The sequence below is a fragment of the Ictalurus furcatus genome, chromosome 21 (genome assembly GCF_023375685.1).
Source record: "Ictalurus furcatus strain D&B chromosome 21, Billie_1.0, whole genome shotgun sequence".
NCBI classification, from domain to species: domain Eukaryota; kingdom Metazoa; phylum Chordata; class Actinopteri; order Siluriformes; family Ictaluridae; genus Ictalurus; species Ictalurus furcatus.
Window position 1 is genome coordinate 13,491,597 of NC_071275.1, and position 288,358 is coordinate 13,779,954.

Genomic DNA, 288,358 nt, shown 5'->3' on the forward strand with positions numbered 1-288,358 from the left:
CTAGCCCACAGGGTGACATGATGCGGATAGTGTGGTAGTGCAGTAGTTAGAGGGAAGTTGCATGCTTGCTTCCCACATGTTTGCTAACCTCTTGCTTATAGCCTGCTGCTGCTGGCTAGCCCTTGTGGTGAAAATGGAGGCATCATTGTGAGTAAGCCTCCCCATACCAGTAAATAGCCTCTCCTTTAATTGAAATACTCCTGCCAGGCCTCCCCTTGGCCCCATACGGTAACTAGGTACTTTGTGGCTCAAGGCTAACTTTGCCTGGGGGATCTTGGAGCTGCAGTGGTTCCCGGACATTGTCTATGACCAGCCACTGCCCTCCTGCCTTGTACCTTGTCAATTGATACAAAGGCTAGGGGAGCACACCCTGAGAAAAAAGCAATGTGTTGGCAGCACACATTAGGCAGTCCTTCGACAGACTGGAGTCCCGGCAGCCTACTGCAGCCATGATGGGGGACTGTTCATCCTGGGAAAATGTGGCCTAAAAATTGCCCACTCTGCAATCCTGGGTAGGTTACCGCGCCAACCGGAAATTCCATCTTGCAGTCAAAATAAGAAAATTATCCCTTTCAAACTGTCAGGACCCTCCTGGATAGTGATGGCAACAGACCATAGAAGGACCACGTTGATTGCTGAGGAACTGAGGTACTACAATGTAGACATTGCTGCTCTTAGATAGACAAGGCTCCCGGGCAAATGTCCTCTGAAAGAAGAGGGAGGTGGGTACACCTTTTCTAGAGAGGCAACCCCCTGGTGGCCAACATCAGCATGGTGTTGGACTGGCAATCAGGAAGAGCATTCTACCCAGCCTTACTGAAACACCAACTGGAATAAGTGAGAGGCTGATGATCCTCCATATCCCCCTAGCAAAGTCATGCTATTCTACTCTGCTAAGTGTATAAGCGCCCACACTACCATCAGACAACTGTGTGAAGCATGGCTTCTATCAGCTTCTAGATGACACCCTTCACTGTATCCCCAGGAATGACAAGATTTTTCTTCTGGGTGACTTTAGTCCTAGGGTGGGAAGAAACAGCAATTTATGGAGTGGAGTATTGGGTAGACATAGTGTTGAGCAGGTCAACGCGAGTGGCCTGAGGTTGCTAACACTGAGCAGAGCATAACCTCACCATTACAAACACACTGTTTCAGCAGAAGACTAAATGTAAAACATCTGGAATGTACCCATGATCTAAACATCAGCACTTGACTACATCATACCAAGGCATGTTGACACCAGTGATGTCTTGTTGTCCCGGGCCATGAGAGGTGCAGTATGGATCACCGCCTGATTATGACCAAGCTCCGCTTCAAAGTATACCCCCTGCAGCACCTCAGGAAATCCACTAAAAGTGGAAGATGGATTGACACTCTTAAAAGACCAAAAACAGATCTTGGGATGTGGGCTGAAGATTTTGAAGCCCTCCTCAACCAACTCTCACCAACTGATCACTCCATCATACAGGAGCTGCCTAACTGGCCACCCATTCAAGTCCTTGACCACCCAACAACCTTTCAAGAGGTGCTAGCAGCCATAAACTCCCTCAAAAATAACAAGTCCTCCAGCAGTATCTCAGTAGAGCTCCTCAAACAAGGTGGCTACTTGTGTACCAGGATGATCCACCAACATACCCTGCAGGTCTGGGAAAAGGAAAATATCCCTCAATAATGGAGGAATGCAAACATTTCACTCTTTACAAAAGCAAGGGTGAAAAATCCGTCTGCAGCAACAGTCATGGCACATCATTGGTAGGTGTTGCAGGCAAGGTCTTGGCAAAAGTCATGCTATGTTGGCTGGTGGAGAATCTAACAGAACATCTGTTGCCAGAGTCACAGTGTGGTTTCAGGAAGAACTGGAGCACTGTGGACATGATTTTCAGAAAAAGTGTCATGAACAACATCAGGACCTTTTCATGGCATTTGTTGATTTCTCCAAAGCCTTCAACACTGTGAATTGAGAGCTACTCTGGGACATCCTAATAAAATTTGGCTGCCCAGGAAAATTTGTGAAAATTCTGTCACAGTTCCATAACGGGATGGTGGCCCGTGTGACCATAGGGGGACAGGAATTGGTGCCTTTTAATGTACACACCAGGGTAAGATAAGGGTGTGTGTTAGCACCGGTGCTCTTCAACATCTTCCTCTTATATGTCACAAAGCTTCTCCATGACAAGCCAGAAAGCAGTATTGGAATCATTGTAAACTTCAGGCTAGACGGAAACCTTTTTAATATTTGAAGCCTCCAGGTCTCAGCTGTGCAGGTCCTTGAGTTGCATTATGCTGATGATTGCATGCTTGTGGCTCACACCCCAGAAGAACTGCAAACCATCCTTGCCATAGCCACGAAGGCCTACAGCAGACTGGGCTTCTCAGTCAATACTACCTAGACTGAGGCAATATGGCAATGGAGGTCCAGCCCCCTACCCACTATGCCTGTGTTCACCATAGAACATCAACCACTTACAATAGTTCCATCCTTTAAATACCTGGGCAGCATCCTATCTAAGGGCTGAAATATCGACAGCCTTTGGCAAACTCCAATGAATGGTCTTTCGAAACAAGCACCTCCATCTGCACACCAAAGTTTCCATTCATAAAGCTGTTTATATCACCACTCTCCTATACAGCTGTGAAGCCTGGGTCACATACAACCTCAGCATGCTGGAATGCTTCCATATAAGACTGCAGCGAATCTTGGGGATTATGTGGTGTGATTGTGTACAACATTCCAAAGTGCTTGTAAGGACAAACTGCAAGAGCATGGAAGTGACAATCACTGAATATCAACTGCACTGGCTTGGACATGTTATCAGGTTGCCTCCAAATCACCTGCAATGGCAAGCCCTGTATGGACAACTTCATCTGGGCCACCAGTCTGCAGGGGGTCAGAAGAAGCAGTACAAAGACCAGCTAAAAACATCACTGAGGAAACTTCAAATCGACCCCTCATGACTCCAAGAAGCTGCCATTAACTGTTCCACCCGGTGGCAGCTCTGCCACACAGGAACAGAGCAGATGGAATCGAAGAGGAACATGAAGAAACAGCAAAAAAGACTAAGGAGTCATACAGCCATGCCTGCCTCCACTAACTCAGACTTCACATGTCCAACATACAGTAAAATTTTAGCCATCAAAGAACACACCGTTAATGAGGAGGAATGTCATCATCGGACACGATGGACTACTATAAGCAAGCAAGCGTGTGTGTGTGAATTATGTAGGTCTTAACTAATCATGTAGGTTGTGTGTGTGGGAATGGCTGTCTAGCTTTTAATTGCTGGAAGAATCAGTGGCAGCACTCCTGTCACTGAGGAGAATGTGGTTGCCAGGGTAATGATACAGAGTTTCAGAGAACGAAGCCTTGACTTCATATGAGGCCAAAGTAGGAAGGAATTGGACAGTGCACAGGTGTAATAATTATAACAAGGTCATATTGTTAATTCACATCATACCACAATAGTATTTATGTAGGGTTATGTAGGGTGCATTACGTGTCTAATTTTAGATGCTGCTGAATATGGTTAAAGTAAACCTCCACACTGAAACAATTTTTTTATATATTGAAATGTTTGTGATGTTTGAATAGGCTGGCCATAGATTTTGGTGGGGTCATTAAAAACGACATAGCCTCAAATGAAATTAAATTGTGAGGCTATCACACATGACTTATGCTAAAGGCTACTATCGTTAATTTTAGAGCAATTAATGGTACATTTGAGCAGTTAAGGGCTGACAACATACAACATCCAGCAGCTATTTTGAGCAGTTTAGACATACCTTCAACTGTGTCCAAGTAAATATCATTAATTAGGGTTGAACAAAAACCACACAAAGAAACAAGTCCAAAAATTTGTGCACTGTAAAAAGTGAGGCATTTCTTCTTTTTCTTAGCCTTTCATTTGGCAAACAAGTATTTCACATGCATTTGTGATGTACAGATTTTTCCTGTCCATAATCCGCTTTTCCTCTCCCAATCTTTGCAATATATCTTACAATACAAATGGTTTTGTACATCATAGACACACTGTCTGCACATTGTAAGTTTGACTTTTTGTGGAAATTTATTAGACTTAATTCTGATTGTTTGCTATAAACATGATCTTGGTGGCCAACTGAGCATTAACTAGCCCAATCTGGCAACCCTCATAATCATAATTTCATACATTGTGAGTAACTGTGAACTAATATTAATAAAGACTAATATGCGAGTCATTCAGGTTGGATTTTTTCAAGTTTGTTCCTTTTGTAGTGCTTCCAGACTACAAATCATTCACAATGACAACACTGCTTATTAGTCCGCTCATGATAACCAACATTACATGCATTTCCTCATATCTAGATTCAGGACCAGTGTTGGGTAAGTTACTAAAAAAAAAAGTAATCCACTATAGATTACTAATTATTACTTTAAAATTGTAATCTGATTACATTACTGATTAGTGCATGTAAAACGTATCAGATTACTAATTACTTTTCAGGTTACTTTCAAAACCTATCAAACCGCCAAAACTACACTAGAAAGTGAAACTCATAGTTCTTTCATCAGTCTCGGGTGTTCTTACTGTTTGAAGGACTACCAGACCGATAAAAAATAAAACTTTTCTAACTAGGCTAGTTTGGTGTCGCTAGCCAAGGGGAGGCACAACTAAGCTATCATTGTGTGGGTTTAGCGCTACAGTGCCATGCAAAGTACATTATTCACTGAAGATATAAAATTACAGGCGGCCTTCTTTTATTGATGTTCTCCAAGTGGAAAATTATTTGGGGCTAAAGAAAAAATCTTTGGGGCAAAATATGATTTCTTTTAAAAATGCATTTTACTTAATGTTGTTTTCTTAACAATAAATTTGTAACGCAAGTAACAATTTTATTGCCACCAGTAACTGTAATCAAATTACATAAATTTAATATGTGATGTGTTACATTACTGCATCAACATAAAATGTAATTAGATTACAATAATGCATTACGTTGTTAAATGTTACACCCAACTCTGTTCAGGACCAACAAATTATGTGTATATATATATATATATATATATATATATATATATATATATATATATATATATATATATATATATAAATCTGATCACTGCTGAAAATAAAGTTTAGTAGAAAGTAAAATATGCAGTTGATTTTTATTCCATGAATGTGTTTCCAGATTATAAATCACATCATCACCAACATCACAGATATTACTTTGTATTTGACAACTATCATACAAACTCCACCAAAAAGAAAAAAAATCAGCACTTTTCTCCCAATAGTATGTGAAATCCTTACAACTTATAAATCTTCCAAATTTTAGTCACTACTAAAAGTTGTAGGAGAACTCGTAATGCATGCATGTACAATACCAGAGTCAATTTTAGTTCCTTGAGTGTGCTTCGCCTCAGGCTATACAGCCTTCAAGAGGGGATTGGACATATCAATGAGCCACAGTAACTAACAATTCACAGCAGAAAGCCCAACAATTATGGATACTATGAACGTGTGTCAAGATGTCAGATAGACTGAATATTTTCCATAAATAATTTAGGCTTTTAGGATAGAAGTGCAACATAACTGCCAGCTTTATAAGAGAAAAGTGTGTGTGCATGTGTATAGAAAGGGGCATGTCTGAATGAAACTGTTTTATATTTCATAACCTGTTACTCTTGCTGTAGAGGAAGGATGATTCTCTCCCTCTTGCATTAATCCTAAGCAGCCTCAGTCAGATACTGTATGAAATGAAAGAATTACGTGAAATAGCTGGCCCTTGTTTGAACCAATTGTTTTTTTTTTTCTTTTAGTCTGCATGTATAAAGATTAAATATTCATGATGTGACTAGTAAATGGAGTAAAAGTGTAATAAAGGGAATGATTTTATCACTGTGATTATTTGATTTTGTATTTTATTCAGGATGTCTCACCAGCCACATCTCTATATTCTCTTTGAAAATCATTCATTACATGGAGCTATCATCCTAAAGATCCATCACATTTGATAAATTGCATCACACTGAACCCCACAACCACTCACCCGTCTTGTTAGACTTGTTACACTCAACCGTCAGAGCCATGTTATATTTGATGGAGTAAGGATATATGCAAGACACCAATGTGGCTTATACACCAATGTGTGTGTGTGTATATATATATATATATATATATATATATATATATATATATATATATATATATATATATATATATATCCCTTTTTAACAGGTTTCTTTCATTTGATTCTCTATTCAGAGCAGCATCCAGAAACATACAGAATGTAAATCCAAGGTAAAATAGTTCATACTGTTGTCACATTTTATATGGCATAGAACTACAGTGTTGCACATCCTGAAGCTTAATTCATCTAATACCACAGCAATTTGCCAGCTATTATTATTATTATTATTATTATTATTATTATTATTATTGTTATTAAAGGACAATGTCATACATTTTACCAATTTATAGTTACATTTAATGTTGTGGAACATCCTCAAAACAAACACTTTTGGTGCAACAGCTATTAACAGTTGTTCTCTATGGCAGAAAACAGTAAAGCGCTGACACTGGCTTTTTAAATAAATGTTAATTATACTTTACCTTAAGGAAATCTTCAGAGCAATATTTATACATTTTCATTGTTTAAAAAAAACTTTAAAAATCAGTTTATTGTTGGGCCGCCATACAAGTCCCTATGACTGATTTATTAGAGTAGAAACAACAAAGTATTTGAACGAGTGGACTATTATAAACCACTAATTTGCTATGCAGCTAACACTATATTGTAGCTGTGCAATTATAGAAAATGAATTGACACCATCAGGCAAATTCAGATTCAAGAATTCAATAGCATTGTGTCAAGACATCAAGATGTTCCAGTCTAAAACTAATATAAAAGAAATCAGAGTCAGAATGTGAGCTAGAGTTAGACAAGCTCAAGTGTATGACGAAAGTGAGAGGTTTTGCAGGTTCATCTAGTAATCAGTAAATGTGTACAATAAAATTTATTTTTATCCTCAGTATACTTTTGTAATGCTGAAGAGACAACGAGAATGACAGCACATGATTACATTATCAGAGCTGTAAAAACTTGGACCATATTTCAAACAGCATACTACCATGCTAAATAGTATGCCAGAGCACCATCTGTGTCTTTAGGTATATTACTTAGTGTGTATTATCTACAGTAGTTTGGAGCAAAGCCAGAAATTCTCTCTGAATGTGCACTAAAGTGGCATGCACAGCTGTAGGATTAATCTGCCCATTAGAGAAGGATGCCACAGAGTCCTGGTTACAAAATGTGAGTAGCTTGCAATAGATTTATTTATTTATTTATTTATTTACCATAGAGGTTAAAATCTTACACCCAACAGTGATTTCCTTGATTTGAAAATAATTTTTGTGGAACAAACTGGCCCATTACTTCTCAAAATTCTACCATAAACACTTTTCATATCTATAAACTGGAAACAGACTACATTCAACATTCAGTGCAGTTTTATCTCAAAAGCATCAGGCTTGTTATGTCAGTGGGAAATGGAGGTCATGACATGAATGAAAGAGACCAGACATCATATTTATTGTTTTGAAGTTCATGTATTTACATTAAGAAATGCAGCTTTCTGTTGATAAAATTAATGGTGAAATAATAAACCAAGCAATATCTCTAAGTGAGATTTTGAGTTATGTTCCTAAAGACCTAGAATGTTTCATCTTACTCCCTATCTAAGCATAAACATAGAGAGAGAGAGAGAGAGAGAGAGAGAGAGAGAGAGAGAGAGAGAGAGAGAATACAATACGTCCAAGGATGTAACACAAACTTTTACTGAACACTTTACTCTGAATTTTGTTCATCAGTTGTTCTTCCTGCTGTGGACAACCTGAAAGAAAAGCAAAAAAGAAAACAAAAAAAATCATACATGAGAACCCATTACTATATACCCAAAAGCAGCCTACACAAACATAAAACGAGTATAGCTTTCCATGCGTTCATAAAAAATCAAGAGCTCTCCTACTTTTAAAGTGTACAGATGAGTGACAAATTAAACAAAAAGTGTCTACAAGCCGTCAGAAAAGCTTCAGTGCATCTTGGAATAGATTCTCCAAGTCTCTGGAACTGTACAGTGATGAACATCACTCTTCCAAAAGATATATGATGATGGTATACAGTGCTGTCTAATACTTCAGCCCAAAATCTCTAGGTGTACAATTTATGTTCAGATCCGGTTACTGTGAAGGCCATAACATATGATTCGCATCATTTTCATCCTCATCAAACCATTCAGTGAGCCTTTATGCCCTGTGGGTGGGGGTGGAGTCATCCTAGAAGAGACCACACCCATCAGGACAGAAATGTTTCATCATAGGATAAAAGTGATCCATGAGAATAACTTTGTATTGCATTGTGGACAAGAGGACACAAGCTATGACAGCAAAATGCATAACAAAGTCACTGTTTTACCACATTAAATTGTCACTTGTCTGTATTCAAGTGGCAAAAACATCAAGTCAAGTCAAGGGGCTTTTATTGTCATTTCAACCATACAGAGCTGGCACAGTACACAGTGAAACGAAACAATGTTCCTCCAGGACCATGGTGTTACATAAAACAACACACTAACTACATGAGACAACATAGAACATATGCTATTTTAAATGTAAATGGATAAAGTTCCAAAGTTCCATTCCACTAAAAGACACTAACACATTAATTGTCTTAAAACAACTACTATTTATTAATTTGATACATAATAAATATTAAAATGGTATAGACATCAGCATTAAAAAGATATCTCTTTATGTGTAGCTTAAAGACTGACAGGCTATTCATCCAGTAGTCATTCCAAGTTTAATAAAAATATTTATATTTTATATAAAAAGGACAAATAACATTTACAGACAAATAAAATGTTTTATATTATGCAGTATAAATTATAGTAAAAGTCATTTAAATTTAAATTTACATTTATGGCATTTGGCAGATGCCCTTAGTCAGAACGACGTACAGAAGTACTTTGAAGTCTCTATCAATAAATACACCCTCATCCTGGTTCAGGGGGTCAGGGACTACATCATTTTAGTAATGTGAGATGAGAAGGGCAGTTGATTGTCCATGGTTACCTCAAGGTTGCATGTAGTGACTGATGGTGAGATCTGAGAGTTGGTTGTGATTACGCTATCTAACTCCCTGTTACTCATTTCTATATTATCTCGGTTGGAACAGCTGAGTCACTGACTATCTTCATGTGAAGAACCACCCCTTCACTTAGCGCTAAACCTAGTAAAAAATAATGGTAGAACTTAACAACAGGGATGCCTCCACTACCAACAAGTCTAGTTCTTCTTATTACTAATTTGTATGCCACAAATACCTTTTAAATATACTTGAAAGAACATTTGACCCTGTTTTGATCAATTTAAAAATCTAATCAGTTCATTCACTGATTACAAATTACGGTAAGTCTCTCTGGATAAGCATAGCTTAACCTTAATTGGATTTAATATTGTCCTAAACTTCCAGGCTATAGCAAGCAAACACACTGTCTACTTCTCCATTTAAAACCCAATCTATGATAGAAAAACATTAGTGACACTTTAACAAAGAATTACAAGCTTACTATGGGAAATGACTAATCACTCAATGAGCATCATTCACACCAGTCTCTCCAATCTCGTCTTCTGAGGTAAAAGTCCCTCACTGTGTTGGATGAACACATCGTCATGCTTTACTCCACTGATTACTATCCACTCGAACAGCTGTGATGAAATAATCCCTGATTAATGAATTCACTGTGTTCTATGGAGTTGGCTAAATTTACCAGTTTTTGATTAGGTAATTCAAACATTTCATATTTGCTCAGTGCCATCTCTACAGTGTAAGCGATGGTGTGTGCATAATGCATAACTGTGTCAAGATCATTTACGAACTGAATCAATTAAGCGTATCCATTACACTGTGGCACATAGTGATACAATAACTTGATCAAAACATGACATTTACTGCATAATGAAAGCACACCTAGCTAACTAGGCCTTGCACATCTACTTTAATCAGACAGTTTTTACCATTGCATGGTCAAACATTGGCTCCTCATTTAGCCATGTTCTCTGTGGGTACACACATTTATTTATTGTTTATTTATGGTACAGGCATTAAGCAAATTATGACATGTGATGGGTTTTTCCTAGACCTCCACACATATATATGTATGTGTATGTAAGCCTTGTTCATTAGTCAACAGACAACAAAATGGACAAAAAATAGCTTTAAGTGTGTAATGTCATTGCTCAGGAAATTACATCATTACAATGCTATTTAGTTTTATGACCCAATTAATGACAGCAAAGTAAATAGGAACTTACCCCTGCTGTGGTACTAACAAAATTCGTTTGCTCACGCTCTCAATTTGGACACCTGCAGAGGGCAGATGTACTCAAATACACTGAAATTTCCAAAGAACTAGAGAATAAATATACCACTTTCTGCAAAGACTAGAAATATTTATTGCCTGCCTGGCCTAATCACATTCTGTATTGGCATATTAACTCACAGTTGCTCTTCCATTTTCCTTAAATATCTCACTAATGCCTGAGCATCAGTCACTGAATCTACACTTTCAGGCCCAATTTTCACCTCATGTTTTTCCCATAGGTCTAAATGCAGATGTCAGTTTAGTCACTATTCATACTGAAAGCAAGTTGTGGCTCAGAGGTGCCAGCAATGCTAACTAGAAAGTCATAGCAGGTAGATAGGAAAAACTGCATTTTACCACAAAAACTTTAGCATAGGTTGGTGGACATGAGCTAGGAATGCTAACAGGATAACTGATAAAACCAAATATATTGGTTGAAGTAATATGTCAGATGTTACACCATTTCAATTTGCCCCACTCAGATCCAGCAATTTTTTTGACCAACTGATCAGACAATACAGTTGCATGCATCAACAAAATGTGCATTTTGTGCAGTTGCATGCATCAACAACATTCTGGCAGCTGTGAGTCTGAAGAGAATGTATGTGTAAGAGTTGTTGTTTTGTTTTCTTCAAATGTGCGCCAAGCAACAGTAAAAGTACAGCAAGGCAAAAGTTTGATGTGGTTGCTACTTAATAATTAGCAACTCCTCCATTTTTACTGAGCATAGATCCCAGTCCCACCTTCTTGTATTCTACTGGCTCACATGTTTCCATGATCACAAATTTCCAGGTAAAAGTTCACCTAGATTATGCCTTTGCAAAGTGAAAATAACAACTACTCTAAACAAGTGTGTATTTCACATTCACCATCAATTCCATTTCAGTGAATTGGCTTTTCTGCCAATTTTATTAATGTTCAATGTCTGACCTTTGCTTTAGCTGAAAAAGAACAAAAACTCAGTATTCAGGTGGCTCTCAGATCACCATAGCAAGGGGTCAAAAAGTGTCAATGATATGTCTAAACCCGTAGATGTTGGCACTACTGCAATCTTTGTGACTGAAGAATGTCATCAGTCCCTCACTGTGAGAATCTGAACCCCTTTGCAGATAAACTAGGTATAACACAAGTTAGGCATAGCAGGTTGTTTCATGGGGGGAACAAATCATGACTGTTTTGGTTCAGTTTATGACATCGTACGATTCATAGCATCTGACTCTACCACATATTGTAATACACACCATAGTTAAATTGCCACACACAGACAGGGTTTTGCATGTCCTCTCATAACTTCTCACTATCTCCATGTACTCTGATTTGACACAGCATTTACTAGAACAAATCAGAACAAATCTCAACACTACATAGACAGACATTCAAATTCCCCAACACACATCGAGATTCGATTAAACCTTCTGCCACACTTATCCTTTTGTTCTTGCTCAACACATTTCCAGCAAACATGAACAAAGACACAAAGGTGGGCTTACACACACACACACACACACACACACACACACTCCAACACATGCTGTATGTACTATTTACATTAAAAAACATATCAAAGCTAGATTTATCACATGTATATATATATATATATATATATATATATATATATATATATATATATATATATATATATATAAAACATACTTCATAACAAACATACATGTTTTTCTGTTTTAAATGAAAGGCTTACAACTTTTTTGTTTACCCGGTTTGTTACTTGGAGGAAACACAGCATTAAATTAGTAGAGCATTAACTTGAAACACTTAGAAAAATTTAAGTCAACTCAAGTGGGTTTTTTTTTTTTTGCATTCCTCTATGTAGCTAGTGCACATTAAAACAAAATGTCATTTCTCTGGGACCATGGTGCAAAACAACATTATAGTAGTACAATATAGGAGCTTCTTGCTTGCATCAGCGTTAAATTATACTGTTCCTTTCTTTTTCATTAATAATTTTGTGCTATTGTTCTCATTTGTTATAGTTTCACTTTCACAAACTGGCCTGTTAGGGCAGGACGGTATCCAGCCCACTGGGGAAGTTGCTGCTCTCGCTTTCTTGCAGCATAGCACATAGTCTTAGAACAGGCCTAGTTAATCATTGACAATCTAGAGCCATGGCCAGGGAGCAGACAAGCAGGCTAAACCGACCGTCCGCTAGCTGCACTAAGTCGTCGCCTTGGTTCCACAATATTAAGAATGTGCCTGTTCCCCGAGCTAAACAAAAATTTAGAAACACTCAGAAAGTGTGTTTTAGTAACCTAATTTACATAAAATTAGGTCATATTGAATGTACAGCCAGCACTTTTGATCTGAAGCCAAGACTGTTAAATATTAGATCTCTTACGTCTAAAGCATTAATTGAATTAAATGAAACCATTACTGATCAGGAGTTTAATATAATGTGTTTAACAGAAACATGGATTAAAACAAATTAGTACATAGCACTAAATGAAGCTAGTCCTCCTGCATACAGCTATATACATCAGCCCTGTCTAACTGGCAGAGGAGGTGGTGTCACACTTATTTATAATGAATGGACAGTGCCATTTCAGCACCTCGATTGTTTTGGACCGCAAGAGTGCACAGGGTTGTGAGGCAGGGCAGCAGAAACACACACGGCTGATGGCCAATTATTGGAGTGGCTTCTCTCTACCATCCAGCAGAAGAGATGCTGCTATAAAAGGGAGCGGCGGCCGTAACGGGGTGAGTTCGCGCTCCACATGCACATGTACTAACCTGTCTCTCTTTCTCACTCTCTCTCTCTCTCTCTTGCATTCCAGATGCCGACATGGAAGACGATAACGAGGACAGCGGACAAGAAACTCCCCGACTGCACTGCACCTCTCCGGACCCTCCATGGCCTCCTCTACGACTCCTGGGTCCCACCTCATGGCAGCTCCAGCCCCCTTAGCATGCCCCTCACTAGGAAGACAGCACCTTCCCCACTCTCACTCCTCTCCCTTGCAGTCCCACTCCTCCTCCTAACCTTTAATAAATAACACTGTTTTTGGCACCACCACAGCCTCCCTGTGTTGGTGTTCTGCCTGTCCTGGCCTAGAGGGCTCACACATATAAAGCACTGAATAGTCACGCGCCACAGTACCTGAGCAAACTTTTGGTCTTTTATGATCTGCCATGCCTACTTCGAACAAAAGGTGCATACTATTTGTTGGTACCTCGAATAGTGTAGGCTACAGCAGGGGGAAGAGCTTTCTCTTACAAAACCCCACAGTTATGGAACAGCCTTCCAATTATTGTTCAGGACTCAGACACAGTCTCAGTATTTAAGTCCAGGCTAAAAACAAGCTGTTTGTGAATAGTTTTTTTCTTAGGTACAGGAGCAGGCTCACAGGCATAGAGTGTTGTGGTGAACTGGGATGTTTGGATGCGTCACTCCCCCAGGTTTGTTGATGGCAGAGTGGCTGGCCGCCTTGTGTCCCAGGGTACTCTCATGTCTGTGTTACCGTCTGGTTCTCCCTTTTAGTTACGCTGTCATAGCTACTCTTTCCCGAGTCCCTGCTTGCAATCACACAAAGTACATTGTCCTTAACCATTACAGGGCCAAAAGCATACCTAATAATCTCTCCCTCTCTTTCCCTCTCTCTTTCTGTAGAGCTGCACATGATACTTCTGAGATGCCAGTGATCCTGACCCCTCCTGCTCTCCGGCCCTGCCTGATCCATCTTGATGCTGTACTTCTGATTGGAGTTCTTATCAATTGGAAGTCACATGATGCTGCTGAGGAAGGCCCCACATGGTGCTTTGGGACAATGCCCATTGTTAACAAATAAAACTGAACTGAACTGAACAGTATACAAGACTACATGAAATGCAAATACACACCAGCATGAGACGAGTGTGAGACAATAAGTGCACAGAAAACATATACACAGAACAACAAATATACAGAACAGTGAATACACAGGACAACAGATACACAATGCAGAGCACATAGACTATACAGGAAAACAGAACAGTGTTGTGTGAGAATACTATTGCAACAGTGGGCTGTAAACTACTGGAGTAGTGTAGCAGTGATAAATGTAGCAGCAATATTATCAGCAAAGTAGCAGCAATGTTAGCAGGAAAAAAAAAAGAGTATCATAAATAGAAAGTGTCTAATGTAGCATTGTAACATGCAGGTGTGCAGTGGTATCGAGTTATCCTGGGTTAGGGCTTTGACTAGCCCAGGTGAGCATCGGGAGTCACCAAGGTATTGAGTAGTCTGACTGGCCCAGGGAATAAACTGTTGGTGGTGCCACAGATGCTCTGGTACCTTCTGCCAGAGGGCAAGAAGGTGAAGAGTCCAAGAAAGGGGTTGGAGGTTTGCAGTGGTTGTTGTACAAGGAGTCAATGGTGGGTAATTATTTTTTCAGCTGTTCTCACAATTAGCTGTAGGGTCCTATACTAAAATGGTGAGAAAGCTGGTCAGGATGCTTTCTATCATCCCTCTGTATAAGGTGGTGAGGATGGGAGGAGGAAGGTTGGCTCTCTTCAGCCACCACAGGAAGTAGAGGTGCTGCTGTGCCTTCTTGGCTAGGCTGGTGATATTGAGAGTGCAATAGAGGTCCTCTGTCATGTGCTCATCAAGACACTTTGAACGTTTGAATCTTTCCACAGTACTTACATTGATGTGAAGTGGTGAGTGGTCTACTCAGGTCCTGCTGAAGTCAACAATCATCTCTTTTGTCTCATCACCATTAGATTGTTGTCTCTACACCATTCTCCAAGCTGGTTCACTTCCTCACTGTACCCTGACTCATTGTTCGTCCTGATGAGGCCCACAACTGTAGTTTCTCCAGCAAACTTGATGATGTGATTTGAACTGTACTTTGAAGCTCAGTCCAGAGTCAACAGGGTAAACAACAGTGGACTGTGCAAGCAGCCCTGGGGAGAGCTGGTGTTCACTGTGCTGGTGTACAGGGAGGTGTTGTGTGGTGTGTGTGTGTGTGTGTGTGTGTGTGTGTGTATGTGTGTGTAATAGTATGCCCCACATCACTCATATTATGTCACTGATGAGATGCATTGCTCCTCCCCAATAGTTTCATTGTCAAGCTACCGATAGATTTTAAAGTTTAGCCTCCCCATCTAATATCACAACCAGCTGTCACTGTGGTGTACTAATAATAACTCCATTGAAAATAGCGGTGTTTATAGTAATTTGGGGATAGGTTGGAATGAGATGCTTGTCTACTCAGTTTGAATTATGTACAAAGTGATGACAGTTGCTACTTACAATCAAGTCTTCAAATATAAGACATGTCTAAATGACTGAGATATCTGAGATATTTTATAGAATGAGAAAGACTTCTCTAATTTTATAAACATTCAAATTAATGATTAATTAACTACAATAGTTATAGTAGCATAGTCTGAGTAAGTTTAATTTTAAGAAATAATAATGTACTTATTCTGTTTATACAATGTATATTTATAGGATATGTAAAAGTCAGTCTGAATTTTCATGGCTATGTCAAAGCAAGGCCAAATCAAGTCTCATGTCATAAAGTGAAATCCAGTTACAAGTCATAGAATTTGTGACTCAAATTTGTTTAAGTTCCACTATTTAAGATTAAATGCTAAAAACAAACCTGTGTCTCTCTTTACGTCCACCTCCACGATCTGATGCCAGGTTGAACCAACGAATGGCATGTTTGCTGATCTCTTCTTCAGTAGAATTGCTGCTTACCTTGCAGTTTCGCACAGCTCCTGATTAAAGAATCAATATATTAATAAAGTTGTATGCAAAAGTTTTTGTACAACTCACCAAATTGCATATTTTATGAAGTGAAAAGAAAGCACAAGCTCAGCAGCAAACCATTTTAATAACTAATTTTGTTTTTGCAAATGTTAATGCACATTTACCTTATATTTCATGAACATAAAAAATAGAACAAAATTGTAATTGTGGCATGCGCACATAAATTCACTACTTAGTAACATCCCTTTGGCTGATCTCTTTTCAGCTTCATATTCTTGACTGAATGTCACATTTGCTTCCAGAATTTGCTGATATTTATTGTAACCCATTTTACCTGTGCATTGTTTCCTGTTCTACCAGCTGCCACACAACTCCAAAGCATAATAGATCCATCCTGATGTTTAATAGTTATCAAGGTGTTCCTTTCATCAAATGCTGCTCCTTTTTTCCTCCAAATATACATTGGGCAAAGAGTTCCATTTTTACATCATCAGTCCACAGCACTTATTTCCAAAATGCATCTGGCTTATCTATATGTTGTTTTGCATACATCAGACACTGACTTATGTGATGAGGTCGCAGGTAAGGTTTCCTTCTGATGACTCTTCTGTGCAGATCATATAGGTTCATGCTATCACTTGGGGATTTTGCTTTGCCTTTTTGCCCAGGATGTAGCCAGTTCTATCTGAACTTCCACAGTTCCCCTTAACTGACATTTCTTAATGAAATTTTGGACTGTGGAAGTTGCGAGCTGGAATACTTTGATATATTTTATAGGCTTTCCTTGCTTTGTAGGCATCAATTAAATTCATTAGAGGTGCTCATGGTGGCTGAGTGTTAATACAAGACTTGAGAAGTCAGAGAATTTATGTTGCTCTGGAATTTATATATTTATCAGCTGACAATTTATAATGACAGTTGTTTACCTGATTAACAAGTCCTAACAAGACAATTAAGGCCTAACAAATTAATTAAGTTGTGAGACTTTACAACTGGAACTAAACTTATACATGCTATAATTACTATTTTTCTGTTTTTTATGGTCATCAAATTTAAAGCAACTGTGCATTAACATTTGCAGGAAGTTTTTTAATTGTTTGCTGCAGAGGTGTACAATTTTTTTTTTCATTTAAAAAATCAACAAAATAGGTCATTTAACCAGGGTGCCCAAATGTTTGCATATAACTGTATACATTATAATTATATATTTATATGGCAAAATGAAAAATGTCTAATTAACCCTCGTAATACATACGGATAAGAAGCCCCTTTGTGTTCATTCCACTGAATTTTAGCTTTTGGTTGGCCCCCTTCCAACAGATTCTTTTGCTAACATTGTCACTGAATATGTGAGCCAAGATATTCCAGGTCACCTTCTTGACATCTTGCCCTCCCAGCGTTGATAGAATTTTTATCTGTTAGGAAGGGAAAGACAGCTTTCCTTTCATTGATGCACATAAAGGCTACTTGGATGCTAATAACTTGTTCATTTAAGCATACTAGTGAAACAAATAGACAGACAGACAGACAGACAAATAAATAAATAAATAAGATGACTAACACTTTGCAGTTATGTAAGATAGAATGCAGAAATCATTTATCATCACATAACAATGCTGGCAATTAATGATTTGTAGCATTTCTGTCTCTAGGTTGGGATACATACATTGCACTGAAATCTGCAACAAAGATGAAAAATGTTATTGAATACCAAGTTATTTTTGGATCCCGTATTTGCAGCTTCAGCGAGCCAGGCTTCAAAATGTTCCACATCCTCAATGGTATCCAGTGGGAATTTCAAGTCCTTAGGTGTGTCAAAAAAGCCCTGGAGTTCTGTATTTGCATCCAGTTTGGTGTTCAGGCCGTTCAGCATTCCCAGGATTTGGGTCTGTTCATGCTTAACCTGCTCCATGAGTGTCAACATATGGAGCTGAGCAGCTATAAAGTTAAAAAAGTAAATAATTAAAATGAGTTTTTTCCAAATATAGTGCTATCTAAAAAAGCAGTTTCATGCCATTAAATATTATCATTTAAAAGAATAAATGGAAGCTGAAATGTTCGAGCAGAGAGTACAGATAAGGAGGTGAGAGAGCTGAACAGACTAAAGAACTGAAGTACTGTGTATCGCTCTCTTAGGTAGAGATGATGCAAGGCCAAAATCCCACTGTATCACTATCAGCAAGTAGTCAAACAGCATTGTAAATAACTTAAGAAACCATTAAACAAAATGTCAAAGTTTAAACTAAAAAAATAAAATAAAATTCTACTCTAGTATTTCATTACAAAATAAGTCTTGGAAGTCACTGAAGCTCACATAAATTATTACATTAATGCTGGTCATTCAGGTGGATTTTTCCTTTAAAACTCACCAGTGCATAGAATCGGTCCAGTTCCTGTCCTTCCTCTACAAGTTGGATGGAAAAGAAGTTGACCCTCCCAACTGCTTGTGTTCATTTCAGGACAGGATATAACTGATGCAAGAGGAGTCAGTAGTGGATGAGTCGTTTTAGAGGCCATGGTATGAGGCTTGTTTGGATCAACAGTTTGTGTTGCTGAAGATGGAAAGCGGTGAACATTTTGATGAGTTCTTTGTTTCTTCAAAGGGGTCCTTGACTTATCCTGATCACTATCAACATCAGATTCTTCAAGATAATGACTGAAAAAGAATGTAGCACAAATATCTACTATGCAATTTCAATACCATTATTTTTTGACATTTACAAAAGTTCAAGCTTTTAATTAATTCTGAAACTAACATTGACTTTGGTTTTGCGTTCACCTCCTCCCCTTCATCCGACTGCACGTCAGAAGTGCTGCAGGAAAAGGATTTCAAAGCCTGGCGTGCAGCTGAATAGTTGCCTGAAACATAAATATTGAAAGAATTTAAAATCTCTGACACTTCTACCACTGAATTAAAATACTGACAACCACCCACTGAGTGAGACTCACTCATTTGGCTGGTGACAATAATATCATTAGATGTGATTACAGATAGAATGGCTAAATGTATTGCTTTAAATAAGTTTTTAATTTTAGCCAGTTAACACTATTGTCAAACATACCATACGTCTTTAGGATAGTGCAGTTATAGCGGTCCCAGTCCGTGCCAGGCGTCTCTCGTTGTTTAACTGCTCTTTCCATACATTTGACTGTTTCATAATTTGGCCAAAGTGTCTTTCCAGCATCATACCACTCAGATGGCACAACTGCAACAGTTTCCATTTCTGAAAATTTAACAATATGGAACGTTCTGCAATAAAAACATAAATTATGGTATTAGTTCTACAAATAATGTTTAGCATTCTGTAACATATTTACATACATTATACCTGACTGGGGAAATATGACACATCCTGGTCAGTTATGACAATGATGGAAGACTATAACAAAGCACCCGAGGTTGTTACTAGGTTACACTGAACAGCATCTTTTACATACACAGACAAAATTAGTGAAGGAAGAAATATTTACAGATAATAAAATGTGTCTTATGAAACCACAAGAAATTTTTAGAACATGGGGTGGCAGGGCATGGCATATTCATTTAACAACTACATTAAAAATAAGTAATTAAATAAATATTGAATAAATAATTTCATAAATAGAAATAATTAAAAACAAAACTTTCACATCACAATAGTGTCTGTGTGTCAAAGAACATGCAAATTCTTAGAGGTTAGATTAATAATTAATGTAATAGGGATATGATGCAATGTCACTATCCATATCAGTATCTGTTTAGTGCTCCAAATATCTGTATCTGTACCAGGATTTGAGCCAGAAATGGGAACTGCCTAAACAGGGAAGGTTTTTTTTTTCTGGACTAACACTATGCAAAAAAATTTCAATAGTAAATATGAAATATGAAACAATAAATTAACTATAGTTCCCATATGATTTTCACAGTGAAGAATGACAAAAAGCATGCCCAATGATCATAGAGGTTAATATATTTTAAATGAATTATATAAATAGGTCTGCTGCGAAGTGACAGGGGCCATTTTAAAAAAGGAAATGTTAAACTGAAATAGTATTTGCACAAGCACCACACAAAGCACAGGCACAGAGGGTTGAGCAGTCACAGAGACTGCTCAGAACAATGCCACTAAACAGTGCAGAGTTTAAAGTAGCAGAGCAACCCACGGGGCGCAGACATGCTTCTTGCATGGAAGATCAAGGCCTGGAGAAATACACCGCTCAAGATTGTGTCCGGAGTCCTGCCACAACAGTCAACCGGCAGAGAAAATTGATGGACAAAGGAAGAAGAAAAAATTCAACTCCTATTCAGTCTGTTCCATCTGAATAATGTATTAATATTTAGTTTCAAACAGAGTATATATTAAAATTTTAATGCCAAATTTTGCATTATGTCTGAGGATTTGTCATATTTCAGTTCTGTAAGTGAATCTCAATTTTGAAACCTGTACCACCTATAGGACAAATTGCAATGAAATTATTGTCAAGTCTTGAACTCCTCCATTGACCCATCCACTGAATAGAGTTTTAGTGACACATGTTAGCTAGTCTCACTAGCCAGAACTCTTGCTTTGTTTTGTGTGTTTCATTAATAAATGTGACCAAAAACCACTCCACAGAAAAAGGACATTTTAACTGACATGACAGATGACCAATTATAGATCTTTTCCCAAAGCCCACTGGCAAACACGTGAGATTATTGTTTACTCACCACTAAGTAGAGCTGGCACCAAACCTTTACCCATGGCACAAATTGGTAACAAGACAATACTAGCAAAAAATGGTGGATTGCAGCGTGTGGGTGCAAGACGGGGCAACATAAACACACGGCTGATGACTAAAGATCACAACAGCAGTTCTCCACCATCCTGAGGCCTATGGGAGAGTAGACAAGAGCTCTCCCCCTACAGCCAGGTGAGCTATCGCTTCCATGACTCTGCTAATGCCTTTCTCTCTTTCTCCTGCAGAAGAAACCAGATCAGAGGAAGACTACACTCCCTGGCTGCCTCTCCAAAACCCCCTGGCTTCTACACAGCTCAGCACACCTCCTGGGTCACTCCACAATGCCACTCAGCCGTGATACCTGGATCCTAGCACCGACCAAGAGCCACCAGAGCACCTCACTCCACTCCCCTCTTCCACACTCCAAGACACTTTTCTTAAATAAAAGAGCACTATTTTCTACTGAATTCGCCTCCTGTGTGTTTGTGCTCAGCCTGCTGCAACCTAGAATTGCTACAGTGGTGGACAGTGGAGCGACCCCTACAGTGGAGCGACCCCTGTCGAGATGCTCAGAAATGGCCTGCAGCCTCGCCTCCCTACTCTCTGGGGAAGCCTGAGCAGCTCTCGGAAGCAGTTGACTACACAACAGTAAAAGGTGAGATTCTGGCACAATGTGGCCTGTCACCCAGCCAGGAGGTGGCAGAGTTTCCTCAGTGAAACTACCAGCCCAGAGCGACCCTCGGGGACATATGGACAACCTCCTGCGCATCACCAAGAGATGGCTCCAGCCAGACAAAAACACTGTCACCATGGTCGCAGAGAGGGTGGCAATGGACCGATTTCTGAGAACTCTGCCACCCGCTGAACACCAGGCCGTTGGAACGCAGTCCCCCAACAGTCCCAGAGAGATGATAACAGCCCTGGAATAAGCCCTGGCCACCCTGTTACTCGGCAGAGAAGGGTAGCGAGCACCCAGCCAAAACCTCCCTAGAAGCGTCCCACCTTGCTGCTCTGAACGGAACCACACCAGGGAGGGAGGGGACAGCCAAAGCCACCACACCTATGGATCACTCTGGGATGAGGCCATTCCGACAGCACCAGACCCGTCAACCGCAAAAAGACCCAACAAACCCTGGCTAGCAGGATGCAGCCTCCATACACAGAACCCATACAGAACACCCACCTTGACAGTAAAAGTGGAGGAACACCCAGTTACAGCCCTATTGGACTCTGGTAGCACAGTGACCCTGGCCAGACCAACAATCCTGTCAAACAGACCCAAGAAAAAAGGGACCATAACATTGACTTCCATACACGGAGATGCCAGTGAAATCCCAGCTGGTACAAATACAAAGCCAAGCAGGTACCTGACTACTCCTGGTGGGCATCATCCCTGACCTCCCAGTGCCTCTACTCCTGGGGAGAGACTGACCACAGTTCCCGGGTGGCCCAGCTCCCAAAACCAAGAGGGCGTCACTACAAGAGATTGGTCCATGGGTCCAGCAGGCCTATATGGCCCAAGATGAGGGGGACACCACAGTAGAAGGTGAGCCACACACACACACTAACCCAATGTCATCTGTGTTCCAACAGGTAACACGACAGGGGAAATTTGGGCGGAAGCAGAAAGAAGATGACTGCCTGAAACATTGCCAGGCCCAGGTGCCTCAGATCAAAGGGACTGACCAGGACCCAGACCAGAGACTCCCCACAACCTACTTTCTGGTCAGAGGAAAACTACTATAATGCAGGACCAACCACAGAGGACAAACCTGAGACCTCCTGGTGGTCCCCAAGGCAAGGACTCAGCTACTAATGTACCTGGTCCATGCCCATCCACTCGGCAGTCACCTGGGAGCATGAAACACTTGGGAAAAACTGAAATATCACTTTCTCTGGCCCAACATGAATGCAGAGGTTCAAGCCTTCTGCCAGCAGTGCCCCCAGTGCTAATGTACCGCCCCAAGAAAACCCCCACCTGCACCTCTTATCTCCTTCTCCATCATTGGATTGAAATGGACCTTGTAGGGCCACTCCTGAAATCTGCCCAGGGTCACGAATACATCTTGGTCATCATGGACTACGCCACCAAATATGGACTACACCCCAAGGCGGTGCTAAAGAAAGCATCAACATCGCCAAATAACTCGTGCTCCTATTCAGCCATGTGGGGATCCCAAAGGACATACATACTAACTGACCAAGGTATGCCCTTCACATCCAAGCAATTGACTGATCTGTGTCAACTGTTGCAGGTTAAACACCTGAGGACACCCATCTACCATCAACAGAAACATGGGCTCATCGAACACTTCAACCAAACTCTGAAATGGATGTTGTGCCAGGTGGTAGATGAGGAGGGGAGGAACTGGGTCCTCCTCCTGCCCTATGTCCTCTTCATCCTATGACCTTGAGGACTGCTGGATTTGGCCAAGGAGGCCTGGAAAGAGCAACCCTTACCATTTTGCTCCGTCATCGAGTTCATCCAAAGTATGCAGGGCCGGATCAATAGAGTGGCCCCAATAATCCAGGAACACATGGAAGCCACTCAGAGAAAACAAGGACATACAAATGTTCAGCTCAACCCCAAGAGTTCATGCCGGGCAATCGAGTGCTCCTGCTAATGCTCAATTCCTCCTGTAAGTTCCTGGCCTGATGGCAAGGCCCATACGCAGTCATCAAGAGGGTGGGTTTTGTGAACTACCGCCTTTAACAGCCCGGTAAGCGAGCAGACACACAAATATAAAACATAAACCTGCTAAAAATGGGTTGAACCTGCTCCAGTGGTGTCTGCCTTTGCTACCCTGCCTAGAGTTGCTACAGTTGTATTATTCAAGGGTTTCAGTTCAGAAAAACACTAAGTTCTTCACACAAAAACTCTAAGAGCTTAAAAAGACTGAATTCTATATCATTTTTCAGCCCAGTTTGAAATCTACGTTCCCCAAAAAGCTCAGTGTGTGCAAAAGTTTGTTTTCTCATCAGAAACCAGTGTGAAAAGCCAATAAGACAGCAATCTTCAAGATCCTGAAGTCTGAGGTCTGAAATATGTACAAAACACAATGTTCACAATGTTGCCATTCAATTTTGTGGTGGATATTGAAGTAAGATGGTCCTAGGTCAAGAAGCAACTACATTCTTAAAATGTGTGACTAGAAAGTTGTGAATTTAAACCTAGTATCTCCAGAGCATATCTGCATCTAATACCTAGACTATTTATCTCTTCACATTACGCTGGAAGAGACAGCCTGGTTTTCATAATGTATCACAACCTGGTATGGTCAATATGAAGTCTACCATGGCTTAACTAAATGTATCATTAGCAAGATTTTTTCTACTTCCATAACCCATTAGTGAAGAATACAGTCACGTTCCTGGCACTGCAGTGCTTGGTTAAGGAGTCAGCTTACAGTCAGTGGCTGAATTGAAGTGAATTCATTACCTAGCACTGTGCTCAGGACACAAATGTTGTTTATATAGTTACATGTGCTTTAAACGCCCTTCAGGCTCAAACAGCACCCACAGAGTAGGATCAGTACAAACAGACTATAAGGCAAAAGAAAATTACAACCAACGTCTCTGCTATGCAACAGGTTGAAAAAAGAATTACAAAATCAGGACTGACTCAAACAGATATTAGGAAAGCGTGCAAGGTTCAATAAATGCCTGCAAGCATTAGGAGCAAACATGTGAACACTACAGACACCTACACTGAGACTAAAAATTATCACCTTCAGTTGCTTGTATAGGATGTAGTATAACATTTTGCATTCTTCTGGATTTTATCCCCAATACATTTTAAGTAATGTTTATATAATGCAAGGTTCAAAATGGTTCAGCTTGTTATTATTGACCTCCTGCTACATTATTACCCACTTGCATAGGGTAGAGTCATCGGTTTACAGACAATAGTTTGCACTGATTTATTCCATCCAATACTGTTTTGTTGTCTTGTCTAATTAGTGTGCACTGTCTTTCTTTTTATTGTATTATTTTTTGGGTCTCACAGGCTCATGTATTTGCACTTTATGTAATCCTACCATACTACATCACCGTTATGTGTTGCATTGTGGTTCTAAAGAATGTATTTTATATAGAGGAATGTCAATAGAAATCCAGTGGACTTGACTTAAATTGAGACTTGTAATTAAAAAAAATAGATAAATAAAAAGGAAAGAAAAATATAAAGCATTTTGAGTTGTCATATGCCCAATCGTGACTGTTTGGGGTGGGGTGGGGTGGGGGGAGGGTTGAAAATCAATGGGTATGGAACACAAATGGTGTAATATGTCTGCCCCCTTGTGTTTTTTAGAAGACACTGCTGAAAAGCCCATGAATAGTTGCATTACAGCATAGCACACATAAAAAGAGACCATGATTTAATCCGAGTTTGATTTTTCTAGTACGTTTTCCCATATAGTGTATCAGACCATCTACTTTCTAACACCAATACATGAAACAAAGTAACACTACACAAATTATGTGAAAACAACTTACAGAATGCATCACAAGAGGCAGTGGTAGATATGACAACTGTTTATTTACTGAATTACACAAAACACATATGTACCAGTGACATTAACAGAATATAGTGAATTTATTTTTTCTATTTGTCTATTTGTGATGAATGCAAGACACAGCTTTACAATACTAAAGTCTCGTTTTGGGTCCAATCCACCTTTGTCAAGTTCGAGTCAAGACCAAGTCCTTAACCAATCGAGTCCAAAAGGGGCCGAGTTGGACTCAAGTCTGTATGGCCGAGTCCGAGTCAAGTCTGGCCCGAGACCAGAAAGTAATTAAATTGAAAAAAGATTTGAAATTGCAATTGTAAACTCAACACTGAGCTGGTTAAATTAATATTTTAACGTTCACAAACCAATGGCAACATAAATGTAACAAAAAAAATACCACTATTACATCGTGCCATTGCCATTTAATATTTTTATTTCATGTCATCAGTACATCAACTAGTTTCCTATCAAAAATGGTTTCAAAAAAAAAAAGCCATATAGTGGTATATGTAGAACTTTTATTGTATTACAAGTGCATGAAAATACAATAACTAAACAGGTTAATTTGTATCACACTATATTGTGTGCTCCAGTTTGACTTGACATTTCAATTGCACTCTCTCCCCCAGAGTTATATAGGCTGAGAGAGAAACAGTACAGAATAGAGTTACATTTAGCAGCAGGTCATAACAACAAGCTTCATGCTTTATTAGTGCTTTTAATCCATCTATGAATGACAACAAACTCATTTCTGAACACAGCTCTGTTCATGTAACTTTTTTCATTTTAATTCCTAAAATGAAAAAAATTATTAAAATAAATCCCTATCAGCAGGGATTATGATATTTATTACAATAAGAAGTATATGTTATATTTTACATGAAATTCAAGACTGGAATCACCAAATGCTAATGTTTAGGGGTGGGGGATATGACTACAATCTTATTTCACAATAACAATGTTTTCTCAGGTCTATCAGTAGTATTCAAGTAAGAAATACTATGGAAATTGAATACAGCAATTAAATGTAAAATAAAATACACATCACTGTATGACATATACCGTGATTCTTATTAAATCTACTTAAGTTATTCGGTCAAATGAGTGAGTGATTTTCTCTTTGTCTTTTGTTGTTAGATTAATATTAATGACACAGACAGCACTTTAAGACCTAATGCACAGAGCCAGTATACTGTATTGACACACCTCCGATTTTCCCCCAACTGATTTTCCCCTCACTTAAGGCATAACCGACTGTTGGCATGAATACTCAGCCAGACCTGCATTTTGACATGGTGTGTATGGATTTATTTAACCATCCAAGCGTAATAAGCTGCTAAAAAGAACTCAATTCGGTACTCGCACGATGAGGTGGCTTTTGGTGGGCACGCTTCAATTATGCGTGAACAGAAAGCCCCAGGCAGGGAGACATTCATTAATTTCTTGTTATCTTAATTTCATGTTGTTATTTATTTTTTCATCTTTCTGTTCATGTTACACATGACACGGACTCGACTGTACTTGGAAAAATTTCCAAGTCCAAAATTTCCTAGTCCGTGACAAGTCTGAGTTTGTTCATAATTGGACTCGAGTCCAGGATCGAGTAACCCAACCCTACTAAAATCATGAAATGTTGACCATTGTTTGCAATGTTAAAACACCAAAATGTGAAAAAGATAAAATAAAAAAACAAAAGTACAAAGGCATCTAGCAGGTGTCCTTAATTTCCATCAGTTTTACAGTGTAAACTTTACAGCGCTTTACATGCTTGTTCTTCACACTCGGGTCTTTAAAACGTCTCCCACATTTTGGACATATGAATGGTTTCTCTCCTGTATGAATCCTAATGTGTGTCCGAAGGTGGCCTTGTTGTTTGAATTTATTGCCACAAAAATGGCAGTGGTACGGTCTCTCGCCGGAATGAACCCGCTCATGAATTCTGACATCCGAAACTCGCCTGAAAATCTTTCCACAGAGCTGGCACTGATTTTTGTCCAGAGATTGTAGGTGGCTGTCCATTGTGGTGCAAGGCCAGTAACTGTTACAGTGTATTTGCCTGGGCATATGCACCAGCTGCCGTCTTTCTTCATCCAGAAGTCTCTTGGCAATTGAATGGCTATAAGCAGAGACAGTCAATAAATATTAGTTGAACATTATACAAACATAGTATTCCAGCACTTTATCAAGTACCACAATTTCTCATCTGTAGCAATTAAAATATGTCTATGTACTTCACTGTGACCTTTCCAAATCATGAACTGCTTGAAAGAAATGCTTATTTTCATGGAATAGTCTCAAATTTAAAGCACATATCTTCATTTGATTGGATGATCATGATCATTCTGTGCTTTAATGTCTATTCTCTTACTATTATGATTAAATATATATAAATATTAATATCATTATTATTGATGCACGTTATAGCCTCAAAGATCAAAATTGACCACTTTGTGCGTAGCACCATTCCTCTCTAACTTTAAACCTTAGGCTTAGTCGTGGCTCTCTGTGTGATTGAAAGTACCTTTGTATCCCTCCTAAGCAATACCAATTAGACTACTTTAATCTTTAGGTTTAGTTGCAGTTGCATGTGTGTGTGTGCACAGCACTGACTGTGTGACATCTTACAAGATCCCATTATTTCACCAGTTAAACAATGTTAGTCACAGTGAAGCAGACAATGGCTGACAGAAAAAAAAATAGAAACCAATGTTTTAGCAGAGATAGGGTATCTCTTGCCACAGAGTGAAAACTATTGCCCTAGATATAGTTATACTGTATATACTGTATGTATAAAATGTTACTCTGTGTTCTGAAAAAACCTTTAGCATACAAGAATGCAATGTCAAACTTGCATGGTAAACTGAAAATGTGCCCCTGATAATGCTAACTGCTAACATTAACCATGTCACCTACTGTACTAGCAGGCAGAAACTGCTTTGTATTATTTATGTATACAGTAAATCAACATTTAAGCAACATTTTGACAAATAATCACTTTCCTTATGCACTCTACAGTGCCCTCCACTAATATTGGCACCCTTGGTAAATATGATCAAAGAATGCTGTGAAAAATTGTTGTTGAATGCTATAAAAAAATATTGTTTAACCTTTTGATCTTTTGTTAAAACAATCACAATAATTCTCTGGTCTCATGGATATCAAACAATTGCAAACAAAACAGGTTTATCCAAAAAAATATCTTTGTTAAATGGACATCTTTGTGCAACAATTATTGACACTCTTTTAGTCAATACTTTGTGCTACCTCCCTTTGCCAAGATAACAGCTCTGAGACTTCTCTTAAAATGCCTGATGAGGCTGGAGAATACATGGCAAGGGATCTGAGACCATTACGCCATAGAGAATCTCTCCAGATCCTTCAAATTTTTAGGTCTATCCTGGTGAACTCTCATCTTCAGTTCACCCCACAGGTTTTTTATGGGTTTCAAGTCAGGGGACTGGGATGGCCATAGCAGGACCTTGATTTTGTGGGCAGTAAACCATTTTTGTGTTGATTTTAATGTATGTTTTGGATCATTGTCCTGCTGGAAAATCCAACCACAGCCCATTTCAAGCTTTCTGGCAGAGTCAGTCAGGTTTATATTTAATATCTGTTAATATTTATAGAGTCCATGATGCCATGTATCCCAGCCTGGGATACATGGCATCATGTATCCCACGCTGGGATCACCCAGCGTGATCCCAGCCTGTCCCTCAATCAACCACAACCTCACTGTACAGCTCGGCTCACTCACACTCATGCCAACCAGGACAGCCAGGAACCTTGGGGTGATTCTTGATGACGGCTTGACCTTTGCAGACCATATCTCAGCAACTGCAAGGTCCTGTAGGTTCATCCTTTACAACATCAAGAAAATCCGACCCTACATCACCAAACAGGCTACACAGATTCTAGTCCAGGCTCTTGTTATCTCTAAACTGGACTACTGCAACTCACTGCTTTCAGGCCTCCCAGCCAGCTCCATCAAACCCCTTCAGATGATTCAGAATGCTGCAGCGCGCCTCGTCTTCAACCAGTCCAAGAGAACCCATGTCACACCCCTCTTCATCTCCCTCCACTGGCTTCCTGTAGCTGCCCGCATCAAGTTCAAGGCCTTGATGCTCACCTACAAGATCTTGTCAGGAACAGCACCCTCCTACCTCAACTCTCTCCTGAAGGCTTACATTCCCTCTCGCAATCTGCGATCGATTAGTGACCGACGTTTAGCAGTTCCAACCCAGCGTGGCGCAAGGTCCCTTTCCAGAACCTTCACACTAACTGTTCCTCAGTGGTGGAATGCACTTCCAATCTCAATCCGGACCGCAGAATCTCTCACCATCTTCAAAAAACAGCTAAAGACCCACCTCTTCTATGAACACCTAACCAACTCATAATAAAAAAAAAAAAAAAAAAAATGCACTTACACCTCTACTCTGCACTTTGCTTCTTCTGGAATTCAATTAATAGATCTTGTATGGTAGCACTTCTTGTATTGTTCTCTGCTTGATATCGCTTTGCTTATATCTTTCTCATTTGTAAGTCGCTTTGGATAAAAGTGTCTGCTAAGTGAATAAATGTAAATGTAAATGTAGTAACAACTACCAATTAATACTCTTCTAAAGAACAATGCAGAGGTCCAGTTAGATGAGTTTAAGCAACAGAGACAGCAGTGCCCATGGACACAGTGCAAGCCAACATAGTAGAAAGAGCAGATGGATCACAGTTCAATTGTTTAGGGTAATAGCACTCTGAGGTGGCATTTTTATGTTTGCTTTCATCTTGCAACATTCTGTGCTTGTTTTGCAAAAAACCCCCATCTTTTTGTGTTATTAGTAACACATTCGCTGGAATCAGCAAGTTAAGTGTGTTTTGTTGTTCTTTTTAATGACACACCTATGCCCAACCCAGTGCTTGGGTTCTGCCTGCCATAAGTGCTGAGGAGCAGCAGTACATTGCTCCACCTGAACTGTTGACAAAAAGAAACAGAGAACATAGGGTGATCTGGCTGTCCAGCAATTTCCTCTTCACCATGTGAATGGGTGGAGGGTCCTGCTGAGGTACCTGTGGCCCAATCTGGGCATGGGGCTTTATAAGCCACATAGCCATGGTATGCCAGGTACTTCTATAAATCTACTGTGACCCAGTGGATCTGCTTATGACTTGGGTAGATGCAAACCTGTAGAATGAGAGGGTGAATGTTCATGCAAAATTGTTTTTTTTTTTAATTTTTTAAATTATCTGTTTTGGAAGGCAAAGTAGGGCATATGGCTCTTAAGTGTCTGGGGTGCAGGTGTACTGTCACCCGGGGTTCCATCAGGGGCATGTGGAAAAGCTCCTTGAATGGCTTTGTTGGTAAAAGACATATCCACCCATGCCATTGTATCCTCCTCCAAACGCTCAGGGAATATTGGGATTAGTTGCTGTGCCACTGGATTTGCCCCCAGCAGACCTTCTCCTTCATAGTTAGCCCAAGGATCTGCTAAATGCTTGAGCACATTCTGTAGGGCAGCACTCTTCCATGGTCTCCACTGTGTTGTTGGATTTTCAATTTCGGCAGGGCGATGTAATGGGAAGTCCTCAAACTCATTCTACACAAAGAGAAGTAGCTGAGCTTCCATCATTATCATCATTATCTTCATCATACATCTCTGTAATCTTTTCCTGCTCTATGTCAAGCAGTGGAGCAGAGGAATCATGCCAAACATTCCTGCCCTTTGCTGTGAGGGTGGATTATTCAGCAGGCATGGCAAGCTATGCATGCTAGTGCAGGCAGAGATGGGGGGGGGTGTTCTTGCCATACTGAGTTGGTGTGCCAATCTGCGGTGCAGGCATTTCATGGTGAATGGTGTACAGTGCTCAAATGAGCCAGGATTGTTGACAGCTGCCTAGGCATGTCACAGCACAAAGCAAGCGGAGCAGACCTGGTGTTTCCATGCTTGCGATTTTATTCCTGCAGGAGGTCAACCACATTGCTGCATTAACTATGTGAATGTGGAGAATCTCAGATTACGCAGTGCTCATCAACAGAGTTTTTTGCGCCATCTATGAATAGTTTAATTAATGGACTCTTGTTAGGTAGGATAATTTGAAATGGGCTCTTGGAGTGAAAATGGTGTTGAATTGCCAGACCATGTTGGGGTACCGCATTATATGCTAGAGACAGAGCACATAAATGTTATGTGTCATCCAGCCAATAGGCTGACAGACAGTGTAGCGACATGAGTGTTATCCACCGCTGAATACATTTGGAGCACCAGAAGAGGTTATCCTAGGTGACTAAAGACAGCATTTCCATTAGCATTTTCTGAAGGCCTCTAAAGTATATGGGGAGGAGAAAGAGAACAACTGATTAAAAGGCGAACAGAAACTCTGTTTTGACTCCAAGACAGAAGTGTCCGGGAGGTGGAGAATCAAGAAGTTTCTTAGCTATTTTTTAATCGTGGGTCCGACCTTTAATACCAACTGCCAGGACATACAATTGTGCCTGACATCTATTCAGTCTTGTCACTTTTGATACCACTGCTGCAGTAGCTGGAAATGAAATGTGTAAAATGTGTAGTCTTGGCCTATATTTACAAAATACAGTGCACTGTGAAACAAAAAACCAAGGGCTTTTGAAGTAGTGAAATGTGAAGGTAAATTGTAGTTCCTTCAACCCAATCAATCCCACTGGAAAATGCCATGATGGTGCGTCTCCAGAGAGAACAACAAAATCAAGTAAATTGTAATGTATGCACAAGAGTAAGGATGGAAGTTGATATAACTTGCATAATTGGATAAATGTTTTGTAAAGCTTCTCAATTAATTTTAGTTGAAAACCTTTATTATATCAGGATCACCATCAAATTTATTGGCCAAGTACATTCACATTCCTGCAGAATCCGTTTTGACCAAGCCACACAGAGCATCTGATATCTTTGCACTTTTCTGGCCACAAGCTTCAGAATCTTTAAGGCTGCAATCTGATCTGTAACAATTTATTTGAAGTTTTGTTTAAATCAGTTGGTGAGAAATAAGCACAACATTCTCACAAGGTTGCGCACTGGCAGGAAAACTCAGTGACTGGTCAGGTGTGTTGTCACTCAAATTACTTTTTTCCTGTTGAAGTGAGCCTTTTTTTTGCCATGTTTAGTGATAAAAGGTACCAGACCCTAACAAAAGTTAGAGGACTGGCTTGTGAGTCTAGATGCTTATATACTGGGAAAGGGAAAGAATATATACAATAGGAGTACTAAATAAAGTAAACAAGCACAATACATGGATCTCATAAAATTTCACTGTATGGTAGACAAAGGTCAGGTCCATATTAATCGTGTCATCTATGGAGGTATTTAAAGGGATTTATTACTACAGAAATTAAAGCACTTTTTGTAATTTGTAAAACTAGTAATCTTTGGTTTCTTAGCAACCAAGATGTTTGCAGAAGTCTTGAAACAGGCTAGAGCAGTGCACTGATGCAGGGATTGATTAAATATGTATCTAAACACAGGAGACAATTGTTCTGCACTGTGCCTGAGTGTGATTGGAGTTATGAGATCTGGGCTAGCTAATTTTTCAATATGGAGATTTGTGGTGGCAGCTTTGAAAACAAGCAAAAACAGTCCAGTTATTCCTCTGTTGCCTCACTGGTACATATTTCTGCCAGATCTCTTGACAGATTCTCCCATATTCAGTATTTATTTATTTATTTTTTAGCTTTCACCTGTATAAAGGATATATCAATGGCCAGCATTTCCCAGAGCGCTTTGAGGGCTGACATCCTTGATAACTATATAGGAGTGAGCCAGCGTTGTCCCTTCCCTAGTTGGTCATTTTATTTGCAGTGCATATACAGTGATGCCTCCGGAATAGAGCTGCTTATTTATGTTTCAGTTTAACAGAAGATAGAAGTCTTATTTGGTACTCAGGAGATGACGTTTCTCTGTTTTGTTGAAAAGATGTGTGCATGTTGGGAAGAAATATTAGCAGTGATCTTAATCTGCACTTTCTGTATTGGGTCAGGACATTAGAGCTTTTGCCTCTTGTCCTCAACCTCTTTGTTTGTTTGGTAGAGAGAGCTCATATTAAAAATAAAGTTATAAACATCCAGATATAAGAAAATCAGGATGTAGGATTTTTTGTCAATGTGCCTCTAATACAATATAAATGATAGATACTAGACACACTGTCCACAATTACACTGTTCCCTTTTTTGTGGAAATGTATTAGATTGAATTTCAATAATTTGCTATAAAACAAGTTCTTGGTAGCCACTGAGTATTTTTAAACTAGCCCACTGTTCTGTCCCCACTGCTCATCCTCCAAGGAGCAGCACGATTCTTTCCCCAGTGGGCCTCTATTAACACGTGTAGCACTTTATTATTTAAATGTAATGAATTTAAAATGCATAGGGTTATGAAACAGGACTTTATGAAGAATAACATTGGTAGAACTGCTGATATAAATAGGGGAGCTCTAAGCACCTATGGACAAGCCACCAGTCTTTCACATACAGTATACATACATGTATGATAACAATAAAATAGTACAGAATGAAACAAAAACACATTTCTGACTCTAGCATGGGGAAAGTTTGATGCAAAGTGATCCAAACTCTCTGAAACCACATCAACACATTTTTCCAGTTCATTGTCTGTAGTACATTGTAACATTCTATATTTAAATGGCCAGAAAGCAGACTAAACAAATTGAGACAGGAGTGCAAATCAATCTCAATATGCTGGTATATAAATATAGAAACTGGTACTGTAGAATTTAAGCTGAAACTATGGAGCAACAGGTGCTAGAAACAAGTACAGAAACCACATTAAAATAGACTTGTTTGATCAGATTGCCAGACATAGTGATGCAAAGATAAAGGTATACCAGCTTTAAGTTATAAAAACTCAACTTGAAGTAACAGCAAGGATTCAGATTACAGTGGGGTACAGAAAAACAATGGTAGCTCTTTGAGGAATTTGTTTATATGGGGAAAGAAAAAGAAAATCACTCTTGCTCATTATAATTCCTATGATTTTTGTACAAGATGAAAGGCTGTTGAAATGCTATTTCCCCCTCAATGTGATTCAATTTGCAGTCATTTAAGTCAGCCTAAATTCAAAATTCACCCATGTGTTTCTTTATAAATGTTCAAATTTCCTCACATTGAACATTCTCCTTTAATAAATACATTAGACTTTAACTAGCCCCTAATCATAGAGTTCTATATCTGTGACAAAACTCTTTCCCAGACCTCTCAAATTTTTTAAATATGTGCCCTGTTGAGTTCAACTGGTCCTATTAAACTTGTCAAATGTCAACACAGGCAACAGTGAAAGACAAAAGAACACTGTTTACAAAGTATATTTGTGAATAATGTTAGGAATAATTAAAAAAACAAAAACAAAACAGCAGCTTTACAAATATTTGACTTGTAGTCTTGGGAAATGGAACAAAAACAATGCTACATCAACATTTTTCATCAGAAACTGAGGAAGACCAAACTGTTACATTTACTTGAGTTGAAACATAGTGTTTTTAAATGTACATTATGTAACTTAAAAGATAATGGGAAAAACTGTGCATGTCTAAAAAAATAATGCTAATCCCCTTTAGTATTTCTGTTAGCCTTGGTAGCATATTTATAGTAATTATTTTTAAAACAATAAACATTCTGCTTGGGGCCATACAGTGTGGTGTCTAAAGTTTTCTTTTGGAATATATTAAATGTTTCAAGTATGGCAAAAAACTATTTTAAAAAACCCAGTAATACTAGATTCTGTTTTTTATATAAACATAGAAAGAGAGGCAATGCTGAAGGAAAAAAAAACATCCCAAATAAACAGCCTCACCCTTCTAAACCTTTTCAAGTAGTATGGCCAAGTTCAGCATTTTCGAGATGAGCCTTAACATGTCTGTTGCATGCACTTCGATCACTGAACCTCTTCCCACAGGAAAGACAGCTATAAGGCTTTTCTCCTGTATGGATCCTAATATGCACACTAAGATGACTCGACTGCCTGAAGTTTTTATCACAGTAGGGACAGTGATACGGTCTCTCTCCTGAATGAACTCTCAGGTGAACTTTCAACAATCCTCGAGAGCTGAAACTCCTCCCGCACACCACACACAGATTAGCTTCAGGTTCACTTTGGTAAACTGTAGAAGGTTTGTGGACAGGTTGAACGTTCCTCTCATTCATGCTCCCTGTGCTTATGCATAACTCTAAATCACAGCACAAGGCAAAAGAAACAGTCAATTTTACATAAAACTTCTAACAATTTATGCTAATAAATATTATATTATGTTATTTAATATTACTTTATATTATATATTAAATTATATCTATACAAAATTATATAAATATATAATTATATATTATAAAATATACATATATACAGTATCTCCCCCCCACATTTTTGTAAATATTTGATTATATCTTTTCATGTGACAACACTGAAGAAATGACACTTTGCTACAATGTAAAGTAGTGAGTGTACAGCTTGTGTTATAGTGTACATTTGCAGTCCCCTCAAAATAACTCAACACACAGCCATTAATGTCTAAACCGCTGGCAACAAATCTGAGTACACCCCTAAGTGAAAATGTCCAAATTGGGCCCAATTTGCCATTTTCCCTCCCCTGTGTCATGTGACTTGTTAGTGTTACAAGGTCTCAGGTGTGACTGGGCAGCAGGTGTGTTAAATTTGGTGTCATCGCTCTCACACTCCCTCATACTGGTCACTAGAATTTCAACAAGGCACCTCATGGCAAAGAACTCTCTGAGGATCTGAAAAAAAGAATTGTTGCTCTACATAAAGATGGCCTAGGCTATAAGAAAACTGCCAAGACCCTGATACTGAGCTGCAGCACGGTGGCCAAGACCATACAGCAGTTTAACAGGACAGGTTCCACTCAGAACAGGCCTCGCCATGGTCGACCAAAGAAGTAGCGTCATATCCATAGGTTGTCTTTGGGAAATAGACTGCTGTCTTTGGGAAATAGACTGCATTGCTGCAGAGGTTAAAGGGGTGGGGGGTCAGCCTGTCAGTGCTCAGACCATACACCGCACACTGCATCAAATTGGTCTGCATGGCTGTCGTCCCAGAAGGAAGCCTCTTCTAAAGATGATGCACAAGAAAGCCCGCAAACAGTTTGCTGAAGACAAGCAGACTAAGGACATGGATTACTGGAACCATGTCCTGTGGTCTGATGAGACCAAGATAAACTTATTTGGTTCAGATGGTGTCAAGCGTGTGTGGCGGCAACCAGGTGAGGAGGACAAGTGTGTCTTGCTTACAGTCAAGCATGGTGGTGGGAGTATCATGGTCTGGGGCTGCATGAGTGCTGCCGGCAATGGGGAGCTACAGTTCATTGAGGGAACCATGAATGCCAACATGTACTGTGACATACTGAAGCAGAGACTGGGCCACAGGGCAGTATTCCAGCATGATAACGACCTCAAACACACCTCCAAGACAATCACTGCCTTGCTAAAGAAGCCGAGGGTGAAGGTGATGGACTGGCCAAGCATGTCTCCAGACCAAAACCCTATTGAGCATCTGTGGGGCATCCTTAAACAGAAGGTTCGGGAGCACAAGGTCTCTAACATCCACCAGCTCCGTGATGTCATCCTGGAGGAGTGGAAGAGGACTCCAGTGGCAACCTGTGAAGCTCTGGTGAAATCCATGCCCAAGAGGGTTAAGGCAGTGCTGGAAAACAATGGTGGCCACACAAAATATTGACACTTTGGGCCCAATTTGGACATTTTCAATTAGGAGTGTACTCACTTTTGTTGCCAGTGGTTTAGACATTAATGGCTGTGTGTTGAGTTATTTTGAGGGGAGAGCAAATTTACACTGTTATACAAGCTGTACACTCACTACTTTACATTGTAGCAAAGTGTCATTTCTTCAGTGTTGTCACATGAAAAGATATAATCAAATATTTACAAAAATGTGAGGGGTGTACTCACTTTTGTGAGATACTGTACATACACACACACACACACACACAGATCAGCCATAACATTAAACCTACTAACAGGTGACATGAACAACATTGATTATCTCATTACTATAGCACCTGTCAAGGGGTGGGATACATTAGGCAGCAAGTGAACGGTCTGTTCTCAAAGTTGATGTCTTGGAAGCAGTGAAAACGGGCAAGCGTAAGGATCTGAGCAAATTTGAAAAGGTCAGAGCATCTCCAAAACGGCAGGTCTTGTGGGGTGTTCCCAGTATACAGTGTTTACCGCCTACAAAAAGTGGTCCAACAGAGAACAATCTGTTAACTGCCAAGAGGGTCCCATCAGGGTGCCCAAGGCTCACTGATGCAGATCGGGAGCGAAGGCTAGTCCATCTGATCCGATCCCACAGATGAGCTACTGTAGCACAAACTGCTGAAAAAAGTTTTTGCTGGATATGATGTAAAGAACACACAGTGCATCACAGCTTGCTGTGTATGGGGCTGCGCTTCCGCAGACTGGTCGAAGTGCACATGTTGACCCCTGTCCACTGACGAAAGCACCTACAATGGGCACGTGAGCATCAGAACTGGACTGTGGAACAATGGCAGAAGGTGGCCTGGTCTGATGACATATCAGATCACAGTTCTTTTTTACACCATGTGCACAGCCGGGTGCGTTGCTTACCTAGGGAAGATATGGCACCAGGATGGACTATGGGTAAAAGGCAAGACGGCAAAGGCAGTCTGATGCACTGGGCAATGCTCTCCTAGGAAACCTTTAGTCCTGGCATTCATGTTGTTGTTACTTTGACACATACCACCTACCTAAACACTATTGCAGACTTAAGTACACCCCTTCACAGCAATGGTATTCACTAATGGCAGTGGCCTCTTTTAGCAGGATAATGCGCCCTGTCATACTGCAAAAACTGTTCAGGAATGGTTTGAGGAAAATGACAAAGAGTTCAAGTTGTTCACTTGGCATCCAAATTCCATTCCATCTGTGGGATGTGCTGGACAAACAAGTCTGATCCATGGAGGTCCCACAGCGCAACTTACAGGACTTAAAGGATCTGCTGCTAACATCTTGGTGCCAAATACCAGAGCACACCTTCAGAGGTCTTGTGGAGACCATGCTTTGACAGGTCAGAGCTGTTTTGGCAGCACAGGGGAGACCGACACAATACTAGGCAGGAAGATTTTAATGTTATGGCTGGTTCAGTGTGGATGCATGGATGTGTATGTATATATATGTGTGTATATTATATTTTATATATATATATATATATATATATATATATATATATATATATATATATATATATATATATATATATATATATATATATATATATGCGCGATCATATCTGCTTACGTCTTGGCATGCATTGTTCTTCCTCCAACATCAATACTTCTGGGAGTCTCTCCTTTTTCCTACATGCTCTCTGATTTTCCATTTTTCTTTCTCTTCCAACTTTTGGTAGTTTGCCAATTCCACAAGCTCTCATCATAGAATATCTAAAATTGAAATTGAGCGAAACTTAGTACAAAGAATTGCATAGACACATTTACTGACAAGTGTTAAAAACTGTTCTAACAGGCAAATTTTAACCCCTTTAACTTCCACTCTTTTGATATATAAAATGTTATGGAAATGTTTCATAGCCTGATTTTCAATAGACTCTGCTAGCCTTCATTATGCTTTCCGGTTCCAATTAGGCTAGACCGAATGAAATGGGGTCCAAGCACTAATCCACAAAGAGGCTCAACAGTGCAGTTAATGTTATAAAACATCATAGTCTAAACTCATTCAGACATTATGATTCTGAAGAAACAGTTACTTGAATGTTGAAGCACAGCCTATTGACAACTGTGACCCAAACATAGCTCACCTCCTCAGAATCAAACACTAACTTAGTCCCAGGTTCAGCTCACAGAGTATCTGGCATTTATTGTATACATTTCTAATCTTTTAAATGCATTATTTTTTATGGATGCACAAAAAGCACTGAAGTCAACTACGGTCCTAAATTAATAATAAAAACTCACTTTCACTATACCTTGTGGTTTCTGTCACTCACTCTCAACAGAAGTTACACTGCAAGCACGCAAATACAACACATAATGACAATAAACTTAAATTAAATTAAATCTTTTAAGCAACTTGCACCAGTTTCCCCTAGCCCCTTACACACAGTGGAGCATTTTGGATATAAACATAACTTTGTGCTCGTGCAGCACTGTTTGATCTCCGCGGTGTTTAATATAAAATGCTCTCCTGCCATAGAGGACTTTCTTCCTCAGTCACATGACGATTTCGCCTCTGTCTGTTGGTAACTGAAGTCATGTTGGGAATAAAAGGTAACGCTGACAGAAAGTAAACTCAAGAAAGTCATTGTCGGTGACTCTGGGTGTCTGCTATTGCTAGCATGCGTATGACATCATGTGCCGTTGACTAGGAAGCAGCTTATACTTCCGGTTAGTAAAAAAAACCCACTAGAGATGACATTACCTTTCTAAAATCCACACACTAGACGGTAGAGTACTCCGTGCATAGTGTAAGTGTATAGTACTTCAATTGGGACACAACTTTTGTATTACTTTTCCGGAGCATGTTTTGGAAGAGAAGTAACGAAATGAGTAAACGTACCCTGTGCCACGTGCAGACCAACAAATCGATAATGAGATTCATTGACAGCGATTTTCATAATCGATTATTATCGATTAGTTGTTGCAGCTGTAATATATATATATATATATATATATATATATATATATATATATATGCGTGTGTGTGTGTGTGTGTATACAGTTGCGGTTGGAAATTTACATACACTCCTCATGGACATGAATGTCATTGATCATTCTGTCAAGATTGGTGGATTATTCAGCAGGCATGGCAACCATGTCTTTGAACTGTTATTCATATACAGAATGATCTGTCCTAGAAGTGTCCCAAGGACACTTCGACATGTGGAGTCATGTGGGCCGGGAATCGAACCGCCAACCCTACGATTAGTGGACAACCCGCTCTACCACCTGAGCCACAGCCGCCACCACCTGAGCCAAATTGGTTCACAGGTTTGAATTTATTTGGGGTTTTCTGTTGTCAACACAAGGTCAAAATTATATACATACAGGGTCACAAATATACACACAGCACACCTAATATTTAGTTGAATGTCCCTTAGCAAGTTTCGAGCAAACGCTTTTGGTAGCCATCAACCAGCTTCTGGCAGAATTCTGGATATTTGACCACTCTTCTTGGCAGAATTGGTAAAGTTCAATGACATTTGTTGGTTTCCTGGCGCTGACTCAACTTTTAAGCACAGTCCACAAATTTTCAATAGGGTTGAGATCGGGACTTTGGGAAGGCAATTCCAAAAGACTAATGTTAGCCTGCTTTATCCATTCCACAACCAGCTTTGATGTGTGTTTGGGATCATTGTCCTGTTGGAACACCCAATTGTGTCCAAGTTTCAACCTTCTGGCTGATGGTTTGAGATTATGCTGAATAATTCTAAGGTAGTCCTCCTTCTTCATTATTCCATCCACTTTGTGCAATGTACCAGTTCCACTGGCAGCAAAACATCCCCAGAGCATAATAATACCACCACCATGCTTAACAGTTGGTGCAGTGTTCTTTACTCCTCCAAACATACCTCTGGTCATTGTGGCCAAACAACTCAATCTTTGTCTTATCCAACCATAAAACTTTCCTCTAGAAGGCTTTTTCTTTGTTCATATGGTCAGCCGCAAACTTTAGACGGGCTTGAAGGTGTTGATTTTGGAGCAGGGGCTTCTTTCTTGGACGACAGCCTATCAGTCCTTGGCGATGTAAAAATCGCTTGCCTGTAGACAGTGACACTTATGTTCCAGTAGCTTCCAGTTCATGGCAGGCCTGTGCCTTGGTGGTTCCTGTGTTTTAATTGACCATCCAAACCAATTTCTTCTCAGCTGAGGGTGATAGTTTGGGTCTTCTTCCAGACATTGGCAAAGTGGCTACACTTCCCAATAACTTGTACTTACATACAATTGTTTGAACTGATGATCATGGAATCTGCAGTTGTTTAGAAATGGCTCCAAGAGACATTCCTGACTTGTGTAAATCCACCATCCTCCTTTTCAGATCTGCACTGTGCTCCTTGGAATTTCCCATAGTACTGTGTGTTGGTCAATCCAATGCGTACTGTCAAACAAACCCATTTTATGTTGCCACAGAGAAGCTCTCAGCTGTAATCGATCATGATCACTAACAGGAAATTAAGAGGCCTTGGTCTTGGCAAATTAAAGGACATTTTGGAACTTTCAGCACCACTGAATTGATAATTTAAATGTTTGTATGTATATTTTTGATCCTGTATGTATAATTTTGGTCTTGTGTTGATTACAGAAAACCCCAAATGAATTAAAACTTGTGAACCAAATTCTTTTTCTACTAAAGATGTATGTTGTGCAATAATTCTGCCCCAGAAAAAGAAAAGTTCAAAGAAATTACTGAAAGCCCAATATTGCCATGATATTCATGTCCATGAGGAGTGTATGTAAACGTCTGACCGCAACTGTATGTGTGTATATATAATATTATATAGACCCTTTTCACATGATGTCACGCAACTTCTGTTCTGACTCAAAGCAGTGTATTTTTACTTCGGCAAGCATTGTGGAACGTTATGGAGTTTACCCAGTCCCTCCTACATCTGCCAGAAATATGTCTAGATGATGTATAGTGACTTGCAGACAAATTTTCACTTACAGCACATTCTAAACTTCATAAAGGATACAAATTCTTCACTGAGCAGTACCTGTGATAGTAAGCATTTTTTTAATTGTCCAGCCCAGCTTATGTTAGCAGAGGAGTTAGGATAACAGTAGTTATTAGCGTTCTCTTCAGCAAATAGAAAGTCTTTAAATCCTTATTCTTGATTAATTTACTGTAATACTCTTGCAAACTCTTGTTGCAATCATGTTTCCATATTACTAATGTTAGCTATAGATTGTGATTGTTAGATAAAAGTCAGTAACATATTACCTTAGCTTAGGATCTTAGCAGGTTTAAAGCAAAATATTAATTAATTAATTAATTAATTAATGATAAAACACACTTTTCGTTGCAATCAAGCAAAATCCCAGTGTAGCATCTATCTTGGTTGAAGTGTCCGGGTTGTCGCTGCTTTGGTGCTCGGGAACGAGCAGCACCAAGCCAGAAACTTCACCCAGGAAACACAGGCCACAGCCGAAGACCTGCGGTCCGTCTCCCAGTCACCATCGAACATATAGGGAATGACACACTGATGGTGACGTTGAGACAGGAGCTACACCAGGATTTTGCACAATTGCAACAAAAAGTGAGTGAGAATCATTATTATTATTATTTTGCTTTAAAAGCGCTAAGGCCATAAGCTAAGCTAAGCTAATTGGCGCTTGTGCTTTTGCCGTAGGTAAAAAGCTGAGCACACACTGCTTCTCCATCATCTCGTATGATATGGTGCATATATACACTGGTGAATTTTATATGAGATTGCTCTCCCTCCAGAATGTTTAATTTTAGCAGCAAGAAAACTGTTTTATTGTCAAAAGTAGAATGTTAGTTGTGCCACCCATGGTAGTATGGCAATGTAAGGTAAAACGGAAGTACATATACACTGCGTTATGGAAAGACGGAAGTTTTCTGACGGCAGCTCATCATTTTATGCATGCAATGATATCCTTGCATTATGATTATCCTGCATTTCGTACCATAGTACAGTGTCGACTCAAACAAGTGATTTCTTAATTGTAAAATTTGTTTTTGTATAATCGGGCTAAATAATGGATAAAAAGCCAAATCGATGGCATCATGGTCCTATTTTAAAAAAATGTAATATGCTTAGTTTTACAAATTTTACAAAAGCGTCATATATAAAATAGATGTTTAAATGCTTGCACAATAAGGCACCATCTGTTCTATGTAAATTGATGAAGAGACAGGATGATACAGGTAGAATCACTATTTGTACAGCAGGTGGAAATTGTAAGATTGATTACTGTAGAACTACACAAGGGCAAAGAGCCTTTTCTGTAAAGGGCTCACAACTCTGGAACATGTTGCCAAACTTGTTTAAAGCAGTATGTGATATAAAGTCTTTTATATTGATGGTAAAGCGCTGGTTTAAAATAAACCAGAGCTGTACGCATATTAAAATTGAATAAATTATTATTTTTGATTTGTTATTCATGCTGCCAGGGTTGGAAGTATCCTTAAAATAAGTACAGGTTATTTAGGTATGTATACGCATGTATACATGTCACATTAACTAAAAGCTTTATTTTATATTAAGTAGTTTTATTTATTTATTTTTAGAAAAGCCTTTCTAGGGACTCGAGATGCAAATTAGCTTATGCTATAATACATGTGCAATACATATAATATGTGTGCAATAATTTGTGCAATACATATTTTCCAGCTTTTGACTGGAATCATGTTTTTTGTACTGTCCCTATTCAAATAAACTTATACATAAATAAAAATAAATAAGCAAAGGCTAATGTGGCATCGGACCGGATATACGCTCCCAAAAAACGATCCTCAGGCGACTGCTGCTGGAACGCTGAATGGACAGGTCCCTTTCAGCACCCCTAGTGGTTTAGACAGCATCAGCGTGCGGCTGAAAGGTGGGGCGTTCCAAACCATGCACGACTGGTGCTAACTAATTGCAGCAGCGGCTCTCTACCATGCCTGAGACAGCGACAGAGTATAAAAGGGCACGCCAGGAGCAGCAAGGTGAGTGATCTCCTTCTAACAAATGGCTAACTCTGTGTCTTTTTGTGAACTTTTCCAAAAGACAAAAAGACAACAACGCTCCCCGGCTGCCCATCGTCGCTGTTCCCCGGTGGATGTCTGCCCCATTTGAAAGCCCCGCCGTGATGCTTCACAGCTCTCTCCTCCCTTCTCAGCTAGGAAGAGGGATCACCAGACCCCCATCAGCACTCCCTGCACTCCCTTCTCTCCTTCACATTACCCTTTTCTATTTTTTTTTTTTTTTTTAAAGTTTGCAGATATTGTAAATAAACCCAGCACTAATTCCCCTCAAATCATCTCTGTGTGTCTGTGCTTTGCCTGTCGCTGCTGCGAGTTTCGCTATTCTATCAAATGCACAGGAGAACATGGCAGTGCTGTTCATTACTAAATGAAACAACTATCTATTTTTCTATAAGAATCTGCACACGTCTTGTTTTCATTTGGCTCAGTGTGCCACCTTTCCTCACAGTCACTGTCTCTTTCAACTTGTGATAAATACAGACAATGTAAGAGTTTTTATAGAAAAGGCATTCTCGAAAATATGAAAAGAACAACAACAACTAGGAATCTTATCTTTCCTTTTCTTTTTTTTGGTATGTATATACAAAAAACTCATACTTTTGTACTAAGAATTCGTAATAATAACAGCTTTATATTACATGGTTAATACCGTGAAACTATGCTATTTTAAAACTACATTATCATACTGTGAATATTTCAAAGCTGAAAAAAAAGAAAAAAGAAAGAAAAAGAAAAACACAAATCAAAAATTTCCATCCTGAACTACCATGAATATGGCCAAATGTTTGTGGACACCTGACCATCACACCCATATGTTGGCCTTCCCCAAACTATTCCCACAAAGTTGGAAACACACAATTGTTTAGAATGTCTTTGTATGCGGTAATATTATGATGTCCCTTTACTGGAACTAAGGGGTCTATCCCAAAGCTGTTCCAGCATGACAATATCCCTGTACACAAAGCACGGTCCATGAAGACTGTCTGATCTGACTAATAGTTTTGCAGCAATATTAGCACAAATCCCCACAGCTTCATTCCAAAATCTAGTGGAAAGCAGGCCGCAAAATAATTGAAGCTGTTATTGCAGCAAAGAGACCATCTCTATAATAGTAACATGGTTTTGGAATGGGATATTCACAATGCACATATAGGTATGATGGTCAGGTGTCCACATAATTTTGGCCATATAGTGTATATTAAGAAAATAGCAAAATGCATAGCATCAAGCAAAATGATTTACACCATACAGCATCATTACATTTAACTGAAGCTTATGACAATATATCTTTTTGCAGTATATGGTCACACAAGCTTTGTAGGAATTATTACAGACAAGAGTAATTTTGTGGGAATACAAATAAAATATATAAAAGATATAATCCAGTGTTTAGTAGTTATAGATGTATTTGGCAGTTGTCGCTAGCTCTGTGAATCATTAGACCTCTACAAAACTAACAATCCTGTAATAGTTATGCACAGTCAGCACCGTGTCAGGGGTATCGTCAACATCATCGAAGACCGAAGAAGTCTGGTTACTCGGTGACTGGCAGGAGTGGGAATGAGAGACTGAAAAGGTCGGATATTATAGTATTTTTATAGTTTCATGGAGTTTTTTCTTGTTGAACATGCAAGATTGAGAAATTACTGAGCACATGTACATGCCACAGGCTAGTGATTAATGAAAGGTGCTCTGGAGTTTTTGGATATTTTTGTATTTCAAACTCGATTACATCAGGCAAGAGTGATTGTGTCTTTTTATACTCTGCTAACATGCTAAACTTTTTTTGATAGGCAGGAAAACAAAATACACTAGATTAGAAAATACAATAGATTAGATTGCAAACTACATGGAGTAAACCATCGGATATGACCAGGAGTTATGGCTTGGTTCTCCACACTAGATCAGGCAGACACAGTAAGAGCTATTATATCTCCCTTCAACTCCGCATGCCATCTTACAAGCCTTCATACCAAAACAACATCCACTAGTTTCTTTCTCCCAATATGCAATTCAAACATAAAAGGATACTAGTCAAACGAGTGGACAGTTAAAGGGTTTAAAATATGAAATGTCTAAAACTTACCTTTCTCTCCTTTGGAGTTCTTTATCCTGCTCCGCTGGATCATAATTTACGCAACTTTTAGGCTGACCAGAGTTCACTCTGCTTGTTAATGGAAGCTGTGGAGAGAGAAGAATGACCGAATTATTAGTATATTAACGGACAACTCCAAGCTATGATAACGCCACGAAAGCTGGGCCAATGTGTTTCAAAAACTTTATCAGAAGAGACCAGCCAGCATCTCATTCTGCAGGATTTCAGAATCAAAATTCTACCAAAATTGTAAACGCACATTTAATTTCAGTGGAGTGAATATAAGAACACAGAAGGAACAACTGAGAATAGGAGTGATTAGAATTTTGGGAACAAGCATATCTAGCTATCCATCAGTCCATCTTCTGTACCGTTATCCTACACAGGGTCGCAGTTAGCCTTGGGCCTGGAGCCTATCCCAAGGGACTCAGGGCACAAGGCAGGGGAGACCCTGGATGGGGTTCCAGCCAATCGCAGAACACAATCGCGCACACACCCAATCACACATTACAGACAATTTAGAAATGGTAATCATTGCATGTCTCTGGACTGGGGAAGGAAACCAGAGGAAACCCCTAAAGCATGGGGAGAACATGCAAACTCTGCACACACATGGCAGAGGCGGGAATCCAACCCCCAGAAGAAGTAGAAGTAGTAGTAGAAGAACAGGAAAGACATTATGGCAATAACATCATCCGTACAAACTGAATATTATTTCTATTTTCATAAGAATTTTCAAGGACATACAAATCATAAAGGAATGTTCTACATTATGTCAATCATAAAAATCATCATGTCCTATGTTCTACTCGTAATCACCTAACATTCAGACTCCTGCCTGTGCCATTACTATGACAACCTATGTGGATACATGACTGTGTGACTACAGTCTACACAGTCAAAACAGACTTAGTTAATTTGCAATGGCAGCATCCATTCTATAAATTATATTTAAATATGAACACAGCCTTAAAGAGAACATAATAAGTAACAAACAGATTTTCCATACCCAACTAGCCAGCTAAGGTTGGAATTCATACACCGATTGGCTCATGAATATATAGAGAATGTTGTTGAATTTTGAATGCTGTCTGATGAACTTTTTGTTTATTTGTGCATGTCCTGTTGTGAACATCAACTTCAGATTGGAAGGTTCATGGGTATTAGAATAACTGATTAACTGTTTGAGGCGCCAGTATGTAATATTTAGTCAGTATTCAGTAAATTGAAATCACTATTCAGTTCTTGGTTATGCCCTACATCCATAATGAGAAACTGTGAAAAATAAAAGCCACTTCTGCAAAAATTTATGCAGAATGCATCTTTAACTTGGTGTGCAAGTTTCAGGGGTGCAGCATTTTGGAAGCATGTGGCCAGATATGAAGCTTGCAGGACAAATGAGAGATAATACATCCACAATGATGTTTAATACAACTCCATTAAAAGTCTTATACTACAATGCACACAAATTTGATACCTTGGGTTTGCATATTAAAGCCCATTTTACACCAGGGGCAATGCTGCACACACAGCAGGTTGCAACCACTTTCATATTACACCTGGTGCAGCTCATATGCAACATTCATTTATATCGAGCTGACATTCAGTGAAGCTGACATTAAGTAAATATTTTGCTGTGCATTTACTGTTTATGTTCATTGTTTCTTTATATTATGTCAAACACAAAACACATGCAATGGCACTGACAGGAGGAAGCAGAAAAAAAAAGCTCCCTTCCTCATCCCTCCTCCTAAGCATTAAGCAAATATCCCTTTGTTATCTCTTAAGGATATTCAAATATTAAAACCAGGCTGACAGTACAAACAAAACTCCAGAAAAAGTTGGTACGCTGTGTCAAATGTAAATACAAACAGAATGCAATGATTTGCAAATCTCATAAACCCATATGTTATTCACAATAGAACATAGAAACCATATCAAATGTTTAAACTGAGGAAATTTTAAGGAAAGAAATTAAGGCTGCACAATTAATCGAATATTGATCTCGATTAAGATTTTGACTGCCCACGATTACATGAACATTATCGACTGCGATATTAACGTTTAAAGTTCGTCCTCTGCTCATAGAAAACTCCGCTGCATATCAAGTCAAGCGCTTCCTAAACTTACAGCCAGTCACCATAGATTGTCACAGGGATGACATCATTTTGTAATGCCAAAACTCGAAAACGAGTTAGCATTTTCTCCATTCGGTTCCATCGTCTCAAATCAATGGGGTTTTTAAATGGGATTTTGGTTAAAAACCTGAAATAAGGTCTGTGGTGAACACAAGCTCAAAATATTTTTCGACATAAAATATGCTAGTAAAACCCCACTCATTATGTTTTTTTAAAGCTTTTACGTGTTTTGATAAAGGCGGTTGCTAACTGTCACGTATGAGGGTTTGGGACAGATGCAAGTGCAGATAAGAGCTTTATTGAAGAGAGGCAGACAAATCCAAAATGTGAGACAATAGCGTAGTGAAAAACAGGCAAAAGGTCAGGCGATCAGCAAACGGGCATAAACTAGGCTAAACCAGAATCAAACAACGAGGTCGAGAACAGGATCAAAACTATGAGATGTGAAACTATGAACAAAGGCTAGGTACATGGAAAACTCACACAATACTTTGCATCGAACAATGAGACACGAGGGGTTTAAATGAAAACGTAATTAAGGGTGAACACAAAACAGCTGAGACTAATGATGACGCATAAAGGAACAACCAATGACAATACAGGGGGAGAGACAGGACAGAAATCATAAAAAATGCACATTTAGAAAGTCACTAAAAAACTTGGAAGTGCGCTGCATGTCCCAGCGCTTGCTCAAGGGGAATTCATGACACTAACATGTTGCTAAATGGGACTACAGAGGTTGTCAGGGACATTAAACGTCATCATATCGAACAGGAAAAGTCTTACCAGATAAACTGGTTCAGGTGTGCTCTGCACAATTCCCCCAAAAAACGTGGATGAAGATTCATCCAGAGAGTAAATCCGTATTATGCAAAATGTTTTTAAATCAAGTTTGGAAAAGTTCTCGGAAGCTTGGTGATGGTGACGTTGCAGTCGCGCAACCATACTATAGTTATAGCATACGGTTAGCTGTTTATTTCTGGCGATTGTATTTAGGCTTCAAACTTCATAAGAGTTGTGTTCATTTGTGAAAATGATCTTGATGGACAAAACGTGTTAGCATTAGAAACTTTTGCTGATTACAGAGCTTGCTTTTTTTTTTTTCCCTTTGCAATAATCCAAAAACCTATGGGAAAATCCTATTGTGTTTTTGTCGAGGGAACAGGTGTGATGCTAACTTCCGGGTTCTGGTACAAAATGACTTCATCCCTGCGCCACTCTTTTGGGTGATTTTGGCTGCGTCTCTCCTCCTGTAAACACTGTTACTGCCTTTTCTGCATTGTTTTCAGTTGGTTGCATATTTTTATATTTGATTGCATATTTTAATGTGGTTGATGATATTTTTATTTTTACTTATCATATATTTTGGGTACATTTTAATTTATATTTTGCTTCCATGAGATGATGCACTTTAAGGATCAGTCTAATTTGATGCAAAGATTTGTACATTAGCAGGAATGTAACACAACGTGGAGGTGAAAGCAGTGGTCACGATAATCACGATTATTTTTGATCAATATTGAAATCACGATTATTTATCATGATTATTCACTGATTTTAGGGACAGCATATTTTTATAGCACTTTAACATTTAAATAAACAAACCACTGCTTTCACCTCCATGTTGTGCTATATATGTATAAAATGAAGAATATATTTGTACACATATTTATATAAAAACATGCAATTGTGTGAATTTAATACTTTTTCAACAACATAAATTTTTTTTTTAAAACAATCCTAAATATTATCATGAGGTGCGACTGTGATTTTACTTGCAAATAATATACTTCCTTAATAGCCTTAAGAGTACAGTAACATTTGGAGAAATACATACATAATTAATAACTTTTTGTAAGAAATTCACTCACTGTCCTATATATGCACTTCTTCCCTGGTTATACACTTTTTTTTTTCCTCCTTCTGTTCTTCTTTTTAACCCATTAAAAAACTCATACAGGACTACCATCTTTTGTATCAACACTATGTTTATATTTTAACGTAACTTTGATATCTTGTTTTTAGTGTCAGGTAAGTTACTCAAAAAAAGTAATCCACTACAGATGACTAATTACTACTTTAAAATTGTAATCTGATTACTGCATTTAAAAAGTAATCAGATTACTAATTACTTTACCTTCATGTTACTTTCAAAACCTACACTACAAAGTGAAACTCACTGTTCATTCAGCAATTTTAGTGCACACCAATGTACGACATGATCAGAAAAATTTTGATTTTTAATAAAACATACCTCAGGTGTTGTCACTGTTTGAAGGACTATCAGACCAATGAAATATAAAATTTTTCGAACTAGGTTAGTTTGATGTCGCTAGCCAAGGGGAGGCACAGCTAAGCTTTAACTGCTACAGTGCCATGCAAAGTACATTATCTTTCCTTATGCTCTGCGCATATCCTGTAAACCGGAACTCATTATATAGGCATATATCCATTTTCCCCCCTCACACTGACTGAGAGCGATCATTTGGCAGAACTGAGAAAAACCAAACCAAAAAAAAAGTGTTTCCAAGTATTTTCCTGTAAACCCTGTCTGATCAGTCTCACCTCCATTCACTAATTATAAAATTACAAAATTTCAAAATATAAAATTACAGGCCATCTTCTTTTACTGACATTCAGTTGCGTAGTGACAAACCGCTCCAAGTGGAGAATTATTCGGGGCTAAAGAAAAAATCTTCGGGGCAAAACGTGACTTAAAAATGCATTTTACTTGATGCTGCTTTCTTAACAATACATTTGTAACACATGTAATTTTATTGACAGTAACTGTAATCAAATTACATAAATGTAATACATTACTGCATTATCAGAAAAAGTAATTAGATTACAGTAACGCGTTACACCCAACTCTGCTTGTTTTAAATTTGAATAAAATTATTGCTGTTATTGGTTACTTCACATGATGGGTAGTCATATTAAATGATCATGCTGGCTAAAAACAGATCAAGACACAAATTCCATACAACAGATAAATAATCAATAAACCAGTTTTATTAGGTGTTAAAGCTCAAATACAAAATTTCCTACATTTTCCTTTACATTTAAATACTGAAAAGATTAAGCTATTTACACCTGACAAAGTAATCTGTATCTAACAGAACAGTAACTTGGGCAAATAGTATGAAATAAAGGCAAATCAGTCGAGGTTTATATTAATGAGTCTGCTTATACATAAATGTACACAAACTCAGGATCTCTTATAGGATACAAATGTTTTTGTGAACTAACTTGGTTTTAAGGAAAACCCTATTTCTTGCAACTTCAAATGATTTTTTTTTTAATTTGGTCATATCCAGCTTGATAAATGAGGCCCATTGTGTGAACTTTAAATTTCATCACAGTGTATAAAATACAACATAAATTAAAGCTTTTTTTTTGCTCAGAATCATGGCATGTTTAACTGCACTTTTAAACTTTGCCCAACATAGGCTGCTCAACAGAGAAGCATGAGGAGATAACAGCATGAATATCTCCAATGAAGTATATTATATGGCAAAAAAAGTTTGTGGACAGCTGACATAACACTCGTGTGCTTTTTGAAGATCCCATTCCAGATTTGGTCCCCCTTTGCTGTTATAATAACCTGCACTCTTCTGGAAAGGCTTTACACTATATTTTGGAGTTTGTCTGTTGGAATTTCTGCCCTTTCAGAAACAAGAGCATTAGTGAGATCAGGCACCGACGTCAGGTCAGGAGGACTGCAGTCGGCATTCTAATTCATCCCAAAGGTGTTTAGTGGGGTTGAGGTCAGGGCTCTGTGCAGGACACTCAAGTTCTTCCATGTCAACCTTGGCAAGCCATGTCTTCATGTACCATGATTTGTGCACAAGGCCCTCCATTGTCTTGCTGGAACACGTTTTGGGCCACTTAGTTCCAGTGAAGGGAAATCAGCATACAAAGACATTTTATTCAATTGTATGCACCTAACTCTGTGGCAACAGTTTGTGGAAGTCCCACATAAGGGTGTGATGGAGTGGCAAAGTGTCCACAAACTTTTGGCCATATCATGTGGAAAATGACATCGGGCCAAATGAAGAGATTCTTTCCACCACACCGTAAAACCTTAAGAACCTGGTCTACCTATGGAAGGTCGTCATAGGTGAGGATCACAAACTTGCAACATAGCTCATGAAGACTCGTCACTTGATGGCACACTGGCATCAGTGTGATGCACAGTCTATTTCAGGTATACTGTTTTCCCAGTTGATGTTTCTCTCTTTGCTTTGTTTTTTTCCGCACTGTTTCTCAGTAAACTTTCTCCGTTCCTTCTCTGGTCTGGAGGATACCAGTGAAGTGGACTAAATTCCTCCTTCAGAGGTAAAGGGTCTACTAAATCTTGAGCTGTATATGCTGACCGCTCTTGTCCTGTGCTATTTACATTGAAATCGTCCGGTTTTGGTGGAGTGTTCACCATGGATGGAGGCATAAATTCTAACAGGGCCCCAGTCATCTTTTTTCTCTCCCTGTAATTTCTGGATGAAGCCCTCCATTGTTCTCTCTGTTTCTTCCTCTCCGTCTTTGACAGGTCACTTGACTTTACATACTTAATCTTTCCCAGCTGTTTTCTTCTCCGATAGCTAAAACAGTAGTGTGAAAGGCGGGATATAAATTAAATTGTAAACAGTCCATTTTAAAATACATGACATATGATATACCTAAGCACATAAGGTTAAAGTGTCCATGTCAAGGAAAACCAATTTTTCATACACGTTTTAAAAATAAAATTATGTACTATGTGAAAATTCTCAAAATTTCTTTCACTCCCAATACATATTGCCTTATTTATACATTTTATATATATATTATAAACAATTGATAATTGGAAATACAACTGAGCATTATTAATATAAGTTCATAATGGTTTTCTTTTTAACATACTTCATACCTTTCTTTTCTTCTAGCAAGATACTCTGCTCTTGCTTTTGGGTCAGAGTTAACCCGCTGCCTGTGGCGTGCAGTTTTTTCTTTGCTACTTAGTGGCATCTACAAAACAGATAACAACATAAATAAATACATTCTTAGTAAATCAATAGGTTTACACATACATTTTCACTTTACTCAAGGTTCATTCTCAAATATCAATTTCAGGAAAAGACAATGAAAATTCAGAGAATTCTGTTTCTAATTAAACTGTAATTAATAACTGTAGGTATAACATCATGATTTGAGTACAGCACAGAAAGAGCCAATGGAAAACATTGTCTGTCACGGTCACAGACAGTGGTTGCACCACATGAGGTTTTTTGAGGTCACTCAAATTTATCAGGTGCAGAACCAATAGATTTGAAAACATGACTGTCTCAGCAAAGTTCATTATGAAATTTATAATACCAATATAGGTTTACAGCAGATACAATTTAGTTTAGTTTTCATTGTTTTCTTGAGGTAATACCACATGACAGTTTTATGAAGCAACTACACAGCGGTACTTAAAAAGGTGAAAGTTTTCTAAATTTGTCTTACGAACCTTCTAGATGTTCCAAGGATCCTTGGCATGTTGCTGTATGATGTCACTTCCTGTCACTGAATTGTGTTCAATATGAAAAGTCTCAAAATGGTCTTTTCTTGATGGTTGTGCCAGATGATGTTTCGTAAAATGCACAACTTTGGACAAATTTTATTCACATATTATGAAAGAACTATAAGTGCAAATGTTTTAATCAAAAATATGAAACACTTTATTAAATCAAAATATAAAAGGATTACAGTAATTTTTTGGATGTCACACCACATGATACTTTAACTGGAAAAATTAAAGTGGGTATTTACCAGAGTTTCCGCTAAGAAATTTTGGTGCTGTCCAATGTGTCCAGGAATGACAAAGTTTATCAGACAAACTGGAAAAAATGTGTCATCTCGTTTCTGTGTTTATTTTGCACTGTAATGTTTTGGACTATGCATAGTATATGTGATTGTGGGGGCGGGGTGTGTTCGAGCATCAGCTGTGGATGGAGAAGAGGTGGGTCAAATCGGTAGGCTGACATGTGTTGGATTATCCTGATATTATATGATATTTGTGCAGACACAGAGACCTTATTTAGGTGTGCAATTGTAAATGTACTTTGTCTAACGTATGTCTGCTTTGTGTTAATATTTTTACCGGACATTGTGTCTGACAATTTTTGATTTTATCTGACATTTTGAATTTAATGGTCAAAAACCAGTATTTACCGGCTAACAGAAACTCTGGTACATACACTTTACAAGCACCTGTAAAACTATTCTTCATGCAGTTATCCAATCGGTTAATCATGTAGCAGAAGTGCAATGCATAAAGTCTTTCAGATATAGGTCAAGAGCTTCAGTTAACGTTCAGATTAAATATCAGAATGGGGAAATATGTGGTCTCATTGACTTTGACAACGGCATGGTTATTGTTGCCAGACAGAGTGGTTTGGGAATTTAAGAAGGTGCTGATCCCCTAAGATTTTTATACACAACAAGAGTTATGGTAAAGTTTACACAGAATGGTGCAAATAAACCAAAAAGGTCCAGTCGAATACTTTGCTGATGAGGGAGATCAGAGGAGTTGTTCGAGATGACAGAAAGGCTACAGTAACTCAAATAATCACTCTCTACAATTGTGGAGAGCAGAAAAGCATCTCAGAATGAGCAGCACATTGAACCTTGAAGCAAATGGGAGTGGAACCCACAATGGGTTTCACTCCTGCCAGCCAAGAACAGGAATCTGAGGACACAGTGGGTAGAGGTGCACAAAAACTGGACAGCTGAATCTTGGAAAAATGTTGCCTGATCTGATGAATATTGATTTCTTCTGTGACAGGCGGATGGCCTTTGCAGAATTTGCCATCAACAGCATGAATCCATGGACCCTTGCCTTTTGTTCAGGCTGCAGGTGGTGTGATGGTGTGGGGATTGGCACAAACTGGATGCCTTAATGGTAATGGAGCATTGTTTCAGTGCTACAGCATGCTGACCAGGTGCATCTATTTATGGTTAAAATGTATCCTATAACAGGTATTATGTTGTGTTCTCAAATGGCTAGAACAAGAAGTTTGTATATCTCAAAAACTTGGACTCATGAGCGCACACTGTCACACAGTGGGTAGGATGGTGAAGGAGGGGGGAAAAGAGCCCAAAGATCTCAAATTTGTTGTTTTTTTGCGGTTGTCAAGTTTCACAATCAACTGTTAAACACCACTTTCATGACATGAAAACTACAATTTGAATATTGTTGTGGTCAGATCAAACTTTTAATATAAAATTTCAAGTCAAACTTTTAGGACAAATCACCAGAAGAAACAGTGTAAAATATGGGGAGGATAAGTTACGCTTTGTGACTGTTTTATTGATGGTGGTTCAGCATCTCTTGTGAAGACTGATGGAATCATCAGTTCGGCTAAGTACGGGGATATTCCAGCACCAATGCTGGTTGCCTCTGCCAGGAGGTTAAGACTTAGCTTTCAACAAGATGATCAAATTGGCTTTAGCAATATTTTACCATCATCAACTATGTGCTTGGTATACATTATTTACTTGTTGGTATGTATTTGAATCACTGTGTTGAGTAAGACTTCTTCAACCGTACAATAGTCAAAAGATACACTTAGATTTGATAAATTTATAAATATGGACTCACATATTAAGCTTATTTTAGTTCTTCCTTCCTGAAAGAATGCAAGCTGAAAAGATCACATCTTTATTTGACTTGGCAGTGGCACATGGAGAAGACTCCATGCCAGATAGAAAAGTAACACTGGGGTGGAAAACATGAAATGCAATACACAGGTGGTACTGCTTTTTATTTGTGACTCAGGACAACACATGACACAGAAAAGCAAAACCTTCAATGTATTTCTCTTACATTGCTTTATCACTTCAGTGGAAAACAAATCAGGAAAGGATTACTTTTTAAGAATAAAATGATGAAAGCATGTCAAAAATCAATTTTATCCAACAATAAAAAGTAATCCACGCTGCTACACCGCATTTCATTGTGAAACGCAGTGCATGTTCAATGCCATATAGAAAACGTTTCATACTGAAAAGCAAACTTCTCGTGTACTGCTCTTACATCTCAATTTCTCTTCAGTAAAAAAAATAAATCAGGTGAAATGAGACAGAAGTGAATGTAATTCCCTGATGCATTGCATTTCAGTTTCATCACACACACTCGATGTATAAGGTGGGCTTCAATATTAATTGTATACCTACAAATACATTATATGGTAGATACCTGACAAAGTAGCCAACGAGCATAGAGGTGCCTTTAAAAGATCACAAATTGAGGTCACTTACCTGAGAGGCATTATGCATTGAGGAAAGTCCGTCCAGTTCAGTCTCATGCCCACTGGTATGATTGGAAGCATTAGCACTGCTGGGATCATCAGAGGTGCTGCTCTGTGACACACAGAAGATCTCTGTTGCCAAACCAGACCTTGATTCATCAGTTTCTTCTTTAATCTGCATACACTGATGAGCCCGGACTAAAGGACTTGCGCTGCTGTCCGTCATCTGTGGATGTAGCATTTCTTCAATTCTGTGTTCATCTTCCAGACATGCAGTCGGGGAAACGGGTTCGTCAGGCACACTGGTTTGAGGAGGGGGAACTCGAGGCTCTTCCCTTGAAGCACTGGGCTCTTGCTTCACCTCAATCTTCTCATCTTGATCTCCTCGCTCGGATCCAGCACAGGTTTCTCCATGGAAGACAGACAGGCCCGGCTGTAATTCTAAAACAGGAAAATTCAACACTATATAAACATTATATAAAGTTAATATATAACACGCTCTAAAGTTAATGCAAACCAGTTTAAGTAAAAATTATACCTCTGACTGTGAGCAATAAAGAAGGAAATGAAGAAAGGAGTTAGACAGAGGAAATAAAATTAAGACGTTGTGTATTGTAACTCCACTTTCATTTATGCTCATTAGCCTTTGTCTAGTCAACTGTATGTATCAGCCATAATATTAAAACCACTGACAGGTGAACTGAATAACACTGATCATCTCATTGGCACCTGTCAAGGGGTGGGATATATTAGGCAGCAAGTGAACAACCAGTTCTTGAAGTTCAGGAAAAATGAGCAAGCCTAAGGACCTGAGCGACTTTGACAAAGGGCCAAATTGTGATGTCTAGATGACTGGGTCAGAGCATCTCCAAAACGGTAGGTCTTACAGGTTCCCATTATGCAGTGGTTATCCATCCATCTATCCATCTTCTACCGCTTACTCCTTTTCAGGGTCACGAGGAACCTGAAGCCTATCCCAGGGAGCATCGGGCACAAGGCAGGGTACACCCTGGACAGGGTGCCAGTCCATCACAGGGCACAATCACATACACACACACAAACTATGGACACTTTAGACACGCCAATCAGCCTACCATGCATGTCTAGTACCTACCAAATGTGGTCCAAGGAAGTTACAAAAGGTTAAGAACCTCTGCTCTAGGTAAACCTGTTCTGCTGGGAAACCTTGGGTCCTGGCATTCATGTGGATGTTACTTTGAAACGTACCACCTACTTAAACATTGTTGCAAACTAAGTACACCCCTTCATGGCAACGGTATTCCCTAATGGCAGTGGCCTCTTTCAGCAGGATAATGCGCCCTGTCATACTGCAAAAAATACTCCAAATTCCCTTCCATCTGTGGGATGTGCTGGACAAACAAGTCTGATCCATGGAGGCCCCACCTCACAACTTACAGGACTTAAAGGATCTGCTGTTAACATCTTGGTGCCAGATACCACAGCACACTTCAGAGGTCTTGTGGAGTCCATGCTTCGACTGGTCAGAGCTGTTTTGATGTTATGGCTGATCGGTGTATGTATAGATATAGATAAATCATCGTATTTATTTGGTTACGCTTTCCCGAATGTATGTGTTTGTGTTTACACTAACGCAGCTCCCGAATTAGCTAAACAGCTAACAGTCTTTGGCTACATCCCAATTCCCTCTCTATTGTCTAATGCCCTACACATGGTGTAAACGCTGTTCTTGCATACCCTACGTAGTGCACTTATTTAGTGACTGTGGCGCATTTTTGGAGTGAGCCAGAAGGATTCGCTACTCATTAAGCAGCCTGTAACGGGTTAAAGTGTTGAACTAAACACAGCGGACTTACCTGGATAAACCTGGATACCTGCCTCCAGCAGTCTGGATTTCAGCAGCTCGTTTTCTTGTCTGGAGCGAGAAATTTCGTCGTGGTATTCAGTAACGGTAACTTCCACTGCCTTGAAAATTTCCTGAGCAGCCAGCATTAAGCGTTCCGTCAGGAAAATGCTTAAAGACTGCAGGTTTGTCATGATGCCGTTAAAGAGACTCCCAGAAACGTTGAAATAACCAGCAAACTTAATGACAACAATAGACTGGATTTACTACCGTTCTTCTTCTCCTACAGTTTACAGGATTAGTGTTGGAAGGAGATACATTCTATAGCGCCATCAGGTGGCCTGGAGCAGGGGCGAACACACAAGTAGTGTATAAATTAAATAAAATAACGCAAAGCAAAACAAAGCAACAACACAACAGTATGTGGCATCTTGTCGATTTATTGGAGCCATTATAGGAGCCATTTTGACTCACACAACATAACACATCAGCTGTGCTGTGTTTAAACATTTTGTATCAGCACTTTTCCTAGTATTTATAGATTAAATAAAGTGACCAGTGAACTTGGCTTATAACTATAAGAAGAAACGAGCATACGAAATATTCATTCATTCATTAAATATTCAGTAATCACTTTTTTTTTCTGGTCAGGGTTTCTATGGATCCAGAGTTGATCAAAGAAACACACTGGGTGTAATGTGAGACTTCACCCTGAATGGGATGCCAGTTCATTGTTGCATCATCACACTCATTCACACCTAGGAGCAATTTAGCATAGCCAATCTATCTACAGGAATGTTTTTGGGAGGTGTTAGAAAACTTAGAACCCGGAAGTAACACACACAGACACAGGGAGAACATGCTAAACTTCGCACAGAACTCATGGTTCCTGGAGCTGTAAGGCAGCAATGCTACCCACTATGAACCAAAAAGGTAATTGCTATGGACCATCTTCCCAGTGCCAATATGATGACAGAGGTTCCATCAATGGAAAATGGCAAGTGGAAGTTGGAGGGAATATTAAACACCCTACTGCAACTCAAGGCTGTGCTTGTCTAAGTCTCTTTAGCCCTGGCCCTCAAAAGGCTCAAACTAATTGTCATGTGTATTCTTTCACTCGAAACAATAATTCTCATTATACACCTTCTTTCCTTTTCCATTTGGCCGACTGAGATTAACAGGGCTCTCAAGTTTTATCAAACGTTTGGAGTGAGATTACATCTGTTAGGGGAGGAGCCACTCAAATATTTCAGCAGCGGCCCCTCGGCCCCACCCAATTCACTCAAGTTTTTGCTAGCAGTTTTAAATTTTAAATTGACCAGCACAAATAGAAATTATATCAGTTGGTAAATCTGCTAAAAGACAGACAAATTCATCCAAATAAAATAAATTGTTTTATATATTTCAAAAATACAAATGTATCAATAATAAAAAGATATTTGGCCCCAAATGAGCCAACTGAACAGCAGTGCTCAATGTACATACTGTACACTATACAGTAGGATTGCAGAACTTGCCCTGAGCGAGTGTGTGTGTGTGTGCGTGTGTGTGTGTGTGTGTGAGAGAGAGAGAGAGAGAGAGAGAGAGAGAGAGTGAGTGAGTGAGTGAGTGAGTGAGTGAGTGAGTGAGTACACATTTCAGCTTATTAATGGTGTTTTGTGTTGTAAGTGTTTGTTGCACATTTTGATGATTGGATAAAGGTCTCTATTTAATTTCTCTCTTCTCTTTCTTTTATACTCCCAACAACATTAGAATAATTCCCCATATTAAAAAATAATATTATATCACTATATAAAGAGTTTTTGTGAGCACTTGTCAACTCCGTCAGATTGCAGGTCAACTCCCTCAGACATAAAACCTGACAGAGTTGATGTCTGACGGAGTTGACAAAATTGAGTATTTTTCCATCTTAAGCATGTGTTGCACAGTGGAACAATTTAGTTTATTTCCTCATTTGAAGCTGCCTCAATAAGAATAACTAAAATGCCAAAATGTATCCCACAATTATAGACAGAAATTATCACAATGGGAAGATGGTGTTGACATATTAAAGCTGTGACAACAGAGACTCAAACACTGTTTGTAATATATATATATATATATATATATATATATATATATATATGCATGCATGCATACATACATACATAAAACTTACCAAACCATGCATCTTACTGTTGCATCCACCATGAAAAACAGAAGGAGGCAGTGAAAGGAGCAGCTTCCTTATCAACATGGGTGAAAAAAAGGTGAGCTAATATGAGACAGATAGTTGCAAAAAAAAAGGCAGCATATGTTTACCAAGAGTGATAGTCAGTGTTACAAGGTGTTCTGTTCGGCCATACACCGAGTACCCTTGCCCCTGCGGCACTGCCTCCACTGTCATTTTGCGTTTTTATACTAATAAAAAACATTTAGTTCAGTTGGAGGACGTTCAACAGACGCTATAAACAGAAAGCGTCTTCTCCATTCAGCATGAGCTGCAGAGAATAATAATGAACCCACTTTTAAAAATCACGAATATAGTTATACTATATACATATAGTAACTTGCCCCTTGTTAATAATATGGTAAGTTTAGTCATGTAGCCTAATAGGGGAAAAATGTGACATCATTAAAATCTCAACTTATCTTCTTAAGCAAGCAGCGCTGCAGTTTTATGGAAATCAGAGTGCTGCTGCCAAATGTAAATTTAATTGTGGAATCAATAGTTTTACAGAGTTTTACAATAAGTGACATACAGTGGGTGTGTATGTAGGTTTTTTTTATTTCATAATGTTTTCATTTTCTTTTAAAGATTCTTTGGATTCATTTCTTCAATAAAAGTTGCCGTTTTGTTGTAATTATTTCTATAAATGTAAAAATAAAATACTATTAATTATATTAGTAGTGTCCTTCTCATATTCATTATTGTGACCACACACAGTCTGTTTACAATGTCAACCAGGGTGATAAGAATAGGTAGGTAATTAAAGTTATTAAAGTAGTTAAAGCTCTTTGGTGATATAGCCCTTTTTTTTTTTACATTTGAGCCCCTGCCCCTGAGGAACTCTCTGCACGTCCCTGATAAATGTCTTCTTTGGTCGTGTGTCATCCATCAAAAGGGACTGTGGTGCAGAGCAGAGTTTAATAAGTCTCTTGGTTTCTACTGTGGCATGCCACTGTACAAGATGCGTCTCTTCCTCATGGACATTACTTGGAAGCATACTGCTACAGGAGGTCAGTACTGCTACTGCCTGCCATCACCCCTCCTAGTGGTGTGAGTGTGGAGCTCATTTCTGAGCACCTTTCAGGGTAGTCTTACTATGAGACCTGTCTCATGTGACATTGTAGTTTGGAGGTGTAAAACAGCACACTACATGGGTGTTCCAAAAGTCTCCATACATAGGGGACTGTGTAAGCCACCACCACGCCTTTGGCAGTGGATGTTCGTGGATGTCCACCTCTCGGTTGGTCCGCAACACTTCCAGTATTTTTGAGTTTGTTTTTAAGTTTGGCAACAGTTTGCCATGACAATGACTTCAATACCTTCTTCTTTTGTCAAAGGCATTCGTTAAGGCTATCTGAATATATATATATATATATATATATATATATATATATATATATATATATATATATATACAAACTAATTAGGAAATATTTTGGAAGACATTTTGTTAAAAAAAATTTTACTTTCCCCTATGTATGTAGACTTTTGGGACACTCTGTATTTACGTAATATAACTGTAGTTGAACCCCAGATAACTACCATGGTTCTTTGTCATTTCAGAACCAGCACCAACTTCAAGGAAAGCCTCCAGGGGAACATACCTGTAGGACAGTAGTATTTATTGCAAATACTACATCATATGTCACTTTACATGGTCACCAGGAGGTATCCTGGAGGTTATCTGGGGTTCATAGGACCATACACATACATACAGTATACAGGACATACAGTCCACAACCAGCATCATTTCTTGTACATCTTGGTACAAATGTATGTGTGTGTGTGTGAAAATATTTGTATACAGATTCTGACTGATTTTACTGATTTGATTTTAATGTATCTCATTTTATCACCACACTCACATACTAACACATACACAAGTTAACATACACGTGCACACAAAATACCCTGTTACAGTATACATGCAAGGAGTCTGTGTGGTACAGTGCTGAGTGGCGAATGGTGAAGAATAAGTCATTGTTTGACAGGAGCAGCTGTCCTCTCGACTCTTCTTCACGACAGGCCCTGCTCAGCCACCTGCCCTCCATTCTCCAACTATGGTAGCAAACTTTTTCTCTCCAGCCCACCTCACATTACTGCCAAAACACTGCTGCCTCTGTGGCCCGTGTCCTGAAAAATATCCAAATTCTTTTATTTGACAGAAGAATTCATTTATAAAATAGAATATGTTGGGGCAGCTGTCATTATTTGTTAGAAAGAAGAGTTGCTAGGAAAATAAATAGAATGTCATAGCTTTATGCACACTTGCTAGCTAATTAGCTAGGTAACGATTCAGATGGGGTAGCATTCAACACCCAGCTAAACCTGACAAGCAGCATATGGAAGCTAAACATGGTTAAATGTAGTCTTTATTTCATTACACAAGTATGTGAATCTTACAGTCTTACAATTCAATGATTCTGGTCATTGAGAATAAAGCAAAAGTCTATCAAAACCATGTCATGTTGCCATCATTCATTTAAGTGGCCAAATGGCAACAGCATTGGTGTCCAAATACTGACACTATGGTGCACATTTTTTACTTTAAAATTGCTAGTTTATATGATGTTTAAAAAAAAAACTAAATCAATTAAGATCTTCCACCTTTAAAGTGATCTAGAAACCAACAAAATTCAACTGAACATCAAACGAGTACTTTAGGTGGAAAATAAGTCAATAACTTGGTTGCACAAGTGTGCACATACTTGTATATATTGGCACATGTGACTGTTCTCAGAATTAACCAATCACATTCAAACTCATGTTCAAATGTAATTATCATACCCATGTCTTCAATGAAGTGAGTCTGATTAACTCCAAATAAAGATAAGTTGTCTCTGTAGGAGTTTATTGACATACTATTGGTTTCATCTGACTGCTAAAGCTTTGGTCTGCAAGGAGCTTACAAAGCATGTACAGGATTAATACCTTTGTCGAAAGGTACCGGTCAGGTTACAAAGAGAGGGGTACAAAAGAATTTCTGAAACATTATATGCACCATGGAACACCGTGTTCAACATCACAACACAGTGACATTACCAAGAGCAGGATGTCCCTTAAAAATTACAAAAAGGACAAGATAAGAACTTAATAGGGAGGCTGCCAAGAGACCTATGGCAACATTAAAGGAGCTGCAGGAATATCTGGCAAGTACTGGTCACTCCCTGCATCTAATCACAATCTCATGTATTCATAATGCCTGGGCTATGGGGTAGGGTGACTAGATGGAAGCCTTTTCTCATGGGGGAAAAATCCAATCCCACCTAAACCACTGAAAACCTTGTGGCAAGATGTGGTATACTGATGTGACAAAGGTAGAACCTTTTGGTCATAGTTCTAAAATACAGTGATGCTTGAAAGTTTGTGAACATGCACATGTCACACAGCAAGATAATGACCCTAAGCACACAAGTCATTCTACCAAAGAATGATTAAAGAAGAATAAAGTTAATGTTTTGGAATGGCCAAGTCAAAGTCTTGACCTTAATCCAATAGAAAAGTTGTGGAAGGACCTGAAGCAAGCAGTTCATGTGAGAAAACCCACCAACATCCCATAGGTATAGCTGTTCTGTACTGATGAATGGGCTAAAATTCCTCCAAGCTGATGTGCAGTTACTGGAGTTGCAGTTATTGCTGCATAAGAGGATCACACCAGACACTGAAAGCAAAGGTTCACATACTTTTGCAACTCATAGACATGTAATATTGGATAATTTTCCTCAATAAATGACCAAGTATAAAATTTTTGTCTGATTTGTTTTGACTTGTGTGAAAATCTGAAGGCATTTTTGGTCATATTTATGCAGAAATATAGAAAATTCTTTGGTGCATAAACAAGCCTATAAGTTTATCACCCAAAGAACACCATACCGACAGTGAAGTCATGCTATGGTGGTGGCGTTATCATGCTATGGAGCTACTTCTCTTCAGCTGGGACTCTAGTGAAGTTAGAGGGAGAATCATGGATAGCTCGAAATACTAATCAATTTTGGCAATAAACCTGCAGGCCTCTGTTACACAGCTAAAGATGAAGGAAAATTATCCAGCAGGATAATGACCCAAAGCACAAATCCAAGTCAGTAAAGGAATGGCTTCAGAAGAAGATTTTAATTGGAAAAAAAAAGAATATTTTGGATTGTTCTGGTCAAAATCTTATTTTTCCACTTGAATTTTCTTGGATCTAACAGGATTGATCTTTTTTATCTTTTCTTTATTTAACATCACAAAAATCTCTCATTTTAACAGGGTTGGGTAGACCTTTATATCTATGGGCATTGGCGAGGCACTGTACACTGCACACTGTATAACAATGTGAAACTAAATTAATCAATAAATAAAATATATCAACCTACTGGCAAAATAAATACTTTTTTGAAACGGGGACAATAATGACGCTTGAACATTTGAGGAACCTGTAAGTGAAAGGATATCTAAATCATTATCGTTATTAAAATCACTAGGCTATAAAAAATGTACATTGAGAGAGACTTGAAAGAAAAAGTAGACAGTTAAACAGGAATATATTAAAAACAGAATGAAAACCTAAACCAATGCAAACACAAGAACTGTGAACCCAAGTGGGCTCAACCAGCTCCCTAGCTCTGTAGGTAGTGAATCAGTATATTGTGTACACAAATTTGGGTACTGGTAAGGACTCTGGCTCAGTACACATTGTGGCACTGATAACTGAATTTCCAGTGACATGACTATGTACTCGCATTGTAAAACATCATCAAAACTTAAAAATATTTATGTTTTATGTCATATAAATTGCCATATAAATTTGTTTGCATAATCACACGTATTTCTGTCATAATATGTCAAGCAAGATCATAGGCAAGCTAGTTGATTAAAAAAATCATCAAACACTTAAAAGTCATTAGACTCAAACAAACCGTATATAGAACATCAAATAAACTTAAAAAAAAATCACTAATGTCAGTAATCATTTGAGCGCTACAGCAACGATAACAATAAGCTACTTATATTTGTTGCAGGAAGTTGGAGTTCATCCCCCATTTTTTTCGAGCTGGGAGGCTTCAGAAAACATGACATCATTTCCAGTAAGGGAACATAGAGAGCAACGAAGCTCCAGGGTTTTTGCGGTGCATTGTGGGATTTTTAAGGGAGTGAACATTTCCAGTACACTGGAAGGATTTTGCGGTTGAGACAGCACTTAAAATGGCCGACACCCTGATCAGTGCCTTGACTACTGAACTAGGGGGCTGGTTGAGACATACCTATAGATAATAAGTATTGCTAAACAGGAAGTAATATAGCAAAACTAGAAACACAAAAGCATCTTAGATAGACCAGAGCTTACCTGGAAACAGACATGGACAGAAATAGACTAGAAAAGCAGCAGGACCCAGAAATAATGGCACAAGAACATATTGAAGGTGCAACACTGTGCAAAGGTTGATTGTGTGAGCATGGTTTATGAAGAGTCCTTACTGAGCTGGAAACAAGTTGTAGGTGCTAATATTGTGGTGAGCTGGAGCACTGAGTACATGCGGCTGATGTTGTTATATCTGACCGAGACACAAAGCTCAATAAATGTTTTGAACTGACCCTTGAAAATACTGTGTAAACTGAGATGAACATTAATTTTGAATTATACTGAGGTGACTTAAGTGTTGCATTGGTGTTACAGTATGTAGATTCCTCATTGTTATTTAAAACTCAATGATCCAGGAGAGGGTGGAAAAATATTTCTAGGCCAATGGTGACGTAGCAGACGCCACAGTGCTGGTATGAACAGACATGTCATTACAGCTACAACATGATTGCCATTCTATGCCACCCTGGCACTCCCAGCACGCCAGCCACATGCCACTCTATCAAGGACCCTACAGCCAATAGTCTTTTCAGGAAGAAATATCTACTTTTGCAAGATGATCCTGTCTCTACATGCTACATTCTTACATTGACATTCCTGGAGGACCTGAGCTGAAATATGAGTATCCATATCTCAAAAAGTGTGAATATTCTCAACCTGGTTTCACTGTTGTCAGGCTATTTGGTCTCTCCAGAAACTGGAGCACTAAATTTGTCTCACTGCTGACATAGGAGAAGGTCAATGAAGCCCAGTCCACATATAAACATAGAAGAGACAAGGAGAGAAGCTCGTAGGTAGTATTTTTGTTCTGCTGCTAAAGCCTAGGAGGGGGTTCAGCTTTCGTCAGCATCACAACCGGAATCTGGACTTGAACGCTGAACAAAATGCAGGCTATAGTTTCTGTAAAACAATTGAATGCCACCCCTTATGCCTCGCCCTTACTGTAAAACAAATGCCATACTCAGGAATATGAGCTCAAGTCCCAGATGTATGAATTTATTACTATAGTTACTCAAAATATGTCCAACTCAGAATTCAGTAACTGCTAGGAATGAGAAAAGTCCCAGATCAAGATGGTGACATGTCTTCAAAATGTTGATGGGAAATTCCATACACTATACTTAGCTACATAACAATTTCCATGATTCATAAATCTATTCATGGCTCTGAATGCATAAAACAAAGAAACAGTGCGGCATGAGCACTCAAATCTTGGACTTTGGTTAGTTCTTGACAGGCGACACAGGACTCTATAACCACAGGTGGTCTAATATATGTGCCATGCAGCAACTGTGTACAGACAAAATGAGGCATTCTTTCTTCTTTCAAAAGATAATAGGCTGTAGTGGGGTGTGTTAGCTGTCCCTTAGCACTGGACTTTACAATGTCAAGGGTCCCTTTAATGAGCTGTCCACATGGATGCTGGCCATTAAGGCATACTTCTATAATGATGGCTAGTTGACACGAAGTACAGTCGACACAAATGAGAGGCCACAGTGACACACGGTATCAGTTTAAATGTAATGTGCACAGTGCTGTTTTCTTCTGTTTTTGTATATATTAAATACTAAATAGTTTTAGATCTTCAAAGAAAATACAACATTAAACAAAGGCAACCTGAGTAAACATACAATACAGTTTTTATTTTTTATTGAAGCAAAAAAAAAGTTATCCAACACCTATTACCAATGTGAAAAACTAATTGCCCCCTTAAACTTAAAATCTGGTTGTGCCACCTTTAGCAGTAATAACTGCAACCGAACGCTTCTGATAACTTGAGATCAGACTTTCACTTACTTCTAGGACTACGACTTACTCCTATGCTTTGGATCACTCAGTACTTTTACATGGACAACAATAATCCAATATTAACCCAATTAAGACAATACTCTGATTAAGAAACTACCATGTGAACAGCAATTTTTTATTACCTTAATCCGATTAAAGTCATACTCGAAGTAAACACAAATCGAATTAAGACATGTGGAGTCGCATTATTGAAGTGCATTACTAACATGTACACGCCTTAATCATATATTAACGTCGTGTGGGAGTTTTCCCCGCATTTTGTGACAGGACACACACACACGGCAGTGCTCAACTGTTTGACAGCAAACAAGAAAGCACGGCTGCGTCCGAAACCGTGTACTTACCTACTATATAGTAGGTGAAATACATGTATATAGTAGGCAACATACATGTATATAGTAGGTGAAATACATGTATCTCGGTTAATATATAGTAGGTAAGTATGTGGATTGGGACGCAGCCCACAGCTTCAAGCAGTCGTATAGCGTGACAAATAATTAACTGCACTTAAAGCTTTTGTGAAATTAAAAATAAAAACACCCAAAACTGTATACGGTACCATAACGAAGACGAACTGTATACTGATGTGTGAAATTCTGGAGGGAACGTCGGACGGCGTGTCTTGGGGACGCAATGACGTGTGCTGTTAATCGATCTATGTTCTATAACATGTAAAACGGGAACATGAAAGGAGTAAAAGCATATCATGTAAACACCTTAATCACAATATTGTCTTATTCAGAATAAGTTCAATAATTAGATTACTGCTGTCCATGTAAACGTATTCATTGTCTTGCTGCATAATCCAGTTGTGCTTGAGTTTCAATTTACAGACTGAAGACTGGACATTGTCATATATGATTTTCATGTAGAGAGCAGAATTCAAGTTTCCCTCAATTATTGCAATTTGCCCAAGGCCCTGTAGCAGCAAAGCATCCCCACACCATCACACTCCCACCACCATGCTTCCTTTTGTGAAATTCTGTGCTTGGGACCCCTGTCTTCCAAACAGTTCCACTTTTGACTAATAAATCCACAGAACATTCTCCCAAAAGGTTTAAGGCTCATTAAGGTGTGTTTTGATAAAATTCAGACGAGCCTTAATGTTATGATGTTGAAAAATTTCTATTTAAGTGTTGATTTGATCGAACAGGGTTTGCAGTTATCAGGCCTGTTTGTGTCTAGTCCAGCTGAACCCCATTATGAATGCAGTTTTGTAGATTTGGGGAATTAGTAACTACAATGGCAAATACATTTTCACACAGGCCCAGTTGGTATTTACTCAGGTTGCATTTATAATTTGTTTTAATTTTGTTTTAATTTCTGAAGCTTGCCTTTGTTTTATGTTTTATTGAAGATCTAAAACGTTTTAGTATGAGATATACACAGAAAAAGAAGAAATCAGGATGTGAGCAAACACTTTTTCACAGTAATGTAGATTGCTGCTTCCAACAATTCGTTTAGATGGATGGATGGATACATGGATGGATGAATGGTTGCTTGGTTTGTTGATTGGTTGATGGTTGGTTCATTGGTTGTTTGGTTAATGGTTGTTGGATAGTTGGTTGTTGATTGGTTGGTTGGTTGGTTTTTGGTATAAATCTCATCCTTTGCTTGCATTAGAGTTGCACTCTGGTTTCATCTGAATTTATTTTCATGGTTGGTCCAATTCAGTTTAAAAAAAAATGGCCAATTTATTTGTGTTGGCTTGGATTTTTACTAACAGTGAGGAGAATGCCAGTGTCGGGTGAGGCAGGCAGGGCACACGGTCATTCCTGTGACTTAACATGACACCACTTGCACTAAGACACAGACAGCTGCATATACACATGCCTTCCATTCTGTTTGTTGTAGGGGATTATTAACTAATAAAATGACCCAGTGACTTTAGTATTGTAGGACCATGTACAGTTTTCAGACTTCTGAAGACTTCTGAATCCTTCTCAGAGGGCCGTGTAAATATTGTAACTACACAGTTGCCTCTGGTTATTGTAAAAATAGGAGAATTTTAAATAGGGGTCTGATGGTATACCAGCATAACAGAACACATTGATATAGAAATTTGAAATCCTTATAGCATTGTTTGGTAATAATAAAATATAAATAAAAAAGGAAACCATGTTCCATGATCCACGTGATTGTCTAAATAAGTTGAATCTAGTTATTATTCATTCATTCAGTGAAAAGCTTACTATTGAGTAACTACTATGAATAATTCAAATAACAACAGTAAAACTAATAATAGTTACATAGTTGCAAGAATACAAGTGCAAGTCTGATGCGTCCTGAGAAATGAATGACTAATAAGTTCGTATAACAAATTATTTTGATAGTTTCCTCAACCAAATTGTATATTGCTTTCATAATCCATGCTTCTCTGAAAAGATATTGGCTTATATATTTATTATATTGCTATTATATTAACCATACATGTATCATTTATTATATTATCCATAAGTGCTACATAGCTACAAATACAAGTGCAGTAAAATTACTGAATCTAAAGTAAGTAAAGCCAGAGTCTATGAGGAAGGTCTATGCAAACCATATTGCAGTAAATAGTCAAAGAGTCATTAGTGGTGCAGTGCTGACAGACCAGAATGCAAAGTGGCAGATTAACATTAGCACAGCTTCAGAATGCTTATTCACAGGTTGCATCATCCTGCCTGCAGACATGGTTTATATGAACAGGTAAACCTTTTGAGTTAACCATATAGGTTATGGTTGATATATCCATATCAACCATATGGATTTGAACAGCAATGCTGACACAGTGCCCTCCACTAATATTGGCACCCTTGGTAAATATGAGCAAAGAAGGCTGTAAAAAATTGCCTTAATTTATTTAACCTTTTGATATTTTGTTTAAATTAAAAAAAAAAAAACACAAAAATGAAATGCTCTCATGGATATCAAACAATTGCAAACACAACACAGGATTATATATATATATATATATATATATATATATATATATATATATATATATATATATATATATACACACACACACAATTATTGGCACCTTTTTAGTCAATACTTTGTGCCACCTCCCTTTGCCAAGATAACAGCTCTGAGTCTTCTCCTATAATGCCTGATGAGGTTGGAGAATATATAGCAAGAGATCTGAGACCATTCTTCCATGCAGAATCTCTCCAGAACCTTCACATTTCAAGGTCCACGCTGGTGGACTCTCATATTTAGGTCACCCCACAGGTTTTCTATGGATTTCAAGTCAGGGGACTGGGATGGCCATGGCAGGACCTTGATGTTGTGGTCAGTAAACCATTTTTTGTTGATTTTGATGCATGTTTTGGATCATTGTCCTGCTGGAATATCATACCACACCCCATTTTAAGCTTTCTGGCAGGGGCAGTCAGGTTTTCATTTAATATCTGTTGATATTTGATAGAGTCCATGATGCTGTGTATCCTAACAAAATGTCCAGGTCTTCTGGCAGAAAAACAGCCCCAAATCATTAAAGAGCCACTACCATATTTAACCGTGGGCATGAGGTACTTTCTCATATGGCTACCTCTCTGTATGCCAAAACCACCTCTGGTGTTTACTGCCAAAAAGCTCTGTTTTGGTTTCATCTGACCATAGAACCTGATCCCATTTGAAGTTCCCATTTCTCTGGCAAACTGAAGATGCTTGAGTTTGTTTTTGGATGAGAGTAGAGGTTTTTTTCTTGAAAATCTTCCAAACAACTTGTGGTGATGTAGGTGACTTTGGAGACTTTCTGACCCCAAGATGCAACTAACTTCTGCAATTCTCCAGCTGTGATCCTTAGAGATTTTTTGGCCACTTGAACCATCCTCTTCACAGTGCGCTGAGACAATATAGACACACATCCAATTCCAGGTTGATTCATAACATTTGCAGTTGACTGGAACTTTTTAACTATTGCCCTGATGGTGGAAATTGGCATTTTCGATGCTTGTTCTATTTTCTTATAGCCACTTCCCATTTTGTGAAGCTCAAATGTGCCATGCATAACACTTATATTCCTTGCTCTTACCACTGTTATGAATGACTAAGGGAATTTGGCCTATGTGTTACTTCATATTTATACCCCTGTGAAACAGGAAGTTATGGTTGAACAATTTTCTGTTCCTAGTCACCCAGGTGTACTAGAAATTTTTTAAAATATCAATGGGAATATACTTCAAATATATTTGTCTCATATAAATTCATAGGGGTGCCAATAATTGTTGCACACCTATATTTAACAAAGATATCATTTTTTTGATAAACGTGTGTTGTGTTTGCAATTGTTTGTCATCCATCAGAGCAGAATATTTTTGTTTTTATAATTGTTTTAACAAAAGATCAAAAGGTTAAACAATAAAGACAATTTTTCACAACCTTCTTTGCTCATATTTACCGAGTGCCAATATTAACGGAGGGCACTGTAAGTGAGATGGAATTGTTGACCTCGAATTGAAAAAATGCACACAAATGCACGCAAAGAACCCCCTTCTTTTTTTTTTTTTATACAGGAAATCAGTCCTTGAAGCATGAACTCTTATTTCAGTGATCTGCAGTGTATTTAAATAAGTGGATGGCACAGTGGTACAGTAGGTAGCATTGCTGTCTCAGCTCCAGATGTGTCCATATGGGTTTCTTTCTGGTTCTTCAGTTTCCATCCACCTCCCAAAAACATGCCTGTGGGTTGGTTACTCTAATTTGTCCCTAGGTGTGAATGAGTGTGTGAATGAGTGTGTGCATGGTGCCCTGCACAAAACTGGCATCCCATCAAAGTTGTAATCCTCCTTCACACCCAGTGTTCCAAGGATAGGCTCTGGATCCAACCATGACCAAGATAAAGCAGCGAATGAGTGAATATATTAATAAGTGCAGCAGAGAATGAAAAGGAGTGAATCATTAGCCAATTATGGAAAAAATGACCCCTCTTTCTGTTTTTACTTCTTCTTTCCTTTCTGTGCTGCTGTTTTTTCCTATTATATATCAGTGCAACAAACCAGTTTGTTCATGTTGTAACATAGTTATGCAAGTAACTGAAGGAGATGAGCTTGAAAAGAAGGACACAACCCATTTTTTTTTTAAAAAAGCAGTGAACCAGCAGCAGGTCATCCCTAACCCCTTGAAGCATCTGTTGCAGTCACTAGAGTCACTTCTCTCACTGAAGCAATAATGAAGGCCCTAATCTTTTTGCTTCTAGGCACTCGTGAGCCAAGCATGAGAGGAGAGCGCACATTCCGTGGCTAATGTGGCCACGTTCTGGGCATTTCTTTACAACAGGCCAATTCGTCCCCTCCTCCCCGTACCAGCTGTCATGCAATGTGCTGCTGCTTGTCACTGAGGAAGAAGTAGAGCACTGTTTCCCAGAGGCACTGAACATCGCCTCACACCCAAAACCCAATCTAACAGACTCTCATCAGCTGTCCATTTGAGGAGTGAGTCAGGCCTCCATGTTGAAGTGGTGTATGACCTGAAGAGGGTGTATAAGTGTCATGTAAGTTTATCTTCAGATGACATGAATGACATTGACATAATTTAGTAATGATGATTAAGATATATTAGTAATTAAATATAAGAATATTATATAATATCTTAGGAATTTGTCAAATTTGTCTTAATCTTGATTTAATAATAAAATACATATGTTGCAGTACTAATATTAATGGTACCAAATATTTGATACGTAAACACAGCAGCTATTACTAATGCTCACTACTGGTAACTGGTAACAGAAATATCTGCAGGAATTCTAATTATTATGAAAATACTTCTAATTCTGCAATCCATACTCTTTTAATACACTGTTAAGCTGAGAGCACATTATATTTCATTACATTAATCACTGACCCTTTCACACTACATGATGTTAATCACTTTTGATCAGTTGTTTGGTAGATGTAAGGGATGTGCACACTACACGATCTTTCACCTGAAGAGAACATACCTGATTCCCAAATCCCGCTTTCACATGAAAATAAACAAGAGAGCGGCCTATGATATGACTTTGTCTGTATTTTGTACAGAAACAAGGACATAGAGAAATAAGAGAGAATGTGGATGGAATATTAGTTGAGGAGACACTGATAGCGAGGTCCGTTCTTCAAAAAGAATCGGAGGTACAGTGCGGAAAAAGCAGCTGTTTTTATACTGTGCATTGCCAGGAATCATCTCGTGTTTGGTTTTATTTTTGCTGTTCCTGACAACCCTTTGGGTATGCCATGACAAATACTTTAGTAGCTGACCCCCAGAATTATTCAGTGACTGGGAAACTGGGGCTAAAAAATTTTTTTTCAAAAAGTGGTTCTCCTGGGAACCCTCTCTGATAGGTTTCTGCAGGGGGGCCAAGCCAAAGAACTCTTGTTCAGGATCTTCCTTTTTTCCTGAGCATATTTGTGAAATGTAACACTCAGGGAAGTAAACACACAAAATCACTGAGTAAGTTGACTTTCAGCAGATGGACAACCTCTCCAAAATGCTGAAGAAGTACTTTCCTTTTTAAGTGGGTTCCTTACGTGTGTGTGTGTGTGTGTCTGTGTGTGTGTGTGTGTGTGTGTGTGTGTGTGTGTGTGTTAGTGCATCTGGACATGTTTAGCCCCTTATGAGGACCAAAAGTCCACAGTGATAGACATATATCATAACTGTGTTTTTAAAACTTTTATCTGAAAAACTAAAAGACCCAAAATATTGACCTTTGGTTACTGTGGTGTTAGATTTAGGTGAAGGCATAGCATTAATTAACTGCATTAATATCAGTGGAAGGACCTCACAAAGATAGAAAAACTACAAACTACTCTGTGTGCGTGTGTGTGTGTGTGTGTGTGTGTGTGTGTGTGTGTGTTTGGGTGCGTGCGGCTGCCACCCTGCTTATGCTGACAATTGGGTTAAAGGGAGGCCCTGTGTGAGTGATACAGACACAGTGCTCCCTCCAGCCCAGAGAGCCACAGAGAGCCCTTTGTGCTCCTTCAGCCATCAGTGGCCATCCATCACATTCTAACTCGACACATTTTAACTCAACTGCACAGCCTGTTAATCCTGCCAGGCCTGAAAGGTTGGGTTACGGCAATGAGATGGCAAGTGGTACGGACGTGATGGGCATGAAGGTGTTGCTTAGCCCTTATTTTCTGAGGTCAAAACAACCCACTTTTTAAAATTAAAAATCTCACAATTCTAACTTTAAAAAAATCTATAATGAGTGTTCTTGGCTCAGTTTCTTTAACAAACAATTTAATCATGTTTTTACAAATTTCTGGTACAGATGTTATGTTTTTCACTATCACATTCTCTAGAGCTCTTATTGCTCTACCACTTGTGCACACACACCTGCCAACATATGAAAGAATTTTGTGTCTAGTCTAAATATTTTCTATATCAATGTCTATATCACTATTAAGCTGAAGATACACTATATCTGTATAGACCAGTGGGCTAGCCATTGCTAAGTAGTGAATGAACATGAGGTACTACTTTATAATAACTTCATCCTCTAATATAAGTCATTAATAGATAAGTTGTTCTTGATGATAAAAGTCCGGGTTACAAACAGTTTGTACACTAGAGGTAATAAAAGTAGTAACCTAAACACAAAATAAAAAGTTATTATTAGATGATGTGTTAATGATACTGGTTACAAAACCTTTGCATATATATTTTATATACAATTACATTTCCATTTACATTTGTTCATTTAGCAGACGCTTTTATCCAAAGCAACTTACAAATGAGAAAATACAAGCAATTAGTAACCCATATACAGTACAAATGACTATAACTTTTCTTACATATGTTTAAGTTAAAATAATCATTTTTCCTTGTTGCAAATGTTGATTTTAGGATAGATTTTTTGGTCTTTATTTATATATTTCCTTTATATATATATATATATATATATATATATATATATATATATATATATATATATATATATATATATATATATATATATATCCCTATATTTTGTTCTTTCTTTTTGCTAAAACAATGTTGATTATTTGAATGGACTGATAAAGCCCATAATAACAGAAGAAAATAGAAAATAGTTTGGTCATTCATCATGGAGGCAGAATTCAGTGTTATAAACTAATGCTTATAAATTATGTACTCGCAATTTTATGTAATTTAACAACATGAATAAGAATGAAATTAAATAGTGCTTGCTTTACATCAAGCCCTAAAGAATATTTTATACACTGTTATTACATGACCAATAAGGTAACTTATTAAAACTTTAATAAATATTAAGTATACTGAATCCAATAATATATACACATGCTTATGAAAGGAAAATAAATTTGGTAAATCTGTTTATGGGTAACTAATTATATGAAAATGGAGTTTAAGTATGAATAAATGCTTAACATCTATTAATTGGCTCATGAATAAGAGAGCGGTTATACTAAATTTCAGTATATGTATATATATATATATAGTATATATTTATACTAATATTCAGTATAAGTGAGTACGATATTGCTTTTATACAACAGTTCTATAAACAAGAAACTAATAGTGAGTAACTGACATTTTGGACAAATATTCTAATCCTGAGATCCCGTGAGCCACACTCACTTTATAGAACACGGATTTGTTCGTTCCTGTTAAAGGTGCTTCTGCTAAAATTTGCTTCTCTTCTTCCTTTTCATTTGATGAGCTTTCATATTTTTAGACAAAATGTATGTTCCTGAAAATGATTGTTTGCCATGTCCATCAATGATGTGACTAACACTAATGTAGTAACTGTTTCAAACTAGGGAGTGGAATTTTATGTGGCAAAGACAAACAAGTGACATAATACAAACAGTGAAACCTCCCTCTTGGAACACTGCTTGATCACTCAAATTAGTGGACTGGTACTAAGAGATGTAAAATAATAGTTAATAAACATGTAATGTGAACTTATTATAAAGAGTTAGTGAACAGCATGGTTAGGAATCGTATATGAAATCCCAAATCAGTTCTTACGTCAAGAATTAAACATCCACACAAACTTACTAAACACTGAATCAAGACACAGGACAGAAAGCATATAAGCAATGACAAAGCTGAATTGTGGAAAAAGCCCCCTCGCCATATATTGCAAGTGTGTCACATAGCTGCTGCTGCATCAGTAACCATAAATAAGCCAGTGTGCTTAATTAAGAGCCAAAATAAAGCTCAACAGAATTAACATTTGGGCTACACATACACATGAGGGATTTCCAGCCTCTGGAGATGCTAATTCGCTAAATGAGGTCAGGGACGTTGAAGGGCTGATTCACTGTATAGCACCAGTACTAAGATACAATGCAAAGACAAGATGAAATAGTCTAGATATGTGTGACTGAGATGTTTATTATTGTCTCTCAGCATAAGCTTTAATACATGCTTAAAAAAGGATTCCACTATAGTTCTTCACTGAGTTTAAAAGGGTTCTGCTTAGAATCTTTTGGAAAACACAAATTGTGTATTGTACGGTTCTACGTAAATCCTTTAAGAGTTTCCCCAGATAGACAACCCAAAGAACCTTTTAGGGTTCATATTATGATGTGACCTCTCATGAAGATTTAGGACATGATCATTTGTTAATTTTGAACAAAAGAATAATTATAAAATAAAACATACATTCAGATCATGTGAAACTTGAGAACATATTTGGAGATGTTGGCTAATTAAATTAGTCATTCTGAATTGCTCGTTCAAATCTCATGTGATTTGTTAGATTTCCTTGGCACCAAGATCATGTTTCACAGACTTTCAACAGTGCCCTGTCGTCGTTCCTTAAACAAAAATGAACCCCAAAAACATCCCAAAGAGACTTGGGGCAACGGACAGAGATGCAAAGTTTAGATGTGTGGCAACAGCTTAACATGGGGTCGGGTTTCTTAGGGCCCTGGCTATATTTAACCTAGTGATCTAACACCAGGCAGAGGGTTTAAATGCCACCCCTGCAGTTGGTGTGGAGCAGTTGTTGCCCACAGATCTTGTTCGGCACGAGCTCGGGGATACACACGTGCAGTGCACACATACACCACGCAGGACCTAGGACGTGAAAGAGCAAGTGAGGAAAGAAGAGAGCAAGCCAGTGGAGTGCACACTTCTCCAGCCTTAAGTCAGCCTAGATGGAGCTTTTTGAGACCAACCCGTACTTCTTCCCCGAGCAGCGCTTTTACGAAAGCGGTGAGAACTTCTTCCCTTCCAGGCTTACAGGGGGATTTGATCAAGGAGGATATCAGGACCGGAGCTCCATGGTGGGGCTGTGTGGGGACGGAAGGCTGCTTTCTAGCAATGTAGGTCTGGAAGACAAGCCATCTCCATCCTCCACACTGTCTCTGTCACTCTCACCCAACCAGGAGCAAGAGCACTGCCCGGGGCAATGCCTGCCGTGGGCCTGCAAGGTGTGCAAGCGAAAGTCGGTAAGCATGGACCGGCGTCGAGCGGCCACGCTACGTGAGAAGCGCAGGCTCAAGAAGGTAAATGAGGCATTTGAGGCGCTTAAGCGCAGCACACTGACAAACCCCAACCAGAGGCTACCCAAGGTGGAGATCCTCAGAAGTGCTATCCAGTACATCGAGCGGCTACAGGCACTTGTCAGTTCACTCAATCAGCAGGAGCATGAGCAGACTGGCCTGCATTACAGGTCCTCGGCTGCTCAGAGGGTAAGTTCTATCATATAGGAAAGTACATTTTGGGCAAAAAAATACCAGGAATATGGTAGCTTATAGACTGTCATGTCAATTATGGATCATTTGCAAAGCAATATATTTGTTCAATTCCAACATAGAGACCTGTTCTTAGCTACAGATTAAAATATATATATAGACTATATTGCATGTAAAGTACACCTGATTGTAACAAAATAATCTCAAAAATTGTGCTTTAACAGGTATTATCTATATTAAACCCATGACCATACTAACATACACTAGAATTGTGTACAGTTCCTTATACATATTTGCTCTTGGCCACACCTAAAACACAAACCGCTCCACATCAAGTTGCGTCAGTTGTATATGAATGGGTCAGTGTTGTGAATGATGGGCATTTGTGCTTATGTGTGTGTGTGTAACAGGTGTCATCCTCCAATGAGCAGGGTTCAGGCAGCACATGCTGTAGCAGCCCGGAGTGGAGCACTGCATCAGACCACTGCACCACAGCCTATGGCTCCACCCATGAAGGTAGACTCACTGAAATTAATGACACTTAGCTGTTTCAATACATTCAATAAATTTATAACTCCTTTTATCATTGAACAAGTTTCACAGGTTAAAGAGAAAAAAAAGATGATCTCACCTCATGATTTCTTCACGCAGATCTGCTGAACGAAGATTCTTCGGAGCAAGCCAATCTGAGATCTCTGACATCTATCGTCGACAGCATCACGGGCACAGAGGGAGCGCCGGTCGCTTACTCAGTGGACATTACGAAGTGAACAAGAGATGGAGTGAAGGAGTGTTGGAAGCGATACCATTCTAACATCCAGTTCCAGAAAGCCTATACCTATAAATACAGCACTACCTGTTACACCAAAAGCATGAAAACCCAAAGAAATCCATGAAAAGCCCCCTGGGTACAATTTCCAATCACATTTAGTGGTCCATCACAAATATTTCCAGTTGTTTTGTTATTTTTGGAAGATGTCCAAGCTAGCTAGTCTAGACTGATATGTTGTCCTTTGGAACTTTCCTCGATTTTTGTTTTTGCATTGTTTTTTTTTTTGCATGTGTGTTATGCCTACCAACAAATATTCATTTATGGGGCCAATGTTTTATGACTGTCTTGACCAATATTGCTTAATTTAACTAGTTCCATGATGCCATGTAAATACGTTCCTATTTTCTACTGAGTGGATCTGCTGGTTTATTTGTTATATTTTTTTGTTTGGAATAATTTATTTGGACTGTTTTTTTTTAAATAATAATAATTATAATAATAATAATAATAAAGATTGTTGTGTATTTGTACATGTGTTTGGTCATCAAGAATTCTTCATATTTGTTTCTCACACACATTCAAAAACATACCCATCCAGAAAACTGTTACATAGTTAAATATTTATTTCACATATATATTGTACATATATATATGCATATAGATTTACAGTGAAAGAAAAAAAAAGAACCTACAGAACATAGTCTCCTTCTGAAAACAAGTCAAGGAGAATTTTCACTTTAATAGACTTCACCCACATGCCTCATGTGGAATCTGATATAACTACTGTATACATATTTCTGTACACAAATAGACTATTTACAGACACTGAAACCTACGCACATGCACACAGATTGAAATATGAAAGAGAGCGGGATAGAGTGAGAGACAGAGAGAGCTAAGGAGAGAGAAAGCGTGAAAGAGATACAGAGGAAGAGAGGGGGAGAAAGAGATACACACAGAGGTGTGCGAGAGAGAGATGAAGAGGCAGAGATAGAGAAGGAGAAAGAGAGACAGACATAGAGAGAGAGACAGAGAGAGGTGAGCATATAAGGGAGAGAAAGACAGAGAGTGAGGGGGATAGAGAATTTTGAGAACAAGAGAGAGAGAGCGAGAGAGAGAGAGAGAGCGCTGCACCTGTCTTACATTTCACATTACTGTCATGAACTAGAGGAATGGCAGGGTGATAAATGCTACCAACAATCACAAGAGAACACAGTGCAAAAGCAGATGGCTTCAGTTACTGTCAGTTCAAATTTACACACATCATCTATCTGCTGGATTAAGGAGATGTCATCAGTGAGATGACAATAATGCTGAGGGTTGGTCCAGGTCAAGATTCAACAATTCAAAATGTCAAATAAGTTACTGTGAGTGTATGATCTGGTAAAACAACAGACAGAGAGACAGACAAAGAGAGAGAAGGGGGGACCAAAAAGATACAAAAATACATTTGGGCCATGAATCTGTGAATTGAGCTGTATTTGATCAGGCACACTTGGCAGATACAGAGATAAAAAAAAAAAATAATAATAATAATAAAAAAAGAGACAGCAGCACACCACAGGGTTTCAAGTTTAAGTGTTCAGCTGATGGATTCCTCAGCTGAGTATAGAGAATTAGAGATGATGAGAGAGAATAAGAGAGAGGGAGACAGAAAAAGAGAGAGCGAGAGAGAGACAGAGAGAGAGGAGAGCGATTGTCAGGTTTGTGGCATGCATGCTCCAACATGTCCCTCTCCTGCCAATAGTGTCCCATACAGTAAAATCGATATTCCAGTGTTACTTCACCTTTCATACACACATTATAATATATACTTGCTTTCTCGTGGGAATTTGGATTATGTTTCTGTATGCTAGTATTCTAAGTAAACAGGCAAAAATGGCTTGATTCATTACTTGGCATAAAGTACACACTAAACTACATATACATATACAGACATATACATAAATTAGCAAAATAGCTGCCTCAGTGGCACATGTCTTGAAATAGAATCACTGTTAAAAATAAATAAATAAATAAAAATACACAACAAAACAAAAAGACATCAATAGGATGTTATGTACTTGTAACATTTCAACAGTTTGATTAAGTAGTTACTGCTAATAGGAGGAACTTTTGCTCCTCAAATAATTCGAGACTCTTGGATTTATAAGGTTCTGTGTGACAGTTGTGAAGATATTGATCTATGTTTTGACCCACAAATACACTGATACTGCTTTTCACCTTTACATATTTGTACACTTTTATGCTAGGCATGCATCGATACCGCTACTGGTATTAGGTGTTGGTCTGAAACCATGCTTATTTACTTGTACTTGTAAAAAAGAAAATGCTCCAATACCAGCACCCAATATCATGTGACATATAGTAAGCCTAGTGTATGCTGAGGCTAATGGACAGACGACATGAAATGAGTGTAAACTGTAGTATGTGATAATATCAAAAGGAAGAACTACAGCATCTTCATACAATACAAGTAAACTGATGAAACAAGCATGAGAAGTGCCTTACTAGCAGCACACAGCAACAAATCCTGGCTATGAGTAGAAAAAAATGTCTGAAGATAAAAATGAAACTAACAGAAGGTCTTAGGCAGTAGTCTTGATGATCAGCCGGTCTTCTTCACTGTAATCCTACTTGATCCAAGCTAATAATGTGGCTAGCTAATGAAGATCATTTGATATGGACTAGCTAATGCCACAAAGAACTACGAAGCCTAGTTGCTTAATAGTCCCTCCAGGATTTCGCGATTTTACAATCTCAGAAATTAATGCAAAATCAAGCAAATGCCACAATATTCGGAGGAGCTTGCAATTTTTCAAAATTACCACATATTTCCTGCAGATTTGGGCCAAAATGCGTCATGTGACGTCATCACAACACGCATTGAGCAAAAGCCCCCTTCAATTCACGTGTGTCAAACATGAATACAGTTAAAAAGTCTTATTTACCAACAAACATCACTGCAAAAGACCATGCAAAACAATTTCGTGCAATTGCAATTTCACCAATTCAAGTAGCTTTCCGCAAAAAAGAAAAAGCACAAAAAACTCAACAAGTTACATAAAAATTTTTTTTTAAAAAAGCTGCAGCAAAATCAACCATTTTACAAAATCAAGTCTTATGTGCATTAAAACGCGTGTATGCCCTTTTCAACCAAACCAAGATACAGTGTAAACTGGGGAAACATAAACAGAGTTAAATAAGATGTTCTGTGTTATCCCTGATTGCTTAATAGTGACTAGGTTACTAATTTTGGTATCAGTATGCCTAATTTTAGCACTATTTTAGTGTAAAAAATCTCACATCATTCATTTATAGGTTAATAATATTCAGAACAAAGTCAGACAGAACCTTTATTGTTACAAGGTCTCAAACTGAGTTGTCACGTATGTATCAAGTATATGAAGACATGGATGGCTATTGCTTTCAGTGTTGCCTTGCTAGCAATTATACTTCTAGTTATGCAAATTTCTGTCTAATATGAAGGGTTGCATTAAGTCTTGGAAGTCTTGGAATGAACTGACATGTAGATGTGCACTGTTCATGTGATCGCAAACAATCTTCCTCAAATAACACCACAGATGCTACTGATATAATAAACCCTTTTCTACTGACCTGGGATCAGCTTGGCCCATTTGTAGGTTAACTATTTTATAACCAAAGCTGGCCTCAGATCAGCAGAAAAGGGCAGCTTAGTCCAAAACTTACACTGTCCAAAACAGTAGCTACAAGTTTAACACTGGTCAAAGAGTTTCAAACAAACAGAAACAGTCACAACTGAGACATGTTGTCAGTATTCATATCATATTGATATAATCTTTTCCATATACAATTCCAATATATATGTTATTTATATGCATTTTTTTTTAACATAAAAAAACAATTATAGTCAATTGTATATACAGACACACTGATTAATACCTTGCATAACCAGAGAGGGGGAAGCCTAATAAATTGCCATCAACACACCCTGGGGAATAGACTAAAACTGACAGACTAGGGCCAAGTACACCAGCTGAAAATTACCATCACAATGACTAAATAACTTGTGGCTACTAGAAAGTGACTCACACGACAATATATCTCCTCTAAGAGCAGCTACGCAAAAGATGCGTTCAAAAGTTCAAATTTCAGATTTTTGTTTAGTTTCTTTTTTTTGTCCCATCCCCCCAACCCCGCTTCCAATTGCACGTTGTCCATGAAAGCACTGGTTTCCTTTGGCAGGAGGGCATCTCCCCTTGAAATTTGGCATATCACTCTCGAAAGGCCGCGAGTGTGTGTCCATACAGGTAGTGGGAATGCACTGGCATGACAGAACAGAAAATATAGGAATCAGGAAACAGACTTCATGCAAAAATATTAATATAGCTAAACACAACTGGAAGTTAGAAACAAGTCAGCATGATTTCCTTTGAAAAGAGTTCTAGGTTCAATCAAGTACAGCAAATATTATTTTCAAGAGAAGAGTTTTTCATCATGTTTTGTCTTAAAACATAAACTAATTTCAGACTGGATGCATTGCTTTTTATACCCTTCCATGTAGTATTTTTAATTCAAGTTTTTAATTCATACAAAGTCCTTGTGAATGTAAACACCAGACCACATGTTATGCTGTGTTTGTTATACACACCATTTTTACTTTTTATTTTATTCATGGGTCAGTCCATCTCAAGTGGTCTAAATATTGTAAAGTTGCTTGCTTGAAGGTTTTTTAATTTGTCCAAAAAAAAAAAAGAAAAAAAAAAGTAATATATATATTAATTGACCCTGTTTGGCATTAGTTAGTTGGGATAGAAATGAAGTGCTGTAGAAGATAGGACAGATGTATTAGAAGCAAGAAAATCATTAAAACCAGGATTGGGAACCTGTTCTCTCAAGGAACTGTCAAAGGTCCAACCTTCAAAGGTGCTGTACAACAAACACTTTCCTCTTCAGATAAACTTCTTAAGAAAGCTAGAACCACTATTCCTTAGGGTAATATAGGCCTAAGCCATCCCTGATTGGCGCACATATGGTTGTGGTAAAGCTTCCCAGAGCTGCTTACCTGATAACATGAGTGTTGTTAGTAAAGCAGAGTTAGCAAGAGTAAGTCCTGATGGCAGAGGGATCAAGTCTCTGAGGGGCTTGGGGTCCAGCTATAATTCCACAGGGACAGAAGGAATACAACATGCAACGAGGAGGCAAAAAAGCAGCCTTATGAATGGATTTCACACTAGTACTTTCACTTGGCATCTCAACTAGAAAAAACTGGTGATAAGATTAGCATAATGCATGCTAGTTCAGTTTCACAAGGTTACAATCCTAGCATCAGCAGCCAAGCCAACATCTTAAGCCAGACAAATGCTCAGGCACATCAGTATATACTGTATACTGGTTCATGGTTAAATGTTTTGCAGGAATACATGTTAGCGATAATAGCATTGTGAGATGAATGCAGTAAGCCAGTAAGAAAGCTAAACTTGTTTACCCCAGAACCCCTTTTTTACCTTCAGGCTGCAGCTGTTTCTTGGGATTCATACTCATGGAGGAGGGAATGGACATGGTGGAGAGGCGGAAGCCAGCGGGTAGCGTCTCAATGGAACCAGGCATCATACCCAGGCCTTGGCCATCCCGTGGTCTGAAACGTTTCCTCCATGATGGGGATCTCCGAAAAGACTTATCATCACACTGTTAGGAAAAAATTGTGCAAGTGGGTACAGAAACAATAGCACTTATAATGACAAATTGGTATGGCAGTGATAAAGATCCATATGTCTATATTACAGATGTGAACTAGCAAGTTAATCACAGGCTGGTGAAGTAGATAGATCATCAGACATTTCTGTTAATGACAGAGTTACAAGATCTGAACTTTTCTCTAAACAATCAGGTTAGACTTTAAACCTAATGATCATACCTCCTCCAGGCGCCTGTCAGTCCCCAATGCCAACAGATTGTTGAACTCCCGTTCAAGGATCTGCCTGGCCTGAGATCAGGAACAGATACAAGGTATTAGAAAGACAATATATATTGTTTTAACTGTACTTGAACTATACACTGAACTTTGTAACTCATATAACCACTAATCACCATGGTGATCAGAAAAGCATCTCAGCATGCACAAAACATTGAACCTTGAGGTGGATGACACATCAGGTTTCATTCCTGTCTGCCAAGAACAGGAATCTGAGGCTATCATGGGCACAGGCTCATCGAAGATTGGGCAAAAAAAAAAAAAAAATCAGCTGGTCTGTTTTGATGACTCTGTGCCTATGATAACCTCCAATTCTTGTTCTTGGCTGACAGGAGTGGAACCTGATGTGATCTTCTGCTGTTGTAGCCCATCCACCTCAAGGTTCGATGTGTTGTGCTTTCTGAGATGCTTTTCTGCTCACCACAGTTGTAAAGAGTGATTATATGAGTTACTATAAACTTCCTGTCAGCTCAAACCAGTCTGGTCATTCTCCTCTGATCTCTCTCACCAACAAGGTATTTCAGCCTGCAAACCCTCCACTTACAGAATGTTTTTTGTTTTTCGCAACATTTTGTGCAAACTCTAGACACTGTTGTGTGTGAAAATCCCAGGAGATCAGCAGTTTCTGAAATACTCAAACCAGCCCATTTGGTACCAACAACCATGCCACAGTTAAAGTAACAGAGATCACACTTTTTCTTCATTCTGATGTTTAATGTGAACATTAACTGAAGCTCTTGATCTGTATCTGCATAATTTTTTGCATAAAATGTGGCTGCTGCCACACAATTGGCTGATTAAATAACTGTGAGTGCATTTCCCTGTACTAAGAAATGAATAAAAGACCTGTTTAATCTAAACAAACTTATAGCATAAGCCTAGGGGTGTCATATGACAGTAAACCAGTGAATCCATTTCCCAGGATGCACCACGAACTACAAACATGGCCAAAGTGGACTACACTTCCCACACACGTACATGTTCACCTTCTCCGGAGTTCTAATCACACACACCTGTTACCAATCTCACACACAATCACTCCACAGTATATAGAGACTGTTTCAACACAATGACTTTGTGAAGTATTATGCTCAGTTGCCATAGTCAGTCATGTACCAAGCTTTTATTCCTAGCTGTATGTTTTGTGGTTTTGATCTGGTTCTCGTCCTCGATATTCGAGTCTTGTCTTAGTCTAGTTTATCCAGTTTGCTGATCGCCTGACCATTTGCCTGTTTTGACCACGCTATTGTATCATGATTTGGATTCGCTGCTTATATCTCTTATATTAAAACTCTTATCTGCATTTGCATCCCTCCTCAACCTCCTTATGTGGCAAGGGGTAGTTGTTGAATTCCATCAATAACTTTCTAAAATAAAATGCAGCTATATACAGGGCATCATCCTATTAAAGTCTGTAGGCTAAATAGATGGTTATTCTACCACAAAATGCTAAATATAAATGTAATATCATACAACAAGGAGGATGAGTCAGACACGAGATAAAGTCTGACCAAAGTTAGTGAATTTTCAACTGAAGCAATGCAGTAAATAACTGCAGTTATTTATGCATTTTTGTGGTACTCATGCTCAATCTAAGGCCCTTCCATTTTTATTTTCAGCTATGTAAACTAATCTGCATAATCATACATTCTTCTCTCTGAAAAAAGCAGGTCCTTCTCTAAACTTCAACAGATTTGGAGCTTATTTTACAAATAACTTTGAAAGCATTCTGTGAGTTTTGAGTAAATGCATTTTCCCTTTTTTTTTCTCTGTAGAGGGAAACACGTCAGTTAGTAAATGGTAGTAAACGGTATCCACCCATACACTAGAGATGCGGAAGAGACATGAATACTCATGTCATCTGAATCCAGAGATTATTAAACAGTGATGCTTGAAACTGTAAATCATGCAAGAGTTTCATGGGCAAGTCAAACGTTTTGTGTGTGGATTCACTGCAAAAAAAAAAAAAAAGGGACATCTTAGAAAGTGAAAATATCTTGACTATAGTCAAGAAGTTGTAATAGTTTCTGTGATGAGAAACAGGATTAGCCACTTAGGATGATGCATTTTTCCTGTTTCTGTTTGATAGCTAGATAGCTACACGGAGATATGGAGGTGCGAGCCAGTAATGTGACCTGCTGGAGTTTACTGCAAAAGAAAAGTAGATCAGGATGTATACAGTAATATGAGGTTTCCCATATTATTACTTTTTTATTGGAACTATGATAAAGGTATCTTATGGCAATTTTATTAATATGGATAGATTGTTGGTGGTAGATTGTGCCTTAAATCATTAACTAACAAATTTGTGTCATCACTGCTCCTACTGCTGTCTGACTTCCAACTGAAATGCACAAGCGCGTCACATTTACCAATTTAATTGTACAAATCAGGAAGACAATTGTAACCAAAATTAATTTCTGGTTACATTACTGCCAGCACACAAAACAAATGTGCAGCACATTGCTTTTAACTCATATTCAGGTAGGAAAAGGAGTGCACATGGTGATTTATGGAAACTACCTGCAGATATTTTACAACGGCTACCACATGCTGGTTTTAGTTAAGTGGTGTGCAATGTACTGGCATGTGTTGTTGTGTTTGACATGTGACCTAAAGGTTTTCAAGCAAATTACCTATAAATGCACTTGTCTTGCTGTGTCTATGTCAATGTGAGAAACTGCTAATTTCATGTAAATGATAATATTTGGCTAATAAAACCAATCTTTATGTTAATGCTTGTCACCTGTGTGTTCTGCATTGGAATCTGCAGGATGAGGGCCAGGCTGCTGAAGTCAAACATCTCGTCCAAGGCGATGAGGGAACCATGTACTCCGCTCTCCTGAAGGTTATTGCTGTATTCCTTTAGCCCAATGGTCTGCACCCAGTTCATCACATGCTCATTTGTCCACACCAGAGTGTCTGTGGAGGGCCAGATAAATAACTAGCATTTCTATTTTTGGTCTGTGTTTAGGTCTTTAGGCATCATTTTATGGCTTAAAAACAATATAAGTGTTACACATATTTAGCAGAATGTCCCCAGAGGGTCAGAAGGGCATGATTATTTTACTACAGCTTCTGGTGGACACTGTCTTAACAACAACCTTTAATTTTTGGTCTGTAAATTTTTAAACAAATTAAATGATTGACATAAGCTTATATTTTATGGTGACTAGTGTTGTACAGTACATGATAACTTTATAGTTCACTGCCTGGTCAGAATGAACAGAATGAACCCATAGTAACATCATGGCATTGTGTCAACAGATGCATATTCCTGGTGATCTTTCCACACAGCTGGGCAGTCAACTTTAAAGGACAGCACACGTGTGTGCCCGACTACATTTACAAAATCTGCACGCGTGTGAGTGTGTCTTGTGTACATTGCTAGTGAGGCACATGAAAGGGTGCAGCAGCTGGATCGAGTTCATGTGTCATGCTCAAGTTCAGCAAGGCACGGGGCTTTTAAATGGATTTGACACTGAGTCTCAGCTGTTGATTTTTCCAAATGCAGTTACCACTAGATGATGCTGTTTGTCAGGGAAATTTATTTCTGCACAAATAGAAACAAAATGATTCCCTTAGAAACTTAGAGATCTTAGAAACAGAAAAAAAATCATGAAACTGAAAAAGAAATGAAGTTCATTGTTCTCTCAGGTTTGCTGATGGTGAAGTGGCTAGCTGCTTTATGTCCCGGGCACCCTCATGTCTGTGTTACCTTCTGGCTCTCCCTTTTAGTTACGCTGTCATAGCTAGTCTTGCTGGAGTCCCTGCTTGCACAGTGTACATTTTCTTTAACCATTACATGACAAGAGTATACTTAATAAGCTGTGTTCTCTCTCTCTTACTCATCCAATGTCCATTGTTTGAAGTGTTATACAAATAAAATTGAAATGAAATGGAATAAAATACAGAAAAAAAACTTGCCTTTATGTCTATTGTACTACTATTATGTCATGGCAGTTTCACCTTTGAGATCATGGTGGCACTCCTCTCTCCTTCGGTCCAGCTCCTTCCTATCGTAGTTGAGCCGCTTTAAGCACATGATACCGTACTGTAAACTGGCTCTGTTTCAATTCAAAACCATAAAAAGCAAGCTGTAAATTATAGTACATAATAGATATAGTAGAGAAGAGATTTAAAATTATACAAATCAAAATTATCAGAATAATTGGCAAGTCTCAGTTATACTCGATTCTGACCTCAGTCTGTTTTTCTTGTGCAAAATCACATTGAAATTTATTTCACTGGAGGAGCCAATGAAATAAATCAGCTAACTGCTTGAAAATTTATAAGAACTTCCCAACCCCTCTCGTGAATGGATTCAGATTTTTGGAACCAGCAGTATGTCCTACCTATGAAAGCTGTCCACCATTTTTAAGTGTGTGCGCAAGTCCTTCTTGGTGAGGTGGTCTAGCATGCGAGCATCCACCAGACACTCCATGAAGTAGCTGCGATACTGAGGTAGGCCCAGACTAGGCAGCCACTCGTTACCTATCCATTCGTGGTTCATGTCTCCATATGCCAGGGTCTGAAAATAACATGGTGTAGTTTGAAATTTTAAAATCTGATTTAAGGGTCCACAGAGAATTTACAGAGGATTTCTGTATTTGGATTGATTTTACTAGGACAGTTTTCCATGACACTTAGAAAGAACACATTTGTTTTCCTTTTATGCTAAAATTCTAAGTGATAGTAGAATTGTAGAATGTTGAAACATTGGTTATACTTTTCATCCTAGAAAGTCCCATTCCACTATTTGAGCACAGTACAACAAATAGAATAACACATCAGTCATTAATCATGTCCATTTATCTATAAGCCAAATAGAGATACAAAATCCAAAGCCTTATTTAATCTTTTTTTTTTTTTTTGTCTGAAATAATTCAAGTTGGCAACTTTCTGTTTGCTGTACTCCTAACAGAGTCATGCAACATGTTGAATTTAATGAGTGGAGGCACTGCAAGGCATTCATACTGTAGCTAATGATGTGCTGATCTGAGATACATCTCTCTCTTTCTCTCTCTCTCTCTCTCTCTCTCTCTCTCTCTGTCTGTCTCACCTGTGCCCAGCTCCCTTCCTCGTTCTCCTGTCAGCCAATCCCGGAGTGACAGCATGTTAATGCACAGCAGAGAGCGAGTCAGTCCATTTTCAAGCAGAGCTTAATTAGTACAGTCATGAGAAGGACAGGAAGGGTGCAATGCCAGCAGCAAACAATTCACAAGACAGTCCACATGAACAGATGACATTTAGCATTATCCTTAGGGTTTGAATTACAACACTATAAAAGCATACTGCATGCTGCTGATGTGTGAGTATGACAAATATTAATGTTGTATTAGTACCCATTATACTGTTACTAAATGAAAATTTTATACCAAAGTACTGTTGATTGGTCAGAATGTGTTGATTCATTTTCTATAACATCAGCCCTGACAGTATTTGTGACTACAAGATAAATCACAGGTTTATACAGTATTAACGAGCTCACTCAATCTAATAATAATTATAATTTCTACAGTTAGTTACAACAAGGACTTCTATGGCAGGTTTTTGGTTTTATTAACTCCAAGAGATTCAAAAGCTGATGACTTAATGTCTGTTTAGATCTGTTATCATTTAAGTGATAACAGGAATTAACTTGTTTTGTGGACATTCTACAACATTAAACGTGAGTATAAATGGATAAAAAGTATGACGTGTCATTCTTTAACAAAGAAAATGTTATCACTGAAAAATTGCTATGGTATATAATAGGAATCAAACAATTATGCAGTTATTGGAAAATAATCTTAGGGGTGGTAATGCATCACACCACCTCGTCATTGATTATTTTACTATAACAGCATGTCCAGGCATGTTTTATTCCTTGTTTAATTACATGTTGAATTCATGTTGAATTTTATTAGCGTTATTGAACACTAAACATGAACTTGCAAGATCTCAACTATAGATTCAATTCCCCACTTTGATTCATGGATAATTAAATTAAATGTTTAACCATGCACACAGCACTGATAAACACAAAACTACACTCCAATGTCAAAATGGCTGGTTTTCAGATACAGATTAAGTGTCATTTTAAAGTAAACTAATTCTAAACTGCAGGTGATTCTCTGGTTATTATCAGACTTAACCTTTGTCTGAAAAACCAGCCTGAAGGATATGCAAAGGCAGCGTTTTTGCAGGTTTTGGGGTTTATGGGAGGTGTTAAACAGGCACTAAGGAGACAAGGAAATGTAGCATATGCTTGGCACTGCAGGGGCAGAGGTGTAACCCAGATGGACTAACTGCTTTGGTGGAGGTTGCCATGTTCTCCATCTCCTCGTGAGTCACCCAGACATTTCCGGAGGACTGCATAGAAAAGAAGATGCGCGCGCACACACACACACACACACACACGGGGGGGAACTGGTCAAAGTGAGAAGAGAAAGCGCGACAGGTTCTATGTAAAGAAAAATAGTTTTTAAAATTTTTAGTGTGAGGTGGGAACACATACTGTATGGAACATAAGTCCAACACAGACTGTATTTTCACGAGCTTTTTTTGTTATAAAATACAATTGACTTTGCATTTGCATTGTGAAACACTGACAAAAAAATGGAGAGAAAATGTGTGTTTGGAGAGTTTGTGTGAAACTGCTAGCATATCAGGAACAGCACCATAAATGAGCAGTTTAATTAGAGACTAAGCACTATTTTTGTGCAGGTGTAAGCATATCACAATGCCTAGACCACACTAGAGGATAACTGGGCAGATTGATGATTGTAAAATGTGTGATTTTATCCTGGTCTTAAAAGATTAGATTCCCAGATTATTCTGTAATGTGTAAAATCTTAATACATCTGATCTACTTGCAGTCTAACAAATGATAAGTGTTCAATTAAAAAAAATATTCAATACAACTTAACATGATGCCATGAGTGAAACACAGATACCTAGTTGTAGCCTAAGTGTACTGTACTCCTGCATGTTTATTCTGAAATCATATTTGTTCATGAGAAATGCTGCAAGATCTCACATTCTGAAAATCAAGATGAATGGTTGGAGATTGGTTTTGGGAGCATAAACTTAAAGTATGTGGTGTTTTATTTTGGGCAAATCTTATAGGTTGGTGGGTTTGCTGAGGGTTTGATGGACAAACCAAAACAAACAAAAAAAATCTTATAGTCAATCATATCTGGGGTATCTCACATGTAGGATTAGGATCAGTTAGGATTGTTCAAATATTTGAGTGTGGTCCAGGAATATAACATATTGCTGATTTTGCTTGGTGTAAGCCAGTTTTGTCCATTTGCTATTTTCATGACCAGAAATAAACACACGTGGGTGGAGCAGCAGGGGTTGGACAATTTCTATTCTAGGGGTCAATATTCTGCCAGAGCACTGATATATCTGAACCTACTTTGGTCCAAAATTATGTTAACATTATGGCTCAGTTATAAGGCCAAAATACTTACAATTCTTTAAAAGTCAAATTCTTATAGCCTGGTTTTATAAATGTTCCTATTTGAATACAACAGACTACTTCATTATTAACTTTGATTTATTAGTGTAAACTAATCATATGTCATAGCAAGAATGTCATTTTTTTGTTGTTTTGTTTTTTTTTTAAGAAAAGAGTGGAGTTTATTTGGAATTGACTAACCACACTTCTTGATAATGCATTCATTCTGACATTTTTTTTCACAATGACACTGCACTTTTGACACTGAATTTTTCTTGTGGTCCACTATAGTTTCTATAACACTTGGATAACTGCCAAATTCACAAAAGTCTTGTTTAATGTTTTGCATTTCTTTGTTAGATATGAAGGAAATAGATGAATATGTAATTGACATACAGTCCACTCTGATACTATTGGAAAATTTGGATGGTCTGATACAAAATATGCGATGTTCTATGTTGTTTAAAACATGCAGATCTGCACCCCTGGTCATAGCCCATACAGTCCCCTCTGAAACTATTTTACCGGCAAGGCCAATTCACTTGTTTTTTTGCTGTAGACTGAGATCAAAAGTTGAATATGGGAAGAGAGATTAGAATTTAGCTTGTATTTCCTGGTTTTTATATGCAGATGTTTAAAACAACATAGAACATAGCATATGTTTTTAGTGCAGTGGTTGGGCCATCAGAAGGTCATGAATTCAAATCCCAGCACTGTCAAGCTGCCACTGTTGGGTCCTTGAGCAAGACACTTAACCTCCATATGCTCAGGATAAAAGTGTCAGCCAAATGAGGTAAAAGTAAACAATTTATTACTGGTTTGCATGTCAGCATGTGAGAATATTGCCAATATATTTTCTATCTGATAAAAATAATTAGTAGATGTTTATCTCAATTGTGATGTGTAATACAGAGTGGGTCTTGTGGTGGAGTTAAGGGTGTAGCTCTTACGGTGCGTGAGGTGAGTGGGGCTGAGGGACTGGTGAGTGACACCATCTCCTGGATGGCCAGCCTGAGCTTGAGCCTGTGCAGTGGGTTGCTGATGCCGATCTCCCTCTGGATCTCTGTGTCGGACAGCGCAGACATGATGGCACCGCTCTTCACATTAGCACGGCAAGCCGCTACGTACCACGCTGGCATGCCAACCCACAGCTGTGGGACGGGAGAAAGAAACATTTTTGTCAATGGCACCATCATCGTCATTATCGTTATCACAGAGCAGTGAAGTGTTTTCATCATTTCTGTCATCTTCCTCGGAGTGATTACTGTAATTATAATCATCACCATAATGGCTGCATGGTGTGTGTATGTGTGTGCGCAAGAAGCTCTACCTCAAGCCAAGAGACCACCGTCGGGCCATCCCACTGAGCAAACGGAAGGCCTTTCCTCCGTGCATCTTCCAAAAGCTCGTGCCTGACAGTCAGAGGAAGAAAAGAACTAATGATTTATGGAACATTTTCAATTGAACAGATGAAAGACCAAATATTGGATTACTCTCAGTTTCTCTCAGTGTAATAGTGTAGATTCCAGATATCTGATATCCTTACTAACAACTGTTTTTACCTTATCATTAATACAAAGTTATTAAAAGCTGTTACACAATGCTACCATTATAATAAGTCACAATAATTTTGGCCTTATTGATTGAAATCAGGAGCAATAATAAACCACACTTTATAAACAACTGCACTACGACGTGTCTAAAACATCCAGGTCATCTGGTCGTCTTTTCAACCTGCTTTATTTCTTCATAAAGAAAGCCCACTGATGTTTTATAGTTTTGCCTTTTCTGAAAGTTCATTAGTGATTAATACTGTGGATTCCTACTTAGGTTAACAGATCATGTCTCACAAACTGATAATCCTAAATCCCAATGGGCTGTAAGCAAATAACTTTTTGTTGGTATACTGTAAGACATTTCAGGTTGGTAAAACATAGAAACGAAAGTTCATCTGTTGCCTTAAAATGTGACTAAACTCAAATTGAAGATAACCATTTTTTCCAACTCAAAAAGTAACATATGAGTTTTACAAATTTGACATGTCAAGACAATGGATTAATTAAGTTTAATTTTTGAAAACTTATAAACTTGAGTTTAATGTACAAAACTTGTCATGGCAATTGGAGTTAAAGATAATAAATAAGTTCAAATAAGTTAATAGGGCTATCATGTTTTACGATTAAGATATAAGTTAATTAAAGTGTATTTTTTTATCACTAATTAGGAAGATGTCTGTGAAAAGTGAGCAGTGACTGGAATAGAAACATACAATCCTGCATCCTGGCAAACCTGAACTGTACCTCCTCTGAATTAAAACACTATTATTGTGCATTGTCCAAATTTAGAATCTGATTGGACAGAAAGTTTTGATTAATTTCTGTATTCATTGTCTGATTGAAAGCTTATTAACTTATTCAGCTTTTTAATGAAGAAGCTGAATGTTTAATTTTTATTTACAAAGCTATACGGGGGAAACTCCCTTCTTATTTCTGTAATCTTCTATTGCCTATGAACAGCAGTTACAATTCTTACTCTTCTAGATGGTTGCTCTATAGGGTACCCAGGATTTGTTTAGAACTAGGAAAAAAGGCTTTTATGTATTTTGCGCTCTGGTCATGGAATAATCTTCAGAACACATTAGAGCTTAATCACTTTGCTACAATGAGTGAGTTTAATGTTCTGATAAAAAAAAAAAAAATTATGAAATCAAAGAGTGTAATTGCTATTCATAGCTGGATTTTGTATTATACATTTTTTTGTCTGTATTTTTATGTTTGTTTTTGTGATTTTGACTCTTAAGTTTGTTACTCTATAATGGTGTGCCTTGTTGGCCAGGTCTCCCTCGGAAAAGAGATTTAATCTCAAGAGATTCTTGGTTAGGCTTGGTTAGGCTTGGTTAGGCTTAGATAAAGGTTGAAGAAAAACAAACAAACAAAAAAAAAACTGTGTTTGTAGTATTCCTGAGCACTAATGTTTGGCATAGCACTTGTGTTTATTTGTGGCTTTCTCCGCATCACTGTGACATTATGTTAGGGGATATGTTGGTGTGTTTTGTAAGGGCTCCTTGCTCTGCATTTATTTCAGTTTAAACACTCATTGTTAATGAATGCATAACTAACAAATGTTGAGGCAAAATCAGGTTATCGAATCTTGTGAAAGATATAATATGTTGTTTATACACATTGAATCACAATGTGCAGGGATAAGAAAAGAAGATGGGTTTAATGGTGACAAACATGAGATAGGAGAGAATACGTACTTCTTCTTCATCCTGCGGTCTCTCTCAGCCTGCTTGCCCAGGGTCATAGTATCTCCAATGCTCATCTCAAAATCTGCAATTCAGTCGCAACACACAGAGCTCAAAATCCAACTCAGTTAAACAGTCCAATACATTCCCAAAGATTTATCAGCCAAACTGTTGCAGAGAGAACATTTAAAAGTGCAGACCTGGAATTACAAGTGGGGTCACCTGGCCGTCTTTGCTCATTGTTTGGGGCTTATCCTTCTTGCCAAACAAGCGGCCAATGGAGGACTTGATTCCCTTCTTTTTGTTGCCACTGAAGAGAAAGAGAGTGATAAATAAAGAGAGAGAAGGATAAAGTAAGAGAGGGACAAACATATCTTTCATCCCTTCCTCATGTCTTGACTCCTACCTCTGATGACAAAAAATTCAAGGACAGAAGAAGCACTGCCAAATATTTTTGTGAATATATGAATGAACGATTCTTCTATTAAGGAACAAAACACAATAGGGAATGTTGTTATAGGAAAATAATTAATAACGGGGTGGTTGATTATTTTCGAAATGACGAAGGGTTACACAATTAGACACTTGTTTTTTTTCACTATGAATTAGACTTTATTCATATGCACTTTTATTAGTTCATAAATAAGGACAAGTTATGTGAATATGACTAATAAACGCATTATTAAAGGTGCTAATGTGCAAAGAATGCTTTGTAAAGACATTGTTATGTAAATTATTGAGTATAAATTAATCATCTAAATTAATCTCTTATTAGTGTATAATTGACAACATGGTATGATTATAGATTTTTATAAAAGCTATTTTATATTGTAAAGCAGAAATTTAGTTATCACAAATTAGAAGCTAAAAAGGACTAAACAAGTTTAAACAAGTACATTTTTGCCCCATATTCTAAATTCAAGGTCTTTAGATTTGTGTCTTTTAGCAAAAAAGGTTTGAAAATTAATAGTATTCAAGCCAGTATATGTAGCATCCATAAAACAGGGGCAATTGTCTTATCTTTGATGAAACTTAACACTATAGATAATTTAATAAACAGCATGTGAATTTTTATTAAATGAATTAGTTGAATTGGATATAAATACTAGATTATGAGTTATGTATTCAGTATTAGTGCAGGTATAAAAATGGTGCCAATTATATACTAACAAGATGTGAATTTATTTAATTAATTCATGTTCAGTAATTTATAAAACAAGGTCATTTAATTACATATCACAACTAAAAATGTGTTTATTAGTCATTTTCACATAACCCTCAAGTGTCTAATTTGGGCTTTGTTGAACAAAGAGCAAGACCTTAATTAACCCCCTAATATGAGTTCCTTAAAATAAAGGGTAACCAACCTTAGATTAGGTAGCGTGTCTGCCATACAAGTCACTGTGAATTAAATCGTTACTATAGAAACTCTAATGTATTAGAAGAAGCACAATAATATTATAATTATATTATAATAATATTCTGTGATCTGCTTTGGCACTACTGTCAAAGCTGTGCTGTTATAGGTAATTAAAAATAATTTTATCTAATCAGATTCAGGAATTCAACAACTCTGTGGTATAACACTTATTAATGACTTGTTGTCCAGATGTATTGCCTGTTACTGGCCATAACAGATATGAATAAACACAACATGCTGTGATTACACACTAAATTATCATTATTGCACCCGGGAGCTGACAATGAGCCCAATCCTTTTCTCAGTCTTGTAGTATTGTTTTCCTATTAGCTTCACTGTCGTTACAGAATAATTCTGATTAGTTAACTGAATAATTGTTGGACGGGAGAGGTAAAGAATTTATATGTCGGTTGCCAACACATAAAAAAAGACTTCAGCATAAGAAGCACTGGTGCATCCTTGTTCTGGAGGCCTCACTTCCTCTGAGTGCATTTAAAAAAATTGCTATGTCTCTAAAAATTAAGGGCTTTAATCGATTTCTGAGATTGTAAGCAGTAATACTGGAGAATTGAGAAGCACCCATAGTATCTATCGTATCCAGGCACCTGTCTTCCTCATTATATGATTTGGTTCAACAATTATTGTACATTTTTGTAAAGTTGAAATCTTAAGTTTATAAGATTATAGTTATTTTTGTTCCTACTGCTATAATTACTTCTGTTGGATATAAAATATGCAATATACTATGACATTATATTTATTTTAAAAGAATAGTGTCATAGTAAAACATTCCGTGAAATTAACTGAATTCATATGATCTGAGAGATATAAAGAGAGAAATACTGTACAACCAGCATACTAATGATGTAAATTATCGACCTATACTCATCTGAGATTTTATGTAATATTTAGTATTGTATATCATATTTATTATTTCTCCTGTCTTATCAGTTTAACACATTTTAGCTCCCCTCTTGGCAGACTATTTGTTATTCATACACTAAGTTATTGCTTCAATCAGAGTTGATGTCTACTGAAATGAAATGTTTGGATTCACTTCCCCTCAATGAATATTTATAGAGTGCTGCCTCCCACAGAGACACTCTGCTTTCAGAGGAGATTAGGGGATAACTTCATTAGCACTGGGAGAGAGAGGTGTGTGCAAGAGAGAGAGAGAGAGAGAGAGAGAGAGAGAGAGAGAGAGAGAGATACAGACATGAGGAGCAAGAAAGACAGGGACAAAAAAGGAGATGTCTTTATCCAGATATTGCATCAGACCATTAATAATAATTGCATGCCATTAAATGAGAAGCATGTGGGCAGCAGGTATGAGGGGAATTTTAAGGGTGGCTGCAGTTTGAATACTCAGTAAATGGTGTGGTACATCTGTGAAAGTCACACATAATTAGCCAGAGGGCAGTTTTATGAATGAGTGTGATTTGCATGCAAAAGCTCAGGATTCTCCTTTAAACCGTCGGTCTAGCAACACTAAGGAGGTAATTACATTGTGTTTTATAGCAGTCTTATTTACAGAAGTTTTAATGACCTTGGACAAGCAACAAAACATTCAGTCACAGGTCTTTTAAGGGTTGTGTTATCAAAGAAACATTTATGTCAAGCACAGCTGTGACTATTTGGGTGAGTGTGTGAAATGTGAAATATATATATATATATATATATATATATATATATATATATATATATATATATATATATTCTTCAGTGTTGCATCTCTGCAGAACACTAAGTTCAGTATAATGACTTCAATGCTTATGCCAATAGTAAACCACCAGACATATGTGTTTCTACGGCATTATTCAATACACATATGTAAAACACTGAAGAGGGACACCTGAGCCCAAACTTTTTTATTGTCCATGTTGAAAAAAAATTTAAAAACACATCCTCACAAACACTGATCGTGATCCAACCATCATTATGCTAGAATGATCATTTGGCATACTACATTCATGAGACCTGAAATTAAATTAACGTATGCACGTCCATCAGAATTAGCTGAGATTTACCTCAGAATTACCCCAGGATTATCTTAGATTTAGCTCAGAATTACATCAGATTCACCTCTGATCTACCTCATAATTACCCCAGCATTACCCCAGATCTAAAATAATACAATAAGAAGTTAGAGAAAAGTGTTGATGCAGCCAGAAGATGTTTTAGTCCATGTTTTAAAATATGAGATAAATACAGTAATGGAACAGTTAGTATAAATAGCTAATTTTCTGTGCTGTTCTGTAAGAAAGATGTCAAAGATTTGTTCTGTTCTGTCAAAGATTATATGTATTGATTTGTTAAAAACAAGGAACTAGCAGACTACTGGCTATTTAGTCATTGCCAACTGTCAATTAGTATTAGCTTTTTATGTAAACTACATTTTGTGTCACCCATGGGTCATAACTTAAATGAAAACACACATTACAATCATGATGTTTGCATGTATATTTCTGTCAGTGTTGCCTTCTTCACCAAAATGTTTTTTTTGTTTGTTTTTTTTTTTATTAAATGAAATTACCATGTGGCATTATTATGTTTGCAAATATTCATTTTGATTATATAATTTTGTACATTTTTCTCATTGTACCAATTTATACCATTGTGCTAATTTTCTCATATTTTAATGCTAAATACAAGGCAGAACAACTTAAAATGAAAATGTAATTTTTATCCAGAACCTCTCTATTCATTTTGGATGACATTGCAGTGTGTGTGTGTGTGTGTGTGTGTGTGTGTGTGTGCAGGCGTGCGTGTGTGTGCGTGCATGTATACCCTCGGCCATCCTCGAGGCTTCCAGTCAGCTGAGCGAAGTTTATCTGATCGAGTTTGAGACTACGAGGGGAGGAAGGGGGCGACATCTCGCACTTTATAGTGGCTTTATCCTCACGAGCTTCCACTGGAGACTAGAGCAATGAAACAGACAGACAGACACACACACACACACACACACACACATGCATGAAACACAAAATCCTTACTACTGTGTAATCTACTAACATTATTATTAACATTAAACTCTTTTCATGCAATTCATGCTCTGTTACATGTTTATCAAGTTCTTTAAAAATAACTAAATGCAGCAACTTTTTTTTTTGTCTCATTTGCTTTGAATAAAACTTACAGTGACTTTCCTGCGGTGTTTTCGTAAATCACTAGGCTGGTAACGTTAGACAGAAAAGAGACAAACATGCAAACAGACAGGTTAAGCTGATTAAACACACAGTCAGATAAAGGGAAATAAATTGGATTCTGATGCCACACCGAGATCCTGTCATATCTCCTGGCCAAAACGAGAATATGACTGAAGAAAAAATTAAAAATAAATCAGTTCTATTGTAGGGTGAGCATTTGCAAAGGTTAGTGGTTATATCACTTGGATCTAATAAATAGTATTAGGCCATTCAGGAACAAAAATGTCAGAAATGTTTTACTAAAACATGAAAAAAAATGTACTAGGCAAATATACAAACAAATAACACTTATTTGTATGAGGTCAAATTATTTGTGACCATGAGATTATTAAAAATTATTTGGAAGGTTGAATAAGGCAAAAACACTTTTTGCTTATTTTTCAAGACCAGTTAATGTTGATCATTAGCGCTTGTTCTGTTTCAAATATATATGTATTTTTAAGGAATAAAAACGTGTGCTTGGGTCAATTTCTAAAATGATTATAAACAATCATTATATATATAATATACAAAGATAGGTTTGAAATGAAATGTTTCTACATTTTTTAAAAATACTATAAGGAGCAGTAAACAGCAGTAAATGGAGATTTATATTGCTAATAATTAAGACAAATGCTAAATATATTGAAGTTATTGTATTCCTATAAAATTCTGTGTAGAAAAAAATCAACCAAACATATAAGCCTATTATAGTGTGCAGTAAAGCCTTTATTGCATACTAAATGTGCATGGGTAGTGCTATGATTTCTCATTTCTCACCAGGGTCATGACACCAAGCTCATGGGCAGTGGAGCGAGATGCCATCTTTGGAGTGGAGCGGCCGCTGACGGGAGGTGAAGAGCTAGCGAGGGAGAGAGCAGTGACTGAGGTGGGGATAGTGGACCGTGGGCGCAGCGTCACATTCAGCCCATCCATGCTACCACTGTTCACACGGCTCTCGATCTCGTCTGCCCGTAGCTCGGCTGATTCTCGCTCTACCTGGATCATCCTGCAAATGACAATAAGAAACGCTTGTAGAGTACTGTATATACTGGATATACACACGCAGTTCAAAACCATCACAGACATTTCACACCAAACTATGTGCATATGAAAGTAATATTCACCTCAATTGAATTTGATTTCTATAGATATTGACAGAAAGCGCTTTAGAGAAATCTGGATGTAGATTTTGGTCCAATAAGGTGTGTTCTGTGTTGGGCCATTAAAGCAAGCAAAGTGTTAACAGAATCTCTACTAATAGAGTGTTAGGAAAATCTCCCAGATTGAACTGTTTTAACAGATGTTCTTGTAGAATAAATCTGGTATACAAGATACAGTCAGATGAATCAAACCAAATGTCTGCATGTGGGGCCTAATATTTTCTAGATTGTTTGGTATCGTCAATCTCAATTAATCATTTATTCTATTGTTTTGTGCCATACTTGACTTGACAGATGTCCTAATGCAAATAGCTGAGTTTGTTGAAAGGAATTCCAAAAAGATTGTTTGGCATATAGAGAGATAAATGGCTCCAAAAAACAGAAAAATAGTGTAACAAAAAAAAAAAAAAAGAGCCCAACATGCCCAAGCAGCCTATCACAAAAAGTCTAAAGCCACTGCTTTCTGAATACAGAGCTCTGCCATTCATGAATGCTAAATCTTTTTTTTTTTTTGCTTTTTGTCACATAATGTTATTCCTTTAATCTCTTAAATTCAACTATTTGTGCATGAATCAGTTCATTAGCAACGATATCCATCAGTTCATTTGTGACATTACTGGCAGTTGAGCTACAGAATGCTGTTCAACTAACTAAGTTACTAATCACTCAAGTACAGGTTAAAAAATGTTTTATACAGACATTTTCCTTACAAATATATAACTTTAAAATTCAGTGATACGTATTCAAAAATGTGCTTCCAAGAAACTGATTCAAATACACTCATCATTCATGCAATTAACTAATCAGCCATTGGGAAGTGGTCTGAGAAGAGTGGTCAGAGCTGACAGGAAGACTACTGTAACTCAAATAACCACTCTTTACAAATGTGGTGAGCAGAAACGCATCTCAGAGCACACAATACACCAAAACTTGAGGTGGATTGGCTACAACAGCAAAAGACCACTAAGAATGACTGTTCTTGGCTGACTTGAGTGGATCCTAATGTGGTATTCTGCTGTTGTAGCTCATCTGCCTCAAGTTTCTGTGTGTTCTGTGTTCTGAGATGCTTTTTGGCCCACCATGGTTGTAAAAATTGGTTATTTGAGTTATTGTAGACTTCCTCTCAGTGCAGGCCTTTCAATCCATTTTGATGTGAACATTACCTCACACTCTTGACCTGTATCTGCATGATTTGATGATGCTTTGCTGCTGGTAAATTATTGGCTGATTGGACAATGGCATGAATTTGCAGGGGTATAGGTGCTTTTATTTAAGTGGCTAGTGTGTGTAGATAGTGACATAAAGTAAGTAATATGTGCAATTCAGTTCCTTTAAACATAAAGCTACTACTTTTTAAAAAAAAATCAGAACCTCACAATCTCTGTGTTACATAAGTGACGTGTTGCTTTCTGAGTTGAACACAGCTTTCTTGCTGCTTCTAATCTTACCTGATCTCCTCATTGATGGCATCCAACTGCTCCTGTAACATGAGGGCAAGTGTCTGAGCATCTGAGTGACCACTGGGAGACAGCATGTCCCCTGAGCTGAACACGGTCTCACGGTCATCATCATCCAGCTCCGAGAGCTCTGTGTCGCTGCCCATCAGGTGTGAGCGGCTGCCTCGAAGGCTAGAAGGCTGTAATCGCTCCCAGTCCTGCTCAACCACCGGTAGAATCTGAAATGAAGATATTAATCCTGTTCATATGAGCAGATTCCTTTATTTGCACTCACACTTTTCACCAGGAGAATAAAAAAGCATGGGATTCATTCATGTTTAGTATCTACTTTACTTAATTTTTTTTAAAGATCCATTTCACTAAAGGGAACACAAGGGGTTAATTATAAATTATTTTCCAAAGAGTTTCCTCTTGACGCTATTTAAAAATAGAACTTACAGTAAGTGCAACATCCAGCGAAGCAGTAAAATATGAGGAAAAGACAATAATAAATATTATAACATATTTTATTATTATTTACATAATAAATATTCTGTGACTCTATAGCAATAGTATAGAGGTGAATTACAGTAGGTGTATTTATGCAATAGGGCTAGCAAAATAATTCTCCTTTAATTTCAAGTTGTTGCCTTGAAGCGATAGCCATATATCTTGAAAATGAAAAAGCAATTCAGTGTAAGTGCTGCATATTATTTTTCAATAGCAATGTTCTGATCTGTAATAGCATTATTCATGTAGAGCTGAAAACATTAGGCTACAGCCATTTCATAATATTTCCTCTGAGCAACAACCCTAACCCTAACCCTTGTTATGTAGAAAAGAAAATGCAGTTCGGTGTAGGTAATGGATTAATTCTCAAAGCAACAGCACTGAAAATTCTAAGCATACATATGATTTTTTTTTTAATTCATCAGTAACACATACAGTCATGGGAAAAGTAAGTACAACATCCTTGAATTCTGTTTTTGTTCATCAGAGCCTAAATAACAACTGTGTGATCCTCACAAACTTCTATAAACAACCAAATAACCTCAGGAAACAACAACAACAACAAACAGAAAACAGATTTCAATATGTAGTCGTCCACCCCCCACCGCCCCCCCCCCCAGCCCAAAAAAAAAAAAAAAGTAAACCAACATTCATAAAGCATGTGGGAAAAAATAATTCAGTAACATATAGAACACTTTTAGCAACAATAACTTTGAAGTAAATGTTTTATGTTGGAGTTTATCAGTCTCTCACAACATTTTGGAAAAATTTTGGCCTACTCTTCTACACAACATTGCTTCAGTTCATTGATGTTTGAGGGCATTTCTTTATGGACATCTCTCTTAAGATCCCACCACAGCATCTCAATGGGACTGAGGCCTGGACTTTGACGTGGGCATTCCAACACCTTGATTTTCTACTCTTTAGCCATTCAGATGTCGATTTTCTGGTGTGCTTGGGAACATTGTCCTGTGGCATGACCCAATTTCAGCTCAGCTTAAGCTACTGGACAGACAGCCTCTCATTTGTCTCAAGAAGATTATGGTATAAAGTGGAGTTCATCGTTGTCTCAATGACTGCAAGTTTCCCAGGTCCTGTGGCTGTAAAACAAGCCCAAATCATCACCTCTCCATCACCATGCTTGACAGTCAGTATGAGGTGTTTGTGGTGATACATGGTGTTTGGTATTCGTCAAACATGGGGCTGTGCATGATGACCAAACATCTCTGCCTTGCTCTCATCAGTCCAAAGGATATTGTCCCAGATCTTTTATGGTTTGTTCAGATGCAATTTTGCAAACCTAACTCATGCTGCTATATTCTTTTTGGAGAGAAGGTTTATATTTTTTAGCCACCCTTCTTGGAAAGCCATATTAATTCTGTCTTTTTCTGTTTGTACTGTCATGAACATAAACATTTAATGTGTTTACAGTACAGAGGCCTGTAGGTCACATGATATGATTCTCGGGTTTTTTGTTATATCTCTGAGCATTAAACAGTCTGACCTTGGACTGAATTTGCTTAGACCTCCACTGCTGGGAAGATCTGCAACTGTTTTGAAGGTTCTCCATTTGTAAACAATCCTTCTCACTATAGAATGGTAAATTTCATATTGTTTGCAGATGGCCTTATAACCCTTCTCAGATTGATGAGCAGCAACAATTGCTTCTCTGAGGTCATGGCTGATGTCCTTTCTTCTTGGCATGATAATAGACATACACCTGAGTGCTCCAGAACACCAAACTGCCAAAAGTTCTGCTTTTATAGAGGTAGTGGCACTTCTTGATAATAACCTCATCTTGTGCATTTCATTAGTAACACCTGGCTGCTAATTACTCTCTTGATGTTTGTGGAAGTAGGAAGGAAGTGTCTATTTTTCCCACTTGCTTTCTGAATGTTGGCTTTAGTTTTTTTGGGGAAAAAATGACTACAGATTGAAATCTGTTGTGGTTTTTTTTTGTTTTTTTTTTTGCTGTCATCGAAAGTTGTTGGTTTACGGAAGTTGGTGGTGACCACACAATTGTTATTTAGGCCCTGACAAATAAAAACCAAGAATTAAATAGGGTGTACTTTCTTTTACCCATGAGTGCATAATGGATTGAGGTGCACATATTGTGCTTTTCTCTTAATGGGTATACGAAGTACTATAAAGTAGCTATAAATATTGATTAAATTAACAATTAATTAAGCAAATGAATACATCCAGAGCCCATGTATTAAATTTGTGTAAGTCCAAAAAATTATAACATTCACTAGGTTTTCATAATGAAAGGGTATAGCAAGATCATGCTACTGTATCTCAAAATTATCAAAATGTTGACACTATAACCATGTTAAATTTGATTTCATGTGCACTTTTGCACCTCTAATGCTAACAGAATTTAAAAGGAGTGTCTATTCTCTTGAAGAGCTAAACTCCCAATGGATTTTAACGTGCCTATTATGTTGGAAAAAAAAGTTATGGGTCAAAATGACTTCCACAGTATAAATACACAGCTTGAAACAGTAAACCTTTATTATGGCTTGTCCAAAACAAGCCATAAGTAGAAATATTTGCCTATAAGTTCATGACCCTAAATGAGGAAAAGTCAAAAAATTTCAAAGAGAAAAAGAGAGATTACTGAATATTTCAGACATTTCAAATGTGGAAATGGGTCAAATTGACCCATAATATAATAAGGTGATAATATAACATGAAAAGACTTAATTTACATACTCTTTTCTACTCTGAGTTTTCACAAGGTGTATTTCAAGCAATTATTCTTTATAAGTCACCCATAGCACAACCAATTTATGCACATGCAAATTATCGCACGTTAATTTGAATATTAGTATCAGGGCCTCTGTGTTCAAATGCATTATGCATTACAAATACACTGCATGAAATCATGCACGTTATGTAATATATCAAAATTTTATTCATTTTGTGTTGTATTCTTTGTCTATTCTATTTTATATTGCTATTTCATTACTTACAGTGAGGGAAAAAAGTATTTGATCCCCTGCTGATTTTGTACGTTTACCCACTGACAAAGAAATGATCAGTCTATAATTTTAATGGTAGATTTATTTGAACAGTGAGAGACAGAATAACAACAAGAAAATCCAGAAAAACGCATGTCAAAAATGGTATAAATTGATTTGCATTTTAATGAGGGAAATAAGTATTTGACCCCTCTGCAAAACATGACTTAGTACTTGGTGGCAAAACCCTTGTTGGCAATCACAGAGGTCAGACGTTTCTTGTAGTTGGCCACCAGGTTTGCACACATCTCAGGAGGGATTTTGTCCCACTCCTCTTTGCAGATCTTCTCCAAGTCATTAAGGTTTCAAGGCTGACGTTTGGCAACTCGAACCTTCAGCTCCCTCCACAGATTTTCTATGGGATTAAGGTCTGGAGACTGGCTAGGCCACTCCAGGACCTTAATGTGCTTCTTCTTGAGCCACTCCTTTGTTGCCTTGGCCGTGTGTTTTGGGTCATTGTCATGCTGGAATACCCATCCACGACCCATTTTCAATGCCCTGGCTGAGGGAAGGAGGTTCTCACCCAAGATTTGACGGTACATGGCCCCGTCCATCGTCCCTTTGATGCGGTGAAGTTGTCCTGTCCCCTTAGCAGAAAAACACCCCCAAAGCATAATGTTTCCACCTACATGTTTGATGGTGGGGATGGTGTTCTTGGGGTCATAGGCAGCATTCCTCCTCCTCCAAACACGGCGAGTTGAGTTGATGCCAAAGAGCTCCATTTTGGTCTCATCTGACCACAACACTTTCACCCAGCTGTCCTCTGAATCATTCAGATGTTCATTGGCAAACTTCAGACGGGCATGTATATGTGCTTTCTTGAGCAAGGGGACCTTGCGGGTGCTGCAGGATTTCAGTCCTTCACGGCGTAGTGTGTTACCAATTGTTTTCTTGGTGACTATGGTCCCAGCTGCCTTGAGATCACTGACAAGATCCTCCCATGTAGTTCTGGGCTGATTCCTCACTGTTCTTATGATCATTGCAACTCCACGAGGTGAGATCTTGCATGGAGCCCCAGGCCGAGGGAGATTGACAGTTCTTTTGTGTTTCTTCCATTTGCGAATAATCGCACCAACTGTTGTCACCTTCTCACCAAGCTGCTTGGCAATGGTCTTGTAGCCCATTCCAGACTTGTGTAGGTCTACAATCTTGTCCCTGACATCCTTGGAGAGCTCTTTGGTCTTGGCCACGGTGGAGAGTTTGGAATCTGATTGATTGATTGCTTCTGTGGACAGGTGTCTTTTATACAGGTAACAAGCTGAGATTAGGAGCACTCCCTTTAAGAGTGTACTCCTAATCTCAGCTCGTTACCTGTATAAAAGACACCTGGGAGCCAGAAATCTTTCTGATTGAGAGGGGGTCAAATACTTATTTCCCTCATTAAAATGCAAATCAATTTATAACATTTTTGACATGTGTTTTTCTGGATTTTCTTGTTGTTATTCTGTCTCTCACTGTTCAAATAAATCTACCATTAAAATTATAGACTGATCATTTCTTTGTCAGTGGGCAAACGTACAAAATCAGCAGGGGATCAAATACTTCTTTCCCTCACTGTATCTATATACAACTCCAATTCCAAAAAAGTTGGGATGCTGTGTAAAATGTAAATAAAAACAGAATGCAATGATTTACAAATCTCATAAACCCATAAGTTACATGAACATAGAAAACATACCAAATGTTTAAACTGAGGAAATGTACCATTTTAAGAAAAATAATAAGGTAATTTTGAATTTGATGGCCACAACACGTCTCAGAAAAGTTGGGATGGGGCAACACAAGGATGGAAAAGTAAGTGGTAAGTAAGAAATAGCTGGAGGAACATTTCACAACTAATTAGGTTAATTGGCAAAAGGTCAACATGGTTGGGTATAAAAAGAGTATCTAAGAGAGGCATAGTCTCTTAGAAGTAAAGCTTGGCAGAGGTTCACCAATCTGCAAAAAACTGTGTCTACAAATTGTGGAAAAATTTCAGAATAACATGCCTCAACATAAAATTGTGAAAACTTTGAATATCTCACCATACATACAGTAATATTTCACAAAGCATCCTAACTTTTTTGGAATTAGGTTTCTAGATAATCTATCTAGAACTTCACTCAAGTGAATGCAGTATGGATCTATAAACAGAGTTCAGTACCTTTGTGGGCTCGTCCCTGAGTGCTACCAGTCTTCCTTTTTGTGCTCGCCGAATGACTCCAGTAGTGGCAAAGTGCTCCCCCTGTCCCTCCACCACAGAAAAACGCAGGTCTGTGGCACTGCCCAAATGAGACCTGGTAAGAGTCACACAGATAAGAGAGAAAATATACTCTAAATAGACTCTCTCCAAAAATTAGGTTTACAATAATCCGCTTAAATATATCAAAATCAAACATCAGCATGTCTTATCTATCCACTCATCTTTCCACTATCGAAAAAAAAAAGTTCAATCACTGAAAACAGCCTCCTTCTTTAATTGGGTTCCTTATTTGTTGGGGATTTTCACAAAGCCAGAGCAACACACAAGTTTAAAATTAGCACCAGAGTGATGAATTATCACCAAGACTTTGCTTAAGTTTGGATAAACACCAATGACCACTATAAAATGCACTAATTATAAAGAGCATTAAACTGCACCAAAGCCCTGTAAAATAACCTTAATATATATAAATGTTACAGTATAGTATACATTACCGAGGGTGTGTTCCATCTCCAAAAGCTCCACTCCTTCTCTTTAGATGATCAAGCTCTGTGCGAAGCTTTTCAATTTCTCCTATCAGTCTCTCCTACAAAGCAAGTATTGTCTTTAAACTTCAAATCATCTTTGAATTGAGCAATGGTAGATGAAAAAATCCTGATTAAAAAGAGCCTTATTTTTTGTTATACAACAGTTAGTTCCGGTAATTTGATCGGTCGAGTGGCATTTCAAGAGTGCTTATATTTCCTTTAACCGCACTGGGACATTTCACTGTGTGTATCATTCCATGGTCTGTGTTCGGCACATAAAATTCCACTTCCTAGTTCAAAACTGTTTGTAAAGTAGTGCTAGTGAACATGGCAAAGGATAATTTTCATGAATATAACTATAAAGGAAGAACGAATGCTAATTTTACAAGAAGCGACTTTATCAGAATCTACAAATCAATGTGAGCTAGTAAGCCTGCTAGGCGATGTGCTATAACGTGAGTGTGGCTTCTTCAGGATCTATTTCCAGTAGCAGAGCAAAAATAAACAGAACATTTCTCCATATTGTGTATGAAATGTCAGTTACTCAATATTAATTTCTTGTCTATAGAATTGCTGTATAAAAGCAATATAACAATCGTGCGGTTCTGAATTCTTATTCTTGCTCGTGCGATATTGCTTAATTAGAAACTGTTTAGCTCTCACTCTCTAACTCTTGTTATTACCATGTTTTATATTTAGAAATGAAAGAACAGTAATTTAATACTCTACAGAGCAAACAGAATAATTTATACACACAGCTAACCAATTTTTTTAAAAAAAACTCTTATGTTTTATGTTACCTTGCTGTGGTGGAACTCTTCCAACTGCTTCTGTGAATTCTCCAGATCCTGGATGAGTGCATTCTAGAAATTAAAATTAAAGAAAAAGTGACAACAGATGCTGAGTGGGATATCATTCTTAAATGTTGTAAATGTGGGTATGAAAGCTATATTGTAATAAAAGGGAAAGTTATAAAGCTATATTACTTCAAATTAATTCCACTTCTCCCTGCAACTAAACTAAACTCTCATAAACACATTTACAAGAAGCGTTAGAGCTAGTTTGTTCATGTTTCTGCACTCTGAAGGAAATGCCATGTGGGTCAGGAATCTGTTACAGCATGTTCTTTATGCTAATAAAGAGCTAATAAACCATATAGAGACTTGATGTAGTCATGATACAGGGGTTAAAGTTAAAGTAGGGTGGAAAATACTTGAGCAATTGTACTTCGTTACTATACAGTATTTAAGTATGAATTTGCTGTATATCTACTTCACTTGAGTATAATTGTAATTGAATACTACTACTCTTACTTAATTACATTTTGAAGAACAAAAAGCTTTTTGCTCCTTACATTTTTATTTAGACCTTTAAAGTACTTGTTACAAATCTCAAAGGTTTTGTCTTCTCTCATCCAGCCACACAAATTATCAATCAAATGGGCACAGTTTAGAATCAAATCATTTCAGTTTGGCAATTAAGAATCGTATCAATTTGTCATTTGCGATGACCTTCTCATGCTACACAATGCATTTAATGTGCTACAGTTATCTGTGTCCATCTGAAGATGGATAAACCTCTACACTGCAGTGTCGTCCTTGAGGATGAAAACCCCACTACCTCAGTAAAATGTTTCAATATGCTGGAGTAAGCAAAGACTCATATAAAATGAGGTCTCACTTTTGCCTGCCTAAAAGGCAAGAACTCCATTTAATTTGAAAAAAGCATTCTGAAGTAAGTTTTGCTAATTTGCTAACATTAACTTGCTATATTTAACTAAAGTAGCCTGTTTTCTTTGCTAATGCCAGATTAGAGTAGCATTGATTTGAGTAACTAATATAAATTTCCTATGCAGTAAATAAAATTCCAGCCAATAGTAAACAGTGGTTATTTTACTAGTTATTTTACTTCTGATTAATTCATTAGCAAACTACTACGTGTAGCGTTAGTCATGCATATGACGTTTTCAGGCGGGTTTCAAAATGGGTTAGTTGCTTAAAAATGAAAATCTGATTCTAAGAGATTTAGATCATTTAGTGTTAAAAGTTCTTTTCCTCATGACATTTCATTAGTAAAACATTTACTTTTTAATACTTGTGTACATTTAAAAGTATCTTTTATTTAGCTTTTACTTGAGTACATTTTGTACATTTTGGCTGGATCATTCCACTTTTTATGTGACACATTATCTATACTTTCAGTTTAATGTACTTTTTCCTCAGTACTTTTTCCACCCCTGGTGACAAGCTTTTATGGACAGTAAAAGATTTTTAATGGACTGAGGGGTGGTGGAGGCAAAAACAAGCATGTCAGAATGTTGTGAGATGTAAGGGAAAGTTACGACTATGTGGAGCCGACGTTCACATGGTTAAAATGTGCTTGTGTTTATGTGTAAATACTTCAATATTTTAATGGGCTACACTGTAAAAAAAAATGTACTGTAAATTTTACAGTAATTTACTAAAGTACTGCAAAAATTACAATAAACAACTATAAACATATTTGCTGTATACTGTAATTCCCATCTGTATATAGTGTAATACATGATCCAGTACAACTTGATGCAGGATACAATTGAGCTGAAGGTTAAGGGTCTTGATCAAGGACCCAACCATGGCAAGTAGTTTTGAACACATGACCTTCTGATCTGCAAACCAAGGTCCTAACTGAGCCACCTCAACTAGCTCAAATAATTTGCATAGATTCAATCACTTCTACCACTGAATTAACCCACACTAAAAGATTGCATTGATTCACTGCAAGCTGGTTGAGATAGTTGTGGTGGCTCAGGTGTTAAGGCTTTGAGTTACAGATCAGAAGGTCATGTATTTAATTCTGAGCACTGCCAAAGAGCCATGATTGGGCCCTTGTGCAAGACGCTTAACCTTCAGTTTAGTTGTCTCCTGCATGAATTGTAGGATTTTTTAATTTATTTTTTTAAAGCCTCAGCCAGATGAGCAAATATACTGGATCATGTGTTATGTTATATTATGCAAGATATCACAGTACTTGTAACAGTAACTGTAAATATTTTTACAGTTGTTAACTGTAACAGTGTAATGAGCAATAAATGAATGTTCACTGAGCAATAAATTTTGCATTACCTGATACTTTGAAATCTAAATGGATCTGTGCTGACTCGTTTGATTTGTCATTATTTTTATTATATGACTCATTTCATTTTAACTACCTCTATTATATGGTTTTAACTTATTCTTATTCACTCATATTTGGTTGCACAGTGCTGTGTGCATATATGAATAAACATATACTGCTGTGTGCTTCTATATACAGTATAAACGTGTGTGGGTGTGTTTCAACCTTATCCTCCAGGGCAGCCATTCGTTCTTTCAAGTGGAGCTGCAGGCGTTCATTAGATTCAGTGAGCAGGCGGTCCACTGTATCTGAGAGACGCCTGTTGTGTTCCTCATTCATTTTCTCCCTTTGACGAGCCTAATAGAAAAAGAGAGGGGATACAACAAGTAGTCATGAGAAGATAAGATTATATTATGCAACCAGTAGATGGCAGGCCTTTTCATTCAAGAACATAGGTGGAATTTTTTTTTTTAAGTGTGCTTCCAGCTTTTGTGTAAATGTAAATGGACAAAAGAAGTTCCTCAGATATTAAAACCAGTAATCAGAAATTCTTTGAGAGTCCCTTTTTGGCCTGGTATAAGAACCCTTTAACATCTCATAAGCAGTCCGGCAGTTGGACATCTGAGAAGCCAGCTTGTGGAAATTGAGATAAATATTCAGGTAAAGAAATTGTAAGAAGAATAAGTTTGGGAGGAAAAAACAGATCTCCAGTGCTTCCTAAATTTCACTGTTTTCCTATGGTTGCTATGGTGATAAAATTCTTGAACGTGTGAACAGTGCACCGTAGACTGGCAACATTATTACTTCTTGGTAATCTCAGACTTCTGAAACCTTTGTATTTGTATGTACTTAAACATCCAATTCTCTCATACATGTATACACACAATTGCACACTCTCCAAGGACAAACCCACATGTGCACGTCACTCACTCGGCTCAGCTCCTGGTTCTTCTCCTCCAACTGTGACTCTAATTGTCGAAGACGCTCTTCAATGTTTCCATGTCGTTCCTCTGCCTGCAAAATTGAATGTCTCTAGTAAAAAAGAGCAGTAGTAATGCTAGTAATGTTGCATTTTCATATTGCAAAAGCTGCCTAATGTTTATTATGGTTTATGATTGTATGTTAATGTGGAAAGCTCAAATTTAAAGAATGAATTTATGCTTTTGACATGGGAAGAACAAACAATGCACTCGCTGTTCTAGTGCTTAAAATCTTGAGAGTGCTCGGCAGAAATATGGCTATTGACTGAGGCTGACTAGCACTCTGTCCTTATCTAGCTAGCACTCAGATGTTTTTATACAAACAAGCCAGAATAGCAATAGAAATGAGACAAAACTAATAGCAAGATCAACATTTCCCTCAGATGTGCTGGTAAATTACTAGAAAAAGATCAAAGTTCTCTGGCATATTGAGTAATATCAATACGCTTAGAACAGAACCATAGCAAACAGAATTATGGCGTCACCTTCAACAATGTTGATGTGAAATTTGGCCAAAATTAGGGAACCACCACTAGGCACAATAATAACATGGTGCATGTTGCATATTACACAGAACACTGCACCTGGAACATCTCAGTAAAATCACCTGATGAAACTGCTGTATGGTCAGAAGCACAAAAGCAGTCATAGTAAGCTGTTTTAAATTACAAAATCAAAAGCAACTGCAAAAAAGTCAAATGAGTTGTGTTTCCTTTAAAAGAAAAAAAAGTCAGACAAGTGGAGCAGCTCCTGTGTATACTCCACAGAGAGAAAATGCTACTTTCCTGTTTTTATCAATGCCTCAAAGATTAAGCAGTTGGGGGGGATGTGTGACTTGCCTTGGTGAGGGCAGCCACTCTCTGAGCCAGTTCAGCCTCCACCTCTGGCAGTGTTTCGGCCTTCCTCATGGTCTGCTGTAGCCTCTGTTCAGCCAGCTCCAATAGCTCCTGCAAATGACGCACCTTCTCCTCGCTCTGAAAAACACACAGATTTAGACTTAGATTATGAATCCTGGATTCATCCCAATAAAGCACATACAGAGTTTACATACTTGCACCCTGTCTCTACACACCACACATTACAGAAGACTTCACTATGGGAAATCGATAGGGTGGAAACTAATCAGACACAAAATTGAAACAAAACAGGTCAACACAATCAGGCAACAAACCAATGACAATGCTAGAGATACAGCAGAAAACCAAAAGAAATATGGTGTCTGTTGCCATGAGAACTGTGATGCGAAGGGAGAAACTGTGACAATCAGCCTGAGACATGGCTATGGAATAATGTACACAGGTATATTTGAAGAGAAAAAAAAATCCTACACATTTCCATTGTAAGTATTCATGTGCCAGTATTAACATTTAATATCTTAGTAACATTTTCCCATAATATGCATTAGAGATATTTCTATATTTGAAAACCTCTTTACATATACCTGTTCTCACATCATTTTTAACTTGGTAGGATAAAACCGAATATTGTCACTCGTAGTTAGTGATTTTTACTTCTGTAAAGCATTGCTGAGATTTTACTAGAAAAGAAATTTAATTATTGCTATATGACAATGTGGTGGACTTGACCTGTCGATGGAGCGAGTCCTTGGTGGCCAGCTCGTTCTCCAGTTTGTCATTCAGGTCATGGATGGATGTTGTTTCACGTTGTGCGGCCAGGTAGCGCTTCTCCAGTGTGGTGATTCGCTCCTCCATATCCTCCTTCTGTGCCATCGCCTGTTGAACAGGCATATAGTAAGAGCGAAACACACTCCAAAAATACAAGACTTTATAAATGCATAGAGGACATCGAATGTTAAAATATTTTTCAACTTTCAATACGGTATACTTTATAGGGACAGCTGGCTGCATTTCATTGCAACTGCATTGAAAACATTGCTTATACCACAGCGCTGTTGAATTCTTGAATATGATCGGTCAGGTGTTGATTAATTTACTGTAACAGCAGCTCTGACAGTAGTGCTGATTGCAAGGTTTATATTAATGTGCTCGTTCTAATACGTTATTGTTTCTATAGTAACAACTTGCAAAGAGACTTGGCAAATGTTCCACATCATCTATGTGCTGTTATGTAATAAAAAAATGTATATGACATGATATGGTGAAAATTCCCATGAGGAGACATTTATTTAACATTTATGGAAGGAGACTCCAGTGTCAGCGCTTTGTAACAGGAAGACATAAAGCTGTAACTTTACGTTATTCGATTTGGGAAAGTCTTCAGGAAAGAGGAGATTGTGTTTTTATTATTTTATTATTTATTTATTATTTTTTATTAATCATTTCAAAAGAGAAAAAAGAGACACTGCTATAACAGTGTATATCTGTGTATATATATACCTTGTCTTTCATACATTCCACAACATTAAATGTAGGCATAAATGGAAAAAAGCATGACATGCTGTTCATGAATAAATTTAAACACACACACACACACACACACACACACACACACACAGTGGGGGAAGTAAGTACTGCACGTGTCAACGGTTTTTTTCAGTAAATATATTTCTAACGAGGTTATTCACATAAAAGTTTCACCAGACATCAGTATTACCTCAATAAATCCACAAATATAAAGAATTCACAACATTAAAGTGCATAAATAAAGTCATGTGTAATAAAGTGGAATGACACAGGAAAACAGTAGTTCTCCAAGGCAAGGTAAGGCAAGGAACCAGCTGAAATCTGTAAGTATTTAGAAGGTAATTATACCTGCTATCTGTGCAAATTATTATCAGCTGGGTTAGTAAATTGATGGTCTATAAAAAGGCTTTTCATTACCAAGGTGTCACACAAGAAACATCTCATGATGGGTAAAAGCAAAAAGCTCTCCCAAGACCTTTGCAATCTTATTGTTGTGAAACATATTGATGGAATTGGATACAAACGTATTTTAAAACTTCTGAATCCTCCAGTAAGCACCATTGAGGCCATTATCCACAAGTGGAAGCAACATCACTCCGTCACCAACCAGCCATGCACAGGAGCTCCTCGCAAGATTTCTGACCAGGGAGTCAGAAGAATAGTCAGAAGAGTAGCCCAAGAGCCAAGGACCACACAGGCATGTCAAAGCTGGTTTAAAGTTTGCTACAACTCATTTGGACAAGCCTATGAAATACTGGGAGAGTGTAGTGTGGTCAGACGAGAGCAAAATTGAACTTTTTGGCTGTCATACTACACACCATATTTGGAGAAGAAATGGCACTGCACATCACCCTAAAAACACTATACCAACAGTGAAGTTTGGAGGTGGAAGCATCATGGTGTGTGGCTGTTTTTCATCGCATGGTACTGGCAGACTTCATATAATTGAAGGAACGATAAATGGAGACCTTTACCGGGAGATTGCTGATAAGAATATGCTGCCATTCACCAAGATGATGAAGATGAGATGTGAGTGGACCTTCCAGCAGGACAACGATCCAAAACATACAGCAAATTTTTTCATACAGGAAGCATCTTCAAGCTGTCATTATAAACAAAGACTTCTCCACTAAGTATTAAATAAATTTCAGTTAGTGTGTTCAATACTTTTTTCCTGTGTCGTTCCGCTTTATTACACATAACTACATTTATGGACTTTATTGTTTGGATTTCTTTATATGTGTGAATTTCTTGAGTTAATACCATAATATATAATAATATGTGTAAATATTATATAATATAATATAATAATTATGTAATTATGTATATAATATAATAATATATAATATATATAATAATAATATGTGTGAATTTCTTGAGTTAATTTTCTGGTGAAAATTTCATGTGAAGAGCCTCAATGGAAATATATTTACTGAAAAAAATGTTGACGCATTCAATACTTATTTCCCCCACTGTGTGTGTGTGTGTGTGTGTGTATATATATATATATATATATATATATATATATATATATATATATATATATATATGTATATATATATATATGTATGTATATATATATATATGTATATATATATGTATATATGTATATATATATATGTATATATGTATATATATATGTATATATGTATATATATATGTATATGTATATGTATATATATATATGTATATGTATATATATATATGTATATGTATATATATATATATATATATGTATATATATATGTATATATATATATATATATATATATATATATATATATATATATATATAGCTGTAGTGTTTGGAATAAAACACTTCAGGATGTATTGTTATTGGAAAATAATCAACTTTGACAATAAGTCTGCTTTGCATTAGGCCACATTACACACCTGATAAGATATTAAAGCTAGCCAAGGTAAAATGACATGGTCCCTATAGTCTCAGGATATCTTATGTTTCCAGATTCTACACTCTTCATTTACATTGTGTCTCTGTGCTTTTAGAAACATGAAAATAGTGAAAATTTGAAAATGATTTATGTGCATTGTTGTAGCTTTAATGCGCTTTAAGAAAAAAAGCTTTTAAGGTACACTTCATGCATCTTCTCAGATAAGAGATGCACATTAAAGATACAAAAGGATACCACCACAGCTTCAAATTGTCTAGCAGAAAAGTGTGGTGTGTGTCTCACACTAACCTCTCGGATGTCTCGCTGGTGTTTGGCGCTGAACTCCTCGCTCTTCAGCAGCTCCTTGCGCACATTGGCAAGTTCGCTCTCTAGTTCAGCCACACGGGTATTCAATGTGTTAGAACGCTCACGACTCGCCGACAGATCTTTATTAGCTTTGTCTAGCAGTTCCTGCAGCTCCACTGCACGAGTGGAATCATCATGGACATCTATGGAGCCATTAGGCAGCCTCTGTATTGAACAAAAACAAGTATAGAGACATGAAGGTCACTGCACTCCCATACTGCTGTCCTTGTGGACGTCTTTCATAACATGGAAATGTGAGTGATCTATACCATCGAAGTGGCCAGCTGTAGCTCAAAGACAGGAGTGTGTAGTTTGGAACACTTTCTTGAGGGTTTTAATTATTTATTTATATTAAATTAAAACATGAAATAAAAAAGCATGCATTTAAGACAAAGGAAAATTGTACATTTAATTATAGTGTTTTTCAGAACTTCTGGCACGTAGTGGAAAGGGTAATGTATCTGAAGTGATTTTGTTGATGATGGTTGATGGTTGAAGGTTTGCATGACCAGTTTTAACATTAACTAGCTAGCAAGATCATTAGCTAACTTGCTAAGTAGCTAGCAAAGTATATTCATAAAGTTTTGTCCGTCATCCTTGAGTAAACAAGGATGACAATGTTGTAAGGCAGCTCACATTCTTGGTTCACATCATCACTCTATGACAAGCAGATTTGACTCAAGTTCCCTTCAACAAAATTTCCACCCGTGAATAATTGACAACATATTTCAGGGTGTGTAGCTCTTAAAATATGACGGACTATAATCAGCAAGTAAATCTGTCCATCCACTTTCTGTACCGCTAATCCTATACAGGGTCATGGGGAGCCTGGAGCCTATCCCAGGGAACTCGGGGCACAAGGTAAAGCACTTTATTCCAAACATAGTCCATACTGTTGAGGTCATCTATTTTTTATATCCTTTATATACTTGCTTTTTTCTACTTATATACATGTAAATTCTGGTTGATGTAAATTAAATTTTTATGTTACAGACAATTGTAAAAAGCATTTCACTGCACATTGTACTGTTTATGGTTGTGTGTGTGTGATCAATAAAAAATTTTATTTGATTTGAGATAGCATGACCTTCAGGACACATTTCTAATGAAATATTGGAAAGGTCTTTTTAGTGACCTTGGGGATTCCACCAAGATGAAATGGTGCAGGTTACAAATGGAGGTGGAAGCCACAAAAACTAATTGCATGCTTCTCATTATAACAATCAAAATAAAAATTCACTTATTGATGATGATAATTGTACACTGAATCATCTTTAATTAAAATATTCTTACACACATGAATTAAATGTTGATTTTTTTTATCCTAATGATTATACTCACTTTGTTGCTCTGTTTTTAAAGCATGGTATATTAATTGACTTAATTCATTTTGTATATGTGGTCCTTATTATTTCATTATTTATTGATGAAGCATTTATACTACAGACTTAATAGGCTAATGCAGACACTGAACCCCAAATTGCTCTGGATGGCAGGCTAGCACCTTGCATGGCAGCTCTGCTGCCATTGGTGTGTGAGTGCACATGTGAATGGGTGAATGAGAAACAGTGTAAAGCTAAGGTTGAAAGGCGCTATACAAGTGCAGACCATTTAACTTTTACGTTACACAACCAAATAATAATAAGAAGAAGAAGAAGAAGAAGAAAAATAGAAGAAAAAGAAGAACAAGAATGAACATCTGTGTAAAAAAGCACCTGTGCATCCTCTGCTTTCCTCATAACTAGATTCCTCTGAATGCATTTTAAGAATTTGTACTTCGTTATCATTGCTGGATAGATTTTCAAACAAGGAGGCTTCAATTACAGTTTTGGGGTGCACAGAGTATTTGTGTTATATACTTACAAAAATTATATCAAGTTAAAATATCTGGAATATAGTCAAATGTATCTAGGATTTCCTATTAAAATATTACAATTAACCATATATATATAAATAATTATTAAAGCTATTTCTAGGTATTTTTACTCAGTTTAAGCTTGAAATAAGATTGTTCTAATGGAACAAGCTTATTAGAACCTTTTTATTTAACCTATTCTAACAGAACCATTTTAGGTTCTGTTAGATTAAAAGAAGTTAAATTATCTGACAATAGAATATGAAACTTTAAAGCTTGAAATATGTAAAAGCGTCTAAAATAATAAAGCTAAATAATATATTATCATTAATATTAAGAAATATTACAATTTAATAAGAAGTAGTATTATAATAACAATTAGTAGGTAAATTTGCCCATAATCAAGCTATTACTGTCACGTATCGTGACGGAGCAGAAATAGGACGGATGCAAGTGCAGTATGAACAGTTGTTTATTTAAAAGAGAGACAGGCAGACAAATCCAAAACGTGATCCAAAACGTAATCCACAAACATGCAAGAGGTCAGGCGATTGGCAAACAGGCATACACGGGGCAAGGCTGGAATCCAGGTCGTGGTCACGGAAAACAGGGTCGATAAACAAAACGAGAAACGAACTATGACGAGGAACTGGAAGCGGATAATCCAGCGCGAACTAACTCTAAACATGGAACGTGACTATGACTACTATACGAACTAAACTGATTCTGACCATGGACCGTGACTATGACTACTATACGAACTAATCTAATTCTATGATAATCTTCCGCGTTGTGTGCTGGTAGGCGCGCGGTATATATGCGGACATGATCAGCGTCTAAACCGCTAGCAGCTGAGAGCAATACAGACACACGTGAAATCCCAGCCAATGACAGAACAGGGAGGAGACATGACAGAAACATAAACAAAACACAAGTGTCCAGATGTCACTACTGTCAACAACGGAAAAGCAGGTGCTCGCGCATTCGCGCTTAGAGCACGCTGCTTCAAGGGGGAATCATGACAATTACATACTTGCTATTATATCTTTTCCAATTGTGGCTGCTTCCTCCCCAGCTTGTGAGACTTTTGTGATTACACTTCTGTTTGTTTAAATTATGCTCATTTATTTTCTGCCTCTTTATGTCCAATTAAACCATATAGCTTTTTTTTTTCCCTCTGAACTCACAAACCCTTCCGAACGATGTGTACTAATACAGAAGGAGAATTTGTGTGCAGTGTTTCAGGTTATTTGTGGGGGAGAATAAAAAACAGCAAGGCATAAGCAAGGCATCTCTCTTTTAGTATAAAGATCTTTACCTCCCTAGGCACTTTATTCAGCAGTATGGTTTTAATAACCTTGACCTACAACTTGGGAGCGTGTGTGTGTGCGTGCGTGCGTGCGTGTGTGTGTGTGTGTGTGAATCACAGGTTCAAGCAGAAATTCCAGGCGTGTAGACGGATGTTTGGTCTAAAGCTGAATGTATTGCTGGACGTTAATTGAAGAAACCTTCATGGGGAAAACTAGATGTTGGATAATTCATGAATTCCCATGTCTTCTGTTTTATTCAGAAATGCTAAAACCTAATTCTCAGTTAGATGTATATAGAGTATATTATAAACAGGGAGTGATGTTTCATGCAAAAGTTGCTAAAATGGCACTTATGAACAATATTTAAGAACCTTCCAGGCTGGTTTTGAGCTGTCCATTTTGTTCCCGTCTGTCTTTCCATCTCTTCCCTGTCGCACCATGGCAAGCTGTGGATACAAAGCACAAACATCCTTCGATGAATACTATGTTTTGTAAAAAAGAAAGTGTTGTTGTTTGTGAGGTAGTGAGTTCAAATCCTGGAATTGATGGAGCGTCACTAGTGAACTTTTAACCCTTTACATGCTGCTAAAAATGTCTACCATTAGATTAAAACTAGCAAATGAATTCTGGTGAAGGTAACTGTTTAATGTGGCACTCTAATCAGTTGCCTAATGTAAGTGCTTTCAATCTGATTAACTAATGAATTACCTAATGTGTGTGTTTTTGTAAATATTCATAGGGTGGCACTCGTCTGTTTCTCAGTGCTACCTGAACACAGCGAGGCTGTAAATCTACATCAACCCTGAACAGTTAAAGCTTATTAAAATCATCAATCATCAATCACACTTAAAGATTATTAAAATCATCAAGTGTATTCAGTGCAGTGTAATGAAGTGTGGGGTTTATTGTAATGACTACATACATACTGGATCAGGGAGAGAGAGACAGAGAGAGAGAGAGAGAGAGAGAGAGAGAGGGACAGAAAGCAAGGACAAGGATGAGAAAAGGAGAAGAAGGAAGAGAGGGTGCTATGAGATATTAAGCACATGAGAGGATGAGTGAAGGAGAAAGAGAATGAAAGAAAGCACACAAGAAAACAAGAAAAGAGAGATAGAGAGAGAGTAAGAGTGTATGTGAGAAGACAGAAGGAAAAAAGTGAAAATAGGAAAATTTGAAGGAGATAAATGTTTAGAGAGAATATGACAGGATGAGAAAAGCAGAGATGAAGTGAAATCATGAGACAAGAGAACAACAGAAAGCACATAATGAATTAAGAAGAGAAGGAATGAGAGATAGCTTACAGGAAATGAATGAGAGAAGGGCAATGAGTGAAAGGAGGCATAGAAGGGAGAAAGGAATAGGTGAGGATGAGAAAAGGAAAGGAAGAGGAAGAGAAATCATCTCAGGGGATGAGAAAAGGAGAAAGGGACAGCATAGAAGAAAATGATAGAAGAGAAGGATAGAGAGAGAAAGCAAACATGAAGATGAAAGAAGGAAGGAAACAGAAAGAAAATGAATGGAAGAGGGTGAGGAAAAGACAGAGACAGCAAGAACAATTATAGGTAAAAATGAAAAATAGTGAAGGAAAAACAGGAAGAATAAGAGTGAGGGAGCACATGGATGAGGATGAGGAAAGAAAAGAGAGAGAAGGAGAGAATAAGGCAAGAGAAAGAGGAGGGGAAAAATAATGAAGAAGGGAAGAAGAGCATGACAAAGCGACAAACACACACACACACACACACACACATACATACAAGGTGGTGGTACTGCGGCTTTTAAACACATTGAATAACATGTTTTAATACATGTGTTATATCAGTGGTTCTCATAACAGGGTCTACTTAGTTACTTTTAGAAAATTTTAGAATTACAACACAACATTATTAAAGTTATTGTATTTATTATTGAGTTTATATAGTTATTTGTCTGTTTGACTGGTCCTTTAACTTGAAATGGTTTAATCCAAACCTCACTATCTCCAAAACCAGTAGCTTATAAATAATCTACACTTTGACCTAATGTGGGTGGAAGGTTTAAGAATAGAAAGCTCTATGGCTCTAATAAATAGACAACATATTATTAATTTAAATAATGTTTATTTAAATAATGTTCATGAAATAAATCTGTATTGAGAAGATTAATGGCATTTATTTTGCAGTCAAAGCCCCCATGAAGTTTTGTGGCTTTTAGTATGAAGATGTTAGCCTTAAGGTTATCTATAGCTAGTGTGCTCCAAAACAATGACAAAATTCACATTTAGAAGATACACAAATTCAACATCTACAGTCTCTCTCTACCACCAATGTGGATCAACAGTTATGCTGATATCATTCTGCACTTCAGCTTCTCATCAGTTTTTTTGTCCAATCAAATGCCCTCTAGAATCTGATGTGTCCGACAGGTCTTTAAACGTGTCCCTGCAGTATTGTGTCCCAGAAGCCTGGAGCATCAGGAATAGGCGAAAGAAAAGTGTGAGCGATCTGATGATGAAATGTTCTATCAAACTCAATCCTGCTATAGGAGAAAAAAGGAGGCCATTTTTTTCTCTTATTGTCCCAAAATTAAGCCAGTTTTATAGATTTACTTAAAACTAGAGCAATTCTCAAAATAGCTTGTTCAACTGTAACCTTTATAAACCCAGTGTCTTTAATCACATTGTAAAAAGTCACATTTAATTTTAACCTGAGAGTAAAAGTGACTAGTGTTTATAAACACACACACACACACACACACACACACACACACACCTGCACATACACACACACACACACACACACACACACACACACACACACACACACACACACACACAGTGAATGCTTAATGACTCAGCTGAATTGCAGGTTTTGACCCAGATACTCAATCTCATGCATAAACAAGCAATGTCATTCAAGAAAGTATACAGGTTTGTGTGCCTGAGCAGTATATCAGAGATTTCAAAGTACTACATTCAATCTTTTGAAAATGCAATAAAAAAAGATAAGGTTTGCCTTGTTGGAAAAAGAAAATCAATATATTTTCATCAAGAAGGAACTTAAGAACTCCAGGACTGGAGTCCTAGACCCTTATTGTAAAACCTTGCTGAGAAACATTCCTGTAAGAACTCCAGGACTGTAGCATTGCGTAGTTTACTGGGTCTCAGTGATGTTCCTAGTGTTTAACATGGTCTCTACAACCTCCACTGCGAGACCAGAATATATGAGCTGGTGTACCTCAGGGGCCAGACTCACAGTTCCATAGTTCCGGCCAAGGGTGATAAATCAACCCTCTGGCTTGAGACAATAGATCCCTGTGAACAGGAATCTCCCTGCGAGCTGGCCAATAAGGCCAAACTGTAATACCAAATGAATGTGTGCGGCATAGACCACCCTGCACAGCACACACATTATGTAAGGGTACCCCTTAGATAAAGCCTTTGAGGAGGCGACCCACCCTAGTGGAATGAGCCCCTATGCCCAGAGGTGTAGCATGACTGCGTGCCTCATAAGCAAAAGGGATTTCACGATCAAAACAAAGATGCACTGCTTTGATGCAGCATCACCTCTACTGTCACTGCAAAGCAGACCAGCAACTGTTCTGACTTATGCCATTAGGCACTTAGGAATAATCTGGTTAGGATATATGGAGGACTTGGCTAATCCAGGGGCAAAGTCAAGGCAGGAACGGGCAACAGAGATGCCAGGGCCAGCCAAAAGAGCTACCTTTAGGGTCAGAAGCTTCTCTGAAGTTGACTCAAAGGGCTCAAATGGGGCATCTGACAGACCTTCCCGGACCAGAGAAAGGTTCCAGGAGGGTATGTGTGGTCTGCAGATGGGCCTCAGCCATCTGACACCACACATAAACTTCAAAGTTAGAGGATGTTTACCCCACAGAGGCTCCATCAATAGGGTCGTGGCAGCCACGTAGACCCTAATTGTAGAAGGAGAAAACCCTTCGGAGAATTGTTCCTGTAAGAACTCCAGAACTGTAGCTATTGCACAGATTACTGGGTCTCACTGGTGTTTCTCACACCATAATAAAAAAATTTCCACTTGAATGCATGCAATTTTCTCATGGATGGTGCTATAGCGTTTAACATGGTCTCTACAACCTCAGTTGAGAGGCTAGAATCTATGAGCTGGTGGCCCTCAGGGGCCAGACTCACAGTTTCCATAGTTCCGGCCAAGGGTCATAAATCAAACCTCTGGCTTGAGGCAATAGATCCCTGCGAATGGGATTCTCCCAGCAGAGATATTACCTCAGAAAACCAAATTCGAGCAGGCCAATCCAGTGCTATCGATCTTGGCGAACTCTTGCTAGAGCTCGTGGGAGCAGAGCAATCGCGGGAAAGGATTACAGACGTGACCTCAGCCACATATGTACCATGGCGTCCAGGCCTGAGCCCATTTTTTGCAGGAGGAGGTGCAGGAGGAATGAGGGCGAACCACACTGGGCAGCATGTTGTCTCCTCAGAAGCAAACACGTCCATTTCCGCTCAGCCAAACCTTCACCATACGGACTCACCCATACTCACTTGTGGATGGAGCCTCCAATCCCAAGGCGTCAGCCCCTGCCTCGACAGGATGTCTGCCCCCACATTTCAATTGCTCAGAATGTACATTGCACTCACTGAAAAAACTTCCCCTCCGCAGAGAAGAAATAGTTGAGCCTGCCTGAACAGGGGGTGCAAATGTAATCCTCCCTGGTGGTTGATATATGAGACCACCACTGTATTGTCTAACACATGGTGACCGCTCAACCGAGGAGAAGAATTTCAGTGCTAGGAGTACAGTCCACACTTCTAGACAATTTATATGCCACACCACATGAGGGCCATACCAGAGACCATGAGGGAGGCGTTTGACTTTACCGTCTTGCAATAAGCGACGCCCCTAGAGCGTGACCCGAGGCTAGAACCCGGGGACACTTCCAAGTTCTCAGAGCACATAGGCATTGCCACATGACACTGATTACTCTCAGGGTTTTCATCCTTGGATGAAACCCCCAACTTTCAGCCACCACTGACTGGTCTCATGTGCAAAGAGCCCAACGGTATGATGTTGCCATAAGCCCCAACAGTAGAGACTGTAGAAGATGCCCAGACCTAACTTTATCTTGCTTCATAGGAAGTTCATAGGATTGCACTACGCATATTGGGGATAGATATGCCCACATTGAATTAGAATCCGTTCATATATGAATCCCATACAACCCCTAGAAAAGTCACTCTCGTCTAGAGACACAACTTTCCCTGAGGTTCAACCTGAGCCCCAAGCTCCTCACGTGGGCGAAAACAACATCTTGATGTTGAATCACCAACTTCCTGGACCACACTAGAATTAACCAGTCATCCAGGTAATTTAGCACACAGATACCCTGGAGTTGCAAAGGAGCCAGAGTGGCATCCATGCACTTCATGAAGGCAAAAGGAAGAATTGATATGTGTTGATATATTGATATGTGTTGCCTCCAAACCAAACCTCAGGAACTTCCTGTGACTGGGCAATGGAATATGCATCTTTTTAGAGCTATCATCACAATGCAGTCCTAAAACTGAGTCTCTGGAACGATAAGTTTGAGTGTCAACATTGTGAACCTGTATGTCCGAAGAGTACGGTTCAGATGACACAGATCTAAAATTGGCCGAAAGCACCGTCTTTTTTGTGGACCAGGAAATAATGGCTGTAAAACCTCCCTACCTCAGAGAAAGCGGTACATGTTCTATGGCCCCTTTGTCCAAGAGCGATCTACTTCCTGGGCTAATGTCAGGCTGTGCACTGTGCTGACTACTGTGATGAGCATGCTTCTGATACGGGGTGGTCGAGCTATGAACTGGACCCAGAACCTTTTCCTATGGAGGACAGAACCCATGGAGACACATTTATCAGTAGTTTCCATTCTACCAGATGGTCTTTACTGAAGTTAACTTTCCACATTTTGTTGGAGGGAAAACATCAGATTTTCGTTGCCCTGTGATAGCTCACTGACGAGAAAAATTTTAAATTTGGTATGACGTTGACTAGGGGAGCCCTACAGAAATACTTTAAAAGTATTACTAACTGCCCTAACAACCTCTTGTCACCTGATGCTGTCCTCTGCCACCCCTCAGGACCACTTCTTTTTGCCTTTTCGGCACTGATTATCATTTTTAAATAACGCCTACTAGCAGGCTGCGACTGTGGCCACCTGGCCCCCTAGCTTTGTGCAGGGGGAGACAGGCCACCCTGATTTTGCTGCCATCAATGGAGAGAGGTAGCTCGCAAGCAACTCCTCCACCTTTGGTAGAGCAAAATAGCCATACTATCTATCCCCCACAATGGCCGACAACGCGTGGTTATAAACCCGGCCTTTCCCAGAAGTGTGATACTTCATGGTGCTGTTCCGGGAAAAGTTTGAGTTTTCTGTGGTGTGAGGGAGCACTCTGGTTCTCAGTGGCTCCCCCCTCAGGCTCCTCCAACCCGACTCTCCATACCGGAAGGAGAAGTCACTTTGCGAGCTCCAAAACCTGGTACCGGAGAGCCGGATCCAGAGGACAAAGCGAGAAATAAAGCAGCACTCATTTCCAGTTGACCGTCCAGATGCATACGGGACCCACAGGATCTTAGCCAGGATCTTAGTTTCTTTGTAGTAACACATACTTTTCCAGCCTTTTGTTGCCCTGTCCCAACTTTTTTTTAGATGTGTTGCAGCCATCAAATTAAAAATTACATTATTTTTCTCTTAAAATGGGACATTTACTCCGTTTAAACATTTTTATATGATTTCTATGTTCTATTGTGAATAACATATTGGTTTATGAGATTTGCAAATCATTGCATTCTGTTTTTATTTACATTTATTCACATGTTACACAGCATCCCAACTTTTTTGGAATTGGGGTTGTAGATACGAGCTGGTAAACTGAGCCTGAGGTACAAACCGAGCCAAAGAACAGCAGGAGAATGTGTTTTTGAATATTTGGACTGCCAAATAAAAAAGAGAAAATAAATGCTGGATGCTATACACAAAGTTTTAAACTAGCTATTTATATAATCATCTAATCTAATCATCTAATACAAAGGGCAAAAAAACTTTTCAGACACTATATTAAATACATCAATTTCAAGATATATTGCAAAAATTTTCTTGGTGCACCTGGTGTCATCACAAAAGACGCTGGAATTTCTTGGTAAGGTTTCACAAACAAGTAGTAATAATGGTGAAGGTGAAGGAGTTTCCATTGCCTGCTTCAGCAAACATTACTAAAATTCTTGCATCCCACAAATAGAAACCTAGCTAGTCTCCAGATTATAGTTGTTTGTTAACAGATATTGAAAAATATCTGAACTCATCTTTAGTGGAATTTTTAAGCTATCAAATAAGTAAAAAAAAAATTTTGTTTGTTTGTTTTACCAAAAAAAAAAAGACAATTAAAAAGACAATTAAATGTTAGATAGATATTTAAGTGTATAAAGTATAACATAATACAAGATTTACAAAAATTTTTTAAAAGGAATACGTGGTGGGTAAGATGTAAGAGAATTTACACTCACCGCCCACTTTATTAGGAACACACCTGCTCATTTATGCAGTTGTCCAATCAGCCATTGATGTGGCAGCAGCACAATGCATAAAATCATGGAGATACATGTCAAGAGTTATAGGTGCCAAATAGGCTGATTTGAATGTTGCAGAAACTGCTGATATCCTGGGATATTCACACACAACAGTCTCCAGAGTTTACACAGAATGGTGTGAAATGAGGGTCTACAGCCTGAAACACCTTGTTAGGAATCAGAGGAAAATGACCAGACAGAATTATAATAATCCTCTAATAATCAAATAATCACTCTTTACACCCATGGTGAGCAGAACAGCATAAGACATAATATCTTCAGGCGGCTGCATTAGAAAAGCAGAATGGCACATGATTTGCTGATTGGAATACTTAATAAATAAGCAGGTGTTCCTATTAAAGTGGACAATGAATGTATTACATATAGTTTATGTAAATATTAAGCATATTAAGATAATATTAAGTTTCTCATTAAAACATGATTTCATTGGTTATACTAAATGCAATTTAAACAAGTTTCTAATTGCTAGATTGAATTATGTAAAGTGAGCATGATCAATTCATGCTCACTTTAATATTAACGCAAACCAATAGCATTATGAAATCTTGCGAGTATGTTGGCGCTGATGGGAACTATAAGTATAGTATTACTCTAACAGGATTAAAACGTGTGGTCCAATAGCTAAGTGTTGACATGGGTGTTGCAGAATCATCAATGGGTTCAGTCCTCAGTTCAGGTTGGAGAGTCGTGTTCAATTTTATTCAGGGCTTTGAAATTACATGATCAAATCATGTTGGATGTACAAAAACACATTGTGTTAATGTAACACATTCAATCACGTGGATTGAATTAAGTAAATTCAATGAGCGGGTGGTGGTAGATGTTAGATGTTAGAAAGATGATTTCAGCGAAGATCTACAGATACAGTGCCCTCCACTAATATTGGCACCCTTGGTAAATAAGAGCAAAGAAGGCTGTGTAAAATTGTCTTTATTGTTTAACATTTAGATCTTTTGTTTTAAAAAAAATCACAAAAATATTTAGCTCTCATGGATATCAAACAATTGAAAACACAACACAGGTTTAGCCAAAAATATATCTTTGTTAAATATAGGTGTGCAACAATTATTGGCACCCCTATGAATTCATATGAGAAAAATATATCTGAAGTATATTCCCATTGTTATATATATATATATATATATATATATATATATATATATATATATATATATATATATATATATATATATATATTACACCTGGGTGACTAGGAACAGGAAATTGTTCAACCATGACTTCCTGTTTCACAGGGGTATGAATATGAGGTAACACGTTGGCCGAATTCCCCTAGTCATTAATAACAATGTGTAAGACCAAGGAATATAGCTGTGATGTGCAGCAAAAGGTTGTTGAGCTTCACAAAATGGGAAGTGGTTATAAGAAAATAGCAAAGCCATTGAAAATGCCCATTTCCTCCATCAGGGCAATAATCAAGAAGTTCCAGTCAACTGGAAATGTTATGAATCAAGGACGTGGGTCTATAATGTCTCAATGCACTGTGAAGAGGATGATTCGAGTGGCCAAAAAATCTCCAATGATCACAGCTGGAGAATTGCAGAAGTTAGTTGTGTCTTGGGGTCAGAAAGTCTCCAAAACTACAATCCAAAGTCACATAAATCACCACAAGTTGTTTGGAAGGGTTTCCAGAAAAAAAGCCTCTACTCTCATCCAGAAACAACCTTGAGCATCTTCAGTTTGCCAGACACTACTGGAAATTCAAATAGGATTGGGTTTTATGGTCAGATGAAACCAAAATAACTAAATGTGGATTTGGAGCACACAGAGAGGTAGCCATATGGAAAAGTATTTCATGCCCACGGTTAAATATGGTGGTGTCTCTTTAATGTTTTGGGACTGTTTTTCTGCCAGAAGACCTGGACATTTTGTTAGGACACATGGCATCATGGACTCTATCAAATATCAACAGATATTAAATGAAAACCTGACTGCCTTAAAATGGGCCGTGGTTGGATCTTCCAGCAGGACAAAGATCCAAAACATACATTAAAATTAACACAAAAATGGTTTACTGACCACAAAATCAAGGTGCTGTCATGGCCATCCCAGTCCCCTGACTTGAACCCCATAGAAAACCTGTGGGGTGAACTGAAGAGGAGAGTCCACCAGCATGGACCTCAAAATTTGAAGGATATGGAGAGATTTTGTATAGAAGAATGTTCTCAGATCTCTTGCCATGTATTCTCCAACCTCATCAGGCATTATAGGAGAAGACTCAGAGCTGTTATCTTGGCAAAGGGAGGTAGCACAAAGTATTGACTAAAAGGGTGCAAATAATTGTTGCACACATATTTTTAACTTTTTTTTTTTTTTTTTTGATAAACCATGTTTCTTTTTTTTTTTTTTACCAAGTGTGCCAATATCAGTGGAGGGCACTGTAAATACACATTGATATTTAGACACATACCTCCTGATTGGTGGCCGCCAGTTGGCCCTCTAGTGTTGTTACTCTCTCCAGAGCCACACGCAGTCGCTCCCTCACCTACAGCAAGACAACAAACCAATATCACATACTGACAAAACTTCAGTCCAGTATCTTAATTCATACTCATGCAAAATATCAGCAGAAATACGTGTTAAGTGCTTGAAAATAAAGACACCTCAACCAAACCAAAGCATCCAAACAAGTGCATGTCCACTTTCTGTGATTGACCCATACAGAGGTGTGAAATAGGAGCTTCACAACTACACATTTTTACTAGTCAAACAGTAATTAAAAAAAAGTAGTAGTCTAGTCATCTTTTCCACAGCTGACACAAAAACTTTTAGGACATGGCTATTTTTAGGCTGCATATAAATTAACAGCCATGCACAGTCTACAAATGAAATTTCCAGCATCACTACTGGAATTTAATATTTAGGCAACACTATGTAACAAATAATTGACGATGGGCCGTTGAATTATTAGAATATAATGCACACCCCGAGGTGGTAATGCATTCTTTTCTAATAATTCAATGGACCAGAGTCAATTATTCGGCTTATACCACAGTTATCACACCTCAAGACAATGTTCAGATGTTTTATTTTAAGACATCTGTCTATTTCAAGGTTGTTGTCCTTAAAACACTCTAATTTATGACGCATCCCATCACAAGCCTCTGTTGCTAATTCCAAAACGTCATTTTAGAGCTAGTAATGGAGGCTTGAGCCATTGATATACAGTTATTGAAGAGAGAGAGAGAGAGAGAGAGAGAGAGAGAGGATAATGTGAGGTCAGTAGTATCTGAAAAAGAGTCTGGCTCAGACTCTTTGAGCTGGCATGTGTTGTTGATCTGACACTAAATTACTGAGTGAAATTTGTCAGCTGTCTGCTTTCTTTATTGTCTGGCTGCATATCCTAACCATCTACCTCACTGTTATTTCAACTGCCCTGACTAGTTGACAGCTTCTCACCCTGGCAACTAGTCAATATATTAGTCAACTAGTCTACACAACCCCTAGTGTGAATAAATAGGGCTGGAAATCTGACACAAGGGTTCTCAAGGTATTCCCATGAGGAGAATAAAACATAGGGTCTTTAACCTTTAGATAGTCTTCCAAATAGGACCCCCTTATGAAGAAAAAAAATTCAAAAGACGAGGGACTGTGATATCATACCTTCTCATCCAGGGCTTTGTGGTGTTCAAACAGAGATTTGAGAGCTTTAAGCACCTCCACTTCACTGGAGACTCCGGAGGGTGGAGGAGCCTGTCTCTTCACCACCGTCATCCTTAATGAGCGCTCGTGACGCGACACCAAGCACTCCAAATGCTCCAGGAGGAGCTACACACACACACACAAACACAAGTTTTATCATTTTAATGAACTGCATTCTCTATTCATGCTTTCAGCTCTGAGGAAACTTCATTTTAATAAATGTAAAGCAAAAGTGTGCAAAGCAGTAAATTGGCCAGCCATCCTATTGGCAATGTCTTTTAATGCTTTTTTCTGTAAGCAAATGAAATATAGCTTGTTTAACATAAAACAGAAAATATTGGCCTGAATACTGGACTCCAATCCAATCCTTTCTTTTTGTCATCACACTGCTGTGTAAATGTGCGAGGAAAAAATAGTTTGTCCTGCATCTTGCTGCACTGCTCACTCTATAGTCTTATATATGCTGTGATAAACAATAATCCAGGAGGTATTAATAATGCGGAAATGTAGTACCGTTTGACATATGTTTTTATTGTATTTGATGGAAAAGTGATTAAAACAAGCTTTCAGTATATGTGTTCTATCCTAATTGTTTGATTTAACTAACTACAGTTAGTGTCCAGACCTGAGAATTATTTTCTTCTGGAAAATCACATCACAGCCTAAGAGCGTGTCCTATTCCTAAGTGTGAAAACCACTGGCATATAATTTTATCAGTTCGGCTTCTGACTGACATATGATGGTTTAGTCTGACTGCTATGTACACTCAAGGTTCAAGGCCTTAATCTTGAGGTCAAGTAGTTAAATTATACATTTCATTAAATGTTAAACACAGGCTCTGAATTTGACAGTCTCCCTCTCTCTCTCTCTCTCTCTCTCACACACACACACACACACACACCCTGGTGTTGTTCCTTTCTGCTTTAAGCTCTGAGATTTCCTCCTCTTTCTCCAGAAGCTGCTCCCGGCATGCACTCAGCTCCTTCGTTAATGATGTACACTCCTAAACAGAGAGAGAGACAGAGAGAGAGAGAGAGAGAGAGAGAGAGAGAGAGAGATTAGATTCTGACAGTGAGATTTTGCTCATAAAAAACCCATAAAGCACTTGATTACATACATATTAAACCCTTTTAAAAACACCATCTGAATACTCTGATTGATCTCCAAGCAATGTTGTTTGTTCATTAAACTCCTAGCTCCTGACACTGGCATACAATGTTTGATATTGATGTGATTTATTTAATCTTTCATGTGGGTAAGATCTTAGTTTAGAAATTATTGGAAGTTTTCCAAAGAATAGAGAGTACAATACAGAAGTTAAGGTACAAGCTGATAGAGTTAATGCACATTTATTATTATTACAGAGTTACATACTTAACTGAACTTCAGCATAAATATACAACATATTTGATAATAAAATAAATCGTCCATTCTGTTCTAAGAAAATCATGTTAACCACCAAAACACTGCTGTGTCTATTGCAATACTAATGAAATTTTGCGCCTGTAATAGTGACAGGACCACGCAGGCTGTATTCTCCCCAGTTGAATGGAATTTAAAAATGCTGCCGGCTAATTGTTCTCCCCTTTACCTCTTATTAGAAAATGGAAAATGGCACCCAGATCTCAGTAACTTGGCATGGTCGATGGTGTCAGACAGGCTTATTTGAGTATTTCAGAACCTGCTTATCTATTGGGATTTTCACACCCAAGAGTCTCAAGAATTTACACAGAATGGTGTCAAAAACAAGAAAAAACATTCAGTAAGTGGCAGATTAGTGGACAGAAGAAACACTTTGAAGAGAAAGGTCAGAGGAGAATGGCCAGACTGGTTCAGTAACTCAAATAACCACTCTTTATAACCATGGTGAGCAGAAAAGCATCTCCAGAATGCATTGCTGAACCTTGATGTGGATGAGCCACAACAGCAGAAGATGAAAAATCTGATCAGCTGAAGATTGGAAAAAGACCAGGTGATGTTTTTCTGATCTTCAACTGTCCGGTTTTGATGAAACTATGCTCCATTGTAGCCTCAGATTCCTGTTCGTGGCTGACAGGTGTAGAACCCCATTTGTCTTTTAATGTTGTAGCTCATCCACTTCAAGTTTCAGCATGTCTTTAATTAACAGACAGTGATGTCTGCACAACAGTCCTGACTGAATCCTGAAAAACAGACTTTTTATGTCAGCATGTAAATGTAATTGCAGTTAAAATTGTGTTTAATAACAAGAATACTGAAATATGGTTTAATATTTTTGAATTATTACTCTGACATTAACACACATGCCATTTATTTCATCCTACATTGCCATACACTGACCCATATAGCACAATTACAGTTATGTCCAAGTGGCTCAGGCTCGGCCTGCAGCTTTCCACTTAATCACCCTTCACATTCTGGTCACTGCTTAGCAACGGGTGTTTCACTGACCCAGGATATCTCTTCTCATTTTAAAGCAATATAATATATTGTACAATCCACTGCAAAACAGCTAATAAATCTTAAATTCATCTTAATTATTAGTACCATTTTAGCACATATTTATGGAAAAAGGCATATGAAATGGCATCAACTTCTGATGATGGCATGTTTGTGTACACAGATATGGGGTGAAACAGAAGATGGAGGGATGCAACAGGAAAACCATCTAAGGATTAGCCATTTTCAACACTATATCAAAATTATCTAGAAATTAATGACAACTTATGCTACTGTTGATTTAAAGCCTTTATATTTGTATATGCTACAATGTAATTACAGTTGTTGATGCAATAATCTGATATTATTGCCATGTGTGATGGAAACATCTCAGTTTGCAGGAAAGCATACTTTCTAGAACCTTGCTCATGGAGTATTCATTTAAAAACCTATTAAGTTTATATATAAAGAAGACGTTTCATTACAGATGCACTCTGAGAACCTAACACTGTGAATATGAAAAGTGATATTTTTAGAAAGTGTTCGGATCAGTTTATGCTGCAAGAATTATTTTTAAACAAACTATACCTTCCTAAAGTGGTGGTTCCATGATTGTTTGACTTACTGAAAAACATAAAAAAACAAAGAAAAAAAAAAAAACCCAAAAGAAGCAAAGTATGTGTCGCATCCTGCATAACGTGAAAAATCCAGAAGACTAGGATTAAACATACACAAGAGCATTTTTTTATATGTTTCTGTTCCTGTCTGGTAATTGTCCAAATAGAAGGCACTCTGTTGTGTGAAGATGTCTCTATCCCTCTTTAATTAACCCTGAGGCAACAGTCTGAGGTGAACCTTTATGCCACATTAGCACTGTTGTGTACATTTGACACACTCCATGATTACAGCAGGGAAAAAGGCTGTGGAATGGTTTTACATTGTGTTTTGTTAGCTAGCTGAAGTAATGATGGAGGCAAAGAAGATGGTGCAGGAAGAGAAAAATAGAAAATGCATTTGTTTGTTGTCAAGGGGCAGTTAAGGGAGTGAGGCCTGTACAAGAGCAGATGTTGGCACTTATTGTCATGTTCCAAATTTGCTTTAAACAATGCTATATACTAAGTATACTAAGAACATAAACAAATAAATTGTAAGTAATATAGTTTGAACCAAAAATATACTATAAAAGAGTTTAAAAATCTCCAAAAAAAGTCAGATTTATTTGCAGAAGTCTTCCAACACAGAAAGTTTTGATACTTAAAAAAAGCACATGTAAAAATTGAAAAAGGAAAAAAGAAAATTATACTCGGGGATTCAGTTGGTAGAGCGGGTTGTCCCCTAATCGTAGGGTTGGCGGTTCGATTCCCGGCCAACGTGACTCCACATGCTGAAGTGTCCTTGGGCAAGACACTGAACCCCAAGTTGCTCCCAATGACAAGTTAACGCCTTGCATGGCAGCTCTGCTACCATTGGTGTGAGAGTGTGTGTGTGTGAATGGGTGAATGAGACACAGTGTTTGGATAAAAGTGCCATATAAGTGCAGACCATTAACAGTAAAAAGATCTTCAAATCAGGTTCACAAATTCAGACATGATAGTCTGTCTGATTAAAAGGCCAACCTCCCTGCATATAGTCTTTTAGGCCCTAATTTATACACATTTGGTCAGATGAGACATGCAGGACATCATATCCAAGCTATAGTTTAAATCATTGAAACTATCAGTTCTCAAACCCCTAATTAAAAAACCTGACCTTGACCTATGTCAATTGTCTAAATATAGGCCAATATCAATCCCCCCCTTTATCTCCAAGATATTAGAAAAGGTTGTAGCACAGCAGCTATGCTCGTACCTACATAGGAACATCATTCATGAAATGTATCAGTCAGGGTTTAGACCTCATCATAGCACAGAGACAGCATTAGTTAAAGTGGTAAATGACCTACTACTGGCCTCTGATCAGGGTTGTGTCTCCTTGCTTGTGTTACTTGACCTTAGTGCAGCTTTTGATAACACTTATCATACCATTCTCCTTGGTAGACTAGAAAATGTTGTTTCCATTAAGGGAACAGTCCTCTCCTGACTCAGGTCTTATTTGACTGATCGTTATCAGTTTGTAGATGTACATGGCGACTTCTCTATGAATACTAAGGTAAAGTTTGGTGTTCTGCAAGTTTCTGTTTTAGGCCCCCTGCTCTTTTCTTTATATATGCTACATTTGGGCAAAATTATTCGTAAACATGGTATTAGCTTCCACTGTTATGCTGATGACACAGTTGTATGTTTCAGCAAAGCCAGATGACAGACACCAGCTTAATAAAGTTGAGGAAGGACATTAGACACTGGATGCTTATTATCTCTGACAAATCAGAAGTACTGATATTAGGACCACATGTAGCTAGAAGTAAGCTTTCTGATTACACAGTAACTCTGGATGGCCTTTTGGTTTCATCATGTGCAGCAGTAAACGACTGTGGTGTGATTGTTGACTCCAGTCTTTAATTTGAAGCTCATGTAGATAAACATTATTAGGATGGCCTTCTTTCATCTCAGAAATATTGCTAAGATCAGAAATGTAATGTAATGCAAAAAAAAAAAAATTAGTCCATGCTTTTGTTACCTCTAGGTTGGATTATTGCAATGCCTTACTGTCTGGCTGTTCAGTTCTTACTAGAACTGGAGATATGACCACATCATAGAAAATCTTATCCATACTGCATTGACTCTCAATCAAATTTCGCATTTATTATTATGAAATGCTACTATTGACCTATAAAGCTCTGAATGGCCTCACGCCACAGTACCTGAGCAAACCTTTGTTCTTTTATGATGTGCCACACCTACTTCGATGAAAAGGTGCAGGCTGTTTGTTGGTACCTTAAGTAGTGAAGGCTACAGCAGGGGGTAGAGCTTTCTCTAACAAAGCCCCACAGTTATGGAACAGCCTTCCAAGTAGTGTTCGGGACTCAGACTGAGATTGTCTCTGTGTTTAAGCAAGGGCTGAAAACATATTTGTTTAGTCAAACTTTTTGTGAATAGGTTTTTCTAAGGCAAAGGAGCAGATCTGGATGTGTTGTGGTGAACTGGGATATTTGGATGCTGTCGCATAATAATCTAAATTATCGTGTTGACTATACTGTAATTGATAATGACAAATAAGTTTAATTACTTGTTTCTCAGGATAGATAAAAAAGAAAGAAATGCATGCATTATAGAGAAGTGACCTACAGTATATCAGAGATTTAGGCTTGCCATGTGCTATGCCAGACAACATAAGCATACCATAAAACTGCTATTCTCACGTTTTTCCCCTCGCTCTGCATTCAACGCGCATGAACAGCCCAAAGTGCGATGGCATACGCTTCCAAGTTTTCAGTGACATTGACTATGTTTACATTTGACACATATGTTCTGTTAAGGTTTATGTCCTGTCTCCACCTCTGTATTGTCATTGGTTGTTTCCCTTAAGTTTTATCATTGTATTCAGCTGTTCTGTGTTATCCCCTTGATTTCGTTTGGTATTGAAACCCCTTGTGTGTCTTTGTTCAGGGCGAAGTATTGTGTGTACATCGTGTGCCATACAAAGCCTTTGATCCTCGTCTTTTGTTTCATGGTTTTGATCCAGTTTATCGCATTTCTCGATTCTTATCTTTGTCTAGTTCATGTTCTCTGCCGATCGCCTGGCCCCTCACTTGTTTATGACCACTCATATGACTGATTTATGACCGCTCTTAACTGCACTTGCATCCGTCTCTAAACCCATTACATGACAGCTATAAATAGATTGATAGATCAACTAATATTAATGAATTAGCTATTTTTAAACATCACTCCATACACTTGTGAGACGAACCAGGAAATAATGGGTATGCCATCAGAGATGTATACATGGTATCAAACTTTAGATGAGCTTCTGTATTTGTTTCAGTTTGACTTCAATCAGAAACAGGATGCTGAATAATATGAGACAGGATATTCTGCATCTTATGTCTGTTAATGGCAATTATTTCTGAGCATGTGTTAAACATCATTTTTAATAAGTGAAAAGGGAATTTTGGCACAAAACTGGGGCACCATTTGTTATTTGTCAGTAGTATTATATAGTATAACATTGCATCAGTCAGCCTCAGTTTTTTGGCAGACTTCATAATTTTGTTTTGTGGTGTTTACGTCCAATGTTCAGTCACTATACAGGTTATATAATCTCACTGTAATTCCTAACAGTGAGCAATCACTTATTAATTAAAGACTATTAGCTAATGTAGTACAGGAGTTGTCACCACACACACACACGCACACCGAGTAATTGTTCCACATTCTACATGTTCAGACACTCTCATAATTGAACACACCACTTTTTCCTCCACACAGAAAGTTTGAACACTTATAAGCAAGCTATCACTTCAAAGCAACTCAGTAGGGCTTTCCAGTCTGCAGTGGATTTCATATGAAGCACCTCCAAGAGATAAAAATGGGCGGCGGGAAACTTGGAGGTGGCATTATGCAGCTTTGCGGCTCAGCCTGAGCTCCAACAACTTGAGGGATTTCTTTGTGTGTGTTCTGTAAAAGCTGTGGGATTAAGGAATGAAGGCAGTATAAATCAACGGAAAGAGTGCAGTCTAAGAGTAGGAGATTTGGTCATACTCTGCCTCTGCAAAGCCACTCAGCTTCTGTTACTCAAAAAGTAACAGAAAATGTGGCAAAGTACCTTTATAAAATGTACAAAATGTGAATTTTACTGTCGCTATGTCAAATCATTTCATACTGTAAAATGGCAAGAGAATTTCACAGATCTTACAAACAGTAACTATTAAATGAATGAATGAATGAATTAAATGCATATAAATAAATACACAAGAGGGAGCACATGGATGAGGATGAGGATGAGCAAAGAAAAGAGAGAGAAGCAGAGAATAAGGCAAGAGAAAGAGGAGGGAAAAAAGAACGACAAAGGGAAGAAGAGCCTGACAAATCGACAAACACACGCACGCGCACACACACACACACACACACACACACACACACACACATATATATATATATATATATATATATATATATATATATATATATATATATATATATATATATATATATATATATATAGATAGATAGATAGATAGATAGATAGATAGATAGATAGATGGCACACTTGGTAAAGACGAGCAAAAAACCTTTTGATCATTTGTTCCAAAAATTCACAAAAATACTCTGTTCTCATGGATATCAAACAATTGCAAACCCAACACAGGTTTATATAAAAAAAAAATTGTTAAATATAGGTGTGCAACAACTAAGTATATTCCCACTGATATTTAACTTTTTTTAGTACATCTGGGGGACTAGGAACAGGAAATTGTTCAACCATGACTATAAATATAAGGTAACACATAGGCCAAATTCCCTTAGTCATTCATAACAATGGGTAAGACCAAGGAATATAGCTGTGATGTGCAGCAAAAGGTTGTTGAGCTTCACAAAATGGGAAGTAGCTATAAGAAAATAGCACATGCATTGAAAATGCCCATTTCCTCCATCAGGGCAATAATTAAGAATCATTAAGAAGTTGCAGTCAACTGGAAATGTTATGACTCAACCTGGAATTGGATGTGTGTCTATATCGTCTCAAGACACTGTGAAGAGGATGGTTCGAGTTGCCAAAAAATCTACAAGGATCACAGCTGGAGAATTGCAGAAGTTAGTTGTGTCTTGGGGTCAGAAAGTCTCCAAAACTACAATCCGAAGTCACCTACATCACCACAAGTTGTTTGGAAGGGTTTCAAGAAAAAAGCCTCTACTCTCATCCAAAAACAAACTCAAGTGTCTTCAGTCTGCCAGACACTATTGGAACTTCAAATGGGATCGGGTTCTATGGTCAGATGAAACCAAAATTGAGCTTTTTGGTAATAAACACCAGAGGTGGTTTTGGCGCACATGAAGAGGTAGCCAAATGGAAAAGTACCTCATGTCCACGGTTAAATATGGTGGAGGCTCTTTAATGTTTTGGGGCTGTTTTTCTGCCAGAGGACCTGGACATTTTGTTAAGATACATGGCATCATGGACTATCAAATATCACAGATATTAAATAAAAACCTTATTGCTTCTGCCAAAAAGCTTCACATGGGCTGTGGTTGGATCTTTCAGAAGGACAATGATCCAAAATATAATCAGAATCAACGCCAAATGGTTTACTGACCACAAAATCAAGATCCTGCCATGGCCATCCCAGTCCTCTGACTTGAAACCCATAAACAAAGTTTGAAGGATCTGGAGAGATTCTGTATGGAGGAATGGTCTCAGATCCCTTGCCATGTATTCTCCAACCTCATCAGGCATTATAGGAGAAGACTGAGAGCTGTTATCCTGGCAAAGGGAGGTAGTACAAAGTATTGACTAAAAGTGTGCCGATAATTGTTGTGCACCTATATTTAACAAATATTTTTCTTTTACAAACCTGTTTTGTTTGCAATTGTGCAATTGTTTGATATCCATGAGAGTATTTTTGTGAAGTTTTTTAATAAAAGATCAAAAGGTTAAAGAATAAAGATAATTTTTCACTACCCTTGCCCTGTGTGTGTGTGTGTGTGTGTGTGTGTGTGTGTGTGTGTGCATATATATGTATATACATGTGTGTAGGCTTGTTAGTTATGTATAAATCACTTAAAAAGTTAAATACTTTTTTCTGTAATCTTTTCTGGCCCTTTCTTCCTATTACCATACCATATACTGTAAATATTAACCAACAATACTGTAATGTTTAATCTCTCCATCATCCAGCAAAAATTACCCTGTTTCACTGAACAATTCCACTTCATTGAATAATAATATGCCCTTTCATTTCCATTTAACAGTGTGTTTAAGTGACAGTTCTTTTCTATTCTAAAGATGCAAACAGTGAGAATGAAGTACTAGTGAATAATGAGTCTATAATAATGATGATAATAATAGGTTCACAGTGATGACTGGATGGTGTTAAAATAGACTAGAAGTTTTGAAAACTCAATTAGATCTACTCATCAACCCATGAAGGGAAAAAAAACAGCCTGAGGGAAATTCTAATTACATATTTCCTATTATATTTTATGCACTTTCTCTGCAAATGAGGTGCACTTTGTTGCTGAGGGCTACACTTTCTTTTCATAATGAAAATTTAGAGATTTTAGATTCTCCACTCCTGTAGTTTTTCTTCATGACAAGTAATATGAAAAACGTTTTAAATGATTACAGCACACAGTCAGAATGATGCTAATCAGTGGTTATTTATTTATTCATAACTATGTTCCAACATACCCCCCCCCCCCCCACACACACACACATTTAACAGTTTTTCACAGCAATCATGGCTCATTTTTTTTTCCAAGGGTGCCAATATTATTTTTTCTAAATTTCTATACTTTAAAAATATAATCTTTACTCTTATAATGTTTGCATATATAACGATACTATTGTAGATAAAAACAATCATAATGTTGCGCTGTCGCTAAGTTTTCATCGGCTCTTACAAACATAAGTGACTAGCTTGTAGCCCGCTAACATCACCTTACCGCTATCCTTGTTATACATTTCACATCTCTCTCATCTTCTGCTGTTTTAAAGGCGAATATGTCAGTTGTTTCTCGACCTTTGAGTGCAGATGAGGACTTGATCGAGCTGCACATGCTGCTGTTGGAATTTGAGGCCGTGGAGAAACAGATCCGCAACCTACTCGACAAGCAGGCCCAGCTGCATGAGTGAAGAACTGCGCTGGAAACATCTTGTGCTATCGCCTACAAATCCAAGGTAAACACGCAGCGTGGTACTACCACTCCAAGCCCCTCTATGCCATGTGTTTCTCTGTGCAGGACCCATTCACCCAGGACCAGGACATATCCAGCCCAGGTCTGCATCACACCGGCGCCGACACACCACGGACATTGGGTGCATCAGCAGCAGAAGACGTGGGGCAGACCCCGAGCTAGGACCTCTCCTCCTCCACTGCCAGCAGTCTTCGAGATCTCCACCAGGAACCACTTCGCCCCTCTCCGTGAGACCAAACTGAATGCTGTGATCATCGCAAACTCCATAGTTCGGAACATCCGCGTCACCTCATCTAAAGGTAAGGTGCGCACACACTGTTTCTCTGGTGCATGTGTTCTTGATGTCGCTGCACAGGTACCCACGTCTGACTGGCAAAGGAGGAGGTGTTGCATTCATCTATAGTCATAATCTCACAATTTCCCCTCGAGCTAACGCTGTAGCAAGCAGCGTCTTCAGAGACCCAAAGCGTGAGCTCGTTTCGCAAGCTCGAAGCGCGAGCTCTTAGCGAACTCATGCTTTTGGGTCTTCAGTGACATTGACTTTGTTTACTTTCTACACATGCTTTTGTTTTGGTTTTTCTCCTGTCTCCGCCCCTGTATTGCCATTGGTTGTTTCCTGTATGTGTCGCAGCATTGTTCTCAGCTGTCTTGTGTTTCACCCCTGAATACGTTTGTTATTTAAACCCCTTGAGTCTCTTTGCACTTTGCGAAGTATTAGCGTTATCACTGTACCAAGCGATTATACCCTGTTCCTCGTTTTGTTTCATGTTCCTTGATCTTGTTCTTGTTTCTCGTTCTTGATTCTAGCCTTGCCCAGTTTATGCCTGTTTGCCAATCGCCTGACCCTTTGCCTGTTTCTTGACCTCGCTATTGTCTCGTGTTTTGGATTTGTCTGCCTGTCTCTCTCTCATTAAACTCTTATCTGCATTTGCATCCGTCCTAACCTTCATTACGTGGATTACGTGACATATAATCTAGGTGTCACACAAAAACCTAGTCATAAATTCAACTCTTTTGAAGTTCTTTATACTAGTATAACATATGTACACTCAAAAAATAAGTCGATACCGCTAATTATTATTTACAGACACCTAGGGCCATATACTAAATTCCTTAGTGAATTTGCAGATTTTATCTCAAACCTGGTTGTTTCTCTAGATAAAGCACTAATCATTGGTGATTTTAATATTCATTTTGATAACCCGGAAGACCATCTGAGTACAGTGGATGTGTCCATTTTAGATTCAGTAGGGGTCAATCAAGGTGTAATAGGACCTACTCAAAATGGTGGTCACACTCTTGACTTGATACTAACATATGGATTAAATATAGAAAACATAGTAACACTTCCGCAGTCTGAAGTTGTTTCAGACCATTATCTCATCTCGTTTAAATTGCGTATTGATCATAATATTTGCTCCTCACCACGCTCCCGCATAACACTGACATTAATGTCAGCTACTGCACCGAGTTTCATCAATAAACTCCCAGAGACGTCAGTTAGATTTGGATCACCGTCTGATCCCATAGAACTTGATCAGGCGACTGAATGCTTAGAGTCAACACTCCGCTGCACACTAGATAGGGTGGCTCCACTCAGAAGAAAAATAATTAGAGAGAAAAAGCTAGCACCCTGGTATAACGGTCAACCACATACCTTAAAACAGACCACTCGACAATTACAACATAAATGGCATCAAACCAGCAAAATTAACTAGGAATAAAACCACCACAGAAAAGGGCATACAATTATTATACAGCAGTGATGATTTCATGAATTTTTTTCATTGGTAAAGTTTCAACTGTTAGATGTGAAATTCAGGCTATTAAATTAAAACCAGACAGTTTTATAACTAACCCTGTAGATGATAATATAGCAATATCAGATCAACGATTAGAATTTCTTACTCCCCTTAGAGAGACCAAATCATCAACTTGTATACTAGATCCCTAGTATTCTTCCCTTAGCACTGGTTATGTTCCTAAATCATTTAAACTAGCAGTTATCAAACTCCTGATTAAAAAACCTGACCTTGACCCATGCCAACTTTCCAGCTATAGGCCAATATCAAATCTCCCCTTTTTCTCCAAGATATTAGAAAAGGTTGTAGCACAGCAGCTATACAGCAGTACCTACATAGGAATAACATTCATGAAATGTATCAGTCAGGATTTAGACCTCATCATAACACAGACACAGCGCTGGTTAAAGTAGTAAATGACCTACTACTGGCCTCTGATCAGGGTTGTGTCTCCTTGCTTGTGTTACTTGACTTTAGTGCAGGTTTTGATACTATAGATCATATTATTCTCCTTGATAGACTAGAAAATGTTGTTGGCATTAAGGGAACAGTCCTCTCCTGGCTCAGGTCTTATTTGACCGATCGCTATCAGTTCATAAATGCCGACTTCTCCACGCATACCGAGGTTAAATTTGGTGTTCCACAAGGTTCTGTTTTAGGCCCACTGCGTTTTACTCTATATGCTACCTCTAGGTCAAATTATTCATAAACATGGAATTAACCTCCACTCTTATGCTGATGATGCACAGCTGTATGTTTCAGCAAAGCCAGACAACAGACAGCAGCTTAATAAAGTTGAGGAATGTGTAAAGGACATTAGACATTTTAACTTCCTTTTACTTAATTCTGACAAGACAGAAGTACTTGTACTAGGACCATGTGTAGTTAGTGGTAAGCTTTCTGATTACACAGTAACTCTGGATGGCCTTTCTGTATTATCATGTGCAGTAGTAAAAGACCTTGGTGTGTTTATTGACTCCAGTCTTTCATTTGACGTTCATGTAGATAATATTACTAGGATAGCCTTCTTTCATCTCAGAAATATTGCTAAGATAAGAAATATAATGTCACTACATGATGCAGAAATATTAGTTCATGCTTTCGTCACCGCTAGGCTAGATTATTGTAATGCTTACTGTCTGGATGTTCCAGTAGGAGCATAAAAAAACTCCAGTTAGTCCAGAATGCAGCTGCAAGAGTCCTTACAAGAACCAGAAAGTATAACCACATCACCCCCTATCTTATCAACACTGCATTGGCTCCAAGTGAAATTTCGCATTGATTATAAATGCGAAGGTTGAGGGTTGGTGACCACTGTTCTAGAGTTTAAACAGAATGATTAGAAAAACAAAAATGTTCCGTAAGCATCAGTTCAAAACAAGAATCTGAGGTTAAAGTGGAAATCTCAATACTCAAACCAGCCCAACTGGCACCAACATCCATGCCATGGTCAAAGTCACTGAGATCACATTTTTCTCCATTCTAATCTTTGATGTGAACATTAGCTGAAGCTCTTGAGTTGTTTCTGTATTATTTTATGCATTGCACTGCTCCCACATGACTAGCTGATTGGATATCTGCATGAATGCGCAGGTGTTTCTATCAAAGTGGCTGGTGAGTGTATATCTATAGTATACATTTAGAACATACTGTTGATACTACATAATTGCATTTTTTTAAAATTTGTTTTACATACCAAAAAAAAAAAAAAACCCAAAACCCAACATTGTGCACTGCAAATGTTTTTAATATCTGGTGTCCAGGAGGCTTGATGAAAGCTTTTTAATTTTCTCCTGAAAGATTATTGCATTTTGTGTGATAGCCAAGGGCTAGAAAGTCTAATCACATTTTTAAACCTCTGTGATAAATTGCAATGCCTATTTATCTAAAAGAACTGTTCTAAGCTCGGTCAGTACATTTTAATTTAACTTTACTTCACTTATGAAAATAATTTCGTCAAGAATAAAATACGGTCAAGAGTGTTGTTATAAGAAAATAATCAATTACTGGGTGGTGTGATGGGGCACAATGCAAAGTGGAGTTACTGTTATTACTGCAAAGTTAATTGTTTTCCAGAAATAGCATATCCTGAAGTATTTTCTTTATGTTAAACCACAGCAATTTCACAGCTATTACAATTTTAATTTATTAATGAATGTCATACTTTTAACCATTTACAGTTAAATTTAATGAGGTGTAGGTCTCAAGACATGCCTAAAAATTGCAGCTTGTCAAGTTACTGACAAATAGGAAATTGCAAAGTTCTGTCTTGAAGACTTTCCTGTGTTAGAAAACGTATTGAATTACAGCCAGAACTACTGTCAGAAATGTGCTGTTATAGACGATTAATCAACACCTTATGACCAATCAGATTTCAGAATTCAACAGTGCTGTTGTACATAGAATATTATCTTTTGCAGTTTTTACACAATGACGTCATAACCAGAATTGACTTGTGCACCTTCTTTCTTTTCATGCCTGGACTAAATTAGTAGATAATGGATTGCTCTGTCTGGAAGCTTCTCTCCTGGTATCAGAGGGGATTGTAGTCACATGGTCAGATGGACAAAGACAGGCAAGCTAGTCTAAGACAGCTGTGCTGACAAAAATAGAGAGATACAAGATCACCGATAAGCAAAGATAATGGCAGAACTACAGCCAAAGGTCATCTTAACTTAAAAACTTTAAAAAACACTGTAATATAAATGTAATGTAAAACCCATTTTAGCCTAATGTTTTTGGGAAAGTCAGCCCTAAACATAAGCTATATAAATATTATTATAATAAAGGAGCAGTTTGTATTTTAAAGCCCTCTGTTCTCTGCAAAGTAAACCATTGCAAAGTAAACAATAATATGAATTGCCATTCTCTCCAGCCAATCACCCTTGTGAAATGTTATTTAAGGAAAAGAAGACTAAATGTAAGGAGGCACAGTATGGGTTGCAATGCTGACCTCACAGCTTCAGAGTCTGGGATTTGATCCTGAGCTCACGTCACTGTCTGTGTGGAGTGTCACACTGTAGCCCCTAGTTTGCATGGGTTTCTTCCAGGTTGCCTCCCTCCAAACAACATGCAATGGGGCTATGCTAAATTGCTCTAGTTGTAAACACGTGTGTGAATGATGCCTTGCATCCCAACTGGGGTGAGTTCTTCCTCCTCACACCAAGAGTTCCTGAGATAGTCTCTGGACCACTAACTTAACTATGATAAAGCAGTTACTGAAGAAGAAAGCCTTTATTTGTCACATATACAGTACATTACTGTATATGTGTGGTATAGAACATACTGTATATGAGTGGTATAGAACATACATGTTCTATACCACTCATCCTCGCAGGGAGCCTGGAGCTTATCCCAGGGAACTCGGGGCACAAGGCAGGGGACACCCTGGAAAGACATTGCAGGGCACAATCGCACACTCACTCACACACCACGGACAATTTGGAAATGCCAATCAGCCTACAATGCATGTCTTTGGACCAGTGGTGGAAACCGGAGTACCTGGTGGAAACCCCCAAAGCACGGGGAGAACATGCTAATTCTGCGCACACAAGGCAGAGGTGGGATTCGAACCCCAAACTCTGGAGGTGAGCAGATAGGGTTAATCACCGTGTTCAAGGGCCCAAAAGTGAACTCCCGACCTTCTAATCACTAACCTATAGCCTTAACCACTGCACTGAAGATGAATGAATGAATGAATGAATGACTAAAATGAAGAAACTACCAAAATCCACTACATGGCAATATTGCAAATCACATTTTTCTCACGATTTAAAAAAAATAGTTATAATATGTCTAGAAGCATGTTTAATCTTTACAAACTAAAATGATGGGCATAACGGTGGTAGCATTGCCACCTCACAGCTCCAGGGTTCTAGGTTTGATCGTGAGCTGGGGTTATAGCCTGTGTGCAGTTTCTGTCTCTGTGCATGTTCTCCCATGTCCGTGTGGGATTTTGCTTTTCTGTGTCAATTAATAGGTTGTTCAATAATAAAGGTTTCAAAGGTGTATTATTAGAAAAAAATAAATTAGGTCATGAGCTGAGATGAACACACATAAGGATTATGTAAGGTGTGTGTAGTCTAACAGCAAGGTGATGCCTGCTGAGATTTGGTGCAGGAGACAGACTCTGATTGCTGATCCCATCTTGGAGGTTCACATATGGTCATAGAAAGAAAACAATTCACACAAACAGATACAAACACTACCCATTCACAATTTTTTGTTATTGATCCCAACAAAAACAATAATAAACCAACGTCCACACTTATGCATATGGATGCACCCCAATAGCTTTTGCATCAAGTTAGTCTGATGGGCATCAGCATATTTCTCTAACTTTTTCTGCCACATTTCTTAGCCTTGTGCCACAAAACATGGGCTTTTTGCAAGCCAGCACATGTATTATACAGTGGACCATTAAAAGTGAGTGAAAATGCAGCAAAACAGAGCAAAAATAAATTAATTAACTAATTAAATAAATAAGCAATATTCAGACAACCAACACCAGCATCAGATGGTTCAGCTAAGTGACCAATGTGGTGCAAAGGACCAGATTATCAGAAAACAGTCCTGTTTGTGCTGTTATACATGTACAATGTGACCTTGTCTCATAATTTGTCATGTCCCGCATAACGTGTTTACAGTCTAATACAAAAACTTTTAGCAGAACCAATTCACAAATATCTTGTTAATAGATTTTTATGTTACATTTATACTGTCAAAACATTCATTCATTTATTCACTTTTAGTAACTGCTATATCCTGGTCAGGGTCTGGAGCCTATCCTAGGATCACTGGGTATGAGGTGAGTTCATATCAATAAGACTGTATATTTAGTATCCTGTGTTACTGTAGTATTACCAGTAAAAGTAAACTAATAGCTTACTTGACACCTAGTGTACCGCTCTTCATGTATACTTAGACATACTCATATATAAAAAGCAAACTCTAGCTACACCAAGTACTTAATGTATTTCTCTCATGGTACACATTAGACACACTCAAGGGTGGAAAAAATACAGAGAAACTGAACTTAAAAGTGTGGGTACTGTGTCAAAATCATATTCAATTAAAAGTGTGGAGGCAAAAATCTACTCGAGTGAACATCAAAAATGATCTATATTTAAATACACTCAAGTATTCAAAGGTAAAAAGTAAATATTTTAAACTGACCACAAGTTCATCATGCACGACCCTTTATGACTAGCTAGTTCTCTAGGCATATCAGTCCTAAAAAATATTCTGCTAACTCAGACAAACCTAGAGTTAAACATTAAACACATTAGCAACAAAAATATTTAACTAGCTAGCAAATCTAACGATCTAAGTTACAAAACCTAACTAGCTAGTTAATTTAACAAACTAGATTAAAATACCTAACTAGCTAGCTAATTTAACAGGCTAATTAAAAAAAAAGTTAACTTGCTAGCTAAGTTACTAAAGTAATTTAAATGTTAATTTACCCAACTTTAAAGCTAACTTATTTCAACATAATTTATTTCAGATTTGACAGCGAATTTTAAAGACTGATGTTTAATTTTTATATGCTTGACAAATGGCATTAATGACATGAATTAGTTACTCCAGCAAAAGACAACATTTTACTATGAAGAAGAAAAAAATTTCATGGTGTTTGGGATTTGTACAAAGTCAAAATGAAAATGCCAAGAGTAACTTGGTAAAGTCTAATAAATTTCACTTGGTAATTCACCTGAGTAAGTATTCAAAGTATTCTAAGTATACTAAGTATACTAATTATTCAATTTCAATAATACTTGAGTAAAGTACAAATCTGCCAAAATAGTACAGGAAGAAAGTACAATTACCCTGGAATTTTATACCTCTGATTATACTTATAGTAAACTTGGATGAACATGTAAGTTACATTAATTATTATTTTTTACCCTACGGGACCCTATGAATGAGTGAATTATCTGCCTCAGCCATTAGCCATTTCCATTTTCCATACCGCTTATCCTGCACAGAGCCGCGGGGAAGCCTGGAGCCTATCCCAGGAAACTCGGAGCACAAGGTCAGAGACACCCTAGATGTACCCATCACAAGGTACTGTCTGACACACTTTTACACACTACGGACAATTTAGAAATGTCAATCAGCCTACAATGAATGTCTTTGGATGGGGGAAGAAACTGGAGTACCCAGAGGAAACCCCCAAAGCATGGGGAGAACATGCAAACTCCGCAAACAGTACACAGGGTGGAGGTGGGATTCCAAATGTACTAACCACTAAGCCACCGTGCTCCCCAAATTAGCTGTATACTCAGGGGTATTGGGAAAATTGATACATAAAATTCATATAAACATCATAAATTGCCATTCAGTACCACATGATTTGATGCAATCCAGAAACCCAAAAGAAGATACATTACCAGTAAAATGCCCTAGCATTCATTAACAATAATTGTTAATGGTACATTACAAAAGTAACACATAGGGCATTATAACAATGAAAAAGCTGAATTGTTAACACAGATTATATAGCTATTTTAATGAATAGGTGATAGAATGTATACTCAGCTAAATAGAGTGATTTCCACTAGAAGAGGTGTATGGAGGTTTTAACAGTCACAACGTAATTAATTTTTTTCCTCAGTTTAGTATGGATCATTTATCTCAGGCAGGATGTAAAGACACAACAGCGCTGAGAGGCGGTTCATTTAAATACTTCTGATAGATGAAACTTTAATTCCATGTATGGAATTAATACAACACACACACACACACACACATACTCACATACACACACTTAGCACCATACTGAGTGCTCACCAGAGACCAGCTTTGCTTTAATCAGCAATAAACCTACACACATGCTGGATATGCTGGAGAACTGGAGGCCTGCCATAGAGCTAAATATGGAACACACAAACCATGCATAGAGTCTGTATACAACGGACTCCCCCCCGCGCCCCCCCCCCCCCCCCCGCCCCATGATATTGCATCATAGAGTCAAGGAAGTAGAAAAGAAGACATATGGATTTGGATTTTTCATTCACACAATTTGCTTATTCTTATTTTGATTGTGTGCTGGATTAACAAGCTGTGAAGTCTGAGTTGTACTGCACTTGAAAAAAAATTCTTGCCTTCTGTTTTTATTGATTTTATTGAAAGTTTATGCACACATTTTTACTGATGTTGAAATTAAATGTAATCTGTATTTGTTTTAAAATTTGCCTATGCCTTTATTTGTGCTTGATGCCACTGTAACATTCCAACACTTTCTTTAGTGTTTTTTTTTTTTTTTTTTTTTTTTTTTTAGATTTGTCCCAATACAGGAAATTTATGTTGGTCATATGATACATAAATGATGATCTCTACATGCCACAGACATAATGGATCTCAGCTGACCATTTGCTTTTGGATTACTCCAAGTAAAACTCAGTAAAAACGATAATATAGGTGTACAGTGATGCTGCAGTAGCAAAGCTGTGACTGACAGATGGTGCAGTGACAGCCAGAGCAGAGATGATTCACTCGTCAGCATTTAATCAGTACGTTTCTGGAGCAACTGCATCTCTTCACACACTGCCTCTACATCCTGCCTCTCACTCTATGCATCATCACTTACATTGTATAGCTGAGAAAAACGTTGCTGAGTACTTACTTTGACTACAGACTAGGGCTGCATGATACGGAGAAAATACCTTCTCTTACCAGCCTCTCTCTTTTTTCTCTCTCTTGAAGTTAATTTGCAAGAACATGCAGTTTGTGATCTTACAGAGAAACCGCAAAACACTAAGTCCTCCATCTTGAAGATATTCCCCCGTCTGAATGCTTACAGCTTTACATCTGGCTGTTACAAAATGCTGACAGAGGAGATGCCTTCCAAAAATGCTAAATAATCATCTCACAGAAAACTTCACCATGTCAACAATTACACAATGTTTTTTGTTTGTTTTTGTTTTACCTTGTCCACCATATACATCCCTGTTTAACTACTATATATATATATATATATATATATATATATATATATATATTAGAATGAGTGCATTAATATAAACCTGTTATTTGCCAGCAGCTGGAACTATTTTCGGAGCTACTGTTAAAAAATAAAAAAATAATCAACACCTTCTGATCAATAAGAATCAAGAATTTAAAAGTGCTATAGTAAATAAAATCATTTACATTTATCATAATGTATGCTTGTGATTGCTATCGTGTGGTGCCCTAACACTTCCCTAGTTTCACTTCAGCTCACCTCTTCCATAATCCACCTCATCTATATGGACTATTTAACTTTCCCAACACACACACACACACACACACACACACACATTCGTTTTTCCATTTGTCTTCCCACTTGAGCGTTACTAAGCCATTGGCCTTGTCTGGTTGTGACAACCTCTGAGCTATGATTGTGTTTTATTGGGTCACCCCTTTTGAACTGTTATTTTGGATTTGCTGTTTGTGTTTGTCTCAGACTTTGTTTGCTGGCTAATGATTTTGGATTGTGAGATTTTTTTGGGATTAATGATGTATACAATTGTATGGGTTACATTCAATATTGTCTCAATTTTGCTCTTTACTTAGCTGTATGGTCACCATATTTATACTTCTGTATATGTATTGTACACTGGTTTCCAGTAAGAAAAAGAGAGACACATTGAGCATTTTGCAGCACAAATAGTTCAAGCCATAATGTCTATTAAAGGCATTGTCTTTAAAAATAGAGTTTCGTCTCCCACAGTTAGTATAGAATACATAAGGTACCTTGACATGTTTGTGGAAAAGTTGTTGAAAAAGGCTTGCAGTGTTAGTTAAAGTACTAAGCACTGACTGTGCTTAAAAATGAGCAGTTCTCTGCCATGTTTAATGGCAAAATGTACCAGACTTGTGAGACTACACTTGATAAAACATTCATATTTTCACACTACTGTATTTGGTGATATAACATAGGCATATTTCTGCATTCAGAAATAACCAACAATAACATTTTCATGCTTGATTCCTTGACAGAAAGAGCAATTAGAAAGTAAAACAGGCCAAATCTTATACATGGTTGGTTTGGAACTGTTCCCTATGGGACATCTCAGTCTAAACTTAGACACAACCCTATTGGACTCAACAAGAACTAACAAGCTGACACCATGTGACCAACAACAACAACAACACACAACCACAGCAGACCTACTTTTGTTCTTTTTTTAATATCTTGTTCCTACCTGGTACATGTATGGGTTAAAGTTCATGCCATTCTGCAGGTGAATCTTCAAAGAAGGGTGGGTCATTTCGCAAGAAGCATAGCAGAACCTGGGTTGGACCAGCGAACAATGTGAAGCAAGCAGGAGGGAGAGGAGGAGAGAGTGCAGAGTGAAAAGAGATAGCTTCTCTAAATCTCTGATGGATGACAGTAAGCTGAAGAATAAATGAGCTTCTCTGGCCAGCGGAGCAAAACTCAGCCGACTGGGAGCAGGACTGAGGTGCAGTAGAGAGAGAATGAGAGCAAGGGAGATGGGAGGGGAGGGAAGGAGAGAATAAGCAGTGAAGATGGAGAGAAAGAGAGAGTGTGAGAGGAAAAAAGCAAACTGAGTAGAAAAGCTAGAGATGAGAAAATTAGAGAAATAGACAGCGAATGTTTGCACAGTTTGCTGAAATGACTTGTAAGTTAAAAGTGGTGGTGAACTCCAGCTACTTGCCCTGCCTCAGAAATATGTCCTAATTTTTTCACAAATCGAACAACTCGGCCTGTGATTATCTTCTCTGAACAAGAATGTACAATACATAATACCAGTGTCCAACCAGCAGATGGGCAAAAATACAAATTTTTTTTGTATTGCATAACACAAAATGCGCCAATGTTAAAGTATACAAATAACTGCAGTGAACCAAGTCAGAAGTGCTACTTCAGTTCAGCTAATCAATCAATGTAATGCTAGTGGTATCTATGTGGAGGGTATCTAACACTAATTCTAGTATCCTTCACCCTGCTTTATAAAACATCTTAGACCAGTGTGGCTGGCACAGTGCGCACTGCTGGTAGCATGCAAGTGAACCTGTGAAATTCGCCTGCATGCCTAGGTTGCACTTTGGGCCTCTTCAGCTGGGCTGCTTTTTGGCCTGTGGCCACAAAAACCCCAGAGAGTAGAGTTTAGGCTTTGGAATTGCAAAGCCAACAAAACAAAGTAGACTGGTCACACAGTACCAATCTGTTACCAAAGGCCTAACCAATGCACCAACATTCTCTGAAGGCACACAATCTCCATCAGAGCTTCAAGCTTACAAAATTGCGCACTCAAGGCCATAACAAATGCTCAGGTGTCTCTGGCACATACCATGGGTTAGGCCCTAAGCCATGCAAGAGGAGGGGCTTCAGGCATGGTGGAAAACATGCATGGTGGAAAACACTACCTCCTGGGCCGCAACTACATTAAGCCAGTGGACCTGATATCACTTGCCCGAGGATGCCATTCCCATTGGATCATGATACAAGTGTCCATGCAGACTTGGTCAGGCTGGATGACCAGACCTGTTGACCAGCCTGCCAGCCAGGTCAAGCAGGGAGGTAAACAGACCAAGCAACCAGCTAGGCCAGTCTGGGAGACCAGCTAGCCTACCATCTGGACCAGCCTAACACCAGCTAGATGAGGCTTTGAGACCAACTAGTATACCAGCTTGACCAGCCAACACCAAGTAGACTAGGCTAGGAGACCAACTAGCCTACCAACTGGTCCAGCCTAACACCAGCAAGACCAATTTTTGAGACCAGCTAGCCCACCAACAGGACCAGCCTAACACCAGCTGAACCAGGCTGTTACACCAGCAAACAATCTTTGGATGATCTAAGCTGTTTTTAAACCTTAGGTTACATTCACATTGCAAAGTCTTTGCATAATTCAGATTGTATTTTGCTTAGATCAGATCTGTCTATCTTGACAGTTTATATCTGTAACCAGTGACCCATATCTGCCATTAACAATGCACTCATCCTCCAAAATGCTCTTCATGCACTCGTTGATTTCTTTGTCAACTGTTTCACTACACTACTTGGTCTCAGTAGGTTCTTTGCAGTATTGCATTAATCAATTCTCCAATTTAGTACCACATATGAAAATGGCTCAAATCTAATTTGAAAAGATTTTTGTGTCCACATTTTCCAAAAAGAAACCAAACCAAAACAGCAGCTGCTACAATATTGCTGCAATATCTGCTACAATATTTTTTCAAGTAGTTCAATCTGCTGAAATACTTTGCTGGGTCTGCATTCTGACTGTGATCTTCCAGTTCATAACCCCTGCTATAGATGAAGGATTGTCATTTTCTGTCCTGTTGGCAAGACCATTAACACATCACTGTAAAATTCGGTTTGTGATCTTTATTACCATCAACATCCATCAGAAATCACAGATGATGACAGATGATGAAGAAGATCAGACATACACATTGGAGTATGTGACACTCCTCATCATATCGAGACTGGTTTACTGTAACACTGCTGAAGGGCCAACCAGCTTGTAGAAGGTTTATCAGCTCTGTGCTTGGATTCTGTCTCACATGTAAGTTACTTTGGATAAAAGTGTCTGCCAAATGAATAAATGCCTCCTAAGAACATTCCAAGCTGTTCTCACACTCAACACGGTCAGTCATGGGTTTACTACAACTTAGCGCATCATACAAATTCTACTGCAAATTCCACCTTTGGTCCTTAATGACATCCTGAAAACAATCCAAAAACATTTTTAAAAGGCCAACACTACCATACATCTGGCTGCAAGTCAAGAATGCAGTGCAGAATTATATAAAAAGAAACACAGAGGTCTATCGTACAGTTACTAGGATTAATGCTAGCTTACACAGCAAGGACATCTGTTTTAAGCTTAATATGCATCCTTAGTCTGGAGCACCAAATACAGCTAAAAGCTTCTTTAATGAGATGGTGACACTTATGAAGACTTTTTTTCACATTAAATAAAGTGAACTGTAGAAAGCTGAGTCAATGCTGCCTACACATGGACATCTAAGTAGCATTCATTTGCAGTTTTTTGATGTATCTCATTACAAATCAAATTCTATCAAGAAAAGTTCCTTTTCTTATTAAAGAAACTCCGGCACACTCATCCTTATTTTGGTGCAAACACTTACATTTCTCTTCTAAGTTGGACTTTTGATCTTCCTAAAGCAGTGCTTTTCAGTCCCAATCTTGGAAGATCCCACGCCTGCTGCATTTTTTAGAGAAAGAATAGAACTGTGCACTGGGTGTGGTGACAGTTTAATAACTGCTGCAATGTTTCTATTTTTTGAAGTTCTTCATTCGGCAATTTGCACAATTTTATTTCACACAACAGTGAATGACAGACTTGATGTCTATATTGTCCCAATAAGAGACTGTGCACTTTTTTATAGTCATATTTTATATAAAGTATAAAATTTGACAGGGCATGCTATAGGAAGATAGGGCGTGTTGTAGGAACATTTAATGACAGGGTGGTGATTATTTTCATGTCACAATGTCATAATGTAACAAATTATTATTCCTCATACCACAGCAATTTGCCAACACAGACATTTATTTATTTATTAAAGAACAACGTGGGTAGCATGGTGGTGCAGCAGGTAATGTTGCAGTCTCATGCCTCCAGGGTGCCTGGTTCAATCCTGAGCTTGGGTTACTCCACTGTTTCAGTGGAGTTTTGTGTGGGTTTCCTCCAGGTTCTCCAGTTTCCTCCCATTTCCCAAAAACATGTTGATAGGTGTGTGTGAATGAGTGCATGCATGGTGCCCTGCAATGAACTGGCATGCATCCAGACTACATTCACAATTAAAGCAGCTATAAGTCATTCATTCACCAGCCTTTATGTTTCTCTCTCTCTTGAAGTTAATGAGACATAAAAAATTGCAGCTTTTCATGTTTCAGAGAAACTTTCAATCCTGAAGACCTCCCCATGTCAGAAAGCTTAGTTCCACTGTGGTGGCACTGGAGACTCTTTACAAAAATGCTAAATAAATGTCTCCTCACACAAAACGTCACCACATCAACCAATTCCACATGCTTTTTTTTCTGTGAAAGTTGTTGCTATAAAAATGATAACATATTACAGCAAGGACATTAACAAAAACTATGTGATTATGTTAATGAGAAGACTGGAGAATGCTTGTTCTCTTAAAGCATCAAGAAGGCAAAGCTGTTGTGCAGCTGACAGAAAAAGACAAAAAAGAAGAAGGATTGCTTCTCCCAGCACGAATAACCTCTCTCTTCTATAATCTCATATAACATTCAAAACCTTCACGTAGTATTAGTGGTTTAAGGTGAACCTCGAATGTAGACCTCAGGTGCTGAGATATTTATGATGAGAATAATTCAGGTCCCTAGAGATTCTTTAAAGCGTTGTGTTAGTTGGACGGACTAGTCAGGGCAGGAAGACAGATCTAGACTAATGTTTATTAGCAAAAAACTCTAAATATATGTAAATGTAAAAGCAAAATCCAGTGCAAGTGTATTTTTAATTTAAAGGCATCCCAATTATATACTAGTATACGTACAGTGAGGTGACATTATGTATCTCCAGGAGTGTAGTGTATCACACAGAGCAATACATAAAATTACATAAAATACAAATAGCCCTACATGAGTGTCAGACAAGGGTAATATACTATACAATAATTACCCAGAGGACTTCAGCTAATTACACTGTACAGCACAGACCAGCGGGAGTCAAAGTGTTGATCAGATAATGTAAGTGTGTAAAGCTGTGCAGACTGACTCTGCAAATTGCATGCAATTATACACCATCATAAGCAGCAGCATAGGTAAGTATGGCAGCATGTTATGGCATTAAGAATAAATAAACCCAACACCTGGAAACACATTACTGAGTGGTAAATTAGGACTGCCTAGAGAGATATTATTATTATGCAATAAAGTGTGAATGATAGTCATGTTGATAGTCATTTGTACAGATTCTTCAGTAAGGAGGCAGAAGTAAGAATTAAAACAGGACAGAGCGTGCTGTTAATATGACGATGAAATGGTGTGATGAAAATTTTAAGTTAGAATAGAATGGTAGAATGAATGACAAAGGCAAGACCGCATGAATGGTGGAAAATGTAACTTAAATACTAGTGCTAATTAACCAAAAGCTGTGAAACAGGTGAGAATGATTATGTGGTGTGCTCCCGTGGTGCGCATTGGCTAGTGGGAAACGTAGTCAAGTTCTGGATACATGACATTACATTAATGTTGTGGAACATTTAAACAATACGGTCTTGGGGGTTTGTTTGTTTGTTTGTTTGTTTTGTATTTTATTATCATCATTTGCATACACTATTCTCTTTTATTCAGTAAAATAAATATATTGCCACACTTTGTTTGGCTGTCCTAGCTTCTGGTACAAGTCTGCTGCGTAAATATGCAACAGTCCTGTTTTCTATCCCCAAATTTTGTCTAAAACAAACATACAACAACAAAAAAAAAAACACTATCCTCTATATCACATTCTTTATCCTATGGAGACCTAGCTAGTCTAGACCAGTGATTCTCCAAGGGTAGTTTACCAAAAAATTCTATTGTTGAGTTATCGAGTACTAATAGTTATTAGCTGGTTTCACTTGTAACTTGAATTGAATGGTTTCAATCCAAACTTTAATCATCTACCAGCATGTAAGAATACATAATGTCAAAGCGTTCTGTCAGAAACACAGGAATAAAAAGCTCTATGCACTGATCCACATAAGTGGATTATATTCATAAAACAAATCCTTGGGGATCCCTGGCTGCAAAGCGTTAGAGGAACTCAGATCTACCTTTCCAGGCTTGCTGGATGTAAGATAAGATATGACAATGCACTGAAGTAATCTACACTGAATTCATTCTTCCTGCTTTGTGTAGCAGATATCACAAAGTTTTTATGTTGCCACCAATCACACCAAGACTTAATTCATTATTAGTTACTTAGTTATTCTCGATTCTGATTGTTGATGAATTTTCCATAACAGCAGCTCGGACAGCAACTCCAGCTTGTACTTGTTCTAATATGTTATTGTTTCTAAAGTTATATTTACTTATACTTATATTTACTTTACATTCTACTGTATATTTCTCTCTATATAATTTTTTTACTGAATATGTTTTTAATTATAATTTAATTTTAATTGTATTTGTATTACTTCTTGAATATTTCTTGCTTACTCACTCTTATAATATATGATAATAATAATAATAATAATAATAAATGGATTAAAACCATACTGTTTTTTAAGAAAGAAAATTATACTGTATAATCTTTGGATTGGTGAAGTTTTCTGTAAGGAGACATTTATTTAACATATTAAAGGAGTCTCCAGTGTCAGTCTGTCAATTTTCTGCCATGTTAGAGCACTTTCTGTTTTCTCAATAAACAACAAGCTACTTTTTTTTTTTTTGCCTTATTGATCTCTAGGCAGACAGAGAGGTGAGGGAAAGACATAGCTGCACATTTATAGTTGCTATAACATAAGTGATAACAGTAACTAACTCATAAATGGTTAGAAAACATGATGTTATAGAATTAATGCATTAAAAACTTGGAACCATTGGCAAATTGCCATTGTATAAGAGAAATAAAACACGTGGGTGTGTTTTTATTGAAAAATAATCAACTCTGGTTTATAACAGTAACTCCCATCATGGATTCATTTCCTATAACTGCACACACCGCAGAGTGTTTTATTTCATATGTGTATTTCTGACATGTCCTGTATATTTGGCAAACATATGGTTTGGATTCTGCTTCTGTTACTTGTGTGTACAGTAGGTGGTAGAAATGCTCATGCAAGTGGTCATGCGGTCATGCAAGTGTTTTTATACATTCTACCATTTGAGGGCATGTGTGTGTGTGTGTGTGTGTGTGTGTGTATGAACGCAAGCCTCTAAGCAGGTGCAAGGTTAAACAGCTCGACAGTGTAATATCGGCCATGCTTAGATCCTCAAGTTAAGTTTCAACAAGCAGACGTTGTTAACAACTCAACATCTAAACAACTCACACCACGTCCATTCCCACCCCTCATCAGTTGTTTAGTCATTGCCCCTGTAACCTCCCTTTGACCTTGTGCTAAACTTGTTCAAGCATTCGTATAATGCTATAGGCTGCATTCCCTAAACACTGTTTACATGTTAACTGTGATCATGTGGACGGTGGGAAATCATCTATGTCATGTTTCTCAAGCTGAAATATTGCACCACTGAACTGGTGTGTTTCTTGCTCTAACATTCACCATTTTACTTAATGACTGATTATTAATCATATCATCTTTTTTTTCATATGTTTTGAAATGTTTTTATTTATTATTTTACTTTTCTTTATGAATTACACTCTTTTGTACACAACATACTGGTGCACAAATGACCCGCTATAGGATAAGATAGCAAAACCGCTTTAAGACATGCATTAGCTCTTCTGTTACTTCCATTTTCTGCTACAGAAGAGAACACATAACCTCACCCTGGGGACTATTTTGATTCTCTGGGAGTGGGGATTGTTGTAGGGCGCACACTGACCTTTAAATAACAACTTCCTGGAAATAAGTAACATATATAATATTTATAATGTCAGATATGTGCAGTGGCTTTCCTGCATCCTCTGCTAGTTTTAATTTCTGTAAAGTAAGCATTGGGCCAATATTACATTTTCACACCACAATAATACAAGCAATGCAAAAATAACTCATTCTAACCATGTTTTTTTTATTTATATATTTTATTTTATTTTTTTATTTTAAGTACAGCTGTCCAGTTATTAAGAAAGTAAAAATAAAAAATAAAAAATAAAAAATGAAGTTCCTCTTTTCAACACTTGGTGTCGCTATCAAGTAAAATCAAATCTGAACTGACTTGCCATCTCCTCCTCTATGCTGGAAAGCAGAAATTATGTGAATTCTGCAGGGCTTTATTGATGTGATAATGACCAGTTTCTCATGGTGGCACTAAAGAAATAAAAAATAAAATAAAATAGATAGCTAGAAATGCAGTCACTCTGGGAATTTTTTTTCTTCATTGTTTGTGTTTTATTTTCTGGGAATCAGTAAGAAAATTTGCACCTGTAAAACATCCTTTACTATTGCTTACTGCTTAAAAACCATGATTAAACTATTTAGTTTAAAAGGCAGTGAATTTTTTTTAAATAAAACAAGCATATTTATTTAAATTTTTATTGTTACAGATTGAAGGGGAGCATGGTGGCTTAGTAGTTAGCATGTTTGCCTTCACACTTCGCAGGCTGATTGTCATTTCCCAATTGTCCACAGTGTGTGAATGTGTGTGTGTGTGTGTATGTGTGTGTGTGAGTGAGATTGTGCCCTGTGATGAATTGACACCCTGTCCGGGGTGTAATCCCCGCCTTGTGCCCAGAGTCTGCTGTGTTAGGCTCCAGGCTCCCCACGACCCAGTGTAGGATGGGTGATACAGAAAATGGGTGTGTGGATGGATGGATGTTACAGATGGATTTTTTAAATTATCCAATACCCAAAAGAAAAAGCTTCCTTCATGAAGAAGTTTGTATCACTCCGCCTGTCTGTATTTCACTCCGCTTGTCTGTGTTCGCTACATAAAATTCCAATCCTAGCAATAGTTTGTTATACTGAAACCATTACTACAGTACAGTTACTATGGGCTGTCAGTCAGTCTGTGTGTTGCATGGCAACATGTAATGCTCTATCCAGCTGTGGCTTCTTTGGGAACTATTTTCGTTGACTGAGAAAAATAAACAAAACATTTGCCATATTGTGTCTGAAATGTCAGATATTAATTATTTGTTTATAGAACTGTTGAATAAAAGCAATATTGCACTCGCAGTTGTGCTGTTGTACTGAATATCAGGACAGCTTCATCACAGCCATGCTGATATTCACTACAACAGCACCGTTGCTCGTGTGATATTGCTTACATAACCATAATTGTTAGAGAAGAAAATTAGAGTTGTAAAAATTAACTGAAATGAAGAGAAAAAAAAACATTAGAAATGCAGCAAGTGAAATCTTGGCTAAGAATTTTTATAGTGTAAATGCAAATTTTTTTGGAAGTTAAGCCACAATAACAACATTGGGCCTCATTTATCAATCTGAATACATTCATAATTATTTGTAAATCATTCATAGTAGCATTTACACAAGAAATTTGGTATTCTGAAAAAAAGTTCATATCCTACTCGTGCTCCTGAGTGTGTTTTACACATAAGAGCACTTACTAATGTGAACGTCAACCTGATCATATTCAAATCATAATTTACATGGATTATTGCACTTTTATATATGGATTATACTCTCAAGTTTAAATAGCTTATATTTATTAAGGCATTTATTATTTGCACCATTTCACAGATCCCCTTATTCAGAGTGACATACAGAAGTGCTTTGTTGTCGCTATCAAAAACACATCCTCATGCTAATTCACTAGGTCAGGGACTAAGAGTACCATCGAAAACATTTTGTGAAACTTAGTTGTTTTATATTATTGACATTAGTTAAAAATATGAAAAAGAAAGAAAGAAAGCCAACATAAACCTATAAATTAAGGCAAATAAAACTAGTCATTCCATTATGACAAAAGAAAGACCACCGTCTAAAAGAAAGGTGGGCCGGTCTGTCTGTGCACAGCCATAAACCGTAAACAAATGCCTTAGCTGACTGAAGATTAAAGTCACACGTTTGAGGGAAAGAATGTTTAAAGACTGGTAAGAGTTTTTTTTCAGAGGATCAAACCGGCTTATAAATCGGTTCTGTTTGCCATGCCATCTTCTTTTAATGCTGTGCAACACTTCCAGCATGTCAGCCAAAACAATTTTAAAATAGCAGATTCCGTGTGCAATTTACAGTAGGAACAGGTCTTTTCATGTCACACCATTTTCTTGTTACCTCACTTAATTCACACCTAATTCACCTCTTCTGTAATTTGTCTCTAGATTCTGACCTGTTCAGTTGCTGTTAGACTGCTAAATTTTATTGGATTAAAAGTGAGTCAAAATAACTTCCTCTTCTTCCTTTCTGCCTTCTCTTTCACCATTTGTTAGTAATTTTTTGTTTCCAGCCGTCTGTGCACTTTAACTTCTTTTTTTATTGAAATTGCCCCTAGTGGGTGTGCTTGGTGTCCTGCAATGGACATATGATGGCCAAGTGTTCCCAAGATCCAGATCCAATGATGACCAGGATAAAGTACATACTGAAGATGAATGAATGATTATACACAACAGTTAAATACTAAACATTCAGGACTATTACTTCAAACTCTTTTTGTGAATACCGCTATACAGGTTGAAATCTATTTACAGGCTTAAAACCTTGTTAACATTCTTCCTCTGTTTTGATTCCCTACCCAACTGCCACTTCTCCAGAGCTGTGTGAAAGGCAATCAATCATCTGCAATGAGGCAAGGCCCTCTTGTGACTCGACAGTGGAACTACTGTCTGTTTTACAGTTTTAGTTCATACTGCTATCAAATGTAATACACATCAGCGACAGCTAAAACAACAAAAAATTTTGAATGGACAAATTTAAATGGACACGATTTTAAAATGGGCTGGTTCTATGCAGAAATAAATTATGTTTGAACAATGACATATATACTTTATGTGGATTATACATATGGTTTTAAAATGAGTTTTAACCATTTATCTTTGAAGAAATTGTGTGTGCATGTGTAAACAGGGGCAGGATGGTGGCGCAGCGGGTATCGTTTCCACCTCCAGGGCCCTGGTTCAATTCTGAGCCCGGGTTACTGTCTGTATGGAGTTTCACGTAATGGCTATGCTAAATTGCCCCAAGGTGTGAATCAGTTGGACAATCCATCCAGGGTGTATTCCCACCACACACTTAGCATTTCCTAGGATAGTATCTGGATCCACCGTGCCCTGAGCAGGATAAAATGCTTACTCAAGATAAATGATGAATGAATACAGCACTCAGAAACTGCACAAACTGCAAGGATTTGGGGGTTTCTTAAGTTAAAGATTTTATGTATAATCCCACAACTGAGTGATTTCCTATGAGACGGTGTTCCAAGTATATCCTCTAAGAAGGAGGAACCCCCCTTTTTTTCTAAGAGTGTACTGACAGCGCCATATTAGATGGAGTTGTGCATATTTTTGAGCAAGTCATAAAACAAAACCATCTATCTTCAAGCCCATTATTAGCATTTATTGGAACACTTTTGCCAGTGGCAACCCACTGTTCAATTGAATTCAACTTTAATATTATTATACCACTACCAGAGAACGAAAAGCTTTCTCACTGTTCACTTCATCTTGCATCTTCCATCACCTATGGCAGTTACCATGGATAATGATGATGGTAATCAGCAGTGGCTCATGACCATAGATTTTGGTGTGGCGGGATGACATTAATAACAACATAGCTTCAACAAAATTAACTTGAGAGGCTATCACAGTTGACTTATGCTGTAGGCTACTATCTAGTGAAATTTTAGAGTAGGTGTGTTTCCTGCCACAGTGAGCAAGAAGAGGTAATATCATAAACCAGGTTGCCAAGTTTCAGGAAAAAAGCCCTGAAATTAACCCCTCCCCCTCAAAAAAAATGCTCAACCTTTGCATGGGAAATAAAGTTACCATGGTGTATTTCTGATGTTCAGACACTATCCACTCCATAATCCCCTACCTTACTATATATATGTATGTATATATATATATATATATATAGAGAGAGAGAGAGAGAGAGAGAGAGAGAGAGAGAGAGAGAGAGAGAGAGTGAAATTGTTAGGATTGTTTGCTATAAAACAAGATGTTGGTGGCCACAGAATATTTTTACCTGTCCTGTCCACTGAGCATGGGGCAGCATTTGTTACAGTTTGCATTTTTGCAATAAAAACTCCATGGAGCTACAGTAAATGGAGCAGGAAGCACACTGCCCCCACAATTGCACAACATCTAGAAAGACAAATAAGTCAGTAGAACATTGGCTTATATCTGTTAAATACATAATAAAAAACACTTTTCACTCAAAAGAGGTATTCGTATTTCAATGGAATCTAAAATGTACAGAGAAGTGAATGAGGACTTTACAAAGATACAGTATGCCCCAACTCTTCCCATACGGATGAGCTACCACTGATATATTTATAACACAGAAAAATGATAAAGTATCAGTATCTCACATACAAGCACAAAAAAAATGGACACATTTTCAGCAGAGCACATTCCCTGCAGAGGAAACAGGAGTCAGCAGTTGCATGGTGCATATCTGTCTGTCTTTGTCTCTTTCTGTTTCTTTCTCTCTCTCTCTCTCTCTCTCTCTCTCTCTCTCTCGCTCTCTCTCTCTCTCTTTCTCTCTCTCTGCATGTCCCACCTAGGGCTTCTACTCTGTCATTTCTCACAAAGCGCTTCTCCAGATAAATTGCTCTCTCAGTAAAAAAACAACAACAACAACAAAAAAACACTTCACCACTAACTGCCTGAGCAGGGAGCCATTTTACCATTCAACATGAAGTCAACACGACAACCTCCACACTGTGTCTTAGCTAGTGATGACGGTACAGGAACTACAAATCAATGACAAATCCAACTGGAGAACTATGGCCCACCTGATCCCACCAGCTACCTATTTTCCAGAGAGTGTAGTTCCAACACAATCACAATATGACTGATCTGTCAAAGAATATATGGGATTTTTATCGTGGTGCTCACTCTGCTTAGAGTTACAATCGTCACAATTCAACACTGAAGCTTCAACACTTGAAGCTTGTAGAGTGAAGCTCCCTTGTAGGGTATTACCCTTGCAGACCAGGGCACACTGCTGTGTGGAGGCTAATAACCTTGAGGCAAATTGTGTCATACTATATCAGACCTTGCTGTGAAGTTGGTGTGGAGGGCTTCTGGCTCTATGGTGGCTCTACAAACACCTTTTCTCATCGAGTTGTCAGAATAGATTAAAAAAGACTCACTAAACTGGATTTGGGGGTCTCATTAGAAGTACTCATTTCCAAGGACATCCAAGTTGATCGCAGGTGCTGAGAATGCCACAGAGAAGGATAGCAAGCCAAGACCCCACTAGCTTATAAGCCACTAACCTTGCCTCCATTACCCCTGTGCAGTTGGTCCAATCCCAAGTATCATGCTAGGAGAGAGAAGAAAGTATTCACCAACAACTATGCTTGTACTGTGGGAGGAAATATCATTCCAAAATAAAGCCGCAACTGCATTTGAAAGAGTCAGAGAGGTCTCTAATAAGTAGTTCAGCTAAAAGCCCCAACCCAGCTCCAACTGAGTGCATGAATAGCATGGCTCACACTGACTAAGCAACAGATCCACATAATTGCCTTCACTGATTCAGTTTGGGAGAAAAATCTTCTTATTATCAGCCCACCAACTTAATACTCCTTCAGACAGGAACATTAAAATTATTAACACAGATGCTGCCAATGGAATACTTCTGTACTTTTAGTAAAAAGGCTCCCCAAGGATTCTGGATATTTCTATTTGGAGCCCTCCCAATTAGAGAAGCACTCTTTTTTTCATATTTTCTTTTAGTCTAATCATGTCACATATAAGATTCTGTGAAAAACCAAAAACTGCAATACTGGCATTTACACTTTTTGAATAAGGAGTTCCACAAGGATTGTTTGAATGGTAAATGGTGCTAGCTTCTAATAGATTCTAGTTCAAGTCTTTGTTGTAAAGTTTGACAGAACCTGTAAGGATTCCCCAAGATTTGAAGGGTCATTTTACTTACCTTTTCTGAAAGAGAAACCCTGAATATGACTGAATATGTCACCAAAACTTTACCCCTAACTGTAAAGGCAACCATGTAGAACACGTTTATATTTTTTCTTAGTAGACACTCTTCCTGGTTCTCATAACTTTGGATATCCCATGGCTCCTGGAACATATAACCAATCTTAATTGTACCGAGGGCTGTTTAATCCATCAAGGACCTTTCTGAAACTCACTTCTCACACGTCATATTTCCTCAATGACCTGTCCTGTAGTAGCCCCGATCTGACTAGACACTCCAGAGGCCTATCATGACCTCTCAAAGGGTTTTAATAACGCAAAACCTCCGGACAATCCTCACATCATCCTTATGATTGTACCATCCATCTCCAGGTGTACAGAGTTCCACCAGTGAGAGGGTGGGTAGGTGTCATGTCGCACACATCTGTTGAGAAATGGAAGAGGCCACAGCAGGCTCCCTTTCACGGCTGACACCAATTAACCAGGAAGGAAAACCTTATGAACTACACTTCCTGCCAATCTACAAAAACTTCATTAAAAAGGGCTGCTTTCTACATTCTACTTTCTACATTCAGTCTTTGAATATTGATGGACTTCACATCCAATCTTGAGCTTTGGAACCTGTCCATGTAGAGTTTCTGGTCGTGTCCATCACATAGTTTTGACAAGATAATGAAGGCTATAAACAATTTACAATATATTCTAGTAGTTTCCCTAGCTATTTAATGCTAGCATGGCAGTGTTAATGACTTACAATCCTTGGGTTCATCAAGGATTCCATTGACTAATGTTCATTTAGATAGTTAAGAGATCTTAGCCTTCTAAAACGGGGGCAGACTTTACCATTAGGCAAAGGTCGGCAATTGCCTAAAAATGCTGCATAAACTTACGGTTAAGAAATTTCTACTTTTCGCTAATTAATTATGTTTTTCTAAAAATCCATACACTAAAATGCCATCACAATGCTTAATTTATAAGTGTATCAACCCCCCAACCCACTACATTGGACTACTCCACAATTTTACTGCACATCTGCGGAAATGATTCAGGAAGAAAGTAGCCAACTCGTGCAAACGTTGGCGACGTCACGTGTAGTGTACAGACAGAGCAAAAATGACGCGAAGCAGGGGTGCTGAAAAAAGGAGAAAGTGGGAGGAAAGCAAAAAGTTTTTATTGAAGCCTGTGAAGTGTTTTAATTAAGAGATTTTGACTTTGTCAAGAAGGCAAGTTGTACCATACAGCAACTTTTGTTTGCTCTTGGTTAGTGGTTGTAGTGAAATAGACTTATTTATTAATATAGGCCTAATATCAAGAATAATTTAATAATATTAATATTAGAAAATAAAATACATTGTTATTATTATTGTTGTTGTTATTATTGTTATTATTATTATTATTATTATTATTATTATTATTATAGTAGTAGTAGTAGTCGTAGTAGTAGTGGTCTATTTTCTGCGGGTAAAATTATTAGATGTGGATTCATGTTAGTGCTAAAATATAAAGTTTCATTCCTGATTCAGCAGATGTACAGCTGAGTTTTGCAGCTCTCCTACACTGCACCCAGATGATGCCCCCTGACTAGCTAACATGCTGTCTTGATTATTTTATATTCTTTGTCACACTGTTCTTCTATTTCTGTTTGCCTGTTTTACAAATATGACTTGATATCTGTTCAGTGCTACTTCAAATAAATATGTTCAAATAGCATTTATGTTTCTGTATTGTGTTATACTTTTATTCCATTAACTGGTGTTCAAAATTGGTCTAACCATCAATGAGCCGGTGTGTTATGATGTGGCATGTTGTGGGCCGGGCGTGGTGGTCCGCTCTGAGCCAGAAAGTCCAGGGCCACTTTTTGGTCCCAGTCTGCCCCTGATTATTGCTATTAATGCTAAATAACCTATGCTGAAAATTTAAATAGCGTTGTTAAAACACTAAATTAAGGGCGTATATGGATATTTTATATATATATATTTTATGTATATATATATATATATAAAAATAATTGTAAACTCTCTAAAAAAAGGTCCCATCTAACCTTGTTTGCCTTAAAGGTCCCATCTAGTTTGCCTTAAAGAAAGACACTTCAGGGTTCTATATACAATCGGTTTCCATTTAAAGTTCCAAGTTAAAAGAGAAAATTTTTCCCTAATTGGAACATTAAAAACGCTTGTTGCATGTGGTGCAAATTCTTAATTTCTCTTCTCCTTGACTTCACATTCTTAAGGAAAAGAACTGTTTACAGAGGTCATCTTTTTGCAGAGAACTGTTCAACACACCATTTGTTCTAGTTAAATCTCTTATACCTTGAGGGTTAGAGCAGACTAGAACAGTCTACCAATTAAAACCATAACACCCTTCCACTAGCTTGTTCCGTTCATATCATCTGCTGTATTAGAGACTCCAGCACATTTGGCTGACTGCTATTTCCATAATGTCTGTTCATTATGTATTAAGCTAAGCTTTTATGTGTGCATATACAGTACACACAAACCCACACACACACACACACACACACACACACACACACACACACTCACACACACACCATGTGTATGGAGCGAATCAAAACTGTTTAGATACATGTAGTTGGATCACATATCCAAGTGTCAGATTACCACAACAATCTAATCCCATTCTGTCCATCCGCAAACTTCAAACCTCCTTTTTTTCTGTCTTTTCTGTATTGCCATGACAATCTTGTTTGTTTCCTTCATACCCTTCTGCATCATTCTCATTTTTCCATCTCCATCTCTTCTGTAAGACTTATAGTAGTTATTACGTTCAGAAAATGTATGTATTGTATACTATACTACATTAATGCTTAGAGTCATCGCTCCGCCACACACTAGATAATGTAGCTCCACTCAAAAGAAAAATAATTAGAGAGAAAAAGCTAGCACCCTGGTATAACGATCAAACACGTACCTTAAAACAGACCACTCGACAATTAGAACGTAAATGGCATCAAACCAAATTGGTAGTATTTCAAATAGCATGGAAGGAGAGTCTACTGAACTACAGACAATCTCTTATTGATGCTAGAAAAGTCTCTCTCTCTCCACCTTAATAGAAGAAAACAAAAACAATCAGATTTCTATTCAACACGGTAGCAAAATTAACTAGGAATAAAACCACCACAGAAACAGGCACACAATTATTATATGCGATGATTTCATGAATTTTTTCATTGGTAAAGTTTCAACTGTTAGATGTGCAATTCAGGCTATTAAATTGAAATATATTGTCACTACATGATGCAGAAATATTAGTTCATGCTTTCGTCAGCTCTAGACTAGATTATTGTAATGCCTTACTGTCTAGATGTTCCAGTAGGAGCATAAACAATCTCTAGTTAGTCCAGAAAGAGTCCTTACTAGAACCAGAAAGTATAACCACATCACCCCTATCTTATCCACACTGCATTGGCTACCAGTAAAATTTTATATTGATTATAAAATACTAATACTAATTTATAAAGCACTAAACGGTTTTGCGCCACAGTTCCTAAGCATACTTTTTGTCTATCATCTGCCACCACGCCTACTTAGATCAAAAGATGCAGACTATTTGTTGGTACTTTGAATAGTGAAGGCTACAGAAGGGGGAACAGCTTTCTCTTACAAAGCCCCACAATTATGGAACAGCCTTCCAATTAGTGTTCGGGACTCAGACACAGTCTCAGTGTTTAAGTCTAGGCTGAAAACGTATTTGCTTTCTCAAGCTTACCATGAATAGTCTTTCTTTTATGCAAAGTACACAGTCTTATCCATCACGGGATAGTAAGCACACCTAATAATCTCTCCCCACCTTTACCTCCCTCTCTCCTTCTCTTGAGCCACAGATGAAATTATGGAGATGCCAGTGATCCTGACCCTTTCTACTCTCCGGACCTACCTGATCCATCCTGATGCCCTACCTCTGAATGGAGCTCTCCTCAACTGGAGGCTACAGCCTGGAGATTGCTTAGGATGTTACCACTTGAAGTATCATGGAAATGGTTTTGGACCTCAATTCCACATGGACATTCTCGCTGTGGTTGCTGGAACTACGGTTTCTGCTATGGCCTTGGGACTGCAATTACCACATGAAGTTTTGTACTCAGGTCTCCTTTGGTGAACAGTGGATTAGTTCAACATACAGACTTCATATAAAAACCATAATGAACTTTCTTTTACTTTCACACTATCTGTTGTTACCCAGATGAGGATGGGTTTCCTTCTGAGTCTAGTTCCTCTCAAGGTTTCATCCTCATATCATCTTAGGGAGTTTTTCCTCACCACCGTCGCCACCGGCTTGCTCATTAGGGATAAATTCACACATTTAAAATCTGGATCCTTTGTTTATATGTTTCTGTAAAGTTGCTTTGAGACAATGTCCATTGTTAAATGTGCTATACAAATAAAACTGAATTGAATTGAACTATACTAGACACACATACATGCGTACATACTGTACATACACAGTCATGATGATGGGACTTGCACCAGTCTCATCTGTCATGTGTCTGCCATTAGGCTCATTAGGCATCCACAAAGCCAAATCTGTTACTTTCCCTTGCGTAATCCATTGAAATCAGGAGTGCTACATTTATGTATAGCTGTATTCCTTCATTTTGACATCTAATGGTGTACTCCTGAAGTCCGTAGCGCTCTGTCATGATATAAGCTAAATATTTATAACTTATAATAGCAAGGCATTTTATATGTTACTTCTAAGAGCTCCTCTTCTTCTCTGTGTTATATAGGGATACACATGACAAAAGACAAGGTTTAGTTGTGTAGGCACTTGTAACATCACAGATGAAACTAATCATTGTAGATAAATCTAATAATTAAAGAATATATTGAGGTTAATTGTTGTTTTTAGGTGCAGCTGGTCACAAGATGAGTGAAAAATATTCAGTTACGCAGACAAGTGAAATGCATTTGATACACCTCAGATATCTCAAGGTCAAATCCTCTGCAACTGTGTCAGTGCTGCCAAAAGTGTCTCTAACAGACTTTATTTGAAATGTTATACTTGTTATACTGCATACTGCATACTGCAACCCTAAATGCTGAAAACTATATAAGTACTATATACTATATATTCATCGAAGTATATTTACATTTACAGCTTTCTAGTCTCCATCGAAAAAGTCAGGGTCTAGAGATACTATCAAGAATGGTTCATCAACCAAAACAGTACAAGTAAAGGGTGTGTGTGTGTGTGTGTGCTTTAGTAGTATGCAATCATCTGACTACCTGTCACTAATATTCACTAGTAGATGCAGTTTCGCTCAAAATGACATCAGAATTGCAGTAGACTGCTTCAGCATTTTCAGTTACTGTTACCCATAACCATTAAAGCCAAAATTGTGCAGTGAGATAAAGAAAGTCTTTAAGCCAGTTAAAAAAACTGCATTAGCCATAGTTTTGAAAGAAACTGCAGTGTAAATATTCTGTATTAGTGGTCAGTTGCTTGTCAGTTGTCATGTATAAAGGAAGTTATAACAGACTGAAGAATTGGCTGGGCCAATTTTGTTTATGTATTTAATTGTATTTGATCAAAATAAGACACCCAGTGAGTCAGTCACCTCTGTTGGAGCACTTGAAACTGTACTGGACTGGGGTTCGACTCCAGACGCGGCCCTGTGTGTGCGGAGCTTGCATGTTCTCCCCGTGCTGCGGGGGTTTCCTCCAGGCACCCGGTTTCCCCCCCAGTCCAAAGACATGCATGGTAGGCTGATTGGCATGTCCGAAGTGTCCGTAGTGTACAAATGAGTGTGTGTATGTGTATTTGATTGTGCAGTACGATGTGTCCGCCTTGTGCCTGACGCTCCCGGGGATAGGCTCCAGGTTCCCTGCGACCCTGAAGGATAAGCGGCATAGAAAATGGATGGATGGATGGGTTACACGCGGGACTCGATTCTCCAGGTGCCACAGTGAGTACTGTAACTCTCCCTGTGTAAATGCAACTTTTGTTGTATGTAAATGTAACTTTTGGACTTAAGTCTAGAACTCTAAATACAGGGAAATAAATGAGCAAAAGAACATTTCTGTGCTATCACCAACATTCAAATGAAAACATACTACAGTATGAGAATGTACAGTATAATACATTTACATGTATTGCTGCTCCTGTTGCCTTCTTCACAATAGTTTTCTAGATTATATTTAACTGCAAAAAAAAAAAAAATCCTGCATGTGATGCACATGTACACCAAAGATAGCTTGGCCTGAGTAGTATCCAGCTATCATCCGTCTATCTTTGGCACCCTGAAAATATCCGTGTTGTTCACTTAATGGTACTACATACCATTTTAAGCATTTCAAACACAGCCACAGTACACATGCTTCTTCAACCTAAAAAAAAGATGTACTGATCAATGATCGCTTGTTCAGTGTAGCATTATAGAATAGAGAACAAGTGATTTTCTGAAAAGCACCCACATCAACAAACAAGGGTAGACTTGAGAGAGAGAGAGACACAGAGAGAGAGAGCGAGAGAGAGAGAGAGAGAGAGAGAGAGAGTAATATAGAAAGGAAATACTGTTTCAAGTGCTCCAAGAGAGGTGACTGACTCACTGGGTGTCTTAGTTTACAGTGGCCATGAGGAGAAAGAGAGAGGGATATAGCTGCTGAAACTCAATACTGATCAAGGGACACGAGGATTAGTAGAGAAGAAAAAAGGGTGAAAGACCCAGGATGGCGCCATGGCTCAATCTTCACCCTTCTGTCCTCACTCAGTCGTTCACACCCAGTCCTAGTCCTTCATTCTGAAAACATGCTTTCTATAACTAAAAATAACAATACTCTATGTACCACGGACATTCCTATTCCCAACTCGGCTGTATAGCTACAACTTTGCTACCATCTGTTTGGGTTAATGCTATCCGTATATGTAATTGCTTCAAACCACTAAAGCATATTAAACAACATATGACCATGTGTGATGCAAACAAATCTGATTCATAGTGAAAACAATCCCATAGAAACTCAATCATCCTGTATTAATATAATTGCCATCCAGATGGGAGACAGTCACCACCTACAGACACTAATCCCATCCAGATAGGGCTATTCTCACATTTCTCATAGTCAGACATGAATATGATTTCAGTCTTCATTTGTATTGTCACATTCCCAGTAATTAAACCTGCCATTATACCATAACACTATACATATACATGCCATAGACCATAACATTTGCTAAGTTAACTAGCTGGCTATTTTTGCATGCAGATTCTTTAAAAGAAAAAAGGTTACCTTTTTTTTAAAAAAAAAAAAAAAAAAAAAAGCATAATATTTTATTGTAGGGGTATTGTACAGTGCTTTGCACCACCTTTGGCTGTAATTACAGCTCCAAATCTTCTACCATATGTCATCAACAGCTTTAGTACAGTACATCTGGATCCTGATATTTTTACATTTTCTTCTTGGCAAATTGTTCAAGTTCTGTCAGATTGTCAGATGCTGTATTTATACAATTATTGTATTTAATTTCTTGTCACTACTCCACTCTCTACCTGGCTGCTACGCCAATAACTGTCCATATATAGTATATGTCCATATATAGTATACGCTTATCTGCTGAATACTATGCCATAGTACGTTATGTTTACATTCACAGCATTTTTATTATATTGTTATTCCTTTGCATCTGTCATATCTGACACTTCCACACCAGAACTGTGTGCTGGTCGGTGCTACACTGTCTCTTACTGTGCCTATTATCCTGTTTTAGTAGTTATGGTACTGTCTTGTGCTGGCTGCACATGTTTTCACCTGCACTTTATGTAGAAATGTTTAAGTCTTACTTAGATCTGTGTAGCCACCTGTAGTCCTGTGTTGTTTTATGTAGCACCATGGTCCTGGATTAACATTGTTTCATTTCACTGTCTACTGTATCAACTGTATATGGTGGAAATGACAATAAAGCCTCTTAACTTGACTTGACTAGATTGAATGGAGAATACTGGTGAACAGCAAATTAACATCAAAAGTCCTGCCCCAGATTCTTAATGAGATCAAGGTCTGGGATATCCTATTGGCAGGTGAACTCCAACCACAGTCTCAGAACAGGTTTTCTTCTAGGATTGTCCAGTATTTGAAAAGCATCACCATATTATGATGCTACCACCACCATCCTTCAATGTGTGGATGATCTTCTCAGGGTGATAAGCAGGGTTGGATTTATACCAAACATAGTGCTTTGTGCCAACTAGAGAACTAGAGAAGAAAAACATTTTCCAAGTTTGCTGAGTCTCCAACATGCCTTCTGGCAAAATTCAAACAGGTTTTTATATGGTATGCCACTCTGCCATAAAGCCGAGTTTTGTGGAGTGTCCAGAGTATGGTAATTATGTGAACAGCTTCTCCAGTCTGAGCTGTGGATCTCTCCAGCTCCTTCAGAGTTACCCTTGGCTTCCAGGCTTCTCTGACTAATCCTGTCCTTACCTGGGTGAATTTTGGTGGACGTATTTTTGTCCCAGGCCATTTAATTTCCAGGATATAACACAAAAATAAACTGTAATAAATGATTAGTTATATGTATTAGTTATAAATAGGCAGACAAGTGAGTTTCCGTGTAGCGGAACACACCAAGGCATCAGAGCACACACCAACCTTTTTTTTTTGATAGTTAGAAAGCCTGCAGTTGCCGCACTGCCATACATACACACACAGAGGCTTACACCTACCTTTAACGCTAACCTTAACCTCAACAACCAAAAAGAAATCTTTTAGTTTTTAAGAGCCAATACACACACACACACACACACACACACACACACACACACATTCCCAGAGACTTAAAACAGCATGAGTCATGTGGTAGAGCTGTTCAGTAAATTGCATGACAACACAGAGAATTACTCTATGGGGATTTTTGGGGGGTTGGAGTGGGTGAAGCGCGGTTTTGGTTTATGCCTCATCTAACAGTATCTTTTACATCTCAGAGATAAACAGCTTGTTGTAGTTCGAAGAGACATGGATTTGATGGATGCTGTGTGATTTTTTCATCTCCCTCTTGTCGCCTAGTCCAGTCTAACCACAGCATAAACTGCCTGCTGTATCAATGGATCAATATCATTATTCTTAATTAAAAGTGCTCACAAGATAATGCCGACTCAGAATATTAATTACTCATTCTCTGGTAATGAAGGATGAACCAAACAAGGGAAGGACCCATTAGTCATGAAGGTCTTCCTTTTTTTCTATGTCATGGATTCATAATGTGAGCTCTTTGATTCTGTAGCACCCAGAAGGAGCAGCCTATATAAAACAACAGGAGAAGCAGCATCAAAAGCAGAAGAGAAAATCATGTTTCATTAATAAGACATGGCAAGAGTAGAGAGACAAGAGGTGCTGAAATTCTCCACAGCCACCATCTGAGGCATATGATTTCATAATCATATTTTATTGACATGATTTTTTTTTTTTTTGCTTCTCATTATCTTATGTAAACATGACAGGTTAAAAACTTAAAGATTTCTACAATATTGTCCCTTGAAGATCAATAAATAACATCCATCCATCCTTTTATCCACCCATCCATCTCCGTTCATTTCTCCATTCCATATCTCTCCATATCCATCTCCATTCTTTCATCCCTCCATTCATCCAGCTCCATTCATTTATTCATGAATTCATCCATTCATCTCCAACTGCCAATACATCTTCATACATTAATCCAAATTCTATATCCATTTATCCATCAGTCTATCCATTTTCATGCATTCATCCATCTTCTACATCCATTCATCCAAATACTATGTTTTATCCATTGCTCCATCCACCTTCATGCATTCATCCATCTTCTATATCCATTTCCATCCATCCATCCATCCATCCATCCATACTATTAACCCATCTATCCATCTCCATCATCTATCTATAAAACCATCCACGTTTTAACATTAACTGTTATTGAGTCAAAAAAGACTCAAGGCATCAGTGGGACATGTCATAATGCCACCAATGGGGCATATGAACACACTATGAGGTGTTGATTGGTGCAGCATAAGCTGGCCATATATCATTAATATATTGACTTCATAGTTCCTCTTAAGTTCTTAATAGGCAGTGTATTTGACACAATGCCCACAATGGTGCAATGATGATTTAAGTCAGTTTATTTTAAGGCCACTCATGTGTGCGCGCTCCCGTTAAAGAGTTTTCCAATCCTTTCTATATCTTGGTGTATGTGCAAATAGTGTAGAATAGTAAATGGAAAGAGACGAGTGAGTGTGACACACAAAAGTAGGAAGCAGAACAGGAGAGAGTATGTATGAATATGTATGTGTTTGTGTATTGTGTATGCCAGATCATGTCCCAGTTTTTGTGTGTGTATGTTTGTGTGTGTTTGTGTGTGTGTGTGTGTGTGTATGTGTGTGTATGCTCTGTAAACCCCGCTGACTGCTGGAGTTTTGGAGGAAGGCCAGGACAGGAGACGACGGGATATTGTGACCTTGAGCCTTGCCTACTTAGCAGCCAAAGAGAGAAAGTGCACTACAGGACATTCACAGTAACCACCACATCCCTCACACACATCATTTCTCTACTCTGCAACAGAACAACCCTATCATTAATTACTTTAAAGCAATAAAACATTAAACTTTAGAATGGGGGGGAAATGCCATCTTGGTTACAATGGCATGGTTGTTGGTGCCAGATGGGCTAGTTTTTTTTTGTTTTTTTTTTGTATATCAGATCTGGGATTTTCACACACAACAGTTTACACAGAATGGTGAGAAAAACAACAACGGAAAGAAAAAAAAACATTCAGTGAGCATCAATTCTGCGGCCAGAGATGCCTTGTTTATGAGACAGGTCAGAGGAAAATGACCAGACTGGTTTGAGCTGACAGGAAAGAGCCGATAAGTCAAATAAGCACTCTTTACAACCTTGGTGAGCAGAAAAGCACCTCAGAATGCACAACACATTGAGCCTTGAGGCAGATGGGCTACAGCAGTACAACACCACATCAGGTTCCACTCCTGTCGAACAAAAACAGGAATGTTAGTCTACATTGGGCTCAGGCTCACCAAAACTGGGCAGTTAAAGATTGGAAAGACGTTCCCTGGTCCATGGATGCTGGGGGTGTTGGAATTTAAAGCAGGATAAATGTGGTGTGCACAATGACATAATCAAATGATAGTCAGAGAATGTGTGCTGATTATAATGAAAAATACCACACACACACACACACACACACACATATATATATATATATATATATCTGTGGATGAGTAAGTGTTGCAGCCATGGCACATGCCTCACGTGGCACCACTGCATCTGCACTCTGTCTCTCCATAAATAATGTAGAGGCACTGTGCCCGCTCAGAGCTGTGTTACTGTCAGCATGACGTAATGCTCCAACCACGATTCCTAATCAGAGCAACTACCCTTTCAGAACATCAAAGCACAGCGTACCTTATTACACTGATTTCAGACCAGTGATCTGGAAATAAATCCAGACCAGGCCTGTTATAGGAGGTACTGTAAAAATGTTCACAGGTACTTCTGAAGGATTGATTTCACAATGTAGCTAAAATATTCAATGGGACATGCATGTAGGTGGTAATAAAATCCCACACCCTCATTCTGACCAACAGTTGTCTAGGCTGCACTAGTACCACTTATTACAGTATATCCTAAATCAGGTGTTATCTATCAGGGGGTTATTTTTGTTGCTCGATTGAAAAGTTTTCCCATGTATGTATTTCCTATATTCAGAACCACGTAGAGCCACTTTCAAAAATGTCCAGGCAAGCGACTCATTTCTCATGACATTCTTGAGTCACAACATGACTACGTTGTTAAAACTAAGATTTCACAGAGACAATCACGCACACGCACAGTTGTATATGTGTGAAAAATGAATCCTATGGCACTTCATGTTCTGGAGCAGCTCCCACGAGTTTCTGTGATTCACTGGAAGTATTTTTCATTTTGTGGATGTGGGCAGTCCTACAGTAGGTTGTTTATTTCACAAACAGAAAGAGGAGTCTGGTGAATGGAGCTACACCCTGGTCTGAAAAGATCATTTTTTCTAAGAAGGAAAACATCACTAGCTTAGAAAACAGAAAAAAACCTCATGAATTGCTATGTTTATATCTATAATATACCCAGAATAATATTTATACTACAGCGCTGCTGGATTCTTGAATCTGAAAGTTTATATTAATACACTTGTTCTTATACACAATAATTTCTGGAGTAACAGTTCAGTAACTTGCATGGAGGACGCACACATAATTTAAATAAATACCATAATATGTTATTTAACACAGAAAAACATATAATCACTGAAAGAGTGAAGTTTTCTGTATGGAGTTGTTTATTTGTTTATGTAATACTTATAGAAGGAGTCTTCAGTGTCAGCACTTTGTAACAGTCGGTACGTTTTCTGCCATAGGAAAGTTTTCAAGTGATAACATCTTGTTTCACGCATGTTCCACAATGATAAATTTACCTATAATTGGATAAACTGTATAATGTGCTGTTTTTTTAACAAATAAAAATCGCTGTGGTATAAGGGAAAAAATACATTGGGACATGCTGGTACATCATTCTACAACCCTGTGGCTGATGATTTTTCTGTAAAACCATGGAGTTTGCATGTTCTCACCATGCTTCAGGGGTTTCCTCCAGGTACTCTGGTTTCCTCCCCCAGTCCAAAGACATGCAGTGTAGGCTGATTGGCTTGTCCAAACTGTCTATAGTGTGTGAATGTGTGTGTGTGTGTGTGTGTATGTGTGTGTGTATGAGTATGTATGTGATTGTGCCCTGCGATTGGTTGGCGCCCTGTCCAGAGTGTCTCCTGCCTTGTGCCCTGAGTCCCCTGGGATAAGCTCCAGGCTCCCTGCAACCCTTTGTAGGGTAAGCGGTACAGAAAATGGATGGATGGATATAATACAGTACGTGCAAAACCATTACACGTCAGCGTATACAATAATTACACTTTACTTATTAATTAGCATGAGAATGCCTTCAAGCACACGGCATCAAAAAATATAACACGTATCTTTACATGCTTCACCGCACACACTGATGGCATTAGCACTTAACAGGCTTCAAAAAAGAGTGGATGGGAGCATAAATAATTGGCACTTAAATGATTCATGCGCTCCAAAATCCCTGAGTGTATAAGTTCACAAATTTCCACCGTCTGATGATCAGACCGATCTTTAAGTACACTCACACATAGTCTTCATGTTTCTCTGGTGTGTCATTATGGCATTGGTTTAAAAAGCAACTCATAAATTGGCTGATGTTCAAGTGAGCTTTTAAGATGTGACAGGGGATGATAAAATGGGGATGAGGCAACCGAAGATGATCCTAATAGTGGCATAAGACTGCCTGCCATTTTTTATGGAGGTACTTTTAGGAGGTATTTAACCTTGGCTATTAAGATGCAAAGTAAAATGATAAAAGTTAATAATCAAATTGGGGATTTTGTTAGGAGCCTTTTTCTAATGTTTATGTATGAGACTAAATGGGACCATTTCCTTAACATGATATAGAATAAGGAAAATTAAATGAAATTAATTTAGTATTATAATGAGAAATGCACATTATTTCAATCAGTTGTTGTGTTTATGACACGGTGCCATGCTTTACACAAAGATTCAAAACAAAGTGCACACATATGATGAGAAAAAAAGCTCAATGAGGGTGCTCAACCACAAAAAAATATGAAAAAAGGGAAGGAAAAGTTGGCACATCGCAGCTCCAAAAATATAAAATTATTTATTACTTGTTCTCACCACAGGTGACGTTTCGAGCCCAATGGCTCTTCATCAGACAATGAAGCCATGCTTTACACAACCATATTAATGTGCATGGGCATATTCATATGTGTATGCATGATAGAAAATATGTTTGGCTCTAGACTGGTGTTTTAACCATCTCTTGCATGACAGGTAGCATTTGCTTGCAAAAGAGATAGATAGAAGGAGAGAGAAAGTGTCCAAGTCAACAAGTGCACACTTCTTAGGGCAGATGGGTGGCAGGAAGTTGACTTCAGCTGCCACACCACTCTGCCGTTTCCAAGGAAACAGATTTCTCAAGGCTCCTGGGTAGGAGCCACTTGCAAACAGAGAGAAAGAGAAAAACACACAGACACACACACACACACAAAAACACATCCTTGAACATGAAATGAAAGAAGTGGCAGGGCTAATAGTATGATCCCCAGAATACACCTCATACCAGTTTATCTGTGAGCTGTAAAGATGCATTCATTGTGATTATACATTCTGTATATTTTCACAGATTCAATGCAAGCACTTGCTTAAATACTGTGTAGCAGTGTTTTCTAAACACCCCAACAGGCATGTGCTGAACGTTCATGTTCAGATTACAATGCCTGGTTTATCATGTTATGACAGTATAACCAGCAAAAACCCACACTAGAAAGAAGTACTAAAACTGAAAAATGCAGAGTCATAGCGCAAAGAACCAAATGTAAGTGTATGTGTAACAAAACAATACAATATGTTTATTTTAAATACACCATACATGTTAATTGTGGTGCAGTAAAATCCATGTTGCAGTAAAGTTTGTTTTGCAGAAATGTTCTCAGGTTATTGTGTAAACTAACGTAAACGAGTATCTTTCGGGGTTGGTTTTGAGTGATCAATATCAATACAATACAATATTACTATATATAGAGTACATACAGTTACACCTGTGAATATGTATGAGGTCAATAGTTGTTGAAATGAATAGAAACAAAACAGATGATTATGTTTATTTGTACCTTTTTTCAACATTTTATTTTATAATGGTGGTCCGCGTAGGATCTGTGTAGGATAAGTGGTACACAAAATGGATGGATGGATAGTCCATTGGTGGTCCCAGACAATTTAAAATAACCTTAGTTTAACTTTTTAATCCTGGGAGCACAAACACGGCTCAAAAAGGTGCTAGCCAGCCACCTCTCAAAGGGAAGGCAGAGTAATGGCTATCATTTCATAATAATATAATTCTTACAGTATGATTCTTGTTATAGATTAATGTGCAATGCCACAGACCAAACAAATGGCAATTAAATAAAGATAATTAAATTAAACAAGTAGGTTCCACTAAAGGTCTTACAAATTTATTTACAAGCCACACACAGATCCTAACAGGACTAAATCAGTGCCTTATTTAAGGTAGGTGCACTTGGAGGATAAACAAGTTAAGCCTATAGATAAAAGGCTTTAATTAGATGGATTGAGGCCTTTTCTGGTTAAATTAATAGATAGATTGATTGTGTCAAATACCATTAAAAGTCATAAACATTCTTCAATTCACTTAGACATACATTATTTCTAACTTAGAGTTTCTAATTGCAGAGCACTTAAAAATGAGCTCATTGGTCATTAAACCAAAATGCTACAGTTTTGACAGGCAGTGTACCCCACAAACCTCGATTTTTTAAATGGCTGCTTTCTACATCAGTTTCATCATCATGTGTTGTGACAATTTTCCTGACATTTTTACAGAGAAATGTGAAATACCAGAAATCTCATTGCATGTCTTTGGTAATCCCCATATGGAATTCCAGCACTGGCAAACCCTTGTGTTTTAATTACTACTTGCCCTGTCTGGCACACCAATGCACACATGCTATCAATTATACCCAACAAGAGCCCATTACGACAACAATGGAGATTACTGTTGCGTGGTAAAAGAACATTTGTCACAGGGATCTGAGAGAGAGGACAAAAAAAGAAGAAAAGGAAGAAAATATGTGCTTAATGTCCCAGACATAGAGGATGCAGCCAAGGGGTGACAAAATCTACAGTATGTATGTGTGGATCTTTAAGCAGGCACAGTCGGAACTAATTTCCCTGAGGCTGGGTGCCAGAAATAGGGATTGCGCTGCGGATGACTGTAGTTCAGTGTGGTGGTGATGAGAAAATCTCCAGTGCTTATCATATATACCCATCTGGATTCCCAAACAGCTACAAAAATTGAGATATAACAATATAACCATATCGATAAAGATGCAGATATAGATATATAACTGCATGATTCTTATTATAATCCACACACTCCACCCCCAATTATAATAATCATATGGTATTTTTGCAAGGGCAAAGTTCTAATCAGGCAGTGTAAGTCCCAAATGGAAAAAAATAAATAAACAACCTGTCAGCTAACAAGGAAATATCTACAAAGATTTACAGACTAGACAAGATTTTAATAGTGGGGTATTCCACAAAGCAAGCTAACTCAATAACCCAGGCTTATTTCAACAAACCTGCTCTATATCAGGTTAATGTTGAAGCTTAGCTCAGCTTGATCAGTCCAACTGGGACAAGCCATGCAGATAGATATAGAAATTAATAGGTATAGATTTGTTAAAAGTATGTAAATGTGTGCCATGTTTTTGAAAACAATACACAGGAATGTTCTGCCATTTCTATTGAAAGACACCCAGCCTACCCTTACATTTATAACCTATTATACTTATATAAAAAACATAATTCTTAAGAATGATCTCTGTCTCATCACCTGAGGTAAGTGTTATGGCTATGAAACACAAGCCTCATCTCTGTTCACGCTAACTTGGTGGGGAAATAATCATTGATTAATTCAGTTCTGTTCGGCTAATGTCTTTTTATTAGGTTGTTTAAACATTTCAGAACTTTGCCTATTGTCAGCGCTCTTCTCTGTTTTGATGATGATGTAATGGAACAAGAGCGTTTCAGACATTTTGACAACTGCAAGGTTAGAAAATAGCCTAAATAATAAGAATTGTACAATGTTTAGACAAAATGTAATTATGTTTTCTTAAAGTAGAGACATCAGAGTAGGGCTGTAGGATAAAGTCTGGTCTCAAGACGTCTTCTGTTTTGACTTGGACTTGATTAAGGCTTATTGTCATTGGTCTTGCTAAATATGTTCTTGGTTTTGACCATGGTTTTTCCTTCGCTTGACAAGAAGTAATTCCTTCTTCTAGAAAACAAAGCCTAATCATTGGCACAATGCATAAATTAAGCAAACTCATTGAAGTAAAGGATTAGCCTTGAATAGTTTTTGAGTTTTTTTGGTCTAGATCTTGTCTCAGGACATTTTCATACACGAAGATCTGTGATTTGTTCCTAAATCGGGACATAAATTGCTACAATGTTGTATTTTCTCATCAGCTCGGTTCGCTTTCACAAGGCAACCTTTCAAAGCGTACCAAAATGTGTTTTTATAGTTTAAAAAACATTGCTAGTTTTTATTTTGTTTTGTAATTTGGTTTTTAATTTCAATTTCCTTTCAGTTAGTTTTAACGGTGCATAAATAGTTTTGATTTCGTTTTTATCTTTCGAAAATCAGTACTTTTAGTTTGTATTAATTTTAGTATCATTTTAGTTTTTTTGATATCATGGTAATCATACTCAAAAAAAAAAAAAAATCCCAAATTGGGCTCTGTCTTTTCCTACCTATTAACATTGGGTAGGAAAGGAGATAAATAAATTGGAGAAAAAACAACAGATTTGTTATAGCTGCATAATTTCCTTCTGCTTATCTATCGTTCTATCTATTTTCCCATCCATCTATCTGCCTAATCTATCTATCTGTCATCCACAGGCATTTATGATCAAATGACTGCTTCATTAAACTATTTCCACAGGGCATAATAACAGTCCATATGAATGGACACTATAACTGATTACAATTTATACATATTGTTTATTGTCAGACTTTGGCATGCCACTGTAGTGCACCGTTTGTTGGGACAGATTGCTTTCTCACCACAAGCGAACCACTCCAGAATTCTTTTACAATCAGGCGGAGCCCACCTCATCGGCCTGATTGTTTTGCTGCGGATTCGAGCATGAATGGCATGTTCATATATGTCTAAATGAACCAAACCAAAGGAGAAAACATACTAAGTTCTGAAACAAACGCTCCAAACGAGCCAGGTGTGAAAATGCCCTCAGTCTCATTTTCATTTGACTTGGCCTCAACCCCCTTAAAACTCAGGTGTGATGTGATTTTGACTAGTCCTGGTGTTGGACTTGACAATGCTGGTCTTGGCTATAGCCCTATGTGAAAGTTATTCTGGTAAAAACCAGATACATTTTTGGCCATAGCAACAATGCTGATTGTAAACACAGTGGCCTATATAGTGAAGTTTATACTGCAAGATCAAATGAATAATTGCCTGTTTGTTGAAAAGAGGTTGAAGGAGTAGTGGCTGAATGATTAATGCTTTGGACAGGAAAGACAGGAGATATCCTTGAGCACTTCCCAAGAAAATCTAATGTGATCACTATAGATTCTGGACTTAATGGAACTCAAACAAACAACAGTCCCAAATTATCTGCAACGTTTTAATGCCATGTTCTGAATGCAGTAAGGCAATGCATTACTTGAAAGTAGGAATTTCTCTTTGAAGTTGCACTGCACCCAGCTCACCAGATATGTTCTTAATATATATTTATTAGTAGCCTGCAGCCTTATTTTTGGTTGATAAAATATGTAATGCTATTGGCTTTTGCATTCTTTACCCTACATAAAAGTATTTATTTGTTTTATAAGCATCTGTAAATTTTTCTAGTTAAACTCAGCCTGCTGACACGTTCTTTCTCTGCTCTTGTTGCTTCTAAATCCATCATTTCAATGGAATAATTGAAAAACTCTGTTTTAATTCATTCATAGGGAGGTGCACAAGCTGACTCAACATATATATTTATAATCAGCATAATCATTTACATGTAGACCAATATACGGAAATTCATTTCATGTGTGAATGAACATTCATGGACAGACATGGTTCCAGAACTTTTTATGTCTTCACTTTACAATAGCATTCAACATGAAAGCCTCTGAGTTCATACCACGAGTAATATTTTTGTAATTGTTTATACTGGTATAACATAAGCACTGAAAGGAACTAACTTGTCTTGCGGTTATTAAATGTAACTATAAATGGTTAAAAAGCATGGGGTGTTGTTCATTAATAAGCAGAATAATACACTTTGGCTCGTGCTATTATATGAAAGTAATCTATGTTTATTTTCCATATATGTAAAGTAGATACACATTTAGTGTAATTGCATGCATGTATCTCTAGAAAGAAGATTGCTATTTCAAAACCTAAAAAGTCACGCCTCTGCTGACACTGTGACCTAGAAAAAAAAACAGAATATGTGCTTATCAAATTGTATATTAATGGGCGCTATTTAGGTCTTTCAATAGCACAAGAAACCGTGACAAATATTCAGGACAGCAGAATAGGGCAGATTCTGCCACAACCGTAGACATGGTGAAGAGACAGTGCAGCATGTGCACCTCTCTCCACTGTTAAAAATAGATTGCAGTCTGATCCTTTGCAACACCAAACTGTTTCCATGGTAGCCAGTGGAAGATTAATGTGACTCCGGGCTCACTCTATAACATTTTTCTCCTTTTTTCCCCCTCCATGCATCTGATGGCATGTATTTATATTAAATGGTGGCTTGAATAAGACCGATGGTCATCAGTTCTGAGAGCTTATAAACAATAGTGATGAATATTCATCAGGGTTCCAGAGGAGTTCTGCACGTGCAGAGGAGTTCTGAGGGCCGGCATCACCTTTATAAACTTGATATCCTGAGGAATAGTTGATAGCTTTACGTGAAATCCTGTTCTTTTACGGCATTGTTCATCTTGGCAACATCAAACATGGAGGAGTTCTATTGATTATGCTAATGATGGCATAGCCATGAGGAAGCAAACTGCTGCTTGTCATGTGTCCTGAAAGTCCTCTGTCCTGAAAACGCTCTTCCAAAGCTCTGATACCCAAGACTCCATCCATAAATGTTACATAAATACCTTCTAACAGAAAACTTCACCATATCAACAGTTATAGGCTTTTCTTTGTTTAAAAAAAACAACAAACAACAACAACAAAAAAACTTTATCTGTGTATTACTAGCAATATTATGTGGAGTGTCTGCTCTAGAAGTCCCTGTATATAGTTTCACATGTTACTATAGGAATGATAACGTATTAGAACTAGTGCATTAACATAAAACCATTATGTTACAGCTGTAACTACTGTGCTGTTATAGAAAATTAATGCACACCATCTGTTTCAAGAATTCAGTCAGACTGTGGTATAATGACATTTAAACACCATTAACTTCAGTGCAATTAAATATATTACTTGTAAAACCACACATCTCTATTTGTTTATTTTGAATGAACCTTTTCCAAAAAAAAAAAAAAAAAATCAAGCATCTACTGTGTATTCATTTTTTTTCAGCATTCACAAATTCAGATTTAATAATTAAATTTTTACATATTCAAAAAAGATTCCACCTGTCAAAATCAGTTTGCAAAGTTCACTTAGATAAAGAAATAAGCTGAGCACCTGGGCTAAAAAAAAAAAAAAAAAAAAAAAAAAAAAAAAACACAACAAAACTGAACTTTGAACAAAACCAGTTTAAATTTCATGAAGATTAATTCTAAGGAAAAGTAATATATTTAATAACATATTTCAATACTATGAATTAATAAGAATGAAAGATTCAGATCTTTATGTCTCTTTTTTGATTCCACATACATGTACACTCTTTAATAGGAACACCTGTACACCTGCTCATTCACGCACTTGTTCAGCTAGTCATGTGGTAGCAATTAAATCAAGTGCATTAAATCAAGCAGATACACATCAAATATCAGAATTAGTCAAAATTGTGATCTCAGTGACCTTGATAGTGGCATGGTTGTTGGTGCCAGATAGGCTTGTTTGAGTATTTCAGAAACTGCTGATATCATGGGATTTTTACACACAACAGTCTCTAGAGTTTAGACAGAATGGAGTGAAAAACAATATTATATATAATTATTACTTATATGGTAGATCAGGGGAGAACGACCAGACTGGTTCCAGCTGACAGGAAGGCTATGGTCCCTCAAATAACAACTCTTTACAATTGTGATGAGCAGAAAAGCATCCCAGAACATATGACACAACAAACTTTAAGGCGCTCTACTCCTGTTAGCCAAGAACAGGTACCTGAGGCTACAGTGGGCAGTGGGCAGATTAGAAAAATATTGCCTGGATTTGTTGAGTCTGTGTATAGCAATGGACTTCTGGTGCCCAAATTTCTGTAAACATGTCTGTCCGTGAACGTTCTTTCACTCAAAATACATAGACATTATAATGAATTTTGTGTTTTGTGTTTCTTTAAATGAAACACAAAACACAAATGTCAGACTAGACAAACACACTGTAGAGACTCAGATTATCATAAAATCTAAGGTGTTGCTATCGTTTGTCCATTATCTTTCTGTGTTGTGTTTATGTTGCATAGAATTATTACAGTATTCTTGGACTGAATTATTAAGCTCCTTACTGCTATATGTAGCCTGATCCTAGCCATTAACCTGAGCCAGCATCCAAATAATTCATTTCTAGCACCTAAAAGGAAGCAGATGACCTCATGAGCACCAGCAAAATGTCGATACAGTACGACGATAAGAATGGTCACATTTTGTCTCAAGAATTACAATTTACAATTATAATAAAGTACACTAACTCACACTCACTCACTCACACACCCACTGGACCCATATAAGGCCCGCAATTCCCAATTAAGACACCCTAACTGAGCAGAAAGAAAATGGAGCAATCAGGCATGAATGTCAGTGAACTTCTGTACTTGTCTTCCATGTCTTCAGGTTACATGCCACTGACCCCATCTAGTATGGATTAATTAAAGCACACACAGCCCTCTACTTGTGTATCTGAGATTGAGACCCAGAGTGTGTGCGTGAGTATGTGTGTGTGTGTGACTCAACACTTATGTCCGCCCTGAGGATAAAGAACACCTCGTTGTCTCTAAATGCAAGACGCAACATTTCATTAACTGAGACAGAGAGACAGAGGAAGCGACAAAATGGCACCTCCAAGTTACCCAGGCCTTTATCACCAACCTCAGTGCTGCACATCTGATGTGGCTGGAAAGACCGAGAGGGGAAAAAAGTGAGAGAGAGAGAGAGAGAGAGAGAGAGAGAGAGAGAGCTCTGCTGTACCTTGCTCTGTGATGGAGGTTTGCTCGAGTGCTGAGACCTCATGACCTTTATGTAACACAGCTGTAGGTTACTTTGCTTTAGTCATGTTGCAGGGTGACCAGTTCAGCAACTCAAACTATATGCAAGTTTTTAATAGCAGATCTATGTAGTTTATCTGATAAACATCTTTAGAATAATTAATAAACACAAGACACTTCAGTTTCTTAACAGTTATGAAGAGGAAACTTAACTATGCAGTTTTTTAATACCTTTTGTTTTTCTCTCCTCAGTGTGCCAGCTCTCCCCGAGTTACCAACTGGGAACAAATGTTAGCCTAAGTTATAATAGTTAGGATTATAAATTAAGAAACAACAGCAGACACTTACTGCCTGCTCCTAATTTCAAATTAAATTATTTTGGTGCCAGGGCTTTTAGTTGTGCAGCGCCAAATTACGGAACTCTCTACCATTGTATATCCGCCAGTTGGATTCTATTTCCCAGTTTAAAACTCAGATTAAAACTTATCTGTTTAGAACAGCTTGTACTGATCTTATTCCTTGATCTGTATGTTTCATTTGTATTGTACGTTTGTGTTTTTGTATTTTATTCATATGTTTTAATGCTGTAAGGTGTCCTTGAATGCCTTGAAAGGTGGCTAAATATAAAAGGTATTATTATTATTATTATTATTATTATTATTATTATTATTATTATTAGAACTGACTGAACCGGACTTTAACAACTACTACAAGGCCAACTGCAGACTTCACATGGCTTCCCTGGAATGGCGGAAAACAAGTGCGAATAAATATCCATAAATGGTGCCAACTGGCACAACTGTACTTAGAGTATGTGTGTCCGGTATATCCGTGCCATTAGAGAGGGTGTTTCCTGTGCCTGACTCATCCTAAAACACTGGGGAAGGCCACACTAACCAGAGATTAATGCATATAGTGGTCGTTATTACAATACAAGCCATGGTTATGTATTTGCAGACAGTAACTACCATGGTGAGGCATTATGTTTTATAAATACATAAATTAGACTACTATAGAGCACTTAACACTGACACTCAGCTGGCACTGACAGATTATTAGTGTTTTTCAAAGAAGCACAAAAAAAAAGAAAAATGGTTTTCCCTACAGCAATGTGACCTATTTTTAATGTGCTGAATGGAAATACATGTTTTAGTACAAGGTAATGTATTGTGATGCAGAATATCCAAGAATTTAAGGTTAAAAGCTTTATTCAAGGGTCCAAACATCCATCTATCAAGATTTCCTCAGATCTCCCATCTTCCCATAGGTTAACAAGGTACAATACTGTATATAAGGCAATTGGTCTATGATATGTGAGTGGAGGCTTAGGAAATATTTTTTTGTGTTATGTGTGCTGCTGGTGGTTATAAATAACACTATATAAACTGACTAATAGAAAAGTTGATGATAAAAACGAAAACAAACAAAGATGGATCAAAATATCATCTCCTATCTCTCTCTCTCTCTCTCTCTCTCTCTCTCTCTCTCTCTCTCTGCTGAAGACACCAAGCCTAATGCTGAATCATATATTGACCCGTCAAAGCTGAGCAGTGATTGTATCTCTATTAATCAATGAAGGGCACAAGGGACAAAATCAGACACTGAAAGAAAAAAAATAAACTAAAAATAGAATAGAAAACAGTGTATACTGACTTACACCCACATTCACATGAACAGATTCACATCCAGACCTCACTCAAGGAGTCTTTCTGTCAAGGTCAGGCCTCTGTCAAGGTCGGCTGATCACTTTGTCTTCATGGGCTCCACTGGCACAAGTAAGTAAATTCCATAAATCATCCTCTTTTAATACATTTGTATTTGTACAGCACTTTTAACAAGAGATAGCTTGACAAAAATCCTGTATGTACTGTAGATTTAGATTCACAATGAGAAAGCCAGAGATCACAGTGGCAAAGAAAATCTCCCTGAGATGACATGAGGAGAGGAATCAGACTCCAATGGGAACCCATCATCTCCTGGGTGTTGCTGGATATTGGGATGATAATCATTACTCTTCTATTGCAGTATGCTATAAAGCCACACAGTACAAAGTGTGTTGAAAGGATGTTCAGTATGATGTTCAGCATATTGTGAATAAGAATCCTGGGATGAGTGCAAGACAGTCTTTATGATTACAGCAGCAGTACAAATCTACAGTATCCAGGTGAGATTATCCACTGAAGCAATGGTGAGTGTTGTGGGAAATGCAGGGTATCTATGTCAAACCATCCAAAACATTCTTCTAGATGCAAGCCTTCTTCACAGCAAAGACGAGAATCTAAACCATCCATGCTTGATTTTTTTCAGACACACACGAGTTTCAAGTCCATTGCTGGACTATTCATAAGCCACTCTTTCCATTACTCATACATGGCTTTGCTATGATTAAAGCCAGGCAGTACAAGCTTATCTTGAGCTGACACATAGCTTGAGTTGCCAAACCTATCCATCTGGGGGAAGAAATGAAGCCTTGAACACTTTAGGCCAAGCAGAGCAGCAGGTGCAAGCTTGCCGTATATCAAAGAGCCATTGGAGATGAAGCGACTCAGCTACTCGTTAAAATTCCAGGCTGTGTTGGTTTTGAGAGATGACATGAGGCTGACGTGAGGAAGGCTGAGGAAAATCAATAGTGAAGCATAACGTAACATGAAAGTCTGATGCAAGTGGATCATGGCTTTGTCTGTAAGCATTTATCAACCGTGTACATGCTTAGTTTTGTGCATAATCCATGCCTATGCACGGTTCTATGCACAGAACGTGATGAATTAAGTTATTCTTGTACATGAGGATTATTGACAGAGCATTCGCTGACTCTGGTGCTTACAACAAGGTGCAAACTGGTGAAATGTAAAATAAAGTCATTGGCCCAGTATATATTAGTAGATCTCTGCCAGCAATTCGTCCCACTTTTGGACAGGCCAAAACAACCACAGCAATAACATCCCTGTGCATACTCAAGTTATTAATTTAGCCATGGGCACATTTCACTGAGAAATTGGAGACAGCTCTGGCATTTCCTGAGCAACTATGAACTGAATAATGACACATCTTACATGCATTCATAGTGCTCATGCCGCAATAGATTTCCAAATATGGCAGTTGAAAAGACAACAATAATGAGGGATTTTCACACCATCGCAGGTTTTCAAAATGTAATTGGGGCAATAGATTGCACACATAGCCATAAAATCAGCCTTTTAAAGGGATGCAGGAACAGAGCAATGTGAAGGATTTATCAGCATCCATTATGTACAACTGGTGCATACACACATGAGAAATGGCAATTTTCTAGTGCGTACTGGCGGTACTTACACATAGAATTAGAACTTGCTCTTTGCAAGTTTCCAGAAATGAACAGCGGAACATCAGAGTCTCTCAAACCTTAGCCCATGTGGTGCCTTTTGGTTTAAAATAATAATATTAAAAGTAATTTCCAGTAATAACACTGAAATTTTCCAGCAAACTTTTGCTTTACAAGTGTACACAAGACTTGTTCGGTAAACCACTTAGAACCACTAAGTTTGATTCCCGCCTCCGCCCTGCATGCATGGAGTTTGCATGTTCTCCATGTGCTTTGGGGGTTTCCTCAAGGTACTCTGGTTTCCTTCCCCAGTCCAAAGACATTACACTGTAGGCTGATTGTCATCTCTAAATTGTCCATAGTAGTGTGTGAAGGGGTATGTGAATGGGTTGTGCGATTGTGCCCTGTGATGGGTTGGCACCCTGTCCAGGGTGTCACCCGCCTCATGTCCTGAGTCCCTGGGGTAGGCTCCAGGCTTCCCCGTGACCCTGTGTAGGATAAACAGTACAGAAAATGGATGGATGGATGGGTGGATGGATCATTACCATCTATCAAACACATTACACTCTTGGTGAATGGATTTCTCCAGGGTTCTTTGGAAGTTTGGAACTTTGGAAATGTTCTACATTTCTAAAGGGATTCTACACCCCCCCCCCCCCACTCTGTCTTATCCACCATTAAGTTTAATTATACCCCAATTCAACATACCCCTCTGAAACATTGGTTTTAACTGGATACCCCAAATTAAATTATCCAACAAATATTGACAGGCATGATTTGACTTGGCTGATACAAACCCTTGCTTTCCAAAGTGTCCAACGATACTACATAATAGTGAAGGTTAAACCCATTGAAATCAAGACAAGCAGCTCATCGAATCTGGCTTTCCTTATGAGTACTCACTCTGGATATTCGCAGTTATACCTTTGGGGCATTCGCAAATTGAATCACGGAATATTTACTATGACTGAGAGGAAATACATGGCTACCTTCTAGAGAGATTTTCTTCTTTATTGATTTTTTAATTTAGTGAATCACCTTTCAGGCAGCAGACTGGTAACATGGATATGGATACGAGAAGTGATGTAACGTTTGGAAAAAGAGCAGCATAACTACAAATCCAAATAGAGGGTTCCCACCTATTTTTGCATCAGAAAACAACTTATAATCCTTTATCATTCACTATACAGAATGAAAGGCGCACTCAGTATGAACCACCCTCTGAGTAAATATCCGAATGTGGCTGCTGATTGCTTTTCAAGGCTGTGATTTGCACAGCAGAGCATATTAAGCCTTCACAGCTCAAGAACAGAATGGTGGATGATAATACAAGCTGGGAACCATGGCACACACACAAGTATCCAACAACCAGGGGGTTGTTTAAGTGAGTCAGAGCCAATGTCACAGTCAAGAGGTGAGGCAGTACCTTTACATGTATCGGCTAGTATGCCAGAATAGATGCAAGAACAGAGATGTCACCTCACCATCATCTTCATCTTGCCCGTGAAATCCACCTTGTCACCTTCTGTTGCCTAATCAGTGTGATCATGGAGGAAAAAATGAAGTTATAATGCCAATGTTTTGTTTGCGCATGAGGGAAAACACCAGTTATAAGGAAATTAGTCATGAGTCAAACCCAAATATAATGCTTGAAAATTCCCTCTGCAAGGGATGCTGTAATTACAGCCTATTAGCAAAGCCAACATTATTGACTTTACAATTCCCTAACAGCAGTCTAAAATTAGCTACGTGGTTGGTAAATATCTGAATAATTGATTGGCACCAGTTTTAATAGCTCAGAATAAATAGCTGCAGGAAACAATACAGTCAATAGTGGAGTGAGGCTCTAGACATATTATGTTTGCCTGAAGTTAAATATGACAAGCGTAGCGTTGCTTTGAAACAAACGCACAAGGAGATATTATCTCACCCACTTTGGAGAATGTGAAACGGAATGTGATCTGGGAAAAGAGTGATGTGATGTCATGTTTTCCGAATGCCTGCATCGGTTGAGCTTTATGAATAATGCATAAGGTGGCGCTTATCATCAGACTGGCCTTTTTCTATAGTCAGGCCAAGAAAAGGGCTCCAGAGAACTTAATATTTGGCAACTGTATCTGGAGAGCATAAGAGCCCATTATAAGCTGATCTAAGAGAATGGAATAGATTACTTCCCTCACATTTCCATAACACTGACAGATAAGGCTCCTTTTTGAATAAAGCAGTGTGTCGACTCGGTAACGCCGTTCCAAACACCTAAGCCCAAGGTGTGAATAAATCAAAAACGGATTGCCTGAGCCTTGATGCTTATCACAGAGTAATAAGGCAGTGAATCAGGCGATCTAAAGTGGATAACGTTGTAAAGAGCAGCTGTTAGGAACTGCAATGGGGACTCACACGAGCCATTTATCTTCTGATGTGATTGACCTATTGTTTCCCAGTCCATTTAACAAAACCACCGCTGTCATTTACTCAAAAAAAGAGCATCAGGAAATAAAAAACCTTTAAACAAAGACAAATTCATAAAAAGTCTCCATGAATCCTATTCTACTATTCTACTAACTTTTTGCTTTTTTGTCTTTTTCATGAATAACCTGTACGAGAGACCAATTAAATAAATCCTCCCCACATCGCTACCAGATGTAATGTCTGGTGTGCTAATAGCATCACTATGATATTTTCACTTGCACTGAGACCCATATTACATAAAAGATAGAGTATTTATTTAAGGATTGGTTGTTGTGGGTCTCCTGTATGCCTAGTAACACATAAATATTATGAAAGTGTTTGCAGTCAGTTTTAAGAGATGTCTCCAGTGCAGCAGTGAGGTTGACAGCTGAGCCCTGAAGGTAGAGGTTTTGTGTTCTGTTGCCAACTGAAAGACAGGTCTGAATTTAACATACGGCTCTGGGAAGTGAGTCCTGTGAGATCAATCTGTACAATACTGCTGTCTGTGCCTCCAGAACGTGCCGAAGAATATTGATATTAGCACATAATATATAAATCTGATGCGGTAGTGCTCTGCCACTGTCAAAGCTTGTATTATTCCTTTTAGATGAAAAATGTGTTTTACTCAATATCTTGGCCTCATTTAACACTTGATGGTTGCAAAGGTATTCGAGTGAATTTATTAGGAGCTACAACGCCAATTCCAAAAAAGTTGGGACGCTGTGTAAAATGTAAATAAAAACAAAATGATTTGCAAATCTCATAAACCCATATGTTATTCAGAATAGAACATAGAAAACATATCAAATGTTTAAATTGAGTAAACGTACCATTTTAAGAAAAAAATAAGGTAATTTTTAATTTGATGGCGGCAATACGTCTCAAAAAAGTTGGGACGGGGGCAACAAAAGGCTGGAAATGTAATTGTTACTTAAAAGAAACAGCTGGAGGTTAATTGGGAACAGGTCAGTAAAATGAGTGGGTATAAAAAGAGTATCTTAGAGAGGCAGAGTCTTTCAGAAGAAAGGATGGGCAGAGGTTCACGAATCTAAAAAAAAAGCGTCTACTTTTTGTGGAACAATTTCAGACTAATATTCTTCAGCTTAAAATTGCGAAGACTATGAATATCTCATCATTCACAGTACATAATATCATCAAAAGGTTGTGAGAATCTGGAGAAATCTCTGTGTGCAAGGGACAAGGGTGAAAATCAATATCAATCATTAACGAGTTTAGAATGAATCCTTAAGAATGGATAATTGAACAAGTCGTTTGTGACACTGGGGGAAAAAGGTAATGCTGTAATTTAAATTATGAGCACATTAAAGTGTTTTTGACCTTGGATGCATGTAAATCTATTGTATGAGAGCTTTAAAACATAATTAAGCATGTTTCAAAACCATAATAGGTGCGCTTTAATTGAAGTACATTTATTCTAAGAAAAGAAAGACTCATTTGAAAAAATATTTCTTAACCAAATCACATGTCACAATTATTGGCACCCCTATATATAGCAATGAACAAAATTTAACTTTAGCATGGTCCCATTTCTACAGGGTGTCCGAAAAGTCAGGAACCATCCATCCATCCATTTAATGTATTGAATATCCTACTGTACACAGGGTCGCAGGGAGCCTGGAGCCTATCCCAGGGAACTCGGGGCACAAGGCAGGGGACATCCTGGACGGGAGGTCAGAACACACACTCCCATTCACGCAGGAGGAAACTGGAGTACCCAGAGGAAGTCCCCAAAGCACGGGGAGAACATGAAATGCTGCGCACATGAGGCAAAAGCGGGTGAACATGTATGCACTACAGGTTCAGCCTTATGATCTCTGCATTTTCTCAGCCGCTGTATTATGTTTTTTATGGATTTTGATCTTCATATTTACTCAACATATTGACATTGGTTCCTGACTTTGTAGACACCCTGTATTTCCCCTCCCAATTTTGTCCCTAATTTAATCCTATTTAGGCCAATTCCCACCCAGCAGCCAGGCCTCCCCATTTTACGACAGCTACCAACCAGGGAGACGCGCAATGCTAACCACATCTTTTTGAATTGCTGCTCATGCTGTGTCACGTGTCAGCGTAACACACTCATAACATGCATGAGTTCACAGAGGCCTACAATTGGCTAGTGTCACTGTGATTATTAGGGGAGAGAGCCACCCCTCCCACCCTAAGAGCTTGGACAATTTTGCTCATTTGGATTCCTAGCCATGGTTGGCTGTGGCATTTTTGGGAATCAAACTTGAAAAATGGGGCAAGCTTTTCCACTCAGAAGACCCCAAACAACCTCTTTTTATTGTAATTTTCACCTGAGTGTTTAGGAACTCTTAAGGAGTCATCCATGACTTCCTGTTTGGCTGGGATATAATATGAGGTGACACAGGTCATTCCATTAGGCATTCATTACCATGGGAGATTAGAGAATACACTAATTAAATGAGACAAAAGTGTGCTGGCCTTCATAAATCAGGCAATGCCGATCTATACCTGAAAATAGCTGAGAATTCCCATATTCACTGATATGCCAGTATGTAAGAAGGTTAAACAATCTGAGCAGACGCAAATGTATTTTGTGAGTGAGGAGGATGGTTAAAGAGGCAATAATTCCTCCAACAATCACAGCTGGAGATTTACAGAAAATGGTAGCATTTTGGGGTCATCAAGTCTCTAAATGCACAATTGGATTTTTAAGTAAAAAATTTATGAAGTAAAATGAAGACAGGTGTTTTGGGATCAAATTCACTGGATTAACAGTATCACTGCTCGTGCTGGAGCCAGGCTAGTGCAGTATAGCTAAACAAACATATCTACCTAGAACATAATGCAAATGTTAGCCATTTGATGAAAAAAACTCAACTGTCTTCCTGTTAAAATGAGATATTTTGCCACTTTCAATCACAAATCAGATGTCTTTCCACTCAATATTCTAAAATTCTGGTTGGAAATACTTTGCCTTGAATAAATTGCATTGTGTAGCACATCACTTATCATCATGTACTAGCATGTAGTAGCATCAGGATGTTTGCTCTTAACAACCTCTAGAGTATATGTGGAAAATCACTGCTACTGTTCTACAGATCTTATGAATCGACCTCACATATGGATCCACATTATTGTCAGCTTGGGCTCCTTATTGATTTTTTCTGCTCCATTTAAACATTGGATTTAAACAGTATATTTTGTTTTGTGACCTTTAAACACTGCGTGACATGCTGAAGGAAAGCTCATAAACATAAAGATCTTCCATAGGCTTCTTATTTGGGTAATCAACAATTCAATTCCATAGCAGCATGGTGAGTTTTAAACAGTCGCTTTGCCTCCTATCACAGGCGGTATCCCAAAATGCACACTAAATAGTACGTCACATCTGTACACTTAAAGTGCCACCTGTCTTTGAAAAGGAATTGCTTCCAGCTGCTTTATCACATTGTGTTGCTGGTGATGTGCAAGGTTAAAATAGAAGATCAAAATAGTCTCTAAACTGGACCCTACTACCTGAACCTTACCAGAGTGGAGGTTTTCATTTAATAGAACATAAATATAGGATATTTGAGCTAGCCTTAATCTATTTGTGAGCCTAGACTTAACTTGACCCATGGCTAGATCTGTACCAAACCTTATGACCAGCGGACAATACACAAATCTGTGAACCGCGGTACTGCTGACACTACACAACTTTTATCACTTGAACTATTGTTTTCTGGACTTAGGGCTATGCAAACTACAAAGACTGCATCTGAAATCGCATACCTACTGCATTTGATTCACTACCTACTGTTCAACCATTGATGCAGTATGTACTGATCAGTACAAGTGGTAAGCATGAATACAATCTGGACATACTACATGGCACAGATTCTGACAGCTCGTCTGCACCTGTCCCGTTACATTATGGGATAGCGAAGTATTCACACTGTCCAGTGGTTCCATACTGCAGAATTGAGGCAGAAGCGATAGGGCATCCGGGTATTCCTCATCTACTGTTTTATGAATAATGAGAATTCTGTCATACTTGGCATACTGCTTTTTGCCAACTTTCATACACAGCCATAGTCTTTCATGTAGTCCAGTGGTCAGCAACCCTGTTCCTGGAGGTGTACCTTCCTGAAGACTTTAGTACCAACTATAATCATGCCCACCTGACAATCTAATTATTGCCTTAAGAAGTTCTTGATCAGCTGAAACAGGTTGTGGTTTTTTGGTTGGAGATGAAACGTGCAGGAAGGTAGAGGGTTGGTGACCATTGATGGAGTCTATCACTGACTTTGTCAGGAGAAACTGGCTGTGGTGATTCATTCTGTACTTTTTTGTAGGGAAACAAGAAAATAAGAGAAATAAGAGAAATGTGGGTGTTGCCCGAGGCCCGGTGTTATGCCTGCCACTCCTACAACCACACCCACAAGCAATCCTTACCATATCAGACTGCAGTAGTCATCGCCTGATTATCACCTTCGCACTGAACTTGTCACTTTACCTAGGCAAAGTTATTTTCATCAAATCTCCATGTTATTACTGAGACTACTGTTTCTTTGGACTCTACTTCCTGGTTCCTTTATGGAAACTGCAGGTAGGATGAATTCTGGACCAAGTCATAATACTGCCTATTACAAAGGTAGCATTAGGAACAAATTGGGGACACAGTCTGACTACAAACATGATGAAGAGACAAACCTGTGGAAGTACATATATAAATACACAATAGTGTATTTCCTCTTTTTTACTCCACATCTCTCTTTCTCTGTCCCAGTTAACTTTGAAAGGTCCGTTATTTACTCCACACCATTTATTTAATGCTAACAGCCAGCAAAAATTCTGTGTTCGTGGAAGCAATTTCATAATGTGTTACATTCAGCAGTTCAAGATTAATCTTAAATAAATGGTTTCATATCCCAATGTATTTATCTTTATGGGTTGTGTGTGGTATATGAAAAAAAAGATTTTCTAAAGTCTATGGTTTATGGATGAATAAAATCAGTTATGTGTTTGCACAATAGCAAGAGAGGCCATCTATCAAACTGCACTACATGTGGTTGGTCATGTGGAAAAAGCAATTTGCTCTGTTGTGTATAAATTTGTTCAAACTAAAAGCCATTTAGAGAAGAGTTTATTATTTGTAGCTTGTAAGATATCAAGAAAATCCCTAAAATTCCAGTATCTGTCAAACACATGGTCCTTTCCAGCTTTGCCAGTATGTTCTAAGAATCTGTCTTGGTAGACAGATATAAATAGATGGACAAAATGTACGAATAATATAATACGACAATGCTAATATGAACAATACAAACAGCTAGGAGTCTAAAACAGTGCGCAGCATGGTGTGTGAATTCTGGCTCAGACAGTTCCTGAACCTTAACTACATCACTCAAGTTTGTAATTGCTTTCAACTAGAGGTGGACTAGTTAAATCCTGCTTGTGCAGTTATTATTTTTGTCTGCACCGACCAGTGATATTTTCTAATACATTTACTTGGTTCTATTTCCCAAAATATGAACAAACTTATGGCCTTATTTTAAACCACCGAAGCCCTGACCGAGCAGTTCCCAGGGATGAATAAACGGATGCATTGTGCAGCACCATACATTCATGTTAATGAATGTGGTCTTTGTTTGCCCCGCAAGCTTCATATCTGACTGCACATTCATGCCACACATGAAAGTAAAAAAAATCTCCCACTCATGTAACACTTTTGTCCTAATACACATATCTAAGTTGAGTCCCAAAATACGTACTATACACTGTGCACTATGCACTCTATCGTCTAGTGTATGAATTTTAGAGGGGTAGTATCATCTCAAATGGAACACTACCGTGTTTTTTACTAACCGGAAGTATAAGCCGTTTCCCAGTCGATGACACATGTCAAAAGTAATGTGATGCTGCTAGCTTTAGCACAATACCCAGTGTCAATGAAAATGAACATTTTCATTTTACTGTTTATGTCAATATTACCTTTTATGCCCAACATGACCTTTTTTGATTCTGAGCAAATTTGAGCCAGTGTCAGTGCCTGGTAGCTCCTCCCCTCTTCTGCTACGTAAGCAAAGCTGTGACCATTGAGTGCATGAAGTATCCACACTTCATTTTTCGGTTGAATAAGTGCATCATCTGGATACTTGAAGTGCACTTCTTCTTGTTGGAATTATCAATGTGAACACGCTACTCACACAAAAATGTCACAGAATAGTGCATAAGTACAGTATGTGATTTGGGATGCAACCATATGCCATGTGAACTTTTCTGGCAAGCCTTCTAAATATCTAATAGTGAACCAAATATAATGAATATATTTGTGTCTGTTTAGAAAAGAGTCATATTTGTTTACAACCCTGCAAACAGTGCAGGTAACAGAACAGTGTAGACGAAGCCATACAAATAACTCAATCTGTACAAATAATACAATAGATATAATGACATGGGAGTTTAAAAGAGATCATACATTATGCCTAGCTTGACTCCACTTTTTCTAGCACGACGTAAATATTGCCTTGTCTCGGTTGTTGGATGGACAACTTTACCCCCAGAGTATCCTCTAGCCACTACCATCACTCCTGTGTCTCTCTCTCTCTCTCGGTCTCTCATCGCCAGCAGAGCAGAGTTTCTAATCCATTTTCAGAGTGGCTGACCAGCATTGCAGTTACACAAACCAATTTAAAAATCTAATCTTCTGAGCAGCTTTTTCCATCTGACCAACATTAGCATGACAAGCACAACTTCCAGTGACCATATTCGTTCAGGACTCCACCTACCCTGCCCACAAAACTACTCTCAGAAACCTCATATCACTTTAATCAGTTGTTCAGGAGATGTTACCCCTTAGTTCTTAGTTTCTTAGTTCTGCTGGCTTGTACTTGCAGGAGAGATTTAGAGAGACAGAAGACTCTCTCACAGCTTGAGAAGCTGTATGAGATTAAAAGCAGCCTGAAGAATCTTCCCTAATAGGCTGCTTAATGGATTTTTCATTTATTGATGAGATTCCAGGCTCGAGAACACACTGAAGATGGTTAAACTTGCTAGAAGCAATAGGTGGAACGTGACACAAGCACGATAACAGGGGGAATCGGGTGGTGGAAGTCGTGCAGCTCATTTCCATGCGGCCAGCCATCTGAGCAGGAGATGGGAAGTTTGACCTGAGATGGTAGTTGGAAGATCTACTGAGAATATTCTTTTATTCATAGTGCTTGAGCCCAATCATCAGCACAAATGACCGCTGGCCACAAACTCCAACGCTTCAAAGCTTTCCGAAAATGCACATAAAAATGGGAGCAACTGTGCCACGTAATGCTAAAGTGTGAAGAAGCAGATACAATGAGTGCTGCATAAAACAGTGCTGCTCTGTTGGCTAACCAGTCACCCAACAGCCATTTCAATTGCAATGTTTGCTATCTTAAGGAACTAAAAGAGTACTCTGGTTTCCTCCCCAGTCCATAGATGTGCGTTGTAAGTTAATTGGCATTTCCAAATTGTCTGTAGTGTTTGAATGTTTGAATGTGAGTTCCCTGGGATAGGCTCCAGGCTCCCCGTGACCAGGATAAGCGGTACAGAAAACAGATGGATAACAAGTTGAGGTGTGAAAGGCATGTTTGTATAATATCTAATTTTTCTCAACATTTTCCCTACATTGTTTTCCATTCTTCACAAAAACTTTGAGTAAGCCTCCATTTGTTCATGGGGCACTTAACATTATTAATATTAGCCTTTTATCTCCTTTTGTCCTGTGTCATTGCTATTAATTTGAAAATATACGGAAGTTTAGCTCTTGTGGAAATATATGGAAGAGTAGTGTTTAATTTAACACCAAGCACTTGCTGTATTTTCCTTGACTGCTAATGCTAAATATTTGACCCACATTCATTTGGGGCCATATTTAGGTTTATCAGCAACTTAAGCTCAATGTTTATGTGGTGAAAGTTCGCTGTATTCAGAGTTGTGCTAAGATTGAACTTAACGGTGCTAAAGTTGAATTTCTGGGCAGCCCATTCAGATTGTTACAATTACCTTCACACAATTCATGCTTTAGAATTTGGCAGGTTTAATCATGTGTATCAGGAGTTTTTCTATACCTTCTACATTCCCCACTTGCCTTTAAAGCTGCTTTCACATGTATATTCACATGTTTGATTGGTGTGTTTCCCCCTTGGTATAATTTACATTTATTCATTTGACAGGCATTTTTATCCAAAGTTACTTACAATTGAGCTGAGCCGATAAGGACCTTGCTCAACAGCCCAACCGTAGCAACGTGGCTGATTTGAATAGTCCAGAGCCCTAAGCATGACATTCCCAAACATCCTTGTGATAGATTTTATCCTCATATAGGATGACTAGTTACGTCAGTTAATTGTGCAAAACCATGTAACAGTAACCAGTTTTCTAATGCTAGAGCACTAAATAAACCACCACCATTCTTGAAATGGACTCTGAGTTATCTAGATAGCTATCATAGCTAGATGTGACACTCAATTTGGCCTGCTATTTAGAACGTTTTGATACCCTGATGCTGTTTTTATGCAGACCCATCATTTTATCATACATTTTTTTGGCTTTAGCTAGGGCTGATTTTGCCATCATGATTAATATTGCACCAGTGTAAAAAACATATATATATATATATATATATATATATATATATATATATATATATATATATATATATTTTTTTTTTTTTTTTTTTTTTTTTTTTTTCTGGGTGTGCCGCTTTTCTCTTTCTTTTTGTTTCTTTTTAGGTAACACCCCTCCGTCTCTTTTTAACTAAAACTGACATTTAAAAAGATTTTCCAACTTATAAATAAATTTAAAAAAATCCTATTTAAGCAGGAATACATTAATACCATGTTTTTTTTTTCAGACTGAGTATGAGTACAGGTTTTTTGGCATTCACAGATATTGATAATGATATTGAAATCACACAACTTATTTAGCTCAATTTATGTTTTCCCAGTTTAAAAAGTGGCCATGAAATGTGCACACGTGTGTGTGCACATTTATTGTTCTTTTAACATTAGTAGAATAGCGTTAAGTAGGGTTGCACTAGAGAAGAGTGGGTTTTGTTGGAAAAGCACTTCTAATACAGCTGTAAGTAAAGTAGGTTTTTGTTTTCACTGTGTTGGAATTCCTTGTTGTCAATGACTGAGAGTAATGGACCAATAGTGGCTTGGCTGCCATCATTAAAAACAACTGGATCACTCATTTTGTGTCATGTTTCCATTAGCGTGGCAACATACACTAGGATTTCATCACATAGTATTGGTTGTTGGTATCTGAGCTTTTTTTTTTTTACAAGAAAATGAGCACAGTATTGGATCGATAGCATTGCCCGTTTCTATGTACCTCTACTTACATTACAGAGATTGTTATTGACTACGTTTACATGGACAGCAGTAATCTAATTATTGACCTTACTCTGAGTAAGACAATATTGTGATTAAGGTGTTTACATGAGTCGCTTTTAGAATATTCCTTTCATGTACCCGTTTTACATGTTATAGAATATAATTAGATTAACAGCACACGTCATTGCGTCACCGCGCCACGTCATCCGACGTTCCCTCCAGAATTTCACGTATCAACATACAGTTCGTCTCCGTTATGGTACCGTATACAGTTTTGGGTGTTTTTATGTAAAATTTTTACGAACGCTTTAAGTGTGGTTCATTATTTGTCATGCTGTACGTGCAAATAGACGACTGCTTGAAGCCGTGGGCTGCGTCCCAAACCGCGTAGTTACCTACTATATAATAGCCAAGATACATGTATTTCATCCACTACAGGCCTATAGTAGGTAAGTACGTGGTTTGGGATGTAGCCGTGCTCTCTTGTTTGCCGTAAAACAGTTGAGCACTGCCGTGTGTGAACGTGTCCTGTCTCAAAAATGCAGTGAAAACTCTCACAGGACGTTAATAGTGTGATTAAGGTGTTTACATGTCTGTAATACACGTCGATAATACTTCGAGTATGACCTTAATCGGATTAAGGTAATTAAAAATTGCTGTTTACATGGTAGTTTCTTAATCAGAGTATTGTCTTAATCAGATTAATATTGGATTATTGTTGTCCATGTAAACGTACTGATTGTCTGTTGGTAGAAGATTAAAAACTCATGAAAGAGGTGAAACTTATTATGAATTTTACAATGCGTTATAGTGAACATGATATAGTAGCATATAAGATTCAAAGAGTCAAACCCCAACACTTTGGATGCAAATCCCCATTATCTCTGTACATGGCTGAGTGTGAAATGAAAGTGTAACTGAGCAATAGATTGACTTTCAAACACTGCTGCTGTAGCATGTAAGAAAATGTGAATTATTCAGTGACTGTTCTTTTAAAGCTCCCCTTCCATTCATCCATTTTCCATACCACTTATCCTACACAGGGTCGTGGGGAGCCTGGACCCAATCCCAGGGAACCCGGGGCACAAGGTGGGGGACACCCTGCACCAGGTGCCAACCCATCGCAGGGCACAATCACATACAGTCACACACTACAAACACTTTGGAAATGCTAATCAGCCTACAACACATGTCTTTGGACTTGGGGAGGAAAGCGGAGTAGCATGGGGATTACATGCACACAGGGCGGAGGTAGGATTTGAAGCCCCAACTCGAGGATCGAGGCAAACATGCAAACAACTAAGTCTGTTTAACTGCTGGCTACATGACCACACATTCTGTGATGCTTTAAAATCTACATGTAAAGTGAAACTTTACTCCCATAGCATGCAAGACCAAGCTGACAACTATCAAAATTATGTTCATGACAACAACATAAGGAAAGAAGACTATGATTTCTCATCTGTGAGCATAACACTTTTCTTTTCAGACTGACATCACTGGAATCTCTATGGCTAGCTTTTTGTCTTAGAAAAAGGTTTTTTCTACAAAAAGGCAGTAGTGTTAGATTGATCAGTTGATTGCCAGTCCTCTAGTGCTTACAAGTAATGTGGCGTTCACAAATGGGCCGATTCTCTCAGCTGACTCCCACATCTGAGGAGCTGTTCTTTTCTTTTCATTCTTTTTTAAGAAGGCACGACGCACACACTATATGGCCAAAAGTATGTGGGCACATGACCATCACACCCATATGTGCTTCTTGAACATCCTATTCCAACTTTAGTTCCTCCTTTGCTGTTATAATACACTCTTCTGGATAGACTTATTTTTCTCTAAATTTTGGAGTGTGGCTGTATGGATTTCTGCCCATTCAGCCATAAGAGCATTAGTGAGTTCAGGCACTGATGTTGGGCGAGGAGGCCTGGTGCACACTCAGCATTCCATTTCATCCCGAAGGTGTTCAGTGCGGTTGAGGTCAGGGCTCTGTGCAGGACACTCGCATTCTTCCACTCAAACCATGTCTTCATGGGGCACACACATCACTTTGTGCACAGGAACACTGTCATGTTGGAACAGGTTCGGGTCACTTAATTCCAGTGAAGGTAAAGCATACAAAGGCATTCTAGAATTTTGTGGCAACTGTTTGGGGAAAACCCAGATATGGATGTGATGGTCAGACCACATACTTTTGGCCATATAGAGTATGTTTGATTCTGATCAGTAGTGTGGCTGATCTGAGGCACAATGAGGGTCTGACTGCATTGTGTATTATAATGTGTATTGTAGTGTATATTGGGTTGGTGAACATCAGGATAATTAGAGGAGAATCTTCTATAAATTCAACTTGAATGAAAGTTAAGTGCAAATACAGCAAGCACAATGATATTAATGCTGTAATGCTAATTGTATTTGTCAATACAAATATTGTGCATATCATGTTGATGGTTTTACAATTATTTAAATAGATTTTTATAACAAATGCAATGCAAAGTATAATGTTATTTTGTAAATCGGAAAAAATGGAAAAATAAGATTCCATCAACCAGTTTAAGTGATAGTTATGCAAAGATAACTCTTGAAACAAAGAGCCAACTCATTGGTGAGTTGAGCCAGGTGCTCTAACTCAAAATACCATTACTCCTGCTCACGATGTGAGTCGTATACTACTTTAAAGACCTCCTTCCAACCATTTTACAGAGATAGAATACCTTTTTTTTATACTAGGCCACAGTGGTGCACTATCCAATAGTCCTGCTACAGAATTTTACAATTCTGATCGGTTAAAAAAGTGAGTATAACATTTGGGTAGCATGGTGGGTTGGTAGGTAGTGTTGCTGCCTTACAGCTCCAGGGTCAATGTTGAACTCTAATTACTGTCTGTGTGGAGTTTTGTATGTGCTCCCTGTGTCCTCCTGGTATCCTGTGTATCCCGGTATCATAGAAGAAAAAACTTCATTTTAACAACAGATCTCAAAGATCTGCTATGTATACTCATCATCCACTTTAATAGGAACACAGCACTACACATAAAATCATTCAGATACAGGTCAAGAGCTTCAGTTAATGTTCACATAAAATTTCACAATGAGGAACAATGTGATCTTAGTGACTTTAAGCATGACATGGTTGTTGGTGCCAGGAGGGTTGGTTTAAGTATTTCAGAAACTGCTGATCTCCTGGGATTTTCACACACAACAATCTCTAGAGTTTATACAGAATGGTGAAAAAAACAAACAAAAAAAAAGATCCTGTGAATAGAAGGTCTGCAGGCTGAAACACCTTGTTGATGAGAGAGATCAGAGCAGAATATCTATAGTAACTCAAATAAGCACTTTCTACAAGTGAAAAGCATCTCAGAACTTACAACACATAAAACCTTGAGGTGGATGGGCTACAACTGCAGAAGACCACATCAGGTTCCACTCCTGTCAGCCAAGAACAAGAATCTGAGACTATTATGGACACAGACTCACCGAAACAGCTGAAGATTGAATAAAGACCAGGTGATTTTTTTTTTTTTTAAATCTTGTACAGTTTCGATGAGCCTGTACCCATGATAGCCTCAGAATCTTGTTCTTGGCTGACAGGAGTAGGACCTGATGTGGTCTTCTGCTGTTGTAACCCATCCATCTCAAGGTTTGATGTTTTTTCAATGCTGAGATGCTTTTCTGCTCATCACGGTTGTAAAGAGTGCTTATTTGAGTTACTATCCTTTCTGGAAGCTCACACTAATCTGGCCATTTTCCTCTGACTTCTCTTATCTTAACTGTCGCTCAAGCATTTTTTTTTGGTTTTTGTACCATTGTGTAAACTCTAGAGACTGTTGTGTGTGTGTGTGGAAAATCCCAGGAGATATGACATTTTTCTGAAATACTAAAACCAGCCCATCTGGCACCAACAAACATAGAGCTCATTTTTCCGCATTCTGATGTTTGATGTGAACATTAACTGAAGCTCTTGTCCTGTATCTGCATAATTTTATGCACTGTGCTGCTGCCACGTGATTGGCTGATTGAATAACTGCATAAATGAGCACGTGTACAGTTGTTCCTAATCACCTTGAGTTACGGTACTTATGATCATCGCTTTCCACTTTACAAAATGAGGCATTCTGGATGTAAATTTAATTTATTCAATTCCCTGTTTTATATAAAACCTTTATTAAATTAGACATTAATTATGTATAGACTATACTATTCCACCATCAACATTATACCGAAGGATCTCTGATCGTTATCTTTAGGCACTTCACGAAACACAAAACCTAAACTGTGATAGAAACCACCATTTTTTTGGGGGGGGGGGATTAAAAATAAACTGTCTACTGGACTAAACAGTCCCCTACCAGGTCAGTGTAAATTTTCAAAGACTCTGCAGAAATGAAGCATCCTCCAGTGAGAAGGGATGAGAAAATTGCAGATATTGATCAGGCTCATTTATCACTGAGAGGGGAACTTACTGAGCTGTGTGTGGTGCTGTGTCGCTGTTTGAAACAAAGGACAGCACAAAAGTCTTCTACCAGGACAGTAGCAATCGACATATGTTGGGTGTGTAAAGTAAAGAATTTTACTGAGGACGTGATTTTTTTCATTGACGATAACAACTGCATGTCCGGGCCTCTAAATCCCACATGATCTCAAAGAATATTTGTAGGACTTCTAACAAGTGAGAAGGATTTTGTTTCTCATAGAAATCTACAAAACTTAAGACCACTAACCCTGGGCTGTATCCAGAGGTGAGTTAAGAGTGCATAGTGAGGATTTAATATCAAAATTGTGCATATCAGACCTCAGTTATAGGCAATTCCATCCATGAACCTAAACAACACTGTCTGACAGTTTGCTGTAACCCCAATATATCATGCTGAATTGTATGTTTTTGACTGTAAATACACAAAAAAAAAAGATGAAATGCTATTTGATGTCATTATTAAAGACACAAATGACACTTTTAATGAATTAGTTAACAGTATTGTCCCTTTAAAGTCCATTAAAAGGTCATCAGAGTACACATAATCTTAGATATTATTTATGCCAAAGACCAAATTTTAAGGATAAAAGTTGATGGATAACACTTTTTGTGTAGCAGATTTGGTCAGCTTATCCTTCAAACCATGGGAACATTTTCTTTAAACTAGAGCACATTGAATTATATTGGCATTATTTTATATAACCCATGTGACTTCATGACATCAATTTCATATCTCGTGGCCATATCAAGTTGTGTTGGCACCATACCACATATTAACTGTTGGCACCAGATTTAAAAAAAGAAAAGAAAATGCAAACTAACAGGATGTACTGGATCAATTGCTATTTTATAAGCTGTCAAATAATGAAGGTGGAAGCCATATTGTTAAATTAAACCAAATTTTCAGTGATTAATGTAATGATTACAACTAGGACTATTAATTGAAGCAATATAGTGGCAATATACTAGACTCATCCATCTAATCATATTAGTCTTTTTTGTTTTTTTTTGCTTTAATATTACACCATATTACATTTCACAGGAAATTGTTTTTAAATGTGGTCTGTCTGAATTGGGAGCCCAGAAATACAAGCACACACGCAAACCTTTGAATGTGAGTAACTTTCCCTGCGTAAAATATTGACGAAACTTGTAGACTTAAATAGCTCACCAACTGTGAATACATCCCCCTGCTCATGACTCAACAGTGAATATGGCTGCCTGCCACTTTACTTTACTTTGTTAATCACTTGGAACTTTACACATTTGGAACCATGAGATCTGGTGTAGCTAGGACAAGAGTCACATATGCTAAAAATAAATAAATAAATAGATAGATAGAGTAACCCATGGAGATTTCCTATACAAAAATATGAGGATGCTGTCAGTGCAGAGTCACGTACACATTCACATGCACAAACAACACATACGTAGGCACATGAGTAGGAAATGCAGTCATGTACACACACAGTCTCTAAATAGCAGTTCTCAGCTCTCTCAGACAAGGCGGGACAGGGCGTAAAAGCAATCTCGTGTTTCATGCGAGCACACACACACACACACACACACACACACACACACAGCTGCTCAGTAGGCAAAGGAGAGAGAACGTACAGTAAGAGCAGAGCTACAGATTTTAATCCCAATTACAATTCTATCACCCAAAGCTATTTAATAACAAAAAGCTGTACTTAATGCAGTCCATTTAGCATGATAATTTGCTAGTATGCATGAAGCATCAGAATCATGCTTTTCTTATCATAAACATTGCTACTCAAGCCATAAGGCTGCTATTTTCCACTGCAGAAAAATAACTGAGAAAATCATATAATGCAGGGTTCGGGAAGAATAAACATTAACGTATTGTACCTTTAAACAGAAATGTCCGGGCTGTTTTTATTTCATAGTTGCCTGGCAGACAAGTAGATTCAAAATTTTAAAACCTCCATGTTTATTTTAAATGAAAAAAAAAAATCCTTGATTTTCAAATATGACCTCAGATTTTTGGACCCCACTGTATCTGTAATACACGGATATTATGCTTAGTACCTGGCAACCCTGCTGGCAGGACATAGAAGTTCTTAATGCTAATGTGAGATGCATTATTTGCTTTTATCCTGACCTAAATGCTGCTTTATGGAGCTCCAAAAGGAAAACCATATTTCTACCATATATCTGTACAAACAAAGAAATACAGTATGCTTTCTTGAGCAGCTGCTCCATATAGATTACCCAGACTGCACACTGTGCCCATGGCAGAATATCTATGCTGGTTCTCCAAAAAAATAATCATTTAATTACTTTTAGAAATATTGTTCGTTGAGCATATTTTGACTGGCAGCAGTTTTCCAGTATGTCCCAGTTTTATAGTAGATTTTGATAGCATGTCTAGCTACTTTTTCTGATCTTTTTGAATGTATTGACCCCAAAAACCTAAGCAAATCTGATAAAAATGTATTTGGTTTTTTATGAAACTGCAACCTAAATGACAGTTTCTTGATTTGGGAACGGCATCTCGGGGGGTTCACGTTGGCTTAGTGGTTAGCACGCTCACACCTCCAGGGTTGGGGGTGTGATTCCTTCCTCTGCCCTCTGTGCGCAGAGTTCGCATGGTCTCCCAGTGCTTCGGGGGTTTCCTCCAGCTACTCCAGTTTCCTCCCCCTGTACAAAGACATGCACTGTAGGCTGATTGGCATTTTCAAATTGTCCATAGGGTGTGAGTGTGTGTGTGATGGGCTGGCACACTGTCCAGGGTGTCCCCCGCCTTGTGCCCAGAGTCCCCTGGGATAGGATCCATACACACCCACGACCCTGTGTAGGATACGCGGTACAGAACATAGATGGATAGATAGAAATGCATCACTGCTTTGAAGTTACTGTAGCTTGCCTACTCAGGCATGTTAGATAGAAGGTAGAAAGCTATATTGGTAGAATTTGTGAATTTTTCTAGCAGCGCGGTTTATTTTTCAGGGTTTGCATTTTACAGATACAGAAAATGGCGCTGCATTACACCCCTAGTGTGTATGCATTTAACTAGCTAACTAGCTTGCTATACATTATTTCATTAATTTAGCTACCTAGTCAGTTAGGTTTTCAGGCAGCATCTAAAAAGCATGGGCAGGTACAAAACATTGAGCTTTTACTTGCTTTGTGGTTTTCTTTGCTGTTTTTGAAAGTTATTTGTATTACGTTGAATGAAAAACTTGATCAGACATATTTTTCAATCTGCTAATGCATCTAATAGAAGTGAGGATTATGGGCATAAATATTGTACATGGATTATCTTAAAACAAGCCAACATCACACCTTTGATACAGTACATGTTACTTGGCAATTAAAGCTTTCAAAGAGTTAGCTCATTTAATAAGAGAATCAGTATCGAAGCGGTATAAGTGGTATACTGTACAATACTCAGAGCTTTGTATTGTAGCTAAAATGGAAAAACAAAATGGAAAAGTCCTCACTTCACTATTTCTATTTGTCCCAGAACTTCAGAAACCTGTACATCAAAATGTCTTGAAGTTTAATAAAAAAAATCATACATCGGGTGTGTCCAAACTGTTACCTGCTAGCTGTCAGATCATTCTACTCTTTCTGCACTGAGGACTCCAGCTCCGCTTTACAGTCAGCAGTTTTGACTGACAGTACTGCTGAGATGCCCGCTTCCCCCATCGTGTGATGACGATGCACTGTGTAAACCCAGTAGAGCTCTGCACACACATATATCCATCATGTGCCACTGTTCTAGGATGACGCTGCAAAGCAGGACAGCGTGGTAGGCATGTATGTCTCAGTTAAGCTCCCTGAATAAAACTTGAGTCACATGGGTCATTTTCTTCCCCCCTAACACTTGGTTACACCTTCACTTGACTTAATAACAGTGTCAATCCTATCAGATAACTATGCCATCAGTGTTTTGTTAGAGTTCAATTATAGCCCACACTGTAGTTTGTGACTTATTTTTTTTATTTTTTATTTTATTGATCCAAATATTTTCATGACTTTTTTCGGATTGGGATCCACTGACTTTGCCACTTAAAGTGTCTATCATGCTTGTTGAATGAGTAGAAGAAGAAGACAAAGCCTTTATTTGTCACATATACATTACAGCACAGTGAAATTCTTTTTTTCACATATCCCAGCTTGTTAGGAAGCTGGGGTCAGAGCGCAGGGTCAGCCATGATACAGCGCCGCTCAAGCAGATAAGGTTAAGGGCCTTGCTCAAGGGCCCAATAGTGGCAGCTAGGCAGTGCTGGGGCTTGAACCTCCAACCTTCTAATCAATAACCCATAGCCTTAACTGTTTATCCACCACTACCCTAATACACAGATTCGGCTCTATACATCCTACTGTTGTCATCCTGGAACGTAGAAACATGTCATTGTTGTATTCTGCTTGGACATGAAGCGCAAAAAGGCAACCTTGGAGTCTAAACAACTACTTACAAACCAGTTTTATTCTGAGTTATATTTGTCCAGGTGTGCAACCTACAGTATAGTAGGTAAACTACTGTAATTGGTGGATGAGACATGTTTTTTCTCTTGGAAGCTCATCATTCTCAACCAATGACTATTTAAAAAAGAAGTGTGTCATTGGCAATATGATGCTAGATGTTTGTTTGGAAGGAGTCTCCAGTGTCAGTGCTTTTTAACCGCTAGAGATAACTTCCAGGATGGAGGGTTTTGCACATTCAGGTCAGCATCAACCTAAATTCAGATAATTTTTTGAAATTGGCAAATGTAAAGAGAACAACAGGGGTGGACAATGCACAAAGTTACCAGCTAGCTCACAGACAAATAGCATTTTTTGGTCTTATTAACTTCAAGAGAGAGAAAACAACTGTAAACTGATTTTTTTAAATCCACTCTTTAAGAAATATATTGTTAGCATTGGAAAATCACTGTGGTTTAAAATGAAAAGACCACTTGTTCTAATAGCAAAATAATCAACGTTTAGGTGGTAACAGTAACTCAGCTATGTGTTGGTCCACATCTGTGATAATTTTCCTATAACATGAGCATGGTCCCAACATGTTTTATTCTCTATTTAATATCATGTTATGGGAAATTCCAGTGTTATGGATGTGACATTTGCACTCATGCTGGCTAACAAAATGTCTCACAGCAGAGATAAGCTTAGGATCAATGAGACAATTTGCATATGCCTGTTACTTATCCTCTTGAGAACAGTGCAGACAAATCTTAAAAATGCATGTATGGATTTACATGTTTCAAATACACAGCAATTACACACTTTTGTGGGAGACTACACATTTTGTACAAACACTTTGAATTTTAAAGACCATCGCAGAAATTGTCATGTGTATAACGCAAAAGAGACATGAAAGAACATGAAAAGTATAGATTTGAAAATATTTCTTGTTTTGGAAATAAATAATTTCAAATGCAACATATTTCTGTGGTAAGGTTCACATTTGTGTGAAATTGGCCTATACTAGTGTCTATGACTGCCTATAGTGTAATTATTTATTTACCAGTATGACTATATGCAAGTGAATAAATAATGGTTCCCTGAGGGGGGGTGGGGGGGAGTTGAGATATGAGAGAGAGAGAGAGAGAGAGAGAGAGAGAAGGAGAGAGAGAAAGAGAGTGAGAGAGAAGATACAGAGCAAAGTTGACCATCTTCTATTTTCCATCTCTGGCAAGGTACCCGCTCATAATAATGTGAGACAGATAGAGAACCTAACCGCTACTTCCTGAAAGGCTATAATTAGAGACTTCATTATTAGATTCCCAGACAACAAAGTCATCAGGCTACATGACCTGTATAGATCAGAGTAAAATTACTTTATAGCATGGACACTAACACTCTCCTAATACTCCTACTCATACTTTACACACTCCTGATAAAATGGAGCAAAATAAGCAGATGGAATTGGATACAGACGTATTTCAAAACTTCTGAATCTTCCAGTAAGCACCATTGGGGCCATTATACGCAAGTGGAAGCAGCATCACTCCATCATAAACCAGCCATGCACAGGAGCTCCTCACAAGATTTCTGACCAGGGAGTCAGAAGAATAGTCAGAAGAGTAGCCCAAGGGCCAAGAACCACTCAGAAAGGGCTCCAGAAACACTTGGAGGCAGCAGATACCATCGTCACAGAGAAAACAATAGGCAATGCACTCCACTGCTCACGCTCACCCCACAAGACTCCATTACTAAAGAAAAGGCATGTTGAAGCTCGTATAAAGTTTGCCACAACTCATTTGGACAAGCCTATGAAATAAATTGTATAGTCTATATAGAGAGTGTAGTGTGGTCAGACGAGAGCAAAATTTTACTTTTTGTCTGTCATACTACACACCATGTTTGGAGAAGAAATGGCAGTGCACATCACCCTATAAACACTACACCAACAGTGAAGTTTGGAGGTGGAAGCATCATGGTGTGGGGCTGTTTTACATCGCATGGTACTGGCAGACTTCATATAATTGAAGGAACGATGAATGGAGCCCTTTACTGGGAGATTCTCGAGAAGAATCTGCTGCCATCCACCAGGATGATGAAGATGAGACGTGGGTGGACCTTCCAGCAGGACAACGATCCAAAGCATACAGCAAAGGAAATACTCAATTGGTTTCAGAGAAAAAAAATCAAGGCGTTAGAATGGCCCAGTCAATCACCTGACTCGAATCCAACTGAACAAGATTTAAAGACAATATGTTTAGAAGAATGGGCCAAAATCACACCTGAATACTGCGGCCGATTAATTTCTTCATACAGGAAGCGTCTTGAAGTTGTCATTACAAAAAAAGGCTTCACTATGATGTATTAAATAAATTTCCGTTAGTGTGTTCAATACTTTTTTCCCGTGTCATTCCACTTTATTACACATAACTTCATTTATGGACTTTAATGTTGTGAATTCTTTATATTTCCGGAGTTCTTGAGTTAAAGCTATCAAAAGTGTTCAGCAATACATTATATCACATGGTCTCATCGATGGCATAATAAGAATGATGTGGGGCAAACTATTACACACAGACTCTTAAAGATAGTTGATTCATGCATTCAGTTTTTAAGCATTTCAAGTCTGTAATGTCGAGTTCATGACGTTTTCTCTGAATAACAAACACGGCAACCAAAAGAGTTTTAACTCTTGTTCAAACAAAAAACACTCTAAACATGCGCGTCTGTCATCTGTCCTTTTGTGTCATTTATACATGGTACATACTAGCCACTTTTAGTTTCTCCTCCAAAAGCATTTTGCAGGAAAAAATGATGATGGAATAAATAATCCACCTCGTTCACGTTCATAACACATGCAACTGTATTTCACACGCACCTTCTCAATCACTGATCATTACATACGAATGTGTCAGTGACGTGCTGAAAAATATCAGCCCAAATGGAGATAAACTATAGGGAGCATTTAATTCTGTCTAATCACTTGACACAACTGTCACTGATAGGCTGTGTGAATCTACAGTCTGGGCTTGAAAGAAATCAGTCCCAGCCTCACTTCTTCATACCATTCTGTGTCGTCTTATTATTCTGTAGAACTTGGTTTTACGACAAAAAAAAAAACCCAAAGTAAACCACATTAGCCCTGCTAGCATGATTATGATGATCCAAAAGACGATCCAAAACACTGACTCCAAAACACTGACGGCTATCAAAAGGAGCCCATGATATGCATGATGTAAATGAATATTTAAAAAAAACAATAAAATAAATCTATGATAGGGAAACCATGCACTGACCACAGAAGCTTGATAATGCCTTGGATTCTCCCAAATACCTGATCAATATCAGTCCTTAGCTTCTAGAATATATACATATGTTACACATTATATGTACTGCCTCCACCTGCTTGCCTTTTTCCCATAGTGCATCCTGGTGTAATCTAAAAAAAGCGACCGTCCACATTGTTGTAAAAGAAAACACACATTAGTGAGCCTTGGGCGACTATAACCCTGTTGCCGGTTCACCATTGGCCTTCCTCGGACCACTTTTGATAGATACTAACCACTGCATACCGGGAACACCCCACAAGACCTGACGTTTTGGAGATTCTGACCCAGTTGTCTAGCCTTCACAATTTGGCCCTTGTCAAAGTCAAGAGCCTTACACTTGCCCATTTTTTCCTGCTTCCAATACATCAACTTCGAGAACTGACTGTTTACTTGCTGTCTAATATATCCCATCCCCTGACCCTTGACAGGTGCCACTGTAACAAGGTAATCAATGTTATTCACGTCACTGCTCCGTGTTATTAATGTTATGGCTGATAGGGGTGTGTGTGTGTGTGTGTGTGTGTGTGTGTATATGTGTGTATATATATATATATATATATATATATATATATATATATATATATATATATATATATATATAATATAAATAATATGTACATATATATTAGGGATGCACCGATAAAGGCAATTTTTCACGCTATGGGCCATCGGCCGATAGTTTAAAAACATCCGGTGATCAGGGCCGATTATATCTTGTCAATCAAAAGAGGGCGGGAAAACACATCGATTTCATGCTGTGTGCAATGATGATGTCTCTTGTGTGGAATGACAAAACTGCAGCTTGTAAGCTCTTCACTGCTAAAATATTACACCGTATGCTGCAGCAGTGAAGCGGGTGTTTCGGTGTTGAGTCTTATTTATTTATTTATTTATTTTTGCTGCGCTGCTCGAGTTGCTCGCGCTGAATTAAAAGCCAGTACACCTTTGAAAGATTTAAATGAGTTAACAAAAAAGTACTATATATTGCACAGAAAAATATATTTGTAGAGTAGTTTGAAAGACAAGAGCATCGGAGCCATCATGCTGCACGCGGGAGTGAACGACATCAGGCTACGGCAGACGGAAGTCTTGAAGAGGGACTTTGGCAGACTGATCGAGACGGTACTAAGCAGATCGCCCACTGTGAAGATCATTGTCTCTGGACCTCTCCTCACATACAGACGTGGAGTTGAAATGTTCAGTAGACTTTTCGTCTTGAACGAATGGTTAATATCATGATGTAACGAACAGAATCTGCTCCTTGTTAATAACTGGAATCTGTTGTGGGAGCGTCCTAGGTTGTTCCATGCTGATGGCCTGCACCCCAGCAGCCTCGGAGCGGATCTCCTGTGAGACAACATCTCCAACACGCTACACACCATGTGACTGCCGGCCGTAAGTACAACTTCCAACACCAACAACATTTACCATAATCAATGTTCAAATAATAATTCAGCACTTGTAGTCTATCCTATAAATACTGTGTCTGTTCCCCGGGCTAAACAAATACATAGAAATTTGCAGAAAGCTTGTTTTAGTAACCTAACCAACATAAAATTAGATCATACTGAATGCACAGCCAGCACCTTCGGTCTGAAGCTTGAACTATTAAACATTAGATCTCTTCTGTCTAAGGCACATATTGTTAATGAAACGATCACTGATCAGTAATTTAATATAACGTGTTTAACGGAAACTTGGATTAAACCAAACGAGTACAGGGCACTAAATGAAGCTAGTCCTCCTGGATACAGTTATATACATCAGCCTCGTCTACCTGGTAGAGGAGGTGTTGCACTCATCTATACTCATAATCTAGGCGTGTCAAAAAAACCTAGTGATAAATTCAACTCTTTTGAAGTTCTTTATACTAGTATAACATATGTAGACACAAAAAATAAGTTGATTCCACTAATTATTATTTATAGACCGCCAGGGCCATATACTGAATTCCTCTGTCAATTTGCAGATTTTATCTCAAACCTGGTTGTTTCTCTAGATAAAGCATTAATTGTTGGTGATTTTAATATTCATTTTGATAACCCAAAAGACCATCTGAGAACAGTGAATGTGTCCATTTTAGGTTCAGTAGGGGTCAATCAAGGTGTAATAGGACCCACTCGTAATGGTGGTCACACTCTTGACCTGATACTAACATACGGATTAAATATAGAAAACATAGTAACACTTCCGCAGTCTGAAGTTGTTTCAAACCATTATCTCATCTCGTTTAAATTGCGTATTGATCATAATATTTGCTCCTCACCACGCTCCTGTGTAACACTGACATTCACGTCAGCTACTGCACCGAGTTTCATCAATAAACTCCCAGAGACGTCAGTTAGATTTGGATCACTGTCTGATCCCATAGAACTTGATCAGGCGACTGAATGCTTAGAGTCAATACACTAGATACTGTAGCTCCACTTGAAAGAAAAATAATTAGAGAGAAAAAGCTAGCACCCTGGTATAACGATCAACCACATACCTTAAAACAGACCACTCGACAATTAGAACGTAAATGGCACCAAACCAAATTGGTAGTATTTCAAACAGCATGGAAGGAGAGTCTCCTGAACTACAGACAATCTCTTATTGATGCTAGAAAAGTCTCTCTGTCTCCACCTTAGTAGAAGAAAATAAAAACAATTTAGATTTCTATTCAACACGGTAGCAAAATTAACTAGGAATAAAACCACCACAGAAAAGGGCACACAATTATTATATAGCAGCGATGATTTCATGAATTTTTTCATTGTTGAAAAGTTGAAAATATTAGATATGAAATTCAGGCTAATAAATTAAAACCAGACAGTTTTATAACTAACCCTGTAGATGATAATATACCAATATGAGATCAACGATTAGAATTTTTTACTCCCCTTAGAGAGACCAAACTAACGTCATTAATCTCTTCAGCAAAATCATCAACTTGTGTACTAGATCCCTTACCTACATATTTCTTTAAACAGATTTTTTCTGGAGTAATTGAACAACTTCTAAAAATAATCAATTCTTCCCTTAGCACTGGTTATGTTCCTAAATCATTTAAACTTGCAGTTATAAAACCCCTGATTAAAAAATCTGACCTTGACCCCTGTCAACTTTCCAGCTATAGGCCAATATCAAATCTCCCCTTTTTCTCCAAGATATTAGAAAAGGTTGTAGCACAGCAGCTATGCTCGTACTTACATAGGAATAACATTCATGAAATGTATCAGTCAGGATTTAACCTCATCATAACACAGAGACAGCGTTGGTTAAAGCAGTAAATGACCTACTACTGGCCTCTGATCAGGGTTGTGTCTCCTTGCTTGTGTTACTTGACCTTAGTGCAGCTTTTGATACTATAGATCATATTATTCTCAATGATAGACTAGAAAATGTTGTTGGCATTAAGGGAACGGCCCTCTCCTGGCTCAGATCTTATTTGACCAATCGCTATCAGTTCGTAGATGTAAATGCCGACTTCTCCACGCATACCGAGGTTAAATTTGGTGTTCCACAAGGTTCTGTTTTAGGCCCACTGCTTTTTACTCTATATGCTACCTCTAGGTCAAATTATTCATAAACATGGAATTAACCTCCACTGTTATGCTGATGAGACACAACTGTATGTTTCAGCAAAGCCAAACACATAGCAGCGTAATAAAGTTGAGGAATGTGTAAAGGACATTAGACATTGGATGCTTATTAACTTCCTTTTACTTAATTCTGACAAGACAGAAGTACTTGTACTAGGACCACGTGTAGCTAGAAGTAAGCTTTCTGATTAAACAGTAACTCTGGATGGCCTTTCTGTTTCATCATGTGCAGCAGTAGAAGACCTTGGTGTGATTATTGACTCCAGTCTTTCATTTGACGTTCATGTAGATAATATTACTAGGATATCCTTCTTTCATCTCATAAATATTGCTAAGATAAGAAATATAATGTCACTACATGATGCAGAAATATTAGTTCATGCTTTCGTCACCTCTAGACTAGATTATTGTAATGCCTTACTGTCTGGATGTTCCAGTAGGAGCATAAACAACTCCAGTTAGTCCAGAATGCAGCTGTTAGAGTCCTTACAAGAACCAGAAAGTATAACCACATCACCCCCTATCTTATCAACACTGCATTGGCTCCCAGTAAAATTTCATATTGATTGTAAAATAGTACTACTAACCTATAAAGCACTAAACAGTCTTGCGCCACAGTTCCTAAGTGAACTTTTGGTCTTCTATCATCCACCACGCCCACCTGGATCAAAAGATGCAGGCTATTTATGGTCCCTCGAATAGTGAAGGCTACAGAAGGGGGAAGAGCTTTCTCTTACAAAGCCCCACAGTTATTCCAATTAGTGTTCGGGACTCAGACACAGTCTCAGTGTTTAAGTCTAGGCTGAAAACGTATTTGTTTACTCAAGCTTACCATGACTTTTTTGTGGACTAGTTCAACAAAGACTTCATGTAAAAACCATAATGAACTTTCCTTTACTTTCACACTATCCGTTGTTACCCAGATGAGGATGGGTTCCCTTCTGAGTCTGGTTCCTCTCAAGGTTTCTTCCTCCAATCATCTTAGGGAGTTTTTCCTTGCCACCATCGCCACCGGCTTGCTCATTAGGGATTAATTCAGACACTTAATCTGCATCCTGTGTTTATATGTTTCTGTAAAGCTGCTTTGAGACAATGTCCATTGTTAAAAGCGCTATACAAATAAAATTGAATTGAATTGAATTGGATGCACTCAGGCAGACATGCTATTCAAAGATGGTTAGAGATTGTTACATGTTTTTTGAGGTTATTAATTCACATCAACACTAAAACATTCAAGAAGTGACTTTATTCATTTTGCTATTCTGATTTTCATTGTTTGATTCATTTCTTTCAGTGTTTGGTTTATATGAAATAAGCATTTGTTCAGGATGTAAACTACTGGCTCACCTATATTTATGAAATAAATATATTTGATATAAATAAAAATAATTTCATATCCAGTTAATGTTAATGAGTTTATATCATCAAAAAAAGTTTATATTAGGCCTATATATTACCAGTTTGATGTTCAGAGGTGAAGTAGAAATGCTTTTGTTTGTGGTGAGTGAATGTGAGACTAAAATGAGTTTTTTTTTAGAATTCAGTCAATGTTAATATGAATTAATAACATTCAATAAGTTAAGAAATCTTACTTTAATCTTCAGAATTTAGTTAATGTGTTAATGTTAATTTGAGTAATGTGTTTTCTGTTTATGAGACCAGTTATTGTGAACCAACTTGTTGGAATAAAGTATTTATTCGCATTTTTTTCAGAATTGTGGAAGTAATTATTATTAATTTAAAAGAAGGCATAAAAGGCAGAACTATCGGTATCATATCGGCCGATATCACTCTGAATAATCGGTTATTGGTATCGGCTGAGAAATTTAGTATCAGTGCATCTCTTATTTATTTTATCTATTATTATCTATATATATCTATATATTATCTGCATCAGCTCACTTAATGATGAGATCATTTCAATACATCTGCTCTATCACCTTGACCCTCGCTACATTGATATATGCTTTAATATATTTTGCAATAAGCAGCAGATTTCAGTTTGCTCTTTATTGCACAGGTTATTATTGTGTTTGCATACTCTGATGACAATCCAAATTAGATTTGAACAACAAAGCATGCCAACAGCAACCAACCAATGTTCCTCTACATTTATATCTGATGTTTTCAACTGTCTTTGCTCCAAATATATTTGTTTAAAAATGGTTCTTCCCCAATAAGTGGTGTAGCCTGAGTCCGAGCCAAGTCATATGAGTGAGGGAATACTGCTGCACCTTTGTGAAGATCAATGTTTACTTGCCACCTACGATGTAATAAAGTGAGTTTTAGAATCATACTTAAATTGTGTCACCATGAATAAAACATTGATTGATTGAACTTTAATGAAAAATTCATCCTGAATCATTTCTACATTAAGCTTTATATTTAACATGTGGGTTTCCTACATTACCCACAATGCTGTTTGGCTACCTGCTAATAACGGCACCATTGGAAAGTTATCTCTAACTAAAAAGAGCAATGCAGCAGAGTCCTTCAGACCATCCAGCCATCTCACCTCCTCATCTGTATACTCTGCTCAATCAGATCAGGTTCCTTCTTCAGTCTTTTCTTAATATTGCCATCAGTGCCGTCATGCTTGTCCTCTTGTAGATCATTAACTAGCCAAGCCAGGTCTCCGCATTGTAGAGCTGCACTGTATTCTGGAAGTCTGAGTCCAACATTTGCACCAACATCTCCACTAGAATATTTCAATATAAACATATTTCATGTGTTTCAGGGTGGAGTTTTCCTTTATGTCCTTTACATAAGGAATGTGTGACATTTTTCCTCAAATAGCAGTGGAATGAATGAAGTCATTTACAGCTCAGCTATTTCTGGAAATCAAACAAATGGATGGCTTTACCATTTATAGCCTCCATAGCAGGGGCCTCCCTGGTCGTTATCATTTCCTGAGCAACACCTCACCATATCGATCTATTATTAATGTTGACAACTGTATCAAGGGACACATGCTGAAGTAAAAATACAGAGCAACAAAACCACATAGGGTACTGGTTTCTGACCTTTCTCCTGGACAGCTTCCCCCGAGTTAATATTAGGCCCCAGTTTAAAAAGATTGAATTCAGAGCTATGAAGATGGAAATTAGCTGAAATATGTGTTAGATTAGGATTGTAAAAGAACACCACAGATCTCATGGTGGTCCCAAAGACACTTCTTCTGGAAAATTAAGTTTCAACACACAGCTAACATGACTGATTTAATGGTGCATTCAAGTCATGTCGGAAGATCGTATTCATGAATTGAATGCACATTAACGCCACCACAAAGTTGTAATTACGAGTGGGAAACTGGACTTTCTTTGAGCTCAGAGTTTCTGAGTAGGAGGTGTGTCAGTAAGAAAACATGGTGGAATCAATGGATGCAACATCTGTAGTTGATGGTAAGTTTTTTTTAAATCGAATGTTTACTCATCTCAGCAATTGATTTCAGTTATTAAGTTTTTTTCATTTACAATAAAACAAGCAAACTGCTTGCACAAAATATGATTGCATTTTACAATTATAACATAATAGCTAGCCTATTATGATATCTAACGATAAAGTTTACAGTGGCTTCATAAATTGATTAAAAACATAAGAAAAGCCAAACACACCGGATGCACATTCTATGTTCTTCAATTTCTAAGTTAAAAAAAAACAATGTATTTTTTGTAGTTAATTAAGAGAAGGTACACCACCATCTTGCTCCAACCAAAGTGACTTGAATTGACTTGTGTTAATTACAACTTCCCAACTCGTAAATACGAACCTAGCTGACTGACTTTAGCTTAGCCAGCCTTATTAAGGTATGTAACAACAGCAAAGTGCCTATGAAATGTAACTAGCCTACATTTATAGCCTTTAACTAGCCTAAATGGCACTTGCCACAGCAACACTTTAGTTTGCTAATTGGTAGCTAGTGTTAGACAATGTAGATTAGTGAACTCACTAGTTCACTAACTACAATATCAGTAATTATTAAATTACAACAGACTCTTTATGAAATATGTATATTTAACTCACCTACAAACTTTTGTTAATGCTAACACCTTAAACTCTCAGCTACTGTCGGAGGGTCCAGACTTCCTCATTCTCCTTAAAAATACACACTGAACAAATCGTATCCATACCACAGAGTGCTCGAATTCTCAAATCTGACTGGTCAGAAGTTGTTGATAATTTTTCTATAACAGCATGACTTTGAGAGTACTGCCAGTTGTGATTCAAATAATAGGTTTGCATTAATGAACTCATTCTAATACATTATCATTTCAATAGAAATCAAAATTCCCAAATTTTCCCTCTGGGATAAATAAAGTACATCCATCCATCCATCTACATATCTATCTAATCAACCAGAGGCTTGTATGGCAGCATTAAATATAACTATATCTGATTGTAGTTTATGTGTCAGTAATGAATAAATTATAATTGGTCATTGTTGGCAAATTGCTGTGGTATCCCTGAAAAAAACACAACGGAAACCCTAAAAGAATTTGTAATGGTTTTAATGGTTATAATGCGAATTGTATTGGCTTTAATGTAAATTGTAATGGTCCCTGTGGGTGTCTACTGGTAATTTGTTGCCTTCTATTGGTGGCTTGTTATGTCTAGTGGATACCATTAAGGACCTACATCCTGAATATGTCCTACTGTGTAATGGAAAACATTTGGTAATGGTTTTAATGGTTAACAGGTGATGGTTTGTAATGGTATTTGTAGTGGAAACCATTAGAATTTCTGTGATGGTTTCTATTTTTTTCAGCAGGGAGAACGTGAATAAAACACTTTGGGTTGTGAGAAAACAAGCCACATTAGCGTGGTAACTTCAACCTGTGTTAGATGAATTTTCTATAACAGCATGTCTGTAGTGTTTTATATGTAGTTAAAAACTAATATGATTCAAGATCAGTTAAAGAATAGATGAGATTTAAGGCATTAATTTGAACACTGATAGTATTGAAGCGTTCCTATCAGTTAATTTACATTTCTTTATCTCGCTTTCACTCACACCACAGCTTGGAACACCTGAGATATTGCCCTATATGGAGGTTGGTCTGAATTAGAGTTCAAACTGATGAAGGCTAGCCCTCCAGGAGCAATTCTGGAGATCCCACAGTGCTGATCAGTAGTTACTAAGCCTTCTCTTGGAGAACTATTCACAAGTGATCAGGTTCATCTAGAGACTGTTCTCCAGGAGGAGGGCTGGAGATCCTGTGATACTGAGACTGCTGCATAACTACATTTCTAAGCTGCAAACCCAACTCCATGCACATGTGCACTGTTTTACCTGTGGCAGCGCTGAGCTGATCTGTCTCTGGAGAGCATCCCTCTCATGAAGTGCCTCCTGAAGCTTGGCCTGGGACTGCACGAGAGCATCTCTGGTCTCGCGCAACGACTCCAGCAGCTTGTCTCTCTCGTCCAGCATGTTCACCATCAGCTGCTCGAAATTGGACTCTCCATCCGAGCCGTTCTGAGACCCTCTCTGGGAACTCGTCGAGTCACCTTCATTGATGGTCGGCATCACTTCGCACATCATTTTGCCAACCTTTTCGGAAGCCGGCTGAGAAGTCTGGGTCCGACGGTGAGTTCGACAAGGTGATGCTATCAGGGTGCTTTGATTTGGACAATCACTGCTTGGTATCACTCACTGAAGATGGCTTAACATTCGCAAAAATAAAGACAACCATACTGATTGTACTTTCCTGTTCATTTCAAAACCATGACTTTCCCTACACTACACTACTTGACCTTTTAGTCATTGCATGGGAGCAGGCTTCTTCCACCCTGACACTCTCCACCCTGTCTCCAGAGCTCCCTGGCATTTTTGACGGACAGATCACTTACGTGAGGACCACATCATCCAGCATGCTCCAGCCGTTTCAAAATCCTGCTGATTTAACGCCCACCAGTTGCAGAGATTATCGACGGTTATCGTGTCCATCGCATCCTCCGGATCCCTTTGCCATCTGCCATCCGCCACGAGCCAACTCCTCCTCCTCCTCCTCCTCCTCCTCCTTCAAGCGCGCAGGAACGCAGCCGATCCGCTATCTCCACAGTAATAAAAACATAGCCTGGATTCATCCACGAAAACGCAGACGCTGTAGAAGGACACAGAGCCGATACAGTGCGTGGAAAAGCGCATGTCCGTCCGCGATCGCGCCAAAAAACAAAAAAACAAAAAGAAAAGAAAAGAAAAAATATCCCGGCGTGTTCCTCACATCAGCACCACGCGAGCGCTCTGGCTGTCATGCACACTAATCTGTCAGGAGTGGGACTGAAATAGCGGCCCCTCACGGCGCCCCCTGGTGGCAGCCTTCTAAAACTGCGCCAACTGGATTTTCTCGCATCGCTTCTCCTGTAACCTAAATAACAATATATTTATATATTTATATATTTATATCAGGGGCGTGGCACGAGACGTCAGGGTGTCCGGGTGGCAACTGCTATACTTGAAATAAGCATTGCATTCCCAAATCTGACCTCAAGTCATATGTCTGACGGATATATTACTGGTGTGCATGACTTAATAGATCATCTCAATCTCTTGTTATGGTTGATCAAATCCACTGAGTATTAGGGAATGGAGAACAACCGTAAAGTCGCGGTAGTATTGACATTATGAAGTGAAAGGAACAAATCTGATCTCTTATAATTAGACAATCAATTTGAATCTAAAAGTTTCACAAGTTTTTAAAATACATGCATTTGGAATTACATTACTTTGGCTACTCGGGACGTTGTAATTTATGTTTTCTCCTTTTATTATTATTATTATTATTATTATTATTATTATTATTTATATTATTAATGTTGTTGTTTTTTATTTTATTTTTCTAAAATTGGCCACTCCTTTAACTCAGTCTCCTATAATACAAATCCTCAGATGACGTAATCCATAATGCATCGAGAACGTGATTATGAACAACCGTCGCTCATTGGTCGCCTGTGCTCGGACGTAGCGCGCGATCCAATCATCATCACGCGAGAAATCCGAACTATCGCGTGAAAATCCGTGAGCGGAAAGGTTAGTTCCATAATGGCTGAAGATCCCGGAGGAGCTTATTTTAATTTCTCTCTCAATTTTCTCTGTTTTCCGTTACCTCTGCTGGAAACATGGCAGGGCACGCAGTCACGGTAGACAGTCACAGGCTCGCGTCGTCGTCATGCCCAAGAAAGGGAACAGAAAACGGCTGAAATTTCGAGCCGACGATGTTTGCTCGGAGTCAGGTATTATAGCTAGCAGTCAGTGTTAGCTAGCTGGCTATTTCCCCGCAAAACAGTCTTACAAACGCGGATAAAATAAGCTCGGGATTCTTCAGCAAATCCCGTTTAACTAGTGCATTTAAACGGTTTGACATTTGCTTTATGTTTTTGAACGTAACTGTTTAGGCTACATCATTGATCTGGTCCTGAAACGGAAATGTAACTTCCGGTCTGTGTTGTCATGTCACTTTGATTACAGTAACGGTGGCTGACTATGCCAATGCCGATCCTGCCGTTGTCAAGTCTGGAAGACTAAAAAAAGCTGTTGCTAATGCGTTTGAAAAAAAGGGTAAGACACAAGTTAATAAAGGAATCTGAATCTCAGTGTAAACCAGTTCTCTGACCTCTAAACTCGTGCACTAGTATAGTGAAGTGCAGGATGATTCTTTCTAGTGATTCGATTAATTCAGTTTAACGAATCGAATCTTTTCTCACTGATTCATTTAGTTGAATTTCAAAGATGTGTTTGGAGGGGGTGTGTGTGTGTGGGGGGGGGAAAAAAGTGTCATTTTTAGTTTGCATACTGCAGACTAGCTAATAAGGATCCAAAGGATAGTTTTTAAATGTTAACGTTTGATCGTTAACTATTTTATTTTTAAAAGGTATTTGTTGATGTCTTTGCTTCAGTGAAGCTGCTGTGTGGGCTGGAGGCTTCGCAAGATCCTGTACAGGAAGTTCTGTCGTCAACAGCCGATGTAGCTAAAGATGTGAATGACAGCAGTGAGGAGCTGGACTCTGAGGAAGGTGACGGAGAAAGCAGAGGGTCACGTAAGAAGAAGAACAAGAGACGCAAAGGTAACGGTGCTTTCATCACTGTGCCACTAGCCAGGACTTGCAGTCTATAAGCATAAACGAGTGTGTATAGTGTAGAAAAAGAAAGAATGCTCGGGAATCGTTTTTTGTAGAGTAAATGGAATGACTCATGGCAATTTGCCTTCGGCTTAAAAAAAAAATGTGTGAAAGGTCCTTATATTGACAACTGCATAGAACTGCAAATAAATGATTGCTAAAGTGCTGTCTAGTGCCTAGGCAGTCATTTTTTTTGAGATTTTGAGAGAGCAGAAATTGGCACAAAATCAATCAAACAAACTCCGCAATATTCGGAGGAGCTTGCAGTTTTACCAAATTACCACAGATTTGGGCCAAGATGCATCATGTGACGTCATCACGTATTCAGCCAAAGCCCACTTCGATTCACGTGCTTCCAACATGAGTACAGCTAAAAGGTCTCATTTACCAACAAACGTCACTGCAAAAGACCGTGCAAAACAATTTGGTGCAATTGCAATTTCACCAATTCAAGTAGTTTTGTGCAAAAAAAAAAAAAAAACATTCAGCAAATTGCATCGTAAATTTTTTCGGGGGGTGCCACACAAAATCACGCATTTTTGGCTGCAACGGTCACACAAAAAAAAAACTCTGCGAAATCCTGTATGGACTGATCATTGGGGCCTTAACAGTATTAGTGAAAGATCTAAAACTTTCACCATTCTGCTAATCAAGGACTCTTTAGGCTGCTAAGGAAGTAGACATGCAGAGGTAGTTGCAGTTGATTATTTTTTATTTATTTATTTATTTATAATTAAATGCCTGCCTCATTTTGGTGTGGGTGTGTTGCAGAAAATGGTGAAGGTGCAGATGGGGAAGAGTATCCCATTGACATATGGCATGTTCTTGCTGCCTACATCCGGCCAGAAGATGTCTGCAGGTTTGCACTGATCTGTAAGAATGCCTGGACAGTCACATGCACTGCAGCGTTTTGGACAAGACTGTATAAGAGGTAGGCCAATCACAGCAAATTAACATTCTCTGTGTCAGTCATATAGATGACATAATGTATGATCTTGGTGTGCCTTTTATTTATCACCAGTTTTAGTGAAGCTGTTTATATAGAGTATAAATAGCAAATTTTTACTGTGGAATAGCAATATAGTTTTGTAGCAGAAGTGAGTAGAATGTCTCTCAAAGACCAGATGTTTATAAGCTTTATCATTTTAAGCAAATTATAATACCAGAAACTTTTCTTGCTCAATAAAGGTACCATTTCAGCGAGATGTAGAGTCAGATTGTTCATGGCAGTGATGTAATACACACAGCAAATTGGACTGCTTTCTGTTAAAGTAAGCGGTAGGTTTCTCTTCAAGAACAAAAGTTGTTCAGCTTTCTGGCAGGAGAGGCGGTTCCTCTTCTCACCAAGAGCATGAGATGCTGCACTGAATAGTCTCTCGCTCTCTGTGCTGGTGCTTGGGGCAGATAAATACTTTCATGCAATCCGTGCAAGCAATGGAAAATGTAGCTGCGCTTGTTGTGGCACAGCTGTGGATTGGGACGTTTTCCTGTAGAATCTTGTCAAACATGTCAGGACGTGAGGGAGTTTGCACCTCATCACTTGCACGCACGCACTGTTCCAGAGAAACGACGTTTGCTCTATGCTGAGCACCGATCCCTCAGCAGATACATTCATCATCTCCAGCTCTTCCTGTATCATTTCCAGTGCATGCTGCTTTTTCTCCGTGTCAAGGTAATGTTCTTTAAATCGTGTATCTAGTAGTGTTCAATGCAACGATGACCGTCGGCTAAATTGAGAGTGAAAACTGAGCATATAGTTTCCGCTCATGTTTTCGCCATTTTTTTTCTCTCTTTCAGCCAAAAACCGAAAATGCCATTTACAGTCGAAATTTTCAGCGACTGAAATTTCGGTTCATCCCTAGCTGATAGTATAATTAACACAACTTTGCTGTCCCCTGGGTACTATTGCAAACATTTTCCTTAAATTAGTTGAGTTGGCCAATGTATCTAGAATGGTCTGTTTTCCTTCAAAATGTCTGACTTTGTTTATTTTCTTTGAGTGTGAATCATGCTGAAACTGGTGGAAGAAATAGGATAAGTTTTTCTTTCTTAATAATGCTTGAGAAATAAATCAGTCTTGATTTCTGAACATGAAATATTAGTCATAATCTTTCTTTTGACTTATTTAAATGAAGAAATTTTTATTCAGTTGGCTTTCATTGTGTGTAGGGGTAATTAAATTCTTACTGAGTGCCTTTTTCCTGTTTTGTGGTTGAAAATATGATGTGCTCACTATAATCATTAACTTGTATTCTTTTGTCTCTCTCTCACTCTTAGACACTACAGTCTTAATGTGGACCTCCCTCCTCGCCTTCAGCCTGGCTCTCTTTTAAAGATGCATTGTCTCCGTGCCCGTGTAATTCGCTCCCTGTTTCATCTCTATGAGCCGTTCAGCCTCCGGGTGTCCAAGAGTCCACCACTTCCTGAATCGACTCCAAGCACACTTCTCAATTCCAAGGTTAGCAACAGAAATGATGCCACTGAGCGGATGTGAGGTGTAAAAACACTCTTTACTAGCTATACCTGGTATAGGCAAACTAACTAGTCTAGCTGGTAATGAGGAGGTTGTTTGCCTTTGCCTCTGTAGCTTTGGAGGCAGAAAATCAACTTGACTGTATGCAGCCACAGTGGGTTAATAATTCCTTAGATTTATACAGTGCTTTTCTAGGCACTCTAAACACTTTATGTTGTATGGGGGGGGATCTCCTCAACCACACCCAGTATGTAGCATCCACCTGGATGATGCGACGGCAGCCATAATGCGCCAGAACCCCCACCACACACCAGCTATTGGTGGAGAGGAGAGGAGAGTGATGTAGCTGATTCAGGGATGGAGATTATTAGGGGTCCATGATGGATAAGGGCCAACGGGGGACACCGGGGTGATACTCCTACTCTTTTATGATGAGTGTCCTGGGATTTTTAATGACCACAGAGTCAGGACCTCGGTTCAACATCTTGTCCAAAAGATGGTGCTGTTTTTACAGTGCAGTGTCCCCGTCCCTATACTTGGACATTAAGACCCACACAGACCACAGGGTGAGCACCCCCTGCTGGCCTCACAAATACCACTTCCAGCAGCAACCTTAGTTTTCCCCAGGAGGTCTCCCATACAGCTACTGGCCAGACTTGACCCTGCTTAGCTTCAGTGGGAAATTAGGCTGGAGCTACATTTTTGAATGTCCCAAAATTGCCAATTATATACTTTGAGCTCAGCATGTTGTAATTCTAGGTTTCAAAATGTATACACTTACTAATGTTTCACTGGCAATTTGTCCTCCATGGTTTTTTGTTTGTTTGTTTTTGTTTTTGTGCTCAACCCAAAATTTAACCTGATTTGTGAAAGGTGAAAAAGCACTAGGCCTCATTCGAAGCTGTTCTGAAAGCTTGGATGTTTTTTCGACATTGGAAGCACTCTGCTGTGACCAAGCAGTCAAGAAGAGTGTAAGGTGACCCAGGCAGGAGTGTTAAAATAAAATAAAATAATAATGCTGCCAGTTGTGAATAACCACCCTTTCTCTACACTGCATGAATAAAGATTATTATAGCATGACTTGTTCCCCTCTCCTCCCTTATTTGAAGTGTTTGCTGTTTTGGGTCAACAAAGTCTCCGGAACTAGAGCTGAGCCCATGTGGGAATTCAACTTCAAGTTTGAAAAGCAGGTATTTTTACACTCTTTACTAACATGTCTGTGAAGGTCATGAGTCATCCAGGTCACTCTCAACGAAGGCATTACTTGGGCTTATGACTTTGTGCTTGAAGTACTTTTGGATTTGTCTAGCTTGCTGCAAACACACTGTCGCAAGTGATGTTCACATCGCTGTCATTAACTTTCAGCCAACCAAGGTGAAAAATGGCTGTGCTCGGAGTCTAGTGCTGCCCAGGCAGTATAAGGATGTCAACACGAACCCAGACTCGGACTGCTACCTGCTCCGTGTCACCACTCTCAACTTCATCTTCACTTCCGTCGTCATGGGCATGACGCTATCCCTGGTCAGTGACACTACATTTACATGTACATTTGTCTGGTGCTTTTACTTGGGTTACTTGAGGCAAGACATACTTAAGGACTTTAAAACCCCACACTTCCACTTCTATGTGCTGTAAAATTGTAATGTAGAATGCTGTCATGATTGTCTAACCTGTACCAGCAGAGTGTTTGTACAGTAATTATACTTACGAGATAATCTGAATAAACACTGATATGTTTAACCACCGTCTCGCTATATGCTAATCTGATGCCTCCCGTGTTGCGTCAGTAAGGAATATATTTTGGAAGTTTGCACAGGCTGAATGAATGGAGGAGTCACAGGGTGGGAATAACACACGCTGAGGAAAGTGCTATCTGCCGCTTTCTGCATGTGTGAGCTCTCGGACACCTGCGATTGGCTAGTGTCGCTCTCATGGACAGGGCATAGAGAGTATGCGATCTCTCCCACCCAGAGAACACAGACCAATTGTCTTGCCTCTTGATCTCTACATTTTAACATCGGAGTACGCCACAAAGATGCACATAGAGCAGTCGGATTTATTTATTTGTTTATTTATTTATTTAAATTTAAAAATTACTGATGAGCCAATTGCCATATGAATCTGGAATGACTGACAGTTGCGTAGGTGTTTTGAACTCTCTGATATTAATTGACACCCCTGGAGGCCCCACCCCATCTCGCATGTAAAATATTTTAACTTGGTTTACTGTTCATGATATAATGAAATGATCAAATTATGAAATTTTCTAAATAAACTAAAATTTAAAAAAGCGAAATAGAAGCCTTTTCACTGGTGGTCTCAGACTTTTGGAACCCCCTATTGTTGAATAACAAACTCAATGCACTCTCCATTTACCTTGGAGGGAAAATCAAGACAAGAGCTTACTAAATGAATTTCTTCTTATTTGTTTACTTTTTTCATTGTCCATTTGCAGTAATGCATTTGAGCTGGCACAGACTTCACTAGTTTGTAAAACCTGATTCATGTTATATGTAAACATGCATTAATGGAATGGATAAGGCTCAAGGAAAACTTGACCTTTTGTGCAAAGCAGAGAACATGGTATATAACATCACAAATGTGCTTACATTTAAATAGGGACCTAGTAATAGTGTAGAATATGAAATTTGCATGATATTGAACCTTTTTTTTTTTTTAACATTCTTTGTTTAAAATATCTAAAAATTCTAAAACTTTATATTTATTTCACATTTTAAATTAAATCCCAGCTTTTCAATGTGGTCTTATTTCTTTGGACCACACTGTATATATTGAACACCAGTTAACTTTATTTGTTAGGGATTGTACTGCAACAGGCTTGACTGTGCTGCTCTGTTTTGACCAATTAACTGAAAAATTTAGGGCAACAAAAAGTGACTCTTGAACCAAATTTTTCAGTTAATTGGTCAAAACAGAGCAGCACAGTCAAGCCTGTCGCAGTAGAATCTTGAGTGTGCATGTGTACAGGCACTTTGAGAAATGAAATGCCACTCGTCTGTTTTGGTTAAGAGAGATTTTATCTCTCTCTCTCTCTCTCTCATATATATATATATATATATATATATATATATATATATATATCTCAATCTCACTAGAAAAGTTTATATATACACTTCCTTATTAATTGCTATACATAACATCTTTTCTTAGAATAGAAACTTTTCTAATGCAAACATTCCTAATGCAACGAATAGGAATGCTCCTGCATGTAACCTGTCTACATGTGAACTAAAACAGAAAAGCTGGTGCTGGTGGTTTCACACACAGGGTTATACTTTGTGTAATATCTAATATAATATAAATAAATGAAATGTGTGTTACTCACTGTCCAGTTTAATGGGAACACCTGTACAACTGCACACTCAATTAAATTGCATTTTATTTGTATAGTGCTTTTAACAATGCACATTGTCACAAAGCAGGTTTACAGAAATATATACATTTTAAATTGATCTCTAATGAGCAAGATAGAGGTAAGGATAGCATGGAAAAACTCCTGAGATGAAATGAAGAAAACTTGAGAGGAACCAGACTCAAAACACTATGCCTGTGAACCCTCCAGATCTGTTTGTTTCCCAAAGAAAAAAAAGCTGCAAATTACATTTATTTATTTTGCAGATGCTTTTATCCAAAGCAACTTACAAATGAGAAAATACAAGCAAATCATGCAGTTATCCAGTCAGCCACTCATGCAGATACAGGCAGTCCATACAGGATTTCGCAGTGTTTTTTGTGTGGTGTGTTTTTTTATTTATTTATTTATTTTTAATTTTTTTTTTTTTTTTTTCGGCTTTTCTTGCAGAAAATACTTGACTTGGCAAAATAGCTTTGCATGGACTTTCAGTGATGTTTGGTAGACAAGACTTTTTAGCTGTACTTTGGCTGAATGAGCATTGTGATGTCACATAATGCGTCTTGGCCCAAATCTGCAGTAATTTAGAAAAATTGCAAGTTGACTTGGCCTCCAGTTTCCCCAGATCTTAATCTGATCGAGCATCTGTGGGATGTGCTGGACAAACAAGTCTGATCCATGGAGGCCCCACCTCACAACTTACAGGACTTAAAGGGACTGCTGCTAACATCATGGTGCCAGATACCACAGCACACTTCAGAGGTCTTGTGGAGACCATGCTTTGATGGGTCAGAGCAGTTTGGAGGGTTTGGCATGTCTGGGTTTGAAACTGTACTGGATGTTAAGGGGTCATTTGCACTATGTGGGGCTGCATTTAAAAGGTTAACCTGACATGCATAATAATGTGTTGATATTAAACTAAACGTGGGTGGTTGACTAGAAAATACTTTCTTTTTACTTTTTATTTCCTAATCTCAAATCTACCCCCCCCCCCCCGCCTTCTGCAGGTGTCTCATACACCCATTGTTGATGCACATTTTATGTTTTTCTTGTGTCTGTAGAAAACAAAGTGCACTTACTTCCACTCTTTCTGCCTCTTTCAGTTTACCATAAATGTGAGCACAGACATGCGGCATCACCGGGTGCGCTTGGAGTTCCAGGATTCGCCCATACTCCGGGGAAAAAAGCTGCGAGGGGAGCTAGGTGTCCAGGTGGTGCTGGACCCTGTCCACAGTGTGCGTCTCATGGACTGGTGGCACCCTCAATTCCCCATGCCGTCTTGCGCTTAAAACTTCACATGATCCGGGAATGACGATTAAGGCGTGCTTCTATCATTTGCAATCCTTCTGGACTTTTCTTTTCTGACATTTTTAGTGTGCTTGTTTTGTGCATGAGAGCAGCTGAGTTCATGGCACGTCTACGTGCACAGGTCTTGTGGGTTTTAGGGTTGAAGTTGCTTTTTTATTATTATTATTATTATTATTATTATTATTATTATTATTATTAATTTTTTTTTTTTTTTTTTTTTTTTCCCCTTTTCTTTTCTTTTCTATAGGTTCCTCACACCAAGTCATTACTAGTCAAAGACTGGTTTCAGATTGATGTACTTTCTGAGGGTGACTCCCAGCGACTTTTGTGGGAAATGTATGAAAATTGTGTATTAGGTATAAGTGTATGAAAATAAGACATGAGGAAGCATGTTTGCTTGCATGCACATCTCATTTCTTGCTTGTATAAGCCCAGTCTATATTGAAACAAAATTGTTGTAAATGATTAAATATTGCAAAAAAAAAAAGCATAGACACCTAGACATCCCTGATTCACTGTATCCATGCAAAAGAGATTTAGAGGACAAACATTTGCTGTAGTCATCTGTAATCTGTGATAATTGTGATGAAGCAAGAAAAGTTGAAACTGCAAATCATTGCTGTTTAAATGTTAAACACAATTAAACCGGGGCTTATTTCCCCAACAATCTTCTGATACTCCTTTTAAATGTTCCTCTGAGACTTGTAAGTCTGTAATGAGCTCGGCAGAGATGGTTTTACTGCTTCATGTCTGGTTCACTGATTAATGTAAACTATTAAATTAACTTTCAGCTGTGTGTTAACTGTAGGGCCGTGGTGGTGGTTTAGCCTTTAGGACCATGTGTTTTGCAGTTGCAAACATGCATGCTACACTGGTTAAATGACGCGTGGAAGGATTTGTATCGTACAGAAGTTTTTGCATACCTGACCCAATGTTCATTGGGTCAGGTATGGTTTAATGTTTGTTTCTTTTTCTTTTCTTTTTTTTTTTGGCGGACAACTATTCTTTGGGTGTTAAAAGACTATGTCATTATTTTGCTCAGGGGATGATGCTTTGCAGTTGATTTAATTTCCTCAGTGGAAAAATCGGATGCTTGATATTGAATGTCAGGTCATTGAAATGTTTATTGTAATAAATATGACAAGTTCCAACCCTTAACATGAATATTTCCTCCTCTTTGAGTAGAGAAGGGGTGTGTGTGTGTGTGTGTGTGTGTGTGTGTGTGTGTGTGTGTGTGTGTGTGTGTTTTAAAGGAGTGTTCTATAAACAGAAGAAATTTATAGCAAAGTCAACGTAGAGTATCTGATGTAAACAGACTTACTTAAAATAAATGAAGTTAAAGCCTGGTGCGTTTAATGTTGACATTTCTACATTACTACTACAGGTTTTTTGTTGTAACTAAATGAAACAGATCTTTTATTGAGTAGCAGAGATCCTTGTAGCTTTGTATCATTTCATTCGAACACTTAAAAGATGTTTAATATGGAAGCATTTAAGCAACGCAAACGCTGCGCAACCCTAAAGAGAGAGAGTAAACACTGTTTGAGAATTCAACAAATATTTAATCTCTTGCTAGCGTGGTATTTAGTTAAATGAACTCCTACGAATGAAGCCGCACTCGCAGATATCAAGACGCGTTCGCTAACGCACTCGCTTGAGCGCGTGCAGCTCTTATAAAATACATGTTACGCCATGCACGGCTCGCGCGCTGATTGGTCAGGGCAGCTGTCACTTTCATGTGCCTACAGGTGACCGACCTACAGAGCGACCCACACCAACATCACGAAAACAAATAGCGGTGCGCCAAGGAGTATGACGACTTGAAATAATCGAGAGAGGGAGAAAAAAAGTCACACAGGGGACACTTTTTTTTTTTTTCTTTTTTTATAACCAGTTTCACTTCCAGGAACTGGAGGAGGAAGCGATACTGACACACTGCTTCACCGTCACCGAGCTGCGCGTCTCGAACAGCCGGGTTTTAACTTTGTACTTTCTGACCTTCAGCGGGTGAGTGATATTACTCCATACTTATCCATGTGTGTGCGTGCGGCGCGGCTTTCATTAACACGGGATACTGTTTAGCTTCATTTGGACTTCATTTTAGGTCAGTATTTAAGAGTTATTGTCTTGGGAATGTCTTTACGTCGTACTGAAAGTTGGTGTCAGATGTCATATCAGCCATCTCCTGTTAAAGAAGGCAGAGGAGAAAAAGAAAAGTCGGGCAGGAAAGTAACACAAGCTGACAGTATGTGCTACGCGCTGTTTACGTTATATTCAAGTCAATGCTCAAAGAGTTTAGCTTACTGCTGATAGGTATTCAAAACTGTTTGTGGTTGTTTTTACTTTATAGTTATTGTTTGCTCTCTTTTTATTATTATTATTATTATTATTATTATTATTTCTTTTTAAAAAAAAACCTTTTGGTAAATCTGAGTGAAGAGTGATACCAGAACACTCACTCTGTCTGTGTGTATGTATATGTATATGTGTGTGTGTGTGTGTGTGTGTGTATATATATATATATATATATATATATATATATATATATATATATATAATGTGTGTATGTGTATGTATATGTGTATAATGTAATATAATATAATATAAAATTATATATAATATTATATGAAATGTGTGTGTGTGTGTCCATGTTTAGTTTGTGATGTGCGTTATGGAAAGCAAGTTGTTCTACGCGTTCTGACCAATAGGAGGCCTTAGAGCGCTCGCGCGCGCGCGCAGATCAGCCAATCACGGCGTGGTATCAAGCACAATATGGAGCGCCAAGTTATTTTCGTCCGCCGGCTCAACCTATCCTTTGAGGGGGGGGACAACAACAAAAACTGTTAGCCCAGACTGTTTGACAAGACGCTTGAGTGTATTTATTAATGTACTTTTAAGTGTATTTGTAGGAAAATCTTGACCATATTTGCAGGGGTGGTGTTGAGGGGAAGATTTAAAGAGCATGAAGGGAAGGTCCTGAGAATGAAAACTGTCCAATGAGTGTTTCGTGCTTTAACATTTCAGTGGTCTATTATTATTAAAATTGTGCAGTAAATAAAGCCAGAAAATTTCCGAAGGACATGAACATGTCTGAAACTGCTGCCATTCTACTACATAGTGCACTGCTTTAGGAGTGTTGTCATTTTGTAGTGAAAGTATAGGGCACTACTGAAATCCCACAATGCTCTGCTTGGGGTTAGTGTCCAAATAATGCACCCTAGATCGTACTGAAACACCGTAATGGTGAGTAGAGTGTAGGGCCTTGTGTAGGACGGAACGTTTGCAATGAAAAGCTTGTTTCATGGTTGGCTTTTGTTCATATATGCTTCTAGATTGATTGTTTGGTGCTTTAAAAAATGTCCAGGTTTGGCGGTTGTAGTAGTGAATCTGTTTATTGAACGAGGTTTGGTCCTCGGATGCACTGTTTGTTTTAATCCCCCATTTACCTTTAGGTAGATATAAGGCTTTGAATTGAATTTAGTATGAATAATGCAAGCTGTTTGCGTCAAAAGGTTCAGATGAATCTTCGCTGTTGGTCACCACCATCTTGTGCAGAATCATATGCTTGTTTTTATTTATTTATTTATTTATTTGTTTATTGCTTTTTTCCACTTTCGCACAATTTTGGAACACTTGAGGGCATTTTAAATCAGTTTAAAGGTGAAATAAGATCCTTCTTTCTTCCCAGTGTGTCTGTTTGGCTTTAGTATGCATGTTGCATGGATCAAGGCAATACAAATCTATAAGGAGCAATGCACTCGGCACACGACAGGTGGGTTTGATGTTCGAAACGCACATTGACAGCGTTGAACGTGGTGACATGGTGCAGTCAGACAAAAGGTCCCTTCATAAGGATGATCAAACCTGTGTATATTCAGCCGTTTATTTAAGACATAATGTATGTTTGCATTATTGCACCAGCCAGAGTGACTACAACGCCTTTTTGGTTGAACGCAAACCACACAAACTACGCTAATCCAAAACGTGAAATTGCTCACATCACATAACAGGTAACTTGGTTCCTTTTTTTTCCTCCCCCAATTCCAATGCAAAATTAGCAGTATGATCATTTTTGTCAGTTTGCCTGCTTTTTTTAGTTGTGTGGTTTTTTTTTTTGTTTGTTCAGTAGTTGTTGTATTTCCATGCTTTTTATAAAATTGTCAGTGAAAAATATTAGACACATTTGTGTATTTCGATATCATATTAGTTTTTTTCTTCGTACCAGTTTATGTGTAAATGTGATGCAAAATAAGATGGTCCATTGTTTTGCAGTGCAATACAAAATTTTTAATAAATGTTCAGGCTTTTTTTTTTGCACATTTCTATCACTCACTATCTATTCTATAGTGTTCACTTATGTAAGTTATATAGGTTAGAGTTAAATAACCCCTTTTTCCAAAGCCTCTTTTTTTTCTATTATTTCTATTTGCAAACTTGCTGTTCTGAATATTCCTGATTATAATATTAACTTGCGACAAAATCCGTCTTACGCAGCCCTCTTGGTAACGTTGCCTTTTCCTGTAAATGTGCAACCTGTTTTTGGTTCCTCTCAGCTGGTGGAGCGTAAAGAGGGGGAGAGAGAGAGAGAGAGAGATGCAGGGTATCTAAGCAATCTTCAGTAACTCTTCTTACTTACTGACTCGACAATCACTAAAACCCTGCACATCCTCTGAACAGCAAAGAGCAGCTAAGTCCTCAACCTCCTCGTTCTCAGTCATACAGTAGACCACATTACGTAACAATCAATATGTCCAGTTCATTTTCTTCACTCAGGCTTTGCTTTAGGTGCTGTAATTATGATTCCAGGCCTAAACCTGCCCGTCTTGTTCTTTGCTAGTGTGTCCTGTTTATTTTATACCCTGCATGTACACACTAATGCCACTGACTGAGTCACTTAGTCTGAGCAAACAGATCCTCTAATGGTCTACTGCTGACCTGCTGGCTTTGTTTTGGTGTGGCTTACAGCTGTAAAGGAGTCAAGGGACGCCTTATATATCAATAAATACCAAGAGCTTTTTTATTGGCCATTTAAAATGTATTTCTAGTGGTTAATCCTCCCCCCGGTGGTGTAATTTACACCGATGGTGTGCTCGGTTAAAGTGAAACATGGCCATATTGCTGTGTGTTTGTGCTGGAGAGTTGCTTAAAGTCTATTGCATTATGCTTGACCGTATGACTCGGGGGAATTTTGGCTGTACAAGAAATAGGGTGAGGCTTCCTCTCTCAACCATTGCATCACTCTTACTCTTCTGAGGAATGCTATGATTTAGACGAAATCAGCAATCTGCTTTAGGTTTATCTCTTTAAAGTATTGTCTTTAATTTAAAGTTATTTGCTTGTATCTTTCTCATTTGTAAGTCGCTTTGGATAAAAGCGTCTGCTAAGTGAATAAATGTAAATGTAATGTAAATGTCACCTTTTGGAGCAAAAATAATTATACAGTATAAACATTGGGATTTGGTCCCTTTTGAGAACACGTAGTCTGAATTCAAAACATTGTTACATGTTCTGCGTTCAATACTGGCGAGTGTCTCCAGTCTTGATAGATATAGATACATGACGAGGTTCAGTGCTGATGTTTCCCCCAGGAGACGCATTGCCAAATATTCAGTTTGTTTACGGGGGTGCCAATAATTTTGAAGCATTTCGCAGGAAAGATTTGGTACTTCAGAGAACTTTACAGGTTTGGGGAAAATGTGTCACATCAACTACCCGTGTCGTAAAACAAAATTTACTTAGAAAATACTACCCAGTGCATACATATTCATGGAGAGTGCCAATAATTTTGGAATTGAATGTGTATGCATACTGCACATTTGTTGATACTTTTTTTTTTCCTCTTTTTTCCCCACTGTTTGATATTAGCATTTTGTATTGACCGTATGGAATGCCGGTTATATAACATGCCTAATCATTTTTTCTCCATCCATTAAAAATCGAAAAAAAAAATTTAAAATCAGACATTAATTCAAACTAATAACCTTTGACAAAATGTTCTATAACAAAGAGAACAAATTGACGCAGTTTACTCACATCATATGGTATTTATTTTATTAATATAATCTATCTGTTCAAATAGCTATAGCTGTACAATTTCTGATAATTTTATTAGTCACATTTAGAGACTATTTTCTTTTATTCCTGAACTTTCCACTGACAGAAGACCAATCAAATGATCAGTCATACAAGCTAAGAAATATAATTAGATAAGTGTAGGGTGTGATTTCCACAACTGTAAAAAAATAATAAATTAATAAATCACAGACTTTGAGAGCCACTGATTTAGGGGAAGTTGCATCAGTGCAGTAGCCTGAAGTGCGATAGAAGCAAGCAGCATTTTCTGACATGCTTTTGTATGCTTTAACCTTTTTTGTGTTCACAAGATAGCTTTTCCTTACCAGTAAGTTGAGAGATGATCTACATTTGCAGTGGCAGTTCACTTCATCCCTACATAAAGCGTGTATGCCTGAACCTGGTCTTAGGGATTTAAAAGTGCAACAACGATTGTGTGTGTGTGTTGATGTGTACATAGAACTGTATGTTTCCTCACATTCACTGTATTTCTATTTCTGTAGTTGGGGTCTGAATGCCAGCACAGGCAGTATTTATGTCTGCTGCAGTTTGCAAAGTTCACAGAGACTTGTTTTGTCTTCTGACCTAGTCTGCAAAGTATCTCTCTCTCTCTCTCTCTCTCTCTCACTCACACACACACACACACACACACACACACACAACTGAGTATAGGTTTACATAGTTGTCATACATAGTCCAAGACTACATGATTTTAAATCACGACAAAATAGATAAGAGTAGTGATCCTATATGCTGTACACATACTGTACAGCTGGGCAATGGTAAATGGCGCACTTATATAGCGCTTTTATCCAAAGCACTTTACACTGTGTCTCATTCACTCATTCACACACACACTCACACACCAATGGTAGCAGAGCTGCCATGCAAGGTGCTAACTTGCCATCGGGAGCAATTTGGGGTTCAGGGTCTTGCCTAAGTACACTTCAGCATGTGGAGTCACGTGGGCCGGGACTCGAACCGCCAACCCTACGATTAGTGGACAACCCACTCTACCACCTGATCCACAGCCACCCACCATGTACTAATATTATCTTAGGCTGAGAAAAGGCAGATTACATGACTGTTGTTTATTGCTGTGTCCTAATTTGCCTGCTATAGTTCTGCCTACGTCCTAAATAATATCCGAGACTAGCATTAGTGTGTCCTAAATCGAGGTATGTTGAAACGAGTATCCTAAAGGTACCCGAATGGTCTAGTATTTCCGGTCGATTTTCGACATGTGGATCCATGGACACTTTTTTTTCAGCTAATATTACCCACAATTCCTTGTGTGAGGGAGGAGGAGTTTATTGAAGGTTTGCTTTGCCGAATTGAACCTGCCAACACCTCAGACAAGTGTAACGTCGGTGATGCGTCTTCACTATTTAAACGTCAAGCGATAACCAAAAAGTGTTCTATTGTCATGTAAAAAAAAAGGTTTAAAAAGCTGAAATGCAACAAGGAGTTTGTTTACAGTGATGGTGTGTGTAACTAGACAACAAGGTTCTCTTCCTTTACATGATATATTAGTATGTATAGTACTTGCATACTCTTTTGCAGCACACTCAAAAGTATGTTGTTTTTCTTCACAAAAAGACTACATACGTTTAGTGCGTAGAAGGGTTGTCAGAAGTACCGGTACTTCGGTACCAAGTCGGTACTAAAAAGAAAAAAGTTGACGGTACCCGATGTTAATAAGTACCGGTAGTACCAGGTCAACCTGGCACTGAAGCGCTGCCTGATAGGTGGTCAGTCAGGAACTTTTCATGGGTGCACCGTGCAACAAGAAGACATTGGAACCAAAGCACCATGGCTGCGTCTGAAACCACATACTTACCTACTATATAGTAGGCGAAATGCATGTATTTCTCTCAGACGCTCGTTTTCCGCTTTCGGTGCTTTTACCGCTAAGTGTGTAAAAGCTGTACCCCTAATATTTAAGTGCAGATATATTAACTGTGCTTTCAGGAACAGTAGCTCTAGTAACTCTAGTAGCTTTAATAATGATATACTTGAAGTATACAGAATGGCATTTTTAAAAATGTTTTATATTGATATTTAACTTTATTAATAAAATAGTGTGGTGATCAATTAACATGTTTTTGTGTTTTGCTTTGGTACCGAAATTGGTACAGAGTACCATGGAATTTTACTGGTATTGGTACCGACTACTGAAATTTTGGTACCATGACAACCCTAGTGTATAAGTAGGCAGAGTGGGATGCAGCACATGGCCACATAGAGCCTCTGTCTTCATGGGAATTTGTAAAGTACCACAGTGCTGTTCAGTGCTTGACTCTGATTGGTCTGAAGGTGTTGATTCATTTTCTATAACAGCAGCTCTGATAGATTCTACATACGTTATCGTCTCTATAGTGACTGTTCGCACAGGGGCTGGTGTGATGGATGTTTCACATCCATACAGAAACACAGACACAAAAACATGTTATTGTAGATATGGTAAAGTTTTCTGTGAGAATATTGTTGGAAGGAGTCTCAAGTTTAAGCACTTAGGAACAATCAGCGGTTCCTTAAAGTCATGGGAAATTCATCAGGACAGAGTGCTTTGTGGTTTCTCAGTGACATGACAAGCTGTATTTCGTGTATGTGAGCGAGAGAGAGAACAAAAAAAAAAGCTGGTAAGGGAACAGGATAACAGGAACTAACTTGTTTTGCTGATGTTATAGAACATTAAATGAAACAATAAGGAAGTAAAAAGTGTTGTTCTAATAAATAAATAAAAAATTGTAATGGTAAACATTTTAGGACATGCTGTTATGGGAAAATAATCAACTTCAAGGTGATTTACACAGTAAAAGTGCTTCACATCGATCACATCACACCACCCCCTCATTTATTAGTTTCCTATAATGGCACTGCGAGTGTTTTATTCCTTACTTAATGCACTTAACTAGCTACGTAGCTTATCACACTTTGTGGTTAGATTACATTAGTGTCCATTTTTTTATCCTAGTCAAAAACAAAACATCAGACTTGGCAAGCACGTTGGAGTTTCTGCCTGCCTTATAGGCTGAATGTATTTGTTTGTCCACCCCTGTATTAATGAATCCTCAACAGTCTTCATATATCAAGACATTTCATTGTCACCGTACACTGTAGGAAATACAAGGGATAGTTGTTTACTCACAATTACTTGTACGAACTTTTCCTGCATAACTCGTAATTACCACCAACTAGGAAGTGCCCCGTCAACTCGGAGTTCGGCAAGTGTTGTTAAATCAACACGGCTGCTCGTAGCATGGACCTTGAACAAAGTTGGCATTAAACGAGTTATGCTGTATATACACACGTATTTACTTTAGATCCGTCAATATGCTGGTTTATTAACTTGTTAACTCTAACACTGACTCTACAGTTTGCTGTTTTGAGGGGGAAAATATACATCACTTGTCAAAGTTAGCTTGCTAGCTTATTGCTGATAAAAGATGAATATGGACGCGTCCAGGTTTTTTTTGTTTTTGTTTCCCCTCCACCCTACTTTGTCTCTCAAATGCACGGATGTGAAAAATGACAGTTATGACTTCCCACTTTCAGAGGTTACTTGTCTCCAGAGTAGGAAAAATTGTGCCTACCTAGGCAGCCTTCTCTGAATATGTACAATTAGAGCTTTTTGCACATAAAATGTACAGCACAGTTGAGTGCAAAAGTTTGTACACCTTTCCTATCATAAGTAATAAATGACTCAAAACACTGAAGTTAAAATATTAACAGGGAAACAGTCAAAATAATATTTCTGAATGTGATATTGATGCGGGTGGGGGGATTCTGTGGCTTAGTGGTTAGCACGTTTACCTCGCACCTCCAAAGGTTGAGGGTTCGAGTCCGGTTTCCACTCTGTGTGCATAGAGTTTGCATGTTCTCCCTGTGCTTCAGGGGTTTCCTTCGGGTACTCCGGTTTCCTCCCTCAGTCCAAAGACATGCGCTGTAGGTTGTGTGAATATGTGTGTGATTTGTGCCCTATGATTTTTTTGGCACCCTGTCCAGGGTGTCCCCTGCCTTAAGCTTAAGCATTCCCTGGGATAGTCTTGGATAGAAGTGGTACAGAACATGGATGGACGTAATTGTGGACTTTTTCAGGTCTGCTGTTCTGTGAATTTCTCAGTCATGTTTCTTTCACGCTATGGTTGTGTTTTTGTGTCACTGTATCTTCCATTTATGGGTAATATTTTTACTTGTTGGTGATGTTAAGACAAATTGATATCTTTTTTTTTTTTTAAATACTCTTTTCAATGTCTGTGAAAGGCTATATTTTGTGTTTTAGGTCTTGTGATAGCTGGTTTCTGATTCCACTATCAGACTATTAATTTGACTGCTCCCAGTACAATGTCTGTTTGAACTTTTAATCCTTTTAATAAGACTAAATATGTTTAGACGCCAGAGCATACCCTCAAACCCTTGAGCTTGAGCTAATAAAGATAAGAAGTGAATTGCTGCATTAGTGAAGCCGTTTTGTAAAGGGGTATTCAACAGGATTCTGTTTTGTAAGGTACTTTTTTCAGTTTTCTTTCAGTCAGTACTCAAGGGCTACAGACATTTGCATTAAACTGTATATGATTATCGACATGTGTAAAGATAGTTTGAAATCTAATCTCTGGCTCCATCTCCCAAAGAATCTGTCAAGCTCGCTTTTCATCTCCAGCGCTCCGGCTTTCACCCGTGCTAAAAAATCCTAGCAATGTCGCTCAGCCTGTTTTTGTGGTGCCTAGTTTCCTCCACATTGCACACTGTCCTCAGTGGATTATATAATCTCTCTCTCTGATAATAGTAACGAGATGGCAAAGAATAAATGAAACACACGTCAATTCCATTCATCTTCCCTCCCTATTGGAAGAGCAGCAGAGGAAAAATTAAACTATAGACCATCTTGCTTGTGTATGCGAGTGGGGCCTAGAAATATCCTGTGTACTTCTCCTTGTCTCTGCTGGCCATTGTTAGGAACACAACAGCTCCTTGGTCATATCCAAGGCCTCCCACACCGAAGCCGAGGAGTCTTCCTTTGCATCACAACCGTACTGTAAATACATTGTTGTCTCAATTTAGAGCGTTGAAACAGCCTCGGTGTGTGCAAACACAAAGACTCTTCTGTTCCACTAGTTGAATGTTGGTAGTTTTGGACCCTTTCTCTATGACAATTTGCATTTACGTAAAACTCTTTCTGTGCACGTATGCCTGAGTCAGGTCAAAGGCTGCAGGGAAGCCAGAGGGAATGAATGGAAATGCAAGGTGGCTAGCCTTTTAACAGCTTCCCACTCAACTTCTTAACAAAAGGGAAACAAAAACAAAGCTTTGCCCACAAAAGTCCTCACTAAACAGAACCAAAAAATCCCAGAAGTACAAAGGCTAAACTGCGCTCCACTGTTTCATACTTAGTGGGTCAAGTTATGGTAGTGCTGACCTACTGTCATTTTGTATTAATTTTGTATTAGCTATGTGAATTTCATAATTAAAAAAATAAATAAATAAAACACCTTAAACTTCTTTAGCACTTAACGATGTTTCCTTTTAAAGAGACCACCCATAAATTTCTGGTACAAGTCTACACAAAGCCAGTGGTAGCTGTTAGTGGTGTAATGATTCAAGACTGTGTTTACGATTCAGTTCGATTACAAAAAAATTCAACAAAATTTGAATGGAGAAAAATTAGGACTGAAAAGACTCAATAAACAATGCAAAACAATGTGCATTTTTTCTGTATGAAACTAAATAAATAAAAAATTGCAGCGACTTCTACAATGTTTGTTATTGTAAGCAAAATGTACTACAGGTTCACCATATCTTATATAATAAATAACTTTAGAAATTCTCCCACAATTTTTTTTTATTGAATAAGCAAAACTTCTGAACTGGGGACTTAATGAGCTGCATTGTAGAAATAGAGCTCCAAAGTCTGCTAAAGTGTCCGGTTTCCAAGGCCTTGTTTTTCCCAGGGCACAGTAGTAGTGGCTCAGGTGGTCCACTAATCATAGGGTTGGCGGTTCGATTCTTGGCCCAAATGATTCCACATGCAGAAGTGCCCTTGGGCAAGACACTGAACCCCAAGTTGCTCCCGATGGAAAGCTAGCACCTTGCATGGCAGCTCTGCTACCATTGGTGTGTGAGAATGGGTGAAATGAGAACCAGTGTAAAGTGCTTTGTAGAACCACTAAGGTTAAAAAAAAAAGCACTATATAAGTGCAGACCATTACCATTTACACCCTTTCTGAACTCTCAGAAAGAACATGGTTACTTGTGCATACAACTATACAAAATAGTACAAAAAGGTCCTTTCACACTGAGTGTGACACGATTAGAGCTGCAACAACTAATCGATAAAATCGATAATAATCGATTATGAAAATCGTTGTCAGGGAATCAGTTAGTTGGTCTGCGCGGTACAGAGTACATTTACTCACTACTTTACTTCTTTTCCAAAAACACACCTCGGAGAGTAAATACTAAAGTTGTGTCTCAAATGAAGTACTGTACACTTACACTATGCACTATGTCCTCTACCGTCTAGTGTGTGAATTTTAGAAAGGTAGTATCATCTCAAATAGATCACTAGCAGGTTTTTTACTAACCAGAAGTGTAAGCCGCTTCCTAGTTGGCGGCGCATTTAGCCTAATACCCAGAGTCACCGACAATGACTTTCTTCAGTTTACTGTTTCTGTCAACGTTACCTTTTACTCCCAACATGACCTCAGTTACCATCAGACGGAGGCGAAATAGTCACGTGACTGAGAAAGAAAGTCAGGGGCGCATTTTATATTAAACCACGCGCTGATCAAACAGTGATGCACGAGCACAAAGTTATGTTTATATCCAAAATGCTCCACTGTGTGTAAGGGGCAGGGGAAATGGGTGCGAGTTGCTTAAAAGGTGTACTTTAACTTAAGTTTGTCATTATATGTTGTATTTGCATGCATGCAGTGTAAATTCTGTGGTTTATTATAACGGAAGTGATGTGTTAGTAATGAGGCCGCGTTGCTGATAACACACTGTGTAGACGCGGTGTTACACAGAGGGAGCATGAGTAAGATCTGTACTGTCTAATTGAAACACTATGATCAAAAGTAAACACAAGTAAAATATGTCTAAAGGCAGCGAGTAACAGAAACCACAAGGTGCAGTGAAAGTGAGTTTTTATTATTAATTTAGGACTGTAGTTTAATTCCGTGCAGCGGAATTGTGCAGCCATAAAAAATAATGCATAAGTACTTGTATATAATATAAACTAAAATAAACAAATAATATATTTTTTCTTTAGTTAGTTAGTTTAGTTTATATTGTATATAAGTATTTATGCATTATTTTTATGGATGCACAAAAAGCACAGAATTAAACTACAGTCCTAAATTAATAATATATATTCTCGAAACGATTGATCGCCTTCAGCTAATTCATGCCTGCACGATAGGTGGCACAACCCACAATTCAACTGTTCGGCTTATCGTCTCTGACCACCGAGAAGAACAATCACGTAAATGTTGGCGCATGGCACCACAACAAAAACTGTTAAGAAGAAAGTTTGTGTTGTGTTTTTTGAACATGTATGAATGAAATAATATGAAATATAATGCAATAACACAGTCACAGTGGGACAAAACCTGAGCCTAATGCCCAAGACCAGCACACTTTTTTTCATGCTGGAAGATAAATGAAGTGACAATTCAGTTCTTACTATCCTGTTATAAATATAGCATGTTTCAACAAGAATATAAAGATAAATCACAAATGACACACTGAGTATTGTTTTCAGCTACAAAAAGTCCAACATTATGGAAAAAAAAATTGTTTGCATTCAAACAAATGAAGTATTTCAGTAAGAAATATACTTTTTGGCGGCTACCTCATGCCACAGCACGTGACGACGGTTTGCTTACATCTCCACGATACATGCACGTGTGTGTGTGTGAGTGAGTAAGAGAGAGAGCTAGCACGCTTGCTGGGCCAAGTAACATAAGAAAACGTCACTTTTTAATGCATAACAACTGATGCGCACACCATTTTAACGGTAAAAGGCCAATTGGATGGAAATAGTCAAGAGACAGCAAATATCGCAAACTTTTCTTTATGCACTTTCACTTTGTCGATAACAGAAATGCACAGAAAGTGGATGGACACTTGGCAAATGATAGCAAGAACTCAATATCCATTTGTCATGTATCAACAAGGGAACTCTGGACTTCATTTTCCCAGAAGCCACTGGGATACTCATCAGTGTCACATGACCACCTGCACCTGATTTACGTTTCGGTTAATGAGCATACTAGAATATATGCCACTGTTTGCACTGCTTTCTTTGTCTCACGTTATCGTCTATCCATGCTTTTGTCTATGCTACCATATTTAGTTTTTGCCACAGTATTTTGTATGTTTGTTGTAGAGTCCTTTGTTTGTGTTTACTGTTTATTAAATGTTTGAAGATCTGCGCTTGCTTCTGAATTCAACTTTGTAACGTGACGGAACATGAGACCTATAACAATGGAAGCAGCAGATCATAATGAAATACCTGGGCTTCACTCTGCCATCTATGTTTGCGGAGAACTACGCTACGCTACGCCAACAGGAGGAGGAGAACCAAGCTGCGCTACGTAAGCAGCAGGAAGACATGGAGGAGTCCTGGTACAAGTGGGAGCCTGTTAACTGGGCTGGCACCATCTCCCACCCTCCCTCCCCTATTATGGATCTAGTCCAGCAAACGGAGTCAGCGGAGAACGTAAGTCGGCTTACCTGCTCGTCTGAGGACGCCCCTCAGCCTTTAGGATCAGCTGAGGACGTCGCTCAGTCACCCTGGTTGGCTGAGGACGTTGCTCCATGTCCCGACATACCCAAGTGCTCCCCTCTGTTCGCCAACCCCGCACACAACGCCGCTGTGCTTGCCTGCTCCACTGAGGAACTCGCCCTGCTTTTCTGCACCGCTGAGGGCATTGCTTGGCTTTACCGCTCCGCTGAGGAAGGCACTCCACTTTTCTGCTCGGCTGAGGACGTAGCTCTGCCTTCCTGCTCGGCTGAGGACGTCGCTCTGCCTTCCTGCTCGGCTGAGGACGTCGCTCTGCCTTCCTGCCCGGCTGAGGACGTCGCTCTGCCTTCCTGCCCGGCTGAGGACGTCGCTCTGCCTTCCTGCCCGGCTGAGGACGTCGCTCTGCCTTCCTGCCCGGCTGAGGACGTCGCTCTGCCTTCCTGCCCGGCTGAGGACGTCGCTCTGCCTTCCTGCTTGGCTGAGGTCGTCGCTCTGCCTCCATGTTCCGCTGAAGACGTCGTTCCTCTTCTTTGCTGCGTGCCGTATGTCACTCCCCCTTCCTGTTCCACAGAGGGCATTGTTTCCCCCTCGTGCTTCGCGGAGAGCATCGTTCCGCTCTTTGACCTCGCGGGTAACCTCTCTCCCCTCTCTGGACTCGCTGAGAACCTCGCTCCCCTCTATGGCCTCGCGGAAATCTTTGAGCTTCCCTCGGGCCTCGCGGAGATCCATCTCCTGTCATCGCTCCCCTCTCCTGTCCTGCTGAGGAAGACGTCCCGCTGTCCTGCCCCGCAGAGGACGTCGCTCTGAGCTTCAGCTCCACTGAGGATGCCGCTCTGCTTACCTGACCACTGAGGATGCCGCTCAGTCTCCTGGTTCAGCTGGGGACATTTTGCCCAGGGGGCCAGGACCGCCAGAGGGAGGGAGTGCATTTTGGGCACTCCGGGAGAAGCGCCCTTTGGGGGGGTTCTGTCATATATCAAGGAGGGAACTTTGGACTTCATTTCCCAGCAGCCATTTTACCATATTACATCATTGTCACATGACCACCTGCACCTGTATGGCATTTTTTGTTTAACGAGCACTCCTATATATAGCCACTGTTTGCACTGCTTCCTCGTCTTACGTATTGTCTATCCATGCTTTTGTCCATGCCTCGATGTTTAGTTTTGCCACAGTGTTTTGCCTCGTGTTATTGTATCTTTTGTTTTTTGTCTGTTTGTTTATTAAATGTTTGAAATCTGCAATTGCTTCCGTCGCTACATTTGAATCGTGACATTCGGACATATTCAGAATTTTTCAAACATCAAGAAATTGAGGGATTTTGTTGCCTGTTATAAAGCAGACAATTCAAAATGGACGATCCAAAAAAGAAAAAAACAATCTAAATCTTGAATAAAAGTTTTTATTTATTGGTATATTCGGTCTCACCTTTCACTTGTACCCTCCCTGCCTTTTGAATACCTCTGATATAACTGATTATCAGTTCATACCTGCTTCATTATTATATTTTATATTTCTAGTGTAATTATAGCATATTCTAATGCATTGCATTTTAACCTAAAAATGACATGCACCTTAGGATTGTATTCGAAAGAGAAATATAAACAAGTTCTGCATTTAGTAATTTCCCTATGACTAACTCTGCAGTAACTAATTACTTCTCAAAAATTAGGAATGAGTCTAGACTGAGTAACAGGCTTTTGAATTGTGCTTCCTCATATTCCTCATAATTCCTCATAAATACATCTCACGTACGCTGAGCTTATGAAATTAGTGAGTAATTTAGTGTCTTTCTGAACAAAGCTGGCCTACAAGGCTTGCCACATACAGAATAGCACATGCTCATTAAATAGCACTAGTCATTAGTAAACTCTTGCTGATGGTTTGAGTCATCAACAGGTAGCTATAGAGAATTAAATCCAGGACAGAAATATGTATTCATATCAGCCAGCATGTTCATATTCATTTAGTTTGTTTTGAGGATGAATATAACTCGACGTGTAACGCAATTAGACTCCGTGTTTAGAAGCCACGCGGTGCACACGTCCCGGTGCGGTTAGAGGAAATACAAGCACTCTTGGAACGCCAAAGATTAAAAAAAAAAAATAGTGAACCGAACCTAACTTAGGTTAGGTTCTAACCTAACTAACCTAACATAGTTTATATTATATTATATTGTATTTTTTTTCCTTTTCTCAACCAATTGTGTGGAAAATAACTAGAAGCAAAAATAAGACTGTGTCCAATGCATGCTTTTGAATAGTTTTCATGATGAGGTTCTGCATTAAAGATCAGCTTGCTGTTCCTAGTAAGCTTTGTGTCCAGTTCATTCCTGCTAGCTCCAGTAGTCATTGATATTGGAAATATATTGGCAAAATGGTAATTCACTGCACACCTGCATAGAATCTGTTTATAGTGAGAAATATTGAGAGACTGGAGAAATCCTGGAATATTGCCTTGTATATATAAATTACTGTCTGTGTGGAGATCTGCATGTTCTCTGCATGTCTGTGTGGGTTTGCTCTGGGTTCTCTGGTTCCAAAAACATGCCGGTAGCTGGATTGGACACTCTAAATTGTTCCTAAATGTGAAATTATGTGATCTAACCTCCTTTTTTTTAAATTATTATTTATTTATTTATTTTTTAACCAAGATGTTTAACATGTCTTTAAGGAAGCATGTGGTAGTCTTCTACCTCCCCGGTTTGTAGCCGTCATGTGATTGGGGAACTTGCTAGCAGGTGGAAAGTCAGCAGAAATTGGCAGTAAATTTTGTAAAGAAAAAAAAAACAACATACTTTAAACATATAGGCAAATGTAAACTGTAGTGCCAATCTTAGTGTATTGTGTTTGTTTGCTAGTCTGCCAACACAGATGCATCCTGTCTTACATAATAATTAGGCCCAGTTTGCCGTTTTCTTAAAAGTCACCAGGACCAAGAGGCAGCTCGGTTTCCTTTAGGTTTTAGCATACCACAGAATAGCTAAGTCATCACCGGCTGACTGTGAGTCAGCTATCACAGTCACCAAAATACTTGTTTATCAGAACTGACCTTTAACTTCTTCTCAAAATCAGACTTGGGTTTGCCTCTTCTGTCTATACCAAGGCCTACAACAGGAGTTTTTAGAGCCAGGGACCTGTGTAACTTCAGTACAGCTTTCTTTTACAAACTATAAAAAGAATGACAAATAAGAAGTTTAAATAAAAGTTGTTTTTTTTTAAAAAAAAATAAAATAATGTATGTAATGCTGAATTGTTTGTGTGTACACTATATGGCCAAAAGTCTGTGGACACCTGACCATCACACCCATATGTGGGTTTTGCCCACAATCTTGGAAGCACACCGTTGTATATGATGTCTTTGTATGATGTAACATTGCAATTCTCTTCACTGGAACTAAGGGGTCAAGGCCAAACATGTTCCAGCATGACAATACCCCTGTACGCAAAGCAAGGTCCATAAAGACATGGTTTACCAAGATTGGCGTGGAAGAATTCAAGTGGCCTGAGCAAAGTCCTGACCTCAGCCCCTGAACTGAACACATTTGGGATGAATTGATACACTGTGCTCCAGGCCTCCTCTCCCACCACCAGTGCCTGACCTCACTAATGCTCTTGTGGTTGAATATGCAGAAATCCCCACAGCCACGCTCCAAAATCTATAGTGGAAAGCCTTCCCAGAAGAGTGGAGGTTATTATAACAGTAAAAGGAGACTAAATCTGGAATAGGATATTCAAAATGCCCATACGAGTGTGGTCAGGTGTCCACAAACATTTGGCCATATAGTGTATGTTGATGAATGCCGATCACCTGTAAAAAGTGCAACGCTTGTGCATGACCCAGTATTGATGCCCACAATATTCCATAAAAGGTAAGTCTCACAGAGAGCTGAAAGCACAAAATGAGGACAAAACAGCAAAAGGAAATTAACTTCTCAGAGACAGGAGTAGAAGTTTTTTTGACTCAAGTCACCAACAATAAAACATATTATTTGCAGTGTAGAAACACATGAAAAGGCTCAAATGTGGAGAGAAATTACAGAAAAGGTGAATTCGGTTTGAATTAGCTGAGGTAAAAAGGAAATGCTTTTTGAGAAAGCGTGTGTATGTTGTACGTATAATTTTTTTTTTTTCTAAGTGTCTCAGCCAGAAGTCTCTCATACCGAGGCGCTCCTCAGCCTCTAACACACTTCGGCCTCTCACACACCAACCTACGCAATGCTTTGTTGGAGAGGCAGTCGGGCATGTGTTGTAATGAAACCTGATGTTTTCAGGAAGAAGACGATGATGGCACACAGAATGCTAGGGAATGTACAGCCCACTGCAGATTGAGACATATCACATGGGTGATTTGATCACTATTTGATCACTTGGCTATAAAGTATTAAACAACATTACAAAGAGGATGCCATGGCAAACAGAGCTGACAGCCGAGCCATCACAGTGTGTCTTCCTTTTATACATTTTCTTGCCTTATTTGAATGAGTAGTCCTATTTGTTTTCATTTATGGATTTTTGTTCTTAAATTAGTATTTTATTCTTTATTTAATCCCATTGATATGAAGGGACTGTTACCCCCCCACCCCCCAACGTTTCATTAAATTTGTGTGTGTAATTGAAATAAAGAAGTTATTTAAACAGTAGTACCTCATCGCTAATTACATTATTTGAACCTAGTTCAGGTTTAAATTTGTAATTCTCTTAATACAAACTCAGGAGCTCTCATAGGATAGGATATTGTTGTTTCTTGTTCCCTGAAATAACAGGATTTTCACTAAGATATGGTGGTTTACTGGTTGGCATGCTGGCTTTGCACCTCAGGGGTTGGGGGTTCGAATCCCACCTCTGCCCTGTGTGAGTGTATGGAGTTTGCATGTTCTCCCCTTAGGGACTTCCTTCAGGTCCTCCAGATATTGGCCTTTCCAAATTGTGTGAGTATGTGTGTGATTGTACCCTGCAGTAGGTTGGCACCCCATCCAGCGTGTCCCATGCCTTGTGCCCAAAGTTCCCTGGGATAGGCTCCAGGCTCCCCCGTAACCCTTTGTAGGATATGGAAAATGGATGAACTTCTTCCCATTTTTTATTTTTATTCAAATTGACATTAGAAACCATTTGCCATTATTTATAAGGAAAATAACTTGTACAGGATTGTAAATGAGGGAAATAAGTCTCACACAGGTTCCTGAACCAGAAACAAGTGTACCAGAAAGAAAGTAATGTTGTGCACACCCTGTATTTTTAACATAGTAGTAAAGAACGGTTCTAAATCTTGTGTTCAGGTCCAGATCTGTACATGAGACAGACCTAGTAAAAGATAAGTGGGAATTTTTTTTTTTTTTTTTTTTTTTTTTTTTTTAAATGATGATAAACCATGACTGTTGTGTACACTCCCTGTGCAAATGCTAAAGCGTCATAACCTGAAAGTATGCTGAATGAAAGAGGTGGAATTTACCCTAAAGCTGGTACAAGTGAAATCTTTTAAACATCTTCTGGTCTGAAAGGAGTTTGGGTAACCACTCGGGTGGTGACATATGCTAATTCTGTTCTTCTAGCTTTTTTTTGATAGATAACCACAATTATCTGTCTTAATTTTAGCCAAAGATGTTCTTCATATCTTCATATTAGTTTCACTTTATTGGTACTAGGGTTCATATGGAGGTCCTCAGTCAAGTGGAGCAATAAGCATGACATTCATATGTATCATCATGTGTGATTCTGTGGCTGTTGCTTCCTCCTTTGTCCCATCTGTTGTGTCCCTTCGCACGCCAGCTCCAAGTTCAACCCCCCCACTCTTTAGCCACCTATATGGATTATGGAGAATGAAAAAAAAAAAAAAAAAAAGAAGATAACATGTATGTTTCATTTCCATGCTTAGTTTGTGTACACACTCATCCGACGCAAGCACGGTGCTCATCAGTTACGTCGACTGACTCAGCGGACGCCCACCACAGCCACACTGGTTCCCTAAGATAAGTAGAAGAGAATATCGCTCTAGGAAAGGGAATTAGGACACTAAGGACCGTTGTTCCTCTTGTGTAATTTAGGGGAAGTGGAGGCGGAGGAAGACGGGAGTTGTAGACACTGGACAACAGGCCTTCGTGCATGACTAAGGCTTTTCCTGTGGGTCTTTCTCTCTATAGTTTCCACTTCTCTGTCTCGTGAGGAGAGTGGCTGCCTCCACCAGCTCTGGTGCCGTTAAAGTGAGCAGTCTCAATATCAATGCTCATTGTGAACTCTAGACAGCGTGTTGATCCCAGGACCAGATCTCAATAAAGAAGGGTTACCGTGATGCGTTGCAGATAAAGCTTCAATTTCTAACTTTTTTTTGTTTGTTTCTTTTGGTCTTATTTTTGGGATTCATTACAAAACTTTGAATCTAATATCATGAATGGCTGGGACTCTTGAATACACAAGGCCAGGTGAGTTAATCAGGGCATCTTTTATTACATTCGAGATGAGGAATTAATGTGAAATGATTTAGCAGTTCTTGCTGAGGACTTCGGATGAATGTCTAGAACTCTTTAAGTCAATTTACGGTGCAGGTCATATGTCATGCAATCGTTCGTGTATGGAAAGGTCTAATACATTTGCACAGTGGCGTCAGCACGGGACACACCTACACAAAATGTACTCCACTCCTAAAGGACAACCTCATGACCCAGTTTTGTCTTCACTCTCTACCAGTGTATTGGTACCATGTTTTTACCAAAGATTTATTCAGGGTTCATTTGAATATACTGTGAATTGTCAGCTATTGAACCTGTAGGTGTTAAAACGGTCTGTTTATGCAATTAACATCAAATTAGCATTACATTTCAAAACACGTAACTCTAGCTGTGCTGGTTGTCGCAACTGCAGTCTCTATAAATAAGCTGCATGCTATTGTTGCCATGCACCTGTTGCAGCGTTCTCAGCCTCTGTCAGGAGCTGTGTGTGAAATCATGCAGGCTTCTGATCACCTACACTGCTACTTTCTCTGAAGCCGTCAGTCCTCGTTCAGTGGGTTTCTTTTTCCCATTTCTCAGCCTGTCCCCGGCTTGGAGCGGGGTGCTGGAAAGCACAGTGTAGTGTAGTGACACCCGGATCACTTTCAGTATTTATTTATTTTTTTGTGCACAAAGAGATAATTGTGGCCACATCCTCCGAGATAAATAAATAGGGACATACAAAGGCGGCAGAGACCACACCATTGAACTAGGCCTCTGTATGTCATTCAGGAAGTTTTCTAGGGGTTTTAGGGTTTTATTTTTAGCGTTATCTTTGTGTGTTCGTTAGGTATATGATGAAAGCTAGAATTAGAGCTCAGTTTGTGACATAACATGAGTTTTTGGGTTTTTTTTTAAAAAAAAAAAAAAGGCAACGGTTTATTATCTACTCTGAGGCACAGTAAACAAAGGCTCTTTGATTCGAGGCAAGGAGTCAAAATGTATTAAGCTTAGTCGTCTGTGTTGAACGCAAGAGGTCAGAAAGCATTGGTGCTCTCTAGCAATGTTCTGTATACTGTGGCAGTGCTGAGAGTGAGATTTGGATTTGATTACAAATCTAATTCAAGATCCACTAGTGTGTTTTGTTGTACATGTGAATGTTCTCAGATACATCAGTACATCAGTCAATCACTCAATGAAGGCATAGGAAGATATATTTGCCAAAGTTTGACTGCTATAAGTAGTGATTTGAAATTTTCCACAGTAGTCTAAAAATATCACAGTTTTCATCAGTGTTATTTGTCATGTGTAACGATTATGATCGATTTGCATGGGATAAGTGATCTTTGTATAAATTACAGAGATGGGCATGTCTTCACACTGTGGCTGGATGCCACTATGAATATTCCATATGTATATTACATACTGTACACCTCATTTTAATGCAATATTTTGAACTTAATTATCAGCGCTTGTTGTAGTGTGTATGGCTGCGCAAGTTGATCACGTGGAGTCACGTGACCATAATATGTGGGTAGGCCTTACCTGTAGAATGTGCTATATTTTATTGTTTATTGTATGCGTTTTAAGTAGTCTTAAAATCTTTTAGAATGTCAGTATTTAGGTTTCGGAAACAGAGAGTGGTTAAACATAAAAAGAAATGCATTAAATTCATCTTAATTGATAACTTGAAAAAGTCAACAGCAACTGTAACAGCCCTGGTCCTAAAGAAACAATAACTTTTTCAAAAATGAATAACACTATTTTGATATATGAAGTATGCTTACACAATAAGAAAAGTCTATAATATTCATTATATCTGTTTCTGGAAGTTCCTTCAGTGGTGCGTTAAGAACGCACTGGAACTGAAACTTCAGGTTGGCTTTGGGAAATTTTTTTGGTTACTCCAAATAGTAATTTTTAAACAGCACTCACACAGAAGTCCTACTCTGGTGGTTTGAACTATATTTAATAATGTACTGTTAATTTTAGTTTAGTTAACTGATAACGCTGACAAACACTGAACATTTTGCCTCTCATTTGCATCGTTCACACGTTGCATTGACTCGAAGTAACTGTGTGAAATTTGCTACGTATTGTAATGGAAAATGTTGAGAAATGCCTATTTGACAGTTGTTTGTGTAAGGATTGCTTGCTTTTCATGAGGTTCCTGGAGTTTGGTGAAATTTCTGATCTGGTGCTTTTATTTTATTTTATTTAAATCAGACTGTTATAGAAAATTGAAACTGACTGGCTTGCAAAAGTTCACTTCTCTATTTGGTATGACTACATAGCTCACTTGCTTCACATAATGTAAAAGCAGAAGTCAATAAGAATCAGATGCAACGTGATGTTTGTTTATTTATTTATTTAATTTTTTTTAGGAGGTTGAAGCCGGTAGTGTGATCATTGGGACTTGGATGGGCGTTTCTGGTGGTATGACTTACCGGCACATGATGGCTACATCACTTGGGGAATTTTAATCATGGGACATAATGTGCAATATGTTAGAAAATGATAAACGAGACAGTGTTGGTGAGACATTGATACCAGAGTGTTCAACACCTTCTGTGTTTTTTCACATCTTCAGAAATAGAAATTAACTTGTATTTAGTGTTATTTCGCTGTACTAATTTCACCGATTGCTGCAGCCAGTGACTGTTTCTTTTGTACTTACAAGAAATATAACTCAGGCCATGCTTTATTCCTGACATAAATGCCATAATTTTAATTCCAATATAAATGTTACTGGCTACAATAAAGTAACAAGTCAACCACAGAGTAGCTTACCCAAGGAGCATTTCCTCAACCAACGGCCAGCTAATTAACATAACCTCAATTCAATTCAACTATAATGCTTTTATTGTCACAAATATATTGTGACAATATATCAGAATGTATATTTCAGTTCTTACTGAGCAAGCCAGAGGTGACAGTGGCAAGGAAAATCTCGCTGATATTACGTAAAGAAACCTTGAGAAGAACCAGACTCAAAATGGAACTCTTCCGGGTTACGCCGGATAGATGTATTATAAGTCATTACTCTTCTACAACTGTATAATGTAAAGTCAGACAGTACTAATTGTGTTGAAAGGCTGTTCAGTACGAGTATTTTGTGAGTCCTGGGATGAGCACAGGACAGTCTTCATGATTACAGTAGCAGTTCTTTGGAGGACAGTATCCACTGAATCAAGGGTGAGTCCTGCGCATAAACCTCAAGCTTTAGTTTGATTCATGAAATTGTGACAAGACTTCTCGGCTTGCTTCATCCAAGAGCTCCAAGCGCTCAGTTAATATTCATTCCGTGTCAAATTCCAGCACTTTCAACACCTTTCTACGTCAAAGTTTGGCTTGTTTGTGCACTTTTGCACTTTGTTTTCACTGCAGGCTTCTGGTTAGCATGACCTAAAAGAGGAAGGAAAAAAGTGTGGGTTTGCACAGAAAGAAGAGCAGTCAAAAGAGCGAGCCACCCAATCAGGACTCGGTTTGATGATTTCTGGACCAGAAATGTGCGAACACCACCACATATTCAAAGGCCATATTCAGAAGTCATATTTGTCAACCCTTCTAATTCCCTTGTTTGTCCTCCCAGACTTGATGTTCTCCTATAGCTTTTGATTGAGGACCATTTTTCATTATCTTACATTATAGTCTGCAAGCCTAGCCTAGATGTGCTAGAGGTGAGGTGAGCACCACCCCTGAGAACTGGTATCTAAAAGTCTCTGAACCTTCTTATTGCTTTATTCTTTTGCGATTATTATTCATACACAACAAGGTACCAGAAGTGATCAAGTGTAAATGTTCCTGGGGAACTCCGATTCCCCCTCCCCTCCCCCCCAACACACCAAAACCCACAAATCACCTGGTCAGGTTTGTAAAATCCGATCCCTCAACGAAAGTTCATTGTACACATTACACATGGCTCCATATTTCACTTAGGCCCTAGTTAAGTTACCCCAGGGGATACGGGTGTATCTGAAAAGAGGAACAGAAACTAAGGGAGGCTATTTTGGTCCTTCTTGCCTCACCGCTATGCTAGACACAGTAGGAGAGGGTGAAACAGGGAGACATGGGTGGGGAACACAAGTGTACCCTAAAGGCTATACCAGGTTGTTCCTAAGCCTGTGGACAACAGTGTTGAATCTGAAAATAGAACAAATCAAGGACACATCCAATATGCTTGCGTTTGTCTTGAGTAAATTATTTTGTAATTATATGCACGACTAAAGACATTACTTTATTCAGTGTTGGCCAGTGCCAATACTTATTCAATTGTATTGAAGTAATTCAATGTACAGCAGAACTGCAATTGTATTTCTTCCTCTTTCCATTTTGTTGGAAATTCTCCATTTATGTTCCCAGTGACCATGTTTACATTCTTTTTCTGAAGAACATATTCTGAGATCATCATGATTTAAAAAACAAAGCAAAACGCTGCTACAGATTACCCACAATGCAGTTAACTGTAGCCCCAGCTTTAGAAGCATTAAGCCGGCCTTTTTAAAAGGCACTACTTAACATGGAAGTGTCAGCAGCTAAAAAAAGCATAGCATATTAACACTCTTGGAACACTGTGTAGTGTGTGTGTGTGTGTGTGTGTGTGCTAGCTAGCGTTGCTCTGCCCCTCTTTTCCATTGCCGTGAGCTTTCTTCCCTCCCTCTTCTTTGATGTGGACACACTGTGATATCGTAGCCCGGCTCTGACAATAGGCAACTTGTGCGAGTTCGCACGTTTGAACGTCATAGTCAGTGCAGTCAAAAGCTTGGCATTCCACATGGGTGGAGTGGGAGAGCTTTGAGTGAAAGAGCAATGCCATGCTGAAATCTACCAAAGCTACCCATGTCCATTTGAACCAAGAGCAGCTGGGAAGCAGTGCTTCACACTGTTTACTGACATGCTGTATGCAGAAGCAACAGAGTTGAGTGTACTGTTAGAATTGAGGTTGGAGGGCCAATCAGCAACACTCATGGTTAATAATCCATCTCTGTGTATTCTAGATGATACTAAAGCAGTCAAGAATTGCATCCCTCACTTTGTGATGGTTATTAATATATTGGATAGCATAACTGCACTCCACCTTCTTATCTCCTTGACCAAGCCCAGGTGTTCCACCAGCTGTGAGTCAGGCCAGCTGTGTGTCCGCTGTCCCCGAGCCACTCAGTCCCAGAGCTCGGTTCTGCTGGACAGGAATCAAACCATGGCCCTGGTGACAAAGCCTGAGAGTGTCCGCTGACTATCCATCACCACAAAGCCAGCTGTGTGTGTGTGTGTGTGTGTGTGTGTGTGTGTGTGTGTGTGTGTGTGTCCCTAAATCGGCCACTGAAATATACACAGTGGGCTAAATGCTGCCTCAGTGCTATCTCAATAGGAGCTGTCTTGCTTATTGTACCTCGTCCACAATAAGCTTTTCTCCATATCCAGCCTCTGTCCTTTTTTTTTTTTGTTTTTTTTTGTTTTTTAACATGGTCAGCGGTAAATGCAAACAACTGGAGCTGGGCTTGCACCAGCTATGCAGACACACTGCCAAATTCATAAGAATTCAAATGAACCAGCTCTTTCTAAACAGCTAGGGATGAAACAAGAGGCAGGGCTGAACTAGTTGTTGTTGTTGTTGTTGTTGTTGTTGTTGTTGTTTTTCTTACAACCTGCAAATTCGCTTTCACTTATTTTGATTCTCGCAAACGTTTTGTTTGAGATTGGATTGGGGTTTGGAGTTGGAAACCCAAACCCTGCACTAGACCTACCACTTACCTACAAATTTTGAGCTTACTCAGTTAGGTTTCCACGCACCTGAAACATTGAACTGGGCAGCTTTCACTTGTCTGCTGGGCTAGTTAATGGATTTCTGATTTGTCCACCCCAGAAACACATCTTTTTTTTTTTTATTGTAGGTTTCTCTATGGTTTAGCAGCTAGAAAAGAGCAAAGTCATGGGCCATTTGCATCAGCATGCAACCGTGAACCAAAAAAGGGGAACTCTAACTTGTAGGGACTCCCCAGTCCTCCAGATGAAAAAAATGAGGGGGCGAAGATTTAGCATGAGGATGTTTGGGGGTGTGTCCCACTCACATGATGAAAACAAGCAGGACACATGACCCTCACATGACTTCCTCAATCAGAGAGCTGGTTATGCTGCTTGGTTTTGGGCTTTATTTATTTCAGTGCAATCAGCTCCCGTCTGTACTCCTGGCACATGAAGCGGTACTACAGCAGTGATCCCCAGTTATGTTCCTGGAGATCACCCGACAGTTCATACAGCGCTGATCCGGCTAAACAGGTTAAGCGGGTGTATTGGATGAGATGGGGACTGTATGAAGGCAGATCTCCAGGAAATAGGTTGATGATCATTATGGTGCAGTATATGAATTTAGAGGTTAGAGGATATGTTTGATAAGGCGGTTTAATACATCCCACCGACCATGTTTGATGCAAATTCTACTGAGATGCATCCAAGTCATGTAAAATTCCACATGCATATCCACCATTTTATATTCTGTCTTTTGTTTTGGGTTTTTTTGGGGGGGGGTCCATTTTACTTCCTCACACCTGTCTGTTCTCCATGTTTGCAGCTATCACACCATCTTTCGGGCTGGACTGTGCAGCAGCTGCTCGGCCCCCACGCCCCCCTGCCATGGTGTCCCGCGTAGGCATGCGCCAGCTGCTCATGCGCGAACAAATGCAGCAGGAGGAGCAGCGGGAGCGCCAACGTCACCTGCACCACATGCAGCAGCGGCCGCCCGGACCTCCTGCTTCCTCACCCGCCATTAATGCACCCGTGCACTTCCCGGCGCCAATGCAGGTGCCTGTCGAGGTGCTGAAGGTAACTAGCATGTCATGCACGTGGTATTGCAGGGACGTTACTCTCAGTTAACATAACACTGTGTGTAGACTAAATGATTATCACTTCAACTACTGCGTCACTGCCTCTGTGGCTATACTGTATATTTGCTTTAATAATCTAAAAACCAGTTGTATGTGTGAAGTTTTGGCAGTGATGCGTAAGCTTTCAAGCCGATTCCCAAAAGGATATGCACTCACGTTCCAATCTCCATGTCTCCTATTCCTTCTAAACAAGGATTTTAAGGCCATACATGAGGTCCTCCACAAGTGCCTAATCCTACTTTCTACTAAGAGCTGCCGGACGAGGGCCCACCATTGACGTCCCAACAGGGCATAAGAGCCTAAATCAGTGGGAATTGGGCACTCAAGTAATCTTTTCACGTGCTGCCATGGCTCCTACCACACAGATTAAGAAGTACTCTAGAACAGTAGCTCTCAGTAGTTTTGGTTCAGGCTAAATTTTACTCATGAAATCTTGACTATAGTACTAACAAGGATGGGAAAAGGAGAAAAAAAAAATCAAGGAATCTTTAAAAGAAGAATGCGGTGGAACAGCAATCAAGTAGGTTGTAGAAAAAAAACAAGGAGTCTTTGTGCCCCAATGTGTTCTCAGTAGAGAGATAAGTCATAGAACCTGATAAGAGGTGAGATTGACATGGTTAATGCTATACATGACTGTTCCTGATCTTATCAATGAACAGAAAACAGACAACCCAGTGCCCGCTCCTGTGCTTGTGTACACTTAGGGAGCTGTGTATTGGCTAAACTGAAATGTCTTCGGTCATGCATACAGTGTTGTTTGTACATTTGTAAAACTGCACATTCTTGCAGTTATCTAATCAGCCAATCAGATGGCAGCAGCGCAATGCAAGCGTCCTGTTATACTCAAATTTACTAACATCTTTTATCCTTGGGGTTGACCCCAGCAGTTTAAACCTTTATCACCATAAAATCTCACTGATTGGAATTGGAAAATTGGAAAGAAAGTTCTTTTTGTTTTGTTTTTAATGGCTTTGTTATTTCTAAGTACAGACTTTTGTTATTTATTATTTGGAAAGAACAATTTCTGTTATCAAGGACAGTGACATGTATTATGTTCGGGGTCAGTGTACAATGTGAAAAAATTATCACATCTAATGTTATGACCATTCAGTCCTTCAGCCATGTCTAGTACCACCCTCATGCCCTGATTTTTTTTTTCCACCTGCTTCCCCAGGGGATTTACCAGTGTACACCTGCATTTTCCAGGCATAGCTGAATTGTGCAACATATACTGCTCATATTTTGATGCCGTATTTGGCCGGTTTGCTTGCTATGTGTTGTCTGAAGGGACAACACCCACGAAATGCAACCAGACGTTCATCCACAGTGACGTGGAGGCCTGGATTGTAAAGAAAGTGTAATCGCTGGACCCACTCGTCCCATACGTCCCATATTTCTGCGAATTCGTCATGCTCTCGTCGGCCCTGTCTTGTTCTCATCCAAGCGTACGACACGGTAGAAAATGTGGAATGTCTTTAGAGACATGGTGGCTGGAAATATTGCTCTTCCAGTGTCAGCATTCCAAAGGCTTGCTGCTGCTTCTCCTTTTGACTTGTACACTCCTGCCAAAATGAGAGTGGGTCACATCCAAGCCTTTGCAGTTGTCCTCATACACACGCCTCCCCTCTAAATTTGTCATCTCATTGATTGATGGTGTTGCAAAAATGATCTAATCAGCCAATCATGTGGCAGCAGCGCAGTGCAAAAAATCATGCAGATACTGGTCGAGAGCTTCAGTTAATGTTCACATCAAACATCAGAATGAAGAAAAAGTATGATCTCTGGCATGGTTGTTCGTGCCATATGGTCTGGTTTGAGTATTTTAGAAACTGCTGAACTCCTGTGAATGTCATACACAGCAGTGTCCGAGTTTACACAAACGGTGCGGCAAACAAAAAACATCCTGTGAGCAGAGGGTCTGCAAGCTGAAACACCTTTTTGATGAGAGAAGTCGGAGGAGGATGAGCAGACTGGTCTGAGCTGCTAGGAAGTTTATAGTAACTCAAATGAGCACTGTTTACAATCGTGGTGAGCAGAAAAAACATGTCAAAATGCACAACACATCAAACCTTGAGGTGGATGACCTACAACAGCAGAAAACCACTTCAGGTTCCACTCCTGTCAGCCAAGAACAAGAATCTGAGGCTATCATGGGCACAGAGTCATCAAAACTAGACAGATGAAGATTAGAAGAAAAAAAAAATCTTTTTCTGGTCTTTAGCACGTGAGCCTGTGCCCATTGCCTCTTTCATTAACAAGACATTTCCATGCACAGAACTGTCGCTAACTCATATTTTTTTTTTTTTTTTTTTCACACCATCCTGTGTAAACGCTAGAGACTGTTGTGTGTGAGAATCCCAGGAGATCATCTGTTTCTGAAGTACTCAACCAGCCCATCTGGTACCAACAACTATGCCACAGTTAAAGTCACAGAGATCACACTTTTTCTTCATGCTGATGTTTGATGTGAACATTAACTGGAGCTCTTGGCCTGTATCTGCGTGATTTTATGCATTGCACTGCTGCCACATGATTAGCTGATTAGATAACTGCATGAATGTGCAGTTCTACAGGTGTTCCTAATAAAGTGGATCATTGCAACCAAACCAAAGACAGCCTGCAGCAAAGTTCTGGCAGTGTCAACATTTTATTGATTAAAATCTCAGAATGTGAGCACTGCTCCGACACTCGTTAAAGGTCCAATAAAACGATGGCATTGGATGACGCAAACCCACTGTACAGCTACAAATAATGGTGAAATGTAAACAAAACATGCCAATGAAGAGGGAAAAATTCTTTATTTTCTGCACGAGCCTAGATTGCACTGATTGGTGACGTAAGCAGAACCTAAATGTAAAAGCATGTCAAACTAGAATGAGCGCATTCATATATAAAGGTTACTCACCTTACAGCCAAACTACTGTCAGTGCTGGTGTTATAGAAAATGAATCAATATCTTCACTCAAGAGCACTGAGGTATAATTAAAAATAATTAATATAAAGAATTTTTTGCCATGGTAAAACCTCTGTAATTCCTGACATTGGAAAACACTCAGATGATTTCATACAGGTGGATAAGGACAGTCCTACTTTGAACTTTCATAGACATTTGCGGTTACAACAGTTTGTCACCTCAGTCAAGGTCACAAGCATTAGATTATAGATGGATTATATATATTGGACATTGCTCAGATGTCTATGGTTAAGGTGCCTGTATGTTGTTGGAAATGATTACTGGCAGATGCTTAGTCCTATTGTCCGGGGTTAGAGTGGCATTTTTACGTCCGATAGTCCGCGTGGAATTTTCCACCTGATAGTGATCAGATGTATGAATGTTATGTTATTTGTTTCTACTAAACAGATAAAAAGCGATTGTATCTGTGGCTTTATTATGAGTACAGTTTTTAGCTAGTGATTGCATAGGTTACGCAATTCCAGTGCACCTTAGTTGACATTGTGAGCTAAGACGCAAGGTTTTTTTAGGACTTCGGAGACTTTTTTAAAGACTATTTACATTTACATTTTATTCATTTAGCAGATGCTTTTATCCAAAGTGACTTACAAATGAGGAAGTACCAAGTACTATTGTAGACGTATCCTTCCACCTCTGAGGCTGGACTGTATGGTGCCAGTCATTGTGGATGCTTTACTGGAGCTGGGAGTGTTGTAATTCATGGCAGTTATGGGAAGCATTAGGAGTTAGTCATCAGCATACACCAGCGAGGAGCAACAGCAGCTTCAGTTTCAGGGCTCGGGTAGTTCAGCGAGCCATTCATCCTGCCATGTCTGGGCAGAGAAATCTGGAAGGAAGCATCATGGCCAGTGGCCACCAACTGCACTGCCCTTCTGGAATTTCACTCTTGGGTCCTCACAGCAGCTGGCCCTATCAGCAGTACCAAGGCTGGGTTTATTTGCTAAGTGGAAATGCCCTTGGTGGCATCATTTTCACTTTGTCAGTGCTAAAAGTTTGCAACGCAGCTCACTTCTTTACTGACTACAAAGCATTATTATTCGTTTATTAAAAGTATGCCAGTGCAGGAGTGATTAATACTCAAGGACCAAATCTGAAAGTAGAGCTGCTTTTACCCACTAATCCTGGAGCCTTTTTTTATTCTGTCTTTTTTTTTTAAAGGGGCACAAGCATTTTTTCGCTGTTTATGGCCAATAGTAGGATTCTAAGCACAAAAAGCAAAACATCAACAACCTATCTGCTGACTGTCTGGATGTGTTTCCATATCAGCCCAAAGACGATATTCTTTTATATAAGTACAAAGATGAGATACAGTGTCTATAGGAAAAGGGTGTTGTGAAAAGACATAGTGTTTATAGGAAAAGGGGATGTAACGATAGCTTGGGGCTGCAACTAACGATTATTTTCATAATCGATTAGTTGGCTGGTAATTTTTTCGATTAATCGGATGGGGCAGGGCAAACTTTCAGTACCACTGTTTCATTTATTTAAAAGAAAATCCACAAACTGAGTGTTACAAATATAAAATTCAGACAAAAACTTCACACAACTATTTGTCCAATTATATAAGACTGAAAAGAACCCAATACACACAGACACACACCAGAATATATATTGTTCATTTAGGCTTTTTGTGCATCCATAAAAATAATGCATAAATATGTATATTTAATAAATAAACTAATATATCATTTTATATATATAAAATGTTATATAAAAGTTTATATAATATAATAGTATTTATGCATTATTTTTTATGGATGTACAAAAAGCACTGAATTAAACTACAGTCCTAAATGAATAATAAAAACTCCCTTCCACTGCACCTTGTGGTTTCTGTTACTCACTTTCTTTAGGAATATTGTTTTACTTTGTGTTTACTTTTGATCATAGTGTTTTAATTGGACATTACAGATGTTACTTGCTCTCCCATGCTGTATCAGCACGTCTACACTGTGCGTGAGGAGCAACGCGGCCTCGCTACTAACACATCACTTTCGTTACAATAAACAACAGAATTTACACTGATGCAGCATATAATGACAATAAACTTAAATTAATATGAACCTTTTAAGCAACTTGTGACAGCATCACTGTCGTGCTTCCGTGCTACACAAACTCCGCTTTATAAAGTTTGATCTTCTCCACGGTGTTTAATATAAAATGCACCCCTGCCTTAGAGGACTTGGAGGTCGCACACTTTCTTCCTCAGTCACGTGATGATTTCGCGTAGGTCTGATGGTGACTGAGGTCATGTTGGGAATAAAATGTAACATTTACAAACAGTAAACTGAAAAAAGTCGTTGCCGGTGACTCTGGGTGTCTGCTAAAGCTAGCGGCATCACATTACGTGCGTATGACGTCATGCGCCACTGACTGGGAAACGGCTTATGCTTCCGGTTAGTAAAAAAAAAAACGCTAGTGTTATATTTGAGACAGTATTACCTTTCTAAAATTCATACACTTGACGGTAGAGTACATAATGCATAGTGTAAGTGTATAGTATGTCATTTGGGACACAACTTTAGTATTTACTCTTTGAAGCATGTTTTCAGAAAAGAAGTAATGTAGTGAGTAAATGCACCCTGTGCCGCATGCAGACCAACTAATCGATAATGAGATTCGTTGACAACGATTTTCATAATCGATTTTATCAGTTAGTTGTTGCAGCTCTACTATAGCTACATCTAGACACAGATAAGTGGTTAATTTCTACTAGACTTTGGGCGAATTTGTGCTGTTTATCAAGCAAACGCTTACTGGTTGAACAGGGAAATGTATCTAGTAGTACTGGATTTGGGGACAAGACCCAAACAGACTTGACCAAAACTAGTGCAAAACCAAGAATGGTTACAGAATGCTTGGCATGAAAGTTGTAGAAGAGAAATGATTTATAATTCCACTATTTGGTGTCAACTCGGTTTCTCAAGGTTACTCTCAAGGTTTCCTTGTCATCTCAGGGAGTTTTTCCTTCACCACCATCGCCATCCTTCACTTGCTCATTAGGGATCTAAGTCTGTATCTGAATTTCTGTAAAGCTGCATTGTGACCATGTCTATTGTTGAGTTGAACTAAATTTAATTAAAGTAGGTCTAAATCACAGCCATTAAAATGATTGAATGTTGCTGGTAGTGCAAGCTTCTCCTTTTCAACACTACAGCTTTCCAGATATATGTGCTGTTGAACGGTGGCAGATGTAACATTTTTCAGCTTATGAGAGTTAGATTTGAAGTGAAAGAACAAGCTTAGTCTGGCTTGGCATCTCACCCCTCCTCAGAAAACGCCCACAGTGTTTTGTGAACCTGTCCCCATGCCCCTTTCAACACCTGTGTTTTAAACCTCTCTGACTGCAGACTTGTAGAACTTGGGGGAAAACAATGAAACCTTCACACATACAACCCAATATATCACTACTAGAACTGTAAGATTATTTGCCTCAACTGGTATGTTTTAGAAAAAACTGTTTGAACTATTTCCTTTTTGGTCCTTCTCCGATGATGACATTTTATATTTTACCTTGGCAGGTACAAACCCATCTGGAGAACCCCACCGACTACCACATCCGCCAGTCTCAGAGGCAGCAGGTCAAAGAGTACCTGTCCAGTACCTTCGCCCCCAAGCAGGCCGTCCATGCCGCAGCCGGTGTAGTCCACCCCTCTCCACCAAGCATGCCGCAGTGCCAGTCAGCCGGTGCCATGCAACCCCTGCCCTCACCTTGCACATCACAGCTCGTCGCCTCAGCAGGGAACAGTGCCCCTAACAGTCCTATGGCCATGCTGAACATCAGCTGCAGCCATGAGAAAGAGGTACATACCTCCAGTCCTAGAGCTCTATGTATTTGTGCTTGGTTTTAACGTTATTTTTTATGTTCACTACTTAACAATGAATGTCAAATTTAATACCGTTTATTAGGGGGAAACAACGTCTTCTTCACTAAAATTTGTTGTGCAGACCATACTGTAGATCAGACAAATGTAAAGCTGGTCAGTAGGTCTTATTCCCTTCCACTGCTCAGGCAAGAGCAGTGATGGTTTCAGACCATAGCTCAAGAATTCTATCCATCCATCCATTTTCTGTACCACTTATCCTCCATAATGACACGGGGAGCCTGGAGCCTATCCCAGGTAACTCTGGGCATGAGATGAAGGTGCACAACACATCACAGGGCACAATCACACATGCACTCACACACCCATTCACACACTACAGACAGTTTAGAAATGTTAATTTCTGAATGACTGCTGATAACAGTTTGGATGGTCCTTTTCCTCTTTGGCCCGGAAAGCACAACTATTGTTTTGTCCAAAAACTATTTGGAATGTCGACTCGTCGGACCACAAAACACGAGTCCACTGTGCTACTGTCCATCTCAGATGAGACTGAGCCCAGAGAAGTCGGCGGTGCTTCTGGACAGTGTTGATGTATGGCTTCTGCTTTGCATAGTAAAGCCTTAACTTGCATCTGTGGATGCAGCGGCGAATGGTGTTGTCTGACAAAGGTTTACCAAATTATTCCCAAGCCTATGTCAGGATATCCATTACAGACTCATGACGGTTTTTAAGACAGTGACGTCTGAGGGATCAGAGATCATGTGCATTCAGAAGTGGCTTTCGGTCTTGCCCTTTATGCACCAAGATTTGACCGGATTCCTTTAATCTTTTAATTATATTGTGCAGTGTAGAAGGTGAAATGCCCCAGATCCTAACAATTTGTCTTTGGGGAATGTTGTTCTCAAAGTGTTGGATTATTCACTGATTCATCTCTTGGCAGATTGCCGAGCCTCTACCCATCCTAGCTCTTGAAGGACTAGGCCTTTTATGGAGGCTCCTTATATACTAGGATTAGGTGATTGCCTCACCTGTTTCACATCACCTTCTTATTTCAACTCCTCACATCGCTATTAGTCCTAAATTGCCCCTGTCCCAAATTTTTTGGAACGTGTTGCATGCATCAATTTCAAAATAAACGTTTACCCTTCAAAAAACGATGATTAGGTAAAACATCAAATACCTTGTCTTTATACATTTTTTGTTTAAATACAAGTCAAGGTACATTCACAAATCACTCTTTGTTTTTATTAGCATTTTTTATACTGTCCCAACTTTTTTTGGAATTGGGGTTGTAAGTTTTTGTTATTTTCGACTGTGATACTTTCCTCCACTGCACATTGTCATATGGCAACAATTTACCAACTACTCTTCTCCCCCACCCCCCAAAGAAATGTTAAAATTAAAAAAAAAAATTATGTTTTATATTTATATATATATTCTTATTACATGAGCTAATTCAAGTAAATAAAATCCATTTAAAAAATATTTTTTGATGTAAATTTAATAATTCATGCAGTAGAGTGTTAAGATAACACAACTGAATAATACAGTAAAACTTTAAGGCATTAAAACCCCATAGATTATATATCTATAAATCTATAATATTTACTCTTCAGAATACTGCATATATATGTACTGTATATTTGAATATATCAATAATGCATACTGTAAACAAAACAAAAAATGCAGTTGTTTCGGTAAAAGATCAAATAACTTCATACTTATTTTTTTTCTCTTTTTTTAAATACATCTCAAAATACATTTACAAATCACTAAAATACTGTCCCAACTTTTTCGGAATTGGGATTGTATATTTTTGTTCATTTCTTGAAAAAATAAATAACAATTAAGTATTTGTTTTTTTACAGCCCTAATTAAAAATAAAACATTCAAACTTGTTAATTTGTTAACGTGAACTATTTTTATTTTCAACTAATGTAGTAAATAATATTAGTTTATAAAATTTCATTGTGTGTCATTTTGACCCAAACAGAACAAAATATTTAAGAATTGTGTTGCACCCATTTCAGGCCAGAGATACAGTACATAACGACTTGTTTGTCCATCCAGCAAACCCTGATCTTGAATTTGTCTCTGTGTGGCAATGAGTTGTGGTTCTCCATCTCAGCTTCATCAGTGCACCAGGCTTTTCCCTTCCTGTCAGGACTTATTCATTACTGGTCCTCACTATTCTTAAGATCAGTGCACACCATATCCACACTCCTATACATGCGTTCACAGTCTTTTTTTTTTTTTTTCCTCATCCTTTTCCATTTCTTGCTTTGTGAGTGTTTTTTTTTATTATTATTATTATGTTTTTTTTATATCACCCAAAGGTCAGTGTGCTAACTAGCCAAACACTGTTGTCACTGGAGTTTAAGTGGCCAATTATGGTTGCAGTGGTGTAATTAGAGATTAAAGAGTTACAGGCAACGCAAAAGACACTGGAAAGACCTTTTGAACTCTGCAGACTTTGGTCTTTTTCCTGATCTTCTCACATTTAAGTCTATAGTAAGATGAGTTGCGTATGTGGTCATATACTAACAGTGTCTGTGAGACAAACAACGGAGAGTTAAGTCTATACAATAAGAGAGAGAGGAGTATTCTTTCTAGAAATTTTGTGGTTTGAGACTGCGTTATGTCTTATATGAGGATTTCTTTAAAAAAAAATTGAAATAGTTAATTAAAACTAAGCCAAGATCTAAAAAAAAAAAGAAAAGAAAAATAATGAAAATCTTTGGAGGTTTGTGTTGACTATTATTGCTTTGTTTACATGAAAACTCAATAAACAGCTTCTTGTGCATATTTCTGAGCAGATGGAGGAAGTGATTGAGGACATCATCAGCATGCAGTCCAGCTATGACGACATACAAAATTATGGTGACCCCATGGTGCAGATGCCAAACACAGTAAGTGAAGAAACTGATAGTCTTTTTATTTTGTTTTGGGGTGGTTGTTTTTTTATACACTCTGAGTCACACCCTTGTTTTAGTCTGTTTAGCCCTTTTGCGAAGATGAATAATGCATTTGAGTGAATCATGTAAGATAAGTGGAAAACGGACCGAATAAACAGTGCTCTGTAAACATAAATCAACACTTCTCAATAGTGTCTATTTTCAAATCTTCCGAGCCCATGTGATGACTCAGCAGTGCAATACTGATGAGCCATTTGTTGACTAGATGTCACTGGGCTTAAGGGAAGAAGAAAAGCAGCTTTGTTGGTCATCAGAAATAATTTCTGATTATAGCACAGACCCTTACCCATACAATCTGTCAACTGTGATGCAATGCTGTTTTGTTGCCGTATGAGCACTTCAAAACAGCTTATTTTTTATTCAGTCTAGCAGCTTCCCCCCTTTACGCAATGCACAATGGAACAGCAGATGCAGGAAGACTCTTGCTTGGAAAGGCATGGTGTTCTACTTTTGTATTTAAAATAACTGCTCAGCATTAACAATTAAGCCACCTCCAGTTAGAGTTCAACTTGTTTACAAGGCATTAGGTTGGGATTGGGGCAGTGGAGAAGAAGGAGGTGAGTAGACTTCAGAGAAAGGAGGGGGAGGGGGGGGGTAACGACGACAAGGCTGAAAGTCCAGATAGGGGAAAGTTCACCGTTTTGTGGTGAGGAAAAAGTAGAAGAAGGTCAGTTTAGTCGCTCAGACAGCCAGCTCTGGCAGCTATGAGAGACTCAACAGCTAGCATGAAGGACATGAACAAGACATATGCCATTGTAGAGGTGATCGACGGCGAGAAACTCCAGCTGGTAAGGCAGGTCTGGTCCTGTTTCTCTCTAAGTTTTTCCGCCTGCTCATAGAAGGAAGGAAAGGGTTGTTACAGCGCAGAGCTGCTGAGTGTGAGAGGCAGAAAGAGAATGAGAGTGTTTTTGATTTACGATGCTTATTACACCACTATTTCACATTTTTGTTTTTAGGAAACATCTGTAATGCCATAGATTGTTTTTGATAAATATTTGAGTGTAATTATTTCACTCGGGGTTTGTGTGTAGAGTTTGAGTCTCTTACTATCACCTTTATGTAATTTTCCTAATTTAAAGGCAAAAAATTGGCAACATTAAATATGTTAATATTATGGGTATTCAAAATAATTCATTATTATTATTATTTTTATGTACACACAATGTACATTTACATGCATTTGGCAGACACCCTTATCCAGAGCTCATTTATACACCTGAGCAGTTGAGGGTTAAGTGCCTTGCTCAGGGGCCCAACAGTGGGTTAGGGTCTAACGTCTTAACCACTGAGCTAACACTGTGGGCCCCAAAACACAAGTAATGGAAAACAAGAAAATATGCGTTGATGCTATGTTTTGCTGTTATCAACCGTTATCGAGCTCTTGCTCTCTTTTGCTCTGGTCTGTTATTACCTCCCTGTGCATTGATTGGCAATTGATTGGCTTTTCTCATTCATCAGAGTGCTTAGACTCTATTTCCTGTTGTGAGGATTGATCTTTGCTCTAAGTTGCTCAAAGGAATTCAGTAGGTTTAGAATTTGAATGCCTGTGAGTATGTATGTAGGAGGCTGGACTTGCGTGTATTCCCAGGTTTTTGGTAGCTAGCAGGAGATAAGGAAGTTATATTTTTTTGTGTACAATCAACATAAATAAAAAGGACAATAGACAATGGCTCAATGTTTTCATTATTTATGAGTTGTTTTTCCTTAATGAATAAAGACATGAACTCTTGTATAAAAAAAATTATAAGGATCGGAACATCCTAAATGTTATAAATGTGTAAATAAATCCATATGCAAGATTTGTGTTTTTGAGATAAACACTGTGCATTTTGAACGATGGATGTAAATGGGGTTGGTGTTTCTTAAAGTGTTAGACTGCAGCCGTAATTCTGGTCTGTCAGCAGAATCAGAGGCAACTTGTTTTTCTCCTTTGATCAACTAAGTAAAACTAAGCATAAAATGAGAATCCTGTTGGGATCTGTGGATAAGACCATTTTCTTTCCACCAAATATCTGCTAGTTGTCTTGTTATTAAACATAAATGTGAGCTGTATAAGCAATGGGCCATTTTATTCATTTTACTGGTCCTTGTTTAGTGTTGATTTTGTGTGTGTTTGTCTTTGTGGTCTCCAGTAGCTTGAGCGATAAGCTATCTGAGGCTATTGAAGGCTGACTTATCAGTCAAGGCTCATTAGAAGCCAAGCGTTCACTCACCAAGAATTATATTGAGCCATTCAGATGGAATAAAAGATACAGCGTATATAAAATAATAAAGCTGATAAGCGATAGCTGCGACAGTCAGTCATTGCTCTCACCTCAGGAGCAAAAAAAAAAAAAAAAAACGCAGTGTTTTATTAGTTTATCAGCATAGAATCTGTCGATTTTACAACTTGCCACTAAAGATGCACATTTATTGGGCTTCCTGCGATGATGATAATTTGACAAGGTCATACTGCACCATTGCACGGATATTGCACCATAATAAAATACCATTAACTTCTCCTGCAAGAGTGGTACCTTCATGAAATGGGGCTGACAAAATGCAGTCCAACATGCATGTGTATAAGCTAGTAACTGAATGAAAGGCTTTCATAACTATAATAATTGGTGTTATGCTCATTAAAAACACTAAAACAAACATAGCAATGAACTAGCAATGATGCTTGCCTACAGTGCCAAAAATGGACTAGCCCTGAAGGAACTTATCCAACTCTACCAGTCCAAAGACATGCGTTGTAGACTGATTGACATTTCCAAATTGTCCATAGTGTGTGAATGTGTGTGCGATTGTGCCCTGTTATGGGCTGGCCCCCCATCCAGGGTGTCCCCCGCCTCACACCCAGAGTTCCCTGGGATAGACTCCAGGCTCTCAGCGACCCTGTGTAGGATAAGTGGTACAGAAAATGAATGGATGGAAAACTTGCCATACTAACTGCACTCTAAGTGTGGCAAGGGTTTTAGCTTAATATTATAGGACTCTAGGATTTTAGCTTAATACTATTCTGTTTATACTAATATATGCTCCAATATATTGGATTTCTGTAAGACATCGGCCAAATGCTCAGGTCTTGTTTGTTTGTCTGTCGTAGCTCCCTCTGCCCAGCCATTTGGATGTGTACACTGGTCCTGGTATGGCAGGTCATACCATCGCCACGACTAGCAACTCCTGCCCTGCCAACCTACATCACAAGAGAGAACTATCAGGTAGAACCAACCACAACCAAGACATTAAACAGTGCTTCATTCTAGCTGTTTTTCTGTTATGAAATCAGTGACATTTCTGTAATGTGTTGTATTTTACTGTTTAAGATTGGATGGTCTGTAAAGAGCAGTGATCATCATTTTAAAATGGAAGTAACAAGAAATATCAGTTAAAAGTGATAGCTGTTAGCCTGTTTATTAGTGTGTTATTGTCACTTAGGAGACCTGGAGGTTTTATATGACCAGATCGCTGCTTTAAAACCTAAATGAGTAATGGAATAGGTTATGTAAAAAAAAAAAAAAAACAACACAGTCATAAACTATGAGCCACATCTTGCTCTTGTAAAGAGCCGAGTCAGCAATGTTTACTAATTGCCACTTGTTTTTCCACCGAGATGTTGAAGCTCGTGCATTGGCCAAGGAGAGACAGAAGAAAGACAACCACAACCTGAGTAAGTTGTATGCTCTTTGCCACCCTCTTCCTTCAAATTTACAAGCTCTCCTGGTTTAAAGTACATTGGCCCCTTTTTCACCCTGCCCAGTACACCCCCCACCCCCCTACCACCTCTGGGCAAATTTAGCTGACTCCATACAACACTTTGGTGTATCGTTAACCCAGGCCAATTCTGCTGCTATGGCATTAAAATGTAATTGCCTGCGACAATTTGCAGGTAGTGAATGGGTACAATAAGCATCAGGAATGCTGCAGGACCGTCGCTAAGCTCCAAACCTGATCAGCGTTGGACACTATAATAGCATCATATTTATTGCTTAATAAATGCTTCACTGAGAATGCAGTGATCATAGTGTGAGATCATAAAATGTGGCCTACAGTTGAAGCCAAAATTTTACATGCACCTAGGCTAAAGATATTCAATCTCAGTTTTTCAAAACCCCACACATTTCATGTTACCTTAAATTTCATTTGCCAAGTCAATTAGGGCATCTCCTTTGTTCATATAAGAGGTAATTTCCAGATGGACTTCAAGCTTCTGATTGGCTAATTATCATAATTAGGAGTTAGTTGGGAGTGCACTTGTGGATGTCTAAGTGTCTGCTTTTAGAGACAGTGCCTTATTGCCCTTGATACCATGGGAAAATCCAAGCAACTCAGGAAAAAAATGTGGACCTCCACAAGTCTGGTTCCTCCTTAGGAGCAATTTCCAAACAACTGAAGGCAAGCATCTGTACAAATAATAGTATGCAAATGTAAAAATCTTGGGGCCACACATACACTGCATCATTCAGAAAGGAGGCCCAAATTAACTCACAGGGATGAACAAACTTTTCTCTGAAAGATTCCACTGAACACCAAGACAACAATAAAGTAATTGGTGAAGCGTTTGAGGCATCATGTACAAATGTACAGTACTGTGCAAACATTTTAGGCATGTGCAAAGAAATGCTGTAGAGCAAAGATGCCTTCAAAACAATTAAATTAAATGTTACCATAAAGAGCAGTAAACAGTAATAAATGAAATAAAGTCAATATATGGTGTGACATAAAAATAAAAATAGTTGTCTCTGGTACAAGTTGTGCAGTTTTATAAGGAAAGCTGTAAGTGTTATTGAACATCTTGCAGAAACAGCCACAGTTCTTCTGGAGACTTTGACTGTCACACTTGCTTCTTATTTTTGCAGCAAATCCCAGCAGCCTTCAGTGTGTTTTTTGTCTGGAAAGTGTCTCTTACGTGATATGCTGCTTACTTTATTGACATACAAACATTGTTCTGTAACATCTAATTTTTGCTAGAAAAGGAATGTTTGGGAATATAAAATGTTTTTGCACTGACTTGATAATGTAGAAGGTATAAAATAAAAATCTATAACAAAGTTTGTATTTAAAAAAAATAGGGTGCCTAAAACTTTTACACAGTACTGTGTATATATAAAAATAGTTCTGTATTGTTATGGTCTGGAAGGCTATCATGCAAGGAAGATGCTCCTGCTCCAAGACCAGCATAAAAAAAGCCAGATTAAAGTTTTCATGTGATCACCAGGACAAAGACCTAGTCTTTTAGAGGATCGTTTTTTGGTCAGATGAAGCAACAAAAAATAAACTGTTTTGCTATACTGATTAGCACTATGTATTGAGGAGAAAGGATGAGGCTTTTCATACAAACTACACCTACATCTGTGAAGCATGGTGGTGGAAGCATCATGTTGTGGGGTGCTTTGCTGGAAAAGGGACTGGTGCACTTCAGTAAACACAATTTTCATTTTGAAAGTCTGGGTTGCAATATGCTTGCCAAATTATACATAGCTGATTTTGCCATTTTCTGCTTTCTTTTCTCTTTTAGTTGAAAGGAGAAGGCGGTTCAATATCAACGACCGCATCAAGGAGCTGGGAACCATGATTCCTAAAACTAATGACCTGTAAGTCCATTTTCAGCCAGTCACACATACTATATACTTAGATATATATTTAGAATGGTATCAATTACTGTGATGGTTCCTGCTACAAGTATGTATTTAAAAAAATAATAAATAAAATATTCCAGAGTTTTTTCAGCCTGTGTCTTTTGCGTCCATAGCATATATTCATTCACATAGTGATCCAAGATGGTGGCACAACAGTAGCACGCAGCGGCCTCTCCAGATCCAAAATGGTGTTATTTTTGTCTCTTAGCTTTTTTACAGCACATGGACATTGGAGCAACCAGTGTTCGTGTCTACCGTCACCAGACACTGCTAAAATATAGAAATCATGCAACAACCTACCTGCATGATGATCTGCCGTAGAAGCTATGCGATCTCGGCTTGCTGCAGGGACCAGGCCTCCAGTACTTGGCGTCGCCTGATGCCGGTGGCATCACCTGAACAAAAAGGACACCTACGTTTTAATGCTGTTTATAGAGTTCTGTTCAGCATTCAACACAATTATTCATCAGCACCTGACTGGAAAGCTGAACCAGCTGGGCTTGAACACCTCCCTCTGCAACTGGATCCTGGACTTCCTGACTGGGAGACCTCAGTCACTCCGTATCAGGAACAGCATTGCCAGCACCACCACGCTGAGCACTGGGGCCCCCCAGGGCTGTGTGCTTAGTCCACTGCTGTTTACTCTGCTGACTTACGACTGTGTAGCAACGCACAGGTTGAGTCACATCATCGTCAAGTTCACCGATGACACGACCGTGGTGGGTCTCATCAGCAAGAATGACGAGTCCGCATACAGAGAGGAGGTGCAGCAGCTATTGGACTGGTGCAGAGCCAACAACCGGTCTCTCAACGTGGACAAAACAAAAGAGATTGTTGTTGACTTCAGGAGAGCACGGAGCGACCACTCTCCACTGAACATTGATGGCTCCTCCGTGGAGATCATCAAGAGCACCAATTCCTTGTTGTTCACATGGCAGAGAACCTCACCTGGTCCCTCAACACCAAATCCATAACTAAGAAAGCCCAGCAGCGCCACTACTTTCTGCGAAGGCTGAAAAAAATAAATATGAGGTAACACAAATTCCCTTAGTCATTCATAACAATGGGTAAGACCAAGGAATATAGCTGTGATATGAGGCAAAAGGTTGTTGAGCTTCAGAAAATGGGAAGTGGCCACAAGAAAATAGCACAAGCATTGAAAATGCCCATTTCCACCATCAGGGCAATAATTAAGACGTTCCAGTCAACTGGAAATGTTATAAATCAACCTGGAATTGGACCTTGGTCTACATTGTCTCAACGCACTGTAAAGAGGATGGTTCAGGTGGTAAAAAAAATCTCCAAGGATCACAGCTGGAGAATTGCAGAAGTTAGTTGTGTATTGGGGTCAGAAAGTCTCCAAAACTACAGTACGAAGTCACCTACATCACCACAAGTTGTTTGGAACGGTTTCAAGATAAAAGCCTCTACTCTCATCCATAACTAACTCAAGCTTCTTCAGTTTGCCAGACACTACTGGAACTTCATATGGGATCGGGTTCTATGGTCAGATGAAACCAAAATTGAGCTTTTTGGTAATAAACACCAGAGGTGGTTTTGGTGCACACAGAGAGGTAGCCATATGGAAAAGTACCCCATGCCCACAGTTAAATATGGTGGTGGCTCTTTAATGTTTTGGGGCTGTTTTTCTGCCAGAGCACCTGGACATTTTGTTAGAGTCCATGATGCCATGTATCCTATCAAATATCAACAGATATTAAATGAAAACCTGACTGCCTCTACCAGAATTGGCCATGGTTGGATCTTCCAGCAGGACAATGATCCAAAACATACATCAAAATCAACACAAAAATGGTTTACTGATGACAAAATCAAGGTCCTGCCATGGCCATCCCAGTCCCCTGACTTGAAACCCATAGAAAACCTGTGGGGTGAACTGAAGAGGGGAGTCCAAAAGCATGGACCTCAAAATTTGAAGGATCTGGAGAGATTCTGTATGGAGGAATGGTTTCAGATCCCTTGCCATGTATTCTCCAACGTCATCAGGCATTATAGGAGAAGACTCAGAGCTGTTATCTTGGCAAATTATTGACTAAAAGGGTGGCAATAATTGTTGCACACCTATATTTAACAAAGATTTTTTTTTTAAAATATATAACCTGTGTTTTGTTTGCAATTGTTTTACATGAGAGTATTTTTGTGAATTATTTGAACAATATATCAAAAGATTAAAGAATAAAGACTATTTTTCACAGCCTTTTCTGCTCATATTTACCAAGGTGCCACTATTACTGGAGGGCACGGTGTATAAACCCAACACCTGAGAGCACCGTCCTGACAGTGAAGCATGGTGGTAGTAGCATCATGTTGTGGGGATGGTTTTTATCAGTAGGTACTGGTGAACTGGTCAGTGCTGAGGATGGTCAGTTAAATACAGGCCAATTTTAAAAGAGAAATTGTTCTTGTTTGCAAAAGTTTTGAGAGTGAGGTGGAGGTTCACCTTCCCTTAGGACAATAACCATCAACAGTCAGATCTACACTTGAGATGTTCAAAACCAAGAATCTGAATGTGCTGAATGTGAGAACCTGAATGTGTTGGATGTGAGAACCTGAATGTGTTAGTTATACTCAGTCAGTCTGATCTGAAGTATAAAGATCATCATCTTGTCTTTTCCTTAGGGATGTCCGTTGGAACAAGGGCACTATTCTCCGGGCCTCCGTGGACTACATTAAACGAATGCAGAAGGACATCCAGAGAACAAGAGAAGTGGAGAGCAACTTCAAGAGGATGGAGGTGGTCAATAAGCAATTGTGGCTCCGTATCCAGGTAAATGATGAAAGAATATGAAAAAAGTCATAGTTGCACAACAAAAGCTTATCATTTATGCATGCTATTCAAAGGGAATTATTTGTGTGCCCCTGTAAACAGGTGAATTGAATGGCAGTAGATACTGCAGAAATTATGATTGGACGTTACTTGGAAATTGCATAATTTGTGTGTTTTTCCTCCAGGAGCTGGAGATGCAAGCCCGGATGCACGGTCTGCCTAGCACCTCGCCATCGGGCCTGAACAACATTGAGCCCCAGAACCAGTTTGTGAAGCAGGAGAACAGCCCCGATGAGCTTCACCACCAGCGACCTCCTCCCCATCAGCCCCCTCATCTCCACTCCCTCCACCCTCAGCAGCTCCACCCTCAGCAGCTCCACCCCCAGGCTTCTCAGCTCCACCCCCAGCAACCACTGCAGTACTCGGCAGTAGGCAGCACACAGCCCTTCAACTTCAGCCACTCACTGGACTTGTGTGATGGTGGCATGGCAGGTTATGCAGATGGCATGGGGTGTCTGGGGGATCTGGGCTCTATAGGGGGTACAGTTGGTGGCACCATGGTTCACGCAGGCAAGAAGAGTGATATGGCCTGGATGGACGAGGCGCTGTCGCCACTGGGCACCGACCCACTTCTCTCTGCCATGTCGCCCGAGGCGTCTGTGGACAGCAGCCGCCGTAGCAGCTTCAGCATAGATGACTCGGACATACTGTGAAATGGCTCCAGCACATATATTAACACATACACACCAATTTTGTTAAAACATAAAGGGCAACAGCACATGCAATTTTTTGTATTTCCAATTATTTTTATGGTATTTAAATACCATAGGCAGTCAACAAAACCAATATACTCCCTTAGATATGATCTGATTCACATAGCGTCCATACACCCCTAAAACCTACATACACTAAATCAGATACTTACATATTCAAAAAAAAAAAAAAAAAGAAAACAAGATTTCACATGCCAGTACTACCATAAAAATCCAAAAAGGTCATTTCATTCAACAGAAAGCATTTGTTGGTGATTAAAAAAGTTGCAAGCAATTTTTAATTCTCATCCCAACCACTCACAGCTTTAATCAGTGCCATACTATTGGCCTTCAGCATTAAACCAATGGGAGAAGGAAGTGGAGCATAGATAAATATAGAAATGCATACAGTATGTTTTAGAATTAAACATTATCGTCCAAAGGCAGCTTTTTCTCAGGCATTTTGAATAAAAAAACATCAGGGAGATCATCCCAAAAAATAAGGATCTAAGGTAACCCTTTATTTGAATATCCCTTTTTGAAGGCACTCAGAAAATGTTCATAAGTCCTGTATAGATGTTTATTTGAGGTTTTTATACTATAATGTATTAGATATAAATGTCTGTATAAGTGGAAATACTTGGGCTAGCGGTAGCTCTGAGGTTAAGGTTCTTGTGCTAATGTCCAGAAGTCACAAAACTGACTAGCTGAAGAAGTCCCTTAATCCTCAGATGTTCATCCTGGATTAGATTCTGCCTCACTTAGGGATTTTTTAATTAAAGTGTTACCAACTCCATTAATGGTGTGCTAGTAACGGTACCTAAAGTATTATTACTATATTATTACTTTTTCAAAGTGGATCCTTGAAGTAATAAGTAATACTTAAGCAAATAAAGTAGTGTACTAAATGGGCTTGGTTTCAACATTAATGCCATATGCATTAGGTGATTAGTGTAGCAGGATGGTCAAGGTGCTAGAAAAAAGTGCATGTGGTACGGAGCATGAAACTAGCCTGTTAATCCAACCATTGTTCTTCCTCACCAAGGCAGAATTTCCCCCATGAAGTGTGAATCGAAATGGGGTTATGCTTAGCCCTCCAGTTCTGTTCACTACTGACTCCTATTGACCCAGGCTATCTGTTTTTGATTTAATAGCAACACAGCTGTAAAATCTATTTATAAACCAGCCGTGATATATTCATCGTAGTTATTAGCAATAGAAACAATAATCACACATGTGGTCCTCGTTCATAAACTCCTAGCAGCATGCGCATGTGTGTGCACTGTAAATAAATATGGAGAGTGATGGGAGTAATGGACTCAATCATCTTTTTGTTTTGTTTTTTAAGAATAGTTCATTTTTATCTGTTTTATTTTCCTTCTTACTCAGGTCAGAATGACCCAAGCATAATTTCTGTAATATAAATGACTTTTCCGATTTATTTTTATGTTTGTTAGAAAAATTAAAGCAAGTTTCATGTTGAAAAGATTAGTGTAAACTTGATTTGGGTCATTTTACCCTGAACAGAACATGAGGTTTAAGCTCCTCACTGCTATGTGCACTTCCTCTCTGCCCTAGGTAACTTTTACAGGGGCAAGGACCTAATGTTCAATTCCAGCTATGAAATTTCTAAATAAAAAAAGGAAGTTAAAGAAAGAATAGTTATTAGTAGTCTTTGTGATGTTTTTTGTCCTTCTCTCTCCCAAAGCACTGAAGAAAATATTATGATTTAATGGCTTTATAATAGATGATTTATTAAGATTTTATATGCCACTAAGCCACTTAAGTGTATTTTTATCATGTGTAACTTTTTATTTTTATTTGATCTTCCAAAAATGACCTTTGCTATCTCAGTGCAGAGCCATTTAAATATGAAAATATTTAAACCACTAGCCTTATTGTACATGGCCAGCAGAGCCATATAATATATATTTTGTTTTGTTTTTTTATGTTAGAATTTATCAGGCTTTTAAGAAAGTAAAAGAACATGCATCATGTTTTTATATTGATTTGATTTTTTTTTTTAACATAGTTATTCAAAAATATATATATAATGAGTGATGATTCTGTAATTTTATCAGTTTTAATTAAAACTTTGTGAAATGTGAATTTTTTCTGTTGTACAGTTAAATAGTTTAAGTAGTTTTAAATGGAGCAGCATGATTTATTTTTTTTTCCCTCCCATGGTGCCGTCTTGTCCTACAAATATACCCCCTGTACTGTCATTAAAGACAACCTGCCTCAGAGTTTAAAATGTTCTTACACGGTGTCACTGGCTCAAAGCCTACTGACCTCTATTTCCTCAGACTTTTAAAGTCCAAATTCATCAACCGCCAGCATTCAAAGAGTCTGCTAGCCTATGCAAATCTTTGACTTGGTAAACCGTAACAGACGGAAGCTTTCCGAGCTGTTGTAGTGATGGGGTTCTTCTAATTTTGCTTGCATGTCCTTTTTTAAAAAAAAATATATATATATATTTTACAGGAATGATAAGGTTTGCCGTAAATGAAGGAAAAATATCTTCCCTTCAGATAACAAGGCCGATTGTGATTTAAGTGATTGTTACAGTTTTCGCAAAAGCATCCAAAAGCCTTTTGAATTCAATCTTGTAAAATTTTATGGACGTGAATGATATCTATTATTAAATGTATTTAAGATGATTATACAGCAGTGTGGTGTGTTTAATTCTCTTTCAAGTCTCTTCTGGGCTGTCAGTATACCGTGACAGAAACTATGAATTAGTTAATCATCTTATTTTGTACAGTACCATTAGGTTTTAAAAATCCTAGACATATGCTACAATATTATTCAAATTAGCTAATATACTTTTATAGATCAAACCTACAAAGAACAATCAGACAAAATATTTCAGAGATTATTATAATCAGTTTTTTTTTTTTTTTTTTTTTTTTTTCCCCAAATGTTTGTGGAACCCTAACCATCACACTCATATATAGTATGAGGTTCTTCACCTAACTGTTACCACAAAGTTGGAAATCCACAGTTGTATAGAATGTCTTTGTGTGCTGTGGCATTAAGATTTCCCTTCACTGGAACTAAGAGGCCCAAACCTATTTCATCATGACAATGACCCTGTGCACAAAGCGAGCTCCATGAAAACATAGTTCACCAAGGTTGGAGTGGAATAACTCGTGTGTCCTGCACAGAGCCCTGACCTCAACCTCACTGAACACCTTTGGGATGAATTAGAATGCTGACCTCACTAACGCTCTTCTGGCTGAATGGGCAGAAATCCCAACAGCCATGCTCCAAAATCTAGTGGAAAGTCTTCCCACAAGAGTGGAAGTTATTATAACAGCAAAGGGGGACTAAGTCTGGAATGGGATGTTCAACAAGCACATATGGGTGTGATGGTCAGGTGTCCACAAACCTTTGACCATATAGTATTTTGGCTATGGGTGGCATGGATAGCAATGCAATCAAGCTATAGGCTACTGTGTGGAAAGGAGGGACTTCAATCAAATATATCCAAGTTAAAGGGTGGAAAGCAAAAAGGTTTGTTGCTACACTTCCAAAGCTAACATTTTTTTCCCAGTCAGAACAGAGTCCTGCTGCACAGTCTTAGCAGACCGTACATAATGCTAGAGTTAAGTTTAGTTATAGAATATGATCGACTGAGCCGTGTTCTAAGCCAGTGTAAAATCCTAGATATGCGCTCACCCACGACCACATCACAATCATTGAATTCTGTATTAATGCACCATGTTTAAACCAATATTTAGTTGCTTAGCAAAAAAAGCTAACTCTTAACAGACTACATGATGTGGTGTAAGAATTGTTTATTGTGAATATAATTATTTATAAATCAAACAATTAAACAGTGAATTTTATCATATAATTTTTTTTTCATTTTATAAAACCAATAAATTGCTTGAATTACAGTGTTTATATATAGAGAGAGAGAGAGATATAGAGAAAGCGAGAGAGAGAGAGAGAGAGAGATAGATAGATAGATAGATAGATATATTTTCACTGGTATGTATGGGTGTTAAAGCACAACACGAAGCAAAGTCCCATTCCTGTATTTGGCTCAGGGCCCTGAATTCACTAAAACCGTCGCTGTATTTATTATCCTGCTCTTTGAAAATGTGAAAGCACACAATATCATATTCAAAAACCATGATGTTGATGTCTTCTTTTTAGCATAGTGTAATCCTCCAAACCTACACTGAAGTAAATAAGTAAAGCATAGTTCTTGATGGGAAGGAAGCTTGGATTGTTTGGTATATGGTAGAACCAGCAGAGGGCGCTGTAAACATGGAGGAAAAAGCTTTGACATGGAGGATTTACACTTGTGTGGTCCATCCTGGACTCGAAATATCTTTGACGTGCTTTATTTAAGTGTACAGATATAGACTGTGTACAAACTCCAGAATTGTTGGCACCCTTTAGTAGCAATTACTGTATAAACTTAAACAACAATTCAATTCTCCACTTAGAAAACTTAAAACGAAATGAATGATTTGGCATACACAAGGCAGCTACTGGATATAAAAACATTTTTTACAGAAATACATAAAATACTGTTAAGCATAATGAAAAAGTTTAAAATGTTTCACTATTTTCACAATTTCCCAGGAAGAGGAAGCATATACATGCCACAAACTGCTGTTATTCTCTCCTGGGCAGGTTTTCCCACATATTAATTGTAGAGTGCCAATATCTTCAGTGTTTTTTTTTTTTTTTTTTTTTTTTCACAGCTCAACTCAATCTTTCTTCTACCACATAACGCTATTTTTAAAATGAAAAGAGACATAAGAGGGGAAAAAAAGAAGAAAAGAAAATTAGGTTCAGAGCTATAATTCAAGCATCAATCATGGTTAATTTGCCGTGGCCAATGATTTTCCTTAAACCCTTGTAATTCAAGTGGAAATCATCTTCAGTGGGAAGACAACACATGGGTGCTCCTTCCTCATGGTTCCTCTAGGGGGCAGTAAAGAACTATGAAATTCCCCATGCTCCTCTCCATGCGAAGAGCTTCATCTCATTTATTCCCCATGTAACAATTACAGAAATAGAACTGCAATGCAATTAACCTATTTTTAAATACCATTTTATTAGGGCGGTTTATCCCGGATAGGGGAAGGCTTAAAATAGGATGAGATGAGAAATAAAGTAGCATGCAGCTCAGCTGTACATGCTCCACCTCACACATACAGACCGAACACAGAGGCAGTCTCTCCTGCTTTATTTAAACAAATCAATCTTAAAGACTGAGAGGATGCATGACGGAGGGAATTCATCTGAATTAGATGTGCTGATTATAGATAGCCAAGGCACAGTATTTCAGTTAGGAAGAGAAACAAATAACACTAAATAAAAAGATTCGTGTCAAAATGGAGGCAAATCCAATTATCACCATATAAAATGTTCAGGCTTTGATGAAGAAGAACAGAAGATGCAGGCAAACAATCAGATGATATACATTCTATCCTACTGAAATTAACTGAATTGAATTTGAAATTTGAATTGAAATATTCCGATCTGTAATGAGCAATACAGAGATGGCGGGGGGAACACCTCCCTGAAGAAACCTTAAGAGGAACCAGTCTCAACTGCTAAATTGGATTATAAGTCATTACTGTGTAGAGGTGTAAAGGAGTAAAGAGAAACAGTACTAAATGTACTAAATGTGTAAATGTTCAGCATCTTGTGAATGAAAATCCTGGTATGAGCATGGGACAGTCTTTATGATTATAGCAGCAGCTTTTATGTACAAATCTACAGTAGCTATATGAGATTATCCATTGAAGAAAGGGTACATGTTGAGTATAAACTGTTTTAATTTTCCTGGACGTGTGCATGTTTTGTGATGTGTCCACTTTCTTATTTCACTGTGTTGCTATAAACCACAGGTTCCCACTCCTGGTCCTGGTGTTTTCTGTGCTCTCTCACCTAATCAGCTAAATAACAACCCTTTCTGAGTTGAAGTGGGTGTATAAGAGCAGGAAAACACTGAAATGTGAATGACAAAGGGTTCTCCAGGACCAGGGTTGGGAACCTGTGCTATAAATCATAGAAACTA

General features: G+C 38.4%; 7 protein-coding genes across 10 annotated transcripts; 3 read left to right on the forward strand and 4 right to left on the reverse strand.

Moving 5' to 3' along the window:
- Positions 1 to 7,092: 7,092 nt before the first annotated feature.
- Positions 7,093 to 58,737, reverse strand: si:ch211-86h15.1 (uncharacterized protein LOC558435 homolog). The gene is made up of 10 exons (XM_053652804.1): positions 58,405 to 58,737; positions 56,580 to 57,010; positions 46,153 to 46,247; positions 19,175 to 19,362; positions 18,869 to 18,971; positions 18,482 to 18,768; positions 17,824 to 18,050; positions 17,368 to 17,527; positions 16,003 to 16,120; positions 7,093 to 7,870 (listed from the first exon to the last, which is right to left on the reverse strand). Exons 1-10 carry the CDS (start codon positions 58,583 to 58,585, stop codon positions 7,825 to 7,827), a joined length of 1,836 nt encoding a protein of 611 aa, XP_053508779.1. The 5' UTR covers positions 58,586 to 58,737; the 3' UTR covers positions 7,093 to 7,824.
- Positions 58,738 to 77,435: 18,698 nt separating this feature from the next.
- On the forward strand, positions 77,436 to 79,935 carry myog (myogenin). The gene is made up of 3 exons (XM_053652609.1): positions 77,436 to 78,366; positions 78,780 to 78,885; positions 79,021 to 79,935. Exons 1-3 carry the CDS (start codon positions 77,830 to 77,832, stop codon positions 79,137 to 79,139), a joined length of 762 nt encoding a protein of 253 aa, XP_053508584.1. The 5' UTR covers positions 77,436 to 77,829; the 3' UTR covers positions 79,140 to 79,935.
- A 3,935-nt stretch (positions 79,936 to 83,870) lies between these two features.
- ppfia4 (PTPRF interacting protein alpha 4) lies at positions 83,871 to 113,332 on the reverse strand. The gene is made up of 21 exons (XM_053652601.1): positions 113,264 to 113,332; positions 112,559 to 112,690; positions 110,038 to 110,100; positions 109,205 to 109,296; positions 108,672 to 108,804; positions 103,008 to 103,234; positions 101,177 to 101,405; positions 100,348 to 100,383; positions 99,999 to 100,129; positions 95,992 to 96,101; positions 95,804 to 95,876; positions 93,875 to 93,956; positions 93,495 to 93,695; positions 91,389 to 91,451; positions 90,160 to 90,186; positions 89,453 to 89,628; positions 89,067 to 89,164; positions 87,844 to 88,019; positions 85,041 to 85,109; positions 84,631 to 84,811; positions 83,871 to 84,279 (listed from the first exon to the last, which is right to left on the reverse strand). Exons 2-21 carry the CDS (start codon positions 112,670 to 112,672, stop codon positions 84,221 to 84,223), a joined length of 2,340 nt encoding a protein of 779 aa, XP_053508576.1. The 5' UTR covers positions 112,673 to 112,690; positions 113,264 to 113,332; the 3' UTR covers positions 83,871 to 84,220.
- A 745-nt stretch (positions 113,333 to 114,077) lies between these two features.
- Positions 114,078 to 115,043, reverse strand: LOC128624699 (liprin-alpha-4-like). Its single transcript, XM_053652361.1, has 2 exons — positions 114,900 to 115,043; positions 114,078 to 114,287 (listed from the first exon to the last, which is right to left on the reverse strand). The coding sequence occupies exons 1-2, from the start codon at positions 115,041 to 115,043 to the stop codon at positions 114,123 to 114,125; spliced, it is 309 nt and encodes a 102-aa protein (XP_053508336.1). The 3' UTR covers positions 114,078 to 114,122.
- Positions 115,044 to 117,766: 2,723 nt separating this feature from the next.
- On the reverse strand, positions 117,767 to 133,552 carry LOC128624701 (liprin-alpha-2-like). The gene is made up of 6 exons (XM_053652362.1): positions 133,277 to 133,552; positions 132,337 to 132,501; positions 131,144 to 131,218; positions 121,492 to 121,566; positions 117,899 to 118,120; positions 117,767 to 117,802 (listed from the first exon to the last, which is right to left on the reverse strand). Exons 2-6 carry the CDS (start codon positions 132,445 to 132,447, stop codon positions 117,767 to 117,769), a joined length of 519 nt encoding a protein of 172 aa, XP_053508337.1. The 5' UTR covers positions 132,448 to 132,501; positions 133,277 to 133,552.
- Positions 133,553 to 226,802: 93,250 nt separating this feature from the next.
- tmem183a (transmembrane protein 183A) lies at positions 226,803 to 236,410 on the forward strand. Its single transcript, XM_053652607.1, has 8 exons — positions 226,803 to 227,213; positions 227,449 to 227,538; positions 227,877 to 228,044; positions 228,870 to 229,029; positions 230,376 to 230,556; positions 231,681 to 231,761; positions 231,937 to 232,092; positions 235,048 to 236,410. Exons 1-8 carry the CDS (start codon positions 227,150 to 227,152, stop codon positions 235,231 to 235,233), a joined length of 1,086 nt encoding a protein of 361 aa, XP_053508582.1. The 5' UTR covers positions 226,803 to 227,149; the 3' UTR covers positions 235,234 to 236,410.
- A 565-nt stretch (positions 236,411 to 236,975) lies between these two features.
- tfeb (transcription factor EB) lies at positions 236,976 to 284,972 on the forward strand. 4 transcript variants are annotated; one of them, XM_053652604.1, is made up of 9 exons: positions 236,976 to 237,259; positions 263,063 to 263,313; positions 269,871 to 270,152; positions 272,993 to 273,085; positions 276,240 to 276,354; positions 276,747 to 276,803; positions 278,652 to 278,727; positions 281,413 to 281,560; positions 281,746 to 284,972. In XM_053652604.1, the coding sequence occupies exons 2-9, from the start codon at positions 263,125 to 263,127 to the stop codon at positions 282,271 to 282,273; spliced, it is 1,488 nt and encodes a 495-aa protein (XP_053508579.1). In that variant the 5' UTR covers positions 236,976 to 237,259; positions 263,063 to 263,124; the 3' UTR covers positions 282,274 to 284,972. The 4 variants fall into 4 exon arrangements, with proteins under 4 accessions (XP_053508579.1, XP_053508581.1, XP_053508578.1 ...); XM_053652606.1 differs by lacking the exon at positions 236,976 to 237,259 and adding an exon at positions 237,273 to 237,356; XM_053652603.1 differs by lacking the exon at positions 236,976 to 237,259 and adding an exon at positions 255,208 to 256,488 and having other exon boundaries at positions 276,756 to 276,803.
- Positions 284,973 to 288,358: the final 3,386 nt, after the last annotated feature.

Coding starts and splice junctions, on each gene's coding strand:
- ppfia4 (XM_053652601.1), bottom strand. CDS start 112,672: ATGAATGAGGAACACAACAGGCGTCTCTCAGATACAGTGGACCGCCTG. Junction 93,696..93,874: donor CGGTGGTCTCTTGGCTTGAG/GTAGAGCTTCTT, acceptor CCCGTCCCACAG/CTGTGGGTTGGCATGCCAGC. Junction 89,629..90,159: donor AGGAAGGGAGCTGGGCACAG/GTGAGACAGACA, acceptor TGTTATTTTCAG/ACCCTGGCATATGGAGACAT.
- tfeb (XM_053652602.1), top strand. CDS start 256,458: ATGGCTGGGACTCTTGAATACACAAGGCCAG. Junction 263,314..269,870: donor TGCCTGTCGAGGTGCTGAAG/GTAACTAGCATG, acceptor TTACCTTGGCAG/GTACAAACCCATCTGGAGAA. Junction 276,804..278,651: donor GAAAGACAACCACAACCTGA/GTAAGTTGTATG, acceptor TTTCTCTTTTAG/TTGAAAGGAGAAGGCGGTTC.
- myog (XM_053652609.1), top strand. CDS start 77,830: ATGGAGCTTTTTGAGACCAACCCGTACTTCTTCCCCGAGCAGCGCTTT. Junction 78,367..78,779: donor GGTCCTCGGCTGCTCAGAGG/GTAAGTTCTATC, acceptor TGTGTGTAACAG/GTGTCATCCTCCAATGAGCA. Junction 78,886..79,020: donor CTATGGCTCCACCCATGAAG/GTAGACTCACTG, acceptor TTCTTCACGCAG/ATCTGCTGAACGAAGATTCT.
- tmem183a (XM_053652607.1), top strand. CDS start 227,150: ATGCCCAAGAAAGGGAACAGAAAACGGCTGAAATTTCGAGCCGACGAT. Junction 228,045..228,869: donor GAAGAACAAGAGACGCAAAG/GTAACGGTGCTT, acceptor GGTGTGTTGCAG/AAAATGGTGAAGGTGCAGAT. Junction 229,030..230,375: donor TGGACAAGACTGTATAAGAG/GTAGGCCAATCA, acceptor TCTCACTCTTAG/ACACTACAGTCTTAATGTGG.
- si:ch211-86h15.1 (XM_053652804.1), bottom strand. CDS start 58,585: ATGACAAACCTGCAGTCTTTAAGCATTTTCCTGACGGAACGCTTAATG. Junction 19,363..46,152: donor GAACTCCAAAGGAGAGAAAG/GTAAGTTTTAGA, acceptor TTTTTATTGCAG/AACGTTCCATATTGTTAAAT. Junction 18,972..19,174: donor CACTATCCTAAAGACGTATG/GTATGTTTGACA, acceptor TTTATGTTTCAG/GCAACTATTCAGCTGCACGC.
- LOC128624701 (XM_053652362.1), bottom strand. CDS start 132,447: ATGACGGTGGTGAAGAGACAGGCTCCTCCACCCTCCGGAGTCTCCAGT. Junction 118,121..121,491: donor GCTCAAAACCAGCCTGGAAG/GTTCTTAAATAT, acceptor TGTTCAATACAG/AGGCTGCCTAATGGCTCCAT. Junction 117,803..117,898: donor ACCAGCGAGACATCCGAGAG/GTTAGTGTGAGA, acceptor TTATCTGAGAAG/ATGCATGAAGTGTACCTTAA.
- LOC128624699 (XM_053652361.1), bottom strand. CDS start 115,043: ATGGCACAGAAGGAGGATATGGAGGAGCGAATCACCACACTGGAGAAG. Junction 114,288..114,899: donor AGGACTCGCTCCATCGACAG/GTCAAGTCCACC, acceptor TGTGTTTTTCAG/AGCGAGGAGAAGGTGCGTCA.